The sequence below is a fragment of the Dendrobates tinctorius genome, unplaced genomic scaffold (assembly GCF_039654945.1).
Source record: "Dendrobates tinctorius isolate UK_male_01 unplaced genomic scaffold, ASM3965494v1 ptg000162l, whole genome shotgun sequence".
Lineage (NCBI taxonomy): Eukaryota > Metazoa > Chordata > Amphibia > Anura > Dendrobatidae > Dendrobates > Dendrobates tinctorius.
Genome location: NW_027361829.1, coordinates 71,819,798 through 72,108,155, shown reverse-complemented (window position 1 = coordinate 72,108,155; position 288,358 = coordinate 71,819,798). Strand labels below are relative to the sequence as shown.

The following is a 288,358-nucleotide window of genomic DNA, read 5'->3' as shown; positions in this document are numbered from 1 at the left end:
AAAGAAAGCACAGGGATTCATTTTAGATGTTACAGGATCCTTTTGGGACAAAACAGCTCCTGCACCAATCTCAGAAGCGTCCACCTCTACCTGGAACGGGAGTGAGACATCAGGTTGCCGCAAAACCGGGGCAGAAGAGAATCTTCGCTTCAGCTCCTGAAAGGAAAAAACAGCCTCCGGAGACCAATTCAACACATCAGCACCCTTCTTAGTTAGATCAGTCAATGGCTTGGCAATACTAGAAAATTTTGCTATAAATTTCTGATAAAGATTAGCAAAACCCAAAAACTTCTGGAGGGCCTTCAAAGAAGTGGGCTGAACCCAATCATAAATGGCCTGTACCTTGGCCGGGTCCATTTCAATAGTTGACGGAGACAAAATAAATCCCAAAAATGAAATCCTCTGTACTCCAAAAAGGCATTTCGATCCTTTGACATACAGGGAATTCTCCCTCAAGATCCGAAACACAGTCCGAACATGTTCCACATGAGAATCGCTATTCTTGGAGAAGATCAAAATATCATCCAGGTAGATAATCAAAAATTTATCCACAAAGTCTCGGAAAATGTCGTTCATGAAGCATTGGATGACAGAAGGGGCATTAGTGAGCCCAAAAGGCATCACCAGGTACTCAAAATGTCCCTCTGGAGTATTAAACGCCGTCATCCATTCATCCCCATGCTTAATGCGGATAAGATTATACGCCCCCTGAGGTCAAGCTTGGTAAACCAGCAAGCACCTTTAACTCTGGAGAATAGATCCGAAATCAGGGGTAACGGATACTGATATTTAATAGTAATTTTGTTGAGGGCACGATAATCAATACAAGGCCTTAATGAACCATCCTTTTTGGCCACGAAAAAAAACTAGCACCTAATGGTGAAGAGGATGGTCTAATATGACCCTTCTCCAATGCCTCCTTAATATAGGATCGCATAGCCTCGTGCTTGGGTACAGAAAAAATGGAAGAGCCGACCCTTGGGAAATTTACACCCCGGGCTCAGTTCAATTGCAGAGTCATAACTCCTATGAGGAGGCAAAGACGCAGACTCATTCTCACTAAATATATCATAAAAGTCCGCCAAATAGTCAGGAACATCATGTGACTGAGGAGAGGTGGAAAAAGCCGGAGCCTCACTAAAGGCACACCGACAACCCCAACTCACCACAGACACAGATTTCCAATCCAAAACTGGATTATGAATTTGCAACCAGGGAAACCCCAGAACAATGGTATCATGCAAATTATGCAACACCAAAAATGTGCAATTTTCTTGATGGTCTGGGGCGACCCGCATTAACACCTGGGTCCAAAACTGAGGTTTATTTTTAGCCAAAGGACTAGCATCAATCCCCCTCAAAGGGATAGGCGTTTGCAGAGGTGTCATCGGAAATCCACAACGTTTAGCAAAATCCAAGTCCATTAGGTTCAGGGCTGCTCCCGAATCCACAAAAGCCTTGGCGGAAAATGTGGACAGGGAGCAGATCAGAGTAATTGCCAGAAGAAACTTAGGTTGAACACCACCCACAGAAAACGTGTGTACAAAACGTTTCTCTCATTTAGGACAGACAGAAATAATATGCGAGGCATCTCCACAAAAAAAACACAGCTTATTATGCCTTCTGAACTCCTGACGTTGCTCCCTGGACAAAACTCTATCACATTGCATAGGTTCAGACACTTGTTCAACAGGTGGCAACACCTCTCGTGCAGTCCTGCGTTCACGTAAACGCCGATCAACCTGAATGGCTAATGACATAGAATCATCAAGACCAGAGGGAACAGGAAATCCCACCATAGTATCTTTTACGGCTTCTGACAAACCCTTCCGAAAGAGAGCTGCCAAGGCATTATCATTCCAGGCAGTAAGGACCGCCCACTTTCGGAATTTTTGACAGTACAATTCTGCAGAATCTTGACCCTGGCTCGATGCCAACAGGGTCTTTTCAGCCTGATCAATAGCATTAGGTTCGTCATACAACAACCCCAAGGCTTGAAAAAATGCGTTCACATTAGTCAGAATAGGATCATCTGGTTTCAAAGAAAACGCCCAATCCTGGGGATCGCCACGCAGCAAAGAGATGACAATTTTAACCTGCTGCGCGGAGCTCCCTGATGAGTTAGGCTTCAAGGCAAAAAATAATTTACAATTATTTTTGAAATTCAAAAATTTAGACCGATCCCCAAAAAACACATCAGGAGTAGGGATCTTTGGTTCAGCAGCATGTGAATGAGCAAGGTAGAGCTGCTCCACATGATCAGACAATTGCTTTATCTCCATTGAGAGAAAAAAAAAAATTCCCCCTACAGCCTCAGAGTTATAGAGGAAAAAATATACACACCTTTTTTTTTTTTTTACAATTCTTTCCTGCTATTGAGTACCCTAGGATCTACGGTATGGCTGGTGATTCTGTTATGAACGAGTCACCGTAGGAGGCAAAAACAGAAATGCTAGCTAAGTCCAGAAAACCAGAGAAGTTGGCAGCTATCGGATTGCAGACCCCTGAACCTATCAACAACAACTAGCAGTAGCCATGGGGGGTTCCTACGGTGCCCTAGACCCCTCGATCACAGCCAGAGAACTACATAGCCTAAAGACAGAAAGGGAAATCTAAACTGCCCCAGAGCAGACCCCAAAGCAATAGGCAGCCCCCAGCATATAATGACAGTGATGCAAGAAGAAAAAACACTAACACAGATAGAAAGATAGACTGAGCAAATTGATGGGGCCCAAGCTAACTAGATAGGACAGGATAGAAAAGCTGCTGTCTGCAATCCGCCAAAAACCCTATCAAAACAAGAGCCAACAGACTGACAGGGAAAAAGGCCCTGAAGATGCTAGGCTTCAAAAAGACTATGTCAGTTCTCAGGTATTTTCTGAAGACAGAGCAAAAAGACACAAAGGAATTCAGCTCACCCCAGCAGGGAATGGCAGAATCCAGAAAAGCAAGGCAAAATAAAACCAAAACACAAATGCAAAAAGCAAGGCAGAAAACTTAGCTTTTGAGGAGCAGGAATCAGACTGGTCTCCCAGAATCCCTCAGGGAAATCACCAGCGAGGCAGAAGGGCGTCGGCTGCCTTATATCCAGTCAGCAATTCCCGTCACCCAGAGTTGGGGGAGAATAACCCAGTTTAATTACGCTAATCTGAACCTTTGCCTTAAAACCTGACTCCATTATGTATTGTTGGAATATGGCAGCATTGCTGTCTAGACTGTGGGTGCATTAAAAAACAAATACTGGGGAGTTAATACTTCCCGAAGTATAATAGCCTTTTTTTTTCTGCTGACCATGACTTCATGGATAGAACATCAATAATAAAACCAGGAAAACCTTTAATTCTGTAAAATCAACTCTCAGATTCTCTGATGTGTAAGGTTTGAATCTAACGTCAGCATAATGCAGAACGCTAACCTTTTGTGTTTATTTCACATATAACATTACATCATGAGCATTAACATTGGCATTTAACATTGCACCTTTTAGATTTCTGAAAGGATTTTATATTTGGCTGGTGAGACATGAAGCTTTTGTCTACCCAATGTTTCATGGCATTTTGTTCTTTCATCTCCCCTTTTTACTGTCAACCATCATAAAGAAATTGGTAGGAGGATTTCATTATTGTACATTTCTGACATCTTCCCACATCAGGATTCTTTAAGTTGTTTTGTCTATTCTTGACATTCTCTGATGACAGGAGACATTTAATACATTACTACCATCATATAATTTCACAAACTATTCATTTGAAATACATACTGCTCTTCTCTGTGTGGGCGATGCACCATAATTTGAACGTTTTTGTAAAGAAATTTTTGGACTTTTCTATAAATTTCAATGTATAAACAATGCTCTTAAAGGGTCATTTCCATTAACCCTTTCATGAAAGAGACATGAAGAACTTATTCCAGGCTCTGACCACTGGAGGTGGGATTATGGAAACATAGGTGGAACGCCACTGTTTCACCGCTGTATGTCATCCTTATGTCCATTTTGTACATACATATGGAATACAGTTTTCACATGAACAATTTGATAACTAATAGACAAAACAAAGTTTTCTATGATAATAATAGCAATGAAATCAGTGAAAAACGCATGACATACGAATGACAGCCCATATATGACCTGTTTGACTTATAATGGGTGAGCATAATATGGTATATGAAACAAATACACAATTGGTCCAAATATTCATGTAAACTAGCACATTGACTTGCATTGGTCCTTGTGCAATCTGAAGACTGCGCGTTTTGCACACAAACAACACAAAGACATTTAAGATGCTCATATGTGTAGAAGGAAGCTCTACCCTCCATCAGTTATGGGGTATCACCGTACTCAGGAGAAATTGCAAAGCAACTATTGGGGTCCAATTTCTGCAGTTACCCTTGTGAAAATTAAAAAAAATGGGGCTAAAAGATCATTTTTGTGGAAAAAAATAGATTTTTTATTTTCACGGCTCTACATTATAACATTTTGCCAAACACATAGGGGTTCAAAGTGCTCACCACACATCTAGATAAGTTTCTTAAGGGGGTTTAGTTTCCAAAATGGGGTCACTCGTGGGGGGCTACCACTGTTTAGGGATGTACTCCAAATGCGTCCACTCTCAATTTCAGGAAGTTTTACGTTGAAAAAGGTCAAACGGGCTCTTTCCCTTCTGATCCCTGCTGTGCACCCAAACAATGCTTTTCTCCCACATATGGTGTATCAGCGTACTCAGGAGAAATTGCACAACACCTTTTGGGGGTCCAAATTCTCATGTTACCTTTGTAAGAATGAAAAAAATTGGATCTAAAATACCATTTTAGTGAAAAAAAGTTAAATGTTAATTTTTTCCTGTCACATTTCATTAATTGCTGTGAAGGGCATGAAGGGTTAATAAATTACTTGAATGTGGTTTTGAGCACCTTGAGGTGTGCAGTTTTTGGAATAGTGTCACTTTTGGGTACTTTCTGTCATCTTCCCACATCAGGATTCTTTAAGTTGTTTTGTCTATTCTTGACATTCTCTGATGACATTTAATATATTACTACCATCATACTGTATAATGCACAAAGCACTCCATTGCTCAGCACCACTCTACATCTCCTCCCTCATCTCAGCCTACCACCCTACCCCTGCCCTCCATTCTGCTAATGACCTGAGGTTAACATCCTCAATAATAAGAACCTCCCACTCCCGTCTCCAAGACTTTTCACATACTGTGCCAATTCTTTGGAATGCAGTACCCAGGTTAATACGATTAATCTCCAATCCCCACAGTTTTAAGCGTGCCCTAAAAACACATTTGTTCAGACTGGCCTATCACCTCAACGCATTAACCTAAATATCCCTGTGTGGCTCATTCAACATTTTTTACCATAACCGGGTTCCTCGCACCATGTTCTCACATGCTTTATGCATTTAATAGCCCTCTGTGTCTGTACTGTTACATATTTAGACTGATAACTGGTTCATGCAGCATCAGAGGAACACCCAATTCTTACACTATGGCTGGTCCAAACAATCAAAGCAATTGTTACCATCCACCTTTCGTGTCTCCCCTTTTTCCTTACAGATTGTAAGCTTGCGAGTAGGGCGCTCATTCCTCTTGGTATCTGTTTTGATCTATGTGTTTATTGGTATGCTGTAATGTCTATTGTCTGTAGAAGTCCCCTCTATAATGTATAGTAAAGTGCTGCGGAATATGTTGGTGCTATAGAAATAAAATTATACTATTATTATATAGGCCCCTCAAAGTGACTTAAAAAATGGTTTTCTAAATTCTAAATTTTGTTGTAAAAATGAGAAATTGCTGGTCAACTTTTAACCCTTATAGCTTCCTAGCAAAAAAATGTTGATTCCAATGTTGATGTAAAGTAGACATGTAGGAAATGTTATTTATTAACTATTTTGTGTGACATATCTCTATGATTTAAGGGCATGAAAATTCAAAGTTTGAAAATTGTGAAATGTTCAAAATTTTTGGCAAATTCCCTTTTTTTTCCACAAATAAAAGCAAGTCATATTGAAGAAATTTTACCACTATCATGGAGTAGTACAATATGTCATGAAAAACAGTCTCAGAATCACTGGGATCTGTTGAAGCGTTGCAGAGTTATTACCTCATAAAGTGACAGTGGTCAGAATTGTAAAAATTGGCCCGGTCAATAACATGTAAACCATCTTCAGGGGTAAACAGATTAAAGACCGTAAAGTAAGAAATGTTTTAGAAGATTTGTTATATGTTTTACACTCTTTTATTCTAAGCAGGTTATTGAGGATGCAGATCAGGGCCGGACTGGGACAGAAAATCAGCCCTGGCACATAAACCAAAGCAGCCCACATGCAAATCTATATGTGGAAGGGATTACTTTGGGTGCTATTATACTGTGTTGGGGATCAGTAGGGGCCATCATACAGTGTTGGGGTCTTAATGTGTGTGGGGTGGGGACTGTGGGGTCTTCAGTGTGTGTGGGTACTGAATGGGAATCATGCTGTGCATGTGGAGGGTACTGTGGAGGAAGTCAATGTGAGGGTATCCTGTGTTCGTGGAAAAAATGTGTTGGTATCATACTTTATGGTGGCCATTAATGGATTATCATAGTGGGTGAGAACACTAAGGGGGTTTAATAGGGGAAAATTACTTTGTAAGTGCTACAATACATGTCCCTCTCATTGCCTTTAACACCTGGGATATAGAGCCTTCTGTGACTGCACCTATTTGCTGTGAGCCCAATGATTTCTATGTATGCCCCTAGCTGCAGGAGGACCTAAAGTCAGGTCATATTATGATAATTATATTGTCATATGGAAGTCCTATTGCCATAAAAATACAAATTTTATTCAACAAAAATAAAATGATACCATAAATCGATTAAGAATTTAAAATATGGGGACAATCAATGCAAAAAAGAACGGCTTCTGGAGTGATGAAAACAACCAGACTTTATGCGCTAATGATATTAGTAAACTTATATGAATCAATCACATAATATGTATAACGTTCATGTATGGGCATATCGAGCAGCCAAAAGGCCTACAAACAAAGTGCACAGTGCATAAACCAGGGGAAGAGTCTTGAGGAGATTATTTGCATATTCCCAGTGCCTTCTGGGATAAGTGAAGAGTCTCCGCGAGCTCAACGATCACTGGGTTTTGGCCGTTGCAGCTGAAAAGAGGAAATCGGAAAACCAGGGGAAGAGTCTTGAGGAGATCATTTGCATATTCCCAGTGCCTTCTGGGATAAGTGAAGAGTCTCCGCGAGCTCAACGATCACTGGGTTTTGGCCGTTGCAGCTGAAAAGAGGAAATCAGAAAACCAGGGGAAGAGTCTTGAGGAGATCATTTGCATATTCCCAGTGCCTTCTGGGATAAGTTTTTAAGAAATCTCAAGATGGAAGAGGCCAGGAGCCATTTGGTGAGCTGCATTTCTTGCTACATGTTCACAGACTTACCAGTGGAAAAGCCAAACTTCACATGCCACAAATGCAAGCTTGTGTCCCTGTTGGAGGAAAAGTTGCAAAATCTCGAAGAGAGGTTGACTACGTTGAAGATCATTAAGGAAGGTGAAGAGTTCTTGGACAGAGCAGAATTATCTCTTCATGTTACAGAAAGAGAAGAAATTCGAAGTGCACCTGAAGAAACAGAGGAATGGAGACATGTGACCCAGAGAAGCAGGAGGATCAGGAGGCAGTCAGCACCCATACTGCTCAGAAACCAGTACCAGGCTCTCACGCAGGAAAATGATGAAGAAATACATCAGGATAAGACTTTGCCAACAAACAGCAACCTTGTACGCCTTCAGAGTCCTCCTGGATGGAGAAAGAAAAATGTTGTGAAGAAGAAACGGAGAGTGGTGGTCATGGGGGATTCCCTGTTGAGAGGAACAGAGGCCGCTATCTGCAGACCGGATATAACTTCAAGAGAAATGTGCTGTCTTCCAGGTGCAAAAATTAAAGATGTGTCTGACAGGATATCAGGACTCTTCAGACCTACAGATGACTACCCATTCCTGCTACTACATGTGGGGACAAATGACACCGCAAGAAACGACCTGGAAACCATCTGCAGAGACTTTGAAGACTTAGGCAAGAAAGTGAAAGAACTGGGAGCGCAGGTGGTCTTCTCTTCCATCCTCCCAGTGGATGGCCATGGAACAAGGAGGTGGAATAACATTCTGCAGGTGAACAACTGGCTACGTCGATGGTGCCGTCAGCAACGATTTGGATTTCTGGATCACGGAGTGAACTACTTATACGATGGACTACTTGCTAGAGATGGGGTGCACCTTACGAAGACTGGAAAGCATGTATTTGGAAGTCGCCTTGCTACACTTGTAAGGAGAGCTTTAAACTAGAACAACATGGGAAGGGAAGCAAAAGACCAGAAAAAGCCATACACCTGACAGATGCTATTGAGAACTCTGCTAATAGAAGTGGAAAGGAAGAACAAAGACGAAAGAATCTAATTAATAACAATATTGGAGAAAGAGAAACCAATCACAAACTAAAATGTTTCTATACTAATGCACAAAGCATGGGCAACAAACAAGGAGAATTGGAACTACTAACACAGGAAAAGAAATATGATGTCATTGGAATCACTGAAACTTGGTGGGACGATACACATGATTGGAATACAAGACTAGAAGGATACAACTTATTTGCAAGAAACAGACTTGATAAACGAGGAGGGGGTGTTGCATTGTATGTTAGAAACGCATATATCTGCACAGAGATTGAAGCTTCAGAGACTGGGAGTTCTGTGGAAACTGTTTGGGTAAGAATACAAGGACAGAACAATGGAAAGGACACCATTGTAGGCATTTACTACAGGCCGCCTGTGCAAGCTGAAGATATGGATGAACTCTTTATGCATCAAATGGCCAAGTTCTCCAAAAAATATGACATAGTTGTCATGGGAGATTTCAACTATCCAGACATTTGTTGGGAATCTCTCTCAGGCAAAACTAACAGGTCAAGGAAATTCTTATCCTCTCTTGCTGACAACTTTATCTTCCAAAAGGTAGGGGAGAAAACAAGGGGAACTGCTACCTTGGATCTAATCCTTATAAACAGGGAGGAAATGGTTGAGGAGGTAAAAGTGGCTGGAACCCTAGGAGGTAGCGACCATGCTATTTTAGAATTTTGGATAACTAGAGGCGGAAGACCTGTGAAGACTCAGACGTCAAGGTTAGATTTCAGAAAGGCAGATTTTAAGGGATTCAGAAAGATAATAGGAGGGATCCAATGGCTGGATATCCTTAAAGACAAAAATGTCCAGGAAGGATGGGAAATCTTGAAAAATGAAATTCTCAAAGCACAGTTGTTAACAATTCCGAAAAGAGGGAAGAATAGGAAGCATTTAAGGAAACCAGGATGGGTGAACACAGAACTTAAGCACATGCTAAAAAGGAAGAAAAAAATGTTTATAAAATGGAAAGAGGGAGGCATATCTAAAGAAGAATATAATGCTGTCTGCAGAATCTGCAGGGCACAAATCAGATTAGCTAAAGCTGAAAATGAATTGAGGCTTGCAAGAGATGTCAAAAGCAATAATAAAGGATTTTGGGGATATGTCAAAAGTAAAAGAAAAGTCAAAGATGCTATAGGATTTTTACAGGATGAAAATGATGAAATGGTAAGACAGGATGTTGAGAAGGCTGAACTTTTAAATTCCTATTTTGCATCTGTTTTCTCTCAGAAAGGAAATGTAACACCAACTGTTATTCACTGTCCTATTAAGGGAATAGAAGAATCCAGGATATCTATAAACAGAAAGATAGTGAGGAAACACTTAGCTAACCTAAATGAATTCAAGTCTCCAGGTCCAGATGAATTACACCCCAGAGTACTGAAGGAGATAGCAGAAGAAATTTCTGAACCACTCTCCATAATCTTTGAAAATTCTTGGAGAACAGGAGAAGTGCCAGAAGACTGGAGAAGAGCAAATGTTGTTCCTATCTTCAAAAAGGGGAAGAAGGTGGACCCAGGCAACTATAGGCCGGTGAGTCTGACTTCTATACCAGGAAAGATCTTTGAACAAATTATTAAACAACATGTAAGTCAATACCTGGATAAGAATGAAGTGATCAAACAGAGTCAGCATGGGTTTGTAACTAATAAGTCATGTCAGACTAACTTAATTTCCTTCTATGACGGTATCACTGATTGGGTGGATCAAGGAAATGCTGTAGATATAGTATATCTTGACTTCAGCAAAGCATTTGACAAAGTCTCTCATACAATCCTTATTGAAAAAATGACTAAGTATGGAATGGACAAGGCAACTGTTAGGTGGATTCATAGCTGGCTTAGTGATCGGACCCAAAGAGTGGTCGTAAATGGCTGCACATCCAGTTGGAAGAATGTCTCAAGTGGGGTACCACAGGGCTCTGTCCTGGGCCCTGTATTGTTCAACATCTTTATCAACGATTTAGATGAAGGAATTGAGGGTAAACTGATTAAATTTGCTGATGACACAAAGCTAGGAGGGATAGCTAATACTAGAGAAGAGAGAGAGAGGATTCAAAAAGATTTAAATAAACTGGAGAAGTGGGCAGTAACTAACAGAATGGTTTTTAACAGGGAGAAATGCAAAGTACTACATCTGGGCAATAAAAATGAAAAAAGCATATATAGAATGGGAGGAATAGGGCTAAGTGACAGCACATGTGAAAAAGACTTGGGTATACTAATAGATCACAGACTGAATATGAGTCAACAGTGTGATGCAGCAGCAAAAAAGGCAAATGCAGTTCTAGGATGTATTAACAGAAGCATACAGTCTAGATCACGTGAAGTCATTATTTCCCTCTACTCCTCTTTGGTCAGACCTCATCTGGAATATTGTGTCCAGTTTTGGGCACCACATTTTAAAAAAGACATCAACAAACTGGAGCAAGTTCAGAAAAGAGCGACCAGAATGGTGACCGGTCTGCAAACCCTGTCTTATGAGGAAAGGTTGCAGGATTTGGGAATGTTTAGTTTGCAAAAGAGAAGACTGAGAGGAGACTTAATTGCTGTCTACAAATATCTAAAGGGCTGTCACATTGTAGAAGGATTAACTTTATTCTCATTTGCACAAGGAAAGACTAGAAGCAATGGGATGAAACTGAATGGGAGGAGACACAGATTAGATATTAGAAAAAACTTTTTGACAGTTAGAGTGATCAATGAGTGGAACAGGCTGCCACGAGAAGTGGTGAGTTCTCCTTCAATGGAAGTCTTCAAACAGAGGCTGGACAGACATCTGACTGGGATGATTTAGCGAATCCTGCTTTGAGCAGGGGGTTGGACCAGATGGCCCAGGAGGTCCCTTCAAACTCTACGATTCTATGATTCTATGATTCTATGATTCTATATAACAACCAGTAAACAATTTTATATTACTCATGAAAAAGTACATACTGTATCTGGTTTTGGTAGAAAAAGAGGTTTTTGTCCATGTATAAACCCTGTTTAGGGGCATCCAGCTTAAATGCCTAAGATAGTAAATGCCTCAGTATCAAATGTTCCAAATAAAACTCAAGTGATACAAAAGGGAACTAAGATATAAAGGGCAGGTTAAAAATAAGTAGAATTAGGCAGCCGAATGAGATGTGTCATACATCCAGTAAGCCGTGGCAGCCCCTTGTGACCGCAGACTTGTGAATCCTCACATCATACACACTGCATGCTGTCAGGATTCTTTGGTGTCAGAGCTGGGAATGGCGGTCAGTTGGTCACATGACCGCGAGTAGGCGATATGCATACACCCGTCCACATTCGCACTTGCAATATACTTACTAGTGACACCTAGCATGAATGCAGACTTGTGGATTTAGCCTGGATAACCCCTTTAAGAGAAACGGATGAGAATCTGTTTGGAAAAAAGAATACTTACATACTTGTAGTCACGTGTCAACTGCTGGAGCTCCTAGCAAAGCCAAATCCGAACATTACTCTGTGCGTATTCAGCACTGGGGACTAAACATTTGCAATGAGGGAAAATTCCTTTAATGTTATTGTAAGGGTCTGACATTGCTATGGACAGCAGAGACACGCTGCCACTTTAAGAGACATCACCCCCTTGGCTGATGCGATGGTACACTCTGCTCTACCCTTTAAAAGAACTGCTTTGGTTTGCTCTTCCAGCTATGGAGAGGAGAGGGGCTGTTTTCCCAGTGTGTGTTCTGAGCTTGGAGTCTGCAGGAGACTGACGTGAGGAGAAAAGCGTGCAGCTTGTAACAGACTGAACTTGTGGGATTGTGTATACCCTTCTGGGGATAACAAAGGAGATTTTCCTGTGTTGCTGCGAGGAGCCACGAAGATATACAAGGAAGGAATTCAGAAGAGGGAATTCACCGCTTCTAGGAACAGACTTGGGATCTTCATACAAGTACTAGACCACGTTGCACAGAGCTGCCTGGGGGGACTTTGCATCATCTTGCAGAAAATGGCAGGGGGCCCCCAGGAAGGAACTGAGACACCAACTTTACTGTGAGTGTTAACCCTGTGTGTGCACATGTTTAGGGCTTAGGATAGGCTGCAATAGACAGAGCACGGTAGCGGTTCGGCCGGAGTAGCAGCGGCCAGTCAAGCTATAGTTAGAATAGCAGCATACTGTACTTTATTGTATTGTTTTGCCTTTTTGAAAAATACACTGATCTGTAATAGTTGGTGCACCGTGCCATTTGTATGGCCCAGTTAGAGAATATCACTTTTGTAATTTGTTTTATGTCATTGCATACCCCTGTTTACACTTTCCTAACACTGCATTCCTTGCTTGTAAATAAATAAATTAACCCTTTGTTGTTTGCACCTCATCTTGCGTACTGTAGTCTCCCTGCATTGTGGTGGTTCCCCGGCCATCGCTTCAAGTGGCGCTGCGAGCAGGGTGACTATCACCAAGATGCAGGCAGCAGGTGGCAACGGCCAGAGTGCTAGTGTTAGTGGGGATGCTGTGGGCATTGGTGGAACCCCCTATGGACACCATATTTAGTGTGCTTCCAAAATTTGATGGCAATAATATGCCCCTGTCTGATTGGGTGTTCCGGCTGCAAAGCACCCTGAAGATTTATAACATCAGCACAAACCTTGAAGTGGACATTGCGTTCACTGCCTTGGAGGGAAAGGCCCGTAAAAACATCTGTCTACAGACGGAACTCACCCGTAGTACCCTGAAGGAGTTAGTGAAATTCCTGGAAGAGATCTATGGCGAGACTGCTAATGCGGGACACCTCCGCGCCAAGTTTTTCTCTAAACTGCAGCAGGAAGAAGGGACCTCTCAGTATGCGACAGCACTGCAAGGAGTGTTGGCAGAAGTGCAAAGGAAAGAGATGGATGGGCTTGGTGGCATGGGCTCCAAAGACTGGATACTCCGGGAACAATTCATTTTGGGACTGCACAACACATCCTTGAGGAGAGCGCTGTCAGAACGGGTCCGTGTAGATCCGACTCTTTCATTCCGTCAAATCCTTGCAGAAGCAGTGGCCCGAAGCATGGAAGACAGATACGTTTCTGGTGTGATGTGTGTCCAGGGTTCCAATACCACAGGAGACCCAAATCATCAGGAGGCGCTGGTCCAGGTAGTGCACGACTTGCAGCAGTCTCTTGTCATTATGCAAGATAAATTAACCCGGATGGAGCAAAGAATGGGAGAACAACAGTCTGACTCAATGCGCTCACATAACCATCCTTCGGCCCGACCTTTAAGGGGTCAGTGGGTGCAAGCTCCCCCCGCCAGGCATCAGAGGCACGAAGACAGGCTCGGGGTGCCCCTCGGCGAAGAGGAGGCATCCAATGCTGGGAATGTGGAGGACAAGGGCACCTTGCCAGGGACTGCCGGAATTATGCTCAAAGCCAGAAACAGCCGCCGTTAAACTACCAAACCCTGCAGTAACACTGCACTCTGTGGGGGAAGCAAGAAGAGAGGCCGTTCCTTATCATAATGAACACTTGATTGCTGGGAGTCCCATCCTGTGTGCTGAATTTGAGGGAGTTCCAGTGGATTGCTTGATAGATACCGGTTCACAAGTGACAACGATGTCAGAATCATATTTCAAACAGCATTTTCAAGCCCTGGGTAAGCCATAGAAGGAGACATTGGTCCAGTTGTTTGCTGCCAATCAACAGCCGATCCTGGTCACAGGGGTCATGTGGATAAATATTCAAATCTGTGGGTAAGAAGTAGGAAAGAAAGGGATCCTGCTAGTCCCTGAGCCCATCAAAGAAGATGTACCTGTAGTATTGGGAATGAATATCCTACGAGAACTCGATCAGATAATGTTCCCCAAATGGGGACCCAGTTATTGGAAGAAGGCTGCCACACACAAGCCTACTCAAGAAGCCCTTCAGGGATTGATCTGCATCTGTGGGATGCAGAAGAGTGTGCCGTCTTTTCAGGCAGTAGGGGTCATCAGGGCCCCTGCGAAGGAGTCTGTAATCCTGCCTCCCGAGCGAGAAAGTATATTACACCTTCCAGTGGGGACACATCGCAACCTTGATGGGCTGGAGGTGATAGTTCAGCCTGTGGTAGGCGGAGGAGCGGACCAAGAAGTCATGGTAGCTCATTCGATAGCTGTGGTCCAGTGAGGACACGTCCTCATAAGAGCTTTGAACGTGAGCCCCGGGGAAGTCACCTTGCCACGGGGGACAGAACTGGCCCAGGTGTACCTACACAAGGGTAAAGTGGTGAGTCAGAAAGAGATGTCTTTATTGCCAATCGAAGGCATGGGGTGGACCCTGTCAGTCACTGCAGGGCCCGAAGAGAAGCCATCCCCAGAATGGAATGGGCTGATCATCCTTGACCAAATGGAAGTGCAAGTGAAGGCTCTTGGCCCTGAGCATGTGCAGGCGACAGAAGCTATGCTGTGGGAAAATCAGGCCGAATTTGCCCATCACGCCGAAGATTTTGGCTGTACCGAAGCAATCACACATGAAATACCGACCGGGGACGCTCGTCCAATTCGAGAAGGATACCGGCAAATCCCACCCAAGATCTACCAAGAGGTGAAGACATTATTGAGGCAGATGCTGGATTCAGGAGTCGTGCAGAGTAGTCAGAGTCCTTGGGCGGCACCAGTGGTGCTCATCAAGGAGAAGGATGGGACCATTCGGTTCTGTGTAGATTACAGGAAACTGAATGCCTGGACTGTGCGAGACTCATATCCATTACACCGCATCGAGGAATCCTTGACAGCATTGGGGAAAGCCAAGTACTCCTCCACCTTGGATCTAGCAAGCGGATACTGGCAAGTGGCCGTGGCCGAGAAAGACAAGGAAAAAACTACCTTCATCCTCCATATGGGATTGTTCGAGTTTAACTGGATGCCCTTCGGGCTCTCCAATGCTCCGGGCATGTTTCAACAGCTGATGGAAAAGTGTTTGCGAGACTTAAACTTTGAGGCTACCCTGATTTACCTGGATGACATCATTGTGTTCTCTGCCTCATTCGAAGACCATCTTGCCCGGCTTGGACAGGTACTCGGAAGACTGCGGGCTCATAACCTGAAGGTGAAGCCAAAGAAGTGCCACCTCTTCAAGAGAAAGATCGAGTACCTGGGCCACATAGTGTCACAAGAAGGAGTTCTGCCTTCACCAGAAAAAGTGGCTACTATCCAGAAGTGGCCAGTTCCTCGAATGGGAACTCCAGGCCTTCCTTGGACTCGCCGGGTACTACCGAAGGTTTGTCAAATATTTCACAAAGGTGGTGGGTCCTCTGAATAAACTGCTGAGGGGGACCGCCGGAGTGCCAAAGACCCAGTGCATCCCATGGGACCAGAGGTGAGAAGAGGCCTTCAAGGCTATAAAGAATGCTCTTACTTCAGCCCCAATTTTGGCCTATGCAGATTTTGATCAACTGATCCTGTTGAAAACAGATGGTAGCCTTCATGTACTCTGTGCAGTATCCAAATACAGGATGGACATGAGAGAGTTATCGGGTATGCCAGTAGGTCCCTGCGAGACAGTGAAAGAAACTCCCATAATTACAGCTCTGTCCGGTTAGAGCTCCTGGCCCTCTTGTGGGTCATGATAGAGAAGTTTGCGGGCTTCCTGGCAGGGACCAAGATTCAAGTTCGAACGGACAATAATCCCCTGGTCCACCTTGAGAATGCTAAATTGGGGGCCTTAGAACAACGGTGGGTGGCTCGCCTGGCCAAGTTTGACTTTACCATCCGTTATCGCTCTGCTACTGAAAATGCAAATGCCGATGTGCCGATGGCCTGTCACGAGTGACGGTGGAAACTCCAGTGGGGGATCTCGATGAACAACTTGAAGAGGAAGAAACCCCAGACTTCTCTAAGTTCAAGACCCCAGTGGTTGCGGTCCAGTCACGATGAAAGTCTTCATGTTCCAAAGCAGCCCAAAGTATGGACAATGGAGGAAGACAAAGATGAACTAACAATGTCAGTGGAAAATGAAACTGCTGCAGACCCAGACTTTGAGAATTACATCTAATCCGCATCTGTTCAGTCAAGCTGATCTGAGTGACTTGGTCAGAGATTTGAAATTGTCAAAGAGGCAGGCAGAATTATTGGGTTCAAGGCTACAAGAACAGAATCTCTTATTACTAGGAACAAGAGTTTCTGTTTTTGCAGTCGTCAAGAAGGCCTTAATCAATTTTTCAACCATGTCGACAGTTTAACCTTTTGCAACGACATCTTGGGGTTGTTTGGTGCTCTTGGATGCGAACATGACCCAAAGGAATGGCAACTGTTCACTGACTTATCAGTTTTAAGTCTGAAGGCTGTTTTACTACACAACGGAAATATCTATCCTTCTATACCTATTGGACATGCCAGAAACATATGAGAATATGGAGTTACTGTTGACCCACATTAATTATAGAAATTATAACTGGAACATATGTGGTGATCTAAAAGTTGTTGCACTTCTTCTTGGACTGCAGCTTGGATACACCAAGTATTGTTGTTTTATTTGTGAGTGGGACAGTCATCACAAGAAATTCAGAAAGGACTGGCTACTTTGCAAAAACCAGGTTGCTGGACAGAAGAATGTTAAACATAATCCTCTCATTGATCCAGCAAATATATTTCTCCCTCCTTTGCTTATTAAACTTGGGCTTATGAAGAATTTTGTCAAAGCAATGAACAAAGAATCGGAAGCTTTTCTTACTTGTGACAGAAATTTCCAAGAATAAGTGATGCAAAGATTAAAGAAGGTATTTTTATTGGCCCACAGATCAGAGATATAATGAATGACAGTAGCTTTGATGGTCTTTTGCAAGGTGCTGAGCAATTGGCATGGAGAGCCTTTAAAGATGTGACCTTCAACTTCCTTGGCAACAGCAGGGCACCGAACTTTGAACAACTCGTGGACAACCTGCTCACAGCATATCATTTGATGAAATGCAATATATCACTAAAAATGCATTTTTTACATTCTCACTTGGACTTTTTTCAGCCAATCTTGGAGCCGAAAGCGATGGACATGATGAAAGATTTCACCAAGACATTGCGCTGTGTTCCAATCGCGGACACAGAGTGGCTTACCCAGCCAACACTCCCATGTCTGTTATGATTGGGTCACCAAGGAGGAAAGCAAGACCAAGCCAAGCCACAAAAAAACAGAGAGGTTGGTAACTAAGCGGATTGCAGACCCGTGATCCTATCCACACAACTAGCAGTAGCTGTGGAGCGTACCTATGATGATCTTAGATGCCTCGACACAGCCGGAGAACTAAATAAGCCTAAAGCAAAAAAGGGGAAATCTAAACTGCCCCAGAGCAGACCCCAAAGGAATAGATAGCCCCCAGACATATATTGTCCGTGAGACCAGATGAAAACACAAATGCAAGCAGGAAAATAGACTGAGCAAACGATGGGGCCACACTAACTAGACAGGACAGGAAAGGAAAGACTCTGTCTGCAATCACGCAAATAACCCTGCAAAAAATACCCAAAACGTCTGATAGAAAAATACTGAAGTCCCTAGACTTCGCCCACTATATCAGCACTCTGGTATATTAAAAAAGCAGAGCAAAAAGAGGCCAATCTAATAAGGGACAAAAACAAACTGGCGCAAACAGTAACATATGGATGGTGATTCAGCAAAGCCCCAGCCAGAGGTGGCTGACCACACAAAACTGAAATAGACAAAACCAGATCAAATGTGAACAATAGCACAAGAACACTTAGCTTGAGCATGCAGGGACTGAGCTGGAAACTAAGACCTCAGGAGGCAGGAAAAAATCACCAGCAGGGATAGAGGGAGTTGGCTGTCTTAAATCCAGTCAGAAACTCCAGAGCACCAGTCATCCTCCACATCATCAGGTGGCAGGCCTCTGTTAATTAGATCAGCTCCATTACCTCCAGTAACCACCAGAGGGAGCCCGGAAAGAGAACCAGCTCCACTACCTTTACTAGTAACCAGAGGTAGGCCAGAAAGCGAATTCACAACACATATCGTCAAACTATAATGACGACAGGGTATGCGTCCCAGGTGATCATGGAATGTGGACCCACTGGACAACAGGGGGGACCCGGGCCTACCCAGACTAGGGAAGGGTAGTGACCGGGGTCTGTGGCAGCTGAGCTTGTGGACAAGATGGCCATTTGCAGGACTAAAAGACACCGCACAACTTCAGGTATGAAGAAGCATAAAATTTACTGAAATAAAGCAAAACACGTGTAAACACCAGGTTCCGGAATATGCACATCACGAAGGAAACACATCTCAGGTTGACAGGGGAAGCAAGAGGTCATCACGGGTTGACGCAGTCCAGGGTCATCTGGCACGGGCATACTAGGATGGCCTCTCTCTCAGGCCTCAGGCGCGTAGCACAGACACAGCAGGAGAACATCAGACACTGACATCGGACTAGCTTCAGACGATGGCAGGAGGTCATCATGGGTTGATGCAGTCCACGGTTGTCTGGCACGGGCATACTAGGATGGCCTCTCTCTCAGGCCTCGGGCGTAGCACAGGCTTAGCAGGAGAACATCAGACACCGACCTCAGGCAGACTTCAAATGATTAGAAATAAACATGAGCCCAATACTTTCAACAAAACACAATGCGGCAATCCATGGAAATAAGCCGCCTTAATAATATTATGCTTCGCTCCATAAACATACAAAATTAGGAGAAAAAAGGGAGCAAACGAATCCAAGTAGTATAAAAATATCAAAATCCTTTCTTAAATGCAAGCACAGACAATATACAGTTAGGTCCATATATATTTGGACAGAGACAACATTTTTCTAATTTTGGTTCTAGACATTACCACAATGAATTTTAAACAAAACAATTCAGATGCAGTTGAAGTTCAGACTTCCAGCTTTCATTTGAGAGTATCCACATAAAAATTGGATGAAGGGTTTAGGAGTTTCAGCTCCTTAACATGTGCCACCCTGTTTTTAAAGGGACCAAAAGTAATTGGACAATTAACTCCAAGGCTATTTCATGGACAGCTGTGGGCAATCTCTTCATTATGTCATTCTCAATTAAGCAGATGAAAGGCCAGGAGTTGATTTGAGGTGTGGTGCTTGCATTTGGAAGGTTTTGCTGTGAAGGAAACATTCAGTCAAAGGAGCTCTCCATGCAGATGAAACAAGCCATCCTTAAGCTGCAAAAACAGAAAAAAAACAATCCGTGAAATTGCTACAACATTAGGAGTGGCAAAATCTACAGTTTGGTACATCCTGAGAAAGAAAGAAAGCACTGGTGAACTCATCAATGCAAAAAGACCTGGGCGCCCACGGAAGACAACAGTGGTGGATGATCGCAGAATAGTCTCCATGGTGAAGAGAAACCCCTTCACAACAGCCAACCAAGTGAACAACACTCTCCATGAGGTAGGAGTATCAATATCCAAATCTACCATAAAGAGAAGACTGCATGAAAGTAAATACAGAGGGTTCACTGCACGGTGCAAGCCACTCATAAGCATCAAGAATAAAAAGGCTAGACTGGACTTTGCTAAAAAACATCTAAAAATGCCAGCACAGCTCTGGAAGAACATTCTTTGTACAGATAAAACCAAGATCAATCTCTACCAGAATGATGGAAAGAGAAAAGTATGGCGAAGGCGTGGTAAAGCTCATGATCCAAAGCATACCACATCATTTGTAAAACACGGCGGAGGCAGTGTGATGGCTTGGGCATGCATGGCTGCCAGTGGCACTGGGTCACTAGTGTTTATTGTTGATGTGACACAGGACAGAAGCAGCCGAATGAATTCTGAAGTATTCAGAGCCATACTGTGTGCTCAGATCCAGCCAAATGCAGCCAAAACTGATTGGTCGTCGTTTCATACTACAGATGGACAATGACCCAAAACATAAAGCCAAAGCAACCCAGGAGTTTATTAAAGCAAAGAAGTGGAATATTCTTGAATGGCCAAGTCAGTCACCTGATCTCAACTCAATTGAGCATGCATTTCACATGTTAAAGACTAAACTTCAGACAGAAAGGCCCACAAACAAACAGCAACTGAAAACCACCGCAGTGAAGGCCTGGCAGAGCATCAAAAAGGAGGAAACACAGTGTCTGGTGATGTCCATGAGTTCAAGACTTCAGGCAGACATGGCCAACAAAGGGTTTTCAACCAAGTACTAGAAATGAACATTTTATTTACAATTATTTAATCTGTCCAATTACTTTTGGTCCATTTAAAAACAGGGAGGCACATGTTAAGGAGCTGAAACTCCTAAACCCTTCATCCAATTTTAATGTGGATACCCTCAAATGAAAGCTGAAAATCTGAACTTCAACTGCATCTGAATTGTTTTGTTTAAAATTCATTGTGGTAAAGTCTAGAAACAAAATTAGAAAAATGTTATCTCTGTCCAAATATACATGGACCTAACTGTATATAAATAAGAGAAAACAGAGAGCAAAAAAACACAAATATCCTGTACTAAAAAGTAAAAAATAAACTGCAAATAATGCATAAAGGTAATAATAGTAATAAGGGTATTTAGTAAACATAATTTTGATCAAAATAATGTACAAGCCATCCCGCCACGTCACGGCAACCCTTGTGGGACAGTCCCTACTCTAGTGGCGTGAATGTGAACCAGGATCGAGCGGCTGAACCACTAGTCAAAGCTTAGGCCAGACAGGATGGTTTTCCAAGCTCAGAAAGAGGGCGGTCACGCCCATATATGCACTGAATGCACAATGAAATGAATAAAAAACTAATCTGAACTGAGAAAAGTAAGTTAATGTGTATGCACAATGTAAGTGCATATTAACACATGACCATTAAACAGAGAAAACAGAAAGCAAAAAACACAAATATCCTGAACTAAAACGTAAAAAATAAACTGCAAATAATGCATAAAGGTAATAATAAGCGTATTTAGTAAACATAATTTTGATCAAAATAATGTACAAGCCATCCCGCCACGTCACGGCAACCCTTGTGGGACAGTCCCTACTCTAGTATTTAAAACTTTTTCACTTGCCAAGTGACGTGAATGTGAACAAGGATCGAGCGGCTGAACCACTAGTAAAAGCTTAGGAAAGAAAGCGCCTCCTGAGCGCGAAACGTACTTATGAGGTTTGTTCCACGGCTGGGGGTAACTGTGCACCACCTGGTAACCTTTTTCCATATGACTGTTGCTGATATATGATGTAACTTATGATGAATGTTATGGATTCCGCTTGCCTGATTACACATCGGCTGGTTGCCTGAGGATATTTTGTCCTGCCTATATGGCGATTATTTACATTTGTAACAGCCCTTGTGTCAGCATATTTTACAAACTATCCTGGCTAATGTTATATACAGGTGCAGTCTTTTTTTTTTTTTTCACCCCACCTGCCTTCTTAATATTGGTGTCTATTTGTCATCTGCAACTTTGCTGGTTATTTATATATATTGTCTGTGCTTGCATTTAATAAAGGATTTTGGTATTTTTATACTACTTGGATTCATTTGCTCCCTTTTTTCTCCTAAATTTGTGAGACTTCAAATGATGGCTAGGGTAATCACGGGTTGATGCAGTCCAGGGATATCTGGCTCGGGCATACTAGGATGGCCTCTCTCTCAAGCCACAGGCATAGCACAGGCACAGCAGGAGAGCATCAGACACTGACCTCAGGCAGCCTTCAGACAACGGCAGGAGCCATCACGGGTAAGACCCCAGGGAACCTTCAGGACATCAGAACATAAGCAAGACACGGAAAGCTCAGGTCCAGGAAAGTTGGCACTACAGCACCGGGCATCGGCTGGCCAGGTCCAGGACTCGCTGGTGGGACCGTCACTGGTGAAACAGAGCTGGAGACTCCCGGAAACCACGGAGGAGGAATCCATCCAGGAACATGAGCGGGACTGGCTCAAGAGAACAACTTGGACCACCAGAACCACAGACTGGACATCTGGACACAGGCTGGACATCGGAACACAGACAGACATCCGGACTCAGGCAGGACATCTGGACACAGGCAGGACATCGGAACATGGACGGGACATCAGAACACGGACTGGACATCGGAACACTGATGGGACATCAGGGCACAAGCTGGACATCAGAACATCAGGTCATCAGGAAGGACATCTAGATATTAGGACATCAATGCACCAGGCACACATCAGGACATCAGGTCTCAGACAGGACATCAGGAATATCAGGACTCGGATCTCAGATAGAACATCAGAACACTGGCATCGGACTCCAGACATCTGGCAGTGATCAACAGGCTGCGGACATCAGGCTGCGGACATCAGCTCCGGACATGAGCCCCTAGTCATCAGGTTTCGGACATCTGGCAGTGATCAGCAGGCTCCGGCATCGGGTAGGGAAAGATAGGATCCGGACATCTGGAGGAGGACATAAGGCACTGGACATCTGGAAGTGGTCATCAGACACCGGACATCAGGCCGCGGTCATCAGGCTCTGGACAAGAGGCCACAGTCATCGGGCTCCGGACATCTGGCAGCGGCCTAAAAAGGAACTCATGCGGTCTGATGCAAGCCCCGCCGGGTTGGACTGGAACCGGACGGGGATTGCACCGAATAAGAAGCTAAGCACAGAGTAGCAGAAACTCAGCAGACACACCAGACTCCTACTTCCAAGATGAACACAGGTTAGATCACAAGTCAGTTAGCAAAGAGTTACAGTCACTAGGCACAGGGTTCAAGGCACAGAAGGACTTCAGGAACATAACACAGCAGGAATCAGGACTAGGACTTCATAACACAGCAAGAATCAGGACAAGGACTTTGGTACCAACACATAAACGGTAAAAAGTCCAGGAAACTCAGACATCAGCTGTCCCAAAGCAGATAACAGACTGAACAGAAATGGATCTGGGTACTCTGCCTCAAGAGCAGGTGAAAGACAGGTATCAGCTCACCCAGAACTGCAGGCAGGCAGGACAGGCGCTGAACACCAAACAGATATAGCAAGTCTCAGAAACTTGATGGGAAGCTCTGGCAATGCCCCACAGGGCAGGGAATTTTATATAGGAGCTGCATCACAGCGATAAGCTGGAGCAGCAATTCTAGCACACCCCCATTCCTCATAAAAGCAGGGGAGGTGTGGCTGCGCACACCCTAACCACAGCCAGAAACAAATCAGCATAGCAAGGACACCTGGCAGTGGCTGCAAGCCTGAACACACGTGGTAAGTCATGCATAACTGCAGAGGACCTTGCAACCCGCGGATAGCTTTCCACAGAAGCAGCCAGGGACCGCAGAAGCGGGTGGTCATGCAGCGCAGCGGAGACACTCATACATGTACGACTATGCAGCGGCGCCAGGAACTGAGCAGCACCCACACAGGTAACTGACAACAGCATTCCAGCTCATTAGAGGGAAAGGAGCGAAGGGTTTAAGCAGAGATATGCAGAGTAACGCCGGGTAAACTGAGTACAAACACAGCGGCGTTTCACGCTGATGTAGAAAAGGTACTAGGGAGAGTGGAATACGTCAATGCTGGCTGACTATTGCTGAAATCTTATTTGAGAAGCATCTGACACGGATTATAAATGAAAGTCATTTGCAAAACACTTTCGAACAATTGCTTTTTCTACTGACATTGATGCATATGTACTGTATGTAGTGTCTTGGACATCATAATGTAGACTATCAACTGTTGTTTCTTAAAAACCTTATATGATACAGACCTTTGGAGCACATATTCGTGTTCAGCATATCAAAATCTTTAAGATACAATAACATTTTCTCAGGGGACAAGAACTTCCCTGAAATTTCTTGCGCAGTGTAACTTATCCTGTGGAGGGGTCATCAGTATTCCCTGACTGGACAACACCTGTAACTTGGGTTCTGTTACATGGCCTAGATGTCTGCCATTAGTCATCTTTTAGGATGATCCTTTCTCACCTGTGATCAGAAGCCTGTTTAACTTAAATATCATTGTGACACAAGTGTTCTTAAAGGGGTTGGCTACATTTATCACGGTGTGTCACTCTATGTGACTGTGGATGTTGATCTCCATGAGTTCATTCATCCACATTTTTCACACTCTATGTGACTGCAGACTTGGGAATCCTACCAGCATGTGCAGCTGTGAGGATTTTCCGGTGCTGAGACCAAGCGGTCATATGCGATATGCATATATCAGGCCACATTCTTATACGCATCTGGCCTCGTTCAATACAAGTATATTGAGTGAGGTTATGCTGGCTGGTCAGAATATGGCTGGCCGCATGCATCCTGCATGTTTACAGTCACCACCGATGCTGGAGAATCCTCACAGCTTGTGTAGTCATATAAAATGCAGAGTGCAGACTGCGATAAGCCTGGACAACCCCTTTACAGTTAAGTTCCCACGGTCAGGAATCAGCAGCGCTTTGGACACAGCACCTGTCCGCTGCGTCCAAAGTGCTGCCGGCTATTGAACGCAGGTGATTCTGCATGTGATCACTGACCCATGTGGAATCACTGCATCCTATTCATTGTACAGGTGAAATTTATCTTGCGGAGACTGAGCGTCTCCACAAGATAAATAGACACGCTGCTGTCTGGAAAGACGCACTGCATGTCCGTCTCCGCAGGGTGTCTGTGCATGAATAGTGGGCATGGGATTTCTTGAAATCCCATCCACTATGCTGTAACATCTGGCCACTGCGGATTGGACACTACACAAGCACACATCGTCCAACCTGCAGCGTTTACTGATTGTGTGCACATACCCTAAACATGATTGATCCTCACTACCCTTCAGTATACAAGCAGTATTATTGTTTCACACTGTCCTCACCGGCCCCATCACATACAGCATCCAAAAAATATTGTAGCAAGAACAATAGAATAGGGTGCACGTCCAAAATCAGTCTAGCACATAATATGTGTGAAGCAGGGTGCCACACCGTGCTTGGGAGAACAACATGGAACCAAAAAGAAGAAAAATCAAAGCACATGAATTGGTGTCACACCTGATTGAATATCCTAACATTAATGGTGTAAAATATATAACTTTAGAAAACTGGGCCATACAAAACCACAAATGTTTAAAACCGAGATACAACATGGTAGTAAACAGACACCCCTGACAATGAAAGCACGACAGTCCTACCAGGTTACATACATACTGTATAAGTGTGACCAGCAGTAAGCAATTGGCAATCAAATATATTTGAATAGGTCAGCGGCTAGTATATACAGTCTGTCCTGAGAATATATAAATATTTAGAGATATATAAACATATGGAGAGACGACCATGCAAAAACACTTATATAATGCTAATAGTACCTAATAGACAAAAGGTGGTAAAACCGTATGGAACCTTATGTGCAAAACGTATATAGACTTGCATGGTATGGAGGTTACAAAAAAAAATAAAATAAATAATTATGTTAAAAAATGCAGACTCAAAAAACAATCAAAAGAGTAGATGCATGTGAGTCAGAAGAGAAGACCAGAGACCTTGTTAAAAAATAAGCCAATTGAGCTGGAAAAAAGTGTACAAGGTATACCTACCTGAACACATGCGGAGAATGCCAAAAAGCTGCCATGGTTGGCAGCCAGATCAAGAAAGAGGGGTGTGGGGAAGACCCATACATGTCGCTGTACAAGGTAGCTTCCTCAGGGAAAGTATGTGTACACTTTTTTGCAGCTCAGTTGGCTTATTTTTTATCAAGGTTTCTGGTCTTGATAAAAAAAATATATTTTTTTTTTTAGAAAAAATTTTGTGACCTATATACCATGCAAGTGTCATGATCTGCTGAGTTCATGGGATCAGGTAGTTTAGAGATTAATCTGGACAGCCTCACTCTGAGATTCTGGGAGGCTTTTTATAGCCTCATTGTGGGTTCACTCCTTGTCGCTTATACTCAGACCCTTGGCCGAGTGTGTGACCCTAGTGTGCTTTGTGACTGTGATACTTTATGCTTGCTTGGTTTTGATCCGGTTCTGTCCCTGTTATGAGTTCTGCCTGTTCCTTTTGTACTCCTCTCCTATCTCTGTGTATGACTCTTTTGCCTTGGACATGAGTACTCTATGACTGCCTCCCACTGCGTTGCTATCTCTGTGTATGATTCATTGCTTACATTTTGACTATTCTCTGCTTGTCCTTCTGGTACCACGCCGCCCTCTCCGTGTATGACCCCCCGTTTGTCTGACCTGAGTTTCCCTAGCCTTTACTCCAGGATTCCTGCAATAGAACCCTACATCCCTCTCCCGCAGCAGGACGTTAAGCCACGCCCCCTGTGGTCACATGATCATAGGTCCTTGTACTGCTAACTACTTTCAGTGTCGCAGGTCCTGTTGTCTGAACTTTCCCTGCAGTATCGGACCCCGGGTCCTCCCATATTCTGGGTGAGTTCCCCTGTTCAGCCGCGGCAGTCCGCCGGCGCTGACAGGATCCTGATAGCAAGTCTATATAGTCTATATACATTTTGAACATAGGGTCCCGTATGGTTTTACCACCTTTTGCCTATTAGGTACTATTTGCATTATATAAGTATTTTTGCATGGGTCCCTTTCTTGCAGGGTTGTCTCTCCATGTTTCATATCTCTGTATATTTATATATTCTCAGGATAGACTGTATATACTAGCCACTGACCTATTCAATTATATTTAATTGCCAATTGTTTACTGCTGGTCAAACTTAAGCAGTATGCATGTAACCTGGTAGGACTGCCATGTTGTATCTCTGTTTTAATCGTTTTTATACATACGTTTTGTATGTACCAGTGTTCTAATAAAGTTATACATTTTACACCATTAGTGTTAGGATATTCAATCAGGTGTGACATCGATTCATGTGCTTGGTCTTTTTTTCTTTTTGGTTCCCAAAAAATATTGGTGATCTTTGTAGGGGCTGATTGTGATTAGTGATGAGCGAGCATGTTTGCCACTACTCGGTACTCCCCCGAGTATCGCTGTACTCGCGGTACTCGGCGAGCATCGAGCATTTCCGTGATTATTTGGCAGGAGCTTGGTTCTCCACTCTGCAAGTTTGGTGCTTTTAAGAGCGCCAATCAACATGCAGGGATTGTCTGCCACGCACTGTAATGCCACAGACATCTTTGTTGTGGTATTACAGTGATTGGCTGGCCGCACAGCATCATCAGGTCTATAAAAGACCTGCCGCTGCCCTGCTCGTCCCAGTCACATACGGAATCAGACAGTGTAGGAAGAGCTGTCGCAGAGATAGGGAGAGATTTGTGCTTTTATTACTTAGTGTGGGTATACCATCATGAGTCCACATATCCAGCTAAACCAACAATCCTTCTAAGGACTAATTACGGGGTATATAGATTGCAGTGCCAGATAGGCAGGGAGTGCATGAGGCGCTATACATATCAGTGCAAGGCATGCAGGCACTCTATGTGGGTATATAGATATCATTGCATGTATCAAAAGGGTCCATTACTGTCTGCTGCTGCTGTCTATTACTTTTATACCTAGCTCCAGGTATCAGTGTCTAGGAATAATTTTTTTTGCACCTTAACCCTGATTATTTTATTCCAAAGCAATTCAGAGCCCCTTTTTTTCTCCATTTGCTTGTTGACACTGCAGACTACAGCCAGATCCTTTTAATACTACAGCGTGAAAATCCAGCAATTTTAAACGGCTTTGCCAAGGCATCACATCTGAGTGCGCAGAAAATTCTGACATTTTTTGAGGTACTGTAGTATTTTTTGGAGTGTCTTATAAAAATTTTTAACATCATTTTGCTGTCAAAAAAATATTTAGCTGCCGAAAAAATATTTAGCTACAGTTCATATATTTAACATTGTGTTTTGTACGCCACACAGATTGCATATCATTGCGCTAACTATTTTACAATTTCAGTCCTCCAAATAATTTTTTTTTGTAGTGTCATAGCCTACTTATTGACACAATTTTGGTGGCAAAAAAAATAAAAGCCACATATTTAACAGTGTGCTATCTCCATCAGACTCCTGATCTATCTCTGGGCTACAAATTTGGACATTTCAGGCCTACATTCACCTTTTTTTTTTAGCTGTGTCATACCATAATTGTATACAGTATTTTTCTGTTAAAAAAGCAAAAATACAGGCTACATATTGAACAGTGTGATATCTTCGGCAAACGTCTCTTCTATCTGCGGGCTAAAAATTGTGACATATGAGTGCTCCATTGAACTGTTTTTGCTGTGTGTTACCCTAGATCAAAACACTATTTTGCTGTAAAAAATAAAAATACAGGCCACATATTTTACAGTGTGCTATCTCTGTGAGACACCTCATTTACAGTGTGGTATCTCCGTGAGATGCCTCATGTATCTGTGGGCTACAAATTGTGGCATTTGAGGGCTCCATTCAACTGTTTTTGCTGTGTCTTACCCAAATTCTATACAGTATTTTTCTGTAAAAAACAAAAATACAGGCCACATTTAACAGTGTGATATCACCAGCAAATGCCACTTCTATCTGTGGGCTACAAATTGTGGCATTTCAGTCCTACATTCACCCTTTTTTGCCATGTCTTATTTTAGTTCTATACACTATTATGCTGTAAAAAATAAAAATACAGGCCACATATTTTACACTGTGGTATCTTGTGAAATGCCTCATGTATCTGTGGGATACAAAGTGTGGCATTTGAGGGCTCAATTGAACTGTTTTTGCTGTGTGTTACCCTAGTTAGAAACACTATTTTGCTGTAAAAAACAAAAATACAGGCCACATATTGAGCAGTGTGGTATCTCAGTAAAAATACTTCTGTTTCAAATTGTTATGGCTGCTTCATGACTGTGTCTTAAATGCACTAACTACTACCACCATCATCATCTTTTGCCTAGAGGCAGTTACTGCGCATATAGAAAGTCGGAAGAGCAGAGGGTTAATGCATGGGCAGTGTTGTACTCTGTCTCTGGATTACGAAGGTGAAATCTTCTAGATTAAATCATGACTGGAAGAGCCAGAGCAATAGTACATGGAAGAGCATGGGGCCAGGACTCGCAACTACCGAAACCGGTGTTCCTAGGCCTGATTCTTCAATCCATCACCTACTAATACTGAAATTGTTGGACGTGGCCATCAAAACGGAGCCCCTGCAGTCTCTAGAACAGAAGCTGGAGATTTTGACATTTCGGCTAGATTTCAAGATGTGTTAATTGGAGAGCGTGGTGGTCGTAGATGTGGTTTCTATGATATGGATGTTTCCACTAGACAATCCATCCAACTTGTTATTGAAACAAAATCTGTTTTTTCTCGCAACTCTATTCAGCTGTGCACAAGCTATGTAAAATTGATAGCTAGACCCCAGTGTGTCTTGTCACAGTGCCATGTTGACAAAAGTCCACAGATGTTATCTAGAGCCCTAATCTCACCTCTACTTTACCAGCATGATGAAATAATAGGAAAAGCACGTGGTTTTGATGGAGCTGTTCTTTTCTTGCCAAAGAAACTAAATAAAATCAATGAGGTGGTTAGTCGCACATGCAATAGAGAAATAGTGAAGATTAGAATTACTTTCACAAATGAGTTGCCACACACTTCACCAACTTGCTTTCACTTTTACAACATTATATTCCTAAGCCTTGAAGAAGATAATGAATATACAGTATTATGAAGCAAACAGGTATAACTAATTATCACCCAAATGATGTTACAGAATTCAGAACATACAACCTATCTGTGTGGCAATGATTTACCGACGAAATTTTGAAGTATGAGACTAGTATCATCTTGTGGATTGATGTGAGCCACAAAGTCCTTCAAAGTGAAACTGTTCTGGATGTAATGTACAATTTGCTCAAGAAAATTAAAACATGCCTTCTATGATGCTTATATTAAAGGACTGATTGGCCAGATATGTACGGACTCAGGCAAACTGGTCTGTGGGTACCTGTGCTGCATCGAGTCAGGAACTGTCAAGGCTGCATCACCTGTTTCCTGGGGGAAGGAATAGTGGAATGGACAGGCCCCATTACCCAGGAAGAGGGGGCATGTTTAGACAGAAAACCTGGCTGGAAGCTGAGGGAAAAAACATGCAAAGCAGGAGTGAGTCCCCTGCTGTCAGCATGTGAGCAGCAAGGGAGGCAGTGCACTATGCACCCGAAGCGCCGGCGCTGCGATGGACTGCAGCAGACAGACCCGGTGACCTAGAGGCAGGGGGCGAGCCTAAGAGAAAGCGAACATGACAGTAGATATTTTTGACAGGGACAAGCAGCGCATAGGAGGCTGAGCAGTATGCTCCGTCCTTAGAGCACTGGCGCTGCGAAGGACTGTTCCTGTCGGCTCCCGCCGCTAAAAGCGGTACTGCCAGAGAGTAAGGCGCTATGCGCTCTGTGACTGTGAGTACAGCACATGTGCACAGTAGAGAGAGCCAGTTCATGCCACGTGTCCAGCTTGGATAACCAATAATTATAAGGCACAGAGGAATGACGGAGGATGTTGGTACGGTCAGCAAGGTACTCCCTCAGCATCTTCCCAAACTTTGCACCCCTTGTGAAAGTACCCCGTGCCTCGGCAAGGGCGATGGGAGGGTCTGAGAAAACTCTCCCATAACTTTTCCAATGTTCCACTGCCTCTGCTGGATTGGAGTTGTGTCTCTCTCACCTGTACTCCTTGGTTGTCCAACGAACTGTGACCTCTGCCGCCAGCATTTTGAGATGGGAATTTTTTAAATAATTCCGCAAGAAGGGCCCTCTGGTATTGCTACATTTTAGTACACTTATCTGCCTCTGGAGTAAGAGATATCAAGTTCTCATAATAACGTGGGTCTAGAAGTGTCACCAATCATTATTGCCTGTCAGCCAAAATTTGGAGAATGCAAGGGTCATGGGAAAAGCAGCATAACATAAACTCAACCAATGTGTGCCAGAGTGCCAGACTGCTAACAGGCAAGACTTCCATGTCTTCACCAAGAGGACAATTGACCATGCTCTCCGTCTCCTTGTCCTCAGGCCATCCACAACTTTCGACTAACATCTGCACTATCATTGCAAATACATTCATTGTAAATACATCATTGTAAATACACCCCTGTACTTTGTATCTCCCCCACCTCATTGTAGATTGTAATCTCTCGCGAGCAGGGTCACTTTCTTTAGCTTTAATTGCATTATTTTTGGTGCTGTTACTTAGGACTGTTGTGTTTGAAAATGTTAAACTGTAAATATGTTGGCGCTATATAAATAACGATTATTAGTATTATTAGAACACAGAGAAGCGGGATGGTGATGTTAATTATGTCGTCATTGCCGCCGCTCACCATCTTGATGTATTCCTCAAAGTTTGGGAGGATGGTACATATGTCTGACATCAATGTCCACTCTTGAGATCTTATGTGTAAAGTCTGAACTGAATACCGACGACCTTGTTGATGCTGGCAGTCAATATCTGCCCTCTTTTGCTCACAAATCCTTTCCAACATGTGCAGTGTAGAGTTCCAAAGCGTGGGGACATCACACACCAGTTGGTGAGCTGTAACCTGCAAACACTGCTGAGGCACGGCAAGGGTGGCTTAAGCTGTAGCTGACTTGCTACAATGGGTATGCAGGTCGGCGTACTTTCACAAGCAGATCCGACCTCTGCCGCCAGCGTTTAGAGATGGGAATTTTTTAAATAATTCTGCAAGAAGGGCCCTCTGGTACTGCTACATTTTAGTACACTTGTCTGCCTCTGGAGTAAGAGATATCAAGTTCTCATAATAACGTGGGTCTAGAAGTGTCACCAATCATTATTGCCTGTCAGCCATATTTTGGAGAATGCGAGTCATGAGAAAAGCAGCGTAACATAAACTCAACCAATGTGTGCCAGAGTGCCAGACTGCTAACAGGCAAGACTTCCATGTCTTCACAAAGAGGACAACTGACCATGCTCTCCTCCTCCTTGTCCTCAGGCCATCCACAACTTTCGACTAACCTCTGCACTATCATTGTAAATACATCATTGTAAATACACCCCTGTACTTTGTATCTCCCTCACCTCATTGTAGATTGTAATCTCTCATGAGCAGGGTCATTTTCTTTAGCTTTAATTGTATTATTTTTAGTGTTGTTACTTAGGACTGTTGTGTTTGAAAATGTTAAACTGTAAATATGTTGGCGCTATATAAATAACGATTATTAGTATTATTAGAACACAGAGACGCAGGATGGTGATGCTAATTATGTCATCATTGCCGCCGCTCACCATCTTGATGTATTCCTCAAAGTTTGGGAGGATGATACATATGTCTGACATCCATGTCCACTCTTGAGATCTTATGTATAAAGTCTGAACTGAATACCGGCGGCCTTGTTGATGCTGGCAATCAATATCTGCCCTCTTCTGCTCACAAATCCTTTCCAACATGTGCAGTGTAGAGTTCCAAAGCGTGGGGACATCACACACCAGTTGGTGAGCTGTTACCTGCAAACACTGCTGAGGCACGGCAAGGGTGGTTTAAGCTGTAGCTGACTTGCTACAATGGGTATGCAGGTCGGCGTACTTTCACAAGCAGTTCCGACAGCTCCGGGTTGCTTTTGAGAAACCGTTGAACAATGAGGTTAACCACATGGGCCAGGCATGGTACGTGTGTGAGCTTGCCTCACCTCAGATCCACCCCCAGGTTCCAGCCATTGTCACACACAACCAAGCCTGGCTGTAGGTTCAGCGGTGTCAGCCACAGATCTGCCTGCTCTTTCAGAGCTGTCCACAACTCTTCAGCATTATGCAGTTTGTCACCTAAGCATATTAGCTTCAGCACAGCCTGTTGGCGCTTGGCTGAGGCAGTGCTGCACTGCTTCCAGCTTATTACTGATGTGTTCATTTCGGAGATGGTGGCTGAAGAGGAGGAGGAATTGCAGGAGCTGTAGACTGGGGAAAAGCATGATTGATGTAGGGATGGATGCTGAAATCAGGTTGCAGAAAGCTTATGTCTCCATGAGCCTAAGGCTATGTACCCACTTATGCAGAAAATTCCTGACTGAAAACAGGACTCCTTCCCAGAAAATGAGCGTTTTTTTCCACGCATTTTCTGCGCAAAAAAGGCACGTTTTTGATGCATTTTTCCTGAGCTGCCCCAGTCTCATAGAAAATAGTTAGAAATGCGGATTTTTCACGGCAAAAAATGAAAATGCATCAATATGCACAAAAAGTGCAGAATTCATTAAAATTAATGGGATGCTTCATTTAAGCGTTTTTAAGCTTTTTTGCCAGTAAAAACGCTTAAAAAGCATGAAAAAAATGCTCACGTTTACACACACCCTCAAAGACAACATTTCGAGCGCAAGTAGACAAGAAATGTGTCAATTTAGTACTGTGGTCTTTGGGGCATTGACTGGATAATTCCACTTGCGTTCCAAGCACTGGGGTATGGATAACTGAACGTTGCACTGAGACAAGGATGTGGACGTGCAACGTGGACGTGGATGGTGTTAGTTGACTTTGTGTGCAGCAGATGCAGGGCAGGAGGTATCTTCACATGCACCATGGATAGACTTGCTTGCATGCGCAATAGCGGAAGAAACAGTTGTATCACCCTAGGACACTGTTCCTGGAGCCTGGTGTTCGGCCCACAAAGCCGGGTGCTTTGATGCCATGTGCCTGATCATGCTGGTGGTGGACAGGCTGGTATTTTCCTACCCCTGCTGATGCGGGCATGGCCAGTGGTGCCAGTGGTGCAAATGGCCTGTTTGGGGTTATTGGCAGAATCTTTAAAAAAACAATCACAATCGGTAAGACCTAACAGTTGTACTGGCAACTTCCATCGTGTTGGTGTTATGGGGACATTCTGTGTCTCCCGCTCCCACACCACCTCCTCACCTCCTCACCTCACCCCCTGTGTTTCGGTTTTCCCCAAGGACAGCTCATACAATCTCGCGGTTTGCAATACCATCTCTATGCCGATGACCCGCAGATCTACCTATCTCGACCTGACATAACCTCCTTACTGACCAAAATCACACAATGTTTGTCCACTATTTTATCCTTCTTTTCTGCTCGCTTTCTAAAAGTCAATATGGACAAAACAGAATTTATCATCTTTCAGCCATCTCACTGTAACCTCCATCAGAACTATCCATCCATGTTAATGACTGATCACTTTCCCCAGTCCCGCATGATCGATGCCGCGGGGTGATCCTCGGCTCTGCCCTCTGTTTCAAGCCATACATCCAACCCCTTGCCTCCTCTTGCCGACTCCAACTCAAAAACATTTCCTGGATCCCTACATTCCTTGACCAAGAAACTACAAGAACGATTTTGCACGCCCTCATTATCTCTCTCCTCAACTATTGCAACCTTCTACTCTCTGGCACTCTTGCACCACTCCAATCTATCCTAAACTCTGCTTCCCGACTAATCCACCTGTCTCCCCATTATTCCCCAGCCTCTCCTCTCTAAACCCTCCCTAAAACTATGACATGCAAAGCCATCCACAACCTGTCTCTTCCATAAATCTGTGACATGGTCTCCCTGGACTTACCTACATGCAACCTTCGATCCTCTCAACATCTTCTTCTCTACACCCCTCTTATCTCTTCTTCCCCAACCGCATACAAGACTTCTCCGTGCTTCACCCATACTCTGTAGCATTCTACCCCAACATATCAGACTACCGCCTACCACGGAAACATTCAAAACGAACCTGAAGAACAACCTCTTCCGACACGCCTACAACCTGCAGTGATCCTCAGTCTACTGAATTGCACAACCAGATCTTCCCTCTCCCAGTGTATCCACACCAATCCCCTGTAGACTGTGAGCCCTTGCGGGAAGGGTCATGTCTCCTTCTGTACTTGCGTGTGCCTTGTATTGCTCATGTTTAGTGCATTTGTCTATGTGTGCCCTTTTTTCACATGTAAAGCGCCATGGAATAAATGGCACTATAAAAATGGCTACTAATAATAATATCATCCACCATCTCGTATTCCACTTCCGCACCCTGGTCCTCCTCCTAAATGTCTGCAATTGTGTCTCATCATCGGCCACCTCTTGTGTCACGCTTCCACCGTCGCCTCGTGTGACCGTGGTTGCTCAACTATTTGGGCAGCACTACATGCGATAACATCTTGCCCCTCTTCAAGTGTATCGTGCGAGAGGCCTGAATCTATAAATCGTAAAGTTAACAGCTCTTGGGAGTGTCCAAATCTGGGATCAGTTGTCTACAGGCAATCAGCATGGAGGGAGGAAGGACAATCGGGGTGAGGAATATACAGTCCAGATTCATGGCTACTCAGACATGACTCTGTGGAAGACAGGGTGCTGGTGGTGGTGGCAAAGTGACTGGCAGCATTATCCGCTATCCAACCAACAACCTTTTGACACTGCTCTGGGTTCAATATGTGGTGTGCTGATCAGTTCCCCTAGTAATTGGGACAGGAAGGTCAAGCAAGAAGATGTGGATGTTTGGTGTGGCACAATTTCATCTTGCTCACAGCCTCAGCCTCTGCATGCACCATCACCATCAAGTCCACCTCCCTGTCCCTTGCCATACACCTTGCCCATTTTAAATGTACTACATTATTTTCCACTTTCACTCCAAATGGCAGAATTTGAAGTGAACTTATATGTTATCCGTGTGTGGGAAACCCACAGTTTAAAATATCTGGCCTGTAGGTCAAAAAAAATTTTTCATCAAATTGTTGTCAATTACTTAAGTAAGAGACAGGAAAACAGTTAAATGGAGGACTCAAATGCCACAATTTGTAGCCCACAGATAGATAAGGCGCCTGACGGAGACAGGCCACTCTCAAATATCTTGCCTGTATTTTTTGGGGGGACCCAAAAAATTGTGTGAATAGGTAGGCTAAAACAAAACCAAAACAATTCAATGGAGGCCTGATACTTTATGCATATTAAAACAGAGCTGAGTCACATGATCAAGCCTGGGAGGAAAAGGTTAGCTCTTTTTGTGCTGCCTGTCAGCAGGTCTCACAATGTATTTAAAATGCCCAGTCCACATAAAAATGGCGAGCATTTATATGAAAACGCATTATATATACGGTATCCCATATAAATGGCATCTTAGTAGGATACCACACATCCTCCACATCTCTTCAGACAACACCACTAGAACACCAGGGTGAATGTGTTCCGTGATGCAACAGCCACGTTATTGTTTGCAAAGGGATGGTTTTGGTCTCAGAGAGTTCACCTATCGTTTCTTGGGTCTCGCCCCCTCCCAATGAGGCGTGCAAATAAATATCAATTATTAAAAAAATTATAGGGTTGTACAGGAAGAGCAAATAGATAGTCATGGTATAGCACTGCACCCTGTGAACACTAGAGTACCTTTTTTTTAATTACCAGCATTCCATAAAAATTTTAAAATGCAGATGAAGTTGATAGAAAACCACAGTCTTTGTCCTCCCTGCATTCCTCTGTTCACATCTCTGTATTTAGATCACTATTAGCGTGATCTATTTCCCTTTAACATTTCTCTGTCTTCAGATCACAGATATCACAACATGCTTCAGCTGCAGGACGAGTATGGCCTATGATTGAACAGTTCTGGATGACATTTTTACAGTGTGAAACATTCGTCACAAAAAAATTATTTCTCTAGAACACAGTCGGTGGACACTTAGTAATCCCCCACCCCCCGTTATTTATTTCTGGAATATGAAGTTCTTGAGATCCATTTGTAGGAATCCAGATATTAAAGCTACCAATCAACAAATATCTTTTAAGCTGAAACAGATAATTGAAGACATTTAAACAAGTTATACAACATTTATTTAGCCTCCCTTGACAGAAGAGTAGAACCATAATCATGCTGTTTCACAATATTAGAGCAAGGGGAAAACAGAAATTCTTGATGCAATAATGCAACTGCCCCAAAACAAAGGTGTACTGTACTACAATGCTGTGAAAAGGATAAATTGTCCAATGTTTGATGCCAGACTCCTTCAAACATCAACTACCTGCTGATGTTCATCACCACCAGTGTTAAACAAAAACCAAAAATAAAAATTATTTGGGCCCATATGTGAATTGTGAATCTCTCTTATTACAGTCTCCAAGTTGTATTAGTGTCATCAGAGCTTAATCTTAAATGTAGGTGTTTTGATGACTTCTGATGGCCCTGAGGATATAAAGAGTGCTTTTAAGATAGTATCAGGATCAACTTCAGCTGGAGGATTTTAATCAACACTAGAGGAGGAGGAGTTTGTTTTTCTTCAACATTAACCTTCCTTCTTTCATGGGGTGTCACTTAATCTTAGACGTATGGGCTGGCATGATGTTATCACACTACCATTCAAAGTAAGATTGCATTTCGTTGGTTGTCCATCTAGGTATCTGTTGTATTTTTTGTAGGCACCAATTGCATCTTCCTTTCATATAAACATAACCTCTGCAACTGCGGAACTTAACAAGCAGGTGTGCTTCAAGGCACTGCATACACAGAAAAGCTCCACAATATCTTCCTCTGTGACTCTTGGATGCAAATTATTAATGGTCATTTTTGTGCCTTCTAAAGAGCTAAAGACAGACTCTTTATGAGTGGGCCCTACTCATGAACTGGCCTCTTTTGTGACAAGTGTCCATGACAAGTTTGTTAAAGCCTTTGTGTGCAATAAAGGTGGCGATTGTCAAAGTGTCGTGCTGAGTAGACATGGGAGCTGTGTTTGCATCATTCTGTACCACTTTAGTAAGAGGTAAAGTTTGACCAAGAGAAAATGAATTTCCAGACATTCACAGCCTTTTTTGCACATTATTTGCAGCTGTGATCTTCATCGTCTTGGTGGGGTTGTAGTAAAGTTCCAAGTCTTCATCAATACCATCATCGTCCATATCTTGTAAAGAGGAAATCTGTTGTGTCCCAGGTTTGTGGTTAACTACGCTTATTGGCATTCCTTTAACTGTGTTCATTAGACTGGAACAAATAGTTTTTAGCTGTGACATTTGGATATTATTGGTAATATGTATGGGTGAAGATAAAGAACAATCTGCCATTTATATATAAAAAAATTTTTTATTCCTGGGACATTTTTTAATTTTTTTCATATATATATATATTTTTTTCTCTTTTAAATACAGTTAAGTAGTTCTACAATAACCATTGTGAGGTGCCAAGGGGAGAGGTACTAGAAAACAGGTATATTTCTCCCCGTTTCATTTCATATGTCTCCCTGTACTGATGATGAAGCCAGTTTATTTCACTGTAATCCAGTCCTGGTTTCCTTAGTGATCAGCATGGAAAGGACTGGTAGTTCCCCCTCCACTTATTCAATCCAGGTTTTGGTTTCCTGACTGGTCCAGCTAATATAATCAGGAGGAGCTGGGATCTCTGTCTATCTCGTCTGCTGAGCTGGGAGTTGACACAGTAAGATTACATGGACTTGTTTGCTGTTATATAGGTTTATTTTGTAGTTAGCCTGCTACTGTTAGTTAGTGGCCAGACGGCCTTAGATGTTTTATTTCATGTTTGGCATGTGTAACATTGAATAACAAGTGTGCACAATAAATATACCGTGTCCATATTCATGTGGAACTTGCTAGTCTGCTGAAGTGACTTCATAGCCACACGCTTGTGCCAAAGCAAAGATCCCAGCTGAGCTATCTATTCCCCACAAATGGTTTTTCGAATGCGGGCACTTGTGGCTGCTGGACTGTGACTGCAGAGAAAACGCTGTGTATGTCCTGGCTGAAAGCTTCTGCGCTTTTGAAGAGCCAAGTGTCCAGTAATATGGAGGAACTAGTGAAGCAGTTATTGCAAGCAAATGTGCAACAGCAGCAGACTAATACTTGCTTCCAGAAGGCTCTGGAGCAGCAACACCAGATGCAGCAAGAGCAGTTGGAGGCAATAAAACAGGCCTTGGTTCGGCAACCCCGAGATGAGGGAGACCGTGCACAAAGCGCTGCTAGTGCGCAGAAAGCCATACAGAAGACTTTGCTTAAAATGACCGCAGACGGTGATGTGGAAGCATACCTCACCGTGTTTGAACGTATTGCAGAACGTGAGCACTTACCACTGGACAGATGGGCTGAGGTAGTTGCTCCATTTCTGAGCGGAGATCCACAAAAGGCCTATTACGATCTGAGTGGAGCGGATGCTATGGACTATAGCAAACTCAAAGGCGAAATCCTGGCAAGGCTGGGAGTAAACACGTATGTACGCGCACAGAGGGTGCATTTATGGAATTTTGTGGAGCATCAGCCAGCCCGCTCACAAATGCATGTTCTCATCCATCTAGTAAAAAAATGGCTGCAACCAGAGGCTTTGACGTCCGCACAGATGGTGGAGCGTGTTGTTCTAGACAAGTACCTGCGGTCCTTACCCGCTAAGATCCAGAGGTGGGTTGGACAGGGTGACCCAACTACCGCTGACCAGTTGGTGAATATGGTCGAACGCTACAATGCTTCTGAAAGCCTACTCCAAGAGACGTTAGCACCCCACTGGCTCCCCAAGAAATCGCTGGAGAGTCCTGTGAAACCTACTTCATCTTCAAAAGAACGTCACAATGAAGGGTAGCAGACCTACAAAGGACTATGGAGGTGGTACGACCTGAGTGAAGTTGGCACCCCATGTTCTCAAAAGATGAATAAAAATACACCATTTGTTTGTGCTGCGTTTGTGCTGGTTTGTGCCGCAAAAATGAACGTTTGCGCCGCTTTGGTTCCAGAGATATTGCGCGTTATATTTTTATGAAGCTCCGCCCACTTTCCACCCCATGTTCTTAAATTTTAAAAATGAATACACCATTTGTTTGTGCTGCGTTTGTGCTGGTTTGTGCCACAAAAATGAACGTTTGCACAGCTTTGGTTTCCGAGATATTGTGCGCTCAATTTGCTGAAACTCCACCCACTTTCCACCCCATGTTCTTAAATTTTAAAAATGAATACACCATTCGTTTGTGCTGTGTTTGTGCTGGTTTGTGCCGCAAAAATGAACGTTTGCGCCGCTTTGGTTCCAGAGATATTGCACGTTATATTTTTATGAAGCTCCGCCCACTTTCCACCCCATGTTCTTAAATTTTAAAAATGAATACACCATTTGTTTGTGCTGGTTTGTGCCGCAAAAATGAACGTTTGCACCGCTTTGGTTTCCGAGATATTGTGCGCTCAATTTGCTGAAACTCCACCCACTTTCCACCCCATGTTCTTAAATTTTAAAAATGAATACACCATTCGTTTGTGCTGCATTTGTGCTGGTTTGTGCCGCAAAAATGAACGTTTGCGCCGCTTTGGTTCCAGAGATATTGCGCGTTATATTTTTATGAAGCTCCGCCCACTTTCCACCCCATGTTCTTAAATTTTAAAAATGAATACACCATTTGTTTGTGCTGCGTTTGTGCTGGTTTGTGCCGCAAAAATGAACGTTTGCACCGCTTTGGTTTCCGAGATATTGTGCGCTCAATTTGCTGAAACTCCACCCACTTTCCACCCCATGTTCTTAAATTTTAAAAATGAATACACCATTCGTTTGTGCTGCGTTTGTGCTGGTTTGCGCTGCAAAAAAAAACGTTTGTGCCGCTTTGGTTTACGAGATATTGTGCGCTCAATTTGCTGTAACTCCACCCACTTTCCACCCCATGTTCTCAAATTTTAAAAATAAATAAATACATCATTCGTTTGTGCTGTATCTCGCACTGAGTTTGTGCCTCAAATCACTGTAACTGATATATGGATAAAGGGAGATAAAAAGAAATGAAAAACACCGGCTAGCCATAGCAATTTTATAATAAAAAAATGTATAAATTGTTCCTTACTAGACCCCATACTTCATTTCGATTTCCTGCTTGTGATGCCCCTCCCCCACACACTGTAACTTGGGGAAAGGCCTAACAATTTGACTACTAGCTGAGAGACTCCCAGGGTAAATCAAGTGTACTTACTTATTTGAACTGAAAATGTGCTAAACTGTCTTGGTAGATTTCTGCAAAGCTATTACCTGAGCAAAGAAACTTTAGTTCAATCATGGAGTTGTACTTTTATCTGTCTACAACAGTGTTTCCCAAGCAGGGTGCCCGCAGGTGTTGCAAAACTACAACTCCCAGCATGACCGGACAGTCAAAGGCTGTCCGGGTATGCTGGGGGTTGTAGTTCTCCAACACATCAAGTTGTTTGTAATTACAGTAATGCTTTAACCCATTAAAAGAGTACTCTGCTGCAAAACTTATCCCCTATCCCACCCCCGGGGGGGGGTTGGTACTGACCACTGGGACCCCCTGCAATCTCCTGCAGTGGCCCTCAGTGCTCCCCTGCATGGAGCAATCACCGCCCTGTGCAGAGTGACTGCCAACCACAGGGCTTTGCTGTGGCAGGCACGCCCCCACCATTTATTACTATGGGAGAGGCAGAGATACACAATACACTTTTCATCTGTAAAAGTAGAGAGAAGTGAGCATGCTAAGAATAGGATTATTTAATCTCAGTACAGTGATCCCTCAACACATACAATGGCCCCAACATACGATCATTTCAACATATGAAGGACTCTGTTGAATGCAGCATCACCTGCTGCTCCAGTATGGTTTTAACATACGATGATTCACCTGGAACTAATTACCATTGTATGTTGAGGGACCACTGTATCTTAACTATTAAAAATTATGTTATCAATTATTTTCCATATAATACACTGCATGTAAAACTAATAAAAACATTTTTTGTTTTGATCAGATGCCCAGGAAGCCAGCCTGTGACTATGATGACATTATAAATGTCATCTGTTCTTCACATGAAAAAATTATTACAGGACAGGCAATAGCATTCCCCTCAGAAAAAGTATGGGTAGACTTGTGTCAAAAATTAAATAACAAAATGTCACCAAAAAACCTTTACACGTTTGTAAAGACAAATCGGCACAATATATGGGAAGCCCTTGGTCTGTACAAAGATGTTACAAATATCCCAAAACAACCTTCCAACAGTGAGAGCTCAGAAGGAACAGAGAGTCATTCATCAGTTCAGTGCTATGACATTCAGTTTGAGTTCAGTCTTTCTTTTCAGAGCTGGATCAAAATTTGGCCTGAAAAAATAATTTACAATGACAAATCTATGTATGCTGATAAAAGAGAATACACAATCTTAAAACCTGGTACATGGACTCACATATTGAATGAGGAGATCTGGAAAAATATCAAGTCATCGTGCACACTTAAATTCAGGAGGGCAAAGGTTTATCCAAATGTTGTATCTAACTACATAGATATAACAGGGTGCTGCACAGAGTGTGATGCACAACTATCCATAAAAGTTGAAGAAATACCAGAGATTGCTAAGCCAGTAGTGCTTAAGTGTATGATCTGCAATATTGATGACAGTCTCCACACAGGAAAATCAAAACGTAAATTATCAGGAGATTTAAGAAAAAGGTTGTCAAAAGAACTCTGGGAAGGACGAAAACAAGCACATGTATGGCGAGCAGCTGAGGCTTATAAAGTTATGGATGTTGGTGACCCTGAGCCTAGCCATCTACCAAATCTAGCAACGTTAAGAAAAGCCAAGCAAGAGATTGGCGAAAGAGAGTTAATGCACAAGGACCCAATTCTTTCATTACATCTCCTGAAATACAGTGTTCCTCAGACTGGAAGCATACACAACATTGGTCTAGATAAATTTTTTTGCCATTACTGGACCCAGTCTCAGATGCAAGTCTACCAAATAAAGTCAAAGAACTTGGGTTCCTATGTAAGTTTTGATGCAACAGGTTCAGTAGTGAGAAAACTAAAAAGACCTGTTGGCATTTCTGCACACATCTTTTTGTACCAAGGGGTTTTGTGTTCGAGTGGAGATCATATCCCAGTAGTGCAGATGCTTTCTGAGAGCCATACTGTTAATTCTATAGCACAATGGCTGACTGAATGGAAACAAGCAGGTGCTACTGTTCCAAAGGAAGCAGTTTGTGATTTCTCCCTCGCTTTGCTTGGAGCTCTAGTTAAGGCTTTCACTCCTTACCCCGACTTGAAGACATATATAAATCAGTGTTTTGGAGTGTTGACCAGGAATGTTGCATCAAAACTACCACCATGCTTTATTAGAATTGATGTTGCGCACTGTATCAAGCTTATTAGCCTATGGGAATGTCTGAGGCAAGCTGGAAACAGAGTAAGGGAATTCTATCTCAGAGCAATGGCACAACTTCTACAGTCTACATCACTTGATGATGCGAGAGAACTCATTCATTCAATTTCAGTTGTTGCTTTTAGTGAATCAGAAGGGAATGATGACAGAGGCACACCAGTTTTATCAGAGACTAGCAAAGTTCAACTGAAGAGACGGATTGCAGAGGGACGTGTTTTACCCACTGTCACTGAAGATGACTATGGAGTAGAGATGAAAGAACAAGAGGATGAGCCAATTCAACCATGCCAAACAGACCTGAAAATATGGGCAACAGAAATTTGTGAAAGGAGTAAGATGCTTGCAGCAAATCATGGTGACCGAGACAATTTACATTTCCTTCCAGAACTTGTTCCAAATCTTTTAAGAATGGCATGTTACCTTCCACTTTGGACAGCCATAATGGTTCCACACTTTAAAAGTGTGAACATGACAGCAAGTTCTGCAAATGTTGAGGCTGAATTTAAGAACATAAAAAATGGACTCTTTAAACATGAATGTCTCCCTATTAGAACCGACCGATTTGTAATTCGTCACCTTGAATTTATGGAAGGCAAAATGAGACTTTCCTCAGCTCCCATAAAGAAAACCGAAAGCAGTGAAAATATGAGCCAAGAGAATGGGCAAAAAAACAGCAACTCTGAGGAGGATTCACAAGTTCACATAAAATTGGGTGATGAAAGTAGCTTGCAGGAGCAGCCTGTTGAAAATTGGAAAGGTCTCAGTATTCCTCCAAAAAAGAGATTGTCCTACCTAACCCCATGTTCCGAGTTGCTGCACATGGACACAAAATTTAACCGAAAAAAAAAGGTGAGCATTTTGAAAAATGGTAACCATCTAGCTAAAAAACCAATACAAGTAAACAAAAAGCTTATAAGTATCATTAATACCTGTGCATTTGATTCATTTTGCCAGTGTCTTTGTTGTGCATTCTGGGACAGTGGATTATTTTGCAATTATGTCATCAAAGAAAACACCGTTGAAATTTTTGAATTGGTGCAGACAATTGTGACAAAGGGAGTTGGAAAGGAAGTTTATGCAATGAGGGCTAAAATACTGTCTGGAATATTTGAATATGTTCAGCTGAAGTCAGGTGTGAGGCAGGTCAATGCTGAATGTAATGTTGCACACATAATCTCAATGACAATGAGACAGGTACCAAGTGTAATAATTAAAACACAGTGTTCTTCTGTGTACTGCAATAGAAATATAGCTAATTCAAGAGCAATCCCTCTTCTGCCAATCAATATACATATTTTAGAAACTAATGGACTTAGTAAACTTCAGCTAGCATTGGAAGATGGGCTACACCTAAATGTTTCAAAATGTCTAAAGCCATTAAAGTCACCTCAAGAGTGTCCAGATGGCTTGAAAATTCAGGATGCATCTTCATTGAAATTCCTTTGCAGTGGTTCGGTCACGCACAGCTGCACCACTGGACAAGTACTTTGTATTGAAATAAGTGCAGAAACACAGTATACACTGTCCGAAATACCTGTGAACATACATCTGGACAGTCATTCATTTGTGCTACGAGGGGTTGTTGCCTTCATTCCAGGAACTGGCAATATGTCTCTTGGTCATTATGTTGCCTATTGTAGAAGAAAATTTAATGGCTGGGAGAAATATGATGACCTGTGTGACTTTATTACAACAGCCTCTGCAAAGACCAAGATACAACCCCATGTTGTAATATTTACAAAGGAGGAGTGAATATGTGGAGAATCTGTCTCATCATGAGTCCCGTGGCAAGTCACAGGCTCCAAGATTGTTGTGGAAAGTTTAAAAGTATCCTGGCACCAAACAAAGTGTTAGTAATGCTTTCCTCTAAGGTTGTTTTGGTGCTTAAAGTGTATGTTTAAAATAACCTAAACTATGCCTTACCAATATTTTTTTATTCTGTTAACATTTTGTTAATGTGGATTTCCCATTATGATTAAACCGTTTCATGGTTCTTTAAACAGTTCTGCTGTCTACAAAGTTTCATCTGTTATTGGTAATTCCATTTTTATCTGTGTTTGATTTGCAAAGATTTATTAAGCTCTGAAGGTCCTGTTTAGTTGGACAGCTATATTAAAATAACAATACTTTTGTTTTGAGCCAGACACAAAATCATGGTCTACCACGGTTTTGAGTCCAGCAAGAAAACCACATATGGAGCAAAAATGAGCCAACTAGGGTCACTTGCGGACCCCAGCCAGATCATAGAAATGAATGGAGCGTATGCCCAGTATGCCCAAATGTAATGTTAACCCAGCCATATTCACACTGCAATCCAAAGCCATCACACACAAAGTGGTGATGTCTACGGTCATTGCATATTTATGCAAAGATTTTCATAGAAGATGACAGTCACTTTACATAAACTGGCCAACGTCAAAAGTAATCACAATCTTTTTTTTCCCTGGAATTCTTTTTATAGTGCAACGTAATTTGGCTAAACAATGTGTTAGGCCTGCTGGGTAATATAAAAAAAAGAAACAAAACCCCTCAGCAGGCCCAGATGGAACTATGGGAGCCACTGGGTCCTAAAACCCTCCCTGCAAGGTGACGTCAGCAGGGAGAGGACAGCCAACACGTGACAAAAATAACCAATAAGACTGCAGCTGAAAAGTCAGACACACCTCTGGCTGAGAAACCACAACAGAAAATATATACAATAATTTAATAACGTTGAGACCAGGTGCGGACCACTGGTGCCCCCGCCGATCTAGATTCCCTACGCTGCAACCCTAACTAGACCGTCAGACTTCACACCCGCAAGGGCGATACACCCGACCACCATCTCCCTAGTCTCACTCCTGTCTCCAACCTGACTAGGGTGGGGGCCCTAGGGTTACAGCTGGTAGTGGCAGAATGTAAATAGGGCACCAGCAGTCCACAGATGTTCTTACCTGGTCCGTAGAAGAAACTGCAGAAGCAAACAATATCTCGGAAACCAAAGCGTTGCAAACGTTCATTTTTGCGGCACAAACCAGCACAAACGCAGCACAAACAAATGGTGTATTCATTTTTAAAATTTAAGAACATGGGGTGGAAAGTGGGCGGAGCTTCATAAAAATATAACGCGCAATATCTCTGGAACCAAAGCGGCGCAAACGTTCATTTTTGCGGCACAAACCAGCACAAACGCAGCACAAACGAATGGTGTATTCATTTTTAAAATTTAAGAACATGGGGTGGAAAGTGGGTGGAGTTTCAGCAAATTGAGCGCACAATATCTCGGAAACCAAAGCGGTGCAAACGTTCATTTTTGCGGCACAAACGCAGCACAAACAAATGGTGTATTCATTTTTAAAATTTAAGAACATGGGGTGGAAAGTGGGCGGAGCTTCATAAAAATATAACGTGCAATATCTCTGGAACCAAAGCGGCGCAAACGTTCATTTTTGCGGCACAAACCAGCACAAACAAATGGTGTATTTTTATTCATCTTTTGAGAACATGGGGTGCCAACTTCACACAAGTGGTGGTACGGGCTCACCGCAAGCCAGCAGACCTCATCTGGGATCTCCATCGAGGAGACAAGGGCCTATACAATGTTGGCGATGTCGCGGGTTTGGCCATGTAGCAGCTAACTGCCCAATGACTACAGAGCCAATGGACTGTAATGCTATGAGGCATCTTTCGTTATATGTGCAGTCAGTCTGTGTGGCGGAGACCCTCACGGGAAATGAACAACACGTGTGCCACATCGAGGTTGACGGTTATAGTGTGAATGCCGTCTTGGATTCCGGCAGTCAAGTAACTTTGGTACATGCCAGTTTGGTGGACTCTAGCGCCCTAACGAACTTAACCGTGGGCATTAGTTGCATCTATGGGGATACTAAGAACTACCCCACTGCCTGGGTTACTCTTGCCACGCCAGTAGGGACCAAAAGACATCAGGCGGCAGTCATAAAGTCTATGGGACACAGTGTAATCCTGGGGAGAGACTTTCCCTTATTTTGGGACTTGTGGAACTTCAAAAGTGGCGTCAACCCTCTAGTTGAAGACGGTACTCCGGAGCTAGCCCCTGAACCATTGCAGCAAGATGACGGAGAACCCATCTCAGAGGAAGTACTAGAATCTGCGGACTCTCCTCTGGCTGTGTATGCAGGCGAGGCAGACTAGCTAGAGGATGTTTTAGAAATGCCTGATCTTGAGGTGGCCCGTGGTAAGTTCGGGACCGCTCAGCACCAGGATCCTACTCTTGCAAGGGCGTGGGAAAGCATAAAGGTCTCCGAGGGAAGACCATTGTACGCAGGGGCTCAAAACGAGTTCCCACACGTGGCGGTGCAGCAGGATATGTTATATCACATAGACAAGGTGCGAGGGGTGGTGGTAGAACAACTAGTGTACCTAAGTCCTTTCGCCAGGTAGTTTTGGAGTTGGCACATAAACATCCCTTGGGAGGACACCTGGCGGTAGAAAAGACAAAACACCGTATTCTGCAACGTTTATTTTGGCCGGGTCTAGTGGGAGACGTGACCCAGTACTGTCGGTCATGTCCTACGTGTCAATTGACCGCACCTATGTCACATTTTAGAAGCCCCTTAGTGCCCTTACCAATAATAGAGGTGCCCTTCGAGAGGATAGCAATAGATATAGTCGGTCCATTAGTTAAATCTGCCAGGGGTCATCAGTACATTTTGGTAGTATTGGATTATGCCACGCGTTATCCCGAAGCAGTGCCCTTGCGGAATGCCAATGCGAAATCAATCTCAAAGGAGCTGGTTAATATGTTTTCCCGCACCGGCATTCTGAAAGAGATACTTACGGATCAAAGGACCCCCAGGTAGCTCCGCCAGAAGTGGGTATTGCAGACACGCTATCCGAAAGCCAAAAACGAGAGACCAGGGAGTTCATACAGAGGAACGCAGATATTTTCTCGGAACTTCCTGGCCGGACTCACCTAATTAAACATGACATTGTCACTGATCCACAGGCGCGGGTACAGCTAAAACCATATCGAATTCCGGAGGCTCGGAGACAAGCCATTGCCCAAGAAGTGAAGAAGATGTTAGAGCTCGGGGTCATTGAGGGGTCCCGGAGTGTTTGGGCTAGCCCTATCGTACTGGTGCCCAAACCCGATGGGACTATCCGATTTTGTAACGATTTTCGGAAAGTAAATGAAGTATCGAAATTCGATGCCTACCCGATGCCAAGAGTCGATGAACTGATAGAGAGACTGGGTTCGGCCAGGTACATATCCACTATTGACTTAACAAAAGGTTATTGGCAGATTCCCCTCACGGAATCAGCCAAAGAGAAAACTGCCTTTGTTACGCCCCAGGGATTATTCCAGTACCGAGATATGCCATTTGGGTTGCATGGTGCCGCAGCCACCTTCCAACGTCTAATGGATATTGTCCTAAAACCCCATGGCCAGTATGCATCCGCGTACTTGGACGACATCATTATCTTTAGCGATGACTGGGACACGCATTTGTCAAAAGTACAAACCGTCTTAGACTCCCTAAAAACAGCTGTGTTGACTGCCAATCCCAAGAAATGTACGTTGGGATTGGAAGAGGCTCGCTATCTGGGATATAGCATAGGGAGAGGCGTTGTGAAGCCTCAAGCCAATAAAGTGGACGCTATTCAAAATTGGCCACGACCAGTAACCAAAAAACAGGTTGGAGCTTTTTTAGGGATCGTTGGTTATTATAGGCGGTTCATCAAACATTTTGCAACCATCGCAGCTCCTCTCACAGATCTTACTAAGGGGTCGAAATCTGTCACAATAAAGTGGAACGCAGAAGCAGAGGAGGCCTTTCAGCGATTGAAAACAGTCCTCTGAGACCAACCAGTGTTGGTTGCACCAGACTTTAAACGGGAGTTTATTGTCCAAACGGACGCCTCTGGGGTGGGCCTCGGCGCGGTTTTGTCTCAAGAAGCAAATGGCGAGGAACACCCAGTGGCCTATCTAAGCAGAAAGCTTACGAGAGCAGAAAAGAACTACAATGTAGTTGAGTGGGAAGCCCTGGCTGTGAAATGGGCCCTGTGCACCTTGCGCTATTATTTACTAGGTCGCCAGTTTAGACTAGTGACAGACCATTCGCCCCTAACGTTGATGTCCCGGGCAAAAGAAGGCAATGCGCGGGTGACACGCTGGTTCTTAGCATTACAAGGGTTTAAATTTTCCGCTGAGCACAGGGCGGGCACAGCGCACAGAAATGCAGATGCGTTGTCTAGAACGCACTGCTGGGTGACTCGTCATGTCCGACCCTACAGGCTCGAACAGAGGAGAGGGGTGTGTGAGGTGCCAAGGGGAGAGGTACTAGAAAACAGGTATATTTCTCCCCGTTTCATTTCATATGTCTCCCTGTACTGATGATGAAGCCAGTTTATTTCACTGTAATCCAGTCCTGGTTTCCTTAGTGATCAGTAGAGTTGAGCGAAACGGGTCGAAAAATTTCAAAAGTCGCCGACTTTTGGCAAAGTCGGGTTTCATGAAACGAAACCCGACCCTAGGATGAGGTCGGCCACGAGGTCGGCGACTTACGCGCCAAAGTCGCGTTTCAAAAGTTTGTTTTGCTCTCTTTTTCAGCCAATCAGGATCCACGGACACTGTGGGCAACGTGATGACATAGGCACGGGTCACCACCATCTTTCAGAAGGGCATGCAAGTGATTGGCTTGCTTTAGTGGGCGTCACAGGGGGTATAAAAGGGCGTGCACGCCGACTGCCATCTTACTTCTGCCGATCTCAGTATAGGGAGAGGTTGCTGCTGATTCTGTAGGGAGAGCGTTAGGCAGGGAAGACAAAAAAACTGCTTCTGCTGCTAGCGATTTGGCCTGCACAACACACCAGTCACTGTGTGTGCAGTGCAAGGGGAGGCTATATCGTGGTGTATCAGTGGTGTTGGTTGTTGGGCTGCCTTTTAAGGCTTCCTGACAGGCTGGCATTGCTGTTTACCCACTGCTCTGCAAACTGCTTTTTTAAAAGCAATCCAATCTCCCTTATCCTCTAGTCACTTTTGTCACAGCTGTGCCATCGAGCCTGTGACATAGCGCTCAGATATCAGTGGGCCTCCCACAATCCAAAAGTGTCCAGTGTCCACAAGTGTCTGCAGAAATTCAAAATCTCCCTTATCCTCTAGTCACTTTGGTCACAGCTGTGCCATCGAGCCTGTCACATAGCGCTCAGATATTCATTGGGCCTCACACAATCCAAAAGTGTCCAGTGTCCACTAGTGTGAGAAGAAATTCAAAATCTCACTTATCCTCTAGTCACTTTGCTCACAGCAGTGCCATCGAGCCTGTCACATAGCGCTCAGATATTCATTGGGCCTCGCACAATCCAAAAGTGTCCAGTGTCCACTAGTGTGAGAAGAAATTCAAAATCTCACTTATCCTCTAGTCACTTTGCTCACAGCAGTGCCATCGAGCCTGTCACATAGCGCTCAGATATTCATTGGGCCTCACACAATCCAAAAGTGTCCAGTGTCCACTAGTGTGAGAAGAAATTCAAAATCTCACTTATCCTCTAGTCACTTTGCTCACAGCAGTGCCATCGAGCCTGTCACATAGCGCTCAGATATTCATTGGGCCTCACACAATCCAAAAGTGTCCAGTGTCCACTAGTGTGAGAAGAAATTCAAAATCTCACTTATCCTCTAGTCACTTTGCTCACAGCAGTGCCATCGAGCCTGTCACATAGCGCTCAGATATTCATTGGGCCTCACACAATCCAAAAGTGTCCAGTGTCCACTAGTGTGAGAAGAAATTCAAAATCTCACTTATCCTCTAGTCACTTTGCTCACAGCAGTTGCATCGAGCCTGTCACATAGCGCTCAGATATTCATTGGGCCTCACACAATCCAAAAGTGTCCAGTGTCCACTAGTGTCTGCAGAAATTCAAAATCTCACTTATCCTCTAGTCACTTTGCTCACAGCAGTGCCATCGAGCCTGTCACATAGCGCTCAGATATTCATTGGGCCTCACACAATCAAAAAGTGTCCAGTGTCCACAAGTGTCTGCTGAAATTCAAAATCTCACTTATCCTCTAGTCACTTTGGTCACAGCTATGCCATCGAGCCTGTCACAAAGCGCTCAAATATTCATTGGGCCTCACACAATCCAAAAGTGTCCAGTGTCCACTAGTGTGAGAAGAAATTCAAAATCTCACTTATCCTCTAGTCACTTTGCTCACAGCGGTGCCATCGAGCCTGTCACATAGCGCTCAGATATTCATTGGGCTTCACACAATCCAAAAGTGTCCAGTGTCCACTAGTGTGAGAAGAAATTCAAAATCTCACTTATCCTCTAGTCACTTTGCTCACAGCAGTGCCATCGAGCCTGTCACATAGCGCTCAGATATTCATTGGGCCTCACACAATCCAAAAGTGTCCAGTGTCCACTAGTGTGAGAAGAAATTCAAAATCTCCCCTGTCCTATAGACAGCTTGTACCTTGTTTTACATTACTATATAGTTTGTTGGATTTTGTCTACATTTTTACCAAAAATGAGGAAGGCTGGTGGAAGAGGCCGTGGAATTGGGCGGGGGTTGCCAGCTGGTAATGATGGTGTTGGTGGTGGATCTGATGGTAGTGGCAAGAGCAAAATAGGACCGAATGCAGGAGGTGTTGAGCCTGCGTCATCGTCTGGCTCCATAAGGCTTCGAAGGCTTAGTTTTCTAGGAGTTGGCAAACCGCTTTTAAAGCCAGAGCATCAGGAAAAAGTTTTGTCTTACATTGCTGACTCAGCCTCCAGCTCTATCGCCTCCTCTTCTTCAGTTGTAAAAAGTAAAAGCACTGAGTCGTCATTGGAGGCTCATGTTCATGAACCACACCTTTCCTTGTGTCCTTCACCCCAACCAAGATTGAAGGATGATGCAGGCCATACTACTGATTACTCCATGGAGCTGTTTTCACATACCATGCCAGGATTATCAAGTGAAATGGTGAATTACCCAGGCCAAGATGAATCTGACATGGAGTGCACTGATGCACAGCCGCTGATGGATGATTCTGCTGGTACATTCACTCAGAGCACTACATTGTCCTCGCAGTGTACAGAGCCAGATTCTGACCCTGATGAGACTCAGGTGCCCCTTCCCGCACACTATACCACCGTACACGGTGACACAGAGGAAGGTGCACATGACATTGAAGAGGAGGTGATGGATGACCCAGTTGTTGACCCAGATTGGCATCCATTGGGGGAAGAGGGTGCTGCTTCCAATAGCTCAGATGAGGAGCATCCACAGCAGACATCGACATCGCAACAGCTGTTATCCGGCAGGCCCGGAGCACTCCAAAGACAGGTTCCAAAAATCAAAAGAGTTGCTGGACAGCTTGTCCAGAGGGTCAAAACATCACAGCGTGCTAGGCCGCAAAATGTCTGCCAAAGTAGGAAGAGTGCAGTGTGGCACTTTTTTGAACAAAATCCTCATGATCAGGCCAAGGTTATCTGTAAGAAGTGCGCAAAGACCTTTAGCCAAGGGAAAAATCTGAAAAATTTGAATACCAGTTGCATGCTTAGACATTTAACCGGCATGCACTTGCAAGCGTGGACACAACACCAAACCTCAAGTGCCACATGTGCAACTGATCACAACGAAGGTAGTCAGCAACGCTACATTGTTTCCCCCACTGTAAGCCCACCGGTTAGCACAGCAGCAAATGTTGAGGTGTCGTTGCAAGGCCACAGCAGTCAGGGAATCCCACTGTTATATCAACGAAAGACTGATTCTAGGCCATCAGAAAGAACACCAACTCCATCACCATCATCAACCCTCTCTCAGTCCGCCCTGTCCACCGCTACTTCCACCATATGCAGCTCTCAAGTCCAGCTCACCCTCCCAGACACTATGAGTAGGTCAAGAAAGTACTCAGTCTCTCATCCGCATACACTGGGTTTGAACGCCCACATTGCCAAACTAATCTCGTTTGAGATGATGCCCTTTCGGTTGGTGGAAAGCGCAGCTTTCCGCGAACTCATGGCCTATGCAGTACCACACTATGACCTACCCAGTCACCACTTCTTCTCTCGCAAAGCCATCCCAGCTCTCCACCATCATGTGAAAGACCGCATTGTCCATGCACTCAAGCAGTCAGTGAGCGGAAAGGTGCACCTCACAACTGATGCATGGTCCAGTCGCCATGGCCAGGGCCGTTACGTGTCCATCACTGCGCACTGGGTTAATGTGGTGGATGCAGGGTCCACAGGGGACAGCGGTGGTGGGACAGTGCTGCCTAGCCCACGGTATAGTAAACAGTTGGCTGTAGGCGTTCGACCCTCCTCCTCCTCCTCCTCCAGAAGCGAAAGCTCGTCCACAGAGCGCAGTCGTACGAGCACTCCATCTGCAGCTGCCACTGTTGCACATGAGGTGTCCCCCTATCGAGCAGCTAGTGGAAAGCGTCAGCAGGCTGTGTTGCAGATGATGTGTTTGGGCGACAGACACACCGCCGAGGTGCTGGCCGAGTACTTTCAGCGACAAACTGAGTCATGGCTGGGCAGTGTACATCTTGAGGCAGGCAAGGTAGTTAGTGATAACGGCCGTAATTTTGTGGCAGCCATAGCCCTTTCAAAACTCAGACACATACCTTGCTTGGCTCACACCTTGAACCTGGTGGTGCAGTGCTTCCGGAAAATTTTTGAGGAGTTAACAGCCCTGCTCCAGAAGGTGCGAAGACTGTGCGCGCACATCCGCCGGTCGCCTGTACACTCCGTTCGTATGCAGAAGCTGCAGCGATTGCTCCACCTTCCCAACCACCGCCTCATTATCGACATTGCAACAAGGTGGAACTCCATCCTGCACATGGTGGAGCGGCTGTGCGAGCAGAGGCAGGCCATAATGCATTTGTGGGAGGATACACGGCCAGGCACTTTGAGAGCAGACATGGAGTTGACAGGTGTGCAGTGGTCGAAGCTGAAAGACCTCTGTAAAGTCCTTCAGTGTTTTGAGGAATGCACACGGCTGGTAAGTGCAGACGACGCCATCCTAAGCATGAGCATCCCACTTATGCGTCTGCTCATGCAAACTTTGACGCACCTTAAGGAGCAGGCTTCTGCAGCCAATGTTGATGAGGAGGAAGAGGAGGAGGGAATCCTTGATGACATTCAGCCTTTGTCTGCTCAGGGACCTCTCCTGGACGAGGTGGAGGAAGAAGAGGAGGAGGAGGAGGAGGAGGATGATGGGGATGATTACTTAGGGGAGGAGGATGAATCTCGTGGGGCAAGTGAAAATGTTGGCGTGGCAAGGTCTGGTACAGGGTTTGTGCGTGACTGGAGGGATGTGGATTTGCCAGAAAGTGCTCCTACAACCAGCACTCGCAGTGCATCATTGACACCGGAAACATTGGCCCACATGTCAGATTATGCCTTGCAGATCCTAAAAAGGGACCCCCGCATTGCCAAAATGATGAACGATGACGACTACTGGTTGGCCAGCATCCTGGATCCACGCTATAAAGGCAAATTACAAAACATCATGCCACAGGAGAACCTTGACCTAATATTGGCTAATAAACAAGCAACTCTGGTAAATCGGTTGCTTGAGGCATTCCCAGCACACAGCAGCGGTGATGGTTCTCACACGAGCCATACGGGCCGGGGGCAGCTTGGCAGAGGTGTCCGTGGTGCACACAGCAGAAGTGGCGTTGGAGACAGGGGTTTCATGACAATGTTGTGGACTGATTTTTCAAGTACCGCTCACACAACTGGTAATACTGCATCGATGGAAAGTGACAGGAGACAGCAGTTGTCAACTATGGTTACAAACTACTTTTCCTCCCATATCGATGTTCTCCCACACAGGTCATTCCCCTTTGACTATTGGGCCACTAAACTGGACACCTGGCCTGAATTGGCACAATATGCCTTAGGCTAGTTTCACACTTGCTTCTTTTTGCAGCGCGTTTTTCCCGCAAAAAAACGCATTAAAAAAAGCATACAAATGCATACAAACGCTGCGTTTTTTTCAAGCATTTTTATGCGCATGCAGGAAAAAAACGCAGCGTTTTTGTGCGTTTGTATGCGTTTTTTGTGCGTTTGCGTTTTTTACAGATTTTGGAAAAACCCCACAAAAAAGAAAAAACAACCAATCAACAACACACCAGACCAATGGGACTGCATTGTGGGTGTCCTATGTTAATATATAGACCCTGTCTACAATATTCTTCACATTTGCTTGATTCTTCTCGTGACCATGGATCTGCGCTGGAAGAGTTTTCACTTCATCTTGGATTTGGACATCGCGATGGCTCAGGCGTATGCAGTTGCTTGCCATGAACAAAGGAAGAGAGAGAGGCAGCGAAGACGGCGGCGTATGTGGATACATCCGATTGTTGAACTCCGGGAGAGCCGTGGGGCATACCACACCCTCTACAGCGAGCTCCAGTCAAACCCGGAGAAATTTACAGATTATATCCGGATGTCCCACGAAAGTTTCATGGATTTGCTTGCTCGTGTCCAACAATCCATCCGGAGACAGGACACACAGCTCCGTCGTGCGATTCCTCCTGAGGAACGGCTACTGGTGACATTACGGTATGTTTTAAAAACCAAGGGGTGCGGTCTGATGTTTTTTTTTTAAATTTAGTATTCAAAACCTTGGGTAATTAGTTTTCGTGAATGTACTAATATTTTATTTTATAGTTTTTTAAAATAATATACATAAATATTAATTTTACTTCTTTGTCTGTTCACAGATTCCTGGCGACTGGAGAAACCCTATCTTCACTACACTTCCAGTACCGTATTGGAATCTCTACCTTGTCTGGAATTGTTGCTGACACCTGCCGGGCTCTCTGGAATGTTCTTTGTCCAGAATTTATGCCCCTGCCCACCGCTGAAAAGTGGATGAAAATTGCTGACAAATTCTGGACAGTATGCAATTTTCCCAACTGTTTGGGAGCTGTTGATGGTAAACACATACGGATCATCAAACCCCAAAGAACGGGATCTGAGTACTATAATTACAAAAAGTACTTTTCAATAGTACTCATGGCGATTGCGGATGCCGGATGTATGTTTGTAGCAGTGGACATTGGAGCATTTGGCCGTGGTAATGACTCACAGGCTTTTAAAAACTCAGACATGGGCCGGAGGTTGTATGGCAACCAATTTAATTTCCCTATGCCACGGCCTCTTCCTCACACCGAAGCTCCGCCACTGCCCTTTGTAATGGTTGGCGATGAGGCTTTTCAAATGTGCGGAAACTTACTGAAACCCTACTCCAGCCGTGACTTGGACCACACCAAAAAAATATTTAATTACAGGCTGACCAGGGCCAGAAGAACTGTCGAGTGTGCTTTTGGGATTCTTGTCTCCAGATGGCGAATTCTGGGCACGGCCATTAATCTTAAACTTGAAACAGTCGATGAGGTGGTGAAGGCCTGTGTGGTTCTACATAACTTTGTGATGGCTAAAGAGCACCCGACCTTTGAACTGGACGATGATGCTCCTAACCCATTGCCTGAATTCACTCAGCACACTCTCAGGTCATCCGTTGAAGTTGGCCAAATGAGGGACCAATTTGCGGCCTACTTTATTTCTGATGTAGGACGGGTGCACTGGCAAGATGAAATGGTGTAATGTTTTTGTTTGTTTATGGTAATAAAAAACCTTATTTGATACCATTACTGAGTGCACTATATTTTTTAAACTCCAATTAAATAAAAAACTTCCCATGTATAACTGAATTTTTTGATGTTCACACACCTGGGCAGGTAAATACACATACGAGTTAAAATGCAGCATTGCTAGTCTGCGTGAAATATATTGGAACGAGCAAAGCTGCAGGCCATGAATCAGGAAACCAAATTTTTTCAAGAGAAAATTGTGCAACTAGTTGAAAAAAAAGTATGTGATTTTCTCAAAACACAACCCTCAAAACCCAACCCCAATGAAAGTCAATGGTGAATACAAGTCAGCATTGAGTGGATGAATGTAATCTGCTCCATTCCAACTTACAAGTTATTACACTAGGCCTTGGAATAACTATACTAGGCCGTGGTATTTCAAATATGAGTATAGTAGGCCTTGGGCCTACTAGTATAGTCATATGTGAAATACCACGGCCTAGTATAGTCATACCAAGGCCTACTCGATTTTTACCAACTAGGATCTTGTTTCACGAAAAACAAACTGTTGAAACTTGACAAGTTTCAACAGTTTGTTTTTCGTGAAACCAGATTCTAGTTGGTAAAACTAGAGTTATTACACTAGGCCTTGGAATGACTACACTAGGCCGTGGTATTTCAAATATGAGTATAGTAGGCCTTGGGGCTAGTAGTATAGTAATATGTGAAATACCACGGCCTAGTATAGTCATACCAAGGCCTACTGTAATAACTCGATTTTTAACAACTAGCATCTTGTTTCACAAAAAACAAACTGGTGAAACTAGAAAGAAACTTATTTTTTAGACAAGTTTCAACAGTTTGTTTTTCATGAAACCAGATCCAAGTTGGTAAAACTAGAGTTATTACACTAGGCCTTGGTATGACTATACTAGGCCGTGGTATTTCACATATGACTATACTAGGCCTTGGGTTGGTTTTTAACATGTATTTACCCATCAGTGTGTGTGAGCGGCGCAAACAACATTAATGAAACTTTTTAATGGTGAACCACAAATGTAAATTTATTTTTAATCAAAAAAAGTAAACCAAAAAATTATTTTTTACGGCGTTTGGGGGCAGATGGTTTCAATTTGGGGGTGTGCAGGGAATATGCAACACTTGAAGTTGAAGACGGTGTTTGAGGGGAAGGGGCAACAAAACTTGTGGGGGAAGGTAGTCCAGTTAAGGGAATTAAACTAGGAACACTTGGAGGAGAGGAAATCTGTTCAGGTACATTAGTTGTAATGGCATGTCGCTGTAGGCTTGTGTGCCTGGACCGACTTTGGCCCAATGCCCGCCTTGATAGATTTCGCCTTGAACTAGGGGCAAATATTGAGTGTAGGTCCCCCGTCTGCTGGTGTGGCTGCTGCTGCTGCTGAGGTGGCGGCTGCTGCTGAGGTGGCGGCTGCTGCTGAGGTGGCTGCTGCTGCTGAGGTGGCTGCTGCTGCTGGTGTGGCTGCTGCTGCTGAGGTGGCTGCTGCTGCTGAGGTGGCTGCTGCTGCTGGTGTGGCTGCTGCTGCTGCTGGTGTGGCTGCTGCTGCTGCTGAGGTGGCGGCTGCTGCGGTGGTGGCTGCTGCTGCTGCTGTGGTGGCTGCTGCTGAGGTGGTTGCTGCTGCTGCTGAGGTGGCTGCTGCTGCTGAGGTGGCTGCTGCTGCTGCTCTTCGTTGGCAGTGCTCGTCCTTGCAAGAGGACTGGTGGCGGCAGTGATGGTCCAGGTTTGCAGAGTGGTGGTGGCAGGGCTACTACATGTTGTTGTAGCGGCAGGGCTGTTCCATGTTTGCCTAGTGGTGGCTGAGCTCCACGCATGCATGGGAGTGGCGGTGGTGCTCCAGACAGGAGCAGCGCTTGCCATGGTGGTGTCGGTGAAGTGACCAGCTGCACTCAGACTTGTGGTGGTGTAACGGTGGGTGTCCTGGCTTTGAATAGAGGTGTCCGTGCAGTGGTATGCAGCACAAGTCGGTAGTGAGGTGAAGCGAGTCAATGGTGGCACAGGTGGAAATGACACCACTGACTGCTGACCGTACCGATTATGCTGCATAGCCTGCAAGAAAGCATTGTTGCAGGCCTGCAGCACATTCAGCTGTTGCTCAGGACTAAGGTGTTCCGCCATGCCCTTTTCAATCTTACTAAAAAAATGGTGTGCTGGTCTGTTGAGGTCGGCCTCCAGACGGTCAAGGCGCTGTTCTACAGAATTGAAGCGGTGTTCAAAGTGGTTAAAACCACGTTCCATGAGTGCAAAACCGCTTTCAACTCTGTCGGACAGTGACTTGAGGCTGGAATTAAAGGCCTCGCTCAAATGCATAAACTCGGGCAAGACATTCCTGTCCAAGGCCCTCTGCCGCTGGCGGGTAGTGCCCGCATAACCAGTGGCAGAGACCTGGGACAGGGGAACACCTGATGGCCCAGCTTCCTGGTCACCAGCTGTGTGTGTGGCTGACCTGCAAGGTGCTTCCTGGCTGTCGGATGGCTGGGACGGGTCAGAGGACGTCCGAGGAAGGACCGCTCCAGGGCCAGGTTGCAGGGTGCTGCTCCAGGTGCTGTGGAATAAAGGAAAATCATTACTACCATGCCTTTACAAGAAGCATCAGCTGTGGATTAGAAAAACACAGATTAATAAAAATAAAAACCCAAAATTTATAATACTTACGATCTCGTGGCAAGGACCGGTCTTAGGAACTGCAACGCGTGATAGTGACGGTATCTAGTTCTGGTCCTTGACGCAGCTCCACTGCGAACCTGGCCCTCAGCACGAACATCACTGTTGAAGCGGTCCTTGATCGAACGCCAACGTGTTCGGACTTTGTCCACTGTTGTTAAAAAAAAAACAGTGCCGTCAAGGACAACAGTCACTGCGGCACAATATAGCAATACAATACTCAAAGCAGTCACTGTAGACCCCGATGACACTGTTGGGTTTCCTGCTAGAATACACCTAGCATGAAACCCAACAGTGCCGTCAAGGACAACAGTCACTGCGGCACAATGTAGCAATGCAATACTCAAAGCAGTCACTGTAGACCCCGATGACACTGTTGGGTTTCCTGCTAGAATACACCTAGCACGAAACCCAACAGTGCCGTCAAGGACAACAGTCACTGCGGCACAATGTAGCAATACAATACTCAAAGCAGTCACTGTAGACCCCGATGACACTGTTGGGTTTCCTGCTAGAATACACCTAGCACGAAACCCAACAGTGCCGTCAAGGACAACAGTCACTGCGGCACAATGTAGCAATACAATACTCAAAGCAGTCACTGTAGACCCCGATGACACTGTTGGGTTTCCTGCTAGAATACACCTAGCACGAAACCCAACAGTGCCGTCAAGGACAACAGTCACTGCGGCACAATGTAGCAATACAATACTCAAAGCAGTCACTGTAGACCCCGATGACACTGTTGGGTTTCCTGCTAGAATACACCTAGCACGAAACCCAACAGTGCCGTCAAGGACAACAGTCACTGCGGCACAATGTAGCAATACAATACTCAAAGCAGTCACTGTAGACCCCAATGACACTGTTGGGTTTCCTGCTAGAATACACCTAGCACGAAACCCAACAGTGCCGTCAAGGACAACAGTCACTGCGGCACAATACAGAGCAGGGAAATACTCACTAAACGCCTTTTTGGAGGATACTGTGGCGCTGTCCCAGCCATCCATCAACGCTGCGGCCACCTCATTCCATAGCCGCCGGGTCACCACAATGTCCTTGTGCAGCCGGTCACGGCTGTCCCACAACGGCGAACGCTCCTGGACCAGGCTGATGAGCTGCTCATTATCCAGGTAGACGTCTTCATCCCGTTGTGGAACCTAGACAAAACACATTCATTAGAATAATCAAATTTAAATTGAATAAAAAGTTACAAAAAAAGAAACATAAAAAAGAGTAAAAATAGAAGATAAAAAATAAAGAACATTACAAATCATTTGATACATACATTCCGTATCACCACCGGGACTTGGCTTCGCTGCTCCTGCTCTTCGCCCTCACTAGTCCCGTCCGCAGAAGATTATGATGATGACGATGTCTTAAAAAAGTAGAAAAAAACGTAAGAGATTTGGAGATGCACCAAAATAATCACCTCACGGTCTGCTTGCGCCAATTCCTGCCGCGATGGGGAATACTCGGATTCTGAAGACATACTGCATGTAAAAATAATAAAAATCATTAGTACATACATAATTTAAAAGGACAGGCATATAATGTAATATACTCACATTCTTCGCTGATCAGATGGGTTCCTTGTTGACTGTCTGCTCTCCAATCTGTCAGTGTAGTAGTGGCAGAGTTTTGGCAGGCACCTCCTTTATATAGACTTTTTTTTTTTGACTTTAGAAGATTATAACTAGGACAACAAGTGGACACTACCAAAAAAACGCAGCGCTAAAAAAACGCTTACATGCGCATGCCAGTGCGCACGTATGCGCATCCATAGGCTATAATGGCCATTTTTAGCGCAAAACGTGCGCATACGTGCGCATGCGATTTTTTGCAGGGCCAAAAAATGCAACATGCTGCGTCTGGAAAATACAAACGCACACCCCAAAAAAACGCAGCGCATGAAAATCGCATACGTGCGCTTACCAGTGCGCAGGTATGCGCACCCATGTTAAATATAGGGGAAAAAACGCATGCGCAGGTATGCGTTTTTTTCCAGCGCAAAAAAACGCAAATGTGAAACCAGCCTTACAGGAGCTCGCTTGCCCAGCTGCAAGTGTGCTATCGGAAAGAGTCTTCAGTGCAGCTGGATCAATCCTGACAGAAAAAAGGACCCGTCTGTCGACCCAAAATGTGGATGATCTAACCTTCATTAAAATGAACCACGCATGGGTTTCCAAGGATTTTGTCCCACCTTCCCCTGATGACACATAGGGTGACAGAAAAATGGCTTGCTTTGGTCCACCTCTTCCTGGGACTTGACCTATTTCACCTTTTGCATCAGCTGAATGTCCAACATCAACATATGCCACTTTCTAAAACTCCCTAACTGTGCTGCCTCCCCCCCCATGGCCGGGGTCACCACCTAGCGCATGACACCGTGCGAGTGCCGTTGCCCTGGACAGGTGGGTAGGCCGACTCTTGGGCGCGGGCACTGGCACAGGGTCCCTCATAGTGCAATCAAGTGTCTCTGACGGTGGTGGTGCACACCCGCCGTCAGACACACCGCCGTACTATGAGGGGCCCAGTGCCAGTACCGACGCCCACGAGTGGGCCCCCCTTGCTTGGGCAGGGCCCCAGCATTTGCAATCTTTACCTCTCCCTGCTCCTCCGCTGTGTAGTCTGGGCCGTCAAATCCATACTGGGCCTGACACCGTCTGAGCCTGCCTCCTGATGTATAGACATATATTTTGAATGTGTACGCTATCCATACATGTTATCTGGGGATACGGAACCCTTTCTCACCTTTGTGCAATCACGTGCAATCCATACTGGGCCTGACACCGTCTGAGCCTGCCTCCTGATGTATAGACATATATTTTGAATGTGTACGCTATCCATACATGTTATCTGGGAATACGGAACCCTTTCTCACCTTTGTGCAATCACGTGCAATCCATACTGGGCCTGACACTGTCTGAGCCTGCCTCCTGATGTATAGACATATATTTTGAATGTGTACGCTATCCATACATGTTATCTGGGGATACGGAACCCTTTCTCACCTTTGTGCAATCATGTGCAATCCATACTGGGCCTGACACCGTCTGAGCCTGCCTCCTGATGTATAGACATATATTTTGAATGTGTACACTATGCTATCCATACATGTTATCCGGGGATACGGTACTCTTTCTCACCTTTGTGCAATCACGTGCAATCCATACTGGGCCTGACACCGTCTGAGCCTGCCTCCTGATGTATAGACATATATTTTGAATGTGTACGCTATCCATACATGTTATCTGGGGATACGGAACCCTTTCTCACCTTTGTGCAATCACGTGCAATCCATACTGGGCCTGACACCGTCTGAGCCTGCCTCCTGATGTATAGACATATATTTTGAATGTGTACACTATGCTATCCATACATGTTATCCGGGGATACGGTACCCTTTCTCACCTTTGTGCAATCACGTGTAATCCATACTGGGCCTGAGAACAGATGGCGAGCTGTTAAGCAAGCTACAGCACCTGTGGTTTGCACACGTAAGTTTTTCTTTTTTTCAGGAATGACGGTTAGGCCTAATTCCGGAACTGCGGTTGACCTGCACTTACTGGGAAATCATTGTTCGCGGGTAATAATTGTAATCACAGATCCCCATCACTAACGTTGTTCAGCGGGTTATCTGCACCTGTAAGCGAAAAACGCTGGCCTTTTCAGTGTAGCGCACATGCAGCCACGGACATGTAAGGGCATGACACACCAGTTTTTGGCCAATCTCATGTGCCAGAGCCTCACGTGTCCCTCTAGTAAGCCAGACTCGGACCGCGGGGCATTACGGAGTCTCGTTCGTTAACGGAATTAAGCTTGCAATGTGTGCATCTGTTCTGTAGCTTGCATGGTTGAGGTTTCCCAGGTGGAGTCGAATTAAACCGTAGGCTCCACTCCTGGTGGTGCCCTTCTGGACATTCCTTTAAGGTTCAGCTTTGCAACCATACTGCCCACGTAAAACAAACACTTTGCCTTCATGAACGCTGTTTGGAGGGTAATGACTCATGGGAATAACGCCGCCCAATCAGTTAACCTGCTAGAGAGATCCTTCGTTGCTCCCAAGCATGACATCACACTCCCTAGGAGGAAGGTAATGCCACTGTGGCGACCGTACTCCTGGGGGCGACACAAGTGCACTGATGCCCAGCCACTGCTCGATGAATCTGCTGGTACATTGACCCAGACCACTACATTCCCCTCGCACGCTACACGGCCTGAATCTGACCCTGATGAAACTCAGGTTACCCTTCCCATATACAGTTCCATCTTACACGGTGACAAAAAGGAAGCTGCAGATGAAAGTGCAGGTTCGGCCCACCCGCCATCAGACACACCACCGTACTATCAGGGGCCCTGTGCCAGTGCCATCGCCAATGAGTGGGCCCCCCCTGCTTGCTCAGGATCACAGCACTTGCAAGGTTGAAATACTGTGCAGTGAGATGGAAGATGGGAACGACGAGGAGTCCAGACTAGTACAGGGATTCCCTAGCGAGGAGACTTATTTGATTGTTTTCAATGTTGGGACAGCAATTTTTGGGGAGCACTATACTCTGGAGAATGATAGATGGGGCCCACCATACTCTGGAACATTCCAAAGGTGGACATCAGACACTGGAGCAGCATTTACAGGGCCCATTATACACTAGAGCATTAGAAATGGGGCCCATTATGTTTGGAGCATTATTTGGGCCCATAAGACAGTGGAGCTTCATCCATGGGGACCAACATATACTGTAGCATTATGTGGAGCTCATCATATACTGTTTCAAACATTATATGGGACCAATGATTCTGTATGGAGAAATAGATGGGCCTTGTCATGAGATGTAAAAAGTGAAGTATTTTTCATTGTACTATACCGCTATTTCTCTGCCGTATCGGAGCATGATGAGTTGTGGTATGTGTTAAAGGGGCGCTCTTTCGCCCAGGGCACATGAAAACCTGGAGCCAGCCCTACCCCCCCACAACTTTAGCCAAATAACCCCCATTTTTCAGTGCGTAACTTGTATTATGAAGTTAATTAAGGTTGACAAGCTTAAGTAAGAAGAATTGATGTTTTTGGCATTCAAATGGGCACTGCTGGTGTGTTTCCTGTCCTTCTCTCACTGCCGACTTTTATTCCCCATTGACTTACATTGGGTTTCGTGTTTCGGGACGACCCCGACTTTTCCCTATAATCGGACGATCTTGCTCGACCCGACTTTTGGAAAAGTCGGGTTTCACGAAACGAAACGCGACCCTAAAAAACCAAAAGTCGCTCAACTCTAGTGATCAGCATGGAAAGGACTGGTAGTTCCCCCTCCACTTATTCAATCCAGGTTTTGGTTTCCTGACTGGTCCAGCTGATATAATCAGGAGGAGCTGGGATCTCTCAGTCTATCTCGTCTGCTGAGCTGGGAGCTGACACAGTAAGATTACATGGACTTGTTTGCTGTTATATAGGTTTATTTTGTAGTTAGCCTGCTACTGTTAGTTAGTGGCCAGACGGCCTTAGATGTTTTATTTCATGTTTGGCATGTGTAACATTGAATAACAAGTGTGCACAATAAATATGCCGTGTCCATATTCATGTGGAACTTGCTGGTCTGCTGAAGTGACTTCATAGCCACACGCTTGTGCCAAAGCAAAGATCCCAGCTGAGCTATCTATTCCTCACACCATATATATAAAACATGTCATCAATTTTTATTAATTCATTATTTTTATTAATTACTTTTTGAATCCTTTCATTCAACTGGAATTTTATCTCTGGCGTTTGATGCCTCTGTTGGGACGATATTCTGTGTTTAAGTGCACCAGTTTGCAACCCCTCTGCAATTATTTATTTTTATAGATCTGTTTTATCCCGTATGTATGAATTATATATATAAATTCTTTTTTGGTCACAAGGTCAAGATTGTGTGTCCTAAATAAACTGTATGTCTATATATATAAGGAGGTCATATTCTAATAATTTAATATTATTTTATGAAATGAACAGACAGATATTGATCAAATATCATTTTTTATTATACACTAATGTATTTATATATAAAAAAAATGTATTCATTTTTTTATTTTTAATAATTCAAATTTTCTATGGCATTTTTGCTGTTTTTTTTTGTTTTGTTTTTGTTTTTTTTTATGGTAGCCTTCCTTTTCAGTTCCTTGGATGATTTTTTTCCAACTGTGTGAGATTATGGTCCGGAGGGTTGATTTCCTCAGTAGGCTGTTTTTTTTATTCAAATCTCTTCTCTGTATTTTTGCATGCTGGTTCGTGTCTCTTTTTTCTCCTTTTCTGTACTTTTTTCTTTCTTTTCTTCTTTTTTTATCTGTAATTTAAATAAAATTATATGTTATACTTATTGAATAATAATGTTTTTCAATATAAATTATTACGATCTTTGAAAATCATGTGATAATTCATAGGTCATTGTATGAACTTTGACTTTCCTCTGACATGTGACTTTTTTTGGCACCATTTTCAAATGCTGAATGTACTTAACCAGCAAGTAACGGTATTGTATATTTATATAACTCCTGAGGAAGAAGTCCTGTACATCAAAATGCATTGAGATTGTGAATAAACCATCATCTCTTTTATGAATTGTTGGCTCCTTAATCCTATACAGCAGGGCAGGAAAATAATCCACAAAATCTCCAGTAATTTAATTACGCTTACGGTCACTAGTTTGACCTGTGGATTTGCGGCAGCTGGTTGGTGGTTCTATGTGCCGTTATTTCTCACATATCAGGTGAGTGCAATCTGACTACTTTCTCTAACATATCCATCGGATAAGACCCTATTTGCACTTCTTTCTCCTACAATGTTAATTATTGATCCAGTATTTGCTGATAACATGCTGCATTCATCTTTCCTTGAGCTTTGACCAAGTTTCCTATGCCTTTGTAGCTCACACATCCCCAAAGCATCAATGATCCACCTCCGTACTTTACAGTAGGAATGATGTTCCTTTCATCAAAGGCCTTGTTGACCTCTCTCCAAATATAATGCTTATGGTTGTGGCCAAAAGGTTCAATTTTGATCTCAACACTCCAAATGACCTTGTTCCAGAAGCTTTGAGGCTTGTCTCTGTGCTGTTTTGCGTATTGTAGGCGAGATACTTTGTGGCATTTACACAGTTATGGCTTTCTTCTGGCGATTAGACCATGCAGCCCATTGTTCTTCAAGTGCCTCCTTATTGTGCACTTGAAACAGCCACACCACTAGCTTTCAGAGAGTACAGCATTTCAGCTGATGTTATTTGTGGGTTTTTATTTGCATCCCGAACAATTTTCCTGGCAGTTGTGGACGAAATCTTTGTTGGTCTACCTGAACATGGTTTTGCTTTCACAGAGCCCCTGATTTTCTTTTTGTTAATCACAGTTTGAATGCTTCTGACTGGCATTATCATTTCCTTGGATATTTTTGTATCCCTTTCCTGTTTTATATAGTTCAACTACCTTTTCCCGTAGATCCACTGACAATTCTTTTGCTTTCCCGATGACTCACAATCCAGAAGCATCAGTGGATGGATGAAAGGTGCAAGACTCTATCTGGATCCCAGGAACTCACTCAGCTTTTATGCACAGACACAATCAAGAAGCAAACAGGTCACACGTAAAGATGTTACCTTTAGTAGCCATTCAAACCCATTTGTGTCAACTTCTGTGCATGTTATCAGGTCAAAATCACCAGGGTATATGAACTTTTGATCAGGATCATTTGGATGTTTTGGGTTCTCATTATGATTTAAAAAGAGAAAACACAGTAGTTTGACAATACATGGCTTCACCCAACCACTAACCATGAGTGGAGAAAAAGTTTTGGTGTTATCATTCATATTCTCTGAAAAAAGGTCAACAAAGCAAACATTCTGCTGGTGTATGTAAACTTTGAAGCACAACTGTACTAACATACTTCGACAAAATCGTTGGTACCCTAATGTTAAAGTAAGAAAAAAAAACAATGGTGACAGGCGTGGTGAAAAAAGTTTGTTCATTCATGATGAGCTGTAATGTTCCTTATCTGGGAAAATGTGAAAATATGACATTGGTCACATGCTCCTGATTCATTAAGAGATATGTGTCTCTTAAAATGAATTGTGTGTGTGTGATTCCACCGCGCCTTACTCAAGGCCGGCAATGATGTCCATAATATGAATTTCAGATCTAGGCGATCTTCTGCCATCTTTCTTGTCATCTAAATCAGGGATTGATTCTCTTGTATTCTATGCTGCAGCTTGAGGAGGATTCTATTAAAGCAGATGAGCATGAAGATGTTGATGTTCTTACACATAGTAAAAATATAATCAGGTGTTTAGTATGTTACTAAAATACTGAAGCCAGCATTAAGAACACAGAGCCAGGAATATGGTGAGATAGAATCCTCCTTTATTACAGTAGATGCAGCCACTAAGGTAAATTACAGTACTATGGAAAAGTCTTAGGCAGGTGTGGAAAAATGCTGCAGCAGGAGTGGAAAAATGCTGCAAAGTAAGAATGCTTTCAAGAATAGAAGTGTTAATAGTTAACTTTTATTTATTAACACAAAGAAAAGTAAATGAACAAAAGAGAAATGTAAATCAGTCAGTATATCATTAACCGCCTTTTGCTTTCAAAACAGCATTAATTCAAGGAACACTTGCACACAGGTTTTGAAAAACTCGGCAGGGTTCCAAAAATCTTGAAGAACTAACCACTAGTGTTGAGGCGATACCAGCCGATACTGAAAAATATCGTATCGGAATGGATCGACCAATCTAAAAAAAGTATCGGGTATCGCCGATTCCGATCCCGGAAGTCCCATTCAAGTCAATGGGACAGAAATATCGGAATTGAAAAAACCCCTCTCTTGCCTTGTACAGCCTGTTCGGGAGGGGGGAAGAGTGTGGGCGGTGCGTGGGCGGACACTGTGCGTGTCTGTGTGTGCGGGCGGGGTCTGTATGGGCCTCTCGGTGGTCTGTACGGGCCTCTCGGGGGACTGTGCCGGCCTGTCGGGGGCCTGTGCGGCTGTCGGTGGTCTGTATGGGCCTCTCGGGGGCCTGTGCCGGCCTGCTGGGGCCTGTGCCGGCTGCCGGTGGTCTGTATGGGCCTCTCGGGGGCCTGTGCCGGTCTGCCGGGGGCCTGTTCTGGCTGCCGGTGGTCTGTATGGGCCTCTCGGGGGCCTGTGCCGGCTGTCGGTGGTCTGTACGGGCCTGCCGGGGGTCTTGTGTGAGTGCAGGCATCGTCCGATGGGACTACAAGTCCCATCGGGCGATGCCTGCTACACTGACAGTGATTGACACATTAGCCAATGATGGGACAGTAGTAGTCCCATCATCCGGCTAATGTGTTGAATGTAAAAAAAAACAAAAAAAACATACTACATACATACTACATATATACAGTCATATGTAAAAGTTTGGGCACCCCTATTAATGTTAACCTTTTTTCTTAATAGCAATTTTGGTTTTTGCAACAGGTATTTCAGTTTCATATATCTAATAACTGATGGACTCAGTTATATTTTTGGATTCAAATGAGGTTTATTGTACTAACAGAAAATGTGCAATCTGCATTTAAACAAAATTTGACCGGTGCAAAAGTATGGGCACCCTTATCATTTTCTTGATTTGAACACTCCTAACTACTTTTTACTGACTTCCTGAAGCACTAAATTGGTTTTGTAACCTCATTGAGCTTTGAACTTCATAGCCAGGTATATCAAATCATGAGAAAAGGTATTTAAAGTGGCCACTTGCAAGTAGTTCTCCTCTTTGATTCTCCTATGAAGAGTGGCATCATGGGCTCCTCAAAACAACTCTCAAATGATCTGAAAACAAAGATTATTCAACATAGCTTTTCAGGGGAAGGATACAAAAAGTTGTCTCAGAGATTTAACCTGTCAGTTTCCACTGTGAGGAACATAGTAAGGAAATGGAAGAACACAGGTACAGTTCTTGTTAAGCCCAGAAGTGGCAGGCCAAGAAAAATATCAGAAAGGCAGAGAAGAATAATGCTGAGAACAGTCAAGGACAATCCACAGACCACCTCCAAAGACCTGCAGCATCATCTTGCTGCAGATGGTGTCACTGTGCATCGGTCAACAATACAGCGCACTTTGCACAAGGAGAAGCTGTATGGGAGAGTGATGCGAAAGAAGCCGTTTCTGCAAGCACGCCACAAACAGAGTCACCTGAGGTATGCAAAAGCACATTAGAACAAGCCAGTTACATTTTGGAAGAAGGTCCTGTGGACTGATGAAACAAAGATTGAGTTGTTTGGTCATACAAAAAGGCGTTATGCATGCGCTGTATTGTTGACCGATGCACAGTGACACCATCTGCAGCAAGATGATGCTGCTGGTCTTTGGAGGTGGTCTGTGGATTGTCCTTGACTGTTCTCACCATTCTTCTTCTCTGCCTTTCTGATATTTTTCTTGGCCTGCCACTTCTGGGCTTAACAAGAACTGTACCTGTGTTCTTCCATTTCCTTACTATGTTCCTCACAGTGGAAACTGACAGGTTAAATCTCTGAGACAACTTTTTGTATCCTTCCACTGAAAAGCTATGTTGAATAATCTTTGTTTTCAGATCATTTGAGAGTTGTTTTGAGGAGCCCATGATGCCACTCTTCATAGGAGAATCAAATAGGAGAACTACTTGCAAGTGGCCACTTTAAATACCTTTTCTCATGATTTGATACACCTGGCTATGAAGTTCAAAGCTCAATGAGGTTACAAAACCAATTTAGTGCTTCAGGAAGTCAGTAAAAAGTAGTTAGGAGTGTTCAAATCAAGAAAATGATAAGGGTGCCCATACTTTTACACCGGTCAAATTTTGTTTAAATGCAGATTGCACATTTTCTGTTAGTACAATAAACCTCATTTGAATCCAGAAATATAACTGAGTCCATCAGTTATTAGATATATGAAACTGAAATAGCTGTTGCAAAAACCAAAATTGTTATAAAGAAAAAAGGTTAACATTAATAGGGGTGCCCAAACTTTTACATATGACTGTACTACATACATGCTACATACATACAACATACATATATACTACATACATGCTACATACATACTACATACATAATACATACTACATACATACAACATACATATATACTACATACATACTACATACATACATCATACATATATACTACATACATACTACATATATACATACTACATACATACTACATACATACTACATTCATACAAAATACATATATACTACATACATGCTACATACATACTACATATATACATACATACTACATACATACTACATACATATATACTACATACATACAACATACATATATACTACATACATATATACTACATACATACAACATACATATTATGTATGTATGTATGTAGTATGTATGTAGCATGTATGTAGTATATATGTATGTTGTATGTATGTAGCATGTATGTAGTATATATGTAGTATGTATGTAGTATGTTTTTTTTGTTTTTTTTTACATTCAACACATTAGCCGGATGATGGGACTACTACTGTCCCATCATTGGCTAATGTGTCAATCACTGTCAGTGTAGCAGGCATCGCTCGATGGGACTTGTAGTCCCATCTGACGATGCCTGCACACACACAAGACCCCCGGCAGGCCCGCACAGACCACCGGCAGCCGGCACAAGCCCCACGGCAGGCCCATACAGACCCCCGGCAGCCCGCACAGACCCCCGGCAGGCCCGCACAGACCACCGGCAGCCGGCACAGGCACCCGGCAGTCGGCAAAGACCCCCGAGAGGCCCGCACAGAACACCGGCAGCCGGCACAGGCACCCGGCAGGCCCGTACAGACCACCGGCCCCCGAGAGGCCCGTACAGACCACCGGCAGTCGGCACAGACCCCCCCACAGTCGGCACAGACCACACATTGTGATGCGCACAGACCGTGCATCATGATGATGTCATTTCAGCAGCCAATCACAGCCATGCCAATAGTTAACATGCCTAACAGGATGTGCCCACACTTCTGAGGATTACCATTGGCTGAATCAAATCGAGCAGGCTGATAGCTTTATAGGAACGTCCGATTCCGGTATCCGATTTGAAAAAAGTATCGGAAGTCAGTATCGGAATTCCGATACAGCTAATATCGGCCGATACCCGATACTTGCGGTATCGGAAAGCTCAACACTACTAACCACACATTTTCTGTGGCTGTAATCTTGCACAAATCCTTCTGTCTCTTCATGTAATCCTGGATAGACTCGATGATGGTGAGATCAGGGCTCTGATGGGGCCATATCATCACTTCCAGGACTTTTTACACTGAGGAAAGTTCTTAGTGACTTTACCTGTATTTTTGGTGCTGTTGTCCTGCTGCAGAATAAATTTGGAGCCCATCAGATGCATCCCTGTTGAGTTCTTTAAAAAAAACTGTGGGGAAAATGTACCTAGAAGAACTGATGCTTTGAAGCTATCTTGAATACAAATTAAATATTGATTTAGATTTCTCTTTGGTTCATTCAATTTGCTAATTGATAAATAAAAGTATTTTGCAGTATTTTTTCTCACTTGCCAAAAAACATATGCACTGTACCATATATGTTCTCGCACCAAACACTTCAACATATTTTTGGGACAATGACTTTGACATTTGACAATGACTTTACAACTGAATGAGTTGTATTATTTAACAAATGGTACAACCCTATCTGTTATCTTGATCACTTTTCGAGTTCTAAACAAGTTAGACTACGATTTAGTGATGACTGATGAATTAACAAAACAAGAGCAGTTTTTGTCCTTTAGGCTGTGTTCACACGTTCAGGATTTTTCGCTTTTTTTTAGCGTTTTCCCCTGCAAAAACGCTTAAAAACGCATACATTAAGCATCCTATTATTAGAATGTAATCCGCAATTTTTGTACCCATGATGTTTTTTTCTGCAAAAAAAATGCATTGCGGAAAAAAACACAGCATGTTCATTAATTTTGCAGAAAATCTGTGGATTTCATTGTATTAGGATGCTCTGGAAAAATCGCAAAAAATCAGCAAAAAAAACATGCAAAAAATGCGAATAAAAAATTGTGGATTTCCTGGGAAGGAGTCCGTTTTATCTCAGGAATTTTCTGCATACGTAGGCTCATAGCCTTACTGTGCGGCTTAAGTAAAGCTTTTTAACAGACTGTTACGAATAGGGAGGTGAGATCTCTTTGTTTTTTTAAAACACTTCCTTTGTAAATTAAAACTACTTCTCAAAGAAAAAATGTGGAAAGATAGCAAAATACAAATACACTTCTACAGTGAGTATTAGTTTCCCTATACAGCTCCTTGGAAAAGTATTCATAGCTCATGAACTTTCCCACATTTTTTAATGTTACACCTGCAACCTACAACCATTAAATTATTTTATTTGGATTTTATGTAATATACCAACACAAACAAGTATTTGTGAAGTGTAAAGGAAATAATACATGGTTTCCAATTATTTTAAAAACATAAATCTGAATATTGTGACATGCAGTTTGATATAAAAAAAAACACCACTCTTTACTTACCCTGCCCGGATCCATCGCCAAGTCTCCAATTCTGCTTCCGTTGTCCGGTATTGGCTGAGGTGCTGTCACATCTACAGAGTGGCAGCCAATTAATGAGTTCAGCGCCTCTATCCATGTAGATGGAACTCCACCTCAGAGTTGCTGAGATCACTGATGGACTGCCGCATTGCTGACATGATGTCAGTGGCAGAGTCAGTACCGGACTCTGAGAGCAATGCCAGAGACTCAGCGTTGGACCTGAGGATAGTCAGTAAATATTGGTTTGTTTGTTTGTTTTTTATAACAAATTGCAGCCAAGGATGAAGATTTTCTGAAAGGGGATAATTCCTTTAATTTCCCAGATTCTGTACCATGAGGATCAGTCACAATACAGTAATTAGTCAATGAACCTTAAGGTACAGATCAATTTACTCCTATGCTAAACCCTAAATAGGTAGTCTGTTTAAAGGGAATCTATTTGTAGGTTTTTTTCTATCCCCTATAGGAGCAGCAATGTGTAGACCCTTAGTTTTGATAAAGTAACTGTTATATTTGGTGTAGAACTACCAGTTCTCTGAATGCAAAGCTCTATCTAACCCTGCCCACACCACTAATCTACTGCTTTATACACTATGCATAGGCAGAAATCTGCCAATCAGTGCCAAAGGGGAAAGAGTATAGGGTTGTACAGAGTTCATGTACATGGGCAGGATTACTAGTTCTGTAGTGATAATCTCCTGTTGATAAAATAGTGATTTTATAAAAGCTACAGCAAGCATCGCCGTAAGCGACACATGGCTAGAATCAGGATCTCTGTTTCTACATTTTGCTGAGATCAGATTAGGTGGCAAAAACCAGGTGACAAAATCCCTTTAAATCTGTTTTCAAAAGGTCTATTAGGGCATAACATATTCTGCTTCTACAAAGAATGGTTCTCACTTTGGAGCTTCAGGGTGTCCATACAATAGATGGTCAATCCACTGATTTTAATGGATGCCTTCAGTATATTATGGTTTAAATGAGAAAAGGATCATTTAGAAATGTGAAAGTTTTAAAGTTCTTATTAATCTATTTGTTATTATTCAAGAATAAATATTTGATTTTGAGAACATTTTCTGTGTCTAGCTAACATTGAGAATAGGTTTTGGTATGAAGTAGTGCTGGAGATGTAATAAAGAAGTAAGTATGGAAGAAACTTTCAGAAAATAAACCTGATTTTATAAGTGTATAAAGCAACATTTGTTATAATTGGATTCCAAAATACATTGTAACTCTTTCTTGGGAACAGTGGGTCATCTTCTAGTCTTTGTGTCCTAAGTGGTGAAAAAACCCCTTTAACTCTATATGATATGCTTCCCCAAAGTTTTATGTGCATTATTCTTAATGTGAAGAATAGCATCAAAAGAACCTTACATTCTAGTTGTAGCAATTGAGGATTTTATATAATCTACGTTAAAATGGTGTGTCCCTATCCAAATACATTGGAAGTAAAATTTTAAGTATGCAATGTTCTCTCCTGGTCAGGCTCAAAAAATAATGAATGCATATACTGAAAGAGATGGCATTATATGTGTAATCCCAAATCCATAGCTGATGGAATTGCACTTAACAACATGCAACTTGTAAGTGGAGCGCCCCGCACGGCCTTAGGTTACTCGGTACCGGGCCGGTCAAGTTCTTTAAAGGGGATGTCACGGTGGCAGTGACCCGGTCCTTGGCCCTGGGTGTCCAGTAATTAAAAAATAGAGGAAAATTATGTGGTGGTTGGTCGTGACGCCACCCGTGGTGTTCGGCAATAGGCGGCCGACCCTGCGGTTTTGGTCCACTGTGGCTGTTGGTGGCGCAGCAAAGATGGTTCAGCTCCCGACGGGTGGAGCGGGGCCCCAGGGCAAATATACTTGAATGTTCAGATGGTGGTGAACGTTGGGGTGCAGAGGAATAGTAAACGACACAGAGAGATGCTGTTTTCTTTACTTTTTACTTGAACGTAAATGCTATCTTGGGTACCACATACAGATGATGGATTGCGTCCGGCTTGCCTGGAGGCATTCAGGGGACCCACCCTGCCAGGTGAGGTTGGGGACCTTCCTTCTGTGCTCTGTTTTTGGGTCCCTGCTGCTTGTAGCTAAGCTACGGCCCTCTCTTACGTGATGATTGCTAACCTGTATGACTGACAGCATGAGCCTATATCACGGGCACTGTCTTTTTTACTGTCAGCCCCTGGCTCTTAGTCTGCTGCCCTGCCTTCAGGTGTTTAGTGTGGCTAAGGAACTTGCAATCCCCTGCACACCAGATTCGGCTGTCAGGGCGTAAGTTCCTGCCCAGCCAAGGACTCTGGCGTCCCTTTGATCAGTGCTTCGCTCTGGGGTCAGCTATACACAATTTTAGTTCCCCCAGAGCCCGTTGTCTCTGCTCCTGTTCCTTCCCTCTCCACAGACCAACTCCCGCTGTCTCTAACTGTCTTGTCATGAGCTCCAACTGCTCCCGTTTCCATGACAACTGTCTTGTTTGCTCTCTCAGCTGTCTTCTTACTGACTCACTAACCCCACCTGCTGGCCAGAATTTATAAGGAAGCTCCCCTTTCTGGCTTGCAGCAGGAATTGTCATGTGTATTGTTACCTGGCATGGGGACCGCCTCCTGCCTCCAGGCATGACATCACCCCTTAGAGGGAGGCAATGTCACTATGGCAACCGGACTCTGCGGTGCCACATTTTGCCTCAGAGTAAAAGAAAATATTCTGTAGTTATAAAAATGGTTAATGCTTGCAAACGTGATATATACATATATATAGAGAGCGCTGTGCAAAAGATTTAGGCAGGTGTGGAAAAATTGCTGCAAAGTAAGAATGTTTTCAATAATAGCTGTGTTGATAGTTTATTTTTATCAATTAAGAAAATAAAAAAATTGAATGAAGAAAAATTTAAATGAAATCAATATTGTGATTTGAACAGGGTATTATCGTAAATCCCATAGCAAGAACAAAAAAAACTGTTACTCGTCCTCCCCGAGTCCAGCGATGAGTTGTCGCAGCTGCCCCTGTATCTTGCATTGTCTGCAGGACAGATGTCACATCAATAGTACTGAAGCCAATATCTGAGCTCTATGGTTCTATCCGAATTCACACCACAAACCACTCTGAGCAACTGAGCTAAGTTATTGGGGAGGGTGAGTAAAGCACGCTTTGTTTATTGGCTGTAAGACTGTAATCAATACTCTGAGAAGATGGCGCCATCCGAATGCCTTTGATGTCCCATCACCAAGTCTTCAATTTAGATCCACTGGTGTGATGCCACCTAATGTAGTGGTTGTGTATGAGGTGTTCCAGATATCACTACAAGTTTGGAGGCTATTTCCATGTAGCAGTATGGACTACCAACGCCTAATATTCAAACTCATCTAGCACGTGCACATGGATTGGTAAAATGTTCGTTTAGCATTTTGGCCCAGAAATGGAGGGTACTGATGTGTGTCCTCCAATCAATCCAACAAAATGCTATTTTGTGTAAATATGACAAGTAGACACAAAATGCAGTTTTTAAATGAAGGTCTTTATTATCAATGGAAAAAAAATCTAAACCTACAGGAACCTGTGTGAAAAAGTGAGTGCCCCCCTCCTTAAAACATAAATTGACTGTTTATCACTTCTTTGGGACGCTGAGATCAAATTCAATAGCCAAACCCAGGCCTGATTACTGCCACACTTGTTCTCAATCAAGAAATCACTTAAATAGGTCCTGCCTGACAAAGTGAAGTAGACCAGAACATCCATAAAAGCTAGACATCATGCCTCACTACAAAGAGATTCTGGAACAATTGAGAAACAAAGTACTTGAGATCAATCAGTCTGGAAAAGGTTATAAAGCAATTTCTAAAGCTTTGGGACTGCAACGAACCTCAGTGAGAGCCATTATCCACAAATGGCAAAAACATGGAAAAGTGGTGAGCCTTCCCAGGAGTGGCCGGACGATCAAAATTACCCCAACAGCATAGCGATAACTCGTCCAAAAGGTCACAAAAGAACTGCAGACCTTACTTGACACAGTTAAGGTCAGTGTTCATGACTCCACCATAAGAAAGAGACTGGGCAAAAATGGTCTGCTTGGCAGAGTTCCAAGACAAAAACTATTGTTGAGCATTAAGAACATAAAAGCTTTTCTCAGTTTTGCCAAAAAAATCTTGATGATCTGTAAGGAGATAGACCGGACCTCGGGTATCTGCATAGAAATACATGTAGCCACATGCTCCGGTCCTGAGTAAGAGCCCTAAGGACTGCCTTACATCTATGCTAATGAACTTCTGTCATCTGAACCATTGTTATATCCTTTGTCTTAATGTACCCTTTATCTCCCAACTGTTTAACTATTTACCTCCCTGCATGGAGTAATCCCCTGTAAATAAACCTGTTAGCCCTTGCTCTGCCTCCATCCTGTCTACACGCGCAAAGGTGGCAGACCAAGCAGTTGGGGGTGTTCTAAGGGCCAGTATGCCACTGGGGACAATTTTGAGCACTCTCCCCAAGTTTACAGGGAGCAACGTTTTATTTTGGAGCAGGACTGAGTGTGTCAGGGGAATCATGAGGATGTATCCCATGACTCCTGTGTTAGCGGCGGAGGTTGCCCTGATAGCTCTAGACGGAGAGGCCAGGGATTCCGTCATGCTACGACCTCCCCATGAGTGAGACACCTTTGACAAAGTGCTGAAAATACTGGAAGAGAATCTTGGAGACCCCACGAATGTAAGAGAGTTACGCACGCGCTTATTTAGGCATATTCAAAGAGAGGAGGAGACTGTTCGCTCATCCCTCCGAAGGTACTGTCAGTTGGAGAGAACTTCGTCCCTGGTAGAATTGATACGGCGAGAAGAGATGGGCAGCACTCAGAGTCAGACAGAGCCACAACAGATGCTGAGAAGAAATGGGGAAGGTGTCAGCTGTCCACGGTGAGATGTCTGCATTGGTCAGGTGAGTGGAGGCGAGTCTGGTGACACTCCAGACCGGATCCAACGGTGCTCTCCATGAAGACCAACCTGAATGGGACAAAGAGGTGTTTAACCGAATGGTCCACCGAAGCCTGTCATGTCCCTGCCTTTTACGGGAACACATAGGAAGGGAACAAGTGCCAAGTGTTCCCAGTAAGCCCACTTCCATTATTTCCATTTGTGAAGAGGAAGAACCACTGGCTTCGCTCTCTGAAGTGAAAAATTTGCTGCCCGACAGCCCCGGAGATCTTGACCAGTTGGAAGAGGTGAAGCAGCTGGGTGAAGTAGAGAGTGTTGCTGAAAAGCAATGGGAAGTGAAGCCTGCAGAGCCCAGCGTGGATGACGAAGGGTCCGGCCTGCATGATCTTAATGCATCCGATTCCTGTTCTGACGGGAGTGCGCTTGTCAAAGAGAGGGGGTGCTGTGAAGAAGAGGAGCCAGTTCTAAGTCCGCAAACCGTGGAACCTGAGCAAGAAGTCCCTAAGGTTTCCATTGATGATAAAGAAAAAGGCAAACCGTCTGCTCAAACATTTGCTGGCAGTAAGGCTAGGAAGAAGAAAAGGAAGAAGACAATGGTTGCCGTTGAAGAAGAGGGAGAGCCACTGGACCTGTCATCTGCTGGCCCAGAGAAGGAACAGGCCCCGGATATTGCTACTCCAGGGGACCTGGGTGAACCCCAGGAGTTGCAAAAATTGTGGGCATCTATCGGCCCTCAGAAGACTATACTGGAGTACAGCGAAGCCTCGCCAGTGGAATGGCGAGTTAAAAGAGAGGGGGAGTGTAAGGAGATAGACCGTACCTCGGGTACCTGCATGCCGGGTCCGGAACTAGAAGGTCTGCATCCTCTGTTCCCGGGGAAAAGCCTGAGTGGGGCAGACTTCCCTCTGCTGCATGAGAGGAGCCTGAGAGAGACAGAGTTTCCTGCTGATAGGAGGGGGTGGGGAGAGCCAGAAAAGGGTGCACAGCAGCCAGCAGATAAAAGGAGAAAGCGCTCCAAAAGAGTCAGTCTGGCGCCGGCGCAGAGCAGTGTAGAGGGCAGCGCACAGAGCAGTAAGCAGCGCACTCTGCTTCCCCCATCTGAATGTTCTGGTGTGGCGACGGGCCATATAGAAGGAGCCCCCGTTACCTGCAGAGCAGAGCTGTGTCAGCAGGGAGAGCCGTGTCGGCAGAGCAGAGGCGTGCCAGCAGTGAGAGCCGTGCAGAGCTGTGCACCCAGAGCGGAGCCAAGCCCTGTTGCAGCAGACCAAGAGAGGAGTGCTCCAGCCAGGAGTACCAGTGCCAGGCAGGCCAACGTCGCCCGCCGCCAACAGCGGGGACCAGAGAGAGCGGAATGTGCGGTGTGTGTCCAGTGACAGCCAGAGAGTACCAGGTGCCGTACACGACCTGACAGTGAATACTGCACACGCGCTGCCTAAGCGAAACCACAAAGGACTGACACTCACACCCTGACATGGACACAGAATAGTTGTCCTGACCTTTGTGACCTCACAACATCAGTTAAAACAGTTAAGGAGCCACGTTAGGCTTGCACCAGTCTGTGGCCCATGCCTTTTATTAGCCACAGCAGTATATGGACAAGGAGCAGTGGAAGGTACTGGAGACCGACCACTGTTACCAGAAGGTGGGGTATTGTCATCTACCTGACCCCACTAGAGAGGACACATCGCCAGCCGTTACGGTACATTTGAGTTTGCAGCAGGAGCTGCAGTTTAAGGACTGCCTTACATCTCTGCTAACGAACTGCCGTAATCTGAATCATTGTTATATCCTTTGTCTTAATGTACCGTTTGTCTCCCCTGACTAACCCTTTATCTCCCGACTGTTTAACTATTTACCTCCCTGCGTGGAGTATTCCCATGTAAATAAACCTGTTAACCCTTCCTCTTCCTGCGTCCCATCACTGCATCCCGCATACTTGCTCATACTCTTACAGATCTTATAGACTTTTGGGAGAAAACTCTGTGGACTGAAGAGTGGAAAGTTGAACTTTTTGGAAGCTGTATGTCCTATTTCTCCTGGTGTAGAAGTAACACAGCATTTCAGAAAAGGAACAGCATACCAGCAGTAAAATTTGGTGGTGGTAGTGTGATGGTCTGGGACTGTCTTGCTGCTTTGGGACCTTGAAGACTTGCTGTAGTAAATGGAACCATGAATTCTGATGACTACCAAAATATCTTGAAGGAGATTGTCCGGCCATCTGTTCGTGACCTCAAGCTGAAGTCCACTTGGGTTATGCAGCAAGTCAATGATCCAAAACACACCAACAAGTCCACCTCAGAATGGCTTTAGAAATGGCTTTATAACCTTTACCAGACTGATAGATCTCAATTACTTTGTTTCTAATTTGTTCTGGAATTTCTTTGTATCAAGGCATGATGCCTAGCTTTTGAGGAACTTTTGGTCTACTTCACTTTGTCAGGCAGGTCCTATTTAAGTGATTTCTTGATTGAGAACAGATGTGGCAATATTCAGGCCTGCATGTGGCCAGGAAGTGGCTAGGCATTTTCAACTTAGCTTTCCAAAGATGTGATAAACCACAGTTAATTTTTATTTTAAGTGCGGAAGGGGCAATCACTTTTTCACACAGGGCCCTGCAGGTTTGGATTCCCTTTTCCCTTAATAATAAAGACCTTCATTTAAAACTGCATTTTGTGTTTATTTGTGTTACCTTTGTGTAATATTTAAATGTGTTTGGTGATCTGAAACATTTAAGTGTGACAAACATGCAAAAGTAAAAGGAAATCGGGAGGGGCAAACACTTTTTCACATAACTGTGTGTATATATATATATATGGAAAAAAAATAGGCAGCACTCACATTAAATGTGAAAAAAGTGGATACTTTACTGATCCTCAGATGCCATCTGAGGATCAGTAAAGCATCCACTTTTTTCACATTTAATTTGAGTGCTGCCTATTTTTTTTCCTTTTGTCATTTTGTCTGTTTGGACACAGCTGAATAGGTTTTGCACCTGCTGTATTATTTTGGTAGTGCTGCCCGCTTTTCTTGATTTATATATATATGCACACATTAAATACAGAGAAAACCAAAAGCAAAACACAAAGCAAATATCCTGGAATAAAAAAGTAAAAAAATATATTGCAAAAATTGCATGAAGGTAGTAATAATAGTAATAATAAGGGTATTTAGTTAACATAATTTTGATCAAAATAATGTAGAAGCCATCCCGCCACGTCACGGCAACCCTTGTGGGACAGTCCTAACTCTTGTATTTAAAACCTTTCCACAGACTGGATGGATTTTCCAACTCAGAAACAGGGCGGTCACAACCTTATATGCACAGAATGCACAATGAAAAACTGGGTCTACATTATTTTGATCAAAATTATGTTAACTAAATACCCTTATTATTACTATTATTACTACCTTCAATATATTTTTTTACTTTTTTATTCCAGGATATTTGTTTTGTGTTTTGCTTTTGGTTTTCTCTGTGTAAAGGTCATGTGTTCATATGCAATTACATTTTGCATGCACATTAATTTACTTTTTCTGCTCAGACCCAGTTTCTCATTTGTTTCATTGTGCATTCTGTGCATATAAGGGTGTGACCGCCTTGTTTCTGAGTTGGAAAATCCATCCTGTCTGGCCTATACTATTACTGGTGGTTCAGTCCCTCTGTCCTTGTTCACATTTACGTCACTTGACAAGTGGAAAGGTTTTAAATACAAGAGTTAGGACTGTCCCACAAGGGTTGCCGTGACGTGGCGGGATGGCTTCTACATTATTTTGATCAAAATTATGTTAACTAAATACCCTTATTATTACTATTATTACTACCTTCATGCAATTTTTGCAATATATTTTTTTACTTTTTTATTCCAGGATATTTGTTTTGTGTTTTGCTTTTGGTTTTCTCTGTGTAAAGGTCATGTGTTCATATGCAATTACATTTTGCATGCACATTAATTTACTTTTTCTGCTCAGACCCAGTTTCTCATTTGTTTCATTGTGCATTCTGTGCATATAAGGGTGTGACCGCCCTGTTTCTGAGTTGGAAAATCCATCCTGTCTGGCCTATACTATTACTGGTGGTTCAGTCCCTCTGTCCTTGTTCACATTTACGTCACTTGACAAGTGGAAAGGTTTTAAATACAAGAGTTAGGACTGTCCCACAAGGGTTGCCGTGACGTGGCGGGATGGCTTCTACATTATTTTGATCAAAATTATGTTAACTAAATACCCTTATTATTACTATTATTACTACCTTCATGCAATTTTTGCAATATATTTTTTTACTTTTTTATTCCAGGATATTTGTTTTGTGTTTTGCTTTTGGTTTTCTCTGTGTAAAGGTCATGTGTTCATATGCAATTACATTTTGCATGCACATTAATTTACTTTTTCTGCTCAGACCCAGTTTCTCACACATTAAATAAAGTATATTTATATATACACACAAATAGAGAAGACAGAAGCATACTATGGGTGCTGGAACCCCAGGTTGTGGTATGTGGATGAACAATCAAATGCGTAATAGAATATTTATGTTGTCTTTATTCTTCATTTCCTAATTGGAGGGCAGGTGGATGAACACTTGAGTTGTCTAGGGCATTTATTTTCAGGTGTTATATATTTTATGTACAACAATTTTTTTGTTAAGTTAAAAAGTTATGAAAGTCTATTTTCACAGCATTTTTAAGCTTACCGTATATACTCGTGTATAAGCCAAGTTTTTCAGCACATTTTTTGTGCTGAAAATGCCTCCCCTCGGCTTATACATGAGTCAATTGTCCAGAAAGGTGGTGGAGGAACAGCAGAGCAGTGGGTCACAGGAGGCAGGAGCTGGTGGCTGTCACTGTGCCCGCTGCTAAAGAGAAATGAATATTCATTTCTCTTATAGCAGCACACAGTGACAGCCGCCAGCTCCTGCCTCCTGTGACCCACTTCCAGAAAACATTCTACTCACCCACCAGTGTGCTCCTCTCAGCATCTTGATGGCCCCGGCATCTTTGCATCTCCATGGTTCTGGCTTCCAGCAGCACTCCCGGCTCAATCACGTGGCGCCGCTCATTAAGGTAATGAATATGCGCGCGTCTCCACTGCCATAAGCGTGGAGTGCATATTCATTACCTTAATGAGCGGCGCCACGTGATCGTGCCGGAAGAGCTGCTGGAAGCCAGAACCATGGAGTTGCTGCGAAGACGTCGAGACCACCGAGATGCTGCAAGGGCACGCTGGTGGGTGAGTAGGATAGGGGATAGGGGATAAGAAGCCATGCACACCAGGAAGGGATGGGGGAGCCATGCATAGCAGGACAGCGACCAAGGAGCCAGGCATAGCAGGACAAGGACCAGGAAGCCATGCATACAATGACAGGGACCAGGGAGCCATGCATACCAGGACAGGGATGGGGAGTCATGCATACCGGGACAGGGATGAGGGGACAATGCATACCCGGCTTATATTTGAGTCAATAAGCTTACCCAGTTTTCTGTGGCAAAATTAGGTGCCTCGGCTTATACTCTAGTATATACAGTAATCAATTTTCAAAAATCACCAGCACAGCTACAACATTGGACTCTTCCTGAAAATGGCGTATAATTCAGATGATCCTCATATGTTCATGAGGCACTCACGCCCCAGATTGCTGGTTTTTGTCTTTAACTCTTTTCCTTCCAGCAGGTGTGTCTTCTTCAGGTTCTGGCAGCAATCTTTCTATCCGCTGCCTGAACCTGTGTTTTCATTTTAGTGTTATATATTTTGTGTTTTTACTTAAAAATGCACTACCATCTGCATTTTTGTGATTAAATGTGTGTGTATATGCCTGTAATGTAGTGCTAATGTATTAAATATACTCACCTACTACTGCTTTCTCCGATGTCCTACATCGGTCTTCCCTTTTCAGTGACGTTACCGCTCTGCAGCCTCTCTGGGTCACGCACAGTGTTTCTTTAATGCAATATGTTTTGTTAGAATGACTCTTAACGAAAAAGGAACTGTTTTGCTGTAATCTTAAACATATTGAGAAACACCTAATACTATAGTAAGAAATATATGAGAGGTGGAATGATAATAATAATAATAATACTTTATTTTTATATAGCGCTAACATATTCCGCAGCGCTTTACAGTTTGCACATATTTTCATCACTGTCCCTGATGGGGCTCACAATCTAAACTCCCTATCAGTATGTTTTTTTGGAGAGTGGGAGGAAACCGGAGTGCCCGGAGGAAACCCACGCAAACACGGGGAGAACATACAAACTCCTTGCAGATGTTGTCCTTGGTGGGACTCGAACCCAGGACCACTGAGTCACCGTGCTGCCAAGTAGATTATATCCTGTGATAATAGCAAGAAGCTGTGTTCTTCACTTCCAGACATGCCTCTGAAGCCGGGAAGCATACACTCAGCTTCATGTGCAATAACATGGGCAAAGAAAGCAGCCTGCATGCACGAGATTTGCAGGAAGCTGGCAATTATGCCAGCTCTTGCAAACTCTGTTATCATGGCCACAGGGGTGTGATAATATGCTTAGTAGGATGACTAGTCTGGGGAAACCAACACCACATTAACTAGCCCAAATGCTAATTAGCACAGGAAAAGTGAAGTTTATAAATACTTTCTTAATAAACATGTATTTAGGTGTTAAATACTATAAAGGGCTGGTTAGGCAGGATATTTATCAACAAATATGCAAATGCTGGTGGGTTGGAGGGCATGGGGGACCTGTCAGGTTCCCTTTTAAAGCCTTATGAAGATCCCAGTCTGGGATCAAAAGCGTGTTTGCCTTTTAAAGCATAACTATCATTTTAATGTCTATGTTCAGCAACTAATATTACATGTGAAAGAAACTTTGTAATTTTTTTTTAGAGAAATCTGTTTCTTAACCCCTTAACGACCGCCGATACGCCTTTTACCGGCGGTAATTAAGGGTACTTAAACCTGTGGAGAAAGTGAATAGCGCCCCCCAGTGTTGGATTTTCTCCGGGGTCTCAGCTGCCGGGGGTAGCCGAGACCCCAGAGAACATGAATCGGTTGGTTTTTACTGACCCCGCTTTTGCGATCGCCGTTATTAACCCTATAACGGCGACCGCAAAAAAAAGCCACGATTTTACATTTAATTTCTCTTTCCTCTGATGTGATCTCACATCAGAGGAGAGAGAAAGAAGGTCCCCGATCCCCCGGTACCTCTCCGTGGTCCTCTGTCCCCTCCCGGTGGTCCTGTGTCCTGCCGATGTCCACCGGTGGGCGCCGCCATCTTGGATCTGGGGAAAATGACAGGCGCATGCGCAGTGCGCCCGCCGGGAATCTGCAGGCTCCGGCTGGCAGATTCCATTCATTCATTTTGATCACGATGATAAGCTATCATCGTGATCAAAATAAACAAAATAGTACATAACCCCCCCATTTATCACCCCCTTAGTTAGGCCAACATAATGAAATAAAGAAAATATTTTTTTTTTCAGTTTTCCATTAGGGTTAGGGTTAGGACTAGGGCTAGGGTTAGGATTGGGCTAGGGTTAGGGTTGGGCTAGGGTTAGGGCTAGGGTTAGGCTAGGGTTAGGCTAGGGTTAGGCTAGGGTTAGGGTTGGGCTAGGGTTAGGGTTAGGGTTGGGGTTAGGGTTGGGCTAGGGTTAGGGTTAGGGCTCGGGTTAGGCCTAGGGTTAGATTTAGGGTTAGGGCGAACTAGGATTAGGGTTAGAATTAGGATTAGGGATTAGGGTTGGGATTAAGGTTAGGGTTGTGTTTGGGTTAGGGTTGGAGCAAGAATTGAGGGGTTTCCACTATTTACCCACTTTGGGGGTCTAAAAATTGGGTCTAAAAAATCACTTTTGTTTAAATAAAGAAGACTTTATTTTCACGGCTCTGTGTTTAAAAACTTCTGTGAAGCGCTTGGGGTTCAAAGTGCTCATCACACATCTAGATAAGTTCCTTAGGGCAGTGGTTTTCAACCAGTGTTCCGTGGCACACTAGTGTGCCGCGACACATGGTCGGGTGTGCCGCGTGTCCGCATGGCTAATTTACATGCGATGCAAATTAGCCATGTGGATGCAAGCAGTGCGGCGGGTCGGAGAGGCAGCAGTCCCGTGTTCCTGTGTCGCTTCCTCCCTGACACAGCAGTCAGCGGCGCGGCTGGATGACATCATCATTCAGCCCTGCGGCAGCTGTGCCAGTGAGAGGAAGCTGCCGGTGAGGAGAGGTGAGGGGTGTGTGTGTGTGTGTGTGTGTGTGTCTAGGTGAGAGGTGTGTGTTTGTGTGCGTGTGTAGGTGAGTTGATGGATGTGATGAGAAGCAATGATGGGAGTCATGGAGAAGGCGGTGATGGGGAGAGGGCAATGGAGAAGGCGGTGATGGGGGTGATAAGAAGGCGGTGGTGGGGAGAGGGCAATGATGGGGTTGTCGAAAGGGCAATAATGGGGTGGTGGGGAGAAGGAAATGATGGAGGTAGTGGAATGGGCAATTTCTACATGAAGGGGATTATGATGGGGCATATTACTACAAGAAGGTGATAATGATGGGGCATATTACTAAAAGAAGGGGATAATGATGGGGCATATTACTAAAAGAAAGGGATAATTATGTGGCTCATATACTGCAATATAAAGGGGTACAATGAGAAATACTATGGCCATGAGGCTGGAGTACAAGCGCCAGCTCATATACTATATATGGTATATGCTGATAATTATGTGGCTCATATACGTGGGACTGTATGTATGACTTTACATGGGACTGTATATATATATGGGAATACATGGGACTGTATGTATGAGGTTACATGGGATTGTATATATGAGGGGGTTATCCTTTTTTATTTAACTTTTTTTAAATAAATAATTTATTGAAAGGACCTCTGCCAGGCATATTTCACTCTTGAGGGCTTAAAAAGCAGCTCTTGTGGTGATAAGAAGCTGATTTAAAACCCCCAACACTGCTGACATTTGAAAACTCTTGAGGAGAAGTTATCGTTATATTTCTCTTCAACCTTCACAGAATGCCTTGACTGGGTTAGGGACCCATACAGCTCATTATCCGTTGCTGGAAAGGACATGACTTTAAAGGAGCAAGAGGAACTCATTGAACTGAAGCAAGACCGCGGTTTAAAGCTAAAGTTTGCTGATCTTCCTTTGCACAGTTTTTGGTTATCTGTTGCCAAGGAGTTCCCCATTCTGGCCAACAAAGCTATTTTGACATTGCTCCCATTTTCGACCACATATCTATGTGAGCTGGGCTTCTCAAGCTTGACTGCGATAAAAACTGAAAACAGGGAGAGACTGAGAACTGTTGAGGAAGAGCTTCGTGTGTGTCTTTCCACCATTCCTGCCAGGATATCCCTTTTGTGTTTATCGAAACAGGCCCAGGTTTCACACTGAGTGAGTAAAAATACATTTAGAATCTATATTATTAACTATATGTATAATATGTACTGTTTTAGTGTCATTTTGTGCCATTTTGGTTGGTGGTGTGCCCCGGGATTTTTTACGTATAAAAAGTGTGCCGCGGCTCAAAAAAGGTTGAAAATCACTGCCTTAGGGGGTCTAATTTCCAAAATGTCACTTTTGGGGGGTTTCCACTGTTTAGGCCCATCAGGGGCTCTGCAAACGCAACATGACGCCCGCAGACCATTCCATCAAAGTCTGCATTCCAAAATGGCACTCCTTCCCTTCCGAGCTCTCCCATGCGCCCAAACAGTGGTTCCCCCCCACATAAGGGGTATCAGCGTACTCAGGACAAATCACACAATAACTATGGGGGTATGATTTCTCCTGTTACTCTTATAAAATAAAAGAATAAAAATTTGGGGGTGAAAAGATGATTTTTGTGGAAAAAATGGATTTCTTATTTTCACGGCTCTACGTTATAAACTTCTGTGAAGCACTTGAAGGTTCAAAGTGCTCACCATACATCTAGATAAGTTCCTTGGGGGGTCTAGTTTCCAAAATGGGGTCACTTGTTGGAGGTTTCCACTGTTTTGGCACAGTAAGGGCTCTCCGAACGCAACATGGCATCCGATCTCAATTCCAGCCAATTCTGCGTTGAAAAAGTCAAACGGTGCTCCATCCCTTGCGAGCTCTGCCGTGTGCTGAAAAAGTGGTTTACCCCCACATATGGGGTATCGGCGTATTCAGGAGAAATTGTACAACAAACTTTGTGGTTGATTTTCTCTTTTAACACTTGTGAAAATAAAAAAAATTGGTTCTGAAGTAAAATGTTTGCCAAAAAAAGTTAATTGTTAATTTTTTCCTTCCACATGGCTTTAGTTCCTGTGAAGCACTTAAAGGGTTAATAAACTCCTTGAATGTGGTTTTGAGCACCTTGAGGGGTCTAGTTTTTAGAATGGTGCCACTTTTGGGTATTTTCTGTCATGTACACCCCTTAAAATGACTTTAAATATGATGTGGTCCCTAAAAAAAATGGTTTTGTAAATTTTGTTGTAAAAATGAGAAATCACTGGTCAACTTTTAAACCTTATAACTTCCTAACAATAAAAAATGTTGCTTCCAAAATTGTAGTGATGTACTGTAAAGTAGACATGTGGGAAATGTTATTTATTAAGAAATTTTTGTGACACATCTCTCTGATTTAAGGGCATAAAAATTTAAAGTTTTAAAATTGCAAAATTTTCAAAATTTTCGCCATATTTCCGTTTTTTTTTTATAAATAAACACAAGACTTATCGAAGAAATTTTACCACTAACATGAAGTACAATATGTCACGAAAAAACAGTCTCAGAATCAGCAGGATCCATTAAAGCGTTCCAGAGTTATAACCTCATAAAGGGACAGTGGTCAGAATTGTAAAAATTGGCCTGGTCATTAAGCTGCAAACTGGCTCTGTCGCTAAGGGGTTAAACCTCCCAAACTGATCATTCATTCTTAAAATTCTTAATTCAGAGATAAAATAATAATAATAATCTTTATTTATATAGCGCCAGCATATTCAGCAGCGCTTTACAGTTAAACAGTTTCAAACACAGCAGTCATAAGTAACAACGTTAACAATAATACAATAATTAAAGCAAAATAAGACGACCCTGCTCGTGAGAGCTTACAATCTACAATGAGGTGGGGGAGATACAAAGTACAAGTGTGTATTTACAATGATGTATTTACAATGATGGACCAGCCATCTTGAGGGGGTGGGGGATAGATAGAGATAGTGAATGGGCTACACACGTACACTTTCACATAAAATGACTTTGATTAGGGAGCGTGATAGGCTGCTCTGAACAAATGTGTTTTGTGGGAGCACCTAAAACTGTGCAAGTTGTGGCTGGTCCTAATTTCTTGGGCTAGAGCATTCCAGAAGATTGACGCAATGCTGGAGAAGTCTTGGAGATGGGAGTGGGAGTTATGGATTAGTGCAGAGGTTAGTCGAAAGTTGTTTGCAGAGTGCAGCGATCGGCTAGGCCGATAGACAGAAATGAGGGAGGAGATGTAAAGGGGTGCTGCACTGTGGAGAGCTTTGTGGGAGAGAACAGTGAGGGTTTTTGTTGTGTATTCTAGAGATGTTCTTTAGGTGTAGGCAGCAAGAGCGGGCAAGAGACTGTATATGGGAGGTGAAGGAGAGATTGGTATCAAACATAACACACAGACAGCCTGCCTGCTTTCGGGGTATTATTATGGGGACATCCAGGGAGAGGTTAGTAGATGTTGGGAACAGAAGTTCAGTTTTGGAAAAGTTGAGTTTCAAATAGAGGGCGGACATGACGTTGGAGACTGTGGACAGACAGTCAATGGCATTCTGTAGTACAGTTGGGGTAAGGTCAGGGGATGACGTGTATAGTTGTGTGTCATAAGCATAAAGATGGTACTGAAACCCAACTCTGCTGAGGGTCTGTCCAATTGGGGCTGTGTAGAGAGAGAAGAGAAGGGGGTCAAGGATTGAGCCCTGAGGTACTCCAACAGTGAGAGAAAGAGGAGATGAAGTGGAGCCAGCGAACAGAACACTCAGAACACTGAAGGAGCGGTCCGAAAGATAGGAAGAGAACCAGTAGAGAGCATTGTCCTTAATGCTAACAAACGGGCTCTCCATGCATGTGTCGTGACTGTCACACAGCCGTGACACATGCAGCTGCATAGCCAAACAGCTGATCAGCCGAGCGATCCAGGAAACCTGGTTCCCTTTGCAGCTTATTCGGCAAGCACTATAGCTTGCCGAATAAGCCCTGACCCAATCAAATTTGCTCATCTCTTTTGATCAGCAAAGGAATGAAACAGCAGCGCACCTGAATACTATGCATGTTTGCAGACATGCGAAGGTCAGTAGATAAATATCTTATATGCATAATCTAAGAGTGGTTCACCTGACAATGCTACATGAGATTGTGGCTGTTTTCTCTTTTCTTTCTCTAGTAAATCAGCCTTGTTGATTATCTTTTGATAGAAGAGTTGGATGGTGTAGCTGTGCTGGTGATTTTTTAAATTTGACCTTTTTTAATTTACATTACTCTCTGCTGCCTAAAGTAATTTGCTAAATTAACTGTGAATATATTGTCAAAAATGCTGTTTCATAAATAACAAAAGGTGTCAACTTTATGATCAAGATATACTAAAAAAGCAGAAAATGTCAGTATTGAAAATTGTAATTATCCTTTCTATCCACCTTGGTATCGTCCACAACAAATGTATACGTCTTGTTAATCTGCCACTAGAATTAATTTAACGCTCTTCTACTTCTAAGTTGGTAAAAGAAGAAGTATAAAAGGGAGATAAATTATTGGAAATCTTTGTGGCAATGTATGACAATGTTGTCATGCACAGGTCATACACCCTACATAATTACTCTTACAGAAATCATTCTGTTATGGGAAAAATTGTTGGTCAATTTTATTTCTGACATTTAAATGTTCTTTCTTACATCTCTTATTTAAATGCTCTTACTCGCGGAAAATTCTCTGTATATCTATTCATTTGAATCCAAGTCTATGACAGTGTATTATTATAACTTCATATTCCTTTACCCCATTCTTTTCTTTTTCTAACAATTCTATACTATTTTTTGCTTCTTCTACTATAGTTGAAGACACCTATAATTTTAACATTGAAAAGGGCTTTCAGATTTTTTCTAGAGAAACTCAACCTCAAGTTTACAACAAAATACAGTTACAACAAAAGTATGAAAACCCTTTGAAATTATCTGTACTTCTACATTAATTTCTAGACATGATCAAAAAGATTCACAGGGCCCTGGTCGATCGACCACATCGGTAGTTGTTGTAGTGGAGCTATGCAAATGGTCTCAAACATGATGGACCATTGGTGGGACAATTGATGAAGTTGTAGTGGTATTTGCAGAATTTGAATTGAAAGGTCATAGTTTTTGGTGAACATATTTATGTGTTAGTTATAGGCCTAAACCACAGCTCTACAGGAAGCAATCTAGATGCTGCTCAAGTAGAAACATAAAGATGCTGGCGACAATTAAAAAAAATGATAAAAAAGTGAATTGGAGGTACAAAATAGTTGTGAACTGTACCTCAAAGTAACCACCGATAGCAGAAAAACACCATGCAATAATAATACACAAACAATATCTAACTAAAGAACTTGTCCAGGGAATTCTAATCTTAACTGGTTCTTTAGGAAAAACTTGTATCTTCTTGAGCAGCCTTTCCTTCTCTGCCATCCCAAGAAAACCACAGAAGGATGTGTCTTATTTATGGCTCTTGAGTAGTGTCATGTCTAGTAGAGTTTTAAATTATAAATAAATTAAATATATGTGAGTAATCTAAAATCCATCTAGGAAGGCATATTGTGGACAGATGGAAACAAGATAGAGATTTTTGGTAAAACACATCACTTTACTGTTTAACTAAAATGGTATGAGGCCTAAAAAGAGAAAAACACAGTACCTACAGTCAAATGTGATGGAAATTAAAAGATGTTTTGAGGTTGTTTCGCTGCCTCCAGCATTGGGTCCCTTGACTGTGTGGAAGGCATCATGAAATCAGAAGATTACCAAAGGATTTTGGGTCGCAATGTAGTGCCCAGCGTCAGAAAGCTGATTTTGAGTCCTAGGTCAAAGGTCTTCCAGCAGGACAATGACCCCAAACATACTTCAAGAAGTTCTCAAAAATGGATGGAAACAAAACTCTGGAAAGTTCTGAAGTGGCCAGCAATGAGTCCAAATCCAATTGAATACATGTGGAAAGATCTTAAATTTGCTGTTAGGAGAAGGCACCCTTCAAATATAAAAGACCAGGAGCAGTTTGCAAAAGAAGTGTGGTCCAAAATTCCAGATGAGAGGTGTAAGAAGATTTTTGATTGTTATAGAAACAGATAGATTGGGTTTTGTATTACAAAGGGTGTGCAACCAAATATTAAGTTGAGGGTGCCAACAATTTTGTCTGGCCCATTTTGGGGGTTTTGTGTGAAATTTTTCCAATTTGCCTTTTTTCAAAGTTTTTTTGTATTGTTCCAGTAAACACAAACAAATTAAACGTGTATAACAAAAGATGTGTAGTTGCAATCAGGGCTGCCACCAGGAATTTCAGGGTCCCATACTGGCAAAATTTTCAGGCCCCCTTGAGACTCCAGTTCCCATCAAACACCTCAAGTCATCACATACATTGCTGTCAACTTTTGACTTGACAAAAGATGTTTTAAACCTGCCACAATGGCAAGATAGATTATTTTGGAAGTGCCCTACTCTGATCTAACCTATTAAACATTTCTTAAACTATCCAATACTCTCTTTTTGGTATATTTTTAGTTATTTTTCTTTAAGGGATTGTGTCACATACATTTTTTTAAATGATCAATAATACAAATACCATCACACCATGGCCGGATGACATATTTGCCACCACATAGTGACCGAATACTACAATACTGATTATTAATAAAAAAACATGATACTAATATTACCATAACTGGCATTATACACAGGAGCTCTGTGCATAGTATACAGTGTTACATCAAACTGGTCTATTGCGGTAAGTAGCCGCTAGACAAAAAGTGATTCAAACTCAAAACTATTAAATTTTAAAAAAAGATATTTATTTATAAACAATAGAATAAAAGACAATGATAAGATATTTAAAATGACAAGCCAATAAACCTCCAAAAAGAGAGGGAGATGCACAGTATAATTGCATTAAAGATGTGAAGGGACCAAAAAATATACTATATACCTAAGTTAGTAAGACAACCACTAAAAAATACTTAAATGCACAAAATATATACCATCATTAAAGTATTAGAAAGTGTGGTGTGCTAATATAAAGTGCTGTTTAGTGGATGAGGTACAATAATTGAAAAAATATATCTAAGATAATTAAATAAATAGTATTTAATCTAGGAGAGCTCCATATCAGTAGGATTTAAAGATGCGGGAGCTGGGTTATATATAAGTATGCATTAATGAAGCATGTGTGACAATAGTATACCCCCAAAATATAAACACTACTGCATGGGTCTAATGAATCCTGACAATACCCTTACAATTGTATAGCCATGTTTGTTAGAACAATGCTCATACACATAATTTCATTATCTGGGTAAACAGTGATGTTATGATCTGTGCAGCTAACTGTGCTGGGTAATGGATGGGTGCTATCGGTTCCTGTAGCAGGCTGTGCCTAACTCAAACCCAACGGGTGCTGTTTCACTTGTCGCTTCCCAGAACCTCATCTTAAGTGCCATTATACACAGGAGATCTGTACTTCATATGCAGTGTCAGTGTACACGCAATATGCAGTGATCACCGGTGACATTATACAAAGGAGCTCTGTATATAGTGTATGGTGTACAGGTAATACAGTGATAACCAGTGACATTATACACAGGAGCTCTATATAAAGCATATAGTTTACAAGTAACACAATGTTCACCAATGACATTATGCTCAGGGGCTCACAATGTTCACCAATGACATTATGCTCAGGAGCTCTGTATATAGTGTCAGTGTACAGGTAATACAGAGGTCACCAGTGGCATTATATACAGGAGCTATGTATATAGCATGTAGTGTACAAGTGATACAATGCAATGTTCACCAATGACATTTGAATTTGCCTCCCATTGACTTCAGTGGCATTTGGATATGTTTGGCGAATATTCGACTAATAAATGGGCGAATATTGCAAAATTGGGGATCGTAATCCATACAGAACATTGAAATATTCTCTCATATTTAGTAATTATATCCTGGGACCCGGACTTGCTTCTGCTCACTGGGCCCAATGCCGCAGTAAGGGCAGTAATGCCCTGATGGCGGACCTGATTGCAATAATTTTCTGGGAGAACTACTTCATTTTATGGAACAGTTTGACAACACTTTTTGTTGGCAGTGGATTATTCAGGATACTCTCCAAATGTGTGTCAATAAAGCTTCTTAATTCAGGGACAATCATGAACAATATGCTTAATAGATCAGGAAAAAATCATTTGTGTGTCCCTATCTGTGCAGCATCTACAGCAGGCTGCTTCTCTCAGACACAGGAAAACAGGAAATACAGTCGCATGCTCTCCCTGTGTGAGCCTCTGGGAGTTTTCTTTCTTTTTTTGTTCTAACTTTATGAACAGCATACAAATTTAGCAACTAAACATTCATAGACAGGAATGGAGCTGTTGCACCAAACATATTCCAACACCCTCGCTCAACAACTACTTATCCTGTTAGTCCCATTGTAGTTCTGAAGTCCACAAACTTGGCTCTTGATAATGGCTTTGTCATACCATCGGCTATCATCTTGTCAGACTCGCAATAAACAAACTCGAGTACACCACGTTCCACTAAATCATGCAAGTGGTAATGTTTAACTTCAATGTGCTTAGTCCTTGCACTAATCTTCTCACTGCTGGAAAGTCTAATGCATCCTTGGTTGTCCTCATAGATAACTGTTGGTTGAGCTAATAGATTGCCGAAATCTTCCAAAAGTTGTTTCAACCAAATTACTTCTTGACTTGCATAAGCAGCAGACATATATTCTGCTTCTGTAGAAGATAATGCGACTGACACTTGTTTTCTGCTGGACCAAGAAATTGAATTTTCTCCTAATTTGAACAAGTAACCACTTGTTGATTTCCGATCACTTGAATCTCCAGCCCTAACTGCATCCACATAATCTCTGAGAGTGAGATCTCCTGATGCAGATATCTTAAGATTTAAGGGGGTTTTACACATAGCGATATCGCTAGCAATATCGCTAAAATGTCACTGGTTTTGTGACGTTATAGCGATATTGCTAGCGATATCGCTATGTGTGATACTTACCTCCGACCGGCTCCCCCGCTGTCCATCACTGATTGTGCGAGATCAGGCGGCTCCATTACTCATCAGGCGCTTCCTGCTGGGCTTCCTGCTGTGTGAGACGAGCGACGCTGGACGCGGGCGGGAGGACGTCAGGATCGCTGTGTGTGAAAGGTAAGTATCGTGCGCTGCGTCGCTGCTGCATCGCTGTGAGATCTTCCTGTGTGGAAGCTCACTAGCGATCATTTAGCGATGCACCAGCGATCCTGACCAGGTCATATCGCTGGTCGGATCGCTGGTGCATCGCTAAATGTAAATGGCCCTTTAGCCTTGGAGTTTATTTAAGATATTGAAGAATCCTCTTAATTGCATTCCAGTCTCTTTGGCGTGTCTTGCTTACACGTTGGCAGAGAATTCCAACTGTGGCTGTAATATCCAGATGAATTGTGGATGCTATGTACAGAAGCTGTCACGGTCACGTGTGTCTGGACGCAGCGAGTACCGCAAGGCGAACCCATGACATGCGTGACCCTGGATACACCGCCTCCAGTAGGGCGAATTTAAATAATAAAACGTGCAGCTGGATACACCGCCTCCAACTGGCGAATTTAGGTAATACACGTTATATATACAGTAGTCTGGAAACCCCGCCTCCAGTAAGGCGAATTTAAATAATAAAGGGGAAACCAGGGTAACAATAACAATGGTGGGCCCTGCGATAGGGAATAGGGACGTGGAGACCTCCTGTACACCCCTGAGCCAGTGTCCCTGCACTCCTAACGTTCCGCACTGGGCGACGCACGCGTACCTCAAACCCTGACTCGCCCTGCACCTAAACCCTCACTAGGGAATTGGTCGGTGTGGAAACTAATCCCACCACTTCACTAAACACACATAAGGGAAAATGACAATACAGGGGGGACACCACTTAGCTTTGCTCTTCTGCGTACGCTCCTAGCAACAGAGCCCCCCACCTGCGTGCATCTTCTCCTCCAACCGGATCCATCACCATAACCGGATCCATCACCCTAGTGCAGCCTTGGAGCAGAGTCCACCACCAGTTGCAGCTGCCCAGTAAACAGAGTCCCAAAGATGAGTCCAGCTTCTGCCAAAAAGTCCAGCATGCTCGAGTCCAACTTTTCTGCCAAGAAGTCAAGCATGCTGGAGTCCAGCTTTCAGCAACCAAATCACCATAGTCGCCACTCCACCAAGCCATGCAAGCACTTCCTGCTGACACCATAAACTGCGACTCCACCACACCATGCCAGCCCTTCCTGCAGACACCAACGTTGAACTCCACCAATCCATGCCAGCACTCCTTGCAGACTCCATAGCTGACTCAACCCCTCTGGCTGGGCTGCCCAGGACTCTCATTCAGCTCCTTCATCACCCAGGCTTACTTGTGAATAACTAACTATCACCAAACAGTTATTGAACACACCTGACAGTCTTTTATAGAGCCTCACACCTGATTTGTAATACGTGCACATTAAAACTAAAGTGTAATACCACTCACCACCACCGGGGCAACTTAGAACAAACGACACCACGTGTAATAATTCTAATGGCCACCAGGGGCAATCAACCCACTTAGGCACCAAGCCAAAGGAAAAAAGTTCACTTTGTCCATTTACTTGTCAGATCCACCTTGACAGAAGCGTCCTCACTGCTTGTCTGTAACTCTCATTGCTGGGTAGCAGACCTTCTCCAAACTTTTGGTAGGATGGATCCATTGGTGTTGATGCACCTTTGGCTTCTGACATACGAAACTGGTTTAGTATTGCAGAAATTTTAGAACTTTGGTTGAGAAGAAATCTCCCATCTTCCTCTCTCTGGATTTGGATTACCAAATACTATGTCACGTTTCCAAGGTCCTTAGTCTCAAAGTGCTGGTTGAAAATTTCACCTAGCTTTGCAATTTCTTTTTCATTGTGGTAGCTCAGTAAGCTTGCATGTCTAGAGTTGGTGAAGGGACTCCATCGCTTCATTAGCAGCATTTATCCACTTCTGCTTCTCGTGGACAGGCAATTTTTGCATATCTTGCCATGACTGAGGATCTGGTTCAGGAAGTGTTCTTAGCACATAAGAAAGGTATCTAGCTGGGATACCTTTGCTTGAACTTTCTGATCTCCTGACTGGAAGTTGACTTAGTTCTTCTGTGTCTTCCTTGGTGGCTTCAGAGCTTATCCACACTTCTGTGTATTCCTTTTCGGCATCTGGGTTTGGTGATTGAGATTCTTGTTCTTGCTTCTTAGGTTGAATAACTGGTGTAACTTCATGGAATTTGAGCGTTACAGAGTTTTCATCAATCACTACATCTCTGCTGATTGTTGGTGTCATGATCCAGGACGGGATTTCGCTTTGACCCGTCCTGGTTAGACTATGGGTTAATTGTGCTGCCTCTCTCTGGCAGCAGGAGGCTATTTAGTGCTCACTGGACCTGGGTCCGGTGTCAGCTATACTCCTGCCCTCGGCTGAGTTAAGTGACCTCTTGTATACGTGTGCCTTGTGCCTGATATCTTGCTTGCTTGTTCGGTTGTGATCTGGTTCTGTCCCTGTTACGAGTTCTGCCTGACCCTCTTGTACTGCGCTACCTCTCGTGTATGACTCTCTGCTTGTGACCCGATTTCTCTCTGCTCGTCCCCTTAGTACCACGTCGCCCTCTTGTGTATGACCTTTGGCTTTGTCTGACTACCCGTCTGTTTGTCCCTCCTGTACCTCGTTTGCCCATACTGCTGTGACCTCTGTTTTGCCTGACTCTGAGTTGTTGTATGGTGCCCTGTCCTATCTGAATACAGGACGCTAAGCCCCGCCCCCTTGCAGTCACATGACCATAGGTCCCGTGCAGACTATTCAGTTTCAGTGTCCGCAGGTCCTATGCCTCTTTACTTTCCAGCGCTGACCGGACCCTGACACTATTAGCCTGAAGCACGCATGGTCACCTCTGCTGCCCTGCTCCACAGGTATCTTTTAGCACTGCTTCTGTACTCAGGACACGTGCACTGGCTCTATGAGCAAGTGCAGTGCGGTGTCTCTGACATTATAACTGACCCATACCATTTTTTTCTCTGCTCCCATTCACCTGTGTGTGTGATGGATCCTATGCACACTCTTTCTGAGCAGGTTAAGCATCTGATGCAGATGTCTCAGAAACTCTTTGGAGAACAAAGAGTCCTGGCTCAGTCTCAGCAGCTGATCGCCGACACTGTGCAGGGAGTTCTTTCATGGGGGGCTCGGGATGTTACATTAATTTCCCCTGAGTCTCCAGTAAAGTTACCAGATACCTTTTCTGGAGATAAAAATGACTTCAGAGTTTTCAAGGAGGGCTGTAAGCTTTTTTTTCCCTTAAGACCACACTCTTCTGGGGATGAAAGTCAGAGAGTGGGGGTCATTATGTCTCTGTTAAGGGGAGCCCCCCAAGCTTGGGCTTTCTCCCTTCCTACCACGGCCCCTGAGCGTTTGACTGTGGATGCATTTTTTGAGGCCCTGGGGAATATTTATGATGAGCCTGATCGGGTGCGTATGGCTGAGGACAGGCTGATGAATGTTTGCCAGGGGAAACACTCAGCCGAGTGGTTTTGCTCAGAGTTCAGACGCTGGGCTGCTGAGGTCTGCTGGAATGACGCCGCTCTCTGGGGGTTGTTCCGTAGAGGCCTGTCTGAGCATCTGAAAGACGCCTTGGCTCTCCACCCCCCACCTGATGCCCTGGAGGAAGCTATGACACAGGCCGTCCGAATGGATCGCAGGTTACGGGCAAGGGGAGTGATACAAACCGAGACATCATTATTCTCCCAAGGAAGGGGAGCCAGTTCTTCATTGAAAATCACGGAGATGGGAACCATCAACCTTAAGGAGGAAGAAAGGAGACAACGGCACGTGAGAAAATGCTGTGTTCACAGTGGCGAGTCTGGACATTGGAAAAAGGATTGCCCCTCCCGGCCACTAACCAACAAGCGACTGAGCCCGGGTGATTATCATGGAGGTCACCCAGGCTCTCAGGTACCCTTTTCTGCATTTTCTAAAATGTCATTTCAAGTGGAACTTTGTTGTGGGGGTGTCTCCACATCCACTTCTGCCTTCGTGGATTGTGGTTCATCATTGAACTTTATTGACTCTGACTTGGTGGCCAGTTGTAAGTTAGGGACAGTTAGGTTGGAAACTCTGATTCACCTTGTTGCTATTGACAAAACACCACTGGTTAAGAATGACATTGTGTTTTGTACTGAAGACTTTCTCCTTAAAGTGAGTTCCTTACACCAGGAACGTATTTCATGTTTTGTAATGAACAACCTGCCTGCGGGACTGGTGTTGGGGTTCCCCTGGTTACAGCTGCATAATCCTGTGATTAATTGGGAATCTCGGGATATTGTTAAATGGGGTCCCTATTGCTCTGAGAAATGTCTTGTTTCTGTGTCTGTGTCGTCCGTGGGTCTAGAAGGCATTCCGGAGTGCCTGATAGATTATACTGACGTTTTCTCCGAAAAAGAGGCTGAGGTTTTACCACCACACCGCCCATTTGATTGTGCCATTGACCTGGTTCCAGGTGCTAAATTGCCCAAAGCCCGCCTGTATAACCTCTTGGGTCCGGAACGGGCTGCGATGAAGGAATATATTTCCGAGAGCCTCCGTAAGGGACATATTCATCCTTCTGTTTCTCCTGTGGCGGCAGGGTTCTTTTTTGTAAAAAAAAAAAAAAAAGACGGTGGTTTGCGCCCATGCCTCGATTTTCGTGAGTTAAATAAAATAACTGTGAGGAATACTTATCCCCTTCCACTTATTCCTGATTTATACAATCAGTTGTCCGGAGCTAAGTGGTTTTCGAAATTAGATCTACGGGGAGCGTATAACCTTATCCGAGTCCGGGACGGAGATGAATGGAAGACCGCTTTTCTCACTACTGAAGGGTTGTTTGAAAATTTGGTCATGCCCTTCGGCCTGACCAACGCTCCAGCGGTCTTCCAAAATTTCATAAATCATGTGTTCTCCGATTTCATTGGACGTTTTATGGTGGTGTATTTGGATGACATTTTAATCTACTCGCCTGATAAACAGACTCACATTGGTCATGTTCGGGCAGTTCTCCAAAGGCTCAGGGAGAACTGTCTGTTTGCTAAACTTGAAAAATGTTTATTTTTTGTTCAGGAACTGTCCTTTCTGGGGTTCATCGTGTCTGCTGAAGGGTATCGCATGGATCCTAATAAGGTGCAGGCCATTCTCGAGTGGGTTCAACCGTGTGATTTGAAGGGTCTGCAACGTTTCCTAGGGTTCGCTAATTATTATCGGAAATTTATAAGGGGGTTCTCACAGGTGGTTAAACCCCTCACAGACGTGACTCAAAAGGGGGCCGATATCAAGAATTGGTCAACCGCAGCGGTAGCGGCATTTCAGTTTTTGAAAAAATGTTTAATGTCGGCCCCGGTTCTTATCCAACCGGACCCCTCTGAACCATTTATTGTTGAGGTAGATGCCTCAGAGGTGGGGGTGGGGGCGGTATTGTCCCAGGGACCCGCCACTTTGACCAATTTAAGACCTTGCGCCTTTTTCTCAAAGAAGTTCTCCCCTGCGGAGAGAAACTATGATGTGGGGAATCGGGAACTTCTGGCTGTAAAATTGGCTTTTGCAGAATGGAGGCATTTTTTGGAGGGGGCTGTTCATCCTATAACGGTAATCACGGACCACAAAAACCTAGCTTACATTGAGTCAGCTAAAAGGTTGACTCCCAGACAGGCTAGATGGTCACTTTTTTTTTCCCGATTCAACTTCTCGATCACTTTTCGACCAGGATCCAAGAATATCAGAGCGGATGCATTGTCACGCAGTCTTGATCCGGTGTGCCCCCCGGAACCTCCATCCTCCATTCTTCAGCCTGGGGTGGTGGTGGCAGAGGTTTCTAATGTGTTGGAACGGGAGATTCGAGAAGCCCAGGCTCTTGCACCTCCAGCTAAGCCGTTGGATAAACTTTTTGTGCCAGCTCAGTTTCGTCTCAAGGTCCTCCAGGAGTTCCATGACTCAGTTCTGGGTGGACATCCAGGGATCTCAGCGACCCGGAAGGCCATTGCTAGAATATTCTGGTGGTCTTCTTTAGCCTCTGATGTTGGGGAGTATGTGTCTGCGTGTGAGGTTTGTGCCCATGCGAAAACTCCCCATAACCGACCGGCCGGGGAATTGGTACCACTGCCAATTCCTGAGAGACCATGGACTCATCTGTCCATGGATTTCATCACCAACCTTCCCCCTTCCAAGGGTAATACCGTGGTCTGGGTCGTAGTGGACAGGTTTAGTAAGCAGTCACATTTTGTACCTTTGGCAGCTCTACCTAATGCGGAAACATTGTCCAGATTGTTTGTGGAGCATGTGGTGCGGTTGCATGGGGTACCCCTGAATGTGGTGTCTGATAGGGGAGTGCAATTTGTGTCCAGATTTTGGAGAGCTTTTTGTAGGAGGTTGGGTATTGGTCTGTCCTTTTCATCCACCTACCATCCAGAGACTAATGGGCAGACTTAGCGGACCAATCAGTCTCTGGAGCAAATTCTGCGTTGTTTGACCTCAGCCCGACAGCATGATTGGTGTTCTGTGTTACCATTGGCTGAGTTTGCATTTAACAACCGCACTAACCAGTCTACGGGTACATCTCCTTTTTTTTGCAATTATGGGTTTCATCCTCATTTTGGAGAATTTTCCCGCTTGAATTCTGGGTGTCCTGGGGCGGACGAGACGATCCAGCGGTTGGGGGAGGTATGGCGGGAGGTCCAGAATAACATTACGAAGGCCCAGGACAAATTTAAATTTTTTGCGGACAAAAAACGATCCGTGGGTCCAGTGTTTCAGGTCGGAGATAAGGTATGGTTATCCACCAAAAATATAAGGCTCAAGGTCCCCTCTGCGAAGCTTGGACCCAAGTTTATAGGTCCCTATGTAATTACCGAAGCAGTTAACCCGGTGGCTTTTCGGTTGAGTCTTCCGCCATCTCTAAGGATCCCTAATGTTTTCCATAAGGCCCTTTTGAAACCTGTGAGGTCCAGTGGGGAGGGATCATCATCTTCCCCGACACCGGTTCTGGTAGACGGGCAGGCTGAGTACGAGGTGGAACGAATTGTCGACTCCAGGTTGGTCCGTCGCGCCCTTCAGTATCTGATACATTGGAAGGGCTACGGTCCTCAGGAACGCTCATGGGTTCCTGCTCGATCAGTTCATACGGATCGGTTGATCCGAGCCTTTCACGCCAAGTAACCTGAGAGACCTGGGGGTCCGGTGGCCCCCCATTGAGAGGAGGGTACTGTCATGATCCAGGACGGGATTTTGCTTTGACCCGTCCTGGTTAGACTATGGGTTAATTGTGCTGCCTCTCTCTGGCAGCAGGAGGCTATTTAGTGCTCACTGGACCTGGGTCCGGTGTCAGTTATACTCCTGCCCTCGGCTGAGTTAAGTGACCTCTTGTATACGTGTGCCTTGTGCCTGATATCTTGCTTGCTTGTTCGGTTGTGATCTGGTTCTGTCCCTGTTACGAGTTCTGCCTGACCCTCTTGTACTGCGCTACCTCTCGTGTATGACTCTCTGCTTGTGACCCGATTTCTCTCTGCTCGTCCCCTTGGTACAACGTCGCCCTCTTGTGTATGACCTTTGGCTTTGTCTGACTACCCGTCTGTTTGTCCCTCCTGTACCTCGTTTGCCCGTACTGCTGTGACCTCTGTTTTGCCTGACTCTGAGTTGTTGTATGGTGCCCTGTCCTATCTGAATACAGGACGCTAAGCCCTGCCCCCTTGCAGTCACATGACCATAGGTCCCGTGCAGACTATTCAGTTTCAGTGTCCGCAGGTCCTATGCCTCTTTACTTTCCAGCGCGGACTGGACCCTGACACTATTAGCCTGAAGCACGCATGGTCACCTCTGCTGCCCTGCTCCACAGGTATCTTTTAGCACTGCTTCTGTACTCAGGACACAAGCACTGGCTCTATGAGCAAGTGCAGTGCAGTGTCTCTGACAGTTGGTTTCTGGGTGCAGGATTCTGTATTCCTTTTTAGTTTTGCTATAGCCCACCAGGACTCCTTACTTTGCATGTGATTCCCACTTGGAACATTTTTTTTTGGTAACATACACAAATGTTTTGCATCCAAATATCCTAAGGTGCTTCAGGTTAGCCTTCTTGCAGTTCCATACATCATAGAGAGCTTTATTTGTGGCTTTACCTAGGACTCTGTTTTGAAGATAGCAAGCTGTCATGCTGATTTCTCCCCAATAGGTTGTAGGTAAATTCGCATCAAACAACACTCTTCATCCACTTTCACAGAGAGAGAGAGTACGGTTCATTCTCTTTGCAATGCCATTGTGTTCTGGGTTGTATGGAATGGTAGTCTGGAACACAATTCCATTCTTTTTCAAAATGGTTTGCACCTTACCAATTGTATATTCGGTTCCATTATCTGCACGTAGGGCTTTTGGCATTCTTCCAAATTTGTTTAACACTACAGCAAGATATTCATCAAGTTTCTGTGGAACTTCAACTTTACTGTGAAGCAGGTTGGCGACTGTATATCTGGAGTAGTCATCAATAAATGTGAGAAAATATCTCTTCTTGCTAGGAGTTTGAACACTCATTGGACCGCATACATCTGTCTGTGTCAGATCCAGAGGCTGTGCAGATCTAGTGGTGCTTATTTTAGGAAAGGATTTTCTGGACATTTTCCCTTTAGGACAGCTAGTACACTTCATCATTTGAATACACTGATTAATTTCAATACCATTTGCAAGTTGAGCTAGCTAGCCATACATGGATTCAGTTCTTATGCAGATCTTGTCTAGCACTGTCCACTCTTTCTCTGCATTTTAGCTGATAAAGTTCATCTTGGATTTTTCCTTCTGCAAGAGTGTGACCCTTCTTTGAGATGATGCAGCTGTTATCTCTAAAAGTAACTACATTCCCCTTTTTGCGTGAGCTTCTTTACAGACAGTTGATTGCTTTCAAGGCTGGGAACATAGAGAACAATCTTTACTGGGATCTTTCTGCTTTGTGCTGAGGAAACTGGACAGTGGAGGCAGCCGTCTCCTACTCCTTCTGAAGTCAGATAGTGACCATTAGCTAAGATGACCTTTTCTGACTTTCATTAAGGTCAGTGAAGAAATCCTTGTTATTTATCATATGACTGCTTGCACCTGAATCTATACACCATATATGCTTTGCAGATGGGCCTTTACTGGCATTAAATGCAGCTTCAACATATGCAGAATCTCCTTTACAGCTTTTTTTTAACCCTTTGATGACTGTTCTGCTTTTTAAGCTGACTAGTCTTGCTTTCCAAATTCTGCAGTCTGCTTTAAGGTGGCCGGGCTTTTTACAGACAAAACATTCACGACTTTCACTTAGATTGCTCTTATATTTAGGGAAATCCTGTGTTTTTATTGCTGTTTCTGCTCTGGATTCATTACTGCTGCTTTCATGCTGCGTTTTTATCTTGAATTCATCCACAAGTTTGCTTTTAACATACTCTAGTGTAAGCTCATCATCTGGCCGTGCTTGTAGTGCAGTCATGAGTGTGTAATAGCTGTCTGGAAGACCACTTAATAGAAGTGCAGCAACATGAAAATCTTTAACTTCTTCTCCAATACCCCTGAGACGCTTGTTAGATGCCAGAATTCTCCCGCTGCACAGGATAGATCCCGGGCATTTCCTGGTGCTGTGGTCCCTCATTCAGGTCTGGCCGCTCAGATTGCTGCTCAGGACAAACGTCGGTCCCAGCATCTTGCTGAGGCTCATAGCACATGCTTGGTTGCTGCTGGCTCTTCAGCTCAGTCTATGGGAGCCAGTGATAAGCAATTGCAGTCCTGCACACTGAAGTCTAAGTCCAGAGATCACCTTACTCAGCATGTCCATGATGTGGCATCTTCTCATTGGTGGTTGGACATTGCCGGCTGTGGTGATGTGGCAGCTCCGGATTGGCCTGTGGGCAATGTCACGGCCGGCTGGGCGTGTTTGGGGTGGAGCCTAATGTATAAAAGGCTCCTAGCGGCGCATGCTGGTGTGCTAGTATTATCTATTTTATGGTGTGTGAGTGTGGATACTCCACCATTCTGTCTGCAGTTTGTGTGAGTCTGTCTAAGCTCTGAGACTGTACTTGCAGACAGGCAGAGTTAGTGTCAGTGGGGGCAATTAGTCTCGGCCTAGCACCAGTTTCCTTCATGTGTGCGGTTAGCACAGTTGAGTTACTGGGCACGTCCAACCCCTAACCTAGAGGGTATTATATCTAGTATCATATAAGTTCCATGTGCTTTATCCCTGTGACATTTAACAGGGTAATGCTCTTAGTATACTTTTGTTCAGTACTGCTCTGTGAAGTAACAGAGCTTGGTACTCAGTGTTCTGTTCACACTGTGTGGTGAAAGCACAGTGTGTTCAAGCAATCTCTCGCTGTTTAGTTTCCGTCATTGTTCTCTAGCAGTTAAATATCTCTGCACGGTGGAGACCAGGTTGCGATTGCACTTTATAATTTATCTTAATTTAGTGCAGTCCACCCACCTTAACAAGGCTCCACAATCTTTATGGTGTTTCTTATATTGCCCGGCATATTCTGTCCATCACTTAGCTTAGACTGATACAGCTTTCTCTTGAGATAAAGCTTATTGCTGAGATTTGATCTTTCTTGCACTTTCTGTAATTTATCCCACATCTGCTTTGCAGTTGCTTACTTACAAATATACACAATCTGATTATCATCTACACTGAGGGAGATCGTGCTTTGTGCTTTCTGTTCCTTCTCTAGCCAGTCATCTAGTAATGGATGAGGCACTTGTTCCTGAGTATATTTCCAGGTACCTTCTCTTATGAGCAGCATCTTCACCTTGAATTTCAAGGACTGGTAGTTCTGGTTAGTGAGGCTTGGCACTGAGAACTTGACAGGATTGCTGCTAGTGGACATCTTCTCTGTTGCTCTGTGCTGCTTTTGCTCTGGACTTCTATTGCTGTGTTACTCTGGGGATCTGTATCACTCTGGGCCCATAACCTGTTGGCAGCAGATTATTCAGGATACTCTCCAAGCGTGTGACAACAGAGCTTCTTTATTCAGGAACAATAAGGAACAATATGCTTAATAGATAAGGTTTAAATCATTTGTGTGTCTCTATCTATGCATCATCTACAGCTGGCTGCTTCTCTTGTACACAGACACAGGAAAACAGGAAATACAGTCACATGCTCTCCCTGGGTGAGCCTCTGGGAGTTTTTTTTGTTCTATCTTTATCAACAGCATACAAATTTAGCAACTAAACAATCATAGACAGGACTGGAGTTGTTGGTAGCAAATATATTCTGAAAATTAGATGGAAGAGTCAGGAGCAAATTAACTAATTTTTTCTCAAAAAATTTCTGCAAAACCATTAAGTTTGATTTGTGTTCTGCTTCAGTTCATGTCTGTTCCTATATATTGTAGCCAATGGCTGTATTATTTTACTGGTAAGGTCTCATACTCATCTGCATTAAAAATGGAAGAGTGCAAGCCGATAAAAAATCGGATTGCAATCTGACTAATGTTATTTAATGATGCGGTTTCTCATTTTCGATTTTTTTCTCAGCTCAGATCAAACTGAGAGTGGCCACGTTTATCGAATGAGACTCACCAATGCAAGTCAATGTGTGCAATAAAAAAATTGCACCACACACAGATCATGTGTATGCCATCCGTATTTCTTCCGTATAAAACGCACCTACAGTATGTATCCAAAATCTAGGAAATTGCATTAGGACAATTCAGGAAACTCATCATTTGACACAAGGGTTTTTAGAAATGGAAAAAAAAACATGCCTCCATGGAAACCAGCAACATGTCTCACATCATCAATGTGGAACTGATGGTAGTTCTAGTGCATCAGATGCCTGAATTGTAGGACAGAAGAGATGAAGGTTATGGGGACCACAGTCAGCGCCATGCAGCCTGGACTTATATTTGCTGCGAACTGTATTCAAATTTTGAAAGCAGCTAACAACAGATTCAAGAAGATATTATAAGTAAGTACAGCAAATCTAAACATACATTATGATTGTCATAATATATGCGTAATTGTATAGGGGAAGAAATATAAATGTTTTAAAAAATATAAGCACAACAAAACAAAAGGACCTCAAAAAAAGTTGCACACATGAAAAATAAACACCATACTAGCACTGATCTCAGAACACACACTATACATGTTTATGCATACAGTATCCTTTATATTACAAACAAAAGCCACACCTTTATTATGACCGGCTCCAAATTTTGGTCCCAGGGATACATCTTTGCCCATAAGTGGCTACCTTTTTCATGTTGTTGTTTGTAATGTTTTGTGATTTTGCATTCATAGCATAATTCTTTCTCTGTTATCTCTCTCCTTACAGATTGGTCCAGGGCAAAAAGAGAACTACCTCCAGCTCGGAAGTGCTAAAGATCGTGAAGGATTCAGAACTGGAGTCCATATCTGAGGACCAGGAATAAGGTGAGCCAAGGAAGACCATCACCACACTGTAGTCTGTAGACACTTGCCCTCATCCACCCATCATCCAGCAATGCTGCCAGTGAAGAAGGGCCACCCACACCATCACTGCCATTCGCGACATGGAAGTTGCTGTGAGTGATAATGGGGAGGAGGATTTCTGTCATAGTCTGGCCAGCTATTTCCACCATGTCCCCTTTTGTTTGAGGCTGAGGACCCTTCAAATCATTTTGAGTGTCACAACACTCCCAAATTGTCCATTGCCAGTTTTTGAATTCCTAGAAAGATTGCAGCTTTTGGAAGAAAACCAAAGAAAGCCATTGGACCCCAAAGAAGGCCACTCCACCAGCCAACTGTTTGACACCCTCCACCTCCAGTACCAGCCTCCCACCAGCGAGCACCACCTCCTCCAGTAACAGCTTCCGCTGGGTTATCACATGTGCCTGCTACTAAAGGGAATGAATATTCATTGCTCTCCACTCCCATGGGCATGGAGAGCAGGGAATGTTCATTCTCTTTAATAGCAGGCACAGTGATCATCCACCTGCTGCAGGAAGTCGGTGGCTGTGGCAATCAGCAGAATCCTCAGTAAAAGTGGATGTGTACTCAGTGCACTGTCAGTCTAGTGACGCGATTCGATCGTATAGATCTTTGTCACAGCTAAAATTCAATCCACAGCATACAGATTTTATATATTATATGGAACAATCACATCATTACCTTCTGTCAGATGACTAAGCATATCAAGGATTCTGAAAGGTTAATCTTATAATCACTGATATAATGTACCAAAAAAATGCTGTGAAAGGAATAATATATTAAAATATATATCAACATTAAAGTTAAAATCAAAATAATCAGTAATGAAACACGATTTCATTTTTCTTATTTAAACCTGTAGGATATCTTGTTCCTAAATTATATATCCAAAACACCTCATGAGTTAATAGGCGTCTTTTTATATCCCTGCCACACTTAGGATTTTTTAGTTGCTCTAGACCTCAAACTATCAAAGAAGAAGTATTACCATTATGGTGTGTAATAAAAAGTTTGGCAGCCATAGATATATTTTGAGCAATATTGTTACGAGCTTTTATATCTCTCATATGTTCCGATATGCGAGTTTTAAGTTTTCTCGTGGTACACCCAATGTATATTAGATGACAACTCGTACATTCTATTTTATATACTACATTAACTGAATTACAATTAATAAATTGATTAATGTTATAGATTTGTGTGTCATTATAACTATTAAATGTTTTTTGTATCTTGGACATATTTACAGGCTTTACATTTGTTGGTACCGCATCTATTAAAACCCTTAAAATTCAGCCAGTTTGGTTCACAAGATTTGAACTGAAAAAATGCTGGTGATATGGCATTAACTATAGTGGGAGCTCGTCTCGCTACAACAATCACTCCTGAGTCATGGATTTTTCTAGAGTGTCATCCTCACATAGTATAGGTAAACTTTTATAAATGATGTTCCAAATTTCATTAAATTGTGGGCTAAACTGCAAACAAACAAAAGGCTTGTTATTTTTGTCCATTCTCACAGACTTAGTTTTAGGTTCAATTAAAGTGTTTCTGTTTTTATTAATAGGTAAATTTCTAGCTCTTCTAAGGGACCATTCTGGGTAGTTGAATTTTTTCAGTTTTTTAAAATTTCCTCTGACTGGCTTATGATGAATTTTACTACCTATTTATTGATCAACATTTCCCTGAAGCTCCAAATCCAGAAAGGCAATATAATAATTACTATATAAATGTGTAAAACGAACATTATAATTGTTGGAATTTATAATCCATAAATTTGGGTATGGCAGGTACATCGCCCCCCAATATAATGAGGGTGTCATCGATGTATCTGCCATACTATATAAACTCAAGTGGGATAGGATTATCAACTGAATATATGCAAATTGCCTCTTCAGAGAGACAGAGGACTTTAACTCTATAGCGCCACCTGTTGGAAGTAGCAATCCTACAAATCACACCCTTTAACAAGTCTTGCAATATGATAGGATTAAAGTCAAATCAGAATATCATCTGAATATATAAATTCATTTTCCCAATAAGCCATTGTAAAGATGGGTATATGGACACCGAACTATGGGATGGAAGATGTGTGATGGGTATATGGGCAATGGACTATTGGATGGAAGATATGTATGATGGATATATGGGCATGGAACTATGGGATGGAGGATATGTATGATGGGTATATGGGCACTGGACTATGGGATAGAGAATGTGTGATGGATATATGGGCACTGGACTATTGGATGATGTGTAATGGGTATATGGGTACTGGACTATGGGATGGAGGATGTATGATGGGTATATGGGCACGGGACTATGGGATGGAGGATTTGTATGATGGGTATATGGGCACTGGACTATGGGATAGAGGATGTGTGATGGCCTGGGTATATGGACACTGAACTATGGGATGGAGGATGTGTGATGGGTATATGGGCATGGGACTATGGGATGGAGGATGTGTGATGGATATATGGGCATAGGACTATGGGATGGAGGATTTGTATGATGTGCATATGGGCACTGGACTATGGGATAGAGGATGTGTGATGGGTATATGGGCACTGGACTATGGGATGATGTGTGATGGGTATATAGGTACCGGACTATGGGATGGAGGATATGTGATGGGTGTATGGGCACTGGAGTATGGGATAGAGGATGTATGATGGGTATATGGCACTGGACTATGGGATGATGTGTGATGGGTATATGGGTACTGAACTATGGGATGGAGGATTTGTGATGGGTATATGGGCACGTGACTATGGGATGGAGGATTTGTATGATGTGTATATGGGTACTGGACTATGAGATAGAGGATGTGTGATGGCTATATGGGCACTGGACTATGGGCCTGAGGATGTGTGATGGTATATGGGCATGGGACTATGGGAAGGGGGTGAAGGGTATTTGGGCACTGGACTATGGGATGGAAGATTTGTATGATGGGTATATGGGCACTGGACTGTGAAATAGAGGATGTGTGATGGGTACATGGGCACGGGACTATGGGATGGAAGATGTGTGAAGGGTATTTATTACTCACTTATATAGCACCATTAATTCCACAGTGCTTTACATACATTATTGTATGATGGTATATGGGCACTGGACTATGCGGTAGAGGATGTATGATGGGTATATGGACATGGGACTATAGGATGGATGATATGTATGATGGGTTTATGGACACAGGAATATGGGATGGAGGATATGTATGTTGGGTATATGGGCATAGGACTATGGGATGAAGGATGTGTGATGGGTATATGGGCACTGGACTATGAGATGGAGGATATATACTGTATGATGGGTATATGGTCATGGGACTATAGGATGGAGGATATGTATGATGGGTATATGTGCACGGGACTATGAGATGGAGAATGTGTAATGGGTATATGGGCATGGGACTATTGGATGGAGGATATGTATGACGGGTATATGGGCATGGGACTATGGAATGGAGGATATGTATGATGGGTATATGGGCACTGGGCTATGGGATAGAGAATGTGTGATGGGTATATGGGCATGGGACTATGGGATGGAGGATGTGTGAAGGGTATATGGGCATGGGACTATGGGATGGAGGATATGTATTTATTTATTGAACTCACTTATATAGCACCATTAATTTCACATCACTTTACATACATTATTGTATGATGGGTATATGGGCACTGGACTATGCGGTAGATAATGTATGATGGGTATATGGGCAATGGACTATGAGATGGAGGATATGAATAATGGGTATATGGACATGGGACTATGGGATGGAGGGATATGTATGATGGGTATATGGGCAATGGACTATTGGATGGAGGATATGTATGATAGGTATATGGGCTTGAGACTATGGGATGGAGGATATGTATGATGGGTATATGGGCACTGGGCTATGGGATGGAGGATAATCATTATCATTTGTTATAACTAACCACAGTTAATTACTATGCCCAGGCAATAACGGGCTCTTCAGTTATTAATAATAAGGTAGACTCCAGCATCATTTTTTTGGGGGGCCCCCATTTTAATAACCAGTAAAGGCTAAATAGACAGTGGTGAGCTGATAATAATAGCCTAGTACGCTCTATCTTTGATATATTATTGTTAAAACCTAAAAGTGCAAAATAGTTCAAAAAAGTGCTAGTGCAAAAAGAAGTGCAAATACATTTGCAAGATACAAAAAAAAGCCATATGTTTCGGTATTGAAAGAAATAGCCACACTATTATTATTAGGATTGCTCTATTAATACCATTCAGAAAAGAATCGTGACGCCACCCATGGTATTCGGCGATGATAGCCAACGCTGCAATGCAGATTCTCTGGGATGGTGTTAGGGCAGCAAAGATGGCGAAGCTCTCCACAGTTAGAGCTGTGTCACAGGGCAGTTCAGGTGGTAACAGTTGAGCTGGTGACGGTGATGGTGAATGTGGTGTATGGCAGGCGAGATGCTAATAACACGAAGGACACAGTTGGGTGCAGTTCAGGGTTTTTACTCACAATTCCTGCGTACGGTAGCCCACTTGGCACTGTGTCCTCTGGGGGAGGGGTCCAGCAAACTCTCAGGCAATTTGGGAACACCTTTTCAGGACTCCCCTTGATGCAGCCACGGACCCTGTTGGGCGACGTTCTCAAAGTCCCCTTGCTCCTATCTTGGCTGCCTTTTCTAAGAAATGATTGTGGCTGTGGCTGAGGTATCTGAAATTACCTCAGCTTCCAGCTTGCTAGCTGAGCCTTGTTTGATAGTCTCCACTAGGCTTAGGGGCCGGCTCCCCCACTGTGGCCTGGTCCTTCCATGTCTGGATACGGGCCTCACGGGTGGCTTATTGCACTACCCGTGCCCCTAGGACCCCTTCTATTCTCCTTGGAGCTTCTTTCCTTGTACATGTTTCTCTCTGACCCTTACTCTCCCCACATCAGTCCTGCTCTCTCGCTGGTCCATCCCTGACTGACTGGATCTTTCCAGAATGATCCGTCTACCTCACACTAACTCCTCCCACTAACTGTCACCTAACTGTTCCTGATTGGATGTCCTCAATCACCCCACTTACTAAGCTCCTCCCCTTCTACCTACCTTTCCCCTCACCTTTCAACACACTTTACTCCCCAGACAGGGATGAGGCCTTCCTTCCTAAGAGTACATCCAGATGCCCTGACTGAATTGGTGTGTATTGGGTGTGAGTGTTGGAGTCCTGGGTGGTGTCCCCACCTTACCTGAGGGTGGGATACCACACCTATGGATTAGGTGCAGTACCTCTGTGGCGACTGGTCCCTCAGGGGTGCCACATTCCACCCCATTGAACACAGCACGTCCGCAGGCTGGAACAGAGTAAAACAGGTGTTACAAGAAACAAGCAAAATTTTCAGTGAAGCTTCACAACAACTAAAATTACTAACTCATCTTCCCTTTATGGGAGGCACTTTTTCTTGAGCGTTACAAATAACTACTATGCCATAAGTATATACCTTAGAAAGATAAATGAATAAAATACTATATATTAAATATAAATATCTATTAAATATAAATACTATTAAATATACCTCTGCATATAAATCATTTGCTTAACAATGTCAATACCATCAATAAAACATTTTTGTAATCAAATGCATCAATGTTCAGTTCCATCCAAGCAGGGGTATTCTTCCTCTTTGGTGTAATATGGGGGAATCGTTTCAAAACCTCAATGTAGGCCTTGGGCGGGCTACAAGGCATAGTTGATTTCTACGTTGGACCACGTTTTCGGGCACGCCAAACAGGTTTTTGTTCTGTGGCCTATTAAGGCACTTTCAAAGGCCTGATGTAAAACCAAGATGGAGCACCTTAAGAAGTGCTAACTTTTTACATTAAAAGTTTTGGGCTATTCACTGTTCATAACCTCACAGTCCTTCTAAAAAGCAATAAAACATTCCTAACCAATTATTATAACTTAACATACCTATCCAGGTACTATAACTAATTAAAGTCATTTATTTTTGTTTCTCACTTCCTGGGTTTCCATGGCAGGTCCTGGTACCTACCACTCCCTTGCTGGGGAAGATTGTATACAAAGGTCACTCCTGGTGACACAAAGAGGTTAGAGACAGATCCTGGAGCTGTCGCTCCAGCTCCCCGGCACTTGTACCTTTGTCTCCTTCTGAGCGACATACCGCCGCCGTTACCTCACATGCAGCCACCATTGCTACTGCTTCTTCTTTTCCTTCCTTCCTATCTGCTCCTGACACTTTCCGGGGCGGGACTTCCTCCTTCCCTCATGCTCACCATTGCAATGCTAGGGGTGGCCCGTCCCTGCTGACGGACACCTCTGCACCCCTTGGTCACATAGGCAGTGGGCGGGCATCTTTTCTGCTCACTCTCTCTGGCCCCGCTCACCACCGCTCTTTGTCTTCACATTGTGCACTCGCCCTGTCACTAGGTTATGGTGGTTTCTCACTCAGCTAGCGCGCGCAGTCTGTGACACAGCAATCTAACAAGTGCTCAGTAACGGTGACGCAGTAAACAATGGCGCAGTTAGGCGATGATTTTAACAGCCTTGCAAACTCATTATTACTCAATACAGATAATCCTTTTACCTTTACTACAAATTCTCTTTTAGTAAATAGTAATAGTAAATTTCTGGCACACAATACATTAAAGCTTCTGGCGCTCAGTATGCTACAGTCTCTAGTACACAGTACCCAGCTTTGCCAGGCTCTAGGCACCCAGCTTTGCTAGGCTCCAAGTACCCAGCTTTGCTGAGCTCCAAGTACCCAGCTTTGCCAAGCTCGTTGATCCTGTTTGTGATGCCAGTTGGAGCACCCCACAGGGCCTTAGGTTATTCAGTACCGGGCCAATCAGGTTCTTTAAAGGGGATGTGTCACGGTGGCAGTGACCCGGTCCGTGGCCCTGGGCATCCAGTAAAGATGGATGCTTAATGGGGGGGAGATGAATGATAGGAAAATGGTAGGGAAAGGGGAATCATGATGCCACCCGTGGTATGCGGCGATGATGCCGACGCTGCAATGCAAATCCTCTGTGACTGTCACAGTCCAATTCTTGGATCTGTGTCAGATTCGGGATTCCCTCATTTAAACCTTTTTTTTCTCCTTTTAGCCCTTTGGGGTCTTAATATGGGCTTTTTGCCCCCGGTGGCCACAGGTGTTATTACATGTCTGTTGTTTTCCCTGCTGATGTGACCACTCCTCCTTTGCTATATAAGATCACCTGGGCTATCAGCTGGTGTTGGTTATAGCAGGTCCTTGGTGGATTCCAACCACGGAGAAGTTAGCAGCTGGCTCTGAGGTGTTTGGCCACTGCTGAAAGCTGATCTGGTGCTGAACTCTGCTGCCCCGTGTTTGCAGCAAAGAAAGATGGTGAAGGTAGCAGCTGGCTCTTAGGTATCGAGCAACTGCTAAAAGCTAATTCGATGATGAACTCTGCTGCCCGGTGTCTGCAGCAGAGAAAGATAAGTGTTTTGTTGTTTTCCCCCGTTTGGTGTATTTTCCTTCGTGTGTATTAGTGCAGCGGTGGGACCAGTGTCCGCAGTAACCAGTTCCCTAGTGAGGGATAGGTGCAGGGCTAGTAAGGGATTCAGGTATCCTGGTCGGCGACAGGTGAAGAGCCTGTATAGGGAACATTAGGAGTGTTCAGGGACACTGCCTTAGGGGAGTGCAGGAGGTCTCCACGTCCCCATTCCCTATTGCAGGGCCCACCGTTGTAACTGTTTCCCCGGTGTTCCCCTATTGTCTTGTTGTTTCAGTTACCGACCTGCGAGTCGTGTCACACAGGACAGGTACACGTGACAGGGACAGTGTTAGGGCAGCAAAGATGGTGAAGCTCTCCACAGTTAGAGCTGTGTCCCAGGGCAGTTCAGGTGGTAACAGTTGAGCCGGTGACGGTGATGGTGAATGCGGTGTATGGCAGGCGAGATGCAAATAACATGAAGGACACAGTTGGGTGCAGTTTCAGGGTTTTTACTCACAATTCCTGTGTACGGTAGCCCACTTGGCACTGTGCCCTCCGGGGGAGGGGTCCAGCAAAGTCTCAGGTAATTTGGGAACACCTTTTCAGGACTCCACTTGAAGTTCACCTTTCTAGGCCATGTCTCTGCGCTGATCTCTCCTTTCCCTCCTGCCCTGTGCCTTCACAAGCAGTGTCACCGAGCCAGCAGCCGCGGACCCTGTCGGGCGACGTTCTCAAAGTCCCCTTGCTCCTATCTTGACTGCCTTTTCAGGGAAATGATTGTGGCTGCGGCTGAGGTATCTGAAATTACCCCAGCCTCCGGCTTGCTAGCTGAGCCTTGTTTGATAGTCTCCACTAGGCTTAGGGGCCGGCTCCCCCACTGTAGGCAGGTCCTTCCACGTCTGTATAATGGCCCCAAGGGTGGCTTATCGCACTACTCGTGCCTCTAGGACCCCTACTATTGTCCTAGGAGCTTCTTTCCTTCTAGATGTTTCTCTCTGACCCTTACTCTCCCCACGTCAGTCCTGCTCTCTCGCTGGTCCGTCCCTGACTGACTGGATCTTTCCAGAATGATCCGTCTACCTCACACTGACTCCTCCCACTAACTGTCACCTAGCTGTCACTGATTGGATGTCCTCAATCACCCCACTTCCTAAGCTCCCCTTCTACCTACCTTTCCCTTCACCTTCCCACACACTTTACTCCTCAGACAGGGATGAGGCCTTCCTCCCCAAGGGTACACCCAGATGCCCTGACTGAATTGGTGTGTATTGGGTGTGAGTGTTGGAGTCTTGGGTGGTGTCCCCGCCTTAGGCCTCTTTCACACATCAGGTTTTCGCCGTCAGGCGCGATCCGGCACTTTTGCCAAAAACCGGATCCGGCGAAATGCAATGCCGGATCCGGTTTCCCCCCCATTGACTTGCATTAGAGCCGGATCGAGCCGGATGGCCATGCGTTTCATCCGGTTTTCGCCGGATCCGGCAATGTGTCGCAATCCGGCGTCTGGAAAAAACGGCTACTGTAACGTTTTTTGTCTCACACAATGAAAGCCTATGAGCGCCGCAATGCGCCGGATCCAGCGACAGCCGGATCCGGTGGCCGGATCCGTTTTTTTTGGTCTGAGCATGCTCAGTAGCTCTGCCCACAAGACACATATATAAAAGCATGACAGTGGGACCCTCAGCCACACCCAACATGCCACCCAAGACAGGAACCAGGCGCAGGAGAAGGCAGGAGACCACTGCAGCAGCACCATCAGCACCACCACCACCCCAAATGGAGCAGCATGCTGAACAACGGGAGGGGAGTCCAGCAGCAGATGAGAGATGGTAATTATCAAATCCCCCATTCCTCCAAACTAGGGCCATGGAATATCAAGATATTCATTGGCCCTTTGTTTCTCTTTATTCAACAGCCGCCCACGAGATGCAGCAGCAGCAACAGTGGCAGCACTGGCAGCAGCGGTAACACCACCCACAGGCATGGAGTCTGGCCAGCAGGAAGACAGCACATCTTCTTCTGGGAGCCCTCCCTCGCATCGTCAGCGTTTGACGGTAAGTTTTTATTTCCAAAATCCATCATCTCTGTAATATATGTCTATTCATTGCCTTTTATTTCAAAACAGGAATCACAAGCTGAAGAGGAGCTCCCAGAAGAAGAAGGAAGGGGTGGACAGACACCTGGAGTGGGCTCACAATTGGTAAGTTTTTTGCATCAAACGCAGAAACACAACATCACACTATACACAACACATAGAAAACAATGTTCTGCAGACCACACACAGCAAACAAATGCCTACATCCAAAGACATAAAATTTTTTCTTTTCTTCTCTAGTCTTCCCAATCTGGTGCTCGGCCAAGAGGTCCTCGCAGTGCCTCCCAGGGTCGTCGGCGACAGCGATGCGGCGGTCACCAGCGTGTAAGTATAATATTTTTGCTTTGTTTTTTTGCACTTTTTATTTCATTTCTTTTGTGGAGGCTAATTATGTTATTTTTGTCTTTTTCTTTAACAGCCTTCACAGCGTGCTCCCGACTCTGACGGTGAGGATGGAGGGATTGATGTGGACCACCTCATCGATCTCGTCAGAGAAAGGGAGCCGCTATGGAATATGGCTGACCGCCGCCATGCTGACCTGATCATTACCCGACGACTCTGGGAGGAAATCTGTTCGCTCCTTGTGGACCGCTGGGAGGACCTCGATGCTCGGGCCCAGATTAAAGAGCGTAAGTATATACAGTACCGGTTGCTTGATGTAAACCAGTGTTTCCCGAACTCCAGTCCTCGTGGTCCCCACGGATCATGTGTTCAGGATTTCCATTTACTATGGAAATCCTGAAAACATGACCCCTGGGGACCATGAGGACTGGAGTTTGGGAAACACTGATGTTGTATACTAACCACTCCTTTCTCGTTTCAGGGGACAGAATTGTGAAGCGGTGGCGGTCTGTGAGGGATCGTTTCAAGAAGGAGTTCAATAAAGAGATGCGGGCCCCGAGTGGATCTGGAGGACGCAGGAGCAAGTACAAGTACGCACAAGCCCTGTCGTTCCTCTGGGAAACAATGGTCACCAGAAGGTAAATATTACACACCACATGTGAAAAAAAATGTTTAGATGTAACAATTTTTTTTCAGCCAGGGCCATACCATGTCACTATTTTAATTGTTTTTTTTTCTCTTTATTCCACAGCACGGTGAGCAGCACTCGGGAGCCTGCACGATTGGACCCTTCTGAGGCGATCCCTGAGGAGACCAGCACCGAGGGACACTTCGACCGCCCCGGTACATCTGCACCTTCCCAGCCTTCCCACACATTCGACCCATCTGTCCCATCCACCAGCACAGGAGCATCGTGGCCGCCTACATTACATGAAGCTGCTGGTGAGGAGATCGCTTTCCCTTTACCCCACCCTTCTGCCCCTGCCACCTCTAGTACACCTGCGGGTACTGGGCGGCAGCGGCAGAGGGGTCAGGAAAAGACTTATGCGCCAGAGTTCTTGCATCTGAATGCATCTTTCCAGAACTGTCTAAAAGTCTTGTCAGAGCAAATCTCCGCAGGCTTTCAGCAGATCAACTCCAGCATTCTGGAGGTGAAGACACTTCTGCAAACCATGCATTCAGAAGCAAGATCTTCGCCAAACCACACCTTTTTCAGGTCTGTTGTGGAGTGCATGGAAACGCTCTCTCCTACCCAGCAGATGCATGTAATGCATTCATGCCACGGTGCTCTCCAGCACGTTACCTCCCAACCTCCTCCTACCACCCCAGTAGTTCCTCCACCTGCACCCCCTCCAGCCACTTTCCATCCTCCCCCTCCTATTACATACCATCCACCTCCCCAGCACCAGCCACCTCCCCAGTACCAGCAACCTCCCCAGTACCAGACATCTCCCCACTTCCAGCAACCTGCCCCGTGCCAAACTCCTTCCCCGTACCAAACTCCTTCCCCATACAACTTGCCATCAACATCATCTGCTCCTACAGTCCCTGCCCAACCCTCCACTCCACCGCCCACCACCTCTTCTGCCTCCCACATGTCCACCCATTCTGTAGCTTTTTCCACACCTTCACCTCTAACTGTTCCTTCCCCACCATGATCCCAGTCCTCTCCACACTCCCAGTGTAGAAGTGTCCCGCAGCCCCTCCAGCAGTATTTCCACCCCACACTACACAGATTTATAATGTGTTTTTTAATAAAAATGCCTATTGGTTTTAAAACCTTTATTAAAAAAGTTTTTTGCACATTAAAAACATTTTACAAAAAAGAAATATTTTAAATAAAAGTTAAATTATCGTTTCACAATGGTTGTCTGTCATTTCTTTCTGTGGCAAACTATGTTTAAAAAAAAGGTTAAATACAGGGTATTTCAAAGGTAAAAAGGTATTCAAAACCAGGTATATAACTGTGGGTAAATTTTAGCTTTTTGCCACAGTTGTGTTCCTGGTTGTGTTTGAAGCAAAGTATTTCACCTAAAAAGTTGTGTTTATTGTTGGTGATTTCCTAACAATGTACACAACTTTTGTTACAAGGTGAAATACTTTGCATAAAACACAACCAGGTACACACCTGTGGCCTAAAGGTAAAAATAGTAAGACCATGACAAGATAGCCAACTTTGGTTGGCAAAGGTATATGTATATACTGTTGGTACAGAAGGTACACAAGTTTGGTTAAGGGCACAAATCTTTCACACTCTGTCATTCTGCCAGTGTACTCTGCCTTGAGGTGACATAAAGTATAGTGCAAAATTGTCCCTCATTACTGAAACCGTCACAGAACTTCTAGTGGTAATGTCGTGGTAATCTTGCAAGGTGGTTTCTTCAGAGGTGTCCTCAATGGAAATGGGTTCCTTGCAGATAACAAAATTGTGGAGTACCATGCAAGCTTTGATCACCTCGTCCACAGTTTCTGTCTTGAGGTTGATCGCAGTCAATAGGACCCGCCATTTGGCTGTCAGAATACCAAAGGTACATTCAACCATTCTTCTTGCTCTTGTGAGGCGGTAATTAAAAATGCGTTTTGTTCTTGTCAATCCTCTGCTAGAGTACGGTTTCAAAAGGTGTTCTGACAGCTGGAAGGCTTCATCCCCTACACAGACAAATGGCATAGGTGGACCAGATGTTTGCGGCAGCGGTCTAGGGGGTGGGAACTGGAAGGTGTTTCCATACAGTTTACGCCCCATGGCAGACAGTTTGAAAACTTGAGAGTCATTGGAGCGGCCATAGGCCCCAATATCAACAGCAATAAATTTGAATTCCGTGTCAGCGATGGCCATGAGGACAATTGAAAAATATTTCTTGTAATTGAAATATTCCGATCCCGATCCGGCTGGCTTTACAATGCGGATATGTTTCCCGTCCACAGCGCCCAAGCAGTTCGGAAACTGACATATCTGTTGAAACTTTTCTGAAATTTCAATCCACCTCTCTGTTGTGGGCTCTGGTAAAAACTCTTCAGCTAAGCAGTCCCACAGTGCACGGCATGTGTACTTCACTATTCCAGATATGGTGGAAATCCCGAGTCTGTACTGGAAATGCAGTGACGAAAGGGATTCTCCAGTTGCAAGAAATCTGTGGGGAATTAAAAAACAATCAATTAGTTTAAAATCACAGCATTACATACCAAAACTCAGCTATAACACTTGGAGATACAAACTACCACCAACAAGATTGCAGTGAAAGTGTGCTCTGATGCGAGCACATCCAATAAATGTGGCTTACCTTAAAGTCACCATCAGACGCTCTGCGGGTGAAACAGAGAAGTGGCAATAGGTGTCTGCTTTTCTTATGAGGTGTGCAATGCGCTCCACCAAGTAATCAAAATTCTCCATTTTCATCCGAACATATCCAAAAAATTTATCCGGGTTTCGTCTAAGGTCCATGCAGAGTGTAGAATAGACCCCACGCGTCATTCTCTTGGCTGTGATGGGGTGGATCCACAAACGTCGTCTACGATGCCTGATGCGCTGCTGTCTCGCTCTCTCCTTCTCCAGAACAATCACCCTCAAACGATTCGCCTCCGCTGTAAAATCCGCCAAATTCTTCAAAATATTTCCAATCACAACATCCATCTTCGCCAGTAACTTGCTCTTCTCTCCAACCTGCACTTTCTCCTCTACAACCTGTCAAAGAAGGGCTGTAGGAACACGCTATATATAGTTTTTCAGTAGCCAATCCCGTTCGGAAGGCCACAAGGGACGATTTTAAAAACCAGATCCGGCGTAATCCGTCGAAAAACGGAACAAGAACCGGATGAGACGGATCCGGTTTTGTCTGTCAAGAACAAGACGGATCCGGCAGAAAAACGGATCCGTCACATCCGGTTTTACAAAATATTTGCCGGATCCGGCGCTCCGGCACAACGCTGGATTGCGCCTGACGCCGAAAACCTGATGTGTGAAAGTAGCCTTACCTGAGGGTGGGATACAACACCTCTGGATGAGGTGCAGTACCTTTGTGGCGACTGGACCCTCAGGGGTGCCACACATATGTGTAAAGACTTTATACTGGGCAGGCACTTGTATACCATTAAATCTTCAGTGATCCTATATACATCAAAATATGCTATTGATCGTAATCTATAGGCAACCAGCTCAAAATATCAAAAGACAAGGAACATTATTAACCAATATGTCCCATTCTTACAGCATACAACTTAAATCACTCAACTGAACATATGAATACATCTATGCCCCTCCTCTTTGGGGAATTCCTTTATAGGCATACGTTCCATCTATTATCATGTTGAGTCTTATAAAATGTTATCAGAGTTATACTCATCTTAAGAACCAGACGTGTCCACCAATTCCTACAGTTGAGTGCAGCCATCTCTGTGACACATACCTCCCATTGACTACGCGGCCATTAGCCTCCTTACACTATCTATCTATCCATCTATATCTGTATCTAAGATTGTTTTATTAGCTAGTAAACTAGTTTGAAATGACATAGATAATTCCTGTATGTAAAAGCTGATATTAAAACCTCATTGCATACGGATTGCATACAGATGATAGGTGAGAAAAATCGCATTGTACTCGCATTACACTCCTCCTTCCTTTTAGGACCAACATTGGACCGATTTTCTAAACGCAGATGAGTATGAGTCCTAAAACTGAGGATTACATTCAGAATTATGAGAACATTGGCCACTGCATGTGCCATGGTTTTGGCTGTGTGTGTCACCCGGAGCGTGGAACCCTTGCTTTAGTGTCTCTTTAACAATAAGGTGCTTCTTTTAGGTGTAGGCAAAATTTGATCGATATAAGTGACAGGCAATAGCAAAGAAAAACTGAGAGAAAGAAAAGTGTCATTGTCAATCATCGGGAATTATAATAAAATTAATGTGAAAAACATGCTAGCAAACAAATGCAAAGCCTTGGAACGCAAAAGAGATATATCAAAGATATATATTTGAAGAAAATGTGTCCCATGAATGTTTCAGCAGCGGCCCATTTTTAGAAAATGCTGTAAATAATTTATCATAACATAAATGCTCAATATTGGAGACCATTAAAGAGGTTTATTATGGATCTGTGAAAACATAAATCCTTTTGTACAAAGCTTGACTAGGATAAAATTATGGCCCAATTTTCATCATCCAAATGTGTATTACTCACATAAAAGGGTCTTTTAAGTCATTTTGCAAATAAACACATTAGAATTGCTGGAGATGAATTTGCATGAGAAGCAAGCTTTTACCTTCATCACGCTCATTAAATTCACTCATGGCAAAGACTCAAAACGGATTTTAAGTCAACTGCCAGCATTTTTATACATGACTTAATCTAGCTTTGTGCGGAGAGGATATTTTTAGTGAACATCTATGAAAATGTGCTGAGAAAGACAAATGTTCCAATATTTACTGATGTATAGAGTTGAGCGATAAAGTCCGATACTTCAAAGTATCGGATCGGAATGGATCGGCCGATCTTAAAAAAAAGTATCGGTATCGCCGATTCCGATACCGGAAGTCCCATTCAAGTCTATGGGACTTCCGGTATCGGAATAAGAAAAATCCTGTTTTTCCCTTGTACAGCCTCTCTGGGGTCTGTACGGGCCTTTCGGGGGGCTGTGCCGGCCTGCCAGGGGGTCTGTGCAGGCTCCGGTGGTCTGTGCAGGCCTGCCGGGGGGCTGTGCAGGCTCCGGGGGGCTGTGCCGGCCTGCCGGGGGGCTGTGCAGGCTTCGGGGGTCTGTGCAGGCATCGTCCGATGGGACTACAAGTCCCATCGGGCGATGCCTGCTACCATGACAGTGATTGACACATTAGCCAATGATGGGACAGTAGTAGTCCCATCATCCGGCTAATGTGTTGAATGTAAAAAAAAATTACATGCTACATACATACAACATGCATACTACATACATGCTACATTCATACTACATACTACATACATGCTACATTCATACTACATATATACTACATGCAACATACATACTACATATATACTACATGCAACATACATACTACATATATACTACATGCATGCAACATGCATACTACATATATACTATATGCTACATACATACTACATATATGCTACATACATACTACATATATACTACATGCATGCTACATACATACTGCATGCTACATACATACTACATGCTACATACATACTACATATATGCTACATACATACTACATATATACTACATGCATGCTACATACATACTGCATGCTACATACATACTACATGCTACATACATACCACATATATACTACATACATACTACATGCATGCTACATGCTACATACATACCACATACATACTACATACATACTACATGCTACATACATACTACATATATACTACATGCATGCTACATACATACTACATGCTACATACATACTACATATATGCTACATACATACTACATATATACTACATGCATGCTACATACATACTGCATGCTACATACATACTACATGCTACATACATACCACATATATACTACATACATACTACATGCATGCTACATGCTACATACATACCACATACATACTACATACATACTACATGCTACATACATACTACATATATACTACATGCATGCTACATACATACTACATGCTACATACATACCACATATATACTACATACATACTACATGCTACATACATACTACATATATACTACATGCATGCTACATACATACTGCATGCTACATGCATGCTACATACATACTACATGCATACTACATGCTACATACATACCACATATATACTACATACATACTACATACAATACATTCATACAATACATACATAGACATACAGTACATATAACATAGAGTAACATACTTACCAATACTTGGGAAATTCCCACGCAGCAATGGCATAAAGTGAGACTAGGGACTTTTTTTTTTTTAAGTGGCGGAGGAATACAGTGCGGAAGGATACCTACCTTCCATCATTGGATTCCTGCAGCCCGTAGAGAACGGCAGCAACAGCTGATGCTGCAGTTCTCTACCCAAGATCGTCATGGGACACACTCGTGGACTGCTTCGGATCGTGGGTGAGTATTTTTGTGGTTTGTTATGTTAATATTTATTCCGTAAAAGACAATGGCTTCGGGGAACAATGTGACAAGTATTGGTAAGTATGTTACTCTATGTTATATGTACTGTATGTCTATGTATGTATTGTATGAATGTATTGTATGTAGTATGTATGTAGTATATATGTGGTATGTATGTAGCATGTAGTATGTATGTAGTATGTATGTAGCATGCATGTAGCATGCAGTATGTATGTAGCATGCATGTAGTATATATGTAGTATGTATGTAGCATGTAGTATGTATGTAGTATATATGTGGTATGTATGTAGCATGTAGTATGTATGTAGCATGCATGTAGTATATATGTAGTATGTATGTAGCATGCATGTAGTATATATGTGTTATGTATGTAGCATGCATGTAGTATGTATGTAGCATGCAGTATGTATATATGTAGCATGCATGTAGTATGTATGTAGTATGTATGTAGTATGTATGTAGCATGCAGTATGTATGTAGCATGTATGTAGCATGTATGTAGTATGTATGTAGTATATATGTAGTATGTATGTAGCATGCATGTAGCATGTATGTAGTATGTATGTAGTATATATGTAGTATGTATGTAGCATGTAGTATGTATGTAGCATGCATCTAGTATGTATGTAGCATGTAGTATGTATGTAGCATGTATGTAGTATGTATGTAGTATGTATGTAGTATATGTAGTATGTATGTAGCATGTAGTATGTATGTAGCATGCATGTAGCATGCATGTAGTATGTATGTAGCATGTAGTATGTATGTAGCATGCATGTAGCATGCATGTAGTATGTATGTAGCATGTAGTATGTATGTAGCATGCATGTAGTATGTATGTAGTATGTATGTAGTATTTTTTTTTTTTTTTTAACATTTAACACATTAGCCGGATGATGGGACTACTACTGTCCCATCATTGGCTAATGTGTCAATCACTGTCATGGTAGCAGGCATCGCCAGATGGGACTTGTAGTCCCATCGGACGATGCTTGCACAGACCCCCGGACATCAGCACAGCCCCCCGGCAGGCCGGCACAGCCCCCCGGCAGGCAGGTACAGACCCCCACAGGGTGCACAGACCACCGGCAGGCCGGCACAGCCCCCCGGCAGGCCGGTACAGACCCCGGGCAGTCCACACAGCCCCCAGGCAGGCCGGCACAGCCCCCCGGCAGGCCGGCAGAGACCCCCGGAAGGCCCGAAATGACGGCGCATCATGATGCGCACACACCGCGCATCATGATGACGTCAGGCTGTCAATCAACTTTGAACTTCCGATTCCGATGCCGACTTCCGATATTGAAAAAATATCGGAAGTCGGTATCGGAATTCCGATACAGCAAGTATCGGCCGATACCCGATACTTGCGGTATCGGAATGCTCAACACTACTGATGTATCAAAACAAGATATAAAGCTATAAAAGAGTACTTGAAGTAGAAACATTGGACTGTGAGCATTAATCGTCTTCTCAGCTTTCTTTTACTGATGGTCAATGTTTATGGGATTTTTTGTAATTGTACACATTGGTAAATCCGTTTAAGATCCTGTCAGGGATGAACAGAGAGAGAAGACTCCTGAGCAAGAACTGTATATGGGCATAATTATCATAATACCCCCATTTATATGTTGTAATAGAAGCTGCTTGCTGCTTTGGAGGTGTAGGTAGGCCCCCTTACCCATCGGGCCCTTGTGCAGCTGTACAAGCTACACCAATGGTATGTTCACCCCTGAATCCTGTAGACTTTAATAGACTAAATGTCTGTTTTTAAAGAAGCGCTCATCACAATTTTTATTCTCTTTATTTCAATCTTCTTATTATATAGCACTGTTTACTTAGAATTGCTCATTTTGCCTTTCTACCCAGTTATTTATCTTTTCCATTAGGTCTACAACATCACAAGATTAAAAACTGACCAGCTGAATCCTTCTAAGCTCTATGTAGAAACAGGAGGTCAATTTTCCCTGTGTGAGTCATGTGTCACTGCAAAAAATCTTGAAAGGGGGGAGAAGGATCAGGAGTTGAATAGGGGAATATTAAATGCAGGGACAAGAGACTTCCTATTTCTAAATAGAGCAGAGAAAAGAGAAGAATTTACTGGGTAGAAAGGTAAAATAAACAACTGTACGTACACAGTGCTGTATAATATGATGATTGCAATATTTTAAGAGGATAAAAACTTTGATTAAAGTGCTTCTTTAAGGCAGTTCTTCATGGGGCAATAATTGGAGAATGGCCTTCTATATGAATCTTAAAATCTCATCAGTGGTCAGTGTAAATATGCCGCTAATCAACAAGAAAAGCACTTGTTCATTGACTTGTTTATGCGGGCCTAAAAATCGACAATGTTGGTAGCACATCTTTTCGTAAAAAGCTATATTAACATGTTCATTAGTCATTTTTCCTTTTGGGATCGATTTTGGGATAATGAAAATGGAAATGAAATGTTCCAGTAGAGGACCCAATAATTTGAATGACAAGTGTCATAAAATGTCTTTGCCTCCTTTCCAGCCACCACCCATTTTTTACCTGGATCAAAAAACTTAGTTTGCCCTTTTTTGTCCAGTTCCCCCCCCTAAAGAAAAAAAAAAACAGATTATTTTTCTTAACATTATCAGAAATGAATCATAACAGATGGTTTCTATTTTTCATCTGTTTTTGCTCCATTTCTAACAGATACAATTTGTTTTTGTTTTTTTTATTACAAGATCCATTACAAACATATGACAACTACATAGGTGAAGAAAGCCTAATCAAGAAACATGCTGTGTACAATATGAATGCTGAATACCATTCTATAGTCTTCAGACAGAGTTTGTATCAGTTTGAAGCTGTAGGAAAACCGAACTAAGTGGTCAAATAAAAAATAGTACAAATCAAATAATTAGAAAAGTAGAATACAAAATGTTATTGAGACAAAAAAAGAAGGGGTTAAAATATGGTGCTAATGGCAAGAAGTGTGCCTGCAGAACACACAGGTGACCAGAAGATGCTGACAAAAAATGACGACAAATATTCAAAAAATTAGACAAAAATAATAAAGTAATAGGACACAACAGAGAAAAGTGGCAATGATTTAGAAAAATATATATGCATAAAAATAAAACATAGAAAATGCTGATATAAATAGTACATATAAAAAGAAATATGTAAAAGCTAGAGTGCATACATATGTAAACTTATAATTAATGAATGGTGCCAAATTAATTACAACAATACATGTAGAAATATAGTATCACAATGGAAATAAAGTGCATGTGTTTTCCTTTAAAAAGTTGGAAATAGAAAATACTAAATCAGGCAAAATGTCCGCATAACATTGCACTATCAGTAGGGAAAGAGATAAAGTGCATATGCAGTAGAAACAGTAAATGGTAGAGCCACAATGGGTAGACTAACTGAAATGACATGGCAATAGCTCATAGGAACCTAAATACAGAGCAATGACCAGGTGAGACAGGCACGGCCATAATAGGTGGTGAGCCAAATGATTAGTATAGAAAGCCGTTACCTATATGGTCACACTGGTGCACGCAGGAACTCGCCACAATGCACGTTTTGGATCACGTCCTTCATCAGGGAGTTTGTATCAGACCTACAGTACATGAATTGACCTTTAATTGAGCATCAGTTAACTTGTGTGTATTTAACTATCAGTGATTATGGGCATAAATCTGCCAATGTAAATGAAGTTTTAGTTTTGCACTTGGTAGAATATGTTAAACCTTTCCTGGCTGTAATGCAGGATATTGCATCCTTCTTCTGGTACAGCTAGCTCCCTCTGCTGTTCCTTTTATGTCACAACATGAGGCCTTCTAGACCAACTCAGCTGATGAAATGCCACCTGAGTATTCAGGTAGTAGGTGTCCATACCACTACTATGGACTGCACTCTTTTAAACCTGCTGACAAAGCCAGTTTTGTTATTCTGCTGGGCACTCTGCATTGGACATTGACAATTCTGGTTCTGCTAAAGAATCAGGTGTGATCCCATGTTGCAATGTCAATATACTCTTTTGCTTCCCCCCTTGCCCAGGAGCTGTGGTATTATCAGACCATGTCCCTGCACAGTCAGACACAGCCATTACACAGTATACAGCAAGGGCACATTTATAAGATTATCTCAGGACAGGAACATCATTTTATTTAAACACATCCAATTGTGGAAGTTATGTTTATTCCAAAATCGATTGATTAAAATTAGCTTTTGTTCTTGGGGAAAACCCCTTTAACAGAATATCATAGTATCTTATGCTATTCTGGCACCTGTAAACCGTGGAGTCCTGATGGTACAGAGGGGGACAGCTGATAACATACACTATCAGAACTATGTTTGTAAAAGAATTGGAATGTTATATGAAACATTTTGTGTATTTCTGTCAACTAATTAAACAGACAATATGAAAGCTAGCATCAACAAAGCATAAAGGCCCATTTACATGGACCAACTAGGGGCGCTAAATAATTGCCAAGAGGTAAACATTTACCAATTGGTAGTTGATAAATAGTTTTACTCAACAATACTATTGTAAACCATATGTTCTGTCTCCGACATTTAATTCATGATCTTCGACTGTTTGCTTATTTATATATATATATATATATATATATATATATATATATATATCCAACAATGTAGACCAGCTGACTCTTGTGAACCACCTGGAACCTCAGCTGACCTGGTTAACTCCGTTGTGCCCGGATCTGGATGTAGGAGTCCATCCATACAAATGTGAACAACGACAAAGCAAAGTCCAGCAATAACGTGAGCAATCCAGGATGCTGTTAAAAAATTGTTTCTTTTAATTCATAAATCCATTAAAATGCAATGGTCCAAGCAGTTCATTGCAATGGTCCAGCAGGGATTCTGGACCGTGAAGAAGGCAGGTTCTACCGCTGAAACGCTTAGTCCTATCTGCACGACTTTCCTGTGTTATTGCTGTTTTGAACTGCTGGACCATTGCATTTTAATGGATTTATGAATTAAAAGAAACAATTTTTTAACAGCATCCTGGATTGCTCACGTTATTGCTGGACTTTGCTTTGTCGTTGTTCATATATATATATATATATATATATATATATATATATATATATATATATATATATATACATACAGTGATTTACTACTGAATATTCAAAATGTTCAATTTCAGCCATAGATTTAATGTTTTCATTGTTTTTGGCTCCATCTAGTGACCAGAGTCATAACTGCAGTGTCAGTGTATTTACTTTCATTTTTGCTTCTATATTTTCCCTCTCTTCACAATGCATCCTGGGAAAGCTTGCAAAGCACCCTGGTAAGTTTGCAAAGCATTATGGTCTAGTCCAGACCTATTATTCCCTCCAGTCCTCCATTTTCTATAAAGCCTGCATTCTGGGAACATCTCATTTCTCTTCCCCCTTGTGTCAGCATCGCTGGTAGGTAACCACGCTTCCTATATCTAATTCCTATCTCATACTACCCTGCTTAGTTAGCTCTCCCCTGGTTAGCTATTAGTGCAGATAATCTATGTTATGTATATTATGTATTCCTATGAACCCAGTACTGATTGTATTTATATGTTTTACTTGTAGTTTCACCGCGCCAATATACCACCATGTTCAATAAAACACAGATTCAAACTACAGTCTCCTTATTGGACTCCCGGTATAGCGGTTTAGCTGCATGTATAGCTACATGAAGTCTGCTTCATTTAGTGAGGACATAACACCATATATGGACATTGTAGATTAAAGGTAAATAATCCTACAAAAAAGATGTGCAAGCCAAGATAACATCATGATAAAGAGTGATTATATTATTACTAGCTGAAGAGCCCGGCATTGCCCTGGCATAGTAACTAACTGTGGTTAGTTATAATAAATTATGATGATTATATTGCACATAAAAACATTTCACATCATATATTCGACACTACAGATTTGCAACACAAATTAACTAAATGATTACCTAAGTATTGATAGTATTTTATTTTCAAATCATTCAAGAGTAGTGTTGAGCTGCTATGAGCCAGTTTGATTTGATTCAGCCAATGACAATCCTCAGAAGTGTGGGCACATCCTGTTAGGCATGTAGGCATGTTAACTAATGGCATGGCTGTGATTGGCTGCTGAAATGATGTCATGATGCACTATAAAAGCCGCCGCCGCCATTTCGGGTTCACTCTTCTGTGAATTCAGTTAGGGACAGGCTGCTGTTCAAGACTCTGAGGGACAGTTAGAGATAGCGATTTTCAAAATAATATTGTGCTTTACCCAGGCTACATTATCAATCAGTGTAGCTTTCTTTTGCCTTGCAGCGCTGTTCACAGCTGTCTGCAAGGTCTGTGTGAGTGCAGCTCACGCTGTGTAGTGTGTCCTGCAGCCACGTCTGGTTGTAGGCCGCTCAGCGTGCGTCACTGCCTCATACATATTTTTCTTTTATTGCTGCAAATTTTTCATTCATTCTCCTATTAGTGTGCATCCATCCGTATCCATATACATTGGTTGCAAACACTATAGGAGTAGACAGCGGAGCTTTTCTGCAGCCTTTCAGTGCTAGTGCCCAGGTGTCTGCACTGTTCACGGCTGGAGAGAGGTCTCTGTGTGTGAGAGCAGCTCATGCTGTAGTGTGTCCTGCAGCCACGTCTGGTTGTAGGCCACTCAGTGTGCGTCACTGCCTCACACATATTTTTCTTTTATTGCAGCTTATTTTTCATTAATTCTCCTATTAGTGTGCATCCATCCGTATCCATATACATTGGTTGCAAACACTAAAGGAGTAGACAGCGGAGCCTTTCTGCAGCCTTTCAGTGCTAGTGCCCAGTTATCTGCACTGTTCACGGCTGTCTGAGAGGTCTCTATGTGTGAGTGCAGCTCACGCTGTAGTATGTCCTGCAGCTACGTCTGGTTGTAGGCCGCTCAGCGTGCGTCACTGCCTCATACATATTTTTCTTTTATTGCTGCAAATTTTTCATTCATTCTCCTATTAGTGTGCATCCATCCGTAGCCATATACATTGGTTGCAAACACTATAGGAGTAGACAGCGGAGCTTTTCTGCAGCCTTTCAGTGCTAGTGCCCAGGTGTCTGCACTGTTCACGGCTGGAGAGAGGTCTCTGTGTGTGAGTGCAGCTCATGCTGTAGTGTGTCCTGCAGCCACGTCTGGTTGTAGGCCACTCAGTGTGCGTCACTGCCTCACACATATATTTCTTTTATTGCAGCTTATTTTTCATTAATTCTCCTATTAGTGTGCATCCATCCGTATCCATATACATTGGTTGCAAACACTAAAGGAGTAGACAGCGGAGCCTTTCTGCAGCCTTTCAGTGCTAGTGCCCAGTTATCTGCACTGTTCACGACTGTCTGAGAGGTCTCTATGTGTGAGTGCAGCTCACGCTGTAGTGTGTCCTGCAGCTACGTCTGGTTGTAGGCCACTCAGCGTGCATCACTGCCTCACACATATTTTTCTTTTATTGCAGCTCATTTTTCATTAATTCTCCTATTAGTGTGCATCCATCCGTATCTATATACATTGGTTGGTTGCAAGTAGATAGAGGAGCTTTTTTTCTGGCTTGTGCCCTGCAGCTGCAGCCAGATTAGTATTACCCTATTTTTTGGAGCCTCATCTATTGCATTGTAGGTTACCTTCCTGCATTGTAATAGCTCCAAAAAGTTTGTGATACTATCGCTTTCACATCTTTGGTCACATCCTTTTTGTTTTTTTGAAAAAACAAAAACAAAATAAAGTTCACCAAACACTCCACTTGACAGTTGTGGAGGCCACATTAGCTCATATTAAAGTGTAGTCCCCACACTTTATAAAATTAGTGTTTCTTATACCTGTTAGCAGCTGTTCAGGAATAAGCACACTAAGCCCCCTTTGTACTTTTCTGCCTATCTTTATCAGTCTACCAAGATGAAGAAGGCAGGGAGTAAGGCACGTGGGCGTGGGTGTGGAGTTGCAGCAGGGAGAGGACGTGGGGATTCAGCAGGGAGAGGACATGGGGATTCTGTGCCTGCTGTGGGCACCAGTGAGTCAGCATCCCCCAGTTTTACCAGGCAACAGTCCTTTATGCGCAGCTTTGTAGGACCTCGCCGTACCCCACTGCTGCGGGATGAACAAATTGAAGCCATTGTCGGATGGATGGCAGCTAACGCATCGACTTCAATGACTTCCACATCCTCTCAGGGCCAGAGCACTGAAAAGCAACCATCTGTCTCTTCACCACCTGCCAAATTGCCCAGGCAGTCAGAGAGCCCTGTACATTAGTCATCTCAGTCTCTACTTCTGTTCTCTGAATCTGTTGGCTTGGAAAGAGGGGGCCAGCCAAGCAGCATTCAAGAATGTGAAGAAGAGGGAGTATGCAGTGATGCGCAACTGCTTTGTCCCTCTGAATCTGAAGAGGCTGGTGGGCCAGTGCCTATGGTCAGCACACCTCAGTACGCATCAGATGATGAGACTCAGGTGCCACTTTCTGGTGCGTACGGTGCTGCCGAGACTACCCAGGAGAAGCAGGTGTTTGAAGAGGGGAGTGTAGATGATGAGGTCCTTGACCCATCATGGCGTGAGGAACAGGAAGGTGGTGGGAGCAGCTCTGAGGAAGAGATTCCCCAAACAGCCAAAACAGGAGGGAGAGGGAGGGGGCACACTTGGTTGCCTGTAGCCTTCACTTCGGCACCCGTTAGGAGCATTCCTCTTCCAAAAGCCAAAACGAGCGCTCCCAAGACTTGCAGTGCGTGGACCTTTTTTGACACAGTTGCAGATGACATTTGCTTTCTCAAATGCAAGCTGTGTCACCAGAAAGTCAAAAGAGGGAAAAGTGTCAGCAACCTCAATACCACAAATATGTGGAAACATGTACGGACCAAGCATGTGGTGGAGTTACAAAGACACACTGAAGACGTAGGCCAACCTACAGCACCACCTACCACCTCTTCAGCTCGTGTTGTAGCCTCTTCCTCCAGCTCACACACAACTGGTTCGGCTTCCTCACAGGATCGCCATAGAAGAGCCTCTGGCACTGTTGTCCAGAGACCCAGTGACATTCCACTCACAGCACCACGTTCCCGTTCATCCTCACACTCCCAGGCCACTCTACAGCAATCGGTAGCACAGGCATGGGAGAAAAGGCGGCCATACTCGGCAAACCATCCCCGAGCACAGGCTCTAAATGCTGGCATTGCCAAACTACTGGCCCTTGAAATGCTCTCATTCAGGCTGGTGGAGACAGACACCTTCCGGAACTTCATGGCATTGGCAGTCCCACAATACACGGTGCCCAGCCGCTTTTATTTCAGCAGGCAAGCCGTCCCTGCCCTGCAAAAGCTTGTGGAGGGAAAAATTAAACATGCGCTACTAAACGCCGTCAGTAGCAAGGTCCACCTGACCACCGATGCGTGGACCAGTAACCATGGACAGGGACGATACCTTTCCCTCACTGCCCATTGGGTCAATGTTGTGGAGCCGGGTACAGATCTTGAGAGTGGCGCTGTACGTGTTCTGCCAACTCCAAGGATTGCAGGAATCCAGTCTGTACACATTGACTCCTCCTCATACTCCAGTTCATCAGAATCAGCGCTGCAAGAGCCTGTTACGACCGATATGAGCACAGCCGTGGCCAAACGTCAAAAGGCCGTACTGAAATTAATTTCTTTGGGGAATCGAAGCCACACAGCGCAGGAGCTCTGGAATGCCATCAAGCAGGAGAGCGACGTGTGGTTTGTGCCAGCGAATCTCCAGCCAGGCTTGGTAGTGTGTGACAATGGCCGAAATCTGGTGGCAGCTCTGGGCCTAGGCAACCTCACTCACATCCCATGTCTGGCACATGTGCTCAACTTGGTCATGCAGAGTTTTCTGAGGGACTATCCAGATCTTGATGCACTGCTGCACAAGGTCCGCATAGAGTGCGCTCACTTGCGGTGTTCCAGCATGGCAAGATCGCGCATTGCAGCTCTGCAGCGCCGATTACGCCTTCCGGAACATCGCATCATATGTGATCTACCCACCAGGTGGAATTCAACGTTACATACGTTGGAGCGGTTGTGTGAGCAGCAGGCAGCAGTAATGGAGTACCAGCTGCATCAGGCGCAAACAAGTCGCACTGTGCACCGGTTACACTTCAGCACCACTGAGTGTACCTCTATGAAGGACATCTGCCTAGTTTTGCGTGCCTTCGATGATTCCACGTGGATGGCGAGTGCAGATGATGCACTAGTCAGCATGACTGTCCCCCTTATCTGCCTGCTTCAAAAAACACTGAAAGCACTAAGGGATGAGGTTTTGGAAGTGGTGGAGGATGAGAAGTCACAAATGCCATCTGCTTCTGGACAGTCTGCGCTACGTGGTTCCTCACAAAGGCCTAGGCATGGGACACTTTGTGAGGAGGATGAGGAGGAGTCAATGGAGGACGAAGACATCTTTCCAGAGGAGGGAGGTACACAATGCTCTAGTCTATGTACAGCGAGGGTGGGGTGATGCAGAGCAAGCAGAGATGATGCCTCAAGCAGGGGACAGCGTTTCTTTGGCAGTTAGGAGTCTGCAGCACATGGTTGATTTCATGCTGCAGTGTCTGAGAAACAACCGCCGCATCACCCACATTCTCAGCACGGCTGATTATTCGGTGTACACCCTCCTAGATCCTCGCTACCCAGACAACCTACAAAGCCTCATAACACCGTTGAACCAGGAGCGTAAAATGCGGGAGTACCAAGAGACACTGGTGCATTCCATCATGTTCTCCATTCCACCCGAGAGCAGTGCTGCTAGTGCTTTACAAAGCAGCTCAGTGCGTCGAGGCAGTGGAGGAAGCTCTGCACAAAGAGGGAGCAGATGCAGCGCCTCAGTACAAGGCAAGACCAGTATGGCCCAAATGTGGCAAAGTTTTGTGTGCCCGCCACAAATGTCTACACCATCACAGGCGGCTCCAGTCAGCAGGAGGCAACGTTTCCGTCAGATGGTGACAGACTACATGTCGTGCCCTGTCAGTGTACTCCCAGACGGCTCTTCCCCCTTCAAGTTTTGGGTCTCTAAGCTGGATACATGGCCAGAGCTTAGCCAGTATGCATTGGAGGTGCTGGCTTGCCCTGCTGCTAGTGTATTATCAGAACGCGTCGTTAGTGCCGCAGGTGGTGTACTAGCAGACCGTCGCACGCGACTATCCTCCGATAAAGTTGACCGGCTTACTTTTCTGAAAATGAACAAGGCCTGGATCTCGCCAGAATTTGCTAGTCCTCTTCCAGAATAAATAATTGGTTGGCAATAGCATCTAGGTCTCCTGTTGTGTTCATGTTTCTACCACCTGAACTGTAATCACTGGGCTCCAACACCGCCAGTTGTTGCTCAGAAGTGCCATCTGCACAGAGAAAAACACATGCTCCAGTGTTAGTGGGGTTCAGTAACGCTAGCTGCTCCCCTGCTGTGTGTCCGGCAATGTCTACTGCTGCCTCCACATTCACACTACTACTGATTTCAAACTTGCTCCAATTAGGCCTCTGGCTCCACTCTGTCTCTAGTATTTCCCCTGGCCTCCAACACCGCCAGTTGCTGCTCAGAAGTGCCGTCTGCACAATCAACACTTGTTCCTGTGTTATTGGGGTTCAGTAACGTCAGCTGATCCTCTGATGTGTGTCCGGCAATGTCTCCTGCTCTGTCCACATTCCCACTAAAGTGTTGATTGTGCAGACGGCACTTCTGAGCAGCAACTGGTGGTGTTGGAGGCCAGGGGAAATACTTGAGACAGAGTGGAGCCAGAGGCCTATTTGGAGCACATTTAAAATCAGTAGTAGTCTACAACAGATATTAAACTTGATGAAATTAGGCCTCAGCCTACACCCTGATTGATCCTGGGCTCCAACATCGCCAGTTGTTGCTCGGAAGTGCCGTCCGCACAGAAAACAACACTAGCTCCTGTGTTAGTGGGGTTCAGTAATGCCAGCTGCTCCCCTGCTGTGTGTACGGCAAAGTCTCCTGCTGCCTCCACATTCAAACTACATCCGATTTTCAACTTGCTCCAAGTAGGCCTCAACCTGCTCCATGATTGATCCTGGGCTTCAACACAGCCAGTTGTTGCTCAAAAGTGCTGTCCGCACAGAAAAAAACAGTAGCTCCTGTGTTAGTGGGCTTCAGTAATGCAAGCTGCTCCCCTGCTGTGTGTCTGGCAATGTCTCATGCTGCCTCACATTCAAACTACATCACATATAAAACTTGATGCAATAAGGCCTCAGCATGCTCCGTGATTGACCCTGGGCTCCAACATCGCCAGTTGTTGCTCGGAAGTGCCATCTGCACAGAGAAAAACACATGCTCCAGTGTTAGTGGGGTTCAGTAATGCCAGCTGCTCCCCTGCTGTGTGGACGGCAAAGTCTCCTGCTGCCTCCACATTCAAACTACATCCGATTTTCAACTTGCTCCAAGTAGGCCTTAGCCTGCTCCATGCTTGATCCTGGGCTCCAGCATCGCCAGTTGTTGCTCAGAAGTGCCATCTGCACAGAGAAAAACACATGCTCCAGTGTTAGTGGGGTTCAGTAATGCCAGCTGCTCCCCTGCTGTGTGGACGGCAAAGTCTCCTGCTGCCTCTACATTCAAACTACATCCGATTTTACACTTGCTCCAAGTAGGCCTCAGCCTGCTCCATGATTGATCCTGGGCTCCAACATCGCCAGTTGTTGCTCAGAAGTGCCGTCCGCACAGAAAACAACACTAGTTCCTGTGTTAGTGGGGTTCAGTAATCCCAGCTGCTCCCCTGCTGTGTGTCCGGCAATGTCTACTGCTGACTCCACATTCAAACTACATCCGATTTTCAACTTGCTCCAAGTAGGCCTCAGCCTGCTCCATGCTTGATCCTTGGCTCCAACATCGCCAGTTGTTGCTCAGAATTGCCATCTGCACAGAGAATAACACATGCTCCAGTGTTAGTGGGGTTCAGTAACGCCAGCTGCTCCCCTGCAGTGTGGACGGGAAAGTCTCCTGCTGCCTCCACATTCAAGCTACCTCAGATTTTACACTTGCTCCAAGTAGGCCTCAGCCTACACCATGATTGATCCTGGGCTTCAACACAGCCAGTTGTTGCTCGGAAGTGCCGCCCGCACAGAAAAAAACACTAGCTCCTGTGTTAGTGGGGTTCAGTAATGCCAGCTGCTCCCCTGCTGTGTGGACGGCAAAGTCTCCTGCTGCCTCCACATTCAAACTACATACGATTTTCAACTTGCTCCAAGTAGGCCTCAGCCTGCTCCATGATTGATCCTGGGCTCCAACATCACCAGTTGTTGCTCAGAAGTGCCGTCCGCACAGAAAACAACACTTGCTCCTGTGTTAGTGGGGTTCAGTAATCCTAGCTGCTCCCCTGCTGTGTGTTCGGCAATGTCTACTGCTGCCTCCACATTCAGACTACTACTGATTTTTAACCGTGCTCCAATTAGGCCTCTGGTTCCACTGTCTCTAGTATTTACCCTGGCCTCCAACACCGCCAATTGCTGCTCAAAAGTGCGGTCTGCACAATCAACACTTGTTCCTGTGTTACTGGGGTTCAGTCACGTCAGTTGATCCACTAATGTGTGTCTGGCAATGTCTCCTGCTCTGTCCACATTCCCACTACTAGCACCGTCAGCTTGTTTTCGGCAGTGTCTTTGGCACAGGTACTCCCTCCTGCCCAGCCTGGTTCCAGCATGCCAGCTGTTTCCGGGAAGTGTCAACGTCACTCTGTCACCGATATGTTGTCCTGTCGTGTTGCGGTCGGGTTAGCCGAGTCTATGGTGCCTGCAGTTTAGGTGCTTCCTATGTGGGCTGCGGGTTCTGATAATAAAGGCTGGCTCCGTAGTGCCAATAGGACAAGCACCCCCTGTAAGGACTGTGGGTTTCAGCAACTGCGGCCGGCTCGCGGTCTTGCAACTTTGTTTTTCATGGGTACCTTCTGCTATCCATCCGGGTTCCAGTACCATCAGCTGGTTCTCGGCAGTGCCTTTGGCTGAGGTGCCTCCTTCTTGGTATCTGAGTTCCAGCAACGTCTGCTGGTCCTTGGTAGTGCTTTGTAGCACAGGTACCTCCTGCTTAGTAACCGGGTTCCAGCACCGTCAGCTGGTCCTCAGTAGAGCCATTGGCTCTTGTTCCTTCTGCTGCCCCTCCGGGTTCCAGCACCGTCAGCTGGTCCTCGCTAGTTCCTTTTGCTCTTGCAGCTTCTGCTACTCATCCGGGTTCCAGCACTGTCAGCTGGGTCCAGGCAGAGCCTTTGGCCTAGGTGCCTCCTTCTCGGTATCCGAGTTCCAGCAATGTCTGCTGGTCCTTGGTAGTGCTTTGTAGCACAGGTACCTCCTGCTTAGTAACTTGGTTCCAGCACCGTCAGCTGGTCCTCGGTAGTGCCATTGGCTCTTGTTCCTTCTGCTGCCCTTCTGGGTTCCAGCACCATCAGCTGTTCCTCGCTAGTTCCATTGGCTCTTGCAGCTTCGGCTACCCATCCGGGTTCCAGCACCGTCAGCTGGTTCTCGGCAGTTCCTCAGCCTTCTTGTACCTTCTGCTACATTTCCAAGTTCAAGCTTTTGGAAATGGTTTTTGTTTATTATCACTCTGGATCTCCCTGACGACAACCCTGAAGACGACAACCCTGAAGACCACCCCGAAGAAGACGACGGCCACGAAAACGATGACCCTGAAGACGACGACCCGGAACACCACCCCGAAGAAGACCAAAAAGATGACCCTGAAGAAGATGACCAAGAGGACAAAGAACATGAAGACAACCACCAAGATACAGAACAACAAGAGACAGAAGACCAAGAAGCAGAAGACCAAGAAGCTGCAGAACAAAAAGCAGAACAACATTAAGCATAAGAATAAAAATCAGAGCAAAAGATATTATCTAAAGTATAAGCAGAAGAAGACTAAGCAGTGTATGGGGATGAGTCCGTTCCTCCTCGTGGTGCTCCTGGAAAATGCCTGCTGCTGCAGGCCAAACTGAACGCGGACAAATCCTGTTGTACATCTTTTGTGACAGGCAGAACTGAAGGTGTAATCTTCAAACTTTTATAGATAACAACTACAGGAATGCTTGTCACTAGAGTTGAGCGAAACGGGTCGAAAAATTTCAAAAGTCGCCGACTTTTGGCAAAGTCGGGTTTCATGAAACGAAACCCGACCCTAGGATGAGGTCGGCCACGAGGTCGGCGACTTACGCGCCAAAGTCGCGTTTCAAAAGTTTGTTTTGCGCTCTTTTTCAGCCAATCAGGATCCACGGACACTGTGGGCAACGTGATGACATAGGCAGGGGTCACCAGCATCTTTCAGAAGCGCATGCAAGTGATTGGCTTGCTTTGGTGGGCGTCACAGGGGGTATAAAAGGGCGTGCACGCCGACCGACATCTTACTTCTGCCGATCTCAGTATAGGGAGAGGTTGCTGCTGATTCTGTAGGGAGAGCGTTAGGCAGGGAAGAAGACAAAAAAACTGCTTCTGCTGCTAGCGATTTGGCCTGCACAACACACCAGTCACTGTGTGTGCAGTGCAAGGGGAGGCTATATAGTGGTGTATCAGTGGTGTTGGTTGTTGGGCTGCCTTCTAAGGCTTCCTGACATTCCTGCATTGCTGTTTACCCACTGCTCCGCAAACTGCTTTTTTAAAAGCAATCCCAATTTTTTTTTTGTCCTGCTGAGAAGAAAAAAAAACTGCTTCTGCTGCTAGCAATTTGGCCTGCACAACACACCAGTCACTGTGTGTGCAGTGCAAGGGGAGGCTATATTGTGGTGTATCAGTGGTGTTGGTTGATGGGCTGCCTTTTAAGGCTTCCTGACAGGCTGGCATTGCTGTTTACCCACTGCTCTGCAAACTGCTTTTTTAAAAGCAATCCAATCTCCCTTATCCTCTAGTCACTTTTGTCACAGCTGTGCCATCGAGCCTGTCACATAGCGCTCAGATATTCATTGGGCCTCACACAATCCAAAAGTGTCCAGTGTCCAAAAGTGTGTGCAGAGATTCAAAATCTCCCTTATCCTCTAGTCACTTTTGTCACAGCTGTGCCATCGAGCCTGTCACATAGCGCTCAGATATTCATTGGGCCTCACACAATCCAAAAGTGTCCAGTGTCCAAAAGTGTGTGCAGAGATTCAAAATCTCCCTTATCCTCTAGTCACTTTTGTCACAGCTGTGCCATCGAGCCTGTCACATAGCGCTCAGATATTCATTGGGCCTCACACAATCCAAAAGTGTCCAGTGTCCAAAAGTGTGTGCAGAGATTCAAAATCTCCCTTATCCTCTAGTCACTTTTGTCACAGCTGTGCCATCGAGCCTGTCACATAGCGCTCAGATATTCATTGGGCCTCACACAATCCAAAAGTGTCCAGTGTCCAAAAGTGTGTGCAGAGATTCAAAATCTCCCTTATCCTCTAGTCACTTTTGTCACAGCTGTGCCATCGAGCCTGTCACATAGCGCTCAGATATTCATTGGGCCTCACACAATCCAAAAGTGTCCAGTGTCCAAAAGTGTGTGCAGAGATTCAAAATCTCCCTTATCCTCTAGTCACTTTTGTCACAGCTGTGCCATCGAGCCTGTCACATAGCGCTCAGATATTCATTGGGCCTCACACAATCCAAAAGTGTCCAGTGTCCAAAAGTGTGTGCAGAGATTCAAAATCTCCCTTATCCTCTAGTCACTTTTGTCACAGCTGTGCCATCGAGCCTGTCACATAGCGCTCAGATATTCATTGGGCCTCACACAATCCAAAAGTGTCCAGTGTCCAAAAGTGTGTGCAGAGATTCAAAATCTCCCTTATCCTCTAGTCACTTTTGTCACAGCTGTGCCATCGAGCCTGTCACATAGCGCTCAGATATTCATTGGGCCTCACACAATCCAAAAGTGTCCAGTGTCCAAAAGTGTGTGCAGAGATTCAAAATCTCCCTTATCCTCTAGTCACTTTTGTCACAGCTGTGCCATCGAGCCTGTCACATAGCGCTCAGATATTCATTGGGCCTCACACAATCCAAAAGTGTCCAGTGTCCAAAAGTGTGTGCAGTGATTCAAAATCTCCCTTATCCTCTAGTCACTTTTGTCACAGCTGTGCCATCGAGCCTGTCACATAGCGCTCAGATATTCATTGGGCCTCACACAATCCAAAAGTGTCCAGTGTCCAAAAGTGTGTGCAGAGATTCAAAATCTCCCTTATCCTCTAGTCACTTTTGTCACAGCTGTGCCATCGAGCCTGTCACATAGCGCTCAGATATTCATTGGGCCTCACACAATCCAAAAGTGTCCAGTGTCCAAAAGTGTGTGCAGAGATTCAAAATCTCCCTTATCCTCTAGTCACTTTGGTCACAGCTGTGCCATCGAGCCTGTCACATAGCGCTCAGATATCAGTGGGCCTCACACAGTCCAAAAGTGTCCAGTGTCCACAAGTGTCTGCAGAAATTCAAAATCTCCCCTGTCCTATAGACACCTTGTACCTTGTTTTACATTACTATATAGTTTGTTGGATTTTGTCTACATTTCTACCAAAAATGAGGAAGGCTGGTGGAAGAGGCCGTGGAATTGGGCGGGGGTTGGCAGCTGGTAATGATGGTGTTGGTGGTGGATCTGATGGTAGTGGCAAGAGCAAAATAGGACCGAATGCAGGAGGTGTTGAGCCTGCGTCATCGTCTGGCTGCATAAGGCCTCGAACCCTTAGTTTTCTAGGAGTTGGCAAACCGCTTTTAAAGCCAGAGCATCAGGAAAAAGTTTTGTCTTACATTGCTGACTCAGCCTCCAGCTCTATCGCCTCCTCTTCTTCAGTTGTAAAAAGTAAAAGCACTGAGTCGTCATTGGAGGCTCATGTTCATGAACCACACCTTTCCTTGTGTCCTTCACCCCAACCAAGATTGAAGGATGACGCAGGCCATACTACTGATTACTCCATGGAGCTGTTTTCACATACCATGCCTGGATTGTCAAGTCAAATGGTGAATTACCCAGGCCAAGATGAATCTGACATGGAGTGCACTGATGCACAGCCGCTGATGGATGATTCTGCTGGTACATTCACTCAGAGCACTACATTGTCCTCGCAGTGTACAGAGCCAGATTCTGACCCTGATGAGACTCAGGTGCCCCTTCCCGCACACTATACCACCATACACGGTGACACAGAGGAAGGTGCACATGACATAGAAGAAGAGGTGATGGATGACCCAGTTGTTGACCCAGATTGGCATCCATTGGGGGAAGAGGGTGCTGCTTCCAATAGCTCAGATGAGGAGCATCCACAGCAGACATCGACATCGCAACAGCTGTTATCTGGCAGGCCCAGAGCACTCCAAAGACAGGTTCCAAACATCAAAAGTGTTGCTGGACAGCTTGTCCAGAGGGTCAAAAGATCACAGCGTGCTAGGCCGCAAAATGTCTGCCAAAGTAGGAAGAGTGCAGTGTGGCACTTTTTTGAACAAAATCCTCATGATCAGGCCAAGGTTATCTGTAAGAAGTGCGCAAAGACCTTTAGCCGAGGGAAAAATCTGAAAAATTTGAATACCAGTTGCATGCTTAGACATTTAACCAGCATGCACTTGCAAGCGTGGACACAACACCAAACCTCAAGTGCCACATGTGCAACTGATCACAACGAAGGTAGTCAGCAACGCTACATTGTTTCCCCCACTGTAAGCCCACCGGTTAGCACAGCAGCAAATGTTGAGGTGTCGTTGCAAGGCCACAGCAGTCAGGGAATCCCACTGTTATATCAACGAAAGACTGATTCTAGGCCATCAGAAAGAACACCAACTCCATCACCATCATCAACCCTCTCTCAGTCCGCCCTGTCCACCGCTACTTCCACCATATGCAGCTCTCAAGTCCAGCTCACCCTCCCAGACACTATGAGTAGGTCAAGAAAGTACTCAGTCTCTCATCCGCGTACACTGGGTTTGAACGCCCACATTGCCAAACTAATCTCGTTTGAGATGATGCCCTTTCGGTTGGTGGAAAGCACAGCTTTCCGCAAACTCATGGCCTATGCAGTACCACGCTATGACCTACCCAGTCGCCACTTCTCTCGCAAAGCCATCCCAGCCCTCCACCATCATGTGAAAGACCGCATTGTCCATGCACTCAAGCAGTCAGTGAGCGGAAAGGTGCACCTCACAACTGATGCATGGTCCAGTCGGCATGGCCAGGGCCGTTATGTGTCCATCACTGCGCACTGGGTTAATGTGGTGGATGCAGGGTCCACAGGGGACAGCGGTGGTGGGACAGTGCTGCCTAGCCCACGGTATAGGAAACAGTTGGCTGTAGGTGTTCGACCCTCCTCCTCCTCCTCCTCCAGAAGCGAAAGCTCGTCCACAGAGCGCAGTCGTACGAGCACTCCATCTGCAGCTGCCACTGTTGCACACGATGTTTCCCCCTATTGAGCAACTAGTGGAAAGCGTCAGCAGGCTGTGTTGCAGATGATGTGTTTGGGCAACAGACACACCGCCGAGGTGCTGGCCGAGTACTTGAAGCGACAAACTGAGTCATGGCTGGGCAGTGTACATCTTGAGGCAGGCAAGGTAGTTATTGATAACGGCCGTAATTTTGTGGCAGCCATAGCCCTTTCAGAACGCAGCCATATACCTTGCTTGGCTCACACCTTGAACCTGGTGGTGCAGTGCTTCCTCAAAAATTATCCGGAGTTAACAGCCCTGCTCCAGAAGGTGTGAAGACTGTGCGCGCACATCCGCCGGTCGCCTGTACACTCCGTTCGTATGCAGAAGCTGCAGCGATTGCTCCACCTTCCCAACCACCGCCTCATTATCGACATTGCAACAAGGTGGAACTCCACCCTGCACATGGTGGAGCGGCTGTGCGAGCAGAGGCAGGCCATAATGCATTTGTGGGAGGATACACGGCCAGGCACTTTGAAAGCAGACATGGAGTTGACAGGTGTGCAGTGGTCAAAGCTGAAAGACCTCTGTAAAGTCCTTCAGTGTTTTGAGGAATGCACACGGCTGGTAAGCGCAGACGACGCCATCCTAAGCATGAGCATCCCACTTATGCGTCTGCTCATGCAAACTTTGACGCACCTTAAGGAGCAGGCAGCCAATGTTGATGAGGAGGAAGAGGAGGAGGGAATCCTTGATGACATTCAGCCATTGTCTGCTCAGGGACCTTTCCTGGTCGAGGTGGAGGAAGAAGAGGAGGAGGAGGAGGATGATGGGGATGATTACTTAGGGGAGGAGGATGCATCTCGTGGGGCAAGTGAAAATGTTGGCGTGGCAAGGTCTGGTACAGGGTTTGTGCGTGACTGGAGGGATGTGGATTTGCCAGAAAGTGCTCCTCCAACCAGCACTCGCAGTGCATCATTGACACCGGGAACATTGGCCCACATGTCAGATTATGCCTTGCAGATCCTAAAAAGGGACCCCCGCATTGCCAAAATGATGAACGATGACGACTACTGGTTGGCCAGCATCCTGGATCCACGCTATAAAGGCAAATTACAAAACATCATGCCACAGGAGAACCTTGACCTAATATTGGCTAATAAACAAGCAACTCTGGTAAATCGGTTGCTTGAGGCATTCCCAGCACACAGCAGCGGTGATGGTTCTCACACGAGCCGTACGGGCCGGGGGCAGCTTGGCAGAGGTGTTCGTGGTGCACACAGCAGAAGTGGCGTTGGAGACAGGGGTTTCATGACAATGTTGTGGACTGATTTTTCAAATACCGCTCACACAACTGGTAATACTGCATCGATGGAAAGTGACAGGAGACAGCAGTTGTCAACTATGGTTACAAACTACTTTTCCTCCCATATCGATGTTCTCCCACACAGGTCATTCCCCTTTGACTATTGGGCCGCTAAACTGGACACCTGGCCTGAATTGGCCCAATATGCCTTACAGGAGCTCGCTTGCCCAGCTGCAAGTGTGCTATCGGAAAGAGTCTTCAGTGCAGCTGGATCAATCCTGACAGAAAAAAGGACCCGTCTGTCAACCCAAAATGTGGATGATCTAACCTTCATTAAAATGAACCATGCATGGGTTTCCAAGGATTTTGTCCAACCTTCCCCTGATGACACATAGGGTGACAGAAAAATGGCTTGCTTTGGTCCACCTCTTCCTGGGACTTCACCTATTTCGCCTTTTGCATCAGCTGAATGTCCAACATCAACATATGCTACTTTCTAAAACTCCCTAACTGTGCTGCCTCCCCCCCCCATGGCCGGGGTCACCACCTACCGCACGACACCGTGCGAGTGCCATTGCCTGGACAGGTGGGTAGGCCGACTCTTGGGTGCGGGCACTGGCACAGGGTCCCTCATAGTGCAATCAAGTGTCTCTGATGGTGGTGGTGCACACCCGCCGTCAGACACACCGCCGTACTATGAGGGGCCCAGTGCCAGTACCGATACCCACGAGTGGGCCCCCCTTGCTTGGGCAGGGCCCCAGCATTTGCAATCTTTACCTCTCCCTGCTCCTCCACTGTGTAATCTGGGCCGTCAAATCCATACTGTGCCTGACACCGTCTGAGCCTGCCTCCTGATGTACAGGCATATATTTTGAATGTGTACGCTATCCATACATGTTATCCGGGGATACGGTACCCTTTCTAACCTTTGTGCAATCACGTGCAATCCATACTGGGCCTAACACCGTCTGAGCCTGCCTCCTGATGTATAGACATATATTTTGAATGTGTACGCTATCCATACATGTTATCCGGGGATACGGTACCCTTTCTAACCTTTGTGCAATCACGTGCAATCCATACTGGGCCTAACACCGTCTGAGCCTGCCTCCTGATGTACAGACATATATTTTGAATGTGTACGCTATCCATACATGTTATCCGGGGATACGGTACCCTTTCTAACCTTTGTGCAATCACGTGCAATCCATACTGGGCCTAACACCGTCTGAGCCTGCCTCCTGATGTACAGACATATATTTTGAATGTGTACGCTATCCATACATGTTATCCGGGGATACGGTACCCTTTCTAACCTTTGTGCAATCACGTGCAATCCATACTGGGCGTGAGAACGGCTGGCGAGCTGTTAAGCAAGCTACAGCACCTGTGGTTTGCACACGTAAGTTTTTCATTTTTTCAGGAATGACGGTTAGGCCTAATTCCGGAACTGCGGTTGACCTGCACTTACTGGGAAATCATTGTTCGTGGGTAATAATTGTCATCAGTGATCCCCATCACTAACGTTGTTCAGCGGGTTATCTGCACCTGTAAGCGACAAACGCTGGCCTTTTCAGTGTAGCGCACATGCAGCCACGGACATGTAATGGCATGACACACCAGTTATTGGCCAATCTCATGTGCCAGAGCCTCACGTGTCCCTCTAGTATGCCGGACTCGGACCGCGGGGCATGATGGAGTCTCGTTCGTTAACGGAATTAAGCTTGCAATGTGTGCATCTGTTCTGTAGCTGGCATGGTTGAGGTTTCCCAGGTGGAGTCGAATTTAACCGTAGGCTCCACTCCTGGTGGTGCCCTTCTGGACATTCCTTTAAGGTTCAGCTTTGCAACCATACTGCCCACGTAAAACAAACACTTTGCCTTCATGAACGCTGTTTGGAGGGTCATGACTCGTGGGAATAACGCCGCCCAATCAGTTAACCTGCTAGAGAGATCGTTCGTTGCTCCCAAGCATGACATCACACTCCCTAGGAATAAGGTAATGCCACTGTGGCGACCGTACTCCTGGGGGCGACACAAGTGCACTGATGCCCAGCCACTGCTCGATGAATCTGCTGGTACATTGACCCAGACCACTACATTCCCCTCGCACGCTACACGGCCTGAATCTGACCCTGATGAAACTCAGGTTACCCTTCCCATATACAGTTCCATCTTACACGGTGACAAAGAGGAAGCTGCAGATGAAAGTGCAGGTTCGGCCCACCCGCCATCAGACACACCACCGTACTATCAGGGGCCCTGTGCCAGTGCCGTCGCCAACGAGTGGGCCCCCCCCTGCTTGCTCAGGATCACAGCACTTGCAAAGTTGAAATACTGTGCAGTGAGATGGAAGATGGGGACGACGAGGAGTCCAGACAAGTACAGGGATTCCCTAGCGAGGAGACTTATTTGATTGTTTTCAATGTTGGGACAGCAATTTTTGGGGAGCACTATACTCTGGAGAATGATAGATGGGGCCCACCATACACTGGAACATTCCAAAGGTGGACATCAGACACTGGAGCAGCATTTACAGGGCCCATTATACACTAGAGCATTAGAAATGGGGCCCATTATGTTTGGAGCATTATTTGGGCCCATAAGACAGTGGAGCTTCATCCATGGGGACCAACATATACTGTAGCATTATGTGGAGCTCATCATATACTGTTTCAAACATTATATGGGACCAATGATTCTGTATGGAGAAATAGATGGGCCTCGTCATGAGATGTAAAAAGTGAAGTATTTTTCATTGTACTATACCGCTATTTCTCTGCCATATCGGAGCATGATGAGTTGTGGTATTATGTGTTAAAGGGGCGCTCTTTCGCCCAGGGCACATGAAAACCTGGAGCCAGCCCTACCCCCCCCCACAACTTTAGCCAAATAACCCCCATTTTTCAGTGCGTAACTTGTATTATGAAGTTAATTAAGGTTGACAAGCTTAAGTAAGAAGAATTGATGCTTTTGGCATTCAAATGGGCACTGTAGGTGTGTTTCCTGTCCTCCTCTCACTGCCGACTTTTATTCCCCATTGACTTACATTGGGTTTCGTGTTTCGGGACGACCCCGACTTTTCCCTATAATCGGACGATCTTGCTCGACCCGACTTTTGGAAAAGTCGGGTTTCACGAAACGAAACGCGACCCTAAAAAACCAAAAGTCGCTCAACTCTACAGGCCACGTAAATCTGACCATGAGAAAAGCATGGAGATTGCAAATCGATCCCTACTACTTTCAAGGACTGTCCCTGAGCCTTGTTAATGGACATTGAAAATGCCAGACGAAGTGGAAACTGGAGGTGCTTAAAATCAAAAGGCAAATCAGATAAAATGAGTGGAATTCTTGGAATGAAAATGCCCTTTCATTTGGCACATCCTGTTGCTGAGCTGTGTATCTAATCCTGTCCTGTGTGATACCATCTGCTGAGCTGTGTATCTAATCCTGTCCTGTGTGATATTGTTTGCTGAGCTGTGTATATAACCCTATCCTGTGTGCTACTGTCTGCTGAGTTGTGTATCTAATCCTGCCGTGTGTTACTGTCTGCTGAGCCGTGTATCTAATCCTATCATACATGCTACAGTCTGTTGAGCCATGTATCTAATCCTATCCTGTGTGATACTGTCTGCTGAGCCATGTATCTAATCCTATCCTGTGTGATATTGACTGCTGACCTGTGTATCTAATCATATCCTGTGTGACACTGCCTGCTGAGTCATGTATCTAATCCTCTCCTGTGTGATACTGACTGCTGAGCCATTTATCTAATCCTTTCCTGTGTGACACTGTCTGCTGAGCTGTGTATCTAATACTATCCTGTGTGTTACTGTCTGCTGAGCTGTGTATCAAATCCTATCCTGTGTGATACTGTCTGTTGAGCCGTGTATCTAATCCTATCCTGTGTGTTAATGTCTGCTGCGCTGTGTATCTAATCCTATCTTGTGTGATACAGACTGCTGAGCTGGGTATATAATCCTCTCCTGAGTGATACTGTCTGCTGAGCCATGTATCTAATACTCTCTCCTGTGTGTTATTGTCTGCTGAGCCGTGTATTTAATCCTATCCTGTGTGATATTGACTGCTGACCTGTGTATCTAATCCTATCCTGTGTGATACTGACTGCTGAACCGGGTATCGAATCCTAGGATGTAGCAATAGATCAGAAAACCAGAACGGGCATTAGACGGTACAGTAGGGGTAAACTGTAACGGAGTAACGATAGCCAAGCCAGGAGGTCAGAACCAGAAAAGACAATGGTACCAAAATGAGAGACTGAGTACAGAGTGAAGGAACAAGCCGGGTCATACACGGGAAGCAAGCAAACAACGCAGAGTACACGCACTCCAGGGGTCAGACACACCAGAACAGCAGTATAACTGACAGAGAATGCTAGTTTGGAGTGAGTATAAATACCCCTCCCAGATCCAAAGAGAGGCCGGCAAGAGTTAACCCTGTGAGAACAGGATATTAACCATGTCCTAACCATAACAGTACCCCCATCTTAATGGGGGGCCACTGGACCCCCAGGTTTCTCAGGGTACCTGGCATGAAAAGCCCATACCAGTCGATCAGCGTGCACCGAACTGGCCGAAACCCACGACCGATCCTCAACGGAATATCCTTTCCAATGGATAAGGTACTGAAGTCTCCGGCGCACCCACCACAAATCAACGATGCGCCCTACCTCGTACTCCAGTTGACACTGGTGGAGCCACAGATGAGGGATCTTCTCTAACTGTCCCAACAGGTTTTAATAGGGACCTGTGGAAGACGTTAGAGATTTTGAAGGAGGTGGGCAACTGTAATCTGTATGCCAACGGGTTGATCACCTCTACAATCTTGTATGGGCCAATAAATTTGGGGCCCAACTTCATAGAGGGTATTTTAAGCTCGATGTTACGGGTGGACAACCAGACTTTTTCCCCCACTGTCAACGCAGGAACCACCCCCCTCCTCCTGTCTGCAAAATGTTTGAACTTATTCTGGGCTTTGGAGATGTTCACCTGTACCTCCTTCCAGAGGATTTTTAATTGTTGTACCATCCCCTCGGCACCAGGGCAATCCGAATCCATATGGGAAAATTCCCCAAACTGCGGAACAAACCCATAATTGACCAGAAAGGGAGACTTTCCGGTAGACTGATTAATCCAACAGTTGAATGCAAATTCTGCTATGGGTAATACCTCACACCAGTCTTCCTGTCTGGAGGAGGCCAGGCATCTCAGAATCTGCTCCAATGACTGGTTGGTGTGTTCCATTTGTCCGTTGGATTCCGGGTGATAGGCAGAGGAGAATGACAACGTGACCCCCAACTTCATACAAAACGCTCTCCAAAACCTGGCCACAAATTGCACACCCCTGTCCGACACCACGTTCACAGGCACTCCATGCAGTCGAACAATGTGCTGTATAAACAAGCGGGCCAAGGTTTCAGCGGATGGTAATGCAGTTAATGGCACAAAGTGGGCTTGCTTAGAAAATCTATCAACCACTACCCATACCAATGAGTTGCCCTTGGAAGGTGGAAGGTTAGTGATAAAGTCCATGGACAGGTGTGTCCATGGTTTATCCGGAATTGGCAAAGGCACCAATTCCCCGGCCGGCCGGACCTGAGAGCTTTTAGAGCGCGCGCACACCCCACAAGTATTCACAAACCTTATTATATATGTACCCATAGAGGGCCACCAAAAAACCCTAGCTACTGCCCCCCGGGTAGCTGCAATACCAGGGTGTGCACTTAACACAGAGTCATGAAATTCTTGAAGGAGTGTGGGACGGAATTGTTTGGGTACAAACAATTTACCTGGGGGTTTATTCCTGGGAGCTTGTGCTTCCAGAATCTCTCTCTGTAACTCAGAGGAGATTTCGGCTACAACCACTCCCGGTTGAAGAATGGAGGAAGGAGGTTCTGGAGGGGACACAGAATCAAAACTTCGGGATAAGGCATCTGCCTTTACATTTTTAGACCCTGGCCGGAACGTGTGGGTAAACTGAAATCGAGAAAAAAAAAGTGCCCACCGAGCCTGTCTGGGGGTCAATCTCTTAGCAGTGTCGATATAGGCCAGGTTTTTATGATCAGTGATGACCGTAATGGGATGAGTGGCCCCCTCCAAAAAATGCCTCCATTCTTCAAAGGCCAATTTAACTGCTAACAATTTCCTGTTACCGACATCATAGTTTCTCTCGGCCGAAGAGAACTTCTTAGAGAAAAAGGCACAGGGTTTGAGGTTAGTCAGGGTAGAGGGGCCCTGTGACAATACTGCCCCAACCCCCACCTCCGAAGCGTCGATGATAAAAGGTCTTGACGAATCGGGTTGTACCAACACAGGGGCTGTAGTAAAACACTTCTTTAATGCCAGGAAGGAATTTTTTGCGGCCACGGACCAATTTTTTACATCTGCCCCTTTAAGAGTGAGGTCCGTCAAGGGTTTTACCACCTGCGAGAACCCTTTAATGAACTTCCTATAATAATTAGCGAAGCCCAGAAATCGCTGCAACCCCTTCAGGTCATGAGGCTGCACCCAATCTGTAATGGCCTGAACCTTCCCTGGATCCATGCAGAATCCCTCCCCGTATACAATTACACCCAGAAAAGACAGTTCCTGCATAAAAAATGAGCGCTTCTCCAGCTTAGCATACAAATGGTTCTCCCGGAGTCTCATAAGCACCGTACGCAGATGATGCAAGTGTGACTGACTGTCCTCAGAGTAAATCAAGATGTCATCCAGGTAAATGACTACGTAACATCCATTCAAGTCAGAAAAAACAACATTAATAAAGTTCTGAAAAACCACAGGAGCGTTAGTGAGGCCAAAGGGCATAACCAGGTTTTCAAACAGCCCCTCAGTTGTCAGGAACGCTGTTTTCCATTCGTCCCCCTCCTGAATCCTTATAAGGTTATAAGCCCCTTGTAGATCGAGCTTAGAAAACCATTTGGCCCCCGTGAGTTGATTGCATAGATCAGGAATCAACGGGAGAGGGTACGTGTTCTTAACAGTAATTTTGTTCAGTTCTCGAAAGTCGAGGCACGGTCGCAACCCACCATCTTTTTTCTTTACAAAGAAAAGCCCCACTGCCAGGGGTGAGACCGAGGGCCGAATATGCCCCTTGCGAAGGCTTTCTTTAATGTACTCTTTCATAGCTTGGCGCTCAGGTCCTGACAAATTAAACAAAAGAGACTTGGGTAATTTGGCTCCAGGTACTAAATCGATAGCACAATCATATGGTCTATGTGATGGGAGCGCCTCAGCCTCGCTTTCGGAAAACACATCTTTAAAGTCTCTCAGGTACTCCGGAATACCCTCCAGACCGACAGATGACACAGATACGGATTTTATCGGATTGACAAAAGGAACCGGGTTACAACACAGACCTTTATCATTACATCCCCATTGGGTGATCTCCCCCTTCACCCAATAAATAAGAGGATTCTGTCGTTGCAACCAGGGCATTCCCAATACCAGTCCTGCAGGCAGATTATTCATAATGGAACCCACTTTCATAGAAAAAACTTCAGACATGAAACAAATTCCATCCCGGGTAAGAGGGGATGAATCCACAGCCACAATTTTAACAGGGTCTTTTAACCTGACTGTCCCTATCATATTAAGAGTCACAACTTGGGCATCAATCAGATTAATGGAGGAACCACAGTCAACAAAAGCGGTGGTCATAACAGGACCGCCAGCAATTTCCAATTCAATCTGGAGCACCATTTTTGTACGTGAGAAAAAATGTACCTGGGAGTCTGGACAACCTCCTCGATTGTTGCCCAGACTCAATCGTTTCTCTGATGGTTTCTCTGATGAAGGGCAGGAGGGGCAATTCCTTTTCCAATGTCCAGAGGCTCCACAGTAAAAGCATAGTAGGTTGTCTCTACAGTGCCTTCTCTCTTTCTCCTTATCCGAGACTGACCCAACCTTCATGGGCTCGGATACAGGTGCAGTGTCACACAATTTGGGGTACAAGGGAGACTCTTGTTGCATCATTCCTCTAGCACGGAGTCTCCGGTCCATACGGACCGCCTGCATCATGGTGTCCTCCAGGGTATCAGGAGGCGGATGTAATGCCAGAGCGTCCTGCAGATGGTCAGAAAGGCCCCTGTGAAACAACCCCCTCAGGGCGGCGTCGTTCCAGGATACTTCGGCGGTCCGTCTAAACTCTGAGCAGAACCATTCAGCAGAGTGCCTCCCCTGTGTCACACTCATCACCATATCCTCAGCCAGACGCACTCTATCAGGCTCGTCATAGATGTGCCCCAGAGCCTCAAAGAACAAGTTCACTGACATACGTTCAGGAGCAGAGGAAGACAGAGAGAAAGCCCATGCTTGCAGAGCCCCCCTGAAGTAGGGAAATAATGACCCCCACCCTCTGGAACTCATCCCCGGAGGAGCGGGGCCTTAGAGAAAAAAAAGGCTTGCATCCTTCTCTGAAAGACCTGAACTCCTTTTTATCCCCTGAGAAAAGGTCGGGCAAATTGACCGGAGATTCGGGGGACGCTAATGACACATCCCTACCCCCAGAACTAGAAGCCCCTGCATCGACAGCCCCCTGCACAGTTGCCACCAACTGTTGCTGGGTATGGGCCATCGTGCGCTGTTCCACATTGAGTTTATGGAACATTTGAGTCAGGTGCTTGACCTGATCAGCCAAGGCTTGTATGGGATCCATGAGGATAACACACACTTTTTTTTTTCTCTTCAGAGGAAAAAAAAATGAAACGGTCAGTTATAATGTCAGGAACACCGCACTGCACTTGCTCACTGAGCCAGAACGTGTGTCCTGAGTACAAAGACTGTGAACAAAGATACCTGCGAAGCGGGCAGCAGTAGTGACAATGCATGCTCCAGGACCTGAATCACGTGACTGCTGGGGCGTTGCCTAAGCTCCACGGAGCTAGGAGCTGCAGGGAAACTCCTAGAAAGGTAACTACAGGACAATGTTACCAAGGGGCATAGACATAGACAGAAACCAGATCAAGCCGAGGTCAAAGCACGAGATAGCAATACAGTACCAAAGGATTAGACAGAATGGGGTAAACTGTAACGGAGTAATGATAGCCAAGCCAGGAGGTCAGAACCAGAAAAGACAATGGTACCAAAGCGAGAGACAGAGTACAGAGTGAAGGAACAAGCCGGGTCATACACGGGAAGCAAACAAACAACGCAGAGTACACGCACACCAGGGGTCAGACACACCAGAACAGCAGTATAACTGACCGAGAATGCTAGTTTGGAGTGAGTATAAATACCCCTCCCAGATCCAAAGAGAGGCCGGCAAAATTTAATCCTGTGAGAACAGGACATTAACCATATCCTAACCATGACAAAAGTCCTGCCCATTGTCTTGGATTATCAATGTAACCCTCTTCTCCCACTCTTGACACACTGGTAGCAACCCCGCAGAAGAAATGCTAGTCTAAGGGGGTCAGATTCCTTGTAGGAATGCTCGGACCTGACACCCATAATGTGGTGGTGCACCATCTTGCTGGAAAAACACAGGGAACGTGCCATATTCAGTGTATAAAGAGGGCAACACATCATCCTGTAGCAATTTCAGATATCCAGTGGCATTGAGGTTTCCATTGATGAAGAATGGCCCCACTATCTTTGTACCGCATATACGACACCACACCATCAATTATGGGTGTCACGTCCGAGCATTCCTACATGAACAGTCTCCTGGAAAGTGGATTGGTCATCGTAGGCCAGTTGAATGGCCATCAAGGTCTCCCGATCTGACCCCCTTAAACTTTTATCTTCGGGGTCAACTGAAGGCAAATGTCTATGCTGTGAAGATACGAGATGTGCAGCATCTGAAACAACGGATACTGGGAGCCTGTGCTGGCATTTCTTCTGTGGTGTTGCTATCAGTGTGTCAAGAGTGGGAGAAGAGGGTTGTATTGAAAATCCAGTACAATGGGCAGCACTTTGAACACATTTTTTAAGTGGTCATAAACTTGTAAATAACTAATGAATGAATAAAGTTACTTTAAAACCAAGCACACCATTGTTTTTCTTGTGAAATTCTCAATAAGTTTGATGTGTCATATGATCCTCTTTCCATTGAAAAAAATAAAATTGGATCCAAAATGGCTCACCTCAAAATGGCCCCTATGGTCACCACCCATCTTGAAACGTCTCCCCCCTCCCATATACTAATGTGCCACAAAAAGGAAGTTGATATCACCAACCATTCCCATTTTATTTAGTGTATCCATATAAATGGCCCACCCTGTAGATTAAAATCACATCCATGCAGAAAAACACAGACATAAAAGTTGGTAGGTAGAACAGGGGTAGACCAAATTCATAAGTGACAAGTCATACAAATATAATGTAAATTTTTTTCCAAAAATAGTCTCCTCATAGAAAATAAATATATCAAGGTATAAGACAAGTAGGTTTAAATAGTATACAAAAAACCCAATTGATATGTGAAACAATTTATGACTAGATAAAATGATATACAGTCATCAGACAATCCACTGTAGGGCATCCACCAAAGATAGTCAACACAAGTTTTTCCAACGGATTCATCAGAGAGTGGTTGGTATTAAAAACGCCAACAACACATATAAGTAATTATTTGAACTAATCTTATAAATTTTACCTGTGATGAAGGCTCAGTCTGTTTCATAAAAAGAGAAATGTCCCTAAATGAAGAGAACACTGGTGCTTGTGTCGATACCAGGAAGCAGTAGTCATGGGAACTACAGCATCTTCAGTAGTTGCTAACTGCCTGCCTGTTGTACCCAGTGCTCCAGCCGGCGATTCAGCTGCTCCATATCAACAGAACTGCTCTTCTTGTTCCGCTCTGCTCTGTCAACAGTGCATGACTTCTGGCATCCTCTGATTAACAGCCAGCTGTTAGTCAGCATGACTTAGGTAGTCACAGCAGAACAGAGTAGACGAGAAGCCACTTCTCTGTCAGCAGGACATGAGCCGAAGCTGCTGAATCACCGGCAGGAGCGCTCTCTAACCACTCTATGCCAGCACCAATTGGTGCCAGGTATAACAGACTGGTGGTTAGCAACTAACTGCCTGTTAGTTCTTAGGACTGTAGTAAAAAAAAATTGCCAAGGATAACACCTTCAATGGATGGGCTTTTTAATAATATAGTAAAGAGATTAAAGCTTTCTTATTTAGGTATTATCTTGGCTTGTCAATCTGTTTACATAGGAAGACCAGGGTATATGATGCGCAACGAATGATATATAATAGATCATAAAGTGCACATAGGCTTCTTTTGTTCTTGGCAGTTCACGTCCTTTTTTACACAGTATGATGCACTGACATGAATGGATGATCTTTTGTGTTCAACAACAGATCATTTCACCCAGTGAACAAGATTTTGTAGTGTAATCATTCTGTGCACATGCACCTTAAATGGCTTTTCATTTGGCAGTGGCATATACACACGGTAATAATGAATGTTGTGTCAGAAAGATGCTTCAGTATAGCTGTACAAGAACTGTGGCTAACACTACATATATAGACTTTGCATTTCTTTTCTTATTGTACATATTTTGGTGTAAGTAGTAAAGAATATTTCTCTATCAATAATGGAAAGTAACATTCATAATCATTGCTGTGAAATGTATGCATTTGAGTAAGATGAGACCATTTTGTGTTTTGATTAGTTTTCCTTCATTGTACTTTAAGGCTATGTTCACACACTGCGTTTTTGATAAGTGTTTTCCACAAGCAAAACCTACTCTTTTGGCTGTAAGAAACTTGACACAAAAAGCAGGTTTTGCTTATTATTTTTGCATTTTCTCTGTATTTTCTTTCTGCATTTTTGTTATAGTACATTTGTGCATGTTGATAAAGTTTAGTACATACTGTAAAAAATCTGATTCTACTTCATCAGGTTTTGGCACAAAAAAAGCAGCAACAACTGATACCTGCGTTTTTTCGGCGTTTTTTCACCACCCATTGCTTTCAATGGGTGAAATACACTGAAAAATGCTGAAAGAAGAGGCATGCTCAATTATGCAAAACCCAAGGTTTTGCGCAAAATACTGAGAACAAAAGGAAAACTGTATGCACGAGATTTCTGAAATCTCATAGACTTTGATGGTTCTGTAAAACACCAAAATAACAAATTTTGCAAAAAGCCATGGTGTAGATAATATAAAAATATAACGTTTATTGAATATATTTAAAACAGTAGAAAAAAAATGAAGAGACACCGCAGGTAACAGAAACAAGATGGGTATGCCCAGGAAGTATATATGGTAGATGTAAACAGGTACTCAAAGAAAGTCCTAAATATACTATACTAGCTGAAGAGCCCGGCGCTGCCCGGGCATAGTAACTAACTACGGTTAGTTATAACAAACTAGATTGATTATATCTATATACTGTATATATAAAGCTGAGTGTAGAGCCCCGCCCACTCCGCATAGCCACATCTATAATAATAAATGCCCTAACCAGCTTCCAGTTGTAACAACTTCCGTCCAGTTGTAACCGGTGATGTCACCACACACACACGCACATTAACCCTCAACACACCACACCGCCTCAACACACACTCCTCTCACCTTTCACCTCCACTCACTCTTTCACTCCACATACGTTCCTTTCTCTCACTCTGTTTCTCATACTCACACCGTCATCATCGCTGCCCCGTCATCTTCCTCCGCCGCCGCGATCCAGGATCCAGACGTTCTCCAGGCCACCGACATGTTCTTGCGGGACGCCATCTTGGATTTCGTGAAATCCCGCGATATTTAAGATGGCGTCGCCGCAACAACATGTCGCTGGTGTGGACGACATCGGGATCCAAAAAGATGGCGTCGGTGAAATCTTGCGAGGTGTTAACGACGTCGGCGAAATCTCGCGAGATTTCGCCGACGCCATCTTGCATTCGTGAAATTGCGTCATTTACCTCACGCCGACTTGCTGTGCGGACGCTTGGCATTGCCTGTACCACCATGACTACTGCTGCCTTGGTCCTATGCCTGTTTACTGCCAGTGTCTAATTACTGGACCAATTTGCCTGTACTGCCATAACTATTGCTACCTTGCTACTCTGCTGGTGTCTAATTACAGGGCCAATTTGCCTATACCGCCATAACTACTGCCTTTGTCCTCTGCCGGTGTCTAATTACAGGGCCAATTTGCCTCTATCGCCATAACTACTGCTGCTTTGGTCATCTGCCTGTTTACTGCCAGTGTCTAATTACAAGGCCAATTTGCCTCTACCGCCATAACTACTGTTGCCTTTGTCCTCTGCCAGTGTCTAATTACAGGGCCAATTTGCCTCTATCGCCATAACTACTGCTGCTTTGGTCATCTGCCTGTTTACTGCCGGTGTCTAATTACAAGGCCAATTTGCCTCTACCGCCATAACTACTGCTGCCTTGCTCCTCTGCCAGTGTCTAATTACAGGGCTAATTTGCCTCTACCGCCATAACTACTGCTGCATTGCTCCTCTGCCGGTGTCTAATTACAGGGCCAATTTGCCTATACCGCCATAACTACTGCTGCCTTGCTCCTCTGCCGGTGTCTAATTACAGGGCTAATTTGCCTCTACCGCCATAACTACTGCTGCCTTGGTCCTCTGCCGGTGTCTAATTACAGGGCCAATTTGCCTCTACCGCCATAACTACTGCTGCCTTGGTCCTCTGCCGGTGTCTAATTTACAGGGCCAATTTGCCTCTACCGCCATAACTACTGCTGCCTTGCTCCTCTGCCGGTGTCTAATTACAGGGCCACTTTGCCTCTACCGCCATAACTACTGCTGCATTGCTCCTCTGCTGGTGTCTAATTACAGGGCCAATTTGCCAATACCGCCATAACTACTGCTGCCTTGCTCCTCTGCCTGTGTCTAATTACAGGGCCAATTTGCCTCTACCGCCATAACTACTGCTGCCTTGCTCCTCTGCCGGTGTCTAATTACAGGGCCAATTTGCCTCTACCGCCATAACTACTGCTGCCTTGCTCCTCTGCCGGTGTCTAATTACAGGGCCAATTTGCCTCTACCGCCATAACTACTGCTGCCTTGCTCCTCTGCCGGTGTCTAACTACAGGGCCAATTTGCCACTACCACGCAATTTCACGAATGCAAGATGGCGTCGGCGAAATCTCGTGAGATTTCGCCGACGTCGTTAACACCTCTTTCCATGTTAACCCTCAACACACCACAACGCCTCAACACACACTCCTCTCACCTTTCACCTCCACTCATGTCCACTCACTCTTTCACTCCACATACGTTCCTTTCTCTCACTCCGTTTCTCATACTCACACCGTCATCGTCGCTGCCCCGACATCTTCCTCCGCCGCCGCGATCCTGGATCCAGACGTTCTCCAGGCCGCCGACATGTTCTTGCGGCGACGCCATCTTGGATTTCGTGAAATCCCGCGAGATTCAAGATGGCGTCACCGCAAGAACATGTTGCTGGCGTGGACGACTCGGGATCCAAAAAGATGGTGTTGGCGAAATCTCGCGAGATTACGCCGACGCCATTTTGGATCCCGATGTCGTCCACGCCAGCGACATGTTCTTGCGGCGACGCCATGTTGGATCGGCGAAATCCCGCGATAGTCAAGATGGCGTCGCCGCAAGAACATGTCGCCGGCGAGGACGACGTCGGGATCCAAAATGGCGTCGGCGAAAACTCGCGAGATTTCGCCGACGCCATTTTGGATCCCGACGTCGTCCACTCCGGCGACATGTTCTTCCGGCGACGCTATCTTGATTATCGTGGGATTTCACGATACTCAAGATGGCGTCGCCGCAAGAACATGTCGCCGGCGTGGACAACGTCTGGATCCAGGATGGCGCCGGTGGAAGATGTCGGGGATCGTGTAGCAGCGGCGATGACAGCGTGAGTATGAGAGACGGAGTGAGAGAAGGGGTCGTATGTGGAGTGAAAGAGTGAGTGGAGATGGTGAAAGGTGAGAGCAGTGTGTGTTGAGGAGTGTGTGTGTGTTGAGGGTTAACATGGCAAGAGGTGTGATGCTATCGCATCCTCCCGATGCGATAGCATCGGGCCATAATCTAGTTCACTATAATATCCCACATCATCCCGTCAGCCAGAGCCACCAGACTACTACCCCTAATATTCCACATCATCCCGACAGAGCCACTGGACTACTACCCCTAATATCCCACATCATCCCGTCAGCCAGGGCCACCAGACAACTACTACTAATATCTCACATCATCCCGTCACAGACGCCAGACTACTGCCCATAAAATCCCACATCATCCCGTCAACCAGAGCCACCGGACTACTACCACTAATAGCCCACATCATCCCGTCAGCCAAAGCTACCAGACTACTACCACTAATATTCCACATCATTCTGTCAGCCAGAGCCACTGGACTACTACCCCTAATATCCCATATCATCCCATCAGCCAGAGCCACAGGACTACTACTCCCACATCATCCTGTCAGCCTGGGGTCAGAACCAGAGCGCTGAGTGGAACGGTCCTAACTTCCATACCGGGGAGCCCTTTAAGAGAGGCCTGGGGTCAGAAGCAGAGCGCTGAGTGGATTTGTCCTGACTTCCATACCAATGATCCCTTTAATAGAAGCCTGGGGTAAGAATCAGGGCACAGAGGGATTTACCCTAACTTCCATACCGGAGATCCCTTTAAGAGAGCCTGGAGTGAGAACCAAAGCGTTGGATGGATTTGCCCTCACTTCCATACCGGAGATCCCTTTAAGAAAGGCCTGGGGTCAGTACCAAAGCGCAGAGTGGATTTGCCCTAACTTCCATACCAATGATCCCTTTAAGAGACCCTGGGGTCAGAACCACATTGCTGAGAGTGGAATGGTCCTAACTTCCAGACCAGGGATCCCTTTAAGAGAGGTCTGGGGTCAAAACCAAAGCCCTGGATGGATTTGCTCTGACTTCCATACCATTCCATAGCAATGATCCCTTTAAGAGGGAAGATGTGCTAACGGCATGGAGGATGTGTGATGGGGATATGGGCAGGGAGGGGGGGATTCATTTCTGTCATGTGCTCTCTGTTCCTTTAAGGGTGGCAGACAATGGCTGGGAGCTTATGTTCCCAAAGATGCTAGATGTCTCCCACCATGTCAATGTCAGCTGAGGTGTTGTCAAGTGGGAAAACTTGCTCATAGCAACCAATCACAGCTCAGCTACTTTTAACCAGCTCTGGTGAAATAAGAGATGGTTAGTGATTGGTTGCAAGGAAAACTGCTAGTCATAGCAACCAATCACAGCTCAGCTTCTTTTAAACAGCTCTGGTCAAATGAAAGATGCTTCGTGATTGGTTGATGATACACACATACATACATTCAGTTTTATATATATAGACTAGCTGAAGAGCCCGGTACTGCCCGGGCATAGTAAATAACTACGGTTAGTTATAACAAATTATAATGATTATGTTTATATATATATATATATAAAGCTGAGTGTAGAGCCCCGCCCACTCTGCATAGCCACAGTCACTATAATATCCCACATCATCCCGTCAGCCAGAGCCACCAGACTACTACCCTTAATATCCCACATCATCCCGTCAGCCAGAGCCACTGGACTACTTCCCCTAATATCCCACATCATCCCGTCAGCCAGGGCCACCAGACAACTACCACTAATATCCCACATCATCCAGTCACAGACGCCAGACTACTACCCATAATATCCCACAACATCCCGTCATCCAGAGCCACTGGACTACTACCAATAATATCCCACATCATCCCATCAGCCAGAGCCACCGAACTACTCCCCCTAATATCCCACATCATCCCGTCAGCCAAAGCTACCGGACTACTACCACTAATATCCCACATCATTCTGTCAGCCAGAGCCACTGGACTACTACACCTAATATCCCACATCATCCCATCAGCCAGAGCCACCGGACTACTACCCCTAATATCCCACATCACCCCGTCAGCCTGGGGTCAGAACCAGAGCGCTGAGTGGAACGGTCCTAGCTTTCATACCGGGGATCCCTTTAAGAGAGGCCTGGAGTCAGAACCAGAGCACTGAGTGGATTTGTCCTGACTTCCATACCGATGATCCCTTTAATAGAAGCCTGGGGTGAGAATCAGAGAGCTGAGGGATTTACCCTAACTTCCATACCGGAGATCCCTTTAAGAGAGGCCTGGGGTCAGTACCAAAGCACAGAGTGGATTTGCCCTCACTTCCATACCAGTGATCCCTTTAAGAGAGACTGGGATCAGAATCAGAGCGCTGAGTGGATTTGTCGTGACTTGCATACCAATGATCCCTTTAATAGAACCCTGGGGTCAGAATCAGAGCGCTGAGGGATTTGCCCTAACTTCAATACAGGAGATCCCTTTAAGAGAGCCTGGGGTGAGAACCAAACTGCTGGATGGATTTGCCCTGACTTCCATCCCTACCATACCGAAGATCCCTTTAAGAAAGGCCTGGGGTCAGTACCAAAGCGCAGAGTGGATGTGCCCTAACTTCCATACCAATGATCCCTTTAAGAGACCCTAGGATCTGAACCACAGAACTGACTGGAACGGTCCTAAATTCCATACCAGGGATCCCTTTAAGAGAGCCCTGGAGTCAAAACCAAAGCCCTGGATGGATTTGCTCTGACTTCCATACCAATGATCCCTTTAAGAGGGAAGATGTGCCTATGTAATGGAGGATGTGTGATGGGGATATGGGCAGAGAGGGGGGGATTCATTTCTGTCATGTGCTCTCTGCTCCTTTCAAGGGGGCAGACAATGGCTGGGAGCTTATGTTCCCGAAGATGCTAGATTTCTCCCACCATGTCAGTGTCTGCTGAGGTGTTGTCAAGTGGGAAAACTTGCTCATAGCAACAAATCACAGCTCAGCTACTTTTAACCAGCTCTGGTGAAATGGGAGATGCTTAGTGATTGGTTGCAAGGAAAACTGCTGGTCATAGCAACCAATCACAGCTCAGCTTCTTTTGAACAGCTCTGGTAAAATGAAAGATGCTTCGTGATTGGTTGGTGATACATACATACATTCATTTTTATATATAGAGATTCACATGAACTCTTATGTATATATCCTGATTCCAAGAAAGGAACAACAGTGATTAATGCAATTTTTGTTGCCAAACTTAGCAATGTTTGGAGGGTAATATATTTGATGTAAAGAATATAAGGCTACAGTATACAATGTGTTCCGATAGAACTAATAGCTCTACATCAGGGTTACATGATTATAAACGCAAAGTTGCTCAGTTATAGAGGATTATTCAAATGGATACAGGGCTATGAGCTCCACATGTAATGGAAGAACATGCATAGAAATTGATATATTTATAAAGCATGTATGTATGCATTTTCCTTTGCATGTTCTTTTGCATATACCCGTCCATCATTGGATATCTGATACGTGTATATAATTTATATGCATGTTCTTCCACTGCATGTGGAGCTCATAGTGAAAAGCTCAGAAGGGAAGAAATGCCATATTACAGTGCAGATTTTGCTTCTCTTGTTTGAGGGTGCAATGTGAGGTGCCAACACAGCAGAACACCTCATATGTAACCCCATTTTACAAATTCATCTAGGGGTGCAGTGATTATATTGACAGCGGAGGTGTGTCACAGACTTTTGTACCATTGAGCAGTAAAGATAAAATAATATACATTTTTACCACCAAGATTGTGTGTTACCCCCAAGTTTTAAATTTTCATACTGGGAAATAGGTTAAATGGCACCAAAATGTGTCTCACAATTTCTACTGAACATGGCCATACCCCATATGTGGCTGTGCAGTACTACTTAGTCATACGGAGAGACATGGGAGAGGCGGAACGCCATTTGCCTCCTGTAATGCAGATTTTCCTAGAATAGTTTGCAGATTCCATATAAAGAGTCCCTAAGTGCTAGAAAAGTAGAATCCTCCTTCAAGTGACCCCATTTTGGAAATTGTAACCCTTTGTGGATTTATCTACAGATGTAGTGATGATTTTGACTCCATGGGCATTTTCCAGAAACAGGCAGCAGTGGATGTTGATGAGTGAAAATTAAAACTGCCATTATAGGGACTAGTACCTTATGCCCAAATTATGCTTCTGGAGACACGCAACTGTAAGTTAGGTGGGCTCTCATCACTACAGAAATGCCAAACATGTGGGTGCTAAATGTGGTTTAGGCACACTCGGACTCAGAAGGGAGGGGGCATTTGGATTTGGGAGCAGAGAATTTGCTTAATTTCTTTTGGGGAGCTGTAATGATTAGGTAACCGAAGAGGACAATGGGGAATAGACTAGGCAACCAGATAACCAGAGAGGTTGGTAGCTAGCGGATTGCAGACCCCTAAACTGACAACACAACTAGAATTAGCCGTGGGACGTACCTAAGATGCCCAAGACGCCTCGGCACAGCCACAGAATTAACTAAGCCTTAAGAGAGAAATGGGAAAGCTAAACTGCCCCGGAGTAGAACCCCAAAGGAATAAATAGCCCCCAAACATATATTGCTGGTGAGACAAGATTAAGCACAAAACACAGGCAGAGAATAGAGTAAGCAAATGATGGGGCCCAAACTGTCTAGATAGAACAGGACTGGAAAGGATACTGTCTGCAATCACGCAAAAAAAACCCTAAGAAAAATCCAACACGTCTGATATGCAAAAATACTGAGGCCACACGACCTCTCCCCCACTAAATCAGAGCTCTGGTGTGCACTGGTTACTAAAAAGACTAACATACGCAGTGGCATATGGAACAGGGTCCAGCACAGGTCCCAACAGGGAACCAGGCTGAACTCACACCAGCTAAGCAAAAATCAGAGACAAGCAAAAATGGATCCAATGCAAAAAAAAGATTCAAGAAGACAAATAACTTATCTGAAAGATGCAGGACAGAGCAGGAGACAAGCAGACTTCAACATGTGCTCAGGAAGCAAACCAAATCACCGGCAAGAGCTGAGGGAAGGTTGTTCACTTAAATCTCTCCAGTCTGTAACACCTGACCTCCAATCATCCTGCTCAGGTGATTGACTTCTGTCAGCTAGACCAGCTTCATTACCTGCAGCAACCACCAGAGGGAGCCCAAACTCAGAAGCCAGGTCAAAAGTGTTCACAACAGGGAGTGATGAGCCATTTAGCTTTTCCAGAGCCTTTCTGCTACCAGTAGCATGTAAGCACCTATATTTCCATTAACAGATGACATACCTGAGTCAGGGCTTCTTTTTTGTGGATTGAGTTGAACCTTTTATTGGGAACATTTTACCTAACATTTATGATCACATTTATCCAGTGCTCTACGCTGAGCACTTACATCGGAGTTTCCATCTAAATCTCTGAGTGATGTGACAGATGAAACCCCCAATGGATCCATTCATTATAATGAGGCAGCAGAGTTACTCTGGACTCCATCTGGCCTCTGTTCAGTTGTGATCGTTTCAGAAGTGCACAAAACTGTGACCGACGGCACTTTTATGCAATCCTAAAAATACAGACACAACCAGATCACAGAAACTATGGCGCCCACAGTGCCTCCATCTGCCTCATTATAGGGAATCTTCTGCTAGGGGTTATGTATCACTCACGTATTTCAGAGTTTTACATAGAAACCCCAATGGAAACGCTCAGTGCTGTGCGCAGGATAAATGTGCACCAAGCCTTACTGCGATCCTTGGCAGGCAGAATGAAAAAATCGACAGCATGTGAAGAATTGGCTTTATTTTTTATGCCATTCCTCGTGCTGTATAAGTGATTAGGCAACTTTATTCTTTGGGTCGGTACGATTACAGCAATACCAGATATATCGGGTATTTATGTTTGGCTGCTGTCACACACTAAAACCGCTTTTAATTGCGAAAAGTAGTTTTTGCATCACCATATTTTCAGAGCTATAATTTTTCCATATCTTGGCTGACAGAGTCATGTTATGGCTTGTCTTTTGTGGGATGAGCTGACGTTTTTATTGGTACCATTTTTGGGCACATGACATTTTTTGATCGCTTTCTATTTTGATTTTTGTAGTGGAGTAACAAGAACAAATGGACGTAATAGATAAAATAAATAAATAGACAATATATTTATATTCAAAATATCTATGACAAATAATAAAAATCTATGCATCCAAGCATATTGAATGGAAAACCACTCAGAAATAAGTAGACCTAAACCTAGGATATGGATTAAGATGAGAAGAAATAAAGAATGGAAAATAAGAAAAGTAAAAAATAATGAATAAAATAAATTTTAAATTAAATATTTTTTTAAAAATATATAGGTAGATAAAAATATATATGAAACTGAATGAGGGAGGATAACGTTAACAAGAATTCCTTTATTAAACGTGAATTGGCAAGAAAAAGGCACTATGTGCAAAAAATGCCCGCACACATTAAATATAAAACAATTGGAAAGAGAAAAAAACACATATAAATAGTTAAAACAATATGAGGATCACATATAAATTGTAAGGTGCAAGGGGACTATGTTCCTATGAGTAACAACACATCCCAATGGAATAGATAAAAAATAGTGATATAAATTAAGTCCCTGATAATACCAAACAATTGTGCCACAAAAAATATATCATCAAATAAATACATACAGACAAATGATTAACTATGGGAATATACCTAATATAAAAGTGATAATGCTACTGCTCAAAAAATCTCATGATTTAACAAACAAGTCCCATAGTAAAATATCAGAAGTCAAGGACTAGACAGGCAAAATATAGGAAATTATATATATGTACCAGTATATATAGTAATATAGAGCATCATGATAAGCATTACCTATCAATGAATGTGGTGGTGATCCCCGAACCAAGGTGTGGTGCATCCCCGATGTGCGTTTCAGAAAGAGTCCTTCATCAAGCCGGGGTGTGGCCTCCCTCTCCTGAGCTGGAAATTGTATATTAGGCTTTCCCAGACTGGTGTTCCAATGGTTGGGCCCAGTCCTTTTGTCTGCCCTTATTCACACACTGAGGTCAACATTGACACATAAGGTTTTTAATATTAGACAGTGTAGGACTGTCCCGATCAAAGTTACCTTGTCGTGGTGGGATGGCTTTTATAAAAAAAATATTCAGGCTAAAAAAATTCAGTCTATTATATAACTGTGGAAATTTGCCCACTTTTTTTTACCAAGCACATGTCTGCTCAAGAATTGATACTGATTGAATGTAATGACAAAATTAGTCTAGACTGCAGAAATTAAAATGTAAAAACTAATACATTTGCACGTACTGTTATTACTTAGCAAAAATGTTTTTTGAAGCAAAATTACTAAATTACTATACATTAGACTAATATCTATTGAATGTCTTTAAGACCAAAATTAACTTTTGGTGGAAGTCATTATTAATTGCATGCAAGTTGTATATATACATACTGCATAAATAAGGGAGCATGGTGACTGGTACTTATGGGCACATGATGGATAACAATTGGGCCTTTGAGAATGCCATTATGATGGAGACATTGAGCTTTACATTTTATGTGGTCATTAGGCAAGTCCTGAAAAAAATATCATCTGGATTTTTTATTTGAGTGATATTTACTGCTTGCAAAGTAATTTTCCACATATTGAAGACCCTAGAAGGCACTTTCATTTTGACCATAAAGTATGATGCTAATAAACGTGCCCCCCAAAAACACAGTATGATATCTCCACAGGGAATTCCTCCACCGTACCATTCACATGCAAGGTATAATAACTCTACTTTACCTCCCGCTCAACCCCCCAGTAAAGTATGATGACTCCCAACACAGTATAAAGCCCAAACTGTGATCCCAACACAGCCCTCCACACAGTATAATGTGCCCCACATAGTCCTTCATACAGCAGAATGGGCCCCACATAGTCCTCCATACAGTATATTGGCTGAACATAGTCCTCCATGCAAAATAATGGGCCCCTCATAGACCTTCAGAGAGAATAATGGGCACCACAAAGCTCTCCATGCAGAATAATGGGCCCTGCATAGTCCTCCATACAGAATAATGGCCCCTCATAGTCATCCATACAGTATAATGGCTGAATATAGTCTTCCATACAGAATACTGTGCCCTACATAGTGCTCCATAGAGAATAATGGACACCACAAAGCTCTCCATACAGCATAATGGGCCCCACATAATCCTCCATACAGAATAATAGGCCCAACATAGTCCTCCATACCGTATCATGGGCCCCACATAGTCCTCCATACAGATTAATGAGCCCCAAATAGTCCTCCACACAGTATAATGGCCCGACATAGTCCACCAAACAGTATAATAGACCCTACATTAAAAAAAATACTCACCTCTCCATGTTCCTCCACTACTCTGGTCTCAGCAGCGAGTGCTTTGAATATCAGCACAGCGGGTGCGAAATAGTGATGTCAATTTATATGAAGAGAAAAGAGCAATAACCTTTCTGTTTTGCCTTTGGTATGGGTCACATATGACTTTCTAATGTCGGTTCTCATCTTCACCATTGTTATGCCAGCAGCATAGGATTGGACAGGTGACTATGTGGTTCTATCTGAGATAATTTGATTTGCATTATTTTCGGATCACTTTATGGTTTGCACTTGCACTTTGTTCTTTACATGCACTTTATTATATCATCCATTAGGGGAATATTTCCTCTTTTGTTGCATTTAAGTTATATGTCTTGGAAATTGTTGCCTGCATCTCTATGATTTTCCCTTCTCCTGGCTAGCTGGCTGAAATGCTGCTATATCTTATCTGCATTTTTTTGTGACTTATGTTTCCAATAGATCTAAGATTTAGGCTATGTGCCCACGTTGCGTGTTAAAACGCACACAGAAAACCGGACTCCTTCCCAGAAATCGAGCGGTTTTTTCCGCGCGATTTCACCGCGATTTTACCGCGATTATGATCGCGATTTTGCCGCGATGTTCGCGTGCGATATTCAAGCACTTTCCAAGCGATTTGAAGCATCGCTTGGAAAGTGATTGACAGGTTGGTCACACTCGTCAAACATAGTGTTTGACAAGTGTGACCAGGTTTTTACTATTGAGGCTGCCTATGCGGCATCAATAGTAAAAGATAGAATGTTAAAATGCTAAAAAAAATAAAAAAATCGGGGTATATTTACCTTCCGGCGTCCCGCGCTGTCATCCCGGGCCTCAGCGTTCCCAGTAATGCCTTGCGAGACCTGTGATGACGTAGTCTCGCATTGCTATAGCGATCTCGTGAGACCGCTAGAGTCACGCGAGACTACGTCATCACAGGGCCTTGCCGCAAGGCATTAATGGGAACGCTTAGGCCGGGAATGCAGCGCGGATGCCGGAAGGTAAATATACCCCGATTTTTTATTCTTTTTTTTACAGGGGTATGGTACCCAGGGCCTGGAGGACAGTCTCCTCTCCTCCACACCGTGGGTACCAACCGCACATGAGACGCTTAACTTCCCGCATGGTGGGCATAGCCACATGCGGGAAGTAAGCGATTCTCATGCATTCCTATGGGTGCGGAATCGCGGCAATTCTTTGCGATTCCGCACAAAAGAATGAGCATGCTGCGATTTTTTTCCGTGATGTGATTCCGCCTCGGAAAAAAGCGCAGCATTAGCACAGCATGTGGAGAATGCCATAGGAATGCATGGGGGGCGTTCTGTTTTTGCAGTGTTTTCGTGCCAAAAATCGCAGCAAAAACGCTTAAAAATCGCTACATGGGCACACAGCCTTAAACTATAACGTTATCTTGCTATGTTTGGCTTGTTTTTAATAAAATATTTTTGTTGTGTATACAAGGTGATCACTGTCACTTCGTATTGCTCTTTTCTCTTTATATAAATTGTGTACCTTTTTGTAGTATGTGACTTGTAGATCCCTATATTATTCTGAGGTGGTTCCCTCTTTCTTTTTTTTAGCAAAATAGTGATGTCATCACGCCTGTTGCACTGAGACTTCAGACGCAGAAGGGGAATGATGGGGAAGGGAGTATACGGCTTCCCTCTGTCATGGTTTATTCAGAATGCTGGGCAGGCGGTGTAGGGGTTAATTGGTAGAGCCTCCTTCTGGGTCTGGGGAAGGTTTTTATAGCTTCAGGTGAGGACCCTCCCCTGTCGTTTATACTCCTAGTTTGAGTGTGCCCGACCCTGCTCCGCTTGTGCTCTCGCCTGTCCTGGTACGATTGTTTGGTGTATGATCTAGTTTGGCCTCGGTTTACGTCTCTTGGATTCTGATTTTGTACTTGTGTGTCCGTCCCATGTATGACCCCTGGCTTTGTCCTGACCTCCCTGTGATCACTCCTCTGGTGCTTCTGCCTCCATCCCGTGTGTGACCCTCTGCTACACCTGACTATTCTCTGACTCACGATTCTGTACCTGTGTATGACCTCCGTTTTGCCCAACTCTGAGTTTTCTACCATCTCTGCAAACAGGACGCTAAACCCCGCTCCCTTGCTGTCACATGACCGTAGGATGACATTCATCCACTCAATGCCGACTTTTATTCCCCATTGACTTGCATTGGGGTCGGTTTCGGACGAAACTCTGACTTTTTTTTGCCCTAGTCGGACCAGTTTCATCTGAAACAAATTTTGTTTCATGAAACCCGATCCGACCAAAGTCGCTCAACTCTATCTCACATACTTTATTACAGCACTGCCCTCATTCACTTCTCATTATTTTCTGAAATAAAATGTCCAGTCTTATTCTACAACTTAGAATATCTGTCCGATAACTTTAAACAATTGACTGATCATATCTATTTATAATCAGAACAAATCCAAAGCCAAGTGAAAACATCTTCTAGAAAGAAGAACAGGCAGTATCATACACCAGATATGAAGAGAATCAGTACAATTAAAGTGTATGTACCTGAATGGTTCATAAAGAAAGCAGATATATATTTTATAATCCTATATATACCCTAACAACAAATAAAACCTGCAGAGTGAAGTTCAATGCAAGTTTTTGTTTCATTAAATTGAATAATACTTTTCAAACATATTTCAATAGACTCAATGCAAAAACAAGAACATACTGACTTAGAAAATATGAATTTTCAATGTATGACATTGTCATTTGTAGTTTGTACCCCAAAGCCTTCAATACGTTATTGATATCTTTGTTTTGTTTCCAAGGGCACAGGGTGGTCACATTGATTTCTTTTATCTTTTTACATGGAGAAAGAAACATTGTGTGCCAGAAGCTGATGAGGTTATCATGCCGACTTCTAATGTATAAAGGTTCCACATTGAGATGTAATCTAGAACAGAATGGATTTAGATGATTAGTATGGTATCTTACAGGTTATTAATTCCATGGGATATAATATCAACCATACATAACAACTCTGTTGATGGTGACTGCAGCAGATAAGAACTCTGCAAATAATATAAAATTGATTTAAAATAAGCAATAAACAGTAAAGATACCTGAAGAACAAACTGCAATGCTATATTTACATCATCATTTGATTTTATACAGTGCTCTAGGCACAGAGTCTTGTTCCTCCAGAAATGAAAAATCAGGTCCCATCAGGACAACTCCTGCTCAAGGTTGCATCACTGGCTATCAGCTGGTAACCATCTGTCCTACAGCCATTGCTCTCCATCAGCTGTTATTTCTGCAATTTTGGAGAGCTCGTACATTTCATTGCATTTTCATTCATTCATCAGGGTCCTGCTTTTTTGTATAACATAAATGAGAAGGATCTATCAAGTCCCAACTCATATCAACTGTGGGTGCAGCTGATTCTATACAGCATCTGAATGGTGAAATAAAGCACAGAGTACAGATGTGGAAGGACTTGGACAGTTTTGCTGTTTTGTTCACTTGCTGGTCCTTAGAATACACTGGGACATTTGATTCACATATTGTTTTCTCATAAATTCTTCATTTGAGAATCACAAACATGATGGATCAGTTCACTATAGACAGTGAACAAATAAGGCAAATACTTAACTTCATAATGAATATTGTTACTTATCAGTTACATAATAAGATGTCCCTGTGTTATGCCACTTAGATAAATGAGGATGATACTAAAGGGTTACGTCTTTCACAATATGCTGTCCGCAGACATAAAGCCAAAGACACGGCTACAACACGCTGATGAGAAGGCTTGGACAAATCTTACCACAGTTGTTGTTTCTAACCTCCTGCAGCTCCATAATACACAGAGATACATCTTACATCTCTCATTATATAAAGATATCTAACATGAAGTAAGTGAAACAGCTATAAGGGTACTACGGATTCTAATTGCGTGGGATAATACGAGACTGGGACCAAAGTTGATGCAAATAAGTATATTTAACAAGGGTAACACAACTACCAGAGTTCTTCCTGCAATGGTAATGAAAACACAGCACAATACAGAGTGTAGCAAGTAAAGTAAAACTAGCAGAGTACTTTCTGCAATAGTAGCAAAAACACAGCACAATATAGAATGATGCAAGTAAAGTAAAACTAGCAGAGTACTTCCTGCAACAGTAACGAAAACACAGCACAATATAGGGGGTGACCACTAATATGAAGTAGTCCAACAGTAATATGACACAGGTGAGCACAAGGCACTAAACGTAGGAGTCCAGCAGTAAGTATGAAAGTAAGCACACCGCATTTAAAGAGGCAGTACTGCGATTTTATGAATGAGCATGCACACAACACTAAAGTGTAGATGTCCAGCAATCATAAAGGTGGAAATGCACACGGCACTTAAACATAGAAGTTCAGTGTGATACAGGAGCATCATATAGAGAAGGTCTCTTGACTGGAAAGGTTGATTTTCTGTGACCCCTCCCTAACCCCAACACCACTCCAACCTCTCCTGGAGGTCTCACTTCCCACTCCCCACAGAACAAAGGACAAGCCACAACCATTAGCTTTGGATTATAATGGCCACAGCAGCCAATTTATTAATAATTAAAACACTTGGTGAGGTCCTCAAAGCTACAAAAATCTGGTGATTTACCATGGCATTGCCCCTTCCCCCCAGCCTTACTCCTAGCCGCGTTTTATTTTCGGCTCCGAAGCATCGTGACCTGAGGGAAGAGGTTACCTCCACACCGTTAACGTGCACCGGGCTTCCGTCGCCAGGTACCCCTAAATCTCATAACAATGTGATCCCGACTTCCATCACCGGGTATAGCCCATGTCTCACCAGACCATCACCAAGACATAACCATCCAATGAAGGGGATCTATGCAATGCAAGAATCCCCACTTCCAAATTTTAAACCAACTTCGAGGACCCACCAATGCTCAAAATATCAATGAATCCAATGTAGCAAAACCTTCAGCTCAAGAAGAGTCATCCGAAAACACTCAGGAGAGGAAAAAATCCCTGTGGAGGAAACCTCCAGGGAACCATGGCTGACGGCTTGCCCTTCCCCTGGGTTTAGAAGGTAAATGCCAACATATCTTTTTGTGTAAACAATATTATTAACATAGCAACTCCGCCGATGATCGCCACCGTGACCTGGTAGTTCTGCTCTTTGGGCAGGTGGATGGGTCTTGCTGTCCAGGTGTCTGTGGTCAAAGAGGGCAAATCACCCCTTGCGCCTTCCTTTTGTCCCTGAAACCCCACCTCTAACTATGTCATTTCCTCCCTACCCTCAGGCCATACCCATTGGCTCACCTTTTGTCTGCCTCCCCCATTCTCCCCCCTCCTTTTATCCCAATTTCATTCATATGTCACTCCCTTCCAGTGTCATGCCCGCCTCCCTCTAATCCCTGCGTGTCAAGCCTGCGGCTACTTGACTTTGCAAAGGTTGATTTTCTGTGACTTCCCCCCAACACCACTCCAACCTCTCCCAGAGTTCTCTCTTCCCACTCCCCTCCCTCCAGAACAAAGTACAAGCCACAACCATTAGCTTTGGATTATAACGGCCACAGCAGCCAATTTATTAATAATTAAAGACACTTGGTGAGGTCCTCAAAGCTACAAAAATCTGGTGATTTACCATGGCATTGCCCCTTTTCTCCAGCCTTACTCCCAGCCGCGTTTTACTTTTGGCTCGGAAGCACCGTGAACTGAGGGAAGAGGTTACCTCCACACCGTTAACGTGCACCTGGCTTCCGTCGCCAGGTACCCCCAAATCTCATAACAATGTGATCCCAACTTCCATCGCCGGGTATCACCCAAGTCTCACCAGACCATCACTAAGACCTAACCATCCAATGAAGGGGATTTATGCAAAGCAAGAATCCCCACTTCCAAATTTTAAACCAACTTCGAGAACCCACCAATGCCACACCGAGAGCACCTTGCCCCTTCAAGTGCTCAAGACCCCACCAACCAGCTCTGCTGTGGCCCTCTGTATCCCTTCCCGCAAGCCCATAATGCACAAATCTGTCCCCACTTCATTCAAGTGCACCCCATCTGCCAACCAAAAATCCTTCTCCATAAAATCTAGCCCTGTATGGCGTACTGCTACTCCCCTATTCCACGCAACAAATTTAGATACTGCTTTGTTGACCTTAATGCGGGCCTTGTTAATCATTTGAACTGTTCATGCCCCACACCAACATTTCCTGGGTACAATGTCAGACCACACCACTCTCATATTTGGGAATGTCACTCCTAGCTGCCTTAGATCCTTTTTGATGTTGCTGGTCAATCCCTTCCCCAAGCATGCTGCCTGATCGTTACCCCCCACATGCAAGACTAATATATCTGGGGCTCCATGGAGGTAAACTGCTCAATGAAATTTGTGAAGTACCAGACTACATACCAAACCCCTATACCCAAGCCACCTAATTAACGCCATTTCCCTTGTGAAACCCAACTGTCTCCCGTTAGTCCATCGATCTGCTTGCCTTGCTCCCCAGTGAACATAACAATGTCCTAGAATCCAGATTAGACTTGGAACTCATCCTGTAACAAAACAAACATAAGTTAGTGGACATTTTAGTTGCTAGAAGGGTTGGCTCCCTTATATACATGAGGCTGTACCTAAGACCTGTACCGTTGTGACTCCCACCAACCAATTCTTTTTAAAATTTCCGATTTCAAACCTCCCACTGCCACCTCCATCACAGCTCCAATGCAGAAAGAATGGCCCACATAATAGCCCGATTCAATGCCAGCCCTCACCAAATACTTCCGAACGACCTTGATGAACTGATACCTAGACAAGAATGACCCGTCCTCATGACATAACAACGGTCCACCCTGTCACGGCCTAGAAGCCATAAATACCTAAAAACATCGCAGAGGGCACATGAAAGAACCTTTCACCCTTCCTAACAGTACCCTTTTCCCCTTTCCCACTTGGTCTGCTTTTGACTTCCTGATCCAAAAATTCTATCCCCTTCTGAGTAGCCATGATGTCTCCTGATAAAATGCCCCAAACCTTGGTTCTACTCAGTGCTACCAATTCCCCTAGTCTCATTGCCCCGAAAAATGCCAATGAAAACGCCAATCTAAACAACCCTCGAAACATGACCTGCAAACTACCTCTAATTGTAAGCCTAAATTCTCCAATAACTCAAATGACACCGGCCGCCTGCTATCCCTCTGACTTTTTCCTTTCTGAAAACCCTTAAGTGCCTGTCTGACTAAAAAATTATTTGTCAAATCAGTTCTATTCCTAAGTTTAAACCCAAACTCTAACCCCCAAATTAATTGATTTATCTTTGTTATAGACCACTTACCATCGGCAGCTTGTCCAATTCCCATCAATAACACCCCTATCTGCTCCCCTTCTGTCAAGTGTTCCTTCCCTTGTCCTAGCCAATGTTCCCACAACTACCATGTCCGTATATAAGCTGCCCAAGTGCTACCCGCTAATGATCACTTGATCAATGGCTCGGCACGGCAGCCCTGATGCCACACTCCAGAGTTTGGGAGGGCAGGATAGGCCCCTTTCTTCTGCATCCAGAGCCAATGCCCGTAACCGCTCCCACTCTAAACAAGAAAGTGTGACAGCTATTGAGTTATATTCGCCTGAGACATGTGATGCGCTAAAATGAGCATTGATGGACAAGCATTCTAACACCAACTGGCGCAACAATCTAACTACTGGCGAGGAGGATGCGGTGATATTATTTATGACCATCACCACGCCCATGTCATCACATTTGAAGCAAACCTTTTGTTTTTTAGCTGTCCCTTCCATAATGTCACTGCTACTAAGATAGGGTAAATCTGCAGGAAAGTTATGTTCCTGACCAGCCCGACCAAACCCTTCCGTTTGGCCATTTGTCCGCACACCATTGTCCCTGAAAGTAAGCTCTAAAACAAAAAACTGCCGGCTGCATCTGTGTATAAATCAATGTCCGAATTACAACACACTCCCTCCATCATCAAGGATCGGCCATTGTACCTTTCCAAGAACGTGCTCCAAACTGCCAGATCCGCTTTATTTTCAGCCGATAACCGAACATAATGAAGAGGAGATTTCACACCCACCGCTGCACCTGCTAATCTCCTTGAAAAAACTCTGCCCATAGGCATGACCCAGCATGCAAAGTTTTTTAAGCTTCAATGCACTACCGATTTCTGGTTTTAATGCTGTCAACTTATTCTCTGGAAGCCAACATTCCCAATGAACTGTATAGATAACAATACTCAGAAAGGAAATACACAATGTTGGCTGGACCATTTTTACAGGAGCTAATGGGACCCCAAATTATTTTGCAACCCACTCCAGGCTCTTTAAAATTGTATCACACACATGCGATTGGGTGGGTGGCTACACACAAAAAATCATCCAAATAATGGATTAATGAGCCCAGACCTGTGATGTCTTTTGCAACCCATTTGATAAAGGTGATAAAAGCCTCAAACAATGAACAAGACAAAGAGCAGCACATAGGTAAGCACCTGTCAACAAAATACTCCCCTTCCAATAGCAACCGAGCAAACGCTGACTAACTGGATGTACTGGCAATAACCGAAAGGCTGATTCCACATCTGTTTTTGCCATCAGAGCGCCCTTTCCACATTTTCTCATCCACTGCACTGCCTCATCGAAGGGTGCATATACGACTAAACTTAAACCCGGATCAATGCCGTCATTGACGGATGTCACAATAAGGTGAATATGATCTATGATTTCCCTAGTATCACACCTTCCGGAACGTTCCAGAATCTTCTATTCACATATGGAACACTGCTATACCAGTGGTGAGGGTTTGATCCCCTCCTTTCTTCCTCCTGCCTGTCAGCAACTGCAGCTGTGTGTTCTCCTTAGCACTGTAACCTGAAACTGCAGCTCACTCACTCCTTCATCTCAGCCCCTCCCAAAGGAATGCCTTTGTCTTTCAAAATGTGCTCAGCTCTTCTCATAGCCGATAATTAGAAGCTAATCATTTCGACATAACTCGGCGGCAGTTTATGATAGAAAAATGAAAATGACATATTGGGACGTGCTTCAATAGAGCTTCACTACAGTGGCTTTTGCTAAGTTCCAGCGCCAGCAGAACTAGAGAAATGGATTTCTCTTGAACAGAGGTGAGTAGACCGTCCGAGTTTGGACTCATTAGAAGGCTAATTTCAAAATAAGATGAATAATGGTTCTTCCAATATTCTGCTAGGTTCTAAAGCCTAGTTATGATCGTTATAAGTTTTCAGAACCAAATCTGTAACTCTGAGCTAGGGGAGGGTGCAGGTAAAACAGCCCCTTTAGTGATGTCACAAGCCCAGAGGTATGTTACTTTCCCTCAGACCAGCCTCACTCTTGCCTGGGAAGCTGCTGCAACCAGACCTTCTGATGCATTGTGATGTCTTGCCCCTCCCACCAGCATGGTTGCCTGAGATGATCCAAGTAACATGTGAGTGTTCATTTCTGTTTTACCTCCCTTTTTAATTTGTAATTGCTTTGTACATATTTTCATTGTCTCATTTTTTAAAATCTTTTTATACCTTCTGTAAACACTGCCTACCTTTTTTGGAGTAAAATATAAAATTATTAGTCTCGTATCTTCTTGCTCTATAACGAATTCGTACGTGCCTGAAGTTGATTACGCTACTAATTGGGTTGACTTCGGACCCTCTTTATTCATTTCAAATATTAATAGAGAAATCGGAAGCTGGTGGCAGCGAAGTGTGCTCTGGGCTTGGTGGGCTAGCTGGCAGTGACGGAAGGGGCTTTATAAGCTGATTGTCTGGCTGTGGCCAGAGCCTTTATAATTCCCTCGCTGCAGTGGGCCTAATAGCCAGTGCACAACAAGTAGCCCGTCCGGTGACTAATTATCCTAGGGGCAGTTCCCTGACTGACCTGAGGATAAGGGGGGCGCCAGAGAGCTGCAAGTTCCAAAGTGGAACTGGAAAGTGGGATATACATAAATCCCGGCCGTTTGTAACACATTGTTAGCAGTGGTGGGATAACTAAAATAACCCCTTCAAGCTCCTGTGAAACCTCTCTGTAAGCAAGTAGCAGGTGGGGGAAGTACCAATCCCAGTCGTGCCCTTGGGTCCCAACCAGCATGCGGAGCATCTGTTTGAGGGTACCGTTGAAGCGTTCACACAAACCATTGGTTTGTGGGTGATACGCACTCGATACCAGCTGAATTTTCTTACAGAGAGCCTCCATTAGGTGAGACATGAATTGGGTCCCTTAATCGGTAAGCATCTCCCTGGGAAATCCTACCCTTGAAAAGATGGTCACCAGTGCATCCGCCACCGTATCCGCCCTGGTTGAGGACAGAGCTACTGCCTCTGGGAACCGGGTAGCGTAGTCTACCATGGTGAGAATGCATTGCTTTCCAGAGCTGCTGGGGATGGCCAGCGGGCCCACAATGTCCACTGTGATTCTCTGGAAAGGCTCTTCTATCACTGACAAAGGGATTAGGGGAACCTTAGTAGCAGGTCTTGCCTTCCCCACTTTTTGGCAGGTAATACAAGAGCGGCGGTATTCGGTCACGTCTGTCCCCATCTTGGGCCAATAGAAGTGCTGAGACAGCCGGGCCTTAGTTTTGCTGATCCTCAAATGTACAGCACGTGGAATCTCATGGGCAATCCATAATAACTCAGCCCTAAATTGATAGGGGACGACCAACTGTCTTTCCCTCAACCAGTCCTTTTGGGATTCTCCGGGTACTGTCTCCTGATACAAACTTCCTCGTTCCCAGAACACCCTCTCCTTATCTGTCGTGGAGGTGGGCATCTCGGCGAGGTGTCTCAATTTCTCCAGGCTCGCATCTGAGCTCTAAGCGGCCTGGAGGCAGCCAAAAGTGATGTCAAGGTCCCTTCTTCACTGGGACCCTCTGGGACCTGTTCTGGGTCCACCTCTGGCTCAGGCTCAGTACGTAGGCTGTCTCCCTGGGGATTTCTACAGACTCATCAGCCGGATCTGCTATGGGCGTTACCTCCCCATCCACCCCCGCTGACAGGCAGAGGGAAGGAAGGGGGGTCAAACTCTCACTACTGGTATAACAGAGTGCAGTATGTGAATAGAAGATTCTGGAACATTCCGGAAGGTGTGATACTAGGGAAATCATAGATCATATTCACCTTATTGTGACAACAACGGACTTGCCATGAGGGTACGACAGGTGGTGAATCATTTGGTACTTATTTGGTTCCTTCTTTGGCACGATACCCAAAGGAGAAAACACCAAATCCGGAACGGGTGGGGACTTAAATGGACCTGCCATTCGGCCCATCAGCACTTCTTTTCTTAATCTTTCTTTAGCAACTCCAGAGTGCGGATAAGCTGAACTTAGATTTTTTTACTTTTTTGTGTTTTAAATGCCAGGGAGGGGATAATGAAACCACCTCTGAAGCCTCTGGTTAGTAGGTCTGCTTTGTGTCTATCCGGGTACCTATATAGATAAGGAAGCATCACGTATAGCTTGATTGGTGTTTGGCCCTTGACCATAGCCGGCTCCTCTGCCCTACCACTGTTCCTTCTGAGACATTTGTTGGCCCCATGTGATGTCCCGTTGCACATTGAACACAGGTGTCTGAATTAGCAAACTGGGCCGAACCTGCATTAGCGCTCGTTAAACTGCCAACAAAGGCCAGGCTTTTGTGTGACGACCCGGCCCTGAAAGCTTCCTGACTCCTGACTTCCTTAAGGCTAAGTGCACACGTAGCAGAAAATTTCTGCTCAAAAACCTGACTCCCTTCCCAGAAACCGTGTTTTTTTCCGCGTGTTTTCCGTGCGTTTTTTTGCGCGGTTTTGATGTGTTTTTTTACGCGTGTTTTCTAAACGCATAGAAATAGCCAAAAACGTGGAAAAATCCTCAAAATTAATGAGCATGCTGCGTTTTTTACTGCGATGCGTTTTTTTCGCGGTAAAAACGCATCAGTATGCACAAAAAGTGCAAAATGCATAAAAATGCATGGGAAGCTTATTTTTAGCGGTTTTATAGCGGTTTTACTGGCAAAACCGCTAAAAATACCGCTAAAAAAATGCTGTGTGTGAACACAGCCTAACTATACCCTGCATGGCCGGCATTACCAACCCACCCATGTAAGGGGTTCCCATACCTATTGTTAGGGGCCATAATCTTAAGCCAGAGGCCAATATTTTTCTGATCCCATCTAACTGATGGGCGAATGGCCTTCTTCTGATGAAATTGCACATCATATCGCAACCATGCTTGCCCTCCATATGCTCTGTTAGCTTCTCCAAAGGAGTCCATGTAGCAAAACAATTGTGAGCAGTTTTATGGCGCTTTTTTTTACTCTGGGGTTAATGTGTTGGGAAATAAATTTTCTCCCGGGGATCTCTGATAACCCCCACCCCAAAGTGATGGACCTGCAAAAGGAGACACACAAAACATGGAATCATAATTACCAGGCCACCTGGGAGCCGTCATCCCACCGGCCGCTGTAGTTCTGGAAACCTCCACGTTGTCCTCCTCCTCAAACTGGTCCTGGGTCAGCTGCAAAAGGGTTCCTGTGAAACCCGTCTCAAAAACCCCGAACGGCCATCCCTCTGTTGATTTCCTGAACTGATGTGCATGCTCTGTGCCTCTGTCACTATGAGGTCCAAGGCTCCCCAGTGTTCGCTGGGGCAGCAACTGTCCCTCTACCGTCACAATGGGGGGCATGGTTGCAGTCTCTCCCCCGGAACCAGGGCTCTCATCCCACCATGTTAGCGAGTCCCTCCTCGTCCGAGGCCTGCGCCTTCTATCATGACCCAGAACCGGAGGGTCTCTGGCGGGTCTTCCCCCACGCCGCTGTGCCAGCACAGGCATCTCTAATGATAGCCTGTCTGGGGGCCTAGTACTGCAGGCAGGTCTATTGGGCCTCTCTATCTCCCTAGTTTTCTCTGTAGGCATTCCTCCCCTTTGCAATTTTCTAACAGGCGCCTCATCAGACGGCCTGTCTTCCTGGGTCCTTTCTAAGGACCCTAGAAGCAAGATGGCTCGGGCATCTCTTTAGCCAATCCCCCTCCTGCCTCTTTTTCTACAGGCACCTCATCGGTCAGCCCATCTTTCTGGGTCCATTGTAAAATGTAAGATGGCACCGCCCAGGACCCGCAAATCTACTGCTTGGCGGGGGGTTTACTGCACTGGCTGATGGAGAGTGCAGCATCCGTCGGAAGCATTCTTCCCAATGGCCCCTGCTCCTGCAAAGCGCTGCTCACCACTGGAGATGCTGCGGCCTTTCAACTTTTGGACCCTGCCTCCTATGGGACCTCGCTCCCGACCTCCGGACGGCCGACTGAATGGCCTCGCTACCCATGCCACTGCTTAAAATCCCATTAATCGCCCCCTCCAGCCAGCCTGGGGGGGTGATCCCAGGTTGCTGCCTGCAGCCTGCCTGAAAACACGTCCATACCGGTAAGGAGTGGGGCCTTTGGATGGGAGGGTACTAAAGGGTCTTCTTGCTGTGTCTTGCTGTCCAGATGTCCATGGCAAATCACCCCTTGTGCCTTCTTTTTGTCCCTGAAACCCCACCTCTGCCTATGTCATTTCCTCCCTACCCTCGGACCATACCCATTGGCTCACCTTTTGTCCACCTCCCCCATTCCCCCCTCCTTTTTTCCCAACTTCATCCATATGTCAGTCTCTCCCTCCAAGTGTCATGCCCGCCTCCCTCTACCCCAGCGTGTCACGTCCGGCGGCTACTATATGTACCTTTAGGGCTGATAGTCCCGCACAAGTCCAGCAACACAGCCCAAACAGACACAGACGAAATGGAGATGTCAGGATTCCTTACTAGCCACAGCAGTTCCGGGGCGAATAGCTCCACACTAGAAGTCCAGTCCGTAGTTAAGCACAGACAGCATCAGGGAGATGCACAGAGGACTGTAGATGGCAGAACATGGAAAGGCAGAGCACCGAGTAACGAGCAACAGCATCAAGGAGTCCACCAGCAGACAGGCAGGAGCTCTGGAGCCAACAGCAACAAAATACTCAGGCAAAGGAGAGCACATGACCTGGACTTAAATAATCAGGACAGACAGGAAGTTCCATGACAGGGCAAGATACGAGTCTCCATCTAGGATCAGGGCAAACAGGCACAAAGGAAAGTCCAGAATCCTTAAAGTAAGACAGGAGAGAAGATTTTTCCTCATAATCTGTATCTCCTAGTTCAGATGCAGGAAGTCGTGCACAGCTGTCACAAAAGTGAGAAAGCAGAGTTCAGACGTTTGCCCTGTCTTCTTTTTTGTGATCTAATAGTGTACTCTAAATAAATCTCTGGAACAGATTTTGAATATTTCATATATTTATGCCACTTTTTTAAAGTACAATTTGCTGCACAACCTGTTATTAATATACTTTTTTGTAGCACTACTTAAAAATGGGGTAAAAGCTAGAGATGAGCGACTTTGCCTTTTTTAGGGTCGAGTCGGGTTTCATGAAACCCGACTTTCTCAAAAGTTGAGTCGAACTAAATCGGCTGACTATCGGGAAAAGTCGAAGGTCCGACTGAAACACGAAACCCAATGCAAGTCAAAGGGGAAGCAAAGTCAGCAGGGAGTGGAGGACAGTAAACACACCTACATGCCGGACCGCTTTTTAAGGTCTCTTTCACACATCAGTATTTTTGATCAGTATTTGTATGCCAAAACCAGGAATGTCTCCAAAATAAGGAACAGGAGTCAGTCTTTCAATTATATTTTTTTCTCGGTAATTTCCATTCCTGGCTTTGGCATACAAACACTGATGCAAAATACTGACCAAATGCTGACGTGTGAATGAGCCTTAAAAGTGCGCGAAATCTCTCTCTCTCTCCCCGGACGCTGCACATGTCATCTCATTGCCCACAGTGTACGTCCTTGCTCAGTGGCTGAAAAAAGTCATGTGCAAGCATTCTGGGAAATCCGACTTTGGCACTCGTTTTGCCGACCGCATGGCCGACGCGAAAACCCAAAAACGCATTTGCCGACGCGAAACCCAACTTTGCAATAAGTCGACGACTTATGAATCTGGCCGACCTGTTTCGCTCAACTCTAGTAAAAGCAATAAGAGAAACTCATGTAAGGTATGTTGATTCTCCAGACAAAAAAAAGTTTTCACCTATCTTTTATATAGTTTATACAACTTCAGAATTACCACTAGTTGAGACAAATTTCCTGAAACTCATATTTTCACAAAAATTAGGATATTTTGAGATTCAATTTGCAGTTCACGGAAAAAATTGCCCAGCGCCAATTCCCATATCGCTGAATCAGAAAGTAGGGTCACATCATTTGAGTTGCTGCACAGGAGTACAGATTTTCATACATTTAAAGTGGTGTTCAGTATCTGAGTCATCACAAATCAGTTGTTGCCAGTGAAGCACAGTTTGTACAGCAGTCATATTCCATTCCCAGAGTCAGTGGTTAAGTCTCTCTTCTGTAGAGTGTAAGCTCTTGAAGTCAGCAGGGTCCTCTCTCTCACTCTTCTGTTGAGTGTAAGCTCTTATGGTCAGCGATGTCCTCTCTCTCCTGTAGAGTGTAAGCTCTTATAGAATGTATTAACAGAAGCATACAGCCTAGATCACGTGAAGTCATTATTGCCCTCTACTCCTCTTTGGTCAAACCTCATCTGGAATACTGTGTCCAGTTTTGGGTGCCACATTTTAAAAAGGACATCAAGAAACTGGAGCAAGTTCAGAAAAGAGCGACCAGAATGGTGACCGGTCTGCAAACCATGTCTTATGAGGAAAGGTTGCAGGATTTAGGAATGTTTAGCTTGCAAAAGAGAAGCCTGAGAGGAGACTTAATAGCTGTCTACAAATATATCAAGGGCTGTCACATTGTAGAAGGATCATCTTTATTCTCATTTGCACAAGGAAAGACTAGAAGCATTGGGATGAAATTGAATGGGAGGAGACACAGATTAGATATTAGAAAAAACTTTTTGACAGTTAGAGTGATCAATGAGTGGAACAGGCTGCCACGAGAGGTGGTGAGTTCTCCTTCAATAGAAGTTTTCAAACAGAGGCTGGACAGACATCTGTCTGGGATGATTTAGTGAATCCTGCTTTGAGCAGGGGGTTGGACCAGATGGCCCAGGAGGTCCCTTCCAACTCTACGATTCTATGATTCTATGGTCAGTAAGGTCCTCTTTTTCTCTCTTCGGTAGGGTGAAATCTCTTATGGTCAGCGAGGTCTTCTTTCTCTCTCCTGTAGAGTGAAAACTCTTATGGTCAGCAGGGTCCTTTTTCTCCTGTAGAGTGTAAGCTCTTATGGTCAGCGGGGTTCTCTCTCTCTTTCCTATCCTCCATGTGTATTTTCCAAGCAATTGCAAGCTTTCCAGTATTGATATTTGCACAAATCAAATTTTGGGGGAAAATTCAACAGAGTCAGCGTATTTGAACTTCAAAAGATTGACTCATCTCTAATTAGCACAGTATCAGAACAGTATTGACTTATAGTAAATATTGTAAATCATATGTGCATTTCAAACATTTAAGCTATATTTAGCAGTACGTGTAGACAGATAACAGTATGAACTTCCAGTTAGTTCACTCTATACATCCATTCTGTAATTTCTCTATTTGAAAGCATATATACATTCATGTAATAAATTGCAGTGCATACCGCTTTATCAATTCATGTGCTTATAAATGTTATCTCATGGTCTGACAAAGAAACTATAGGAGAGAAGAAGCACACATAGGGTTTTATCCGACAATTTCAGAATCTGTTAATCAGAAAACTGCTCATCTGGTGCCCCTTTAATAAGGCATAGAAACATCAGCAGATCCACGGGTCACAAATTGACCATATCAGGAACCATACAAAGGAATTTTGTGGATATAATCCGCGCTGCTGAACAAATAGAAATCCGGACGTATGATGAAAAGGAATGTTGGTTTTATTCATTGCGTTTCGAGGTCTAAAAATGACTTCTTCCTCAGGAAATACCACATACATATCATGTGTATGTGATACTTCCTGAAAGAAGAAGTCATTTTTAGACTTCGAAACGTGTTGGATAAAACCACCATTCCTTTTCATCAATACGTCCGGATTTCTATTTGTTCAGCAGCGTGGATGATATCCACAATATTCCTTTGTATAATCCCATGGTCTGGATATAACGCAAAGTATGAATTGCAATTTTAGGCCAGCATAAAATTTGACAACAGTTTCGCACTAAAGTACTGATTTTCTGGTGTAAAGTCAGAATAAAAACACATCACCAGATGCATCATCATCATCAAACAACAAAATTACATTGAAAACTGCATGATATATGTATACTTTTTATTATATATGATGCCTATGTTTACACATTAGGGAATTTTTTGGCTTTATGCCTACACATATTCTGAACATTAAACAGTGATGATGAATATTACTGTCTTAATGTTAATTCGTGAGTTACAAGTATTATGGCTGTAACAGGATTTAAACAATGTGAAATGATCAGGAGAGTGATGTCTCTCCTGTGCTGCTGCTGATGAATCCACAATGGTTTGAAATGGATAAAAGTTTATTCTCAAACAGGTTTACAGGGTCAACGCATTTCGTGCAGGATCTTTTCATCAGGACAGAAACATGTTACAGATGAAGAGGTCCTGCGCAACCTTGAAACGCGTTGACCCTGTAAACCTGTTTATGAATAAACTTTTAACCATTGGAGAATATTGTAGATTCATCAGCAGCAGCGCAGAAGAGACATCTCCCTCTTGATCGTTTCACATTATTTGGTCCTTCTAGTGACCGATGTCCGTACAGCAGCTGATATCTTTCTCATGCCAGTTACATGTTGCTCTGTAGTAACTATATAAGGTGAGTGGATCCCTTTCCTTGCCACCTTTTTGTTACCAGTTAAGACCCTATTGTGCTTTCTTTCTTTCCCAATTTCATTGTTAGGATTTACAAATGGAATATTCTATGTAATCTACATGTGCCACGGACACACACGATGAACAAAATATGGAAACAAAATTTCCAAGCTGCATGTTACTATGAGCAATCTGCATCGTGTTAAACTAGCTGTCACAACCTACAGCAACCCTGGACTTGTCATCTATGGAGCACATCTGGTATGCTATTGGTAGACAATTGCAAAAAGTGCTAAAAGCAGCAGATTTTGATGAATTGCGTGCCCAAGCGCATTCTGTGTGGTATAACATTCCTCGGACAACCATTAATATGTCATTGATAGTATGCCATAACGTGTAAGTGCGGGGATTCGTATTCATGGTTCTCATATTCAATACTGAAAAAATTGAAATGTTTTGAAAATGTTTCAATTTTTCCATAACTTTCATATCACTAAAATCTCTTTTGATCCTGTGATTTCCATAATGCCATGACCTTTCCTTCTTGGTGCTACAATTTCAAAGTTCAAGAGTGCATAATGCTTTCTGAAAAGAAATGTACATTTGACAAATATAACAGGTCACAAACCAATATGGTTACTTGTTTCCGTTGACATAGAAATCGGTATTCCAAGCAAAACATCTGTCTTCACAGGTGATTTGGAAAAAAAAGGAAAATGTATTTAGAATAGAGTTACAATTAAAAATGAGATATAGAAGACGTAAACAGGACCCCTATAATTATAAGAAAGGGATCGTGTTGCAAAAGGGTGCAGTATTTAAATCTAAATTCTGGCTCACCGCCATGAACTCACGCTCAGACTGAATATTCTAACAATTTAAGTGAAAACAATTTAGTTCTCAATGACAATTCCAGGAGACTTGGAGATATCTTACTTGTGCTAGAATATCTTATCTCTAGAACAACGTCTTACAGAACGCCCTAACAATATCTGCGGGAGCGTTTTTTTTTAGCTGAGATGAAACATGATTTCATAAAGCTGGTACATAGGTGACATATTACATGTAATATAACATATTAGAAAATTATGGATTATAATCGCTGATTATTTTCTTTACCACAGTGAAGTAAACAAGGTCTAGTTCCACCAAAGAGGCATGGGAATTTAAAAGATTAACTCAGGCTATTGCAGTTCTGTGATGTACTTCGTAACTGTCATTTTTTAAAATCCAAGAAAAATGTCCTTTCTTTGCCTTTCTGATTTCTCCTTAGGAACATAACGATTGTGGGGTGTGACTGCAACCAGACCTGGATAGAAAAGGTGACCAATAGTGGTCAGAGCTATTTTTAGCTGCATTTACATTGATACAGTTAAAGGGATTGTCCAGTCTAAATCGATAAGTCTGCAGTCACTCTGTGTAACTGCAGACTTATGAATTCCCCCAGTGCACGCACTGTGCGTTGCAAGGATTCGCCGCTTTCTAAGCTGGGTCCGGAGGGTGTGTATAAATTATATATACTCCCATACAGTTGGCATGGCATCACTAGTTGGGGCGCAGCCTCACTCTATACGAGAAGGTAGGAAGATGGACCGGGCTAGGGCGGCATCTTGTGTGCCCAGGCTGGAACTGTCAGGGCTGTCAACATTGATGCCAGGGGAAGGCCTTTCTGATTGGAGCAGACCTTTGCACCTGACTGTAGGGGGCAGGGTGGACATGAAAGGGGCTGAGCGCGTGAAAACGGGGCTTCTGGCGGGAAGACAGTGCACATGCAAGGAGAAGGTTGACTCCGATGCCAACCAGCAGACCTACTCTGCGGCCTGTTCTCTCCTGGGTGCGCAACCTGTGCAGGGACAGAGCTGAGCATCTTGCAGACTCCCAAACCCGAGAGCCCTGACTGGTCAGCACCCTTCACTGTAACTGACAAGCTTCACGGTTCTGACCTCGCGGTACATGCTGATTCAGAAGGCTCTGTAGTGGCCTCCACCCCGGGACTTTGTGTCGCACTTGTTGTGCCACCTTCATGCTCCCATACAACGTCGTGTTCCAAGACCGGGAGAACACCTCTGGAAAGGCTAGAGTACGCCGCTGCGTTAAAGAGACAGTGTTTCAATTTTATCAAGGACCGCTCCAGAGACGTCTCTCGCCACTTGCGCCACCATCGTGGGATTTTTCAACCTCTTCCGTCCAGGAGCCACAGACTGATAAATTGATTTGTTTTTTTTTACTGTCTGTTGTTAACGTTACACCCCCCACCGTTTACCCCTCCTGCATTTGTAAATTTCCATATCTTCGTACTCCCTGAGAGGAGTGTTTACTGATAAGATCTCTCTGCATAAAGAACCCGTTAACTCTTGCTCTGCCTCCTGCGCATCACTGCATCCCATGTTCCTGCTAGTACCTTACATTTGGCATAGTCGGCAGGATGCAGTCTAACAGCACGGAGGCTGCAGATCAAGCAGATGGGGGTGGCCCAAGGTCCAGTATCTCGCTGGGGCAATGTTGAATAATTTGCCAAAATTTAAGGGTAACAGCACCATGTTGTGGAGCTGGACTGAACCTATACAGGGTATGATGAGGATGCACCCCATGACCTCTGCCATGGCCATTATGGCATTAGACGGAGAAGCTAGAGACTCAGTTATGTTACGGGCCCCCAGGGAGCGAGACACCTTTAACAAGGTACTCCAGATTTTGGAAGAGACCCACAGAGACCCCACTGATGTAGGGGAACTGAGGACGCGTCTCTTTAGCCACATGCAGAGGGAAGGGGAGACTGTGACACAATAAATGAATGTATTGCAGGAGTTACATACTGTGATTGTCAGAAAAGATGGCATAGGCGTAGGTCCTATGGACATAATGCTGTGAGATCTTTTAGTGAAGGACTTGCGAGACGCATTGACAAAGCAGGCCCTGCGCAAGCACGTGCGGTTGAACCCTCGCTTGACTTGTTCTGAGATAGGAAGCGAAGCGCGCACTCGTGAACAAGAGCAGGGGGTGACAGTCCCGGTGGGGAAAGTCCAAGGTGCAGAAGTGTACGTGAATGCAAACACTGAACCTCAATGGGTGGAAGAAATGTGGAAAGAACTTCTGAATCTGAAAGGAGAGTTGGCTGATGTTAAGAAGACCAAGGCCGTTGCAAATTCTTCAGGGGCCAGTGGAGACCCGGAGTCTCGCCGGGATTTCAGAGTATTTCGTCAACAAAGACCCCTCACTTGCTTTAACTGTGGCGGAAACGGACATATGGCATGGGAGTGCACACGCTGGGGAAGAGTTCAGCCCCAATGTCTGTTAAACTAGACGGCTCCTAAGAGATAATGCCACCTCAAACCGTGCAGTTGAAAGTACACCAAGAAGACCCCTGAACCGTAACAGTAAATTCTTCGGTGACACCAGAGCCCCTGCATTTTCAAGAGGGGCGAATTATCCTAGATGAAATACGAGCCGAATTGACCGAACTCACTCAGGAACAGATGCAGGAGGTGAAAGCTCTATTGGGACGATATAGGAACATATTTGCTCGTCACGAAGATGACTTTGGCTGCACCACGGCCATCACTCACAAGATACCCCCGGAAAATACAGCACCCATAAGAGAACGCTATCGACAAATTCCACCACAATTATATCAGGAGGCGAAGAGTATGCTGGGTCAGATATGGCAAAAAGGTGTTATCAGAGAGAGTCAGAGTCCCTGGGCTACTCCAATAGTTTTGGTACAGAAGAAAGACAGGACTCTGCGATTTTATGTAGATTATCGGAAACTTAATGCCTTTACCGTGAAACATTCATATCCACTACCCAGGATGGAAGAGTCTCTGTCTGTACTCGGGAAGGCTAAATTCTTTACGACGTTAGATCTCACTAGCGACTATTGGCAAGTACCGATGTTAGAACGGGATCGAGCAAAGACTGCCTATATTCTGCCCATGTGAAAATATAAACTTATGTGAACAGCACTCTAAGAGGGCCTTTATTGGGCAAGTGTGTATACTGGGCGGTCACCCCCTCCAGGAATGGGAAGGTGGAGAGTGGCTGTTGATCTAATATTTTGCACCAGTTAACATCTTGCTATATGGGCTGGCTGCACACTGTAGTGCATTTGTTCCAAAATCTGGGCAGGTAAGCAGTGCTGCCTTTTTTTTCTGCTGTTTAATTTGAATATTTGTAGACTTTTAGTCTTCTTTTGTGGCTTTGCTAATAGTTCATTTCTATCAAATGTCACATAGGATGACTCTTAGTCAATTGCAATCGGACTTTATAAAATGTTTTTAAAATGGAAAGAGGGAAGCATATCTAAAGAAGAATATAATGCTGTCTGCAGAACCTGCAGGGCACGAATCACATTACTAAAGCTGACAATTAATTGAGGCTTGTAAGAGACATCAAAAGCAATAATAAAGGATTTTGGGCATATGTCAAAAGTAAAAGAAAAGTCAAAGATGCTATAGGATTTTTACAGGATGAAAATGATGAAATGGTGTGACATGATGTTGAGAAGGACGAACTTTTAAATTCCTATTTTGCATCTGTTTTCTCTCAGAAAGGAAATGTAACATCAACTATTCTTCACTGTCCTATTAAGGGAATAGAAGAATCCAGGATATCTATAAACAGAAAGCTAGTGAGGGAACACTTAGCTAACCTAAATGTATTCAAGTCTCCAGGTCCTGATGAATTACACCCCAGAGCACTGAAGGAGATAGCAGAAGAAATTTTTGAACCCCTCACCATAATCTTTGAAAATTCATGGAGAACAGGAGAAGTACCAGAAGACTGGAGAAGAGCAAATGTTGTTCCTATCTTCAAAAAGGGGAAGAAGGTGGACCCAGGCAACTATAGGCCAGTGAGCCTGACTTCTATACCAGGAAAGATCTTTGAACAAATTATTAAACAACATATATGTTAGTACCTGGATAAGAATGAAGTGAGCATGGGTTTGTAACTAATAAGTCATGTCAGACTAACTTAATTTCCTTTTATGACAGAGTCACTGTTTGGGTGGATCAGGGAAATGCTGTTGATATAGTATATCTTGACTTCAGCAAAGCATTTGACAAAGTATCTCACACAATCCTTATTGAAAAAATGACTAGGTATGGAATGGACAAGGCAACTGTTAGGTGGATTCATAACTGGCTTAATGATCGGACCCAAAGAGTGGTCGTAAATGGCTGCACATCCAGTTGGAAGAATGTCTCAAGTGGGGTACCACAGGGCTCTGTCCTGGGTACTGTATTGTTCAACATCTTTATCAACGATTTAGATGAAGGAATTGAGGGTAAACTGATTAAATTTGCTGATGACACAAAGCTAGGAGGGATAGCTAATACTAGAGAAGAGAGAGAGGATTCTGAAAGATATAAATAAACTGGAGCAGTGGGCAGCAACTAACAGAATGGTTTTTAACAGGGAAAAATGCAAAGTACTACATCTGGGCAATAAAAATGAAAAAAGCATATACAGAATGGGAGGAATAGGGCTAAACAACAGCACATGTGAAAAAGACTTGGGTATACTAATAGATCACAGACTGAATATGAGTCAACAGTGTGATGCAGCAGCAAAAAAGGCAAATGCAATTCTAGGATGTATTAACAGAAGCATACAGTCTAGATTACGTGAAGTCATTATTGCCCTCTACTCCTCTTTGGTCAGACCTCATCTGGAATACTGTGTCCAGTTTTGGGTGCCACATTTTAAAAAAGACATCAACAAACTGGAGCAAGTTCAGAAAAGAGCGACCAGAATGGTGACCGGTCTGCAAGCCCTGTCTTATGAGGAAAGGTTGCAGGATTTAGGAATGTTTAGCTTGCAGAAGAGAAGACTGAGAATAGACTTAATAGCTGTCTACAAATATCTAAAGGGCTGTCACATTGTAGAAGGATCATCTTTATTCTCTTTTGCGCAAGGAAAGTCTAGAAGCAATTGGATGAAACTAAATGGGAGGAGACACAGATTAGACATTAGAAAAAACTTTTTGACAGAGTGATCAATGAGTGGAGCAGGCTGCCACGAGAGGTGGTGAGTTCTCCTTCAATAGAAGTCTTCAAACAGAGGCTGGACAGACATCTGTCTGGGATGATTTAGCGAATCCTGCTTTGAGCAGGGGGTTGGACACGATGGCCCAGGAGGTCCCTTCCAACTCTACCATTTTATGACTCTATGCAATTAAGCATAGTAACACGTGCTCTCTCTACGGACATGCCCTTAATTGACCACACAAGGTATAAGAAAATAGATCAGCTAGAAACAAGGTTGTGTTCATTGCGATAATACTGCATGTGCATGTCAACCATTCTTACTTAGTGAAAATAGCCCAAAAGACTTGAAGGGACACACGAGTTGTTACTAAGCCACCAGCTGATTTGTGAAAATTGCTAAGTATTCGAATTCACCACTGCACATTATGCTGCATCTGTACGAGCAACATCAGGCGGTGAGATAACAGATAGTAATATGAAGCACAGAAACCGGAGCTTGGGTTAATTTGACATTTGCCAGATATAGGTAAAGAGGGCCGTGTGTCGCTTGCTGCAGCCTTTGAAAGGAGAGAACAAAATTGTTAGTCTTCCGGGACTCAAATTTTTGGAACATCCCCGCTTCCAACTAAATTTTCAGCAAAATCAAAGTTTGGGGGGCCGCATGTGGTGTGAATTTCCCAGGGAGGACCCTGCGCAAGGTCTGGGCAGAAAATCAACCACTTCTTTCAAGCAAAGTTATTCTGCCTCCTTGATTAAAATTTTTCTCCACTTCCAAATAATATTCAGTAAAATAATTTTTTGGAGAGGGGGTGACCAGGGAAGACCTTCCATGGGATTGCACTGCTGTGCAGGGTAAGGCACAATGTGAAAAAAGATAGCTTAGCAAAGAAAAATTCTTGCTATTCCGTGACTGCAATTTCGGTTTGCAAAATTCTCAATTTTTGACCCAGTGATGATTTTTAGGGATGGGTGAAGATCCCCAGTAGAACCTTGGGCATGATAGAAAAGATATCATTAAGTGGGATGTGCATTTGAATGAATTCAGTGCATCTTACTCCACAATGCCCCTTCATTAACCCCAGTCATAATGAATCAGCCCCATACTGTATAGAGCTGGAATGCCACAACTCTATATACTGTGCTGTGGCCATTCTTGTGTACTGCAATAAGAGAATTAAAAGGGTGAACATACCATTGATACAACTTGTGCAGACGCACAGGGGCCCAAGAGATAAAGGGGCCCACTTCCACCTTCAAACCAGCAAACAGCTTCTGTCATACACACATTATTGGACTCCAAAGGGCCCATATACTTTTCTTTCACAGCAGCTTCTGTATGAGCAATGGCGGATCTTAATAGGGGCGGATGGGGCGGTCGCCCCGGGCCCAAGGTTTTTAGGGGGCCCAGGGCAGGGGCCAATCGGTCGGTCGGCATCGCATATGATCTGTCACTGTGTGAGCCGCTCAGCCGCCCGCCGCCGCCCAGTGGCGTAGGAACTTGGAAGGGGGGCGGCGGGCAGTCCCAGGCGTCACGTGTGTGGGGGCGGCACAGCACGGCAGGAGGCAGAGCAGAAGTTCCTCCTCTCTCTGTGTGCTGTGGGTGGCCGGGACTGAGAAGCGTGGAGGCGGCGGCGCCGACTGGCAGTGCGCAGTGAGGAGGACTCGCTCAGCCCAGGAGATTTTGGCAGCGGCTAGCGCAGGGCACGTGGGTCACTGACACACTCACCGTCGGCGTCACCATTTGGGAGGAGGATGCTCTGCCTCTCCCCAGCCTCCCTCCCTGGCTGCTCCCTCCGCTCCAATCCAATGCATTATGCAATTTATGCGGCTGCCTCCAAATTGGAGGGAGCAGCCAGGGAGGCTGGGGAGAGGCAGAGCATGGAGGCAGCCATATAATGCATTGGAGGGAGGCTGGGGAGAGAGGCAGAGCATGGAGGCAGCCACATAATGCATTGGAGGGAGGCTGGGGAGAGAGGCAGAGCATGGAGGCAGCCACATAATGCATTGGAGGGAGGCTGGGGAGAGAGGCAGAGCATGGAGGCAGCCACATAATGCATTGGAGGGAGGCTGGGGAGAGAGGCAGAGCATGGAGGCAGCCGCATAATGCATTGGAGGGAGGCTGGGGAGAAGCAGAGCATGGAGGCAGCCGCATAATGCATTGGAGGGAGGCTGGGGAGAGAGGCAGAGCATGGAAGCAGCCGCATAATGCATTGGAGCCGGGAGCAGCCAGGGAGGCTGGGGAGAGGCAGACCTGGCAGAGCATGGAGGCAGGTGACTGTGTGATTAATCATTAACATCCCTAACCAGTAGCCGGCCAGGCCGGCGGTACCCCCTCCCAAGCGCGGCCATTTTATTCCTTTCCAGACCCCGCAATTTGTATACCTAAAAATCAGCATATGCAGTGTTTTTGTGAGAAGAGCCACAAAATGTGGACAGAAAATGTTTTCCTGGGAAGGGGGGTACAGGGGCCCAGGTTTTATGAACAGCCCCGGGCCCATAGTCCACTTAATCTGCCACTGTGTATGAGTCCACCCCTGCAGTACTAAATTGTGTGAATCATCAATGCATCTTACATTAAAGGGGTTGACTGGTCTAAAACAACAAGTCTGCAGTCACTCTATGTGACTGCAGACATGTGAATCCTCACAGTGCACGCACTGTATTCTGTGAGGATTCTCTGATACCAGCGCTGGGAACGGCAATCATGTGACCACAAGAATGTGATATTCATACTCCCAGCACAAAAGACAACCAACCACATCAAGGAGACCTCTTAATATGGATAGCCCTTATCAACTACAGTATATGTATTACCTCTCTATGTGCCAAAACAACCTTGTTTGAATAGGGAGTGAAAAGGAAACCAGGCACAGCTTGCAATAGCCTGATGTCGGTTCTCGTGCAGCACGCACTGCGCATGCCCGAGAACTCTTGTCACAGCGCAGGCAATGGAATACAAAACAGGAGGAGGCGATGGCGCACAGGGGCATGATTGACGGATGGTGGGCGGCACTCAGACACAAGACAAGGGGCATGATGGAGGATGGTAGGCGGCTGATACAGGGGGACACACCATACCTATGGGACACATTACAGGTATGAGGACCTATTTATAAAAGTCGATATTTAAGCGTTACTAGGGATCAGAAACAGAAGAGCCACCATCACAGAATGCAGCCTTAGTGCTTCTAAAGGTGGCTCTTTAACTTAAAAATGCCCAGGGAGGTGACAGGTTCCCTTTAAAACCTAATATGGGAAAGAAGGGTGGATATGGGTGCTGAGCCGTGAGGGGGCCGCATACCCCAATATGTATTTTCACAAAAAAAAAAGAAAAAATCGGGTCCGTAGACATCTTCACCTCCACTACTAAACTGATCACAAAAATCAGTTTAGCAGTTATAACACAGTCAAATAATTAGTAACAAAGTACCACACTTTAATGAGACTATAAATATAACCAAAGAAATAAGTCATGTCTCTTATAAAACAAAAGAAGTTGCAAAAGTATTTCAAAAGATGCATTGTCTGAACATGCATTTATCCAACCACTTCAAATTAAGGACCTTGGATTCCACTTTGCTTTCACGAATGTAAAATACCTCTGAATAAGCCCCTGGAAGCAAAACTCAAGTTGGGGTCAGGTAGATTAAAAGAACTGTTTGAAGACATATAGGACTATGTTTGTGACTATGCAAAAACCAGTACAAGGAGGAACTACTGTGTTACAGACAGTGCTTCACTAGCCAAAAGATTTTTTCCATCCAGGGGCTATCAAGGAGCGCTAAATGTTATAAAAATGTTGTTAGATACTCAGACATTACAACATTTTCATTGCCCTATCTAAAAATCTATTCTCAAGCAACCCTCCTGTCACCATTTCTTATTACAGTATTAATACATATAACATGAGCTCAGGGCCGGTTTTAGGCAAAGTGGGGCCCTAGGCAAAGTTTAAAATGGGGCCCCAAATGCTAACTTATTGCACATCACACAGAAGCATTTCAATTGTATTTACAAGCGCTGAGTTCAGGCCGCTAAATGATCGACAAAATTGAAGAAGTCGTTCAATACTTGTTTCCCAGCCTTTTTCCACCGTCTGAGAAAGAATGATGGGGACAGAACGATCACTAATGGACCACTAAGGATGTGTGCACGCGTTGCGGTTTTTGCTGTGGATCCGCAGCGGATTTGGTCCTGCGGATCCGCAGCGGATTTGATCCTGTGGATTCGCAGCGGATTTGGTTCTACGGATCCGCAGCAGTTTCCATGTGGTTTACAGTACCATGTAATCCTATGGAAAAACAAATCCGCCATGCACATGCTGCGGAAAATTCCGCTCAGATTTAATGCGGTTTATTTTCCGCAGCATGTTACTTCTTTTTTGCGGAACCGCAGCTGCAGTGCACGTTCCGGGACATACAAATCAATCAATCTCTCTCTCATCCGCACTGCCAAACCTCACTAAAACCTGCATCAAATCCGCTGTACACATGCTAGGAATCCGCAGGAAAAATGCATGTGTTTTACCCTGCGGTTTCTGCCAAGAGATATGGATTCTCTGCAGAAAAAGCAGCAGACTAATCCGCAATGTGTGCACACACCCTAACAGATCACCATACAGTATCATGTTATCAGCAGCACATCTACTGTTTACACCCCATAGTCCTCCATATAATATAATCTGCCCCATAGTCCTCAATATAGTATAATACACTCCTCAGTCCTCCATATAGTATAATACACTCCTTATAGCCCTCCATATATTAAAATACACTGCTCAGTCCTCCATATAGTATAATACACTCCTCAGTCCTCCATATAGTATAATACACTCCTCATAGCCCTCCATATATTAAAATACACTGCTCAGTCCTCTATATAGTATAATACACTCCTCATAGTTCTCCATATAGTATAATGCACCGCCATAGTCACCCATGTAGTACAATTTACTTCCCATAGCATAATGCACCCCGTAATTCTTCATATAATGTATTCCCCATAGTCCTCGATACAGTATAATGCAGTCCACATATAGTATAATGCAACCACCCAATAGACCATAATGCAGCCACCCCAGAATATAATGCAGCCCTGCCATACAATATAATGTAACCCCCATAGAATATAATGCAGCCCCCCTCTTATAGTATAATGCAGCCACCCCTTAGAGAATAATGCAGCTACCCCAGAGTATAATGAAGCCATTCCACAGAATATAATGTAACCCCCATAGAATATAATGCAGCCCCACCCCCCATATAGTATAATGCAGCACCTCCATAGAATATATGGCAACCCCCTCATAGGATATAATGCAGCCCCTTATATAGTATAATGTAACCCCTCCATAGAATACAATGTAGCCCTCCTCATATAGTATAATGCAGCCCCCATCGAATATAATATAATACAGCCCCCCATAGAATATAATGTAGCCCCAAATAGAATATATTACAGCCCACCTCCCCATAGAATACACTGTGTTCCAAATTATTATGCAAATGATATTTTTCTATGATTTTCCTAAATAGTCAGTACAAATGACAGTCAGTCTAATAAAAGTCATCATCCGTTAGAGTATACATCAAATTTTATTGAAGAAACCTCCCAATGATAAGAGTATAATCTCCAAAATGAGTAAAAACTCAAATTGCACTGTTCCAAATTATTAGGCACAGTAGAATTTCTAAACATTTGATCTGTTTTAAAGAACTGAAAATGTTCATTTGTGGAATTTGCAGCATTTGGAGGTCACATTCACTGAACAAAAAAGCTATTTAACTCCAAAACATCCTAACAGGCTATCATAGGAACCCTTCTGTGACATCACCTTCACAATTCTTGCATCCATTGAACTTGGGAGTTTTTGGAGAGTTTCGGCTTGGATTTCTTTGCATGAAGTCGGAATAGCCTCCCAGAGCTGCTGTTTTGATGTGAACTGCCTCCCTCATAGATCTTTTGCTTGATGATACTCCAAAGGTTCTCTACAGGGTTGAGGTCAGGGGAAGATGGTGGCCACACCATGAGTTTATCTCCTTTTATGCCTATAGCAGTCAATGACTCAGAAGTATTCTTTGCAGCATGAGATGGTGCATTGTCATGCATGAAGAGGATTTTACTCCTGAAGGCACATTTCTGCTTTTTATTCCATGGAAGACAGCTGTCAGTCAGAAACTCTATATACAGTACTTTGCAGAGGTCATTTTCACACCTTCAGGAACCTTAAAGAGCCCTACCAGCTGTTTCCCCATGATTCCGGCCCAAAACATGACTCCTCCTCCTCCTTGCTGAAGTCGCAGCCTTGTTGGGACATAGTGGCCATCCACCAACCATCCATCTGGACCATCCAGGGTTGCTCGACACTCATCAGTAAACAAGACTGTATGAAAATTAGTCTTCATGTATGTCTGGACCCACTGCTGCAATTTCTGCTTGTGAACACTTTTTAGGGGAGGCCGAATAGTAGGTTTATGCACCACAGCAAGCCTTTGAAGGATCCTACACCATGAGGTTCGAGGGACTCCAGAGGCACCAGCAGCTTTAAATATCTGTTTGCTGGTTTGTAATGGCTTTTTAGCAGCTGCTCTCTTAATCCGATGAACTTGCCTGGCAGAAACCTTCCTCATTCTGCCTTTATCAGCACAAACATGTTTGTGCTCAGAATCAACCACAAATCTCTTAACAGTACGATGGTCATGTTTAATTTTTTGGGAAATATCTAATGTTTTCATCTCTTGACCAAGGCATTGCACTATTTGATGCTTTTCAGCAGCAGAGAGGTCCTTTTCCTTTCCTAAATTCCTTGAAACCTGTGCCCTGCTTAATAATGTGGAACATCATTCTTAAGTAGTTTTCCTTTAATTGGGCTCACCTGGTAAACTAATTATCACAGGAATTTGAGATTGATTTCAGTGATCCAAAGAGCCCTGATACACAATATCATCTATGAGTTTATTTGAAAAACAAAAAATTACATCTTTATGACACTTAAATCCAATTTGCATAATAATTTGGAACGCAGTGTATAATGTAGCCCCCCATATTATATAACACAGCCTCCCCCTATAGAATATAATGTAAAATGTACCCCCCATGGTATATAACACAGCCGCATAGTATATAGCCCAGCACCACATGGTATATAGCCCAGCACCACATGGTATACAGCCCAGACCACCATGGTATACAGCCCAGCCCACCATGGTATACAGCCCAGCCCACCATGGTATACAGCACAGCATGGTATATAGCCCACCGTGGTATAATACAGCCCACCATGGTATACAGGCTGTATGCCATGCTGGGCTGTATAATATTAGGACAAAACCATTGGCACAACCCTGGTAACCGGAAGTGGTGCACAAGTAGGATCCCAATCCGTGAACTTCAATGTATAATATAGCCCAGCATGTTATACAGCCCACCATGGTATAATACAGCCCAGCATGGTATATAGCACCCCAAAATGGAATAATATGGCCCAGTATGGTATATAGCCCCCAGCATGGTATAATACAGTCCAGCATGGTATATAGCCCCCCAGAATGGTGTAATACAGGCCAGCATGGTATAATACAGCCCAGCATGGTATATAGCCCCCCAGAATGGAATAATACAGCCCAGCAAGGTATAATACAGCCCAGCATGGTATATAGCCCCCCCAGAATGGTATAATACAGCCCAGCACGGTATAATACAGCCCAGTATGGTATATACCCCCCCCAGAATGGTATAATACAGCCCAGCATGGTATAATATAGCCTAGCATGGTATATAGCCCCCCAGAATGGTATAATACAGCCCAGCATGGTATAATACAGCCCAGCATGGTATATAGCCCCTAGAATGGTATAATAAAGCCCAGCATGGTATAATACAGCCCAGCATGGTATAATACAGCCCAGCATGGTATATAGCCTCCCAGAATGGTATAATACAGCCCAGCATGGTATAATACGGCCCAGCATGGTATATAGCCCTCCCAGAGTGGTATAATACAGCCCAGCATGGTATAATACAGCCCAGCATGGTATATAGCCCCCCAGAATGGTATAATACAGCCCAGCATGGTATAATACAGCCCAGCATGGTATATAGCCCTCCCAGAGTGGTATAATACAGCCCAGCATGGTATAATACAGCCCAGCATGGTATATAGCCCCCCACAATGGTATAATACAGCCCAGCATGGTATAATACAGCCCAGCATGGTATTTAGCCCCCCAGAATGGTATAAAACAGCACAGCACGGTATAATACAGCCCAGCATGGTATATAGCCCCCCCAGAATGGTATAATACAGCCCAGCAAGGCATAATACAGTCCAGCATGGTATAATACAGCCCAGCATGGTATGATGTATGATACAGCCCAGCATGGTATATAGCCCTGCCAGAATGGTATAATACAGCCCAGGATAGTATAATACAGCCCAACATGGTATATAGCCCCTCCAGAATGGTATAATACAGCCCAGCATAGTATAATACAGCCCAGCATGGTATATAGCCCCCCAGAATGGTATAATACAGCCCAGCACAGTATAATACAGCCCAGCATGGTATATAGCCCCCCAGAATGGTGTAATACAGCCCAGCATGGTATATAGCCCCACAGAATGGTATGATACAGCCCAGCACAGTATAATACAGCCCAGCATGGTATATGGCCCCCCAGATTGTTTTAATACAGCCCAGCATGGTATAATGCAGCCCAGTATGGTTTATAGCCCCCCCCCAGAATGGTATAATGCAGCACAGCACGGTATAATACAGCCCAGCATGGTATATAGCCCCCCCCCAGTTTGGTGTAATACAGCCCAGCATGGTATATAGCCCCCCAGAATGGTATAATATGGCCCAGCATGGTATATAGCCCCCCAGCATGGTATGATACAGGCCAGCATAGTATATAGTCCCCCAAGCATGGTATGATACAGCCCAGCAAGGTATATATCTCCCCCAGTGTGGCCCCACAGTCCAGTACTCACAATGATTTAAAAAAAAAACAAAACTTCTCACCTTCTTCTCTTGCCTGCGCTGCTGGCTGCTCCTGTCTCCTCCTGCTCTGTCTGGCACACAGTGAGAGCGCGATTAGGTCATCGCGCCCCCGCTGTGTCAGAGGCAGAGCGGGGAATGATGGAAGAGGGAGCGTCAGCTGACACTCTCTCCTCCATCACTGCCTCCTTCAGTGCGGCGGCGGCGGCGGGAGTCGGCCTTACAGGGGCCCCATAGCGGTTGTGTCATGTGCCGCTGGCTGGGGGCCCCTGGAGGAGCGGGGGTCCTAGGCAGCTGCCTGGTCTACCTGCCCATAACGCCGGCCCTGCAAGAGCTAAGTATGCAAGTTAATTTTTTAGCAGCTAATGCAACCACAGGAATCCTAGATTGAATGCCAAGTTAGAACATGAACTTGGTCTCCAAGATGTGCATGCTGCCATTGGCAGGCAGCTAAAAAAAGTAAGGACATTAAATCTAAATGATTCTTCCCAGTTATTGGCAGAAACATGTAAAATGACAATAGAAAGAAGCATGGTAATACATTGTTATGTTTTCAGACTATACAGTATAAAGTAGTACCTCAAAAAATCCCCAAATGCACATAATTAGTAAGACTTCTGATGTTAGAAAAGCAATATGGGAAATTTCCTGGCAATCACTTGCAAGTTGCAACAGCTTAAGAGGGAACTCTGGACACAGCAAAATAGCCTTCATTGAGAAACTGTCTCCTACGGGAATTCTGACAAGTATAAATATTTTAGAATGGATGAGCTGTCAGCACCTATTATATATAATACACTGTGACAGCAAGAAAATGAAACAGTATTTTTCATTCAGGACATTTCCATGGAATTGGAAACATTGAAATGATAAAATAACAGCGCTCCTGGAGACAGATATCTGCAGTTGGATTGTTGAATACTCCTCAGTAATATTTGCCAGGTAAGAATAAGATCAGACCTCAGTGAATTTTATCTTGCCTATCTAATATATAAAGCTGAGTGTATGTGTGTGTATGTGTCAGCCACGCTCACTCCACATAGCCCCACCCACTCTGCATAGCCACACTCACTCCACACGCAAAGACCCGTATAATAAACTAGATGGAGGCCCGAGATGGAGGGCGGTAATGTCAGGATGGGGGCAGGCTTTGCAGCGTTGAGAAACTCTCCTGTTATGAATGGGTCACCGAGGAGGAAAAAACCTAAACATGCTAAGCCCAGAAAAACCAGAGAGGTTGGTAACTATGCAGATTGCAAATCCCTGATCCTACCACACAACTAGCAGCAGCCGTGGAGCATGCCTGCGATGAACCTAGACGCCTCATCACGGCCGGAGGACTAAATAAGCCTAAAGCAAGAAAAGGGAAAACCAACTGCCCCAGAACAGACCCCAAAGGAATAGACAGCCCCCACACATGTACCGACGGTGAAACAAGATGAAAACACAAACACAGGCAGGAAAATAGGCTGAGCAAATGATGGAGCCCAAACTAACCAGACAGGAGAGGAAAGGAAAGACACTGTCTGCAATCTGCCCAAAACCCTACAAACCCTACAAAACAATGTCCAACACTTCCGATAGCAAAATTAACCCTGAAGTCACTAGACTTCTCCCACTATATCAGCACTCTGAAATATTCTGAGACAGAGCAAAAAGAGACCAAACTAGTAAGGGACAAAAAGCAAATTGGCAAAATACTGTTAAATAAGAGTGGAAACTCAGCACAGCCCCCAGCCGGGGCTGGCTGAACACAAAAAAAACTGAATAGACCAACAAAATCAAGTGTGAACACCAGCAGAAAAACCCAGCCCTAGATGACTGGAACAGAGCTAAAAACCAAGAGCTGACAAGCCAGGAGGAATCACCAGCAACTGAATAGGGTGTCAGCTGTCTTAAATCCAATCTGAGATTCCTGAGGTCCAATCATCATCCTCATTCTCAGGTGGCAGATCTCCACTGATTAAATCAGCCTCACTACCTCCTGTTACCACCAGAGGGAGTCTGGAAGGAGAACTCACAACTGGTGAACCAGAGAATGAACTCACAACACTCTCCCCCCATGTGCTCACCCACCTATCCACTCTCTCTTTCCCCATGTGTTGAGTTCTCACCCGTCTGTACTCTCTTCTTTGACCTGTCTACCCCATGTGCTATCCCCCTTGTCTGCTGTCTCTCTCCTTCCTGTGCTGTGTTCTCCTCTCATGTCCTGTCCCATTTGAGCTATCTTCCCCCTGTGCTCTGTCTCTCTCACCCCTATGCAAATAAAGTCCATGGAGCCTCATTTAAGAGTCTCAAACACGGGAATAGCCAGATCTTCCTTCAGGGAAAGACCCAGCCAAGGGGTGGCTCCTTTTGGAAACCACTATTACCACCATATTAAGTGGCCCTTTAAGTCAATATCCAGCTCTTCACGAGATTACAGATATGACAAGGGAAATACCAAGGCCAGATATCCATCCACAGACAGCTGTTTCGGGGAGTTGCCCCTCATCAGTGTGGAGTAGGATTCTGGCTAGATAGAGCCATGCCTAGTAGACCAACATCATGATACAATCACTGACCTCAGGGAGACCAGTCAAAGAAAGCACTGCGGCAGCCGGTAAAGGTGCTCAATCACAGTGAAATCCTAGGTGCAATGCTCCCTGGGAAATACAAATAGGCAAATAAAGTCCGTGGAGCCTCATTTAAGAGTCTCAAACACGGGACTAGCCAGATCTTCCTCCAGGAAGACTGGTCGTCTCCCTGAGGTCAGTGATTGTTTCGTGATGTTGTTATACTAGGCTTTTCTCCCACCTAGCCAGAATCCTACTCCACACTGATGAGGGGCAACACTCCGAAACAGCTGTCTGTGGATGGATACCTGGCCTTGGTATTTCCCTTGTCATATCTGTAAACTCGTAAAGAGCTGGATATTGACTTAAAGGGCCACTTAATATGGTGGTAATGGTGGTTTCCGAAAGGAGCCACCCCTTTGCTGGGTCCTTCCCTGGATGAAGATCTGGCTAGTCCCATGTTTGAGACACTTAAATGAGGCTCCACGGACTTTATTTGCATATTCGTATTTCCCAGGGAGCATTGCACCTAGGATTTCACTGTGATTGAGCGTCTTTGCCGGCTGCCGCAGTGTTTTCTTTGACTGGTCTCCCTGAGGTCAGTGATTGTTTCTCTCTCACCCCTATGTCTGACAGTGTACAGAACATACCAGCAGGGGAGGAAGCAAAAGACAATACTGACATTACAGCAGGAGATTGCAGAGGATACATTTTGTGAGGTAAAATATTGTTTAAAAACAGTCAGTGAAATATTTTACCTCACAAAATGAATCCTCTGTGATCCCCTGCTGTAATGTCAGTATTGTTTTTCGCTTCCTCCCCTGCCCAGGAGATGTGGTATGTTCCGTACATGGTCAGACACAGGCAATTTTTAAAATGAACTTTCATTCATGGGAAACCTCTTTAATGTGACCGGCTTCCTCGACCTGTAGACATGTTGTGCATCTGCCGCCGGGATCAGCTGAATGATTCACTGCACCTGCGCGGAATTTGCGCAGGCGCAGTGTGACGGTGTTCTGCTGGTGGAACTACGCAAGAGGTTGCGTGAGTGTGTGTGTGTGTGATTGACTGTGAATGAGTGTGAGTGTGTGTGACTGTGAGTGTGAGAGAATGTGAGTGTGAGTGTGTGTGTGAGAGTGTGTGTGAGTGTGTGTGAGTGTGTAAGAGTGTGTGAGTGTGTGTGTGTGGTGCGTATGGCATATAGAGTGTGTGTGTGTGGTGCATACAGCATACAGAGTGTGTGTGTGGTGCAACGGTGTTCCGCTCGTGGTACCGTGCAATAGGTTGGTACCAGCCACAGTTTCCATGTTGAGACATCCATCACTTGGGTTTCCCAATATGGCGGTCGGTGAACTTCCTCCTCTTGGAATTCTGGGATACGGTGACATCTGGACAGAAAAGGAAATGAAAACCTTACAAGGCAATTATATAAATAGATATCTAATATACTGTATATATAATAAATATATAATCTAATATATATCAGTAGTTGTATTGCCAACTGTTTAGCAATAAGGTTCGGATACGGCTTTAAAGAAGGCACCACTTGGATATGACACAATTTTATTATACAATGATTAATTTAAATGATAAAACACCAAATTAATGGAATGGCAGATATAATATTACCCTGTTTTGCTAATTCATTTCATGTAAATCATACAATTATTATGAATTATAGTACATAGAGAAATAAGCATCCATACTATACATTACCAAGCATTGTAACATCACTTCTCCACTGGAGGAACCACAGTGTCAGCGAGAAGGAAATACTCTGGTCTTGTCATCACAGAAACCGTGCACCCACGATACCTTCTGGAAATGTCCCTACCTCTCTGAACCGGGTCCACCTTTTTATACACAACCCTCCCCTATAACATATGTGCAGTATGTTTAGGCTGCACCAGAATCTTGAAATTGCACTGTTGGGTGTTGCCTTGATAACAGCACAAGACTTCAAAGTCTGTTTATTATAGACTACTACAATCTTAGTTTGTTTGCACCAACCAGAGATTCGCTTGCCATTAGCATGTCTCTTAACAATAGCACAATGCATCAGGGTTGTTTTGCTATTGATCATAACCCAGGCTCTGTTTGCCTCTGGTCAACTTGTCAAAGTTGTCTATCACTGTTCAAAGTTCAACATATGTTGCTTGTTACAAAGTTAACTCTTCATGCTCATAGCATAGCGCTCTAAGATGGTAACATATGGGTAGCATGACTTCCATAATCACCTATTCTGAAAACTGGATACCTATCGTAACCCAGGCACACACGCATACATGTCTCATGGGTATCACAATCGGTCCTCGATTATTGATGTCATGCATGACCATTGGTACATGAGACCATAACATTTTGGTCTCTCTTGTCTTCGAGAATCATACTATTATTGAGCACAAGACTTCCTTGTTCAAGCAGCATAAATATTCATTATCTATACAGTTGTTATTCCTATTGTCCTAGCACATGTGTAAGAATACACCACACAGAATTATTTGGAAAGCTCCTTCCCATCAACACCCCCCAAGTGAAAGTATTCAGTATCTATCACTGTTTGTCAACAGGGGTCACTTGCGTGCAAATCAGGATAATGAATCTTTGAAACACAGAACTTCAAAGACCACAGAACAATTCCTTGTCTTATGGTATTGACAGAGAGCAAACGCTTTGTGTCTCAGTATCAAAGTTCAGCATTAATGATATTACACCATAGTATATTGCAATATCGTGTTTGGATTCAAACAACCATATTTCATATTTGCAATACTTTCCACCCTTGGTCTAATGACCACACTATATCAAAGCATATAAACAATATATTACAATATGTAGGCTATAAGATATCCATATTTTTATTAAAGCATATAAACAATATATTACAATATGTAGGCTATAAGATATTCATATTTTTATTAGCACCACAGTAGTAGTAGTATATATCCACCAATCTGCAACAATAAAAATGATCCTGAAACAGGAAAAACTAAATATTCTCAGACAAGGAGGCCATGAGACAGTATAAAGGATAGCTATTGTCCAGGGAGATGAAGCCAGAGGTGAATACATGCACGAGATAAATAGTCAACCTATAAACAAACACCAATCTATCTGTAGTGTGGGCTGCGGTCGTGACTGACATCGGAACAAATTTTTCTCTATGCACTATGCTTATTTCTTCTTTTGGACTAATATATTATGCACTATTGCACTTTATATGAGTATTGAGAAGATATTGTGCCCCTGTAGATAAAGGATATAGAGATAGCTTTATATATATACTAGCTGAAGAGCCCAGCGCTGTCCGGGCATAGTAACTAACTGTGGTTAGTTATAACAAATTATAATTATCCTCCATCCAATAGTCTCGTGCCCATATACCCATCATACATATTCACCATCCCATAGGCCCGTGCCCATATACCCATCATACATATCCTCCATCCCATAGTCGAGTGCCCATATACCAATCACACATCCTCCATCCCATAGTCCCATGCCCATATACCCATCACACATATTCTCCATCCCATAGTCCCATGCCCATACACCCATCATACATATTCGCCATCCCATAGTCGAGTGCCCATATACCCATCACACATCCTTCATCTCATAGTCCCATGCCCATATACCAATCATACATATCCTCCATCCCATAGTCCCGTGCCCATATACCCATCATACATATCCGCCATCCCATAGTCCCGTGCCCATATACCCGTCATACATATCCTCCATCCCATAGTCCAGTGCCCATACACCCATCACACATCCTCCATCCCATAGTCAACCATTATGACATCATAGTGAGCGGCGGGGCTTGCAACCTATGATGACATCAGCTTCGCCATGGCAACCATTATGACATCATAATGAGGGGCGGGGCTTGATACACACACACTTTTTCCCCATTATGTAGATAGGGGCAAAATTGTTTGGTGAATTGGAACGCGCAGGGTTAAAATTTCGCCTCACAACATAGCCTAGGACACTCTCGGGGTCCAGACGTGTGACTGTGCCAAATTTTGTGGCTGTAGCTGCGACTGTGCAGATGCCAATCCCAGACATACACACACACATACAGTGGGGAAAAAAAGTATTTAGTCAGTCAGCAATAGTGCAAGTTCCACCACTTAAAAAGATGAGAGGCGTCTGTAATTTACATCATAGGTAGACCTCAACTATGGGAGACAAACTGAGAAAAAAAATCCAGAAAATCACATTGTCTGTTTTTATTTTCATTTTATTTGCATATTATGGTGGAAAATAAGTATTTGATCAGAAACAAAATTTCATCTCAATACTTTGTGATATATCCTTTGTTGGCAATGACAGAGGTCAAACGTTTTCTGTAAGTCTTCACAAGGTTGCCACACACTGTTGTTGGTATGTTGGCCCATTCCTCCATGCAGATCTCCTCTAGAGCAGTGATGTTTTTGGCTTTTCGCTTGGCAACACGGACTTTCAACTCCCTCCAAAGGTTTTCTATAGGGTTGAGATCTGGAGACTGGCTAGGCCACTCCAGGACCTTGAAATGCTTCTTACGAAGCCACTCCTTCGTTGCCCTGGCGGTGTGCTTTGGATCATTGTCATGTTGAAAGACCCAGCCACGTTTCATCTTCAATGCCCTTGCTGATGGAAGGAGGTTTGCACTCAAAATCTCACGATACATGGCCCCATTCATTCTTTCATGTACCCGGATCAGTCGTCCTGGCCCCTTTGCAGAGAAACAGCCCCAAAGCATGATGTTTCCACCACCATGCTTTACAGTAGGTATGGTGTTTGATGGATGCAACTCAGTATTCTTTTTCCTCCAAACACGACAAGTTGTGTTTCTACCAAACAGTTCCAGTTTGGTTTCATCAGACCATAGGACATTCTCCCAAAACTCCTCTGGATCATCCAAATGCTCTCTAGCAAACTTCAGACGGGCCCGGACATGTACAGGCTTAAGCAGTGGGACACGTCTGGCACTGAAGGATCTGAGTCCAAGGTGGCGTAGTGTGTTACTTATGGTAGGCCTTGTTACATTGGTCCCAGCTCTCTGCAGTTCATTCACTAGGTCCCCCCGCGTGGTTCTGGGATTTTTGCTCAGCGTTCTTGTGATCATTCTGACCCCACGGGGTGGGATTTTGCGTGGAACACCAGATCGAGGGAGATTATCAGTGGTCTTGTATGTCTTCCATTTTCTAATTATTGTTCCCACAGTTGATTTCTTCACTCCAAGCTGGTTGGCTATTGCAGATTCAGTCTTCCCAGCCTGGTGCAGGGCTACAATTTTGTTTCTGGTGTCCTTTGACAGCTCTTTGGTCTTCACCATAGTGGAGTTTGGAGGCAGACTGTTTGAGGGTGTGCACAGGTGTCTTTTTATACTGATAACAAGTTTAAACAGGTGCCATTACTACAGGTAATGAGTGGAGGAAAGAGGAGACTCTTAAAGAAGAAGTTACAGGTCTGTGAGAGCCAGAAATCTTGATTGCTTGTTTCTGACCAAATACTTATTTTCCACCATAATATGCAAATAAAATGAAAAAAAAACAGACAATGTGATTTTCTGGATTTTTTTTTCTCAGTTTGTCTCCCATAGTTGAGGTCTACCTATGATGTAAATTACAGACGCCTCTCATCTTTTTAAGTGGTGGAACTTGCACTATGGCTGACTGACTAAATACTTTTTTTCCCCACTGTACATACATACATACATACACACACTTGAGCTTTATATATTAGACTAGCTGAAGAGTCTGGCGCTGCCCGGGCATAGTAACTAACTGTGGTTAGTTATAACAAATTATAATTATCCTCCATCCCATAGTCCCATGCCCATATACCCATCATACATATCCATCAACCCATAGGCCCATGCCCATATACCCATCATACATATTCTCCATCCCATAGTCCCATGCCCATGTACCCATCATACATATCCGCCTTCCCATAGTCCCGTGCCCATATACCCGTCATACATATCCTCCATCCCATAGTCCAGTGCCCATATACCCATCACACATCCTCCATACCATAGTTCCGTGCCCATATACCCGTCATACATATCCTCCATCCCATAGTCCAGTGCCCATATACCCATCACACATCCTCCATCCCATAGTCAACTATTATGACATCATAATGAGCGGTGGGGCTTGCAACCTATGATGACATTAGCATCGCCATGGCAACCATTATGACATCATAATGAGGGAAGGGGCTTGATACACACACACTTTTTCCCCATTACGTAGATAGGGGAAAAATTGTTGGTGAATTGGAACGCGCAGGGTTAAAATTTCACCTCACAGCATAGCCTATGACACTCTCGGGGTCCAGACGTGTGACTGTGCCAAATTTTGTGGCTGTAGCTGAGACGGTGCAGATGCCAATCCCGGACATACACACACATACATACATAGAATCATAGAATCGTAGAGTTGGAAGGGACCTCCTGGGCCATCTGGTCCAACCCCCTGCTCAAAGCAGGATTCACTAAATCATCCCAGTCAGATGTCTGTCCAGCATCTGTTTGAAGACTTCCATTGAAGGAGAACTCACCACTTCTCGTGGCAGCTTGTTCCACTCATTGATCACTCTAACTGTCAAAAAGTTTTTTCTACTATCTAATCTGTGTCTCCTCCCATTTAGTTTCATCCCATTGCTTCTAGTCTTTCCTTGTGCAAATGAGAATAAAGTTGATCATTCTACAATGTGACAGCCCTTTAGATATTTGTAGACAGCTATTAAGTCTATTCTCAGTCTTCTCTTCTGCAAGCTAAACATTCCTAAATCCTGCAACCTTTCCTCATAAGACAGGGCTTGCAGACCGGTCACCATTCTGGTCGCTCTTTTCTGAACTTGCTCCAGTTTGTTGATGTCTTTTTTAAAATGTGGTGCCCAAAACTGGACACAATATTCCAGATGAGGTCTGACCAAAGAGGAGTAGAGGGAAATAATGACTTCACGTGATCTAGACTGTATGCTTCTGTTAATACATCCTAGAATTGCATTTGCCTTTTTTGCTACTGCATCACACTGTTGACTCATATTCAGTCTGTGATCTATTAGTATACCCAAGTCTTTTTCACATGTGCTGTTGCTTAGGCCTATTCCTCCCATTCTGTATATGCTTTTTTCATTTTTATTGCCCAGATGTAGTACTTTGCATTTTTCCCTGTTAAAAACCATTCTGTTAGTTGCTGCCCACTTCTCCAGTTTATTTATATCTTTTTGAATCCTCTCTCTCTTCTCTAGTATTAGCTATCCCTCCTAGCTTTGTGTCATCAGCAAATTTAATCAGTTTACCCTCAATTCCTTCATCTAAATCATTGATAAAGATGTTGAACAATACAGGGCCCAGGACAGAGCCCTGTGGTACCCCACTTGAGACATTCTCCCAACTGGATGTGCAGCCATTTACGACCACTCTTTGGGTCCAATCACTAAGCCAGTTATGAATCCACCTAACAGTTGCCTTGTCCATTCCATACTTAGTCATTTTTTCAATAAGGATTGTATGAGATACTTTGTCAAATGCTTTGCTGAAGTCAAGATATACTATATCTACAGCATTTCCTTGATCCACCCAATCAGTGATTCCGTCATAGAAGGAAATTAAGTTAGTCTGACATGACTTATTAGTTACAAACCCATGCTGACTCTGTTTAATCACTTCATTCTTATCCAGGTACTGACATACATGTTGTTTAATAATTTGTTCAAAGATCTTTCCTGGCATAGAAGTCAGACTCACCGGCCTATAGTTGCCTGGGTTCACCTTCTTCCCCTTTTTGAAGATAGGAACAACATTTGCTCTTCTACAGTCTTCTGGAACTTCTCCTGTTCTCCATGAATTTTCAAAGATTATGGAGAGGGGTTCAAAAATTTCTTCTGCTATCTCCTTCAGTACTCTGGGGTGTAATCCATCTGGACCTGTAGACTTGAATTCATTTAGGTTAGCTAAGTGTTTCTTCACTATCTTTCTGTTTATAGATATCCTGGATTCTTCTATTCCCTTAATAGGACAGTGAAGAACAGTTGATGTTACATTTCCTTTCTGAGAGAAAACAGATGCAAAATAGGAATTTAAAAGTTCGGCCTTCTCAACATCCTGTCTTACCATTTCATCATTTTCATCCTGTAAAAATCCTATAGCATCTTTGACTTTTCTTTTACTTTTGACATATCCACAAAATCCTTTATTATTGCTTTTAACATCTCTTGCAAGCCTCAATTCATTGTCAGCTTTAGTAATCTGATTTGTGCCCTGCAGGTTCTGCAGACAGCATTATATTCTTCTTTAGATATGCCTCCCTCTTTCCATCTTATAAACATTTTTTTCTTCCTTTTTAGCATGTGCTTAAGTTCTGTGTTCATCCATCCTGGCTTCCTTAAATGCTTCCTATTCTTCCCTCTTTTCGGAATTGTTAACAATTGTGCTTTGAGAATTTCATTTTTCAAGATTTCCCATCCTTCCTGGACATTTTTGTCTTTAAGGATATCCAGCCATTGGATCCCTCCAATTCTCTTTCTGAATCCCTTAAAATCTGCCTTTCTGAACTCTAACCTTGAGGTCTGAGTCTTCACAGGTCTTCCTCCTCTAGTTATCCAAAATTCTAAAATGGCATGGTCGCTACCTCCTAGGGTCCCAGCCACTTTTACCTCCTCAACCATTTCCTCCCTGTTTATAAGGATTAGATCCAAGGTAGCAGTTCCCCTTGTTTTCTCTCCTACCTTTTGGACGATAAAGTTGTCAGCCAGAGAGGATAAGAATTTCCTTGACCTTTTAGTTTTGACTGAGAGAGATTCCCAACAAATGTCTGGATAGTTGAAATCTCCCATGACAACTATGTCATATTTTTTGGAGAACTTGGCCATTTGATGCATAAAGAGTTCATCCATATCTTCAGCTTGCACAGGCGGCCTGTAGTAAATGCGTACAATGGTGTCCTTTCCATTGTTCTGTCCTTGTATTCTTACCCAAACAGTTTCCACAGAACTCCCAGTCTCTGAAGCTTCAATCTCTGTGCAGATATACGCGTTTCTAACATACAATGCGACACCTCCTCCTCGTTTATCAAGTCTGTTTCTTGCAAATAAGTTGTATCCTTCTAGTCTTGTATTCCAATCATGTGTATTGTCCCACCAAGTTTCAGTGATTCCAGTGACATCATATTTCTTTTCCTGTGTTAGTAGTTCCAATTCTCCTTGCTTGTTGCCTATGCTTTGTGCATTAGTATAGAAACATTTTAGTTTGTGATTGGTTTCTCTTTCTCCAATATTTTTATTAATTAGATTCTTTTGTCTTTGTTCTTCCTTTCCACTTCTAATAGCAGAGTTCTCAATAGCATTTGTGAGGTGTATGGCTTTTTCTGTTTTTTTGCTTCCCTTCCCACATTGTTCTAGTTTAAAGCTCTCCTTACAAGTGTAGCAAGGCGACTTCCAAATACATGTTTTCCAGTCTTCGTAAGGTGCACCCCATCTCTAGCAAGTAGTCCATCGTAAAGGTACTTCACTCCGTGATCCATAAATCCAAATCGTTGCTGACGGCACCATTGACGTAGCCAGTTGTTCACCTGCAGAATCTTATTCCACCTCCTTGTTCCATGGCCATCCACTGGGAGGAAGGAAGAGAAGACCACCTACATACATACACACACTTGAGCTTTATATATTAGATATATCAATTTCCTGTATACCTTCTTTTTGTTCATATGTAGGCCCTTTTATGAAATCTGGCCTCTGTTATGCACTATTGCACTTTATATGAATATTGTGAACAAATTATGTCTCTTTATAGAAAGATATACAGTATATTTAATTCAGTTAGGTGATGTCCACTTTGGCTACCTTTACATGCCTCTGCTTATGTATTGCAATCTTTACCTTCACCTATATCTGTGTGTGGTAACTGGGTGTCGCTGATTCCCTTATATATTTCAAATTTTGTGATTAATTTTTCATAAACTTGTATTTTACCCTTTTTGGATATTAATGAAAAACTTCATATTTTATCTATTGCTCCTGATTCCTTTTTTTTTTCTTTTGGTTTATATATTGTTTCAATGGATGAGCTGTAATATTAGTAGACTCTTTTTTGGTATTTGTAGTATAAGTAGGACTATAAAGCTCAGCACAAGTTCTGCTGTAACACATTCGGCTATTAGTGGCTTGTTCTGGTGTATGCACTATTATCACATATTTACATAAGATAACAAGGCCTTGAACAAGCACAATACTGAGCCATGATTAAGAGGTCAATAACCCCTCTCCTGGAATGTAAGTACTGTGCACTCTCAGACAGGTTCTTGGCAGGCACTAGGGACCAAGCTCTGTGGCAACCAGCTGTACATTATGTAAGATAAAAATTCTTATTACAGGAGAATGACAGCGGCTAGAAAGAGCAAATCAGTTGCAAACTTGCTTATTTTCATGTTATCTAACTAAAGCAATTGAGTAACATGAGAATATCCATTGACGGAAACTCTCCTTCTTTATAGAATATTTCTTTCCTGACAAGGTGGACAATGACAATGTGTAGTTTGGAGCGGAAGCCATTAGGAGAAGGTTCAAGAAGTGACATGCATTCTCTTTTTTCCAACAGGACGATTTTCAAAAATGAAAAAAAAAAATTGAACGACTGAACTCAGTGTCGGTTCTGCCCACACATTGGGATGGGGGGCCCAGATCTGCACAGGGGCCCATCGGGGGATTCCCTTGTTACCCTATGGGCCAGTCCGGGCCTGACTGAACTAATGAATAGCAAAGTGGTGTTTACAAAAGAAATGGATAGTATGAGTCTTCAAGCATTTTTTACATAATTTTTAAGGCTTTTTTTGAAACAGACGAACTAAAAACAATCTTCAATAAACTCTGTATGCACATACCCTACATGCCACTGTCAGTCACATCTTTTAAGTGATTAGGAATGGGGAAGGGGGTTTCTCATCCACCAACCATCGTCCAATGAGTGGTCAGGAAAGTCGGGGTTTTATTGAGGGCCTTTGTGTCTTTGTTACTACATGTATGCCTTCTATGCCATGTTAACACAGCTTCACAGGAGATTGTCAGTTTTACAATACACTGCAATACCAGACTATGGGAGTGTATCATATGTACGATTGAGCCATTGCAGGTTGAAATTCCTTTATTACCATAATGTTAGGCATACAGGAGGCTCTTACCGTAAGTAAGATAAACCCCAGGTTTAGACAGCAGAAAAAAGGAAAACATACTTCCTTCTAATTAAAGTTTGCCTTGTGACATAAAGAAGTGGAGTGGTGAACATCATTAATTTTAATGCAGTAGGGTAAGAGAGAGATCTGTTGTGTTTCTAAGCAGCACGTGTATTATACACATGTAACTTTACAGCACGCACATTATATACACTGGATTACAAACATGCACACTGTGTGCACAATTATTAGGCAATTCAGTATTTTGACCATATTATCATTTTTAAGCAGATTTTCTAACTCCAAGCTGTACAGTGGGTACGGAAAGTATTCAGACCCCTTTAAATTTTTCACTCTTTGTTTTATTGCAGCCATTTGGTAAATTCAAAAAAGTTCATTTTTTTCTCTTTAATGTACACTCTGCACCCCATCTTGACTGAAAAAAACAGAAATGTAGAAATTGTTGCAAATTTATTAAAAAAGAAAAGCTGAAATATCACATGGTCATAGGTAGAGATGAGTGACTTTGCCTTTTTTAGGGTCGAGTCAGGTTTCATGAAACTCGACTTTCTCAAAAGTCGAGTTGAACGAAATCGGCCGACTATCGGGAAAAGTCGAAGGTCCGACTGAAACACGAAACCCAATGCAAGTCAATGGGGAAGCAAAGTCGGCATGGAGTGGAGGACAGTAAATACACTTACATGCCGGATCGCATTTTTAAAGTGTGCGAAATATCTCTCTCTCTCCCCGGATGCTGCACATGTCATCTCGTTTCCCACAGTGTACGTCCTTGCTCAGTGGCTCAAAAAAGTCAAGTGCAAGAATTCTGGGAAATCCGACTTTGGAGGTCGTTTTGCCGACCGCATGGCCGACTTCACGCTGTGGTCGGGTTTTGGTTGGCGAAACCCAACTTTGCCATAAGTGGGCGACTTATGAATCTGGCCGACATGTTTCGCTCAACTCTAGTCATAAGTATTCGGACCCCTTGCTCAGTATTTAGTAGAAGCACCCTTTTGAGCTAGTACAGTCATGAGTCTTCTTAGAAATAATGCAACAAGTTTTTCACGAAAGTAGAAAGTTCCAGCTCACCCATGATTGCATTGCACTATCTTCAGGAGCACGGACCCGCTGTGTCCAAGGGTTAACCATCCAGAGAAATGAGAAATATCCAGCTCAACTGATTCCATGAAGATTAAATTTTATTCACACAAATTGTTACATAGAGGATAAAACCTTCAGTGCAATAAATGACAGAAGCTGATATCAACGTGTTTCTGGAGACTAGGCTCCCTTAATCATGATATCATGTTTTTCACACTTGGATTTGGTGATCCTCTGCCATTCTTCTTTGCAGATCCTCTCCAGCTCCATCAGGTTGGATGGTGAACTTTGGTGGACATCCATTTTCAGGTCTCTCCAGAGATGTTCAGTTGGGTTTAGGTCAGGGCTCTTGCTGGGCCAGTCAGGAATGATCACAGAGTTGTTCTGAAGCCACTCCTTTGTTATTTTAGCTGTGTGCTTAGGGTCACTGTCTTGTTGGAAGGTGAACCTCCAGCCAAGTCTGAAGTCCAGAGCACTCTGGAAGAGGTTTTCATCCAGGATATCTCAGTACTGGGCCGCATTCATGTTTCCTTCAATTGCAACCAGTCGTCCTGTCCTTGCAGCTAAAATGCACCCCCATGGAATGATGCTGCCACCACCAAGTTTCACTGTTGGGATTGTAGTGGGCAGGTGATGAGCAGTGCCTGATTTTCTCCACACATACCGCTTAGAATTAGCACCAAAAATTTCTATCTTGGTGTCATCAGACCACAAAATCTTATTTATCATAGTCTGGGAGTCCTTTATGTGTTTTGTAGCAAACTCTATGCAGGTTTTTATATTTCTGGCACTGAGGAGAGGCTTCCGTCAGGCCACTCTGTCATAAAGGCCCAACTGGTGGATTTCTGCCATGATAGTTGACTTTTTGGAACTTTCCCCCATCTCCCTACTGCATCTGTGGAGCTCAGCAACAGTGATCTTGGGGTTCATCTTTACCTTTCTCACCAATGCTCTTCTCCCACGATTGCTCAGTTTGGCTGGACGGCCAGGTCTGTTATGAATGAGTCACCGTAGGAGGCAAAAACAGAAATACTAGCTAAGTCCAGAAAACCAGAGAAGTTGGCAGCTATCGGATTGCAGACCCCTGAACCTATCAACAACAACTAGCAGTAGCCGTGGGGGGTTCCTACGGTGCCCTAGACCCCTCGATCACAGCCAGAGAACTACATAGCCTAAAGACAGAAAGGGAAATCTAAACTACCCCAGAGCAGACCCCAAAGCAATAGGCAGCCCCCAACATATAATGACGGTGAAGCAAGATGAAAAAACACTCACACAGATAGAAAGATAGGCTGAGCAAATGATGGGGCCCAAGCTAACTAGATGGGACAGGATAGAAAAGCTGCTGTCTGTAATCCGCCAAAACCCTATCAAAACAAGAGCCAACAGCTGATAGGGAAAAAAGCCCTGAAGACGCTAGGTTTCAAAAAGACTATATCAGTACTCAGGTATTTTCTGAAGACAGAGCAAAAAGGAATTCAGCTCACCCCAGCAGGGAATGGCAGAAATCAAGGAAAACAATGCAAAACAAAAACAAAACACAAATGCAAAAAGTAGAGCAGAAAACTTAGCTTTTGAGGAGCAGGAATCAGACAGGTCTCCTAGAATCCCTCAGCGAGATCACCAGCAAGGCAGAAGGGCGTCGGCTGCCTTATATACAGTCAGTTATTCCCGTCACCCAGTCATCATCATCCTGCCCAGGTGCTTGGTAATCAGCCTCACTACATTCCTTCACCAGAAGAGGGAGTTCATCAGACCTCAATGGTGAAGGGGAAAATGAACTCACAACACAGGTCTAAACTTCTGGTGTTCCCAAACTTCTTCCATTTAAGGATTATGGAGGCCACTGTCCTCTTATGAACCTTGAGTACTGCAGAAATTCTTTTGTAACCTTGGACAGATTTGTGCCTTGCCACAATTCTGTCTCTGAGCTCATTGGCCAGTTCCTTTGACCTCATGATTCTCATTTGGTCTGACACGCACTGTGAGCTGTGAGGTCTTATATAGACAGGTGTGTGCCTTTACAAATCAAGCCTTATCAGTTTAAATAAACACAGCTGGACTCCAATGAAGTAGTAGAACCATCTCAAGGAGGATCACAAGGAAATGGACAGCATGTGACTTAAATATGAGTGTCTGAGCAAAGAGTCTGAATACTTACGACCATGTGATATTTCAGTTTTTCTTTTTTAATAAATTTGCAAAAATTTTTCCATTTCTGCTTTTTTCAGTCAAGCTGGGTGCAGTCCAATGTGGCCATAGAAGCACATGAACAAGGGGCACACTTCGGCCACTAAAAGACCTTCCAATGGTTACAACGACTCGTATGTCATGTGTCCTTTTTCTTGTCATGAGGCACCTTGTTTTAACTTTGATCTCATTTTAGTGTAATATCAATAAAAACTGTTTTTATTTTCTTCATTGTCAACACTTTTCTGGCTATGGATTATTACCTTTAAGTTCCCTGAGTTCACAGCCACCGGGTCTCAAGGTAGCTCGAGTGCCAGACTGTTGAGTTCCAGAGTGCCGAGTGCCAGACTCGCAGTCATTCATCAGTCCAGTACTTACATTGCTCAGCATGAGAACCAGTTGCTATGAACTCTGGTGACCTTGCAGTAAGGTTACTGTAGTTCACAGGTTGGCTCATACAGAGCTTACTTGAGAACTGCCACCTGTAACCTGTGTTAGCCTTAATTACGTCACTTCTAATCACTGCAGCCAGGTTCTCACAATACTCTCAGTGTGCTCCTACTGTTGTTGTGAGTGGTCACATTACTGATGTCACTGCTCAGCACTGCATCGAGATGTAGGAGAATCGAGGATCGTCATGGAACCTCATCATTATGGATTAATGGTGGATAGGTGAGGATTACTTAGATTTTTTATGTTAATAAAAGGGTAATTGTAGGGCAATGATTTGTACAATTAAAGGACTTTTCTCTGTGTGTGTCTTTATTACTTTTGACTATGGGGTTAGTAATGGGGGTGTCTGATAGAAGCCTCTTTATTACTAACCTCTGGACTTGATTTTAGCGGATACTACACAGCTGACGTCAACTCCATAAACTATTACCCCACTTGCCAATGCACCAGGGCAAGCGGGAAGAGCCAAGGAGAAGCATCAGAATTGGTGCATTTAATGGATGCACCATTTCTGGCTCAATTAACGGATGATGGTAATAGTCTGGGAGGGGGCCAGTATTCAGCTGTCTGTTTAGTCTTTACTGGTTATTAAAAAGGAGGGACCCAACAGAAAATGACGTGGGGTCCCCCCTACTTTTAATAGCCAGCAAAGGCTAAACAGACAGATGTGAGCTGATATTAATAGACTGGGACCCTTTATGGATATTGGCCCCTTCCCAGAAAAATAACACTAGCTCGCAGCTGTCTGCTTTCCCTCAGCTGGTTATTAAAAATAGGGGGATTCCATGTCAGTTTTTTTGGGTCCACCCTTTTTAATAACCAGTATAGGCTACACAGATAGCTGTGAGCTGTTATTAATAGGTTGGGAACCTTTATGGATATAATGACACCAGCTCACAGCTGTCTGCTTTTCTTACTAATGTGATTTAACTTTGGGTGGGTTTCAATGAATAGATGGATATTTACACATGACAGTAACAAGAATAGTCTAAAAATAGTCTACCATTGACTTACAAGTGGAGTAGTTCACTGAGGAAGGCAGGGTTTACCATAAACCCAAAAAAGTGCACCATGGGGAAAGAAGAGGTAAAATACTTAGGCTACAGGGGTGAGATAAAGCTACAAGTAGACAAGGTGGAGGCAATCCAAAAGTGGCCACAACTGGTTTCCAAAAAGCAGGTCAGGGTGTTTCAGGGAGTTGTGGGATACTATCAGCGATTTATTCCAAATTTCACTATGATAGCCACCCCCCTGACTGATCTTCTCAAGGGCACAAAGTCATCAATGGTCAAATGGACTTCAGAAGCTAAGATGGCATTCCAGGAGTTGAAGCTCGCCCTGTGCAGACAGCTGGTTTTGGTCGCACCGGATTTCACTAAGGAGTTTGTTCTACAGACGGATGTCTCCGATGTCAGGGTGGGAGCTGTGTTGTCCCAGGAGATAGATGGGGACAAACATCCAGTCCTAAACATGAGTAGGAAACTCTTCTCCTGTGAAAACAACTGTGCATCATAGAAAAAGAGTGCTTAGCCATCAAGTCGGCCATCAACACCCTGAGATACTACCTGTTAGGCAGGAAGTTCAGGCTAGTCTCATATCATGCGCCCCTGAGATGGATGAGGGAAAGGGAACAATGCCCCGGCGATTAACTGGTTTTTAGCACTCCAGGACTTTAATTTTCATGTTGAGCACAGGCCAGAGAAGTTGCATTGGAACACAGATCCAGGCTCTCTTGTTTAACGAGTGAGGTGCCAAAAACCCCAGCTGTGGGCAGAGGAGGGAACATGTGTCAAAGTTACTGGTAAAGTCCTAAACCTGAGTAGGAAACTTTCCTCCTGTGAAAATAACTATGCATCATAGAAAAAGAGTGCTTGGCCATCAAGTCGGCCATCAACACCCTGAGATACTACCTGTTAGGCAGGAAGTTCAGGCTAGTCTCATATCATGCGCCCCTGAGATGGATGAGGAAAAGTAAGGGGAACAATGCCCAAGCGATTAACTGGTTTTTAGCACTCCAGGACTTTAATTTTCATGTTGAGCACAGGCCAGAGAAGTTGCATTGGAACACAGATGTCCTGTCCAGGCTCCCTTGTTTAGCGAGTGAGGTGCCAAAAACCCCAGCTGTGGGCAGAGGAGGGAACATGTGACAAAGTTACTGGTAAAGTGCTAGAGTGGAGATACTGTATGTTTCACTATGCTTAATGTCGTCAGTGAAATAAAACACAGAGATTTTCCTCCAGCACACTAAGTGCGAGGAGGGTTACAGCTAATTTGTATAATGTTCTGAGTTTTATGTAGACATCTATAGAGTGAGGTCTGAGGCTTAAGTATCTGGCCTCCAAGGGCAGCAGTGTTCAGTGTCTGGAGACAAAACACTCCAGAGAAGTGGTTGTGCTGGAACGAACCGTGTGTGTTCTGCTAGTGATAACAGAAAGCAAAAAACACAAATATCCTGAACTAAAAGTAAAAAATATACTGCAAATAATGCATAAAGGTAATAATAATAATAAGGGTATTTAGTAAACATAATTTTGATCAAGATAATGTACAAGCCATCCCGCCACGTCACGGCAACCCTTGTGGGACAGTCCCTACTCTAGTATTTAAAACCTTATCACTTGCCAAGTGGCGTGAATGTGAACAAGGGTCGAGCGGCTGAACCACTTGTAACAGCTTAGGCCAGACTGGATGGCTTTCCCAGCTCAGAAAAAGGGGCGGTCACACCCCTATATGCACTGAATGCACAATGAAATGAATAAAAAACAAATCTGAACTGAGACAAGTTAATGTGTATGCACAATGTAAGTGCATTTTAACACATGACCATTAACCAGAGAAAACAGAAAGCAAAAAACACAAATATCCTGAACTAAAAGTAAAAAATATACTGCAAATAATGCATAAAGGTAATAATAATAATAAGGGTATTTAGTAAACATAATTTTGATCAAAATAATGTACAAGCCATCCCGCCACGTCACGGCAACCCTTGTGGGACAGTCCCTACTCTAGTATTTAAAACCTTATCACTTGCCAAGTGGCGTGAATGTGAACAAGGGTCGAGCGGCTGAACCACTTGTAACAGCTTAGGCCAGACTGGATGGCTTTCCCAGCTCAGAAAAAGGGGCGGTCACACCCCTATATGCACTGAATGCACAATGAAATGAATAAAAAACAAATCTGAACTGAGACAAGTTAATGTGTATGCACAATGTAAGTGCATTTTAACACATGACCATTAACCAGAGAAAACAGAAAGCAAAAAACACAAATATCCTGAACTAAAAGTAAAAAATATACTGCAAATAATGCATAAAGGTAATAATAATAATAAGGGTATTTAGTAAACATAATTTTGATCAAAATAATGTACAAGCCATCCCGCCACGTCACGGCAACCCTTGTGGGACAGTCCCTACTCTAGTATTTAAAACCTTATCACTTGCCAAGTGGCGTGAATGTGAACAAGGGTCGAGCGGCTGAACCACTTGTAACAGCTTAGGCCAGACTGGATGGCTTTCCCAGCTCAGAAAAAGGGGCGGTCACACCCCTATATGCACTGAATGCACAATGAAATGAATAAAAAACAAATCTGAACTGAGACAAGTTAATGTGTATGCACAATGTAAGTGCATTTTAACACATGACCATTAACCAGAGAAAACAGAAAGCAAAAAACACAAATATCCTGAACTAAAAGTAAAAAATATACTGCAAATAATGCATAAAGGTAATAATAATAATAAGGGTATTTAGTAAACATAATTTTGATCAAAATAATGTACAAGCCATCCCGCCACGTCACGGCAACCCTTGTGGGACAGTCCCTACTCTAGTATTTAAAACCTTATCACTTGCCAAGTGGCGTGAATGTGAACAAGGGTCGAGCGGCTGAACCACTTGTAACAGCTTAGGCCAGACTGGATGGCTTTCCCAGCTCAGAAAAAGGGGCGGTCACACCCCTATATGCACTGAATGCACAATGAAATGAATAAAAAACAAATCTGAACTGAGACAAGTTAATGTGTATGCACAATGTAAGTGCATTTTAACACATGACCATTAACCAGAGAAAACAGAAAGCAAAAAACACAAATATCCTGAACTAAAAGTAAAAAATATACTGCAAATAATGCATAAAGGTAATAATAATAATAAGGGTATTTAGTAAACATAATTTTGATCAAAATAATGTACAAGCCATCCCGCCACGTCACGGCAACCCTTGTGGGACAGTCCCTACTCTAGTATTTAAAACCTTATCACTTGCCAAGTGGCGTGAATGTGAACAAGGGTCGAGCGGCTGAACCACTTGTAACAGCTTAGGCCAGACTGGATGGCTTTCCCAGCTCAGAAAAAGGGGCGGTCACACCCCTATATGCACTGAATGCACAATGAAATGAATAAAAAAAATGCACTTACATTGTGCATACATTGTGCATACACATTAACTTGTCTCAGTTCAGATTTGTTTTTTATTCATTTCATTGTGCATTCAGTGCATATAGGGGTGTGACCGCCCCTTTTTCTGAGCTGGGAAAGCCATCCAGTCTGGCCTAAGCTGTTACAAGTGGTTCAGCCGCTCGACCCTTGTTCACATTCACGCCACTTGGCAAGTGATAAGGTTTTAAATACTAGAGTAGGGACTGGCCCACAAGGGTTGCCGTGACGTGGCGGGATGGCTTGTACATTATTTTGATCAAAATTATGTTTACTAAATACCCTTATTATTATTATTACCTTTATGCATTATTTGCAGTATATTTTTTACTTTTAGTTCAGGATATTTGTGTTTTTTGCTTTCTGTTTTCTCTGGTTAATGGTCATGTGTTAAAATGCACTTACATTGTGCATACACATTAACTTGTCTCAGTTCAGATTTGTTTTTTATTCATTTCATTGTGCATTCAGTGCATATAGGGGTGTGACCGCCCCTTTTTCTGAGCTGGGAAAGCCATCCAGTCTGGCCTAAGCTGTTACAAGTGGTTCAGCCGCTCGACCCTTGTTCACATTCACGCCACTTGGCAAGTGATAAGGTTTTAAATACTAGAGTAGGGACTGTCCCACAAGGGTTGCCGTGACGTGGCGGGATGGCTTGTACATTATTTTGATCAAAATTATGTTTACTAAATACCCTTATTATTATTATTACCTTTATGCATTATTTGCAGTATATTTTTTACTTTTAGTTCAGGATATTTGTGTTTTTTGCTTTCTGTTTTCTCTGGTTAATGGTCATGTGTTAAAATGCACTTACATTGTGCATACACATTAACTTGTCTCAGTTCAGATTTGTTTTTTATTCATTTCATTGTGCATTCAGTGCATATAGGGGTGTGACCGCCCCTTTTTCTGAGCTGGGAAAGCCATCCAGTCTGGCCTAAGCTGTTACAAGTGGTTCAGCCGCTCGACCCTTGTTCACATTCACGCCACTTGGCAAGTGATAAGGTTTTAAATACTAGAGTAGGGACTGTCCCACAAGGGTTGCCGTGACGTGGCGGGATGGCTTGTACATTATTTTGATCAAAATTATGTTTACTAAATACCCTTATTATTATTATTACCTTTATGCATTATTTGCAGTATATTTTTTACTTTTAGTTCAGGATATTTGTGTTTTTTGCTTTCTGTTTTCTCTGGTTAATGGTCATGTGTTAAAATGCACTTACATTGTGCATACACATTAACTTGTCTCAGTTCAGATTTGTTTTTTATTCATTTCATTGTGCATTCAGTGCATATAGGGGTGTGACCGCCCCTTTTTCTGAGCTGGGAAAGCCATCCAGTCTGGCCTAAGCTGTTACAAGTGGTTCAGCCGCTCGACCCTTGTTCACATTCACGCCACTTGGCAAGTGATAAGGTTTTAAATACTAGAGTAGGGACTGTCCCACAAGGGTTGCCGTGACGTGGCGGGATGGCTTGTACATTATTTTGATCAAAATTATGTTTACTAAATACCCTTATTATTATTATTACCTTTATGCATTATTTGCAGTATATTTTTTACTTTTAGTTCAGGATATTTGTGTTTTTTGCTTTCTGTTTTCTCTGGTTAATGGTCATGTGTTAAAATGCACTTACATTGTGCATACACATTAACTTGTCTCAGTTCAGATTTGTTTTTTATTCATTTCATTGTGCATTCAGTGCATATAGGGGTGTGACCGCCCCTTTTTCTGAGCTGGGAAAGCCATCCAGTCTGGCCTAAGCTGTTACAAGTGGTTCAGCCGCTCGACCCTTGTTCACATTCACACCACTTGGCAAGTGATAAGGTTTTAAATACTAGAGTAGGGACTGTCCCACAAGGGTTGCCGTGACGTGGCGGGATGGCTTGTACATTATTTTGATCAAAATTATGTTTACTAAATACCCTTATTATTATTATTACCTTTATGCATTATTTGCAGTATATTTTTTACTTTTAGTTCAGGATATTTGTGTTTTTTGCTTTCTGTTTTCTCTGGTTAATGGTCATGTGTTAAAATGCACTTACATTGTGCATACACATTAACTTGTCTCAGTTCAGATTTGTTTTTTATTCATTTCATTGTGCATTCAGTGCATATAGGGGTGTGACCGCCCCTTTTTCTGAGCTGGGAAAGCCATCCAGTCTGGCCTAAGCTGTTACAAGTGGTTCAGCCGCTCGACCCTTGTTCACATTCACGCCACTTGGCAAGTGATAAGGTTTTAAATACTAGAGTAGGGACTGTCCCACAAGGGTTGCCGTGACGTGGCGGGATGGCTTGTACATTATTTTGATCAAAATTATGTTTACTAAATACCCTTATTATTATTATTACCTTTATGCATTATTTGCAGTATATTTTTTACTTTTAGTTCAGGATATTTGTGTTTTTTGCTTTCTGTTTTCTCTGGTTAATGGTCATGTGTTAAAATGCACTTACATTGTGCATACACATTAACTTGTCTCAGTTCAGATTTGTTTTTTATTCATTTCATTGTGCATTCAGTGCATATAGGGGTGTGACCGCCCCTTTTTCTGAGCTGGGAAAGCCATCCAGTCTGGCCTAAGCTGTTACAAGTGGTTCAGCCGCTCGACCCTTGTTCACATTCACGCCACTTGGCAAGTGATAAGGTTTTAAATACTAGAGTAGGGACTGTCCCACAAGGGTTGCCGTGACGTGGCGGGATGGCTTGTACATTATTTTGATCAAAATTATGTTTACTAAATACCCTTATTATTATTATTACCTTTATGCATTATTTGCAGTATATTTTTTACTTTTAGTTCAGGATATTTGTGTTTTTTGCTTTCTGTTTTCTCTGGTTAATGGTCATGTGTTAAAATGCACTTACATTGTGCATACACATTAACTTGTCTCAGTTCAGATTTGTTTTTTATTCATTTCATTGTGCATTCAGTGCATATAGGGGTGTGACCGCCCCTTTTTCTGAGCTGGGAAAGCCATCCAGTCTGGCCTAAGCTGTTACAAGTGGTTCAGCCGCTCGACCCTTGTTCACATTCACGCCACTTGGCAAGTGATAAGGTTTTAAATACTAGAGTAGGGACTGTCCCACAAGGGTTGCCGTGACGTGGCGGGATGGCTTGTACATTATTTTGATCAAAATTATGTTTACTAAATACCCTTATTATTATTATTACCTTTATGCATTATTTGCAGTATATTTTTTACTTTTAGTTCAGGATATTTGTGTTTTTTGCTTTCTGTTTTCTCTGGTTAATGGTCATGTGTTAAAATGCACTTACATTGTGCATACACATTAACTTGTCTCAGTTCAGATTTGTTTTTTATTCATTTCATTGTGCATTCAGTGCATATAGGGGTATGACCGCCCCTTTTTCTGAGCTGGGAAAGCCATCCAGTCTGGCCTAAGCTGTTACAAGTGGTTCAGCCGCTCGACCCTTGTTCACATTCACGCCACTTGGCAAGTGATAAGGTTTTAAATACTAGAGTAGGGACTGTCCCACAAGGGTTGCCGTGACGTGGCGGGATGGCTTGTACATTATTTTGATCAAAATTATGTTTACTAAATACCCTTATTATTATTATTACCTTTATGCATTATTTGCAGTATATTTTTTACTTTTAGTTCAGGATATTTGTGTTTTTTGCTTTCTGTTTTCTCTGGTTAATGGTCATGTGTTAAAATGCACTTACATTGTGCATACACATTAACTTGTCTCAGTTCAGATTTGTTTTTTATTCATTTCATTGTGCATTCAGTGCATATAGGGGTGTGACCGCCCCTTTTTCTGAGCTGGGAAAGCCATCCAGTCTGGCCTAAGCTGTTACAAGTGGTTCAGCCGCTCGACCCTTGTTCACATTCACGCCACTTGGCAAGTGATAAGGTTTTAAATACTAGAGTAGGGACTGTCCCACAAGGGTTGCCGTGACGTGGCGGGATGGCTTGTACATTATTTTGATCAAAATTATGTTTACTAAATACCCTTATTATTATTATTACCTTTATGCATTATTTGCAGTATATTTTTTACTTTTAGTTCAGGATATTTGTGTTTTTTGCTTTCTGTTTTCTCTGGTTAATGGTCATGTGTTAAAATGCACTTACATTGTGCATACACATTAACTTGTCTCAGTTCAGATTTGTTTTTTATTCATTTCATTGTGCATTCAGTGCATATAGGGGTGTGACCGCCCCTTTTTCTGAGCTGGGAAAGCCATCCAGTCTGGCCTAAGCTGTTACAAGTGGTTCAGCCGCTCGACCCTTGTTCACATTCACGCCACTTGGCAAGTGATAAGGTTTTAAATACTAGAGTAGGGACTGTCCCACAAGGGTTGCCGTGACGTGGCGGGATGGCTTGTACATTATTTTGATCAAAATTATGTTTACTAAATACCCTTATTATTATTATTACCTTTATGCATTATTTGCAGTATATTTTTTACTTTTAGTTCAGGATATTTGTGTTTTTTGCTTTCTGTTTTCTCTGGTTAATGGTCATGTGTTAAAATGCACTTACATTGTGCATACACATTAACTTGTCTCAGTTCAGATTTGTTTTTTATTCATTTCATTGTGCATTCAGTGCATATAGGGGTGTGACCGCCCCTTTTTCTGAGCTGGGAAAGCCATCCAGTCTGGCCTAAGCTGTTACAAGTGGTTCAGCCGCTCGACCCTTGTTCACATTCACGCCACTTGGCAAGTGATAAGGTTTTAAATACTAGAGTAGGGACTGTCCCACAAGGGTTGCCGTGACGTGGCGGGATGGCTTGTACATTATTTTGATCAAAATTATGTTTACTAAATACCCTTATTATTATTATTACCTTTATGCATTATTTGCAGTATATTTTTTACTTTTAGTTCAGGATATTTGTGTTTTTTGCTTTCTGTTTTCTCTGGTTAATGGTCATGTGTTAAAATGCACTTACATTGTGCATACACATTAACTTGTCTCAGTTCAGATTTGTTTTTTATTCATTTTTTGTGTTCTGCTAGTGATGAACGGGAGGAACCCCGCTCTCAGAAGGACTGTGCTTTGTGCTTCCATTTTGTTTTGTTTTCCTATTTTGCCCAGAGGGCCGTGTTTGCTTTACTACACCTTGGTTTATGCTGCCTATAGTAAATCAAAGGACATTCTTAAAGAGATAGTGTTCCCATGTCTACCTCCGTTTACAGCCAAGTTAGCCGATCCACCATGTACTATAGCAAAGAGTTGTGTGTCAGAAAATCTTGTTGCCCAATGGTGAAAGTGAGTGTCTCAGCTGGATGATAGAGCAATTGAAAATAGTGAAATGACCTGATGACTTCCATTTGTTTTACTGTGGACCGCAATGTGTTTATGAGTCACTCATATGTTCAGGGGCTGGCTGGCACTTTTCAGCCTGGGGGCAATCACAAGGCAGTGGTCCTCCAGTTGCGGTGCTTTTGCCCTGTGTGTCTCTGGCCGCTGCATTAAAGAAGCATAGATGACAGGCATTAAAAACAGGGTGGTACATAGATATGGGAACTGAACGGAGCTATCTGCATATATATGGAAGCAGAACCAAGCTTACTGCCTACATAGACAATATAACAGAAGCGAGCTGACTACATAGACACGAGACCGGAACCAAGATTGCTGACTGGAGCTTACTACAGAGATATGGGAGCAGAACCGAGCTTACTACAGAGATATGGGAGCAGAACCGAGCTTACTACAGAGATATGGGAGCAGAAGTGAGCTTTCTACAGAGATATGGGAGCAGAACTGAGCTTACTCCAGAGATATGGGAGCAGAACACAGCTTACTGCAGAGATATGGGAGCAGAACTGAGCCTACTACAAAGATATGGGAAAAGAATGGACCCTACTACAAAGATATGTGAGCAGAACTGAGCTTACTAGAGAGATATGGGAGCAGAACGGAGCTTACTACAGAAGTATAGGAGCAGAACGGAGCTTACTACAGAGATATGGGAGCAGAACCAAGCTTACTACAGAGATATGGGAGCTGAACCGAGCTTACTGCAGAGATATGGGAGCAGAACTGAGCTTATTCCAGAGATATGGGAGCAGAACTGAGCTTACTATAGAGATAAGGGAGCAGAACCGAGCTTACTGCAGAGATGTGGGAACAGAACGGAGCTTACTGCAGAGATAAGGGAGCAGAACCAAGCTTACTCCAGAGATATGGGAGCAGAACAGAGCTTACTACAGAAATATAGGAGCAAAACGGAGCTTACTACAGAGATATGGGAGCAGAACCGAGCTTACAACAAAGATATGGGAGCAGAACCAACCTTACTACAGAGATAAGGGAGCAGAACCGAGCTTACTACAGAGATATGGGAGCAGAACTGAGCTTACTCCAGAGATATGGGAGCAGAACTGAGCTTACTATAGAGATAAGGGAGCAGAACCGAGCTTACTGCAGGGATGTTGGAACAGAACGGAGCTTACTGCAGAGATAAGGGAGCAGAACCAAGCTTACTCCAGAGATATGGGAGCAGAACAGAGCTTGCTACAGAAATATAGGAGCAAAACGGAGCTTACTACAGAGATATGGGAGCAGAATCGAGCTTACTACAGAAGTATAGGAGCAGAACGGAACTTACTACAGAGATATGGGAGCAGAGCGGAGCTTACTACAGAAGTATAGGAGAACAGAGCTTACTACAGAGATATGGGAGCAGAACTGAGCCCTAAGAAAAAAATAATGGAATGTGAGTGTGCCCCTATCAAAACTAATAATGTCCCCATTTATAGCAAATAATGTCCTCTGAGTGCTCACAAAGCTCTGAATATACACAATGATGGTCCTACATACCACAAAACACAATATGATTGTCCCCAAAGCCCTTTATTAAACATTGAGGACCCCACATTTCCCTATATATAGTAAAATGGCTACATAGCCCCATATAAAATAAGATGCTCTCATTGCCCCTATATATAGTATGATGGTCCCCACTGCCCCTATATACAGCATGAAGGTCCCCCTACCTCCTACATATAGTATGAAGGTCCCCACTGCTCCCTGTATATAGTATGAAATTCTCCACTGCCCCCTATGTATATACAGTTGAAACCAGAAGTTTACATCCACTATATACTGTATAAAAATACAAATCTGCATGTTTTTCTCAATATCTGACATGAAATTAGAATAAACCTTTCCCGTTTTAGGTCATATGTGTCTTTTTATATAATGTATGGAAACTTCTGGTTTCAACTGTATAGTATGATGGCCCCACTGCCCTGTATATAGTATAAAGGTCCCCACTGCACCAAATAAATAGTTTGGTGGCCCCAGTTGCCCCCATGTATATAGTAGAATAGTCCCAGTCCCCCATATATAAAGTATGATGGTCCCACAGCCCCATATATATAGTAAGATATCCCAAGCTCACCCCATATATATATGATGACCCCAGTTCACTCATATATACAGTATATAGTAGAATGGCTCCAGTTCCCTCATGTATATACTAAGGTGGCCCCAGTTCTCCCATATATATAGTATGATGACCCCAGTTCCCTCATATGTATATATAGGATGATAGCCCCAGTTCCCCCATGTATATAGTATGATAGCCCCAGACCCCGCCCGTATATAGTATGATGCCCCCAGTTTTCCCATATATATAGTTGGATGTCCCCAGTTCCCCCATATATATAGTAAGATGGCCCCATTTTCCCCCTGTATATAGTATGATGGCCCCAGCTACCCGATATATAGAGTAGGATGGCCCCAGTTCCCCCGTATATATATAGTAGGATGGCCCCATTTCCCTCATATATAGTAGGATGACCCCATTTCCCTTATATATAAAGGATGATAGCCCCAGTTCCCTCATATATGAAGTAGGATGGTCCCACAGCCCCATATACACTGTGTGCAGAATTATTAGGCAAATGAGTATTTTGATCACATCATCCTTTTTATACATGCTGTTCTACTGCAATCTGTATAGGCTTGAAAGCCAACTGACAATTATATAAATCAGGTGATTTGCATCTCTGTAATGAGGAGGGGTGTGGTCTAATGACATCAACACCCTATATAAGGTGTGCTTAATTATTAGGCAACTTCTTTACTTTGGCAAAATGGGTCTGAAGAAAGATTTGACGGACTCTGAAAAGTCAAAAATTGTGAGATGTCTTGCAGAGGGATGCAGCAGTCTTGAAATTGCCAAACTTTTGAAGCGTGATCACTGAACAATCAAGTGTTTCATGGCAAATAGCCAACAGGGTCGCAAGAAGTGTGTTGATAAAAAAAGGCGAAAAATAACTGCCCATGAATTGAGGAAAATCAAGCGTGAAGCTGCCAAGATGCCATTTGCCACCAGTTTTGCCATATTTCAGAGCTGCAACGTTACTGGAGTATCAAAAAGCACAAGGTGTGCTATACTCAGGGACATGGCCAAGGTAAGGAAGGCTGAAAAATGACCACCTTTGAACAAGAAACATAAGATAAAATGTCAAGAAATATCTTAAGACTGATTTTTCTAAGGATTTATGGACTGATGAAATGAGAGTGACTCTTGATGGGCCAGATGGATGGGCCCGAGGCTGAATCAGTAAAGCCAGAGCGCTCCAGTCCGACTCAGATGCCAGCAAGGTGGAGGTGGGGTACTGGTGTAGGGTCGGACAGGTTCGCAGGATGCAGTGACGAGACACTAGACGAATGGTGGTTTTCGAAATCACGTTTATAAAACTCTAGCCGATGGGCTAGGCTGAATAAAACAAGGATAAAGAAACAACACAAACAGTCCACGCAGGGACTCAACAAAATTAACCAAATATAGTTTCACTTAGCCTTTCAGGGACTGCGGGATTCAGTGGCGTGGCCGCGTTGAGGTCGCTGAGGCGGCTGTCCTCAGGAAAGTGACGTCGGTGGGGGCAACAGGCCCTGACGAAAATAATACCGTTGAGGCGCAACAAGCCCTGAAGAAAACGAGGACGTTGGGGCGCAACAGGCCCTGAAGGAAATGGGGACGTTGGGGCGCTACAGGCCCTGAAGGTAACGCTGCCGCTGGGGCGCAACAGGCCCTGAAGGATACGCTGCCGCTGGGGCGCAACAGGCCCTGAAGAAAACGCTGCCGCTGGGGCGCAACAGGCCCTGAAGGTAACGCTGCCGCTGGGGCGCAACAGGCCCTGAAGGATACGCTGTCGCTGGGGCGCAACAGGCCCTGAAGAAAATGCTGCCGCTGGGGTGCAACAGGCCCTGAATAAAACGCTGCCGCTGGGGCGCAACAGGCCCTGAAGAAAGCAGTGCCGTTGGGGCTCAACGGGCCCTGAAGTAAATGATGGAGGTGGCGCGCGGTGATGACGCAGTTCCCCAGAAAGGCCTGTAGCCGTCCTTTACCAAGGAGTCTCTTCCTAAGCCAGGGTAGCGAGCCTTTTATCCTGCCTGTGACAATGTGACGTATCTTGAGGCCGATGATGGCCGGGTCGGCGTGATGGGGGAAGACAGGGGGGGAAGGGCCCAGGTCTCTGAGGCCTGGTTACCAGTACTCACGGCCACAACCGGAGGTATAGTTCCTCTCCCTTTAAGGCGGGGGTTAGCGGGGATAATTCTCTCAGTACGGGAGCGGGGAGAAGTCTCTGGGCACAGTCTCTCACGTCTCTCTTGTCGGTCAATCGGTTGCTTTCTCCTCGCAGGCTCCTCTCGGTGCCCCTGCAAGTCACCCTGCGTCTTGCCTTCACTCCCTCTCTTCCCCAACTGCCACTTCAGCGCGTCCCCTGCTCCTTTTACCCTAGCCCCTCCCCCTGTTGCCCTGACAACCTCAGTCGCATGTCTCCCTTTGTAATCCCCCTGTTGTGCTTCCTTCAATAACTCTGATGGCGGTCCCCTTGGTTCCTGCCCAAACACTATATGGGGGTCCTCCTCCCCACACTGGTATGGGCTGGTATCATCAAAGATGAACTTGTGGGACCTTTTTGGGTTGAGGATGGAGTGAAGCTCAACTCCCAGACCTACTGGCAGTTTCTGGAAGACACCTTCTTCAAGCAGTGGTACAGGAAGAAGTCAGTATCGTTCAAGAAAAACATGATTTTCATGCAGGACAATGCTCCATCACATGCATCCAAATACTCCACAGCGTGGCTGGCCAGTAAAGGTCTAAAAGAAGAAAAAATAATAACATGGCCCCCTTGTTCACCTGATCTGAACTGCATAGAGAACCTGTGGTCCCTCATAAAATGTGAGATCTACAAGGAGAGAAAACAGTACACCTCTCGGAACATTGTCTGGGAGGCTGTGGTGGCTGCAGCACGCAATGTTGATCATAAACAGATCAAACAACTGACAGAATCTATGGATGGAAGGCTTTTGAGTGTCATCGTAAAGAAAGGTGGCTATATTGGTCACTTATTTTTTTTTTTTCGTTTTTGAATGTCAGAAATGTTTATTTCTAAATTTTGTGTTGTTATATTGGTTTACCTGGTGAAAATAAACAAGTGAGATGGGTATATATTTTGTTTTTATAAAGTTGCCTAATAATTCTGCACAATAAGGCTATGTGCCCACGTAGCGTTTTAAAACGCACAGTGAAAACCGGACTCCTTCCCAGAAATTGCGCGTTTTTTCCGCGCGATTTCACCGCGATTTTACCGCGATTCTGTTCGCGATTTTGCCGCGATTTTCTCAAGCACTTTCCAAGCGATTTGAAGCATCGCTTGGAAAGTGATTGACAGGTTGGTCACACTCGTCAAACATAGTGTTTGACAAGTGTGAGCAGCTTTTTACTATTGAGGCCGCATATGCGGCATCAATAGTAAAAGATAGAATGTTAAAAATGATAAAAAAATAAAAAATTGGGGTATATTTACCTTCCGAAGTCCCACGCTGCCATCCCGGGCCTCAGCGTTCCCAGTAATGCCTTGCGAGACCTGTGATGACGTTGGTCTCGCGTTACTATAGCGATCTCGCGAGACCGCTAGAGTCACGCGAGACTACTTCACCACAGGACGTTGCCGCAAGGCATTACTGGGAACGCTGTGGCCGGGATGGCAGCGCGGGACGTCGGAAGGTAAATATACCCCGATTTTTTATTTTTTATTCTTTTTTTTTACAGGGGTATGGTACCCAGGGCCTGGAGGAAAGTCTCCTCTCCTCCACACCGTGGGTACCAACCGCACATGAGACGCTTAACTTCCCGCATGGTGGGCATAGCCACATGCGGGAAGTAAGCGATTCTCATGCATTCCTATGGGTGCGGAATCGCGGCAATTCTTTGCGATTCCGCACAAAAGAATGATCATGCTGTGATTTTTTCCGCAATGCGATTCTGCCGCGGAAAAAAGCGCAGCATTAGCACAGCATGTGGAGAATGCCATAGGAATGCATGGGGGGCGTTCTGTACACGATTTTTTAACGTTTTCGCCCCGGAAATCGTGGCAAAAACGCTTAAAAATCGCATAGTGGGCACACAGCCTAATAGTTACCTGATAAAACAGATATCCTCCTAAGATAGCTAAATCTAAAAAAAAGCCCACTCCAACTTCCAAAAATATTAAGCTTTGATATTTATGAGTCTTTTGGGTTGATTGAGGACATAGTTGTTGTTCAATAATAAAAAGAATCCTCTCAAATACTGCCTAATAATTCTGCACGCAGTGTATATAGTATGATGACCTCAGTTCCCTCATATATATATAGTATGATGGCCCCAGCCCCCATATATACAGTATGATGGTCCCAGTTCCACCGCATATACATAGTAGGATGGTCCCAGTTCCACCGCATACTGTATACATAGTAGGATGGCCCCAGCCCCCATATATACAGTATGATGGCCGCAGTTTTCCCCCATATATACAGTATAATGGCCTCACAGCCCGTTCATATTTTCATTTTGATGGCCACAGTTTCCCCCAAATATACAGTATGATGGCCCCACAGTCCGTTCATATATACAGTATGATGGCCCCCACAGCCTGTTCATATATACAGTATGATGGCCGCAGTTTCCCCCTCATATATACAGTATGATGACCCCACAACCCGTTCATACTTACTGTATGATGGCCGCAGTTTCCCCCCCATATATACAGTATGATGGCCCCACAGCCCATTCATATATACAGTATGATGGCCACAGTTTCACCCCCCATAAACACAGTATGATGGCCGCAGTTTCACCCCCCATATATACAGTATGATGGCCGCTGTTTCCCCCCCATATATACAGTATGATGGCCGCAGTTTCACCCCCCCATATACACAGTATGATGGCCGCAGTTTCACCCCCCATATATACAGTATGATAGACACAGTTTCCCCCCATATATACAGTATGATGGCCGCCGTTTCACCCCCCCATAAATACAGTATGATGGCCAAAGTTTTCCCCCATATATACAGTATGATGGCCGCAGTTTCCCCCCCATATATACAGTATGATGGCCACAGTTTCCCCCCCATATATACAGTATGATGGCCGCAGTTTCACCCCCCATAAATAGAGTATGATGGCCGCAGTTTCACCCCCCCCATATATACAGTATGATGGCCGCAGTTTCCTCCCATATATACAGTATGATGGCCGCAGTTTCACCCCCCATATATACAGTATGATGGCCGCAGTTTCACCCCCCATATATACAGTATGATAGCCACAGTTCCCCCCATATACACAGTATGATGGCCGCAGTTTCCCCCCATATATACAGTATGATAGCCACAGTTTCCCCCTCATATATACAGTATGATGGCCGCAGTTTCCCTCCCATATATACAGTATGATGGCCGCAGTTTCCCCCCATATATACAGTGTGATGGCTGCAGTTTCACCCCCCCATATATACAGTATGATCGCTGCAGTTCCCCCCCATTTAGACAGTATGATGGCCGCAGTTTCCCCCCATATATACAGTATGATGGCCGCAGTTTCACCCCCCCATATATACAGTATGATGGCCGCAGTTTCCCCCCATATATACAGTATGATGGCCACAGTTTCCCCCCCATATATACAGTATAATAGCCATATACAGTATGATAGCCACAGTTTCCCCCCATATATACAGTATGATGGCCACAGTTTCCCCCCCATATATACAGTATGATAGCCACAGTTTCCCTCCCATATATACAGTATGATGGCCACAGTTTCCCCCCCATATATACAGTATGATAGCCACAGTTTCCCTCCCATATATACAGTATGATGGCCGCAGTTTCCCCCCATATATACAGTGTGATGGCTGCAGTTTCACCCCCCCATATATACAGTATGATCGCTGCAGTTCCCCCCCCATTTAGACAGTATGATGGCCGCAGTTTCCCCCCATATATACAGTATGATGGCCGCAGTTTCACCCCCCCATATATACAGTATGATGGCCGCAGTTTCACCCCACATATATACAGTATGATAGCCACAGTTTCCCCCCATATATACAGTATGATAGCCACAGTTTCCCCCCCATATATACAGTATGATGGCCGCAGTTCCCCCCATATATACAGTGTGATGGCTGCAGTTTCACCCCCCCATATATACAGTATGATGGCCGCAGTTTCACCCCCCATATATACAGTATGATGGCCAAAGTTTTCCCCCATATATACAGTATGATGGCCGCAGTTTCCCCCCATATATACAGTATGATGGCCACAGTTTCCCCCCCCATATATACAGTATGATGGCCGCAGTTTCACCCCCCCATAAATACAGTATGATGGCCGCAGTTTCACCCCCCCATATATACAGTATGATGGCCGCAGTTTCCTCCCATATATACAGTATGATGGCCGCAGTTTCACCCCCCATATATACAGTATGATGGCCGCAGTTTCACCCCCCATATATACAGTATGATAGCCACAGTTCCCCCCATATACACAGTATGATGGCCGCAGTTTCCCCCTATATATACAGTATGATAGCCACAGTTTCCCCCTCATATATACAGTATGATGGCCGCAGTTTCCCTCCCATATATACAGTATGATGGCCGCAGTTTCCCCCCATATATACAGTGTGATGGCTGCAGTTTCACCCCCCCATATATACAGTATGATCGCTGCAGTTCCCCCCCATTTAGACAGTATGATGGCCGCAGTTTCCCCCCATATATACAGTATGATGGCCGCAGTTTCACCCCCCCATATATACAGTATGATGGCCGCAGTTTCCCCCCATATATACAGTATGATGGCCACAGTTTCCCCCCCATATATTCAGTATGATAGCCACAGTTTCCCCCCCATATATACAGTATGATGGCCACAGTTTCCCCCCCATATATACAGTATGATAGCCACAGTTTCCCCCCCATATATACAGTATGATGGCCACAGTTTCCCCCCCATATATACAGTATGATAGCCACAGTTTCCCTCCCTTATATACAGTATGATGGCCGCAGTTTCCCCCCATATATACAGTGTGATGGCTGCAGTTTCACCCCCCCATATATACAGTATGATCGCTGCAGTTCCCCCCCATTTAGACAGTATGATGGCCGCAGTTTCCCCCCATATATACAGTATGATGGCCGCAGTTTCACCCCCCCATATATACAGTATGATGGCCACAGTTTCCCCCCCATATATACAGTATGATGGCCGCAGTTTCCCCCCATATATACAGTATGATAGCCACAGTTTCCCCCCATATATACAGTATGATGGCCGCAGTTTCCCCCCCATATATACAGTATGATGGCCGCAGTTTCACCCCCCCATATATACAGTATGATGGCCACAGTTTCCCCCCCATATATACAGTATGATGGCCGCAGTTTCCCCCCATATATACAGTATGATAGCCACAGTTTCCCCCCATATATACAGTATGATGGCCGCAGTTTCCCCCCCATATATACAGTATGATAGCCACAGTTTCCCCCCATATATACAGTGTGATGGCTGCAGTTTCACCCCCCCATATATACAGTATGATGGCCGTAGTTTCACCCCCCATATATACAGTATGATAGCCACAGTTTCCCCCCATATATACAGTATGATGGCCGCAGTTTCACCCCACATATATACAGTATGATGGCCGCAGTTTCCCCCCATATATACAGTGTGATGGCTGCAGTTTCCCCCCATATATACAGTATGATGGCCGCAGTTTCACCCCCCATATATACAGTATGATAGCCACAGTTTCACCCCCCCATATATACAGTATGATGGCCGCAGTTTCACCCCACATATATACAGTATGATAGCCACAGTTTCCCCCCATATATACAGTGTGATGGCTGCAGTTTCACCCCCCCATATACACAGTATGATGGCCGCAGTTTCCCCCCATATATACAGTATGATAGCCACAGTTTCCCCCCCATATATACAGTATGATGGCCGCAGTTTCCCCCCATATATACAGTATGATAGCCACAGTTTCCCCCCATATATACAGTATGATGGCCGCAGTTTCCCCCCATATATACAGTGTGATGGCTGCAGTTTCACCCCCCCATATATACAGTAGGATGGCCGCAGTTTCACCCCCCATATATACAGTATGATGGCCCCACAGCCCTGTTCATATAAAAGATAATAAAGTTTATACTCACCTCATCCTGTTTCCCGAAACTGACCGCAGCCTCCGTCTTCTCTTCAGGCCCGAAGAGCGGCACGAGACATCTTCTCTTCAGGCCCGAAGAGCGGCACGAGACAATGACGTCATCGCGCCGCCTGCGTGCACAGCACAGTCTGTCTGTCTCATAAGCTGCAGACAGCGGCTGAGACAGACTGTGATGTGCGTGCCTGCGCAGCCGTGTCTGCTGCCGGCTGCACCACAGCACAACAGACACAGCCGCACGCAGTCTACTGTGCAGGGCCATCAGGCGGCCGGCCCTGCACAGCTGCTGGGGAAGCGGACCGGGGGGCGTTTGCCTCCCTGCCACCCGGCCAGCCCTCCCCTGCATGGGTTGTTATGAGAAGTTATCTGTTGCTGGCACATATGGGTGCAACCTAATACAGCTTTGAGATATACTGCTATAATAACCTGTACACCTGCACACAGTCCACAAAAGAGAAGATGATAAATCCGACAGTCATGACAATAGAATTCAAAAGTTGTAGAAGGTGAACGCATGATAATATGCCACAATAAGGTCCAGCGTATGTTTATTTATAGGCTGCACTCGATGCACTTGTGTTTTCTTTCAACCTCAAAACTATGAAACATGAAAGCATGAAAGTGCGCTATATTTTTCCTTTTAAGCAAGTACTGGTCACAGTGTGGTTCATGAATTAGAAGTAGAATATATTAGATATTCTCCTTGGTCAGCAATATTTTTAAAATATTTAAAACGATTGTCTGTTTAAGATTTTGAGCTTTTGTAGAAAATAAAAAGATATGAACTTAGACAAGAAAATAATAAGCCTAACGAAAGGGAACATATACATATTTAATTATTTTAAAAGGGAATTTTTATCTTTGTCACAACTGGTTTATCATGAAAGTATTTTTTCCACATTGTAGATGCACTGAAATTAAATCACCACAAATGTTTAATTCAGACACAGAAATGTTAAAAGCTTTGTTTTCTGGGTAAAACCATTATGATGAATGTAGGTCTCTTAGATAGGCGTGGGCGAACCCGAACTGTAAAGTTCGAGACCCATACCGAACACATAGTGTTCGGTCACAAGGTCCTGAACATGGGTTTCCATGGGAAACCCGTGTTACAGTTCGGGTCCAGTTTGGGTCCAGGGCTGGCTGTAAAAAAGAGCAGAAAATTAATAATAAACAATACACTGTGTGCAGAATTATTAGGCAAATGAGTATTTTGATCACATCATCCTTTTTATACATGTTGTCCTACTCCCAGCTGTATAGGCTTGAAAGTCAACTGCCAATTATGTAAATCAGGTGATTTGCATCTCTGTAATGAGGAGGGGTGTGGTCTAATGACATCAACACCCTATATAAGGTGTGCTTAATTATTAGGCAACTTCCTTTCTTTTGGCAAAATGGGCCAGAAGAAGAATTTGACGGACTCTGAAAAGTCAAAAATTGTGCGATGTCTTACAGAGGGATGCAGCAGTCTTGAAATTGACAAACTTTTGAAGCTTGATCACCGAACAATCAAGCGTTTCATGGCAAATATCCAACAGGGTCGCAAGAAGCGTGTTGATAAAAAAAGGCACAAATAAATGCCCATGAATTGAAGAAAATCAAGTGTGAAGCTGCCAAGATGCCATTTGCCATCAGTTTTGCCATATTTCAGAGCTGCAACGTTACTGGAGTATCAAAAAGCACAAGGTGTGCTATACTCAGGGACATGGCCAAGGTAAGGAAGGCTGAAAAATGACCACCTTTCAACAAGAAACATAAGATAAAATGTCAAGAAATATCTTAAGACTGATTTTTCTAAGGTTTTATGGACTGATGAAATGAGAGCGACTCTTGATGGGCCAGATGGATGGGCCCGAGGCTGGATCAGTAAAGGGCAGAGAGCTCCACTCCGACTCAGACGCCAGCAAGGTGGAGGTGGGGTACTGGTATGGGCTGGTATCATCAAAGATGAACTTGTGGGACCTTTTCGGGTTGAGGTTGGAGTGAAGCTCAACTCCCAGACCTACTGGCAGTTTCTGGAAGACACCTTCTTCAAGCAGTGGTACAGGAAGAAGTCTGTATCGTTCAAGAAAAACGTGATTTTCATGCAGGACAATGCTCCATCACATGCATCCAATTACTCCACAGCGTGGCTGGCCAGTAAAGGTCTAAAAGAAGAAAAAATCATGACATGGCCCCCTTGTTCACCTGATCTGAACCCCATAGAGAACCTGTGGTCCCTCATAAAATGTGAGACCTACAGGGAGGGAAAACAGTACACCTCTCTGAACAGTGTCAGGGAGGCTGTGGTGGCTGCAGCACGCAATGTTGATCGTAAACAAATCAAGCAACTAACAGAATCTATGGATGGAAGGCTTTTTAGTGTCATTGTACAGAAAGGTGGCTGTATTGGTCACTGATATTTTTTTTGTGTTTTTGAATGTCAGAAATGTTTATTTCTACATTTTGTGTGGCTCTATTAGTTTACCTGGTGAAAATAAAGATGTGAGATGGGTATATATTTGGTTTTTATTAAGTTGCCTAATAATTCTGCACAGTAATAGTTACCTGAAAAAACAGATTTCTTCCTAAGATAGCCAAATCTAAAAAAAAAAACCACTCCAACTTCCAAAAATATTAAGCTTTGATATTTATGAGTCTTTTGGGTTGATTGAGAACATAGTTGATGTTCAATAATAAAAAGAATCTTCTCAAATACAACTTGCCTAATAATTCTGCATGCAGTGTATAATTATACTTACCTGTCCAGTGACACGTTCTCCCATCCCGCTGTCTCCCGGCGGCATCTGCTTCCGGTGCTGCTCATTAACTTCCGCCGGTATTCACTGCACTCAGCAGTCTTCAGCTTTTTCTGGCAGTGTTTGTGCGGTGAACACTGCCGGAAAAAGCTGAAGACTGCCGAGTGCAGTGAATACCGGTGGACAATAATGAGCGACCCCGGAGTTCACCCATCACTACTTTTAGATGGATAAATCACTTCACTATCTAAAATTTTACCATCTCTATCTAAGGAGGTGGCAGGTCCCCTCTGTTGTGCCCTCTCCTTCTCTGTGTGACCCCCATGCACTTTATATAAATATGTTATGTGTTCATTATTATAATATATGTGGTACCTGGACAGAGTACCTATGGGTTAATACCTTAAAGTAAAATGTTCATGTGTTCATAATGGGCTATGTTTGCAATGTTAGTATGTGTATTATCGTGTAATATATGTGATGTACTCTGTGTTATGTCTTGTTATTCCTGTAATGTGGGGAGTTACCCTTTAACTACTGTTGGTAATATGTACATGCTAACTCTATGCTTATGTGCTAGAGTTAGGGAAATAACTAGTTAATTTGGTGGGCTGGGCCAGCAGCAGAGAGGGAGCAGGAAGCTACTGTCTCCAGTCAGAAGCTCGGGTACGCTAGCCCAGAACAGACGTGCTGGATAGACAGGGCACTGCCAGACTCCTGGAGGGGAGAGATCTGTTGCCCCGGACTGAGGACTAAAAAGGACCCCAAGGACTAAAAAGTCCCTAAGGACTAAAGGAGGATGATGGACTGCAACACGGGCCCCAGGACTCTGGTAGGGCCCCACTGAAGAGTCTTAGGCGCCCAGATTCCAGCGCGTGGACTACTGCAGATCTTCGGCTGCTGCAGCTGCTGTGGTGCGACTGTGGAGAGTGCACAGAGAGATCAGGAAATCCAGTGTTGTACTCTTTTTATTATATTTCATCCCTGCTCATTAAAAGTTATTTCCCTTTTGGACAGCAGTTGCCTCATTGGATTCTATTTCGCCTGGACTACGATGGCCGGAGAGAGAACAAGGTAAACTGTGGGAAAAGCTGTGTCGGTCTCATCTATTTATGTGCAAGGGTGCTCGCTGACCGCTTGCTCAGTGGACTCTGTCTGTGACCTGTGTCTTTAAATATCTCGGCCATAACTACCCCCCTCCCAGTTGCCCTTGTTACATCTACCCAAGACATCTTTACACAGTCTTTAGGAAAAGGTGTCCATCTTGGACCTCCCTTAAACTGAAACGTTGGTAATCAAAATAAGTTCTGTAAATGTCAGAGGCTTTACTATTCACATTGTCAACTACATATTCATTCATGCTATTAGAGTATATGTAGAAACTGATTGATTTGGGTAGAGGACTGTTTTTTTATTATTGAGAAACCAATGTAACTAATAACCTATAAAGCCATTGGGGCCGATTTCCAGACTGCTGTAGAGCATACTTGCGCTACGGCAGTCTTGATGAAATATAAGAGACGCCAGTTTAATTAAGAGGTTCACACCATTTAATGAATTTGGCGCCTCTTCTGAGTGGCATGACTCTAAATAAAAATGCTGCCTCATTTCATGGATCAGATGGGGGCGGGCACGACCATGTCCCATCCTGCCCCAGCTCCACTGATTTTGGCGGTGCTGATTCAAAGATACCAAAAGTTACAGTCTTTTTGTGTAACTCTGCTTTCTGCAAAAAAATTGCAACTTTTGAAAGCGTTTACACAAAGTTTTTAACCCTTTTATCCCTAGAAAACAAGGATCTCAAACTCAAATACACAAAGGGCCAAAATGAAAAGCTTACAATGCCAACCAACCTTAAAATTTATTAAAAAATTTTCAACAATTGAGAAAGTTTTCCCTTATCAATTATAGCAATAAACTTTTTCAGATGGAAACAAACTTAAGGGGTTGTCCTAGGAATGAAGTACATTTTAATGAATAAATCTTAGAATAAAATATTGGAATAATATGCTATGTATTGGCAGTAAAAAGCAAATGACCCAATGCCCTAATTTAAATTTGTAATAACAAAAGATAAAAAAAACCTTGAATAATGCAGATAACATAAAGTAAGATGCAAACAGAAGTGCTCCCAAGCACAGTATGATACCCCCACAGTTAATTTCTTCACAGTATCCTACACACGAACGGTATGATTACCCTACTGTACTCCCTCATGTAAAACCCCCCGACAAAGAATGGTGACACTGTAGGGGTCGGTGGCGAGAATGGGATTTGCGTGGTGGTGCTGCTGATGTTAGTGCAGATAGGTGGCGAGGGTGTGCTGTACTCACAGGAATGGGGGGGTGACCCACTTCTTGGCGTTGACAGGCACAAGACAGAGTAGTATTCAACAGGTTCCGCTTTTATTTGCCGCCCTTGTGACGACCAGCATAATGCAGGACAGGAGTATTATACTGTTCTCTCTTGTACACAGGGCCGAGTACCTTCACTTATTGATTGTCACCGTCGTGGTGTTCTTCGTGGCTCTTCCCACCGTGGCAGCCCTAGGCCAATCCACCACAGCGTTTCACCTGACAAAGTCCACCAAACACTAGGCAATCACAGGCCGTCTCTGTCTATGACCAACTTCCTTTAGGGTCACCCCCCGTGACCGTCTCCACTGTCCAAACTCTCTGAGTGCTCTCCCCAGTACAACAGACCCTCCTTCCTTGTGAGCTCCCCAGGCTGACTGAAGCTTCTAGAAGCTTACCTCAGTATTTGTACTGTCAGCCTGGATAGCCCCGCCCACTGTCACCTGGCAGTCACCTTTGCCCAATCAGAGTCACCGTGTCCTGTGGCAGTTACATAACCACTGTCGTCGGTACTCTCCACTGACCTCTAATGGACAGACTGCCACATGACACCCTCTTTTCTTATCTCTCTGTCTCTTACTACAGACAGAGCTGTCCACCAGCTCAACCTCCCCACATTCCCCCTACATTTGAGTATTGTCATCCTCGACAATTACGTCCGGGGGTGAAAGTGGTGTCAAAACCTGGCACTGACATGGTCGGCATCTGGGTCACACAGACCCCCAGTCACACAGACTCCTGGTCACACAGACCCTCGGTCACACAGACTCCTATGTCACACAGACTCTTGGTCACACAGACCCTTGCATCACACAGACTCTTGGTCACACAGACCCTTCGTCACACAGACCCCCTGTGTCACACAGACTCTTGATCACACAGACCCTCGGTCACACAGACCCCTGTGTCACACAGACTCTTGGTCACACAGACCCTTGGTCACACAGACCCCTTTGCTTAGGTACCCGGTCCATCTGTCTTCTCCTTGTCCCGTCGTCCTTTCAACTAACAAAGTCAGGGTTGGCGTACTTCCCATACCAGGACCTGCTGAATACACATTTTTTCCTTTAAATAACAATGATATTTTAACATTTCAAATACACTACTCACGTTTCCACATTTGTTGCAATATATGTTTTTTCAAAACACACATTTTTTTTACTTTTACCTCGTTCTTGTTGCCAAACAATACACTTCAAACAAATAGACAATCATAAAAACACAAAAAACATTAATCGATTGAGGACAGGGGTGCTCCCCCTTCCTTTGAGTAAAACACTTTCATAAGGCATCCCTGCTACACCAGAGGATATGCTTCCCATGGGGACGCGGAACAGTCCCCTATTAGTGCAATAGTGCACTGCAGTCCCGGCAGTCCAAAACAGTAGGTACTCCGGGCCACCTCCTGGCGGCCGATGTCTTGCCATAACAGTGGGAGGACTCCACAGCCGTGGAGTCTTCTGGGATGCCAAGATTACCTCTGGGTCTTGAGTGTCCCTGGTGCCTGAGACCCAGGCATCCTCGTCCTTTTATGGAGGCTTATACCCCTCAGGGTAGGTGGTGACGGCTACCGCGTAATAGCCGCGGGGGCAATACTATTTGTAGTAAGAGAGTAAATCTCCTGGTTGAGGAACCTGGCCGTGTCTGATGGAGGCCACATTTAAATATACTTTGTAGCCGGTGTTGTCTCTAATGAAGCCATAGCCCTTGCCAGTGTCCATATAAGCCAGCCGCCCATATGATCGGGGGACAGACATACCAGCCTCTCCTTTCTCATGCAGAAGCCCCCAGATCTCCCACTCTCTGGCCTTTTTTTTTAAATGACCTCCGCCATCCAGGCAGAGGGTACGGTATAGGCCGCAGAGTCCAGTGGGTGGGTCAGGGTCAAGGGCGGGGCAGAAGCGGCCGCAAGCTCCGATGTGGTATAGGCCGCAGCCGGCTTTGGCAGCGATGTCGGCGCGGCCACAGGGGATGCCGCAGCTGGTACCAAGACTTCCACGGGCTCCGGCAAAGCAAACTCGGGCAGGATCACTGATGAAACAGCGGCCGCACTTTCCGGTGAGTCGGACACTGCAGCCAAGGCCCCGATTTCAGTAGTGGCTGGGAGCGTGGCCGATACAGCGGCCGTCAACTTGGCAGGGGACACGCCATCATCCAGAACAGTGGGCATCACAGTGCAAGGCGTCAGGCGGGGAGGCTGAGGGCCGGTGTCGGGACCCCGTGGTCTGTCCGATACATGGAGCGAGGAAATGAGGTTGGGCTGGAGTACTGCTGGCAGGACCGGGGACACGCTCACCTTCACAGCCGCCGCCGGTCCCTGCAGGCTTTCCCACTGCTCCATTTTCAGCCATTTAACTTCACCCCGCCATCCGACAGGGCCAGCCTCCAGGCCCGACAGCTCCGCAGGGAAACTTCCTGGGCAGGTCTCCAAGTCTTGGCGCCACCGCCATTCCTGGCGTCCGATACCCTGACAGCTACAACGCCTCATGCCGCCCAAGGTCCAGTAGCTGAATGGCGCCAGACAGCCACAGCAGGTCTCTCCACCCGGGCCACTCCCGTTCTTGGGGGGTGCAGCAGTGGGCCTCTCCACCCATTTTCCAGGGTCCAACATGAGGATACAGCTCTCTTCAGATGAACACCTCTCCCCCCAGGGGCGGATGCAATAAAGCCCTGGGTCATCCAGCATAATCAGCAGTGTCTGTGCCTTTTTCTTTGGGCACCAAATCACCACAGCCATTTTTAGCAGCCAGCAATCCACAGTCCAGTTTTCAAATTGTAATCCACAGGGAACAAAAGCAAAGCAATTCCTCGCCCCACACAGCTTGGGGCCTTTACTACTTGGTGGCAGGCCTGCCGCTGAAGATGTTGTATTGGAGGCAATGGATCCTGCTGACTACACCAAATGTAGGGGTCGGTGGCGATAATGGGATTTGGGTGGTGGTGCTGCTGGTGTTAGTGCAGATAGGCGACGAAGGTGTGATGTACTCACAGGAATGGGGGGTGACCCACTTCTTGGCGTCGACAGGCACAAGACAGAGACAAGAGTAGTATTCAACAGGTTGTGCTTTTATTGGCCGCCCTTGTGATGACCAGCACAATGCAGGACAGGAGTATTATACTGTTCTCTCTTGTACACAGGCCCGAGTACCTTCACTTATTGATTGTCACCGTCGTGGTGTTCTTCATGGCTCTTCCCACCGTGGCAGCCCTAGGCCAATCCACCACAGCGTTTCACCCGACAAAGTCCACCAAACACTAGGCACTCAGAGGACGTCTCTGTCTGTGACCAACGTCCTTTAGGGTCACCCCCTGTGACCGTCTCCACTGTCCAAACTCTCTGAGTGCTCTCCCCAGTACAACAGACCCTCCTTCCTTGTGAGCTCCCCAGGCTGACTGAAGCTTCTAGAAGCTTACCTCAGTATTTGTACTGTCAGCCTGGATAGCCCCGCCCACTGTCACCTGGCAGTCACCTTTGCCCAATCAGAGTCACCGTGTCCTGTGGCAGTTACATAACCACAGTCGTCGGTACTCTCCACTGACCTCTAATGGACAGACTGCCAGATGACACCCTCTTTTCTTATCTCTCTGTCTCTTACTACAGACAGAGCTGTCCACCAGCTCAACCTCCCCACAACACGGTCACCCATAACAGTATGATTCTCCAACTGTAATCCCTACACAGCCCTCCATACAGTATAATGGCCACAATAAGTGTTCCATACAGTATAACAGGGTGCACATACTGTAGTCCTCCACACAGTTTAACAGGTCCCTACATTGCCTTCCATACAGTATAATGGCCCCACACAGTGCTCCATACAGTATAATGGCTCCACAAACTGCTCCATACAGTTTAATGGCACTACACAGTGCTCCATTCAGTTTAACGGCACCACACAGTGCTCCATACAGATTAATAGACCCCACATTAAAAAATACTGCATTTTTTGGATTATAAGACAAACTTTTTCCCTCGGACTCCCGCAGTGCTGGACACCTACAGCGTCACACTGCACATCGGACACCCCCTCATCCCAACCTACGACCTGCAGCATCACCCCACTCCTGCCTCCTCCAGCATCGGCCCTGGGACCACATTTCACTGCAGCCACCACCCCAGTAAGCAATAAGACGCATGGATTATAAGTAGCACCACCATTTTATTAAAAAAAAAAAATTCCCTATTTTTCTCCTCAAAATTTGGGGTGCATCTTATAATCCAGAGCATCTTATAATCCAACAGGGAAAAATGCAAAGTACTACATCTGGGCAATAAAAATGAAAAAAGCATATACAGAATAGGAGGAATAGGGCTAAGCAACAGCACATGTGAAAAAGACTTGGGTATACTAATAGATCACAGACTGAATATGAGTCAGCAGTGTGATGCAGCAGCAAAAAAGGCAAATGCAATTCTAGGATGTATTAACAGAAGCATACAGTCTAGATCAGGTGATGTCATTATTTCCCTCTACTCCTCTTTGGTCAGACCTCATCTGGAATACTGTGTCCAGTTTTGGGCGCCACATTTTAAAAAAGACATCAACAAACTGGAGCAAGTTCAGAAAAGAGCTACCAGAATAGTGACAGGTCTGCAAACCCTGTCTTATGAGGAAAGATTGCAGGATTTGGGAATGTTTAGTTTGCAAAAGAGAAGACTGAGAGGAGACTTAACAGCTGTCTACAAATATCTAAAGGGCTATCACATTGTAGAAGGATCATCTTTATTCTCATTTGCACAAGGAAAGACTAGAAGCAATGGGATGAAACTGAATGGGAGGAGACACAGATTAGATATTAAAAAATACTTTTTGACAGAGTGATCAATGAGTGGAACAGGCTGCCACGAGAAGTGGTGAGTTCTCCTTCAATGGAAGTCTTCAAACAGAGGCTGGACAGACATCTGACTGGGATGACTTAGCGAATCCTGCTTTGAGCAGGGGGTTGGACCAGATGGCCCAGGAGGTCCCTTCCAACTCTACGATTCTATGAAAAAAAAAGGTATATACTCACCTCTGCTCGTTCCTCACTGTTCCGGTCTCTTCATGGTGTCTTCAGATCCTCTGCACATCGCGATACAGTAGGCATATTGTAATATCATCATTGCGCCCGCTGCGCTGAGATGTCAGACGCAGCGGGAGAATGATAGGAGAGGGAGTATCAGTCAATGCTCCTTCCTCTATCATTGCATTCAACTGTATCAGCATGAAGGATGCCAATTATAGTTCAAAGTGTGGTGTCGCAGGCCCAATATACTTGGGGTACCTGACTAGCAAAATATAATCATCCTGCAGGCCAGATTTAGACCACTGGCAAGAGTTTGACATATATGCTGTAAAATGATTTGGCCCCTGCTACAGGGATACTAGGGCTGCGTCCACAGAGTGCTAGTCAGGAAAGTAATTTGTGGGTGTAGTGGTCAATAAGTCAGGTTAGAATTGAAGTAGGGGGTCAACGACAAACTATAATACAAGTGACCTGGTCAGGTTATACAGCTGAGTAGTAAGGGAACAACAACTGGGTCAGAACAAAAATGTCAATTCAAATATAAGGGCCCCAGTAGTAGCTTACATAAAGCATAGCTGGAAATGGCAGGGTGGCACAAGAAGATTGAAGCAAGAGTGCCTACCAGCATTGACATCATAGAAAACTCCCCTACAGTCAGCGCCAGCCAAAGGGTCAAGTAATTAACTGAATGCAGAAGTTGGTACATGTGAGGGTGAGTGCATTACAGGACCACATATTTAAAAGTCAAAGTGCTAACCACTGAGCCATGGTGCTGCATGTTTGTGACATGTGCCATGTATATAAAGTTGTATAGTATATTTTTCTATTGTTTATTAGATTTAGATTCTTTGCCTTGTGATATAAGGTTACTGCTATTTTGTAACCCATTTTAGACTCCTTTCAGTTGTTGACTCTTCAATATGATTCTCCATTTATGGCCTAATTCATAGTTTCCCACTTTAGTGTTTTTTTAAGAAGTCATGCAACTGATAGAATGAAAATGTTTTCACTTGTGTATCATATCATGTTTTTTAGCTTCTTCTCCTTATCTATTTTCTCTCCTTTATTGGTCACTAGCAGCTACCTCCTGTACCGTTTTTCGCATGTAAAAGATACATAGAAAAAAAAATATATAAAATGACATACTTATTAGTAAAATGTAAAGAATGAAATCAGAGTAAGGGTGAAAGTAATAACACTATAAAAATTATAATATATATATTTTTATCAAGTAAACATATTATAAGAGTCATGTAGCTAACTGTTAATAAACTGATTTCACAAGAACACTGAAGCATGGTCACGCTCTATTGAGTTTAATGGACTTCAACTTTGTTTTGACTAAATGTTGGCAGTGTGAGCATACATCATCATTTATACTTTATCCTCCTAATTATTGAGATTAGATGTTTTAGCCTCATACGTTACATGTGAAAATAAGTGCATAAAATGAAAGGGGTGGTCGAAAAACAAAACTGAATTTCATACTAAATGTATATCTATTTAATTTGTAAAATTAACCTCTTTTCTACTCCATACTTCAGCTAAAAATTATCTACCAATTATCTGACCATACTGAATCTATTTCAGGTATGGGAAATGAAAATCCCCCAATCCCAACATTATCTACACCTTTAACTATTTCAAATAGATTTGATATTTTGGATAATAATTTGGAGGACAATAGATTTAATGTGGGAATATCAGAAATTTCCAGTGGGATGGAGGAAAATACTAAGGTGGCAAGAAATAATAAACGACAACCAATGGTCCGGAAAAAACAATCTACTAAGCCTTTTTTTCAATTGGTTACAAAACGAAATGAAAAATAAGATAATACAGAAAGATTTTGAAAAACAGAATATTTTCAATCTGAGTAGGCATGTTTTGAATTCTGATGAAATAACTCTTTTGAACAAAGGCTTGAAATATGCCCCCTCTGCGAAATTTGATAAATTTGAGGCTTTTATAGGGATAAAATTATTTATGAGAAAATTGTCATTGAAAAGACATTTTATGAAAAAGGACACTACCATGTCCCCTAACCAGCCTCCATTAGATCCAAACGTACATACGTCATTGTGTAAGAAATCACATTTTCACCCAATAAACGAATATTCTGAATCCATGGAAGCATTTCAGAAAAATGTTATTGGTGATATTAAGAAACTTAGTGATAAGAGATGTGCAAAATTTAAACAAAACCTTTCATTTAAGGAAAGGAAAGTGATTAGATCTTTACAAAATAACAAACAATTAGTTATTCGTCCCGCAGATAAAGGGGGTGGGATTGTGGTCTTGAATCAAGACGATTATGATAAGGAAGCTTTATGATTATTAAGTGATACATGCACCTATAGAGTCTTAGAAACAGATCCCACTAATGTGTACAGTATGGAATTGAAAACATTAACTACTATTGGACTTAATAAAGGGTTTTTGAATATTAGGGAATTCCAATTTATTAATAATCCATTTCCAAGATTGGCAATCTTTTATTATCTACCAAAGATTCATAAAAATTTAATTAATCCACCGGGACGTCCAATAATATCAGGCATTCAATGCCTTACAGCCAATCTTTCCCGTTATATAGATATTCATCTTCAAAAAATTGTACCCTCGTTACCTTCTCATCTAAAAGATACAACTCATGCTTTAACCCTTCTTCAAGAAATCCAGTGGCAGGATCACTATATCCTGGGGACCCTGGATATTACCTCATTATACACGGTTATTGAACATAAAAAAGGATGTGAGTCTGCTTCATATTTTTTGGATACATTTTCTGATATTCCAAGTGATCAAATTGAGTTTTTGACTGATTGTATGTCATTTATTTTGACACATAATTATTTTAAATTCAAAACGCGTTATTACAGTCAGCGATGGGGCACCACCATGGGGACCAGGTTCGCCCCGAGTTATGCCAATTTGTATGTAGGTAGATGGGAAGAGGCTACCATCTACCCGGGGGGAAATATCCACCAGAGCCTGGTCCTATGGCGGCGCTTCATCGATGATGTTATTTTTATTTGGGCAGGAGGTTCTACTTCCTTAATCCAATTTTTGGATGATATTAATAAAAATGATTTCTTTTTAAAATTTACGGCTACTACTAGTACCCAGAGTATTCATTTTTTGGATCTAAAAATCTTTATTGACAAATCTGAAATACACACTTGTACCTTTAATAAACCCACGGATACTAATAGCTTCATTCCAATTGATAGTTGCCATTTACCCAGCTGGCTTTTAAATGTACCGAAAAGCCAGTATATGCGGGTTTATCGAAATTGTTCTAATCCTTTGGATTTTGGCAATGAGGCTGATTTTCTAACAAAAAATTTTTTAGAAAAGGGTTATAATAAAGATTTATTAGAAGGGTCAAAAAAATCTGTTACCCAGTTGCCCCGTCAAGATCTCCTAAAAAAACATTCTAATAAGAAAAATATGGATATTTCTAATTTTATTCCAATAATTACACAATATAATTCTAATTCATACCTGTTGAAAAGAATAGTTAATAAACATTGGGATATATTGAAAGATGATAAAATACTGGGAGGCTTTTTACCAGAAACCCCACGCTTTATTTATAAAAAAAGCACGTAATTTGGGAAATATTATTGCCCCGACGGTGCACAATTTACCAATCCAACAGCCTGGTACATTGTTTAATATGAAAAGTTTTTTCCTTGTCGTAAATGTAAGATGTGTACACATACTTGCACCGTCAGAAAACAGGCAATAATTAAAGATGGCCAAACATATATGATAAAAGATTTTATCAACTGTTCTTCTGAAGGGGTTATTTATTTAATTAAATGCCCCTGTGATAAACTATACGTAGGTCGCACGAAACGGCCATTAAAAACTCGTATAAGTGAACATATTAGAAATATAAAAAATAAGTTTACTGGCCATCCACTTTCTAAACATTTTTTAGATTACCATAGAGGTCAGACAAAATGTATGGAAATTACAGGATTTTTAATAGTACCACCACCTTGGAGAAATGGCAATTATATAGCCCTTATGTCTCGTATGGAGACAAAATGGATTTTTATATTGGACACTCTCATCCCAAAAGGTCTTAATAGCGATTTGGAACTATTTGGCTTTCTTTAATTAGAATGACCTTGAAGGGCTGCATAAAAGGACCCTATAATCAGAAAGGACTATCCCTGATGAAGGAAAGCGCTCTTTCCGAAACGCGTTGGATGCTTTTTGGTCCTTTCTGCAACCTGTATTCTGTCTAGCCAGCAGGCAAACTCTGGTCGTGTGATTATCCGTGGCAAGCCAAGTTCGACTCCTATTTTGTCTAATAGCAGACCTGCAGCTGCTAATTTGGACCATCGGAACTTTCTCTGCAACTGATCGGCGCAAGTGTCTCCTATTTTTTGGTTGTTGTGGAGGCGCGCGCCGCACCGGTCTCTAGCGCCAGTGTTTCATTTGGATCGCATTTGAACGCGTGACATCAGCATCACACTAGGTTCTGTTCTTCTCAATCCAGAGAGCTGAGACGCTGAAACTAATGGAGACAAACACTACACAGCTTGAACGCTGCTGAACATATGTTATCGGTGTTATTTCAGGTCCCGCTTCCCTTATTTCACAGAACGGAGCTGCCGTACCTAATGGAACTGCAAGTACAGATCTCATGTGCCACAGCTGCTCATTAATAGCTCGCTATTTCTACTGGAGATACTGAAGGTATTTTTTATATAGGAAATTGTTTTATTTGGATTTTTACTAGTTGAATCTCCAATAGTATGTTTGGAGATTATTTTTAATTCCAAGTATTTTGGTATTTTATGGAACTATTTACTTCCTTGGTATATTGTGTGTATTGCTACCTAATAGTTTTTCATCTCAACTAATTCCTTATTAAGGTGAGGTGTTTTGTGTGCGCAAATGTTATTTTTACATATTTCTTAAAAATTATCTACCCTCTCTCTCTTTATAGCTTCTCTTCTCTGTCTTTCAGCTTTTATTATTTTTTTTACTTCCATTCCAATAATGTTTTGTTTGAGAATCCCTAGTACATGCTGGGATACCCAAAGAGGACGTCATCAGGGGACAGAGGTGCCATCACTGCCGCAGCTGCTTTCCTCACCCTGAAATGGTGTCATCAATGGCATCTGTATCCTTGGCTAGTCTTGTCCTTGATCTACTGAGCATGTGCTGCTTTCCCCACTCTGAAATGAAGCGTTATCAATGGCATCTGTATCCTTGGCTAGTCTTGTCCTTGATCTACTGAGCATGTGCTGCTTTCCCCTCCCTGAAATGAAGCGTTATCAATGGCATCTGTATCCTTGGCTAGTCTTGTCCTTGATCTGCTGAGCATGTGCTGCTTTCCCCTCCCTGAAATTTAGAGTCATTAATGGCATCTGTTTCAGGGGCTGGACTAGTCCTTGCTCTACTGAGCACGTGCTGCTTTCCCCGTCCTGGAATGATGCGTAATCAATGGCATCTGTTTCAGGGGCTGGACTAGTCCTTGCTCTACTGAGCATGTGCTGCTTTCCAAACCCTGAAATGAAGCGCCATCAATGGCATCTGTTCCAGGGGCTGGACTAGTCCTTGCTCTACTGAGCATGTGCTGCTTTCCCCACACTGAAATGAAGTGTCATCAATGGCATCTGTTTCAGGGGCTGGACTAGTCCTTGCTTTCCTGAGCATGTTGTCAATTCAGAAATATACTCAGTATGCACTCCCTATTCACAGTGCTATATTTCTTTGAATGGTGATTAGAGAAGAACAGCAAAGTGGATTTCTTCATCAAATGTATCAGTGTAATCATTATTACAGCTCCATTACAGCCATGTCTTCATTTTATATTACAAAATTATGCTGGGAAACAGGTTCTCTTTAAATCAAATTTGATGCATATTAAAACAGTGTAAAAATTGGATAGTTTTAGCAAATCCATCCTATTGTTTACTAAAACTGAGGAAGGCTACATCTGTATGTTTTCAGACAATCACAAACTATACAGCTATAGAATTATAGATTAGACAGCTATCAGATTATTCTGACTTTAAGTAACATTAAACTCCGGGGATTGTGAATGCCGTTTGAGTACTCCATTACTTCTCACTCCCAACGGATAGGAAATCCTTCAATTACCTACTTTGAATTATTCTATAATGCCTTTGCATATTAAAAACCTGCATTCTTTTGATGGGATCCAAAAGAAATAGTTGCAAATAATCATACATATTTCTATTCACAGCTCAGCGCATTAGCATAAAATGTAATTGAAGCATGATATTCAAAAGTGTGATGTTATTTCTCAGTCTTACTGCTACATAATTTATGGTGGAACGGTATGACACATATAGTATGCAGAGATGCATGTAGTTAAACATGGCCACTGAGCCCTCAGCAGTGGAACAAATGAAGACAGAGCAAACTTCTAAAGATATACTTGACTATATTGACTATCTGTACCACCTACATTGTTTTTTTCTCCTGACCCAACATCCAGGAAGATTTTGATTTATGGACAGATATGAATAGGTTCATAAGGGAGCTAAAAGTCATTTGTTGCTGATCATTAAATAATACATTCCAAGACAGGAAACCAGCAATGGACACTGGACGCCAGTATATTTTCATGTGGTGCCCCTGAGTGTCCAGTCGCCACAGAGGTACTGCACCTCTTCCAGAGGTGTGGTACCCCACTCTCAGGTAAGGAGGGAGCACTTCCCAGGATGCTAACGCTCACACCCAACAAACCAGTTCAGTCAGGGCATCTGGGTGTACCCTTAGGGAGGATGGCATCATCCCAAGCTGGCTAGGAAAAGGTGTTGGGGAGTGAGTGGAGGAAGTAGTAAAAGGGGAGGAGCTTAGGAGGCAGAAGTTGTCATGGAAACGGGAGCCAACTGAAGTTGGGGACAGAAAGTGAGGAGACTGAGAAGGAGAAGGAGTGCACTAGGAGAAGCTGGAGAGAGAATTGTGAGGGGAGCCTTAAGGAAGCTCCCGGGAGGACAGAATGGGTCCTTGGGGCACGGGAAGTGCGGAAGCCACCCATGGGGCACGTATCCAGAATTGGAGGGACCAGGTCGCAGTGGGGGAGCCAGCCCCTAAGACTAGTGGAGGACTACAAGACTCAGCTAGCAAGCTGGGGGCTTAGGTAGCTGTACGTACCTCAGCCATAACCACATTCATTCCCGAAAAGGCAGCTATATTATAGGAGCAAGGGGACTCAGAGGACATCATCCAACAAGGTCCGCGGCTGCTGGCTCGGGACACTGTTTGGGAAGGTGCTGGGCAGGAGGGTAAAATCAGCACAGTGAGACGGCCAGGAGAGAAATACACAGAAGGTAGTCCTGGAAAGGTGTATCCCAATCTACCTGGGAGTTTGCTGGACCCCTCACCTGGAGGACATGGCACTAAGCGGGCATCTGTGCACAAGTAAACTGTGAGTAAAGCATTGAAAACTGCACCCTGCTGTGTCATCTAAGTCATTTTAGTCTCGCCTGCCCTGCACCACACTCACCACAACAGCCAAAATCATTACTTTTAACATTCTAACTGCCCTAGGACACAGCTCTACCCATAGAGAGCTTAACCATCTTTGCTGCCATAACACCATCCCAGAGGATCTGCATTGCAGCGTCGGCTACCCTTGCCGAATACCACGGATGGTGTCACAAACTATTTCACCTACAAACTACCCAATGAATTTTTGGAGACCTTGAGTCTTCTTTGGTGGCTTTGCTATTTAGTTTAGTGTAGGGACCCGTAAGCGTGGGGACCTTTGGCGCAGGTTACAGGCGCACGTATTTTGGCCAAAATGTCAGCTAATACCTCACTAATTTTGTATTTTTTGCACTATATTTTTTGGGGTGCAGCCAAGCCCAGACATGTCTGGTCTCTCATGAGGGGTGTTCCCATAGCTATGCACTGAGAGTGTGCTGGCCAGCCCGCCTAATCAAAAAGTAGGGGCGTGATTAATAGGCTGTGAACCAGACACTATGAGGTACCTTTATGTGAACAACGCCCTAGCAGGCATTTATTGTGCAATTGTATACTGGGCAGTCACCCCCTCCAGGAATGGGTAGGTGGAGAGTGGCTGTTAATCTAGTATTTTGCACCTGTGTTGCTGACATCCTGCTTTATGGGCTGGCTGCACCCTGTAGTGCATTTGTTTCAAGATCTGGGCCGGTAAGTGTTGCTACCTTTTTGTCTGCTGTTTAAAAATGAATTTTTGGAGACCTTGAGTCTTCTTTGGTGGCTTTGCTATTTAGTTTAGTGTAGGGACCCATAAGCGTGGGAACCTTTGGCGCAGGTTAGGGGCTCACATATTTTGGCCAAAATATCAGCTAATACCTCACTAATTTTGTAATTTTTGCACTATATTTTTCGGGGTGCAGCCAAGCCCAGACATATCTGGTCTCTCATGAGGGGTGTTCCCATAGCTATGCACTGAGAGTGTGCTGGCCAGCCTGCCTAATCGAAAAGTAGGGGCGTGACTAATAGGCTGTGAACCAGACACCGTGAGCTACCTTTTGATGTTATGGGTGGACAACCAGACTTTTTCCCCCACTGTTAACGCAGGACCCAACCCCCTCCTCCTGTCCGCAAAATGCTTATACTTCTTCTGGGCTTTGGAGATGTTCCCCTGCACCTCCCTCCAGAGGGTTTTTAACTGTTGTACCATCCCCTCAGCACCAGGGCAATCAGAATCCATACGGGAAAATTCCCCAAACTGCGGAACGAACCCATAATTGACCTGAAATGGAGACTTTCCGGTAGACTGATTAATACGACAGTTGAATGCAAATTCTGCCATGGGCAATACCTCACACCAGTCTTCCTGTCTGGAGGAGGCCAGGCATCTCAGAAACTGCTCCAATGACTGATTGGTGCGTTCAGTCTGTCCATTGGATTCCGGGTGATAGGTAGATAGGCAAAGGAGAATGACAACGTGACCCCCAACTTCATACAAAACGCTCTCCAATTCCTTGCCACAAATTGCACACCCCTGTCCGACACCACGTTCATGGGCACTCCATGCAATCGAGCAATGTGCTGTATAAACAAGCGGGCCAAGGTTTCAGCAGATGGTAACGCAGGTAATGGCACAAAGTGAGCTTGCTTAGAAAATCTATCAACTACTACCCATACCACTGATTTGCCCTTGGAAGATGGAAGATTAGTGATAAAGTCCATGGACAGGTGTGTCCATGGTTTATCCGGAATTGGCAAAGGCACCAATTCCCCGGCCAGCCGGACCTGAGAGCTTTTAGAGTGTGCGCACACCCCACAAAAATGTACAAACCTTTTTATATCAGTACCCATAGAGGGCCACCAAAAACCCCTAGCTATTGCCCCCCCGGGTAGCTGCAATACCAGGGTGTGCACTTAACACAGAATCATGAAATTCTTGAAGGAGTGTGAGACAGAATTGTTTGGGTACAAACAATTTACCTGGGGGTTTATTTCTTGGAGCTTGTGCTTGTGCTTCCAGAATCTCTCTCTGTAACTCAGAGGAGATTTCAGCTACAACCACTCCCGGTTGAAGAATGGAGGAAGGAGGTTCTGGAGGGGACACAGAATCAAAACTTCGGGATAAGGCATCTGTCTTTACATTTTTAGACCCTGGTCGGAACGTGATGGTAAAATGAAATTGAGAAAAAAAAAGTGCCCACCGAGCCTGTCTGGGGGTCAATCTCTTAGCAGACTCGATATAGGCCAGGTTTTTTTGATCAGTGATGACCGTAATGGGATGAGCGGTCCCCTCCAAAAAATGCCTCCATTCTTCGAAGGCCAATTTAACCGCAAACAATTCCTTGTTACCGACATCATAGTTTCTCTCGGCCGAAGAGAACTTCTTAGAGAAAAAGGCACAGGGTTTGAGGTTAGTCAGGGTAGAGGGGCCCTGTGACAATACTGCCTCCACCCCCACCTCCGAAGCATCGACCTCGACGATAAAAGGTCTTGACGAATCGGGTTGTACCAACACAGGGGCTGTGGTAAAACACTTATTTAGTGTAAGGAAGGAATTTTTTGCGGCCACGAACCAATTTTTTACATCTGCCCCTTTAAGAGTGAGGTCCGTCAAGGGTTTCACCATCTTCGAGAACCCTTTAATGAACTTCCTATAATAATTAGCGAAGCCCAGAAATCGCTGCAACCCCTTCAGGTCATGAGGCTGCACCCAATCGGTAATGGCCTGATCCTTCCCTGGATCCATGCAGAATCCCTCCCCGGATACAATTACACCCATAAAAGACAGTTCTTGCATAAAAAATGAGCACTTCTCCAGCTTAGCATACAAATGGTTCTCCCGGAGTCTCATAAGAACCGTACGTAAATGGTGTAAGTGTGACTGACTGTCCTCAGAGTATATCAAGATGTCATCCAAGTAGATGACTACATAACGCCCAATCAGGTCAGAAAAAACAACATTAATGAAGTTCTGAAAAACAGCAGGAGCGTTAGTGAGGCCGAAGGGCATAACCAGGTTTTCAAACAGCCCCTCAATTGTCAGGAGCGCTGTTTTCCATTCGTCCCCCTCCTGGATCCTTATAAGGTTATAAGCCCCTCGTAGATCAAGCTTAGAAAACCATTTGGCCCCCGTGAGTTGGTTGCATAGATCAGGAATCAACGGGAGAGGGTATGTGTTCTTAACAGTAATTTTGTTCAGTTCCTGAAAGTCGAGGCACGGTCGCAACCCACTATCTTTTTTCTTTACAAAGAAAAACCCCGCTGCCACGGGTGAGACCGGGGGCCGAATATGCCCCTTGCGAAGGCTCTCTTTGATGTACTCTTTCATAGCTTGGCGCTCAGGCCCGGACAAATTAAACAGACGAGCCTTGGGTAATTTGGCTCCAGGTACTAAATCGATAGCACAATCAAATGGTCTATGTGGTGGGAGCGCCTCAGCCTTGCTTTCAGAAAATACGTCTTCAAAGTCTCTCAGGTACTCCGGAATACCCTCCAGACCGACAGACGACACAGATACAGATCTTATCGGATTGACAAAAGGAACCGGGTTACAACACAGACCATTATCATTACATCCCCATTGATCTCCCCCTTCACCCAATCAATGAGAGTATTGTGGTGTTGCAACCAGGGCATCCCCAATACCAGTCCTGTAGGCAGATTATTCGTAATAAAACAACTTAACTTCTCCACATGAGTGGAACCCATTTTCATAGAAAAAACTTCAGACATAAAGCAAATTCCATCCCGGGTAAGAGGGGATGAATCAACAGCCACAATTTTAACAGGGTCTTTTAACCTGACTGTCCCTATCTTATTAATAGTCACAACTTGGGCATCAATCAGATTAATGGAGGAACCACGGTCAACAAAGGCGGTAGTCATAACAGGACCGCCAGCAAGTTCCAATTCAACCTGGAGCACCATCTTGGTACATGAGAAAAAATGTACCTGGGAGTCTGGACAACCTCCTCGATTGTTGCCCAGACTCAGTCGTTTCTCTGATGGTTTCTCTGAAGAAGGGCAGGAGGGGCAATTCCTTTTCCAATGTCCAGAGGCTCCACAGTAAAAGCATAGTAGGTTGTCTCTACGGTGCCTTCTCTCTTTCCCCTTAACTGAGACTGACCCAACCTCCATGGACTCAGATACAGGTGCGGTGTCACACAATTTGGGGTACAAGGGAGACTCTTGTTGCATCATTCCTTTAGCATGGAGTCTCCGGTCCATACGGACTGCCTGCATCATGGCATCCTTCAGGGTATCAGGGGGAAGATGTAATGCCAGAGCGTCCTGCAAACGGTCAGACAGGCCCCTGCGTAACAACCCCCTTAGGGCGGCATCGTTCCAGGATATTTCGGCGGTCCAACATCTAAACTCTGAGCAGAACCATTCAGCAGAGTGCCTCCCCTGTGTCACACTCATCACCATATCCTCTGCCAGATGCATTCTATCAGACTCATCATAAATGTGCCCCGGAGCCTCAAAGAACAAATTCACAGACATACGTTCAGGAGCAGAGGAAGAGAGAGAAATCCCATGCCTGTGGAGCCCCCCGAAGTAGAGAAATGACGACCCCCACCCTCTGGAACTCATCCCCGGAGGAGCGGGGTCTCAGAGAAAAAAAAGCTTGCATCCTTCTCTGAACGACCTGAACTCCCTTTTATCCCCTGAGAAAGGGTCTGACAATTTGACTGGAGATTTGGGGGATGCCAATGACACATCTCTATCCCCAGCACTAGAAGCCCCTGCAGTGACAGCCCCCTGCACAGTATTCACCAACTGTTGCTGGGTATGAGCCATCGTGCGCTGTTCCACATTAGGTTTGTAGAACATTTGGGTCAGGTGCTTGTCCTGATCAGCCAAAGCTTGTATGGGGTCCATGAGGATAACTCACTTTTTTTCTCTTCAGAGAAAAAAAAAAGCTGAAATGGTCAGCTATAATGTCAGGAACACCGCACTGCACTTGCTCACTGAGCCAGTGCGTGTGTCCTGAGTACAAAAACAGTGCTCAAAGATGCCTGTGGAGCGGGCAGCAGTGGTGACGATGCATGCTGCAGGACCTGAAGCACGTGACTGCTGGGGGCGTGGTCTAAGCTCCACAGAGGTAGGAGCTGCAGGGAAACTCCTAGAAAGGTAGCTACAGGACAATGTTACCAAGGGGCATAGACAGAGACAGAAACCAGATCAAGCCGGGTCAAAGCACGAGATAGCAGGACAGTACCAAAGGGTTAGGCAGAGCGAATAGTCAGGATATAGCAATAGATCAGAAAACCAGAACGGGCAATGGATGGTACAATAAGGACAAATTGCAACGGAGTAACAATAGCCAAGCCAGGAGGTCAGAACTGGAGAAGACAATAGTACCAAAACGAAAGATGGAGTACAGAGTGAGGGAACAGGCCGGGTCATACACGGGAATCAAACAAGCAATGCAGAATACACGCACGCCAGGGGGGTCGGTCAGACACACAGCCAGAATAACAGTATAGCTGACAGAGAATGCTAGTCTGGAGTGAGTATAAATACCCCTCCCAGATCCAAAGAGAGGCCGGCAAAAGTTAACCCTGTGAGAACAGGACATTAACCATGTCCTAACCATGACAACATAATGACAGGAAGGCTATTAAACATATTTCCAAAAATGGCCATATTGTTTTAAAAGAAATCTCTCAGCATGTTTTGGCTATGTAATCTCAGAACAACATGATGTAGGGACTGAGACCCCGATTCCTGTGATGTGTCACTTACTAGTCTTTTGCAATTAAATAAGTCTTTTATCAGAATTAGGTTATGATTAACAGGACTAGGTGTCTCGTGCCGCCTAGTCAACTGCTCTGTGTAAAAGCACCCCACCACTGATTAAGAGCTGTCTGCCAATGTACAGGTTATGCATAAATCTGCCAATCGGCAGTAGGGGAAGGGGGGGTTATAAATTGCTCAACTTTCAGTTCACTTCTACACCTCCGGCAAAAAAACAGTGATTGTATCAAAATGACAGCATGCAGACCAGCACATGACACATCATTGGAATCAGGATCTCAGCCCCTACATTATGCAGATTTCAAATTACATAGCATAAACCTGGAGACAGATTCCCTTTAAACTTAGCTAATCATCTTTTAAATAGGTTGCCTGGTAGAGATATATAGATGGCATATCAGTAGGGTACATCATTGATACCATATCTTTGGTGTCTAACACCCAGCACACCTACTAATCAGTGATACACAGGATGGAATATATACAATACATTGCTGTATCACTCTTGCAAACTACTGAACATTATCTCCTATTCAAGTGAAGCCAACAACAGCCCCGTATATTGTTTAGCCGAGTACTGGGCTTTAACTCCCATTCACTTGACCATCAGTAAAGGTCTGTCACCTTGATCAGCTGAAAACCACTTTGGGATTGATCGGAATTAAGCAATGTATGGGGCAGAATAAAGAAACCCCAAGTACTGCACTTTGTCTCCCATGTAAGAGAAGCCAACAGCAGTTCTATTCTTTGCTTAGTGGTTTTTCCAACACAAAATGTCCCTTTTAAAAGCCACAGTAGTCTCAAAATTAATCAGCTATTTCATAATGAACATCTTTAATACTTATAGGGGTTTTTCAGTGTTACAGTATTCATGTAACGTAAATATGTCATACATAGGAGAGCAGACACATCGCAAAACATTTACGGAATGGCTTCGATCCATGAGGTGAGTATATGGTGTTTTTATTTTTACATGGGGAACTGTTGAAATGAAGTAGGAGCTGTCCAAGGACTAAAAAACCCTTTGGCTGTTATGACCTGCTGCAAACATGACGCATTGTCAGACAACAGCTACCGGTATAGTTACTATGGGATTTAGTTCATTACTTACAGGCAATGACCCACCGTGCAAATCCCACCAAATATTTTCAATTGGGTTTAAGTCAGTTGAAAGTGGGCAAAAATTGTATTGATATTGTGTTTAAAAAAGGAAATAAAAATACTTCAAAATGTTTTATTAAATAGGTTTACCAATATACAGTATCAGTAATCAATCTTAGAATAGGCAAATAAACATATCCCTTTCCCAACAACAATCTAATATATAACTGCCAATCGGCTCTGTCACAGCTTTGCTCGGCACCGCTCATTGACTCAGCCGGTGGGGCGGGGGATTACATACTTACCTACCTGGGAAGAGCATTGCCGCTGCGCTTTTCTTTTCACCAGAGACCGGGGCAAGAGTGTGTTGTCGTAATCGCGCATGCCCATAGCGCTATCTGGCGCCATTTTACTAAAGACACATTTGCAGTGTGTATTCAGCAATATGACGCCGGACAGCGCGGTATGGGCATGTGCGTACTCCGGCACCAAACTCCTCCCCCGGCCTCCGGCAGAACGTGACAGCGCTGGAGCACAGGGAAAAAAGGTGAGTAAAAATGTTTTGTTTTTTTTTGTATCTGTGCAGTTTAATAGGGGTGAGGGGGACCATACATATCAGGATGGGGGGGTGAGAGGTAGCATGCATACCTGGATAGAGGGTGAGGGGACCATGCATACCAGGATTGGGGGGTGAGAGGACCATGCATATCAGGAAAGGGGGGAGAGAGGACCATGCATACCAGGATAGTGATGTGAGAGGATCATGCATGCATTCAAATCCCGCGCGGCACCGCTCATTGGCTCAGCCAGCGGGGCGGGGGATTTGAATCCCGCACCACTCATTGGCTGAGCACCAGGGGCACTCAGCCAATGAGCGGTGCCGACCAGCTTTGGCAGGGGATTCGAATCCCACGAAGCACCGCTCATTGGCTGAGCCGCCCGCCAGCGCCACCGCACTCCTGATGTAATAGCATCGGGCCTATTTCTAGTACATTAATATCTGGAAACAAAAGAAAAGTGAAAACACAAGCAGCAGTCAACAAATTAAAAATGATTTCTTAATTTACTTCACAAAACCAAACAATAAGAGAGATTTTTTTTTCAAAAACATTATCACTTTCTCATAGAAAATAGTTTTTCAGTAAAAAGTTTGCAAAAAATTCATTGTTTTACTTTTATAAAAGAACCAGCTTTAAAGATATCTTAGCTCTAGCTAACTGAGATCTTACACACAACAGTCAACTTGCAAATCATTAATTCCACCTCCATAGGAGAGTTTGTGTGGCAATAAAACAAGTGCAACACAATGGTAAATATTCAACTCATGCATCTTACAGTACTGTGTGAGCTGTACATCTCAGCACTTTGTGAGATTAGAAATCATTTCCTCATTTCTAGTAGGCAGTATTTTCCTTTTTACAACTATCAAATAAATTCCCAAGGGAACTAAACAAAATGAAAAAGAAAAAAAATGTTCGGAAATATTAGAAAATGCTGCTGTGTCGAAGAGTTGGCCATTAGAGGTGAGGTCACAGAAACAGAATTTATGGGTACAGGTGAGCTGCACTTTTTTCCGCATTTCCAAAAGAAGTGAATGGGAGTGATGCAATCAATGAAGCCCCACACATAATATTATTTGTATAACTGTGAGATAAGGTTACTTTCTTTTTATTCACTTGTAACTAACTTTTGCTTTTTCATTCTTTTAGTTTTCGCAGTACCGTTTGAGTAAGTGATCTTTTTCCAATGATCTTTTTCCTTTACAATAAGGGGATAGTCAGAAGGCTGTATAACTCTTACTGAGATCACAACACAATACTCGGACTGGCTGGCAGCTCTACCCCCCCAAGCATGACAACATGTATCTCTACAATTCTTATGGAACTAATTTATGGACTTCCATGCGCTGCTTGACAAAATACAGGATTCCAATTATGGTGGAAGATTAATCATTTATTCCCAACGCGTTTCGAAGTAAGAACTACTTCTTCCTCAGGGGATGACAAACATTTTTCAAGTGAAAAAAAAACAATTAAGTTAAAACAGTTAAGCAAGTTGAAGATGAAATGATCACTAAAAGGCCCAAAGTTAAAGATGACGCATTTCCTTTGCATTTTAGGCAAAACTATATACACTGCTCAAAAGAATAAAGGGAACACTTAAACAACAGAATACAACTCCAAGTAAATCAAACTTCTGTGAAATCAAACTGTCCACTTAGGAAGCAACACTGATTAACAATCAATTCACATGCTGTTGTGCAAATGGAATAGGCAACAGATGGAAATTATTGGCAATTTTCAAGACACAAAACAAAATAAACCAGCGGCGCTAGTGTATAAAATTGATTCAGCAGCAAGTAAAAATCCCCACACCACAAGGGATAAAATTAAATAATAAATCATACAAATATTACTCACTCTATGAATCAATAAAATGTTTACCTGTGTCGTTGATGCAGTAGACTCATAAGCATTTAGATGCTAAGAAGATAAAAAAGTGAAGTTTGATTAACCATACTGTAAGGAAAAAAGGACAGACGTATTGAATGTGGTTATACAAAACCAAATTGCCCAGTAAAAATAAAAATGACAATAACAGGATTGCTCTCCAATAGCGGAAAACAACTACTGATATAACCGTGCTAATGTGAATAAAATCAAATATAATGGAGGAACCATAAAGGTGATTGAAATGTGATCCAAAATTAACTCCAATATATGAAATACCTCTATAGAGGAATGCGGTTACAATCGCCAGATAGTTCACCACAACAAGTGGTCTTTTGAGCGGTGGCACTACAAAGTCAATAGCAAGTGCTTAGCTTGAGGAGGCTCCCGGCTGTTAGATGCAAACAGATGAGTCCCAGAGCTCTGTTCCGGCCGGTAACAGGCTTTGTGTACAGGCAAACGTCCGGTAATCCACAGATAGTAGCAGACCCAACGTAGATGGCGTAGAAGTGGGGAAATAAATGCAAATGCTGTACACTCACCAGATTTAGCGATGTGAAGCAGCGGCAATCACGCCCGCCGCATAGCGGGATACAGGCACACACAGTCAGCGTGGTGTGTGACCAACAGGACCTTCGGGTCACATGACGCGCGCAGTCACGTGATACCCAGCTACAGAGTTCTGCGTGAGCCAAACTTCCAACTAGTTTCGGAATAGCACAGATTCCTTCTTCAAGACACCCTCAATAAAGGAGTGGTTCTGCAGGTGGGGACCACAGTCCACATCTCAGTACCAATGCCTTCTGGCTGATGTTTTGGTCACTTTTGAATGTTGGTTGTGCTTTCACACTCGTGGTAGCATGAGACGGACTCTACAACCCACACAAGTGGCTCAGGTAGTTCAGCTCATCCAGGATGGCACATCAATGCGAGTTGTGGCAAGAAGGTTTGCTGTGTCTGTCAGCGTAGTGTCCAGAGGCTGGTGGCACTACCAGGTGACAGGCCAGTACACCAGGAGACATGGAGGGTGCCTTAGGAGGGCAACAACCCAGCAGCAGGACCGCTACCTCCGCCTTTGCGCAAGGAGGAACTGGAAGAACAGTGCCAGAGCCCTGCAAAATGACCTCCAGCAGGCCACAAATGTGAATGTTTCTGCACAAATGGTTAGAAAGCGACTCCATGAGGATGGTCTGAGTGCCCGATGTCCACAGATGGGGGTTGTGCTCACAGCCCAACACTGTGCAGGACGCTTGGCATTTGCCACAGAACACCAGGATTGGCAAATGCGCCACTGGCGCTCTGTGCTCTTCACAGATAAAAGCAGGTTCACACTGAGCACATGTGACAGACGTGACAGAGTCTGGAGACTCCGTGGAGAGTGATCTACTGCCTGCAACATCCTTCAGCATGACCAGTTTGGCAGTGGGTCAGTAATGGTGTGGGGTGGCATTTTTTGGAGTGCTGCACAGCCCTCCATGTGCTCGCCAGAGGTGGCCTGACTGCCATTAAGTACTGAGATGAGATCCTCAGACCCCTTGTGAGACCATATGCTGGTGCGGTTGGACATGATTCCTCCTAATACAGGACATTGCCAGACCTCATGTGGCTGGAGTGTGTCAGCAGTTCCTGCAAGATGAAGCCATGGAAGCTATGGACTGGCCCGCTCATTCCCCAGACCTGAATCCGATTGAGCACATCTGGGACATCATGTCTCGCTCCATCCACCAACGTCACATTGCACCACAGACTGTCCAGGAGTTGGCGGATGCTTCAGTCCAGGCTTGGGAGGAGATCCCTCAGGAGACCATCCGCCGCCTCATCAGGAGCATGCCCAGGAGTTGTACAGTAGGGAAGTCATACAGGCATGTGGAGGCCACAAACAATACTGAGCATTAGTGATGGGCGAATAGCATCATTGCTAGGGTCTCCCCGAGCATGCTCGGATGATCTCCGAGTATTTTGGCATGCTCGGAGATTTAGTTTTCTTTGTCTCAGCTGCATGATTTGCAACTTGTAGACAGGCTGAATTCATGTGGGAATTTCCTAGCAAACAGGCATTCCTCACATGTATTCAAGCTGTATAGCAGTCGCAAATCATGTATCTGAGGCGTCGAAAACTAAATCTCCGAGCACATCAAAATACTCGGAGACCACCCGAGCATGCTTGGGGAGACCCGAGCAATGAGTATACTCGCTCATCACTACTGAGCATCTTTTCCTTGTCATGAGGCTTTTCCCCTGAAGTTGGATCCGCTTGTAATTTGATTTTCCATTTTGATTTTGAGTATCATTCCAAATCCAGACCTCCATGGGATATTCATTTTGATTTACATTGATAATTGTTATATCTTATTGTTGTGAACACATTCCGCTATGCAATGAATAAAAATTTGCAACTGGAATATTTAATTCAGAGATATCTAGGATGTGGTATTTTAGTGTTTCCTTTATTTTTTGAGCAGTGTATGTTATCATCTTTCACATTGTAAAAATTACAAAAAGGAAAATGGGCTGATGCAAAAGTTTGGGCACCCTGCATGGTTAGTACCTAGTTGAACCCCTTTTGAATGTATCACAGCTTGTAAACACTTTTTGCAAGCATCTTTTAATTCTTTTTTGATGGATTTTCATCCATTCTTCCTTGGAAAATTCTTCCAGTTCTGTGAGATTTCTGCATAGCCACAAATTTTCAATGATGTTCAGATCAGGAGACTGAGGGCCATTGTAAAAATTTCAGCTTGCGTTTTTTGAGGTAGTCTATTGTGGATTTTGATGTGCGTTTTTGGACCATTAATTATCCATTTGTAGAAGCCATCCTATTTTCAGCTTCAGCTTTTTACAGATGGTGTTATGTTTGCATCAAGAATTTGTTGAAATTTCATTGAATCCATTTTTCCCTCTACCCATGAAATGTTCCCAGTGCCATTGACTGCAACACAACCCCAAAGCGAGGTTGATCCACCTCCATGCTTAAAGGTTGGTGAGATGTTATTTTTCCTGAAATGCTGTGCCCTTTTTTCTCCACACATACCTTTTATCATTGTGGCAAAAGAGTTCTATTTTAATCTCATCGGTCCACAGGACTTGTTTCCAAAATGCATCATGCTTCTTTTGCATGCTTCTGACACTGAATTTTATGGTGAGGACGCAGAAGAGGTTTTTTTTGATGACTCTTGCATGAAAACCATATTTGTGCAGGTGTCTCTGAACAGTAGAACAATGTACCACAACTCCAGAGTCTGCTAAATCTTTTTGAAGGTCTTTTGCAGTCAAGCGTGGGTTCTGATTTGCCTCTCTAGCAATCCTACGAGCAGCTCTCACTGAAATTTTGCTTGGTGTACTAGACCTTATCTTGACCTGCACTCTTCCTTTTAATTGCCATTTCATAATTTCATTTCAAACTGAGGAAAGTTTGCTATCTTCTTATAGCCCTATCCTGCTTTGTGGGACCCCACCATTTTTTTTTTTAGAGTGCTAGGAAGCTACTTAGAAGAACCTATGGCTGCTGGTTTTTTTGCACAAGGTTAGAGGAGGCTGGCTTTTCCTAATGATGATAGTGAGCAAGCCATAATGCCAGCAAACTGTTATCTAAGCACAAAAATCTCCGAGGGTGCCCAAACTTTTGCATCAGCCCATTTTCCTTTTTGTAATTTTTAAAATGTAAGAGATGACATTATATTTTTTAGCCTAAAATACAAAGGAAAAGTGTCATCTTTAACTTTAGGCCTTTTAGAGATCATTTCATCTTTAACTTGCTTAAAGGGAACCTATCAGGTCCCCATGCCCTCCAACCAAGCAGCAATCACCTATCATAGAATCATAGAATCGTAGAGTTGGAAGGGACCTCCTGGGCCATCTGGTCCAACCCCCTGCTCAAAGCAGGATTCGCTAAATCATCCCAGTCAGATGTCTGTCCAGCCTCTGTTTGAAGACTTCCATTGAAGGAGAACTCACCACTTCTCGTGGCAGCCTGTTCCACTCATTGATCACTCTAACTGTCAAAAAGTTTTTTCTAATATCTAATCTGTGTCTCCTCCCATTCAGTTTCATCCCATTGCTTCTAGTCTTTCCTTGTGCAAATGAGAATAAAGTTGATCCTTCTACAATGTGACAGCCCTTTAAATATTTGTAGACAGCTATTAAGTCTCCTCTCAGTCTTCTCTTTTGCAAACTAAACAATCCCAAATCCTGCAACCTTTCCTCATAAGACAGGGTTTGCAGACCGGTCACCATTCTGGTCGCTCTTTTCTGAACTTGCTCCAGTTTGTTGATGTCTTTTTTAAAATGTGGTGCCCAAAACTGGACACAATATTCCAGATGAGGTCTGACCAAAGAGGAGTAGAGGGAAATAATGACTTCACGTGATCTAGACTGTATGCTTCTGTTAATACATCCTAGAATTGCATTTGCCTTTTTTGCTGCTGCATCACACTGTTGACTCATATTCAGTCTGTGATCTATTAGTATACCCAAGTCTTTTTCACATGTGCTGTCACTTAGCCCTATTCCTCCCATTCTATATATGCTTTTTTCATTTTTATTGCCCAGATGTAGTACTTTGCATTTCTCCCTGTTAAAAACCATTCTGTTAGTTGCTGTTACCACAAATTTTGAGGAGAAAAATAGGAAAAAACTTACCGGGTGTAGGCCGCAGGGGTGTCCGGGCGTCTCCGTGTGTCCGTCGGTGCTGTGGGTGTCGCCGGGTGCCCAGCCGTGTCTACACGTGCGCAGCGGTGTCTCCGGTTCCCATCCCGGGCCTCTGCCGACATTTTGCGACAGGACAGAGCCCCGGGACTCCTCGGTTCCCTCTGTATTGGCTGGCTCTGGCAATATGGCGGCGGCCGCCGCTGGGAGCGGCGCATGCGCTGATGGTGATCTCGGGACTGAGATCTCGAGGGATGAGATTTCAGCGCTGAAATCTCATCCCTCAAGATCTCAGTCCTGAGATCACCATCAGCGCATGCGCCGTCCCCGGCGGCGGCCGCCATATAGTTGGAGCCAGCCAATACAGAGGGAACCGAGAGGGAGCCCCGGGGCACTGGCCTGTCGCAACATGTCGGCAGAGCCCCGGGATGGGAACCGGAGACACCGCTGGGCACGTGGAGACATGGATGGGCACCCGGCGACACCCACAGCGCCGACGGACACCCGGAGACGCCCGGACACCCCTGCGGCCTACACCCGATAAGGTATATCCTCTTTGTAAGACGCACCCCCATTTTCCCCCAAGTTTGGGGGAAAAAAAGTGCGTCTTACAAAGCGGAAAATACGGTAATCAGTTTACCCTATGTATGATTAAACTCCTTGACTAACCAGCCCTGTATAATGTAATTCAATTAAACAAATACTTTAAAAAAGCACTGAAAATGTACCCATTTTCTACGCTAATGAGGGCTTTAACTAGTCAATGCGGCGTTAGTTTCCCTAGACTAGTCAGCCCTCTTTCCATGCTCTCATTCCTCTGTGGGCATGATAACATAATTTGCACAAGCTGACATCATCGCCAGAGCATGTGCATTGCTCATTTCGGCAGTGTCAATGCGTCTCTGTGCTTCTAAGCTTCAGAGATGCACTGCACATGACCGGATGTTCTGGAGATGGCTTCCGGTCATGCGCAGTGTGAATAATTTTCGCCTACAGCAACATTTTTGTGGTATTTTTACATCCCAATGTTATGAACTTTTTTGATGCAATTGTGGGTTCAAAATTGTCTCTTCGTGCATAGATGGATTCAGCAATGTAATCCAGCCAAAATTACACTACAAAAGTCAAACAACACTCTTTCTTTTCTAAGCCCTTCATCTGCCTGAATACAATTTTTGACCACATATCTGATATTGCTACATTTGGGTGAAATTGCTTAAAAAATTATGGTGTCCATCCTCTCCTATTAACCAAATGAAAATGAAAAATGTTAGACTTAACCAACATTTTTGTTGAAAAAATGTAATTTATCATTTTTTGCATCCCAATATAATGAACTTTTGTAAAACACGTGGGATCAAAATGGTCACTACATGCCTAGATAAATTCCTTGATTGGTATAGAGTCTAAAGGGGTTTTACACATAGTGATATCGCTAGCGATATCGCTATAACATCACCGATTTTGTGACGTTATAGCGATATCGCTAGCGATATCGTTATGTGTGATACTTACCTCCGACCGGCTCCCCCGCTGTCCATCGCTGATCGCGCAAGAATGTCCGGCTCCATTTCTCGTCGGGCGCTTCCTGCTGGGGCTTCCTGCTGTGACGACGAGCGACGCGTGGAGGCGGGCGGGAGGACGCCAGGATCGCTGTGTGTGAAAGGTGAGTATCGTGCGCTGCATCGCTGCTCCATCGCTGTGAGATCTGCCTGTGTGACAGCTGACTAGCGATCATTTAGCGATGCACCAGCAATCCTGACCGGGTTGGATCGCTGGTCGGATCGCTGGTGCATCGCTAAATGTAAAAGGGCCTTAAGTTTGGATCACTCGGGAGGGATTTATGCTCTTTTGGCATTTCAGAGACATTGCAAAAGTGACATGACTCCAGCAATTTATTCCAACAAAATTTCTCTCCAAAAATTAAATAGTGCTCCTTTTTTCAAAGCCCAAACCAGTAGTTTTTGATGACATACAGCATCTGTATTTGCTGCATTTCAGAGACATTGAATGAATTGTGGGGTTCATATTCTCCTATTACCTCTCTACCTAAAAATGAACAAAAAATTAAGTCTAACGCAATAGTTTAGTGGAAAAAAAGTTTTAATTGTTTTATTTCATTTTGCATTAGTTCCTGTTCAGCATCTAAAAGAATAAACTTTCTAACAGCAGTTTTGAATACCGTAAATTGAGGTATGCAGTTTTAAAAATTGCATCATTTCTAGAGGTCTTGCAACAAGTAAGCACCTCAAAGTAATTTCAAACCTGAATAGGTCCATAAAACAAAAAATGTTCTTTAAAAAATATAAATTTGTCGCTAAAGTTTTAACCCTTCTAATATCCTATGAGATCAAAAAATTGTGCCGACATAAAGTATCCATATGGGATCCATTTGGATAATTATTTTTAGGCTGCTCTTTGGTATGTAATATTAAATGCTATATATTTTCATACAATATCTTGTATGGGCTTTTTCACCACCAAATTATTGAGATATATATTATCTGTGAATAGATTGTACCTATTGGGACACATATATGTGCTGGGTTTTCTTTTGATTTTTTTGACTTGTATCTACTTATGTATTTTTATGCATTAAGATGGTGTGTTTTTAATTTGTACTGTCCTATGTACTACCTATCAGTAATAAAGGTTTTTATTTAAACTATATTTAAGTCCCAATTCTATATGTACTTTATATACGAATTTTAAAGAGATTTCTCCATCAGTACGGATTTTTACACTGTTTTGCGTCACTACCGAATGGTTTGCCATTCAATTTTCATGCAGATATATAACTTTGATAAGGGGTATTAATATCTTTCATAATATTTGTTATTTTACCTATTATTTTTATTATCTGCTGTGTCTTACATATGATGAACCCAACAGAATCCAGGTCGCTAAGGGTAAGATCATGAACCTGGCACAGGGGATCGCACAGCTGTGGACTATTGTACTGAATTCCGGCAGTGGTCCACCAAAGTTCTACGGAACGATGGTGCTCTCAGGTGACAGTTCCAAAGAGGCCTTTCTGAGACATTCAAGGATGCTCTAGTCCTCCATGACGCCCCTTGTTCTCTGATGGGCCATAGAATCCATGAGAGACATGGTGAACAGCAGGCCGCATGTAATATTTCCTTGGAGCAGGTTCATTTACCCGAGGTTAGAGTTGTCAGTCTTCATGTTGCGGAGAGAAAACAAGATCTCAGACTCTGTTTATACTGTGGTCTCTATGGACATTTTTTTAAGAATTATACAACTCGTCCTCAAGCTATCAAACCATCAGGAGAACGTCTGAGTCTGGGTGATGACCGAAGAGGTCACCCAGACTCCCTGGTACCATTTTCTTCATCTGATAAAATACTGATAAATATGATAATTTTCTTTGAGAACCAGGTGTTGTCAACATTGGCGTTCATTGACTGTGAGTCTGCTGCTAACTTTATTGATTCGGGACTGGTTCTGAAGTAAGGGTTAGGGACAGTTAGTTTAAAAAGATCCATTCAAGTTATCGCCCTTGACAAGACACCGTTAGTTCACAATTTGGTCAAGAGAGCAAGGGTGGATTTCACTCTCCAAGTGGGAGTGGGTCGCCCTCCCAGGGCTGTGGGGTACTCGGTACCGGGTCGGTGTCAGGGAAATGTGTCACAGCAGCGGTGACCCGGTCCGTGGCCCTGGGCGCCCAAGTAATGGGGGAATGTAGTTTAAGTGCAATGGAATAGTTTGTGACGCCACCTGTGGTGTTCATCAAGTGAGATGCCAGGTCGACGCTGCATGTAGATCCTCTGGGCCTGGTGGTGTGTTGCAGCATAGATGGTGTAGCCCCCCACAGGTGAAGCTGTAGCCCCAGGGCCGTGTAGTTGCAATGGATGAGGAGAGGCGCAGGCAGTGTTAAGGATGGTACCCAGATGTAGCGGTGCTGAGCGGGTTGGCACAAGAATGAATGGAGGACACCGGGGCCTGTAGTTCCAAAGTTTTACTCACAGTCTGCGGTACACAAGGGTGCCTGCCTCAGGGCGGTGTCCTCCGGGTCAGAGACTCAGCCAACCTCCAGGCAAGATGGAACGCTCCCCTCCAGCACTCCGCCAACATGTACCTTCTCTGAACGACTCCTCTATAGCGCCTTAAAGTGTGAAGATCTCCTAGTACTGAGTTACACTGGAGTTCCTCCTGACTGATGTTCCCAAGAACTCTACTTGTACGGCAGACCGCTGTAGCCTGCTTCGGGGACTCCCTTCTCCTGAGTCCCGGCTCTCTATCCAATTGCTGTTGTGCCCCAAGTCTTAGAGGGGAGTAGTGCATTTACAGCCAACTACTCCACCGGTGTCTGCTGCAGAACCATAAGTGTCCATACAACCTCGGGGACCGGGCCCCGGCCTTGCGCTGAGAACCTATAGGCAGGGTTCCTCTTCTAACCCACGCCCTCTCTGTTCTCCTTACTCCTTCGCTCCGTACTTGTCTTTCTTTCTCTTATGGAAGCTTAGGTTGCAGTTCTACGTCTTTCTCCTTCTTTTCCTTTCCCGTGCCAGCTGGCTCAGGTCACTGAGGCAGCTGCAGCACTCCTTCCTCCATCCCTTCTTCCAGGGATCCTTACTCCTCTCTGAGTGACTTCCTACCCGACTGACCTTCTGTCAGACTGACCTGTCATCCTACACTTTCCCACTCTTTTATATATCTCAACTCCACCCACCTCCCAGCACATCCAGTGTTCCAAGCAGGGAAGCATCAAAGGTGCTCTGCTACTCTCTAAGCACTGAGCCGCTATGTGGTTGTGCAGAACTACCCTGTTGTGTGGGGTGTGAGTGTTGGAGTGTGGAAAGGAGTTTCCACCTTACCTGGATGGTGGAGTACCACACCTTAGGAGAAGGTGCAGTACCTCTGTGGCGACTGAGCCTCAGGGGCACCACATACCCCCCTGTTAAACACAGCACATCCGCGGGCTGCAAGATACACAAAGTTGACAGTACAGGAACATACAAAAATTTTATAATGCTGAATAAATATTTCTTATACTATACTTCCTAATATAGGAGGCGTTATTTCTTGAACGCTGCATACAATTCTTATCTATCTAAATTTCAAGTCAAAAGTGCAATTTTTCATACTTTACGTAATTCTAAGTGCAATTATCTGTGACTCACTGTCACTTCAGTATTCTTCATCTTTCCTTCTCTAGTACACAATTCTTCTTCTCGTTCTAGTGCACATTTTCTATTTTCCTTCAAGTGACACTCATGATACCTGGTTCACCATTTACATTCTCAACTCTTTATTAAAATCTCTCATCTCAAAAACATTCCTAATTCTATATAAAAGCTATTTCCTAGTTACAAATATTCTCATAAGATACATCATCATCAAAAATACTTCGCATTAAAACTTTCAACAATTATTCTTGTAAGTGCTGGACACCGCTCCCAGCCGGGATCTCTTGCAGTGTCCTTTGAGGTAGACATCATCTTCGCAAAGTGTCCTTATGTAAAACCAAGAGAGGGCACCTAAAGAGGTGCAACTATTTACAGGTAAAAGTTTTTGGATCACGCCAAGTTCATGATCGCTAGTTCAAATTGGAAGGCTGCCAACAGCACAGGGCAACACTAGGAAACAAAAACCAATCATGATGATCAAAAATAAACTAAAGGCACAACGGTGCAATCAAACCCTCCTGGGTCACGAGAGTTACTGTAAATTTTTAATGCTGGTCCCCTCCTGGGGTTCTGGAAGCCAATTGGGAACTGCTACCAGGTGAAAAGAATGCTTCTACAGTCTTCAAATATTCCTCCTCCAGTGGGGTGAAGCTTTTGGCTTTCTGTACCTTTGGTACACTCTGGGCAATGGGAGCAGTAGGTGGTTTCTGCCGAGATAGTGCTGCTTGGGGTACCGCAGAAGTGGGGGCTGGTACCGGTGGGGATACACGCACCTTCTCCTTTAAGTACGTGGACAGTAAGTCCTCCGGTATGTGGCGTACGTTTAAAGCGTACCAACCGTGTAGGCCCTCATGCCGGGTATAGGTGACATACTCCCCTGGCTGCAGGTCTCGCGCTGGGTGTCCCTTCCGGAGGTGAGACTCCACATCCCTCTGGCTGAAAAACAAATCTGAGATCCTCTGGGGGTTGGCGATGAGCCCAAACCCCCGTTCACGGTTCACGTTAAGGACCTGTCCCCATCCAGCCGAGTCCCGGGGACCATAGCGACCCGCACAGGCCTTCTCCTTCCCATCCAGATCTGGGCCTAGTACCGCTCCCTCTCCCGGTGTTCTGCTGCCAGTTGCCGGATGGTCTGCTGACAGTAGGCCACAGTCTTCTCTTCCTCCTCCCGTTAGGGGTTCAGACGTTTCCCCCTGGGACTAGTATCCCGGTCCCAGACAAGGTCCACCACTCTGAATCTATTTCATGTTTTCTGTTGGATAATTTACCTGCTGGATTGGTACTGGTGTTTCCATGGTTGCAGATTCACAATCCAGCTATTGATTGGTGTCAGAAAGAGATTGTGAAATGGAGCCCCAATTGTTACAAGAAATGTCTAGTCTGGAGGGTCTTCCTGGGTACCTGAAGGACTTCGGAGATGTGTTCTCGGAAAAAGAGGTTGAGATACTACCTCACCATCGTCCCTATGATTGTGCTTGTCACACTGCAGCTATACAGATAGCTCCAAGCTCCACTAGATGGCAACAGAGTGGAAGGATGATAGCAAGTCTGTAAGAGCGGACCTACAGTGCTGCAGTGAGACTACCACCAGGTGGCAGCAGAGTAGTCAAACAAGCCGAGTCAAAACCTAGACCGTCACACAATACAAAGGGAAAAAACAAGCACAGATCAGTGGACCACCAGAGGGTCAATTCCAGTCAGAAGGCAGAAGTACCAGAAACAAGAGACACAGTCAGGTCAGAGTCAAAGCCGAGTCAAACACTGGGAAATCCAAAAACAAAGGGAAACACTAAGACGGGACTGGCAGAGAGGAAGGAACAGACACGGGCAAAGTCAGTAAGCACAGCAGGACAAATCAGGGTACTACCAGAGTCAGATACTCACGCCATAGGCAGAAAATATAACTGACATAGCCTGCAGAATGCAGCAGGAAGAAATAGCAGACCTGAAACTAAAATGAGGCAAGGCAAAGTTAACCCCTGACATGATCAGATTGGGAAAGGGGCAGACAGGACTCAAAACCCGGTCTGGATCATGACAGTACCCTCCTCTCAAGGGGGGCCACCGGACTCCCAGGTTTCCCAGGATAATGTGCATGAAACCAGACAATCAGCATGGACGGATCACGCCGGAACCCGATCCTCAGGACCGTAACCCCTCTAGTGGACCAAGTACTGAAGTGAACTGCGAACCCCCTGACAATTGACAATCTGTTCAACTTCATTCTCAGTTTGAACACTCACAGAGACAGGAGGTGGAGGGGGTAGAGACCCAGCAGAGGAAGGTACATATGGCTTAAGAAGGGACTTACGGAATACATTGGGGATCCGAAGTGACAGAGGTAAGCATAAGCGTAAGGCAACTGGGCTGATAACCTCCATGATCTTGTAAGGACCAATAAACATAGAACCCAGCTTAATGGAAGGAACCTTCATAAGTATGTTCATTTTAGACAACCACAACTTGTCTCCCACGATTAACTTAGTTTTCACAGATCGTCACTTATCAGCAAAATGTTTTTGTTTGCCCTGAGTCACCCCAATGTTCCTCTGAACCTCCCTCCACACCGCCTCCAACCATAGAACCGCTGAATCAGCCCCTCACCCCCTGAATTCAGCATGGAAAATTCACCAAAATGGGGGTGAAAATCGTAATTACAGAAAAACGGAGAGGTACCAGTGGATTGATTAGCCCGATTATTAAATGCGAACTCAGCCACCGGCAGCGAGGAGCACCAATCATCTTGCCGAGACGTGGCAAAGCACCGCAAAATTTGTTCAAGTGACTCGTTGGTCATCTCCGTCTGCCTGCTGGTTTCAGGATGGTAGGCGGAGGAGAAGGACAAATCAATACCCAATCTCTTACAAAAAGCCCTCCAGAACTTGGAAACAAATTGTACCACTCTATCAGACACTAAATTCAGAGGCACGCCATGCAACCGCACAACATGCTCAAAAAATAACTTGGATAAAGTTTCCGCGTTGGGTAGTCCTGTCAATGGTACAAAATGCACCTGTTTACTAAATCTGTCAACCTCCACCCAAACCAGAGTCTTGTCATTGGAAGGATGGAGATCAGTGATAAAATCCACAGACAAATGAGTCCAAGGTCGATCCGGAATTGGCAATATCACCAATTCCCCGGCCGGACGGTTATGGGAGCTTTTAGCACAGGCACACGTATCACAAGCCGACACAAACCTGGCGATGTCAGAAAACATGGAGGACCACCAGAACAGTCTAGCCATAGCTCTCCGGGTAGCCGAGACCCCTGGATGCCCACTGAGAGCAGAGTCATGAAACTCCCAGAGAACCCTAAACTGATACTGAACAGGGACAAAGAGCATATTATCAGGCAATGACGAAGGAGCAAGAGACTGAGCCTCACAAATCTCCCATTCCAACTTCTAGGACACCCCAGCAACCCTGTACTGAAGAATGGAGGAAGGAGGTTTGGTATCAGATCAAAACTGCGAGAAAAGGTATCGACCTTGACATTCTTGGAACCAGGCCGAAAGGAGATGAAAAAATGAAAACGTGAAAAAAAAGCGACCACCTCACCAGTCCAAGAGTTAAGCACTTAGCTGATTCAATGTAGGAGAGGTTCTTGTAGTCCATAATCACCGTAATCCGACATACAGCCCCCTCCAAAAAGTGCCTCCTTTCTTCAAAAGCCAGTTTTATGGCCAATAACTCCCGATTCCTGACATAATTTCTCTCAGCAGGAGAAAATTTCTTGGAGAAAAATGCACAAGTTCTTAAGTTAGTCAAAGTGGTGGGTCCCTGAAACAACACTGCCCCCCCTCCCGCCTCCAATGCATCTACCTCAACAATGAATGGTTCAGAAGAATCGGGCTGGACTAATACAGGAGCAGACAAAAAACATTTTTTCAATGAAGAAAAGGCTGCAACTGTCAGGACTGACCAGTTTTTAAAATCAGTCCCCTTGCGAGTGAGATCAGTGAGAGGCTTTAACAAATTTCTGATAGTAATCGGCAAACCCCAAAAAGCACTGAAGACCTCTAAGTATGGATGAGCGAGTACTGAAGTATTTGGACTCGCTATACTCGTACCGAGTATACCATAATACTCGGGTATTCAGTACGAGTAGCGAGTCCTATGATAGTCAATGGAAAATGCGAGTAATTGTTTGCTGAACCCTACAAAGCGGTCTGCGGACTGAGGAAAAGGCTAAAAAAATGTGTAAATGTTGAAAAAAAATGCATGCTGTAAACAAATGTATATAGCATGGGGGCACCTGGTCAGGTGCTGCACGAGTGGTTTTACACCACTGCTTCACTAGAATGTACAAACACTATTTGAAGTCCTGTGGTTTTTGCCGGCAGAGCGGGACTCGTACACCACTTACGCAGTGCCAGTGATATATCAGAAGTGCCGTAAGAGCGAGTGATGATGGAGGCAATCTTCTGACATCTAAGTGTGTAAGTGGTGTAAGGAGAGTAATCTGCCCTAGGGGCCGTGTTATGGTTAATGCAGGAAGAAGCCACCCATCATCTTCATCACAAGGGATTCACAATTATAAAGCTTGGACTACTGTCCTTGTTGTGCCACTGCCCAATGTGTAGGCATAGACATAGTGTCTTCAAAACATTAGCCCTAGGGGCTGTATCATGGTTGATGAAAGAAGCAAGACAGGTCTGAACAGCCAAACAATTATGATGTAGCTAGGACTACTAGCATAGAGGTTGCAGTGCCCAGTGTCCAGGCATAGCCATATTGTCTCCAAAAATTAGCCCAAGGGGCTGTATCATAGTTGATGAAGGAAGCAAGACAGGTCTGAAAGGCCAAACAATTATGATGAAGCTAGGACTACTAGCATAGAGGTGGCAGTGCCCAGTGTCCTGGCATAGCTATAGTGTCTCCAAAAATTAGCCCAAGGGGCATGATACCATGGTTGATGAAGGAAGAAGGGTCTCACTCTCATCACAAGTGCCTCCGATAGGAAATAATTAACGTAACATTGTTTTTAGCTTATTGACCATGAGGTACATGTGTCAGAAGCAGGTTTTGAAAACATGTGTAAGAAGAAGAAAAGGGGTTTGTATGGGAAGGGATGGACGTGATCACCAATTTTTAAAAAAAATAAAGTTTTGGGTGACTTTAAGTTGGGATACTGTCATCTGGAGGGCTTAAATACTGTTGAGAAATCCAGGCCTTGCTAAATTTTATCAGAGTCAGCCTGTCTGCATTCTCTGTTGTCAACCATGTGCGTGTATCTGTGATGATTGCCCCAGCGGCACTGAAAACACGCTCTGACATCACACTAGCAGCAGGGCAGGCCAGCACCTCCAAGGCATAGAAGGAGAGGTCGGGCCAACTATGCAGCTTGGATACCCAGTAATTAAACGGTACAGAAGCGTCAAGAAGGACGCAGGTATGGTCACTTAAATAGTCGTTGACCATCTTGTTCAACTTCTCCCTCCTTGACATTGCTACTGTTCCAGCTTGTCCTTGGTGATGAGCCGGTTTATTGAAGATGGCCCAGTTTGTGGACATTTTACCACCACCTTTTTTGGACCTGCTTGGCGTATCTCTCCCTATTAATGCATGCTGTTGCACAGAGCTGGTAAATCTGCTAGCAGTGGTGTCTGAAGGTGCTGTTGCCATCAAATGATCGACAACGGCCTTCTTAAAGGATTCCACTGTGAAACCCCTTGGTAAATGCAACAGTAGCGAAGGAAATTTGTCCTTGTACCATGGGTCTAGAAAGGTGGCCAACCAGTATAGGTTGCTATTGAAAATGTGGATTATGCGATGGTCTTGGCACAGTCAGATATGAAGTGTGCCATGTGTGCCAAGCTGCAAAGAGGCAAATGTTCTGTGTCCCCTGAAGGAGGAACAATACCCATTCTCTCTTCACACTGACTCTCCTCCTCTCCAGCCCACCTATGCTGGACAGACATGAAGCTGGGGTTGGGATGGGTTGGGGGTAGCATGAGGTGTCCCCTCAGAACCAATGAAAAATAAGTCCTCTCCTTTCTCATTTTCATCATCATCTTCATCCCCCAATGTTACCTGATGATATTGGCTGGGCTGGGTTGGATCACCCATTGTGAAATCTTGCTCCATACCCAGCTGCTGGGCACGCAAAGATTCCATTTTTTGATTCTGCAGTGATTTTTTTCAGCAGACATAGCATAGGGATAGTTACGCTGATAATAGCCTGATCACCGCTCACAAGCTTGGTGCAGTACTCAAAGTTATCAAGCACCTCACAAATATCAGCGATCCACACCCACTCGACAATTGTTATGTGTCTTGGCTGAGTCTCAGTGTGACGGGCATGTTTAAGCTGGTATTCAGAAAGTGCCCTCTGCTGCTCACCTACCCCTTGCCAACATATTATATGTTGAGTTCCACTGTGTTGGCAGGTCGCAAATGAGTCTGTGGTTTGGCAAATTAAATTGCTTTTGAAGCGCTGCAAGACTGGCAGAAATGAGCGCAAATATGGCGCACCTTCTCAGGTAGGTACGGCAAGTCAGGGTATGTTTTTAGAAATTTCTGCACCACTAGGTTCAGCACGTGAGCCATGCATTGCACGTGTACCAGCTTCCCGAGCTTTAAAGCCGTCACCAGGTTACGCCCATTGTCGCAGACAACCAGACCAGGTTGGAGTTGCAGTTGGGAGAGCCACTGATCAGTCTGTTGTTTTATTCCTTGCCATAGCTCTGCTGCAGTGTGTGGTGTTTCACCTAAGCAGATCAGCTTCAGCAGAGCGTTTTGCTGCTTTGCTGATGCGCTGCTGCACAGCTCCTAACTTGGGAGTGATGTGGAGGGTAATTCAGCATAGGATGATGAGGCGGAGGAGGAGGAGGAGGAGGAAAAGGGGAGACTGGACGTATATGATGAGGCAGAAACCCTGATTGAGGTTGGGCCCGCTATTCGTGGCATGGGTAAGATATGTGTTGATGTTCCAGTTTGAGACTTTGTCCCACCATCCACCAGGTTGAGCCAGTATGCCATGACAGAGATGTATCATCCCTGGCCACAAGTATTTGTTCATGTGTCTGTTGTAAGATGGACCTTCCCAGTTACTGCGTTGGTGAGAGCACGCTTTAGATTGTTTAAGGCGTGCTGGTGTATCGCGGGGACGGCACACCGGGAAAAATAGTGCCGGCTGGGAACTGAGTATCGTGGGGCAGCCACAGCCAAAAGATCATGGAAACACTGTGTCCCCACAAGCCTAAATGGCAACATCTCCACGGCTAGCAACTTGGCAATGTGCGCGTTCAGTAATGTGCTTGTGGGTGCATAGCTTGGCATTTACGCCTCCTTTCATACATCTGGGGCACGGACAATTGGATGCTTTCCTGGGACAAACAAGTGGATGAGCTTGTTGTGACCTGTGTCTGTGCAACCGCAGCTTGTGAGCAAGAGGTATGATGATCACCTGCTTCCTGGCCAGCAGATTGGAAAGAAGGTATCACAGGCGACATGGCAGTGGTTTGACCCGCAGTCGCAGACACTGATTTGGTACCCTGTTGTTCAGCCCACCAACTAGGGTGCTTGGCTGCCATGTGTTTCCGTATACTGGTGGTGCTTTGGTTGCCTTTGCCCTGGCCTCTGCTCAGCTTCATATGGCAGATGCTACAGATGACAACATTTGGTTCAGAGGGATTATCGGAAAAAAAATTCCAGAGAGCGGCTGAACGCACCCTTGCCTTGACTTGGGGCACAGAGGGATTGCTCTTGGCAACAGTTGACACACTTCGCACTCTGCTCAGACCAGTAGCCCTTGGTGCCTTTGTTGGTGCTACGTATTCACCTTCATCCTCTGTGCTGCTGTGCTGGCTATGCGTGTCAACGGTCCAAGTAGGATCGGTGGTCTCATCATCAACCACCTTGTCGTCCATGTCATCCTCCTTCCGTGTTGATATTGGCGACTGGCCAGATGGCAACTGTGTGTCATCACCATCAGCCTCCACCTCTTCTCCCAGTATATCACATGGATGAAAGTGGCTTTCTTCTGGCCATGGGGTTTCAAATATATGGCCATCATCGACAGATGATACCCCCTCATGTTCCTCTTCAATGTTGCGCGGTGAGAGGCCAGAGGCAATGCAAGGAAATGGATCAAACAGATCCTCAGAGTGACCAAGTTAGGGGTAAAATGTTTCCTGTGACTCCGGACAGGGTGATGAACTAGGAACAGGTTGAGAAGAGGATGACCCAGCGTTATCTGTATGGACAGTAGTCTGTTTTGTCATGGATGATTGGGTGCTGCTAGAACATTTCGTTGAGGCATCATCAGCCATCCAAGACAGTATCTGCTCTTGTTCTTCTGGCTTCCAGACCCGTTTATGTTCCAGACCGGGAAATTTCACCAGGAACCTAGATGCATCAACCTTCTTCGGTCTCCCAGACTCTGTGCCTTGCTGGGCACCAATGACCCCACGTCCACGTCCCTGTCCCTTCACAACAGCCTTTTTAGGAATTTTGGATTTTCTGCCATAGTTGCAGATGCTCAGATGCAGATACTGGAGAACAAGGAGCAGTTAGTGCTTTGTGGAAGGTAGCACTACAGCCTAGTACTGCTTTGTGTTTTACAAACAGTGCCGCAGCAGCAGAAAAAAAATGCCCTGAGGTTTAAGGCGAGATTACACACCCCAGTCACCACACAAGACAGCTGGCTGCGTGTCAGTTGTGCAGTACCGTGCGTGCGTCCTATTTGCTGTGAACACAGCACTGCAACAGCACAAAAAAATTGCCCTGAGGTTTAAGGCAAGAATAAGCACCCCAGTCACCACACAAGACAGCAGTGCTGGCTGCGTGTCAGTTGTGCAGTACCGTGCGTGCATCCTATTCGCTGTGAACACAGCAGCAGCACCGCAACAGCACAAAAAAAAAAATTGCCCTGCAGGGGTAAATGAGACCCCAAAAATAGCTGATAAAACTGTCACTACTCAGTTTCTGACCTTATACTTTCAGCTCTGAAATGAGCTTTTGGGTTTTACAGAGGATTTCTGGATGATTTGCACAAAATAACACAATATCATGATATCATCTAAATATATCACCACAAAGCGCCCAATGAAGTCAGAAAAAACATTATTAATGAAATCCTGAAACACCGCTGGCGCATTAGTGAGACCAAAGGGCATAACCAAGTTTTCAAACAAACCCTCAGAAGTGAGAAATGCTGTTTTCCACTCATCCCCCTCTCGAATATGGATAAGATTATATGCTCCACTGAGGGCTATCTTGGAAAACCACTTAGCCCTAGACAATTGGTTGAAAAGATCAGAGATAAGCGGGAGAGGGTAGGTATTTCTCACCATAATCTTATTTAGTTCCCGAAAATCTAGGCAAGGGCATAAACCACCATCTTTTTTCTTAACAAAATAAATCCAGCAGCCACAGGAGAGACAGAGGGATGGATGTGTCCTTTACATAAACTTTCAGAGACATACTATTTCATAGCTGGAAAGATTGTACAGCTGGGCCTTGGGCAATTTAGCACCTGGAGCGAGATTGATAGCGCAATCATAGAAACGATGTGGTGGTAATACCTCAGCCTCTTTTTCAGAAAACACGTCCTTAAAATCTTTCAGGTACTCCGGAATACCCTCCAGATTAATGGACGACACCAGTACAGCAGAAAGACAACCTTTAGAACAATTAGGCCCCCATTTCACAATATCCCAAGATTCCCAGTCAATAACAGGATTATGTAATTGTAACCAGGGGAATCCCAACACCTGACCTGCTGGAAGATTGTCCAGAACATACCATGAGATGCGTTCCTGATGCAAGGAACCCACCTTGACGAGAAGCTCATCCGAGACAAATTTAACAATGTTCTTAACCAGAGTCTTATCAATAGCAATGATATGAATTGGTGCTTCGAGCCTAACTGTCCCTATCTGACACTTGGACACCAAGCGTGAGTCAATGAAGTTCATGGACGACCCACAGTCCATGAAAACTGAAGTGGGTGTGAAATAAGCCCCATAATAAAGTTCCACCTCCAACAACATTTTTTGACATGAGGAAAAAGGTACCTGAGAGTCTGGGTGATCTCCTCGGCAATCACCCAGACTTAGGCATTTCCCAGCAACTTGTTAGTCGGTGGGCAAGAGGGGCAGTCTTTTTTCCAATGTCCAGGATTTCCACAGTAAAAACACAATCTCCCCTCTCATCGTCATCTCCTCTCTTTCTCCTTAAGGTTGGTGGCCCCAACCTCCATAGGTTCAGTATAGGGTGCCACATCGGAATTAGCCGGAATTAAAGGAGCCTCTTGCTGCATAACACCTCTCTCCCGTAACCTCTGATCCTTACGAATGGCCTGAGTTATAGCCTCTTCCAAGGGGCTAGGTGGCGGATGGAGAGCCAGAGCATCCTTAAGATGACCTGACAGTCTTCTCCTGAACTGACATCTTAGCGCAGAGATATTCCAGGTCACTTCGGTGGCCCACTGCCTGAACTCAGAGCAATACCATTCGGCGGTGTTTACCCTGGGAGAGACCCATGATTGTGTCCTCTGCCACCCTGACCCGGTCTGGCTCATCAAAAGTCAGTCCTAAGGCCTCAAAGAACCTATCCACAGACATACGTTCAGGGGCAGTAGCAGGTAACGAAAAAAGCCCAAGTTTGGGGACCCTCCCGGAATAGCGAAATAATTATCCCTACCCGTTGACTCTCATCCCCAGAGGATCGGGGTCTTTATGAAGCTGATTATGGGAAGTGGCCAGGGCTCTATGTTCAACAGACAAGTCCTGCATCATTTGAATCAGACTAGACATCTGATCTGCCAGCATGCAAAGCAGATCCATCAAGAGAGGAGTAAAGAAAAAAACTGTCAATGGTCAGTTATAATGTCACACTGAAGCTATTCAGGTAGCTCCATGCTCCACTAGATAGCAACAGAGTGGAAGGATGATAGCAAGTCTGCTAGATCAGACCTACAGTGCTGCAGTAAGGCTACCACCAGGTGGCAGCAGAGTAGTCAAACAAGCCAAGTGAAAACCTAGACTGTCACACAGTACAAAGGGAAAAAACAAGCACAGATCAGCAGAGCACCAGAGGGTCAATTCCAGTCAGAAGGCGCACCAGAAACAAAAGACAAAGTCAGGTCAGAGTCAAAGCCGAGTCAAACACTGGGAAATTCAAAAACAAAGGGAAACACTAAGACGGGATGGGCAGAGAGGCAGGAACAGACACGGGCTAAGTCAGTAAGCACAGCAGGACAAATCACGGTGCTACCAGAGTCAGATACTCACGCCGTAGGCAGAAAATATAACTGACATAGCCTGCAGGATGCAGCAGGAAGAAATAGCAGACCTGAAACCAAAACGAGGCAAGGCAAAGTTAACCCCTCACATGACCAGATTGGGAAAGGTGCAAACAGGACTCAAAACCCGGTCTGGATCATGACAGTGCTATTAATCTTATTCCTAGTGCCAAATTGCCAAAAGCTCAATTTTACAGTTTACCGTGGCCTGAACGGACCACCATGAAAGAATATGTTAACTAAAGTTTACGGAAGGGTCATATCCATCCTTTCTCCTCCCTATAGCTGCTGGATTTTTCTTTGTTAAAAAAAGATGGGGATCTCCGTCCTTGCCTTGAATTCTGAGAAATAAACAAGCTCATGGTTAAAAATACCTACCCACTTCCACTCATCCCTGACCTATATAATCAGCTTCTGGGGGCCAAGGTGTTTTCTAAATTTGATTGTAGAAGGACTTACAATTTGATACACATCCGGAAGGGTGATGAGTGCAAAACAGCATTTTTAACATCTGAGGGTCCTTTTGAAAACCTTGTCATGCCTTTTTGATTATCTAATGCACCTGCTGTGTTTCATAATTTTATGAATGATATTTTCTCTGATTGTGTTGGTAGATATGTTATGATCTATGTCAATGACATTCTAATTTTCTCGCCAGACTTAGACACTCACAAGGAACATATCTGTATTGTGTCATAGATATTGAGGGAGAATTCACTGTTTGCTAAATTAGAGAAATGTGTTTTTTCTGTTCAGGAAATCTCTTTCTTGGGGTTTATCTTGTCAGCAGAATTGTTTGCGATGGACCCTGGGAAGGTGCAGGCCATTATTGATTGGGTTCAACCTTGTGATCTTAAGGCTTTGCAGTGTTTTCTGGGATTCACCAACAATTATAGAAAATTTATCAAGGGGTTTTCACAGATTACTAAACCACTTACTGACCTTACTCGTAAGGGGCGAATCTCAAGGTTTGGTCGCTGGGTGCTGTCAGGGCTTTTGAAATATTAAAAAGTGTTTTATATCTGCACCCATTGTGATCCAATCTAATCTCCAAGAACCGTTCATTATGGAGGTGGAAGCTTCAGAGATTGGGGTGGGGGCAGTCTTATCGCTGAGGCCCAAAACTCTGACTAACCTGCGTGCATGTGCTTTTTTTTTTCTAAAAAATTTTCACTGGCAGAGAGAAATTATGATGTTTGGAATTAATTTTTCAATTACATTAAGGCCAGGGTCTAAGAATGTGAAAGCTGATGCATTATCTTGTAGCTTAGATTCCATTTCTCCTCCAGAACCTCCATCCTCCATTATTCCTCATGGTATTGTGGTGTCTATGGTGACCTCGGAAATGGAGGAGGAGATTCATAAAGTCCAATCATTGGCTCCTTCCACTTCCCCAGGATCCACATTATTTGTGCCTGTGTACTTAAGATTGCGGGTGTTACAGGAATTTCATGATTCTATTTTAAGTGGTCATTCTGTGGTTACTGCTACAAGGAAAGCCGCTGCTAGACTGTTTTGGTGGCCATCCATGCATAATGATATTAAAGATTTTGTAACTGCTTGTGAAGTCTGTGCACGTGCCAAAGTCAGTCATAGCTGGCTGGTTGGGCAATTGGCTCCATTGCCTATTTCAGACAGACCATGGACTCATTTGTCTTTGGATTTCATTACAGATTTGCCTCAGTCTGATGGGAAGACTGCTATCT

General features: G+C 44.2%; 1 long non-coding RNA gene across 1 annotated transcript; it reads right to left on the bottom strand.

The window, feature by feature from the left end:
* Nucleotides 1-65,677: 65,677 nt before the first annotated feature.
* Nucleotides 65,678-238,855, bottom strand: LOC141052600 (uncharacterized). The gene is made up of 3 exons (XR_012220858.1): nucleotides 238,730-238,855; nucleotides 205,117-205,231; nucleotides 65,678-65,900 (listed from the first exon to the last, which is right to left on the bottom strand). It is a non-coding gene; the product is annotated as an uncharacterized lncRNA (long non-coding RNA).
* Between the last annotated feature and the right edge of the window lie 49,503 nt (nucleotides 238,856-288,358).